Raw genomic sequence first — 255,259 nt, 5'->3', positions numbered from 1 at the left:
TCTTCTTCTCTAAGATGGTGATAATGATACCCATAGTACCTATTTCTGAAGGTGGAAGGCTGGAAGGCTCCAATGAGAAGATGTATATAAAGCATTTGGCAAACTTTAGTGCAAATCATGAGTATTGCTATTATTATAAGCCACCTCCAGATATTCCTATAGAGCTATTACAGCTGAAAAGATATTTCTTTCTCTAATTTCTATATATATATGCTACTGTATTGCTTTCTTAGAATCAAAATGAGATTCATGTATTTTGAATAATTGTAAAATTTTATTTTATAATCAGTTAATCAAAGACCTCAAAAAGTTCAGTGCATCTTCATCAGGACATTTCACAAGGAAGAGTAAAACAAGTAAAATCACTTCCTTGGCATTCCACCTACGTAGTATTCTAGTTGTAGACTGGCCAGCTGTGACCTTAACAAATCAGCAGGAGATAAATTATGTATGAGATGTTCAGTGAAGAATCCATAAAATTGTTTATGCAAAAAGAGCCTGGTGCTGTTATGTGTAGTGAAAAAAAAATCTATAAACTTCCAAGGGTGACTTTGACTTGTAGAGGGTTTCAGTAAAAGATAGTTACTGGAAAAAATGAAAAAACCAGAACTGAGCTGAATTTCCACAAGGAAAAGTTTGATCTTGGGCGTGCCTTCTTCCCACACTCTTTCTATCTCCTCTTGTTTAATGAAACCAAGATCATTCCTTATAACCCCTCATCCTTGGCTCCCTTTGATGTCTCCCACCATCTCAGGCTATAGGAGAGAGTTGGCACACTCCTCCTCAATGCCAATTCTGTGCCCTCCCTCAGCCACCATTTTTTTTTGGTGAGGCAGTCAGGGTTAAGTGACTTGCCCAGGTCACACAGCTAGTAAGTGTCAAGTGTCCGAGGTCTTCCTGACTCCAAGGCCAGAGCTTTATCCACTGTGCCACTGAGCTACCCTATCAGCCACCGTTATTTAACCACTACTCTGTCTGTTGATTGATATAACCCTGTCCAATCCCTTGGAATTGAAATTTGGTCCTGGAGGTAAGAGAATCACTAGAACTTATCAAACCAAGAGGAGATATGGTCAGATCTATATTTTAGAAAAAAAGGAATTTGATCCTAGTCCCTTGTTCTTTCCGCCCTCAAGTCATATTCATTCCTTTCTGAAAGGAGTTCAGCACATGGGTCACAATTTTTCTTTTCACAACCAACACCTGTCCTCACATTCTGGGTCTTCACTTTTCATGTTATTGCCCAACTCAAATATCCTAGCCTCCAGTTCATCAGCCTTTTCAATTTTCAAAACCTGCATCTCTAGTCACTCACAGGAATAGCCACAGCTTACACCTCAGCACCACCTCAGACTGAACCACTTATGTGATTCTGCTCTCTGAAATTCTCCTTGTCAGTCAGGCAGTGAAGAAGCATTTATTAAGTATCTACTACATGCCAGGCACTGTGTTAAGTACTGGGAATGCAGAGGCAAAAAATAGTCTCTATCCTCAAGGAGATGACATGTAAATAGCTAGGTACAGCCATGGTATGTGTGAAGTAGGTGGCAGGTAGTCTGAAAGGGGAGGCATGAGAAGGGAGGGGAACTAGGAGAGGCTTCCTGAAAAGAGGTGGGCTTTGAGCAGAGTTTGGGAGGAAGCCAAGGAAACCAGGAGATGGAGATGAGGTAGCAGAGCATTCCAGAGATGGAATGTCATGTTCGAAGCCTGTATGCTGGATTTTCGAGTATGTGGTAAGGAATAAAAAGTGAGAATCCCAGAGAGGTAGTAAAAGGACAGGTAATAACATGCTTTAAATACCAAATAGGATTTTATATTTGGTTCTGGAGGTAAGAGAGAGTCACTGGAGCTCATGCAGGAGAGAGATGACATTTTAGGAAAAAATTTTGATCATAATTTCTTGTTCTTCCATCATTCCCTCTGCCTCATTTCTCTTAAATCTATTCTTTGTCCTCTCCATGACCACTAGTCCCACCATCCCTCCCTGTCTATTGTCTGGGTTCTAGCTTTACTTTCTTCCCATAGCTTGGCCCCCATTCTTGACCACATTGCTAGTCAATTCAATTGGACACTGTCTTCTATCAGGGATTCCTTTGCTCTATTGTCCTCTTGTTCATGCTCTCTCAATCCTTAAACTTGGGTTCGCTCTGCCATCCATCTTCTCTACTACTACTTCCAAGTGACCAGATGTCACTGGTGGCAGTCATAAAACTGCTTACTGGGTCCATGATAAAATAAGGTCATCTCATTGGAATTGAGCTTTCACTGCTGAATGGCAATGTTTTTTATTCTTCACTGATTTAGTTTATTACACTACTTGGAGTGGCTTTCCCAATCCTCTTTTCTCTTGAAGCCTCACCCCTGTCTCTCAGAAGATGATTCAACCTCTTTATTTACTGAGAAAATAAAGGCTTTCTCTCATAAGCTCTCTTCTCTCTTCAAGTCTTCATGCATCATTTCTTCTGATGCTTTATCTCAGAAGAAAATATCTCTTCTCCTTTCCTAAACTAACACTTCTACTTGAGTCCTTGTTCTTTACTCACCCGCTCTGGGAGGTAGTTCCACCCATCATTTCTGTTCCCTCTTTCATATTCAATTTCTCTACCTGCTGGTCCATCCCTGATGCCTATAAACATGCTCAGGTTTCTAATTTTGTATTGGTACTCAGACTCATTCTTCCATAGTGAAGCCAGCTATATTTCCCTGTTGGGGTCCTAAAGGTACCCCTGAGAGTCAGTGGAGTTCTGGCATATCATCTGTCCTGTTAGCCACCAGTTATTTGCACCCTAAGCTCAATTAAGATGACTTTTTTATTGTAGGATATTTACTTTAAAGATGTAGCAAGCAGAGAAATACAAGCATTTCCCCCCAACACCTGAAACATACTCTTCCCTATACTACTCTGGAGAGGTCTCTGCAGAGAGTGAATGCAAACTCAATATAGTTTTTACATTGCATTTACCCCAGTGAGTTCACTTCCCAGTTTGGCAGAACTGATGGGTGGATAAGTCTGCACATATCCGAATTTTAGACTGGGCCAGGGAGATCACTCAAGGCTTTACTTCTCACTTCCTAGGTTCCAGCAAATCCAGGCAAAGACATAGCTCCTGGACTTCTTTCTTATGGGTTAATCTTTTGACTTCTGGAAGCTCATCAATAATCTTCACCTAAAACAAGACAGAGAGGCAAAGATACATGATCCAAAGAACAGGGTCATGTATCAGCTTTGGATAAGGAGGGCCCAAGGCACTCTCTTCACATCATTAGTTCTCTTGATTGGCAGGAGAGAGAGCAAACTGAGGGCTAAGACCTGACTGATTAGTGCTTCCAGTGACATAGCCAATCAACTATCCAACTCCTTACCGTGTGGTGAGTAGACCGGAACCAGCTGTGCATGCTCCAAACTGAAGAACACATCATGCTATTCCAGAGACAGACTTTCCAGCTCATCTGTGTAAGAGATGTCACTCGGCCCCTGCACTAGGCACTTTAAAGAGAGAAACAGAAAGCTTTCATGTGTCCCTGCCATACTTTCAAAACACCACCTCCTACCTAACTTTTTTTTATGGCAATATGTTATCTAACGCCAATAAACACGTGAGATAACCCTCTCAAATATGACCATTTTACAACTGGATGTTGCAGTGGATAGAGCACTGGGTCTGGAGTCAGTAAGACCTAAATTCAAAGGCAGCCTTACACTTACTAGCTGGGTGAGCCTGGGAAAGTCATTTAACCTCTGTTTGCCTCGGCTTTCTTAGCTGTTAATCAGGGATGACAATAGCACATAACTGCCCAAGTTGTTAGGATCAAATGAAGGAATATCTGTAAAGCCCCTAGCACAGTGCCTGGCACATAGTTTTGTTGTGGTTGATTTGGTTTTCTAGCCCTGTCCTAGTCTTTGTGACTCATTTTGGGGTTTTCTTGGCAAAGGTACTAGAGCGGTTTTTTTATTTCCTTCTCCAGCTCGTTTTGTAGATGAAGAAATGGAGGCAAAGGAGGTTAAGTGACTTGCCCAGGGTCACACAGCTAGTAAGTGTCTGGGGTCAGATTTGAACTCAGGAAGATGACTCCAGACCTGGTGCTCTATCTACCATGCCACCTAGCTGCCCATCTGGCACAGAGTAGGTGCTTAATAAATGCTTCTTCCCCCTTCCCCATGATTTCATAATTCCTGAGCCCCAATGACCTTTTCCAAGTTTTAATCCTTCTTGGCTTTCCTTTAGCATTTGACCAGTCCATCCTCCTGGATACTCTATCCTCCTTTGGCTTCAGTGACACTACTTGCTTCTCTCTCCTGCCTGTCTCCGCCTCAGTTTCCTTCACTGGATCATTATGCATCACCTACCCCCTAAGCACAGGTGTCTCCAAAGCCTCCAGGCCTTCTTCTTTCTCTACATTCTCTCTGTTGGTGAGCTCATCTCTTCCTATCAGTTTGGTTATCAGCTTGATGAAAATTTCTATGTCTAGCCCTAATCTATCGCCAGAACTCCAGTCTCACATAGCTGACTGCCTGCTGATAACCGTTAATAGTTAAAGCTCAGCCTGTCTGAAACAGAATTCATCATATTCTAAAACATTTCCCCTAATAGAATTCCCTCTTTCTGCTGAGGGTACCACCATCCTCTCAATTATCCAACTTCATAACCTCAGAACCATCCTAGATTCTTTACTCTCTTTATCTTCAATATTTAATAATGTGCTGAGTCCTGTTCACTTGAACTATGCAAGAATTTTTGCACTGACCTCTTTCTGTTGCACTCCCATGCATCATCAGCTTTCACCTGGACTTTTGTTAGACCCTCCTATTTGCTCTCCCTACTTTCAGATACTTCCCACAGATGCTAAAATATCTTTCCTGAAGCATGGTTGCCAAGTCGCTCCCTCATTCAAAAATCTCCAGAGGCTTCCTATCAAACACCTCAGGCTTGCCATCCATAATCTGGCTCCAATCTACTTTTCCCACCATATTCTTGCTTCCTTTCCCCCATGTATCCTACTATGCAGCTGACTAGGAGTCCTAGCCATACTAATACCCTTCTAGCAATACATTACATTCAAATTTTCACATCTATGCTTCAGCATAAGCTGGCCCTCATGCCTGAGATGCACTCCCTCCCCCTTTCCCCAATCCAGAATCCTTCACTTCCTTCAGAATTAAGTTCAAATCTGACTTTCCTCCGAAGCCTTTATTGATTCCCCAATCACCCCCATAATTGTTGATGCTCTGTCTCTGTCTCTCCCCTCCAATTAACTTTGATGTATGTTTGTTTATCTGTTTTGAAACTGATCTCTTCAATGTCTTTGTAGTCCTAAAACCTAGCCCAGTACCTTGTACATAATAGGGGCTTAATAAATGCTTGTTGGAATGAACTAAGTTGAATTGGTCAGAAAAAGGAATCAATAGTAGGTGAGATCTGACTTGTGGAGTACATTGAAAGTTCAACAAAGGCATAATAAAGTAGGAAACCATTGAATGGATTGGAGCAGGAGAATGACATAAAGGAAGTGGTACACTAGGAAGATTCATGTGAATGGGATGGGCAAGATGGACTGGGTAGGGGGGAGACCAGTAATGGGTGGAACATATAGGTATCACAGTCATCTAGCCATGAAATGAGAAGATTGCGGTAGTAGGGCTGAGAACAAAGGGAGATTTCTAAGGAAAAATTGATGGGACTTGGGAACAGCCTGGAAATGAAATAGAAATGAAATAGGAAACTCTAGATACAGAACCCTTACTAAGCACATGACTGAAAGCAAATCAATTAACATCTTGGGGCTCAGTTTACTCCTCTATGAAGCAGATAATAAAATTTGCTTTCTGCCTTCTTTACTGGGATGGATGAGTCTAAGTAATTATCACAACTCACTATTATATAGAATTTCAAGTCTTATAAAGCGTTTTTCTCACATCCACCCTAATAGCTAGGTAACACAAATATTATTATCCTCATCTAAACAGATGAGGAAAGTGAGGCTTAAAGATGGCAAGTGATCTTTTGTGGTTACATGTCTAGGATGTGGAGGGTATGAGATGGAAAACACATGTCCTCACTCCGTGTCCACAGTGCTTTGAAGGCTTTGCCAAGAAGATATCCTCAAGATTGAACTAGAACCGGAAAAGGTTATGGAAGATAGTGGACCTATAGAGTTGATTTTTCGGTCTTGACTTTCAGAGGAATAGATCAACCAAGCACATATCTCCTAAGTGCTTTTCATTAGCTTCTTGGTAGATGTGAGTGATGAAAAAACCATGAAACTAACCGTTATTAATGCCCTCCCTGTCCTTCCCTTTTCATCAGCCAAATTCTCTAAATGGTGTTGGTGGAAACTTAGAGCTACAAACGTCATCATCAATTTCTTTGACAGTGCTCTTCAATAATTAAATTATTAGTCCTTTCAATGTCCTTGTGAAGAGGTTATAAATATTTAAGAGTGAACATTTATTCTCACTATTTAAATGCATGGCCTTTCACCTCCATCAGGATGGAGGGCTGTGTAATCACAGTTAGGCCAGAAGAAGCATCCTGCAAGTGGGAATCTCAGCCCCTCCTATCTCTTAAAAACTGAGAGAAGGCTATCCTGCATGACTTCTGCGGGGAGTGGAATCAAGTACTACTCTACTATCATAGGGTATTGGTAAAGAGAAGTACCCACTGCTGTTGCTTCAACAAACCCTTTTCCAAGGAACTAAAAGTACTTTATAGGTCACACATAGAGGAAAAAAAAAAAGAATGCTCATTACATTCCCGTCAAATAGTGGATGGTGGAGTTAGAATCTCTCCTGAGGCCTCTAAATAGTGATCCTTTAAGTGGTGGTGTCTGGCTCAGCTCCATTCCTTAGACCACATTGCACAGGGTGGGCTGTTCTTCCCCTTCAGGATGCACATACATAACTGATGCTTGTGTCTTAGGGGAAAGAAGGGGAATAAGCATTTTTAAGTGCCTACTGTGTGCTAGACACTATGCTAAGTACTTTACATATATATCTTTTAACCCTCACAACAACCCTGCAAGGTAGACACTATTATTATCCCCATTTTACAACTGAAAGAGGACAGAAATTAAATGACTTGTCCAGGGTCACACAGCTAGTAAGTGTCTGAGGCTGGAATTGAACTCAGATCTTCCTGACTCCTGACTCCAGGCCACTGCTCTACCTGCTGTGCAGCTCAGCTACTTGGAAGCTACCTCATTCCTATAACAAGAACTAGGTAGAGTGGGTTTATCCTGAATTTGAGGTATATGGGAGCCAAAGATGATCCTATGCGTAAGGATTTGGTGGTCACTCTTTGCATCTGAATTTGAATTTAGAGCTTATGGTGCCCCAAAGAGAAAAGTCACCATTTACCATACATATTAAGTATTTTTTTTTATGGTGGGAAGAGTCCAGATACAGGATTTAATCAGTTTAGGGAACTCTTAACATGGAATCTCTCTCAACTGATGTATAAAATGACTTCTCTGTAATTTATAGTTTTTGAGAGATACCCGAAGCACTGAATGATTAAATAGCCCCACATCCTGCATGTGTCAGAAGCAGGATATGAACTCAGGTCTTCTTGACTCCAAGTCATACCCTATGTTCATTAGGTCACCCTACCTCATTTTTGTCATCCAGAAACAGGAACATCTGAAGAATATCATCATCTCAATGAAGTTAATGTAAAGGTATAAATATATAAACATGATGAGAAATATATCAAAATGGGTCAGGAATAAGAAATGAGAAAAGTCAAAGATGTGTAGACTACACAGAAACCTCATGCCTCTACATTAGAGACATTTTCTTCAAGAAAAGACTGGGGAGAGACCAGTTCAAGACAACAGAGTAGGAAGAAACACTACAGTCCATCTCCCTCCTCAAATACTCCAATCTAAGAACTCTGGACTGAGTAGAGAATAGGGTATTGAAGAAGAAACTACAATGTGTCATCTTTCTAGTCTAAGATCACAAATTTGTTCTACAGGCAAGTGACCTGATTACTATGGTCATTTACTACTTTGTATTGAGTACCTAATCTATTTTACTGCTTCACCACTACTTAGCCAATACCAGATTGTTTTCAAGATTATCACTTTGTAATACAGTTTGAAGATCTGGTAATGTGAGGCCACCCTCCCTCAAATTTTTTTTCATTGATTCTCTTGATATTCTTGAACTTTTGTTCCTCTAGATGAATTTTGCTATTATTTTTTCTAGCTCTTATAATATAATTCTTTGGTAGTTTGATTGTTATGGCATGGAACAAGTAAATTAATTTCAGTGGAATTATTATTTTTATTATATTGGCACAGACTACCCATGAGCAGTTAATATTTCTCCAATTGTTTAGATCTCTACTTGTATGAAAAGTGTTTTGCAATTATGTTCATATAGTCACTGGGTTTGTCTTGCCAGGTAGTCTCCCAAGTTTTTTATATTATTTGCAATTATTTTAAATGGAATTTCTCTATCTCTTTCTGCTGGACTCTGTGGTAACTCTATATTCTGTAACTTTGCTAAAGTTGTTAATTGGTTCAACAAGTTTTTTAGTTGATTCTCTAGGGTTCTCTAAGTAAACCATCCTATCATCTGCAAAGAGTGTAACTCTGCAAGAGTTCTGCTTTCTTATTATTTAATTTTAACCACCAACCCTACCGATCAGCCATGTGGGACCACCTATCCTACCACCACCGTGGCCTGAGCCCAGACTGGTTGTGAATAATTAGGATAGATATTCACAATGAGGGGGAGAGAAGGAGACATTTATCTAATTCTGAGAGGGGAAAGTTGAGGCTGTCCGCTATTATGGTTTTGCTGTCTATTTCTTCCTGTAACTCAGTTAACTTCTCCTTTAAAAATCTATATGCTAGGCAGATTTTCAGAAAAACCTGGAAAGACTTATATGAACTGATGCTGAGGGAAATGAGCAGAACCAAGAAAACACTATACACAGTAAAAGCAATGCTGTGCGATGACCAACTTTGATACTTAGCAATACAATGATCTAAGACAATTCTAAAAGACTCATGATGGAAAATGCTATCCACATCTAGAGAAAAAACTATGGAGTCTGAATGCAGATTGAAGCATACTATTTTCTCTTTTTTTTTCTTTCTCGTGATTTTTCCCTTTTGTTCTGATTCTTCCTTCACAACATAACTAATGTGGAAAGATGCCTAATAGGATTGTGCAGGTATAGCCTATATCAGATTTCATGCCCTTTTGGGAAGGGGGAAGGGGAGGGAGGGAGAAAAAATTTGAAATGAAAAATCTTATCAGTGTTGGAAACTAACCAATTAAATAAATGCTGATTGATTGACCAAAAAAAAAAAAAAAGAATCTGTATGCTATACCACTTGGTACATATATGTTTAGTATTGATATTACTTCATTGTCTATGGTACCTTTTAGCAAGTAGTTTCCTTCCTTATCTCTTTAATTAGATTAATTTTTTTTTTGCTTTTGCTTTGTCTGAGACCATGATTGCTATTACCCCCTTTTTTGCTTCAGCTAAAACACAATAAATTTTTTAAAAATGCATTTAGAACGAGTGACAGAGGGAAGAGTAGGAATATAAATGAGAACTATGGAGGAAAGTATTGGAAAGTCAACAAATCAACAAGCATTTATTAAGCATTTACTGTGTTTTTAATATATTTTAATTAATTTATTTTGATGTATCAAAAATTACTTCCATAAACTTTTGAGTTTTAAATTCCCCCCCCAACTTCCTTCCCCAAGATGGTGTGGAATCTGATATAGGCTGTACATATACATTCCTATTAAACATGTTTCACATTAGTGATGTTGTAAGGAAGAATTAGAACCAATAGGAGGAACCACAACGAAGAAGAAACAAAACACAGCAGAAGAAAAAAAATAGCAAATAATATGCTTCGATCTGCATTCAAACTCCATTGTTCTTTCCTTGGATGTGGATAGCATTTTCCATCACGAGGCCTTTGGAGATGTCTTAGATCCTTGTATTGCTGAGAAGGGCTGTCTATCAATATGAGTCATTGTACAATGTGGCTGTTACTGTGTACAGTGTTCTCCTGGTTCTGCTCACTTTACTCTGCATCAGACCATATAAGTTTTTCCAGGTTTTTTCCTGAAGTCTGCTTGTTCCTCATTTCTTATAGCATAACAGTATTCCATTACATTCATACACCACAACTTGTTCAGTCATTCCCCAGTTGATGGTAAGCAGCTACTGTGTGTCAGGCACTGTGTTAAGTCCTGGAAATACAAAGAGGCAAACAACAAGAACAACAACAACAACAAAATAGTCTCTGTTCTCAAGGAACTCATGGTATTAAAGGGTAGATAAACAACTGTCCAAACAAGATCTATGCAAGAGAAATTGAAGGCAATTTTAGAGGAAGGCACAAGGTTAAAGAAGATTGGGAAGGTCTTCTTGCAGAAGGTGGAACTTTTGATGGGACCTGAAGGAATCCAGGGACGCCAGAACCTAGAGATAAGAACAGAGAGAATTGCAGGCTTGAGAGACAGCCAGTGAAAATGCCTGGAGATGAGTGATGGAATGTTGTGTGGGAGGAACAGTAAAGAGGCCAGTATCACTAGATTGAAAAGTACATAAAGGAGAGTATGGTATAAGAAGACTGGAGAGATAGAAGGGGCTGGATGATGAAGGGCTATAAAAGTTAAATAGAAGATTGATTTTATGTTAGATCCCGGAGGCAATAAGGAGCCACTGGAATTTATTGAATGGTGGAGGGTCTATGTGAGGTGCACTTTAGGAGAATCAATTTGACAGCTGAGTGGAGGGTGGCTGGAGTGGGGATTGACTTGAGGTAAGGGGACCAACAGAAGCCTGTGGCAGCAGTCTAGGTGTGACAAGATAAGAGTCTGAACCAGAGGGGTGGTAGAGGGAGAGAAGAGAAGGGAAAATGCACCCTTTGGATGTTATGCACTAGAAAGATTATTTCCATCTTGTGGAAACCAGCAAATAGCTAATCATAGCTTAATAAATGATCACAAAAGTAATTGAGCAAGAAATATACTTTTCTTCCAGCAGAGTTATTGAAAAAATGCACAAAACAGTGACAATTTTTTATAAAACCATTCAGAAATGCATAGCTGCCATTCACTATGTGTGTTTTAGTAAACAAGCAAGTGAGAAAGTGTGCCCTCGAACACACACACACACACACACACACACACACACACACACACACACACACCCCTTCCATTTCTGAAAAATGCAATAATTCTAGAAGATAACTACAAACTATCTCTGTGTAAAATTAAATTCATACATTTTGGAGTTTAGACAGTAATGGGCCTCAGGTAAAATATATTGCAGTATCAAACTTTCTCCGTTATATTAATAGTGCTTTGCTATTTGGAAGACAGTCAATAGCTATCTCTGGGTCAGTGATTCAGAGGTAGGTTGTTTTCCTCTCTGCATTTCTGGGTATAAAACAATGCCTATTATTCTTTTGTAAAAGATTTAATTTATCAGTAAATCAGCCAGGGATCCTGCCAGATTTTATGGTACCTGAATATTCTCTCTCTTTTTTCGAGCTTTTAATTTTTTCCCAATTATATGTAAAAACGATTTTTAACATTCTTTTTTTTTTAAATTTTGAGTTCCAAATTCTCTCTTTCCGCTCCCTCCCCACCCCCAGTGAATGGCCTGAATATTCTAAGCCATAACAGAGACAGGCAAAAAATAGTGTCTTTCTCCACCCCATTTTACTTTTTCCAGGTTTTCATTCAGTTAATAAGCATTTAAGTGCCTACTATATACAGAATACAGTGATAGATGATAGGGATATCAAGTTTAGATAAGGTATGGTTCCCTACCCTCATGGAGCTTAGGTCCCATAAAGGGATAAAACACAAACTCAGATAACCACAATATAAAACATTTGAATATGAAGTTAAGCATTACATGATTGGAAAGGCTCCAGAATGAAGCATAATGTATGAAATCCAAAGAAGAAAGCTATAAGTGAAGATGGGGGATGTGGAGTGGGAGAATAAATAGGGAATAATAGTATAAATGTACATGTGAGCCCAGGAGGGGAAGGGAAGGGAAAAAGCATTTATTTTTTTTTTAATTTTTACCATTTTAATTTAAAGTTTTGAGGTCCAAATTTTATCATTCCCTCCCTCTCCTCCCTCCATGAGATGGTAAGCAATCAGATATACACAGATAGACACATATACACATACAATTATGTAAAACATTTCCATATTAGTCATTTTTGTACAAGAAGATTAGAATGAAAGAAAAAAAAGAAAGTGAAAAATATCATGCTTCAGTCTGTATTCAATCAAAATCAGTTCTTTCTCTGGAGGCAGATAGTATGTGTCATCATTCGTCCTATGGGATTGTCTTGGATCATTGTATTGCTGAGAATAGCTAAGGTATTCACAATTCTTCATAGAACAATATTGTTACTATGTTCTCCTGGTTCTGTTCACTTTACTTTGCATCAGCTCATGTAAGTCTTTCCAGGTTTTTCTGAAATCATCCTGCTGAAACAAGCATTTCTTCGTTGCTTAATATGTGCCAGGCACTATGCAAATCCCTTTACAAATATTATTTAATTTGCTCCTCTCAATGACCCTGGGAAGTAACCGATATTATGATCCTCATTTACAGGTAAGGAACTGAGGCAGACAAACTAAATGACTTGCCCAGGGTCATATAGCTAGTAAGTATCTGAAACTGGACTTGAATTCAGGTCTTCCTAACTCGAGGTTCAATGTTCTATCTATCCACTATACCACTTAGCTGAGACTCCTTAATGGGGGAGAAAACTCTAGCCTCCTATAATAGCTCTGGTTGGTTGTTATTTCTGAAGTATAAACGTATAGACTAGCCTACAGTTTATCCAATGCCAAAGCTGAGGAAGCTTCTTCAAAGAAGGTTAAATCCTAAAATGGTCATTTAGGCTAATGAGATGTGTTTCAAATTTCAGGTAGTGAAAATCCTTTATAAAACCACTCAAAAATGCATTTCTGCCATTCACTAGATGTGCCCTGAGTCACACACACACACACACACACACACACACACACACACACACACACACACACACACACACACACACGCACACACACACGCACACACACACGCACACACACACACACACACACACACACACACACGCACACACACACACACACATACACACACATACACACTCTCCATTTCTGGATAAAAAAGCAGTAATTCCAGAAGATAACTTCAAAGTACTTCTGTCTAAAATTAAATCCATACATTTTGGAATTTAGACAGTAATGGGCTTCAGGTATTGACTGGTGGGAAATATAGTTGGGAGTAGGAGATCTTTCTAGTGCTTCTCAAGTCTCAGCTAAGTAACTGCTTAGTGATCCCATGCATGGGAACAAACTTGTACCCAAGGGGCCTTTTAAAAGATTTTTCATAGATAAGTAGCTGGTTCGGGGAATATGCCTTTTACTCTCCTGGTAAACAAAGTCCTATGGTGTGTTAGGCTGTTGCAAGGCCTAGTTGCTCCAAGGAGAGTCTCTAGGGTTTCAGGGACAACAGGTGGTATACGATGTAGAAGAAGGGAGAAAAATCACCTGCGTGTCCAAGCAGAAAAGGACAGCAGAAATTGTAGTCAACATGTCTGAACCTGGTGTTGGCGACTGGAATTTGCTAAGAGACGTAAAGGGGGGATTATTCCAGATCCCTGGGCAAAAATCCTTGGGGTCAAAAGTTGATGGGAAAAGTAGTAGCTCAGGGGAGAAATTCTGTAAGTAGTAATACCCTTATCTGATATTGCCTTAGAGCCAGCTGTGATACAGGGAAAGAACTGTATTGAGGTATTACTTTATGCCATGGATATAGAAACTGTCAAAGAATGAACTTCTCTCTCCAAGAGCTGTGCTTGACACTCTAAAATGACAAGGGGGAGTGATGTTGGACAGGACTATACCTTCTGGGAGTTGTGAGGACCTCCCTTCCTACCTATTAGGAGAATATAAAAGCATCACCTGCTGGAAGCCCAGCTTAGCCATGACTTGTAGTGTGCATTCTTGGGGACTGGAATGTTCACAGGAGAGGGTCTGTATTTTCTTTGATCTTCCTTGTGAGTCCTACTTTATCTTTTTCTACTTGTAAATAAAATTCTCCTCCATAGAGTTTTCTACATGGTTGTATTGCAAGAGGAGTTGGTGTCAGCATACTGGGTATGGTCACATATAGTAGTGAGTTTCCTATATTTTCAGGGGAGGAGGGATGAATAAGAGGTAAGAAAGTCCCCTGTACTGTACCTAGGGCCTGCAGAAGTCTTACATTTTGTTGTTGTTCAGTTATACCCAACTCTACACGACCCCACAGGGTTTTCTTGGCAAAGATACAGGAGTGGTTTGCCATTTTCTTCTCCAGTATGTCCCCATTTTACAGATGAGGAACTAAGGCAAATGGGTTAAATGACTTGCCCAGGGTCACACAGGCAGTAAGTGTCTAACTCAGCTCCTCCTGACTCTAGGCCTAGTGCTGTATCCATTGCACCATCTAGCTGCCTTACATTTATGGACATTAAAAACCAACCTCCAACCACCAACACACACACACACACACACACACACACACACACACACACACACACACACACACACACACCCCAGAGAGAAACAGACACAGAAAGTCACTAGTGATATTTAAGTTACTTTATTTCTTTGCTTCTTGCTAATTATATGAGTTAAAGAAAATGGAAAATTGGCATTACTATCTGTTTCTCCAGGCTTTCTCGAGTCACAAGGCATACAACGTCTGTTTGCTCTCCAGAGGCAGTCTGGAAACTTTCACAGTCTAAGGTGATTCCTTGGTGAATTCAACACCCAGGATCTTGCTGGAATTAAACCAGAATGTCCCCCTTGACACTAGAGTTGTGAATAAACATAGCCATGTTTACCCAGTTAAGGAGGGTAAACAGCTCTGTCCCTCAGTGGCCCTGCTTTGAGACCTTGCAACTCTGAGACAGTCACACCTGGTCAAAGTTGCAGCCAGAACGAAACTGAATTAGAAACTTAGAAAGGAAACAGAAGATCAAGTGTCTTGCTATGAGCTATCAGGAAGTGTTATTCCTCTGGCAAAAGGATGAATGATGAAATCAGCATTGCCAGCTCAGCCTAGCCTCTGAGTATTATTCCTAATAGGACACTGAGATTCCAAAGGACTTTGGGGCAGGACATTTTTCTCTAATGTCTGTTTATTTTTTTGTCAATGGATTGTAGGAAGGGGGTAAATTAGAAAGGGAAAAGGATCTACCCAAAGAGAAATTGACCAGGGGTTATTTATATTCCAATTCTTTTTCCTCTCTCTGAACTTAAAAGACTCAAATAGAATCTAAAATCCTTGAAGGGTGGGAAAGGAGACAGAAATTTTTGAATTTGTTTTCTTTTTAATTTTGTATCCTCAGGGCCTGGTATAATTCCTGGAACACTGCAGGCATTTTTAAAGTGTTTGTTGATTGTACAATTGATTGGTCAACTTCAGTTTTTAAGTGAAGGAGCTGTCAAAAGAATCATAGTAGAAAAGTGTTTGCTTTTTTTTTTATTTCTGAAGTGTTGTGGCCTCTGTTTTACACTCATAGAAGAAAGGGTATAATTGGAATACAAGATATTCATATAATAATTAACAAGAACTAAGCTCTGTAACAATGGAAAGAGTCTTGGATTTTGAGTCAGAGGAACTGATTTGAAATCAAGCTCTGCTACTTGCTAGCATTGCGACCTTGGGCAATTCTCATACTATCTTGGCTTTAGTTACTTTATCTCTAGGTGCCATCCAGAAACGATCTGTATGATTCCTTCTAGCACAAAACCTGCTACAATAAGTTTTTGTGATGAAGAGTCGACAGATCAACTCGTTATGCTCAAAAGGTCATAAGATCAAAAATTTAGAGCAGGAAGAGACCTTAAAGATAATCTAGTTCAACTGTCCCATGTTACAGATGAAGAAACTGAGGCCCAGAAAAATTGAGTGACTGTTCTGAGGTCACAGGGATGATAAAAGGTAGTAAGAGGCAGAGATGATATTAGAAACTAGAAATCCTGTGAATGCAAAGCTCAGAGAAATTTGAATGTGGGGAACACCCTCTCATTACAAAGTTATTGTTGTATATATAACAATTATTCTATTTGACTTATCATATCTATACTGTTTTACTTTGTTTTGGTTCTGAATGAAAAGCTCTCATTCATGGTTTTTAAATTTAATTTCATTTTTTGGTCCAAGTTAAAGAGAGATTTTATCTTTGATATGCCAACATTGTCAAAGAGGGACATTAAAGTACTGCCTCAATCCATAGGACATAACTGACCCATTAACTGTGTCTCAGAGGGAACATTTCCTTTTAGGTAATGGCATAGAGTGGAATAATGTGGAATTGGGATTCTGGTGGGGTTTTGGTTGACTCTTTGGAAAAGGATCAGCCTCGTTCCAATGAGACAGAAACATCATCTGTAGATGTAGCAAATGCAAACAAACTACACTAGTGGCTTGAAGACCAAAGTCCCTCACCTCCCAGGGCTTTGATTTCTTTCTCTCAAAATAGGGATAATACTTGCTCCTAGTTACTTCCCAGATTTGTTGTAAGGAAGTACTACAGAAATGCAACCTATCATTATTAATAATAAATATACACTGAATTGAAATGAATGCAAGGCCTCAGGGAGTAAACATCACTCTCTTCTGCATAGGAAGCACATTGAAATAAGATCCAAAGTATAGTCTATATTACATTCATTTACAAATATTTTTAAGTGCTTGGATCTTCTGAATATGCACTTTGGAGGCGGGTAAAGAGCTTTACATCAACGGGATCATGTTGCAACTGAGTTATAGCACTGCTCCTGGTAACAACCTTAGCCAGTATTTACTTGGGGAAAGGGAGATTCTCATAACAGCTCTGGGAGGTAAGTACTATTATTATTACCATTTTACAGTTGAGGAAACTGAGGACAATAAAGGTTAAGTAACTTGTCAGGGTCACACAACTATTAAGTGTCTGAGGCTAAATTTGAACCCAGGTCTTCCTCACTCCCACCTCAGGATTACATCACTGTTCCACCTAGCCATTTATCCTTATGTGGATAAATCCACCAAATCTTCCAAAACTTTGAAAAACCACCTACTAATTAACCTTTCACTTCCATACCTCTAATGTCTCTGCTTCATAAATATCATCCTATATTGAGGATAAAAGTAACTTGGTGGCTTAAGGTTAAGATCTCAGTGCCAGAACCAAGAAAGAACGTGACAGCTGAGTAGCAACAAAAAAATCACAATAATCAGAAAGTTAAAACCCAAGCTTTTCTTCTATTTAAAACACCCCGGCTTCAATCTTTTGCAAAAGCATTGTTTCAAATACAACTTTAAGGGAAAAAAGATTTTTGACACATAATTAGAGGAGAAAAATCTGACCTTTAGAACCTCAAACACCAGGGTAAATTTCTAAGCTTATCATGTTATTAATCTTTTTCCTCCAAGGAGTAGCAAAATGAACATGATAGCATAGGTCATTATTAGAGAGGGAGCATGCAACCATGGAAGCATGGTTATAGAAGAGCTCTACTGCAGACACTCTGGGTGGTCTGACAATGCTTTGTGATTATTAGAGCCCAAACATTTTCTGTTCCTCAACTGGGTTTATTTTGAGTGGAGACTATCACTCATGCCACAATTCTTGGTGATTTTAAATAGCGGACTAACGCTTTTCCTAAAGCATTCCTCCCAGCCACCCTCACCAGGTTCTGCTTGGCATAAGAGTTTGCTAATAAAGGAAGAAAGATGATTGGGTCCCAGCTCATGGCCTCAGAAAAAATGGCTGTGTATACATCTAAAGAAAGCGACATCAAGCACCCGTGTGAACACTTCTAAAATGCAACATAGCTCAACAAACACAACTGCCCTGAATTCCTAATTTGGCTTGAATTATCCCAACACCTTCCTCCCTACAGATACATACACATACCAAAGACTTGTATTCCTTTCACTCTCTCCAAATTAAGTCATGAGATCTTAGATTTGGAAAAGGATCTGGTTCTCTCTTGTCCTTGGGACCTGGGGTGCCTTTCTTGAGTCTGTTTTCTCATCCTCAAGACTCTCTACAGCAGCAATGAAAACAACGATAATAATAGTGCTAATAAATGCCTATATTATGATAAACCAAATGGAGACCTCCCTAGACAAAAATGATAATGCATTTAGGCATAGGTGAGAAACCATTTTTTGAATGATTAAATCATGTACTCACTAATCTCTGAGGAGACTCTATGTCCTTGTCAACTTCACCATCTAAAACTAGGTTTGTCCTTCATTCTCAAAAAGGACCATGTAATATCAAGGAGATTATGCTATGACTTGCAGGTGAATTGGATTTAAGTGAGAGAGGGCTGTGCAAAGTCACCAGTCTCACTTTCTCTTCCAGAGCCATCTGGTTCCAGTGGCAAGATTATAGATCAGGATGGCTAGAGATGGCCCTGGATGCAATGGGAGACTTTGGCCTTTTCAAGCTAAGGTCTTTAGCTTGGGCAATTAAAGGAGAAACTGTAGGAAATAATGATAAATTCCCTCAGAAGGAAGAAAAAAAATAACACCAATATGATCAGAAAGGCAGGGCCCAAATCCTCAACATCTTCCCCCAGAATGTGCCCATCCAAAGGCACACATTTGCTTTACTAGAAAGTACAAAATACCATTATCTCCTCCATTCCCAATATTCCCTGTCCCCTTTCACTTGTCATTACTTATATGCAGTGTCCCTCACCCACAGTCACCCTTCTAATACCTCTACAAAGATGTTGGGGAGCTACTTTTATAGATCTCTTTTTGGGAGGCAAGTGTAGTCATTGTAATTTTGCAGGATTCAGTTTCACTTGTTTTATTGTTGTTGTTGTTTTTTCATTTACATTATTGAATTCAATGTGTATATTGTTTTCCTGGTTCTGCTCACTTTACATTGCATCAGTACCTGTAAGTCTTCTCATGCTTCTTTGTATTCATCACATTTGTTATTTCTTATAGCCCAATAATATTGTGTTACATTCATGTGCAACAGCTTATTTAGCCATTCCCTAATAGATAGGTATCTACTTTGTTTCCAGTTTTTTGCTACCACAAAAAAAAAATGTTGCTGTAAATATTTTGGTGTATATTTTGTCCTTTCTTTTTGTCATTGACCGCTTTGGGGTAAATGGCCAGCAGTAGAGTCTATGAGTCAAAGGGTTAAATTCCCAATTGCTTTCCAGAATAAGTAAAGCAGCTCTCAACTACAACAATCTATGTATATTTATCTTTTCACAACTCTTCGTTCATTGACTATTCTCATCTTTTGTCATTTTTGATAATTTGTCAGGAGTAAGGTGAATCTTAAGAGTTGTTTCAATTTGCAGTTCCCTTTTTATGTTTTGAAACAATTTTTCATATGGTTGTTAATAGTTTGAAGTTCTTTTGAGAAATGTTGTCCTTTGACTACTTAAATGTCTAGAAATGAGTGTTGTCCTAATACATTTCTGATAGTTGCCTTAGTATTTTGGATCCAGATCTTTATCAGAAATATTTCATGCAAAGATTTTTTTCTCTCTCAGTGGATGACTTACCATCTTATCATAGTTGAATTTATTTTGTTTAGTTAAAAGCTTTTTCAATTCATATAATCAAAATTATCTGCTTTATCTTTTGTAATTATTTCTATCACTTATTTTGTCAAAAAGTTACCACCTAGCCAAAACTGAGAAAGATACCTGATCTGTTTCTCTTTTAATTTTAGCGTGAGCTTTATTATTCACATCATGCATCTATTTTTAATTGATTGTGGCAAATTGTGTAAAACGCTGTTCTGAAGTGTAGATTCGACCCAACAACTTTCCTATTCCTTCTGTCAGATTGCATTCCAATTTTCTTAACAACTGTTGTCACATAGAGTTCTTTCCTAGGTAATTTATGTTTCGGGGCTTATTGAACACTGTGTTATTAAATCCAATTATTTCTGATTTTTCCATGTTTGGTCTGTTCCATTGATTTACTTCTCTATTTTTTTAACTAGAAAAAAACAGTTTTTGTTATTAATGCTTCATAGTCTAATGATGTGAGTTCTGGAAGTAATATATCCCATTCATTTTTCTCATTTTCTTTACTTTCCTTTATTTTCTAAATCTCTTGTTCCTTCAAATGAATTATAATTTTCCCTTTCTACTTGTATAAAGTATCCTCTTGATAGTTTGATTGATATAGTACTAAATCTGAAAATTAGTTTTGGTACTATTGTCATTCTTATTAACTTGGTGTGGCTCAATCATGAGCACTGAATATCCTTCCATATATTTGAGTTGTTCTTTATTTCTTTGAGGGACCTTTATCATTGTTATCAATCCAGGTCTGTTCCACTCTACCACTTTGGTTGTTCCTTTCTGGATAATTCAGTTTCCTATTCTGAAATAAAATTGTTTAACATCTCATTTAATTGGGATATTTCATATTTTTGTAAACAATCCTCTATTTCTTTTCAAATCTATTTTGTTGGGATTATAGTTTTCTTAATTCTTTTTTATTTCTTAGTTTTTATTTTTTTTAAAAATTTTCTTAATTCTTTTAAAAATTTCTTTTCTGTCTTTTCTGTCTGTTAATTTTTTTTATTTTATTAATTTTATTTTCTTTCTGTTTAATCAGGTTGGCTAAAGGTTTGTCAGTTTTGTTAGTCTTTTCAAAGAACCAGATTTAGTCTTGCTTATTCTTTTAATTCTTTTTACTTTCCAATTTATTGATTTCTCTTATTTTCAAGATCTACCCTCTCGTGCTTATTTTGCGTTTGTTTATTTGTTTGCTGTCTAATTTCTAATTGCATACTCAATTCATTCATCCTTTCTTTTTCTATTTTGTTAATGTATGTTTTTAGAGATATAATTTTTCCTTTGAAGACTGTTTTAGCTATATCCTAGACATTTTGGTATATTATTTCATCATTACAACTGACTTCTGCAGAGATATTGTTGCTTTAATTTCTTCTTTAACCCATTGTTCAAGATGTTCTTATTAAGTCTGTTTAGATCTGTGTCTTTTATTCCCTCAACTGATTACTCTTTTTATTGTGTGATGCATTTTTTTGCTGTTTTCTGCTTTTCATCTTTTATTTATAATATTTTGTGTCCTAGTACATGGTGTATTTTTGTAAAGGTGGCAAATTGTGCTGAGAAATGTGTCTATTCTTTAAAGTTCCCATATAAGAAATACCATAAATCTTTCAGCTCAAACACAGGGTGTCCCAAAAGCTACTAAAGCATAAAACTTTTGTGCTAAGACATTTAAGAAAATCATATATTTTCTCTTGTTAAGATTTCTAGGGGCATCCAGGTGGCACAGTGGATAGAGCACCAACCCTGGAGTCAGGAGGATCTGAGTTCAAATCCAGTTTCAGACCAGACACTTAACACTTACTAGCTTTGTGACCCTGGGCAAGTCACTTAACCCCAATTGCCTCACCAAAAAAAGAAATATTTCTATTTGATTTATCTGTTTCTGAGAGATGACTAAGATCTCTTATTATTGTGGAATCATTTATATCTTTTTGCAATTCATTTAACTTTTCCTTTGATTTTAGATGCTATGCTATTTGTTGCAAAAAATTTTAGTATTGCTCTTAAATCATTGTCTATGATTCCTTTAAGCATAATGTAATTTCCATGTTTATCTTTATTACCTTGTGAATTTTTATATTTGCTATGTCTGTTATTGTGATTCCAACTCCTACTTCCTTCCATTCACCAATGCATAATATATTTTGTTCTAGCCTCTTGTTTTGATTTTGTATTCCTTTGCTCTTTTATATGTGTTTCTTGCAAGCAACAGATTATGGTATTTTATTTTCTTGTTCATTCTCTCTTTTATTTTATTTGTTTGTTTAGTTCATTCACATTTAAAGTGATGAGATGTAGGCTTCATATTTTATTCATTTATTTCTTTAATATTTTCTTAGTATTAAAAAAATCTCCCTCCACATTAAATTAATACTTTGTTTCTGTGATTTGTTTAGCCTGGATTACTTTGATGCAACTCCAATTTTTTTTTTTACCACCCAATTACCATCCTGCTCATGTCTGCCTATGCTTTCCCTAGTTTGGAGATTTTGTTAAATTATTGGCTTATTTTTATTTAATTAGTCTCCCATCTTTTGTCCTTTCTTTTTCCTCACTCATTTAAATGATTAGTTCAAAATCTCTCTTCTTTTCTTCTTCAACTTCTTGTGTCTCTCACTTTTCTTTTTCCTATTCTTTTTTCAAAGGTTTTCTTTGTTTCTTTTAAAATCCATTACCTTTATAGTTTATTCTAAAATTTTATTATCTAATTCATGGGTTGTACCTTGTTTATCCCTTCAATGTCTCTGGTCCTCATGGTATTAAAATTTTTATAGTACCAAGTTTGAGCTCACTCTTCTAGATCATTTCTTTGTTATTGACCTCGGGCATTTTGTTATGTCATTCCTTTCTAGTACAGTGGCTAAGAAGGCACCATTTGCTGAGGCCATAGGGACTGGTGACTTGCACCAAGTCCTTCCTTCACACTGTGGTTTGCCCTGGTTCATTGCTTCAACATTGTTTGATTTCTCGCAGGGAAGGGGAACTTGCAGCCTCAAGGCCACATATGGCCCTCTAGGTCCTTAAGTGTAATCCTTGCTGCATGGCCACCCTCCAAGTTCCATGAGTATCAGGCATTAACTCTGTAAGGTTATTAAGTTCAGTATTTGTATGTGAGCAGTTGCTGTGGAGACTTTTGGGTTCTAACATTAAAGTTTTTAGGGTGACTGTAACATGGGTGATTAAAAGGAACAGAAGATTGAATCAAAACATGTTTGCTGAGAAGTAATAGCCACTCTGAAGGAATACAATCTTCGTCACCATTTCGAATCAAAACATCCTGAATTAAGCAAATTAAAGCGTCCATATTGTTGAAAAATCTCAGTGGGGAACAACAATTTTTCAAGAAAATAAACTCAGAAAATGAGGCAGCTACTAACGTTAGTCTTCAGATTTCTAATGAAATTGCTGCCCCTGGGAAGTCTTTTACTGAAGGTGACTTCATAAAGATGTGTTTACTGATTGTAGTTTCTGGATTATGTCCCGATAAAAAAAGTGTTTTTGTGAAATAGTTTAATCATTGATTTTACCTTTACTTGGAAAGTGAGCCACTAAAAACTTATCTGCAGCCTGAAAAAGTTTAGCCTGTTTTAATTTTGGCCCCTGCCTAGCACCAAAGTGTGCAGGTCTGATATAACCTAATTGCTGAACATCCTCTCCCCTGAAGTACACACAACTAACTTTGAATGTTTCTAAGACATTTTTAAAGGCCCCAAATCAACCATAAAAATGTTTTTATTTTCATGCAATAAAAAAAAATTATGTTAGGGAAATTTGCATTGTCTCCTCCCACCTCTCCACCCTCCACTAAATAATAGAGGGGGGAAAAACCTCTTTTGCAAATATCTAAAGTTTAAATAGGGTCAGGTAGGTGGTACAGTAGATAGAGAGCCAGGACTGAAGTCAAAAAGGCTCATCTTCCTCAGGCCATTCTCAGACACTTGCTAGCTATGTGACCCTGGCCAGTCACTTAACCTTGTTTGCCTCAGTTTCCTCATCTGTAAAATGAGCTGAAGAAGGAGATGGCAAACCACTCCAGTATCTTTGCCAAGAAAACCCCTAATGGGGTCACGAAGACGGGGGTCATGGACATGACCAAAAAGGGAATAAATAACAACAACAAGAAGTTTAAATAGAAAAAGTAATAATAAGATGTTAATTTTCCCCATGTCTTTTCTTCTTCCTTCCTCTTCTTCCTTCCCCCATCTTATGCTAGGGTGGCCATGACTGGGCATTGATAAGGAGATCAGGATGCTGGAGATAAATGCCTACAATGCCTAAATCACACTCATTTTTCTTCCTTGATTCCTGATTCCCTAAGGAGTGGTCTCTAATCTGGGAGCTGTTGGAAATGGGGGTGGAAGGGTGGTGCTGATGTGACTCATAGAAATGCCCTTCTAGGAAATAACATACACAATGGGGTATGAAAATCTATCTTACCCTGCAGGAAAATAAGGGGGGAAGGGGACAAGAGAGCAGAGGGGTTGATAGAGGGGAGAGCAGATTGGGGGAGGGGATAATCAAAAGGAAACACTTCTGAGGAGGGACAGGGTCAAAAGAGAACAGAATAAATGGGGGGTAGGATAGGATGAAGGGAAATATACTTAGTTTTTCACAACATGACTACTGTGGAAGTGTTTTGCATGACTACACATCTATAACATGCATCGAGATGCTTGCCTTTTCAATGATGGTGGGTGAGGAGGGAGGAAGGGAGAAAATTTGTAACCCAAAGTTTTAAAAACACATGTTAAAAATTAAGAAAAAAATTTTTTTAAAAATGCCCTCCTAGGCTGAGAAGTTGTGGGTAGCTAAAGACACACATAAGACTGTGTTTGCAGGTAGGAGAACAGAGTTCAGAAGCAGAGAGGACAAGCAAAGCTAGAGAGCTGAAGAAGGGAAACTGTGCGGTGAAACCATGACAACCAGAAGACCCTCACCTCTGGACTCTAAGACTAGGACTACGGATCATGAAAGAGGTGTATTGGTATTGATGCTTTGCTGCCAAAAATCCCTAGAATGGCTACCCCCTCAAGACAGTCCTCAATTTTTCCTTTTCCCTTTTCCATTTCTCTCAAAAGGGAATGTACTTGTTCCCTGAAATGTATTCTTGAGTTAATTTACCTGTTTACTTTGTGTTTTTAGTATGATAAATGTGGTTAACCATTGCATTTCTCATCTATGTGTATCTTTGCTCAAATGAAGCAGAGAGGGAAGGGAAGAGAGACAGGGGAGAGACAGATTGATGACGTCAATATTTTACCAAAGTCGTTTTCTAGCTGGGGTCTCAGAGCTGATGAGAGTGAATAATTGATTTTTTTAAAACCATCTCCCAGAGAAAAGTAAATACTTATGCCAACATGTCTAGGCAGTGAATCAATAGTCTAGTAGTAGGGCTATGATTAATTGGGTTGATATTAGAGGCAAGGTTGCAAAAATAATCCTTTCCTTTTTCCCAGGCTTGATTGGTTAAGAACCTCCTCACACACACACACACCAGAGAGAAAACAAGGAAGCGGCAAAGAGTGTCTCCACCTACACAAATATGAGAGACCAACTAGAAGGAGTAACATCTGAGCTCGCTAGCATAGATAGCTGTGCATACACAAGGTAGCCCCACCACCCCCACAACGACCATCACTACTGCTACACAATTCCTTGCAGATTCTGCCAGTAATTGTGAGTAAAGCTCAGGGAGCAAGATGTTATACATAACTCAGTCACCTCTCTTTCCAGAACAGATTCAGAAGCCTTAGCTCTTTCTCCTTAGACTGCCAACAAAAGTCCTGATTCTTTACAAAATAGGTAGCACTATCATAAAAGATGAATATCAAAAACAAAACAATGGACAATTCTAGTATTCCCTAAAATCCAAATCTATTTAAAGACTGAAAGCAATTCATTGGGACCTGAATCCTTAAGTTTGAAGGTACTACGATGGGAACTTACAGTTTAATTTAGGAGCATTTCGCTGGTCTAAAACATGTCACCTTTCATAAGACAATAGCAAGTCCAAGCATGGTGCCATGGAAAAAGCACTGGCTCTGGAGTCAAAGAATTTGGGTTCAAATTTTGCTTCTTATACTTATTACCTTCATGCCTTTGTACAAGTCATTTAACTTCCTTGGGCCTCAATTTCCTGATCTATGAAATGAGGAAGTTGGACTAGAATTAGAGGTGAGGAACCTGTGGTCTCAAGGCCACATGTGGCCTTCTAAATCCTTGGGTGTGGCCTTTTGACTGAGTCCAAGTTTTACAGAACAAATCTTTTTTTTTCTTTTTTTCTTTCTCTTTTTTCTTTTTTTTTCCATATGCTTTTGAGTTGAAAATTTTTCTCCCTTTTCCTCCCCCCCACCCTCCCTATGTCACAATCTGACATAGGCTTTACATTTACATACCCAATAAACATATTTTTACATTAGTGAAGTTGTAAGTAAAAATTAAAACCAATAGGAGGAACCATCAGAAAGATGAAACAAAACTCAACAGAACGTAAAGATAAGTGATAGCGATTTGACTTCCATAGTTCTTTCTTTGGATGTGTACAGCATTTTCCAATCTTAGGCCTCTGGAGATGTCTTAGATCCTCATAATGCTGAGAAGGGTTCAGTTTAACATTCTTAGTCATTGCATAACGTGGCTGTTATTGTGTACAAAGTCCTCTTGGTTCTGCTCACTTTACTCAGCATCAGACCATATAAGCCTTTCCAGGTTTTTCTGAAGTCAGCCTGTTCATCATTTCTTATAGCACAATAGTATTCCATTACATTCATATACCACAACTTGCTCAGCCATTCCCCAATTGATGGGCATCCTCTCAATTTCCAATTCTTTGCCACCACAAAAAGAGCTGCTATGAATATTTTTGTACATGTGGGTCCTTTTCCCATTTGTTTGATCTCTTTGGGATATAGCCCTAGAAGTGCTATTGCTGGATCAAAGGGTATGCACATTTTTGTAGCCCTTTGGGCATAGTTCCAAATTGTTCTCCAAAATGGTTGGATCATTTCACAACTCCACCAACAATGTATTAGTGTTCCAATTTTCCCACATCTCTCCAACATTTATCATTTTCCTGTTTTGTCATGTTGGCCAATCTGATAGGTGTGATGTGGTACCTCAGAGTTGTTTTGATTTGCATTTCTCTAATCAATAATGATTTAGAGCATTTTTTCATATGACTATAGATGGCTTTAATTTCTTCATCTGAGAACTGTCTGTTCATATCCTTTGACCATTTATCAATTGGGGAATGGCTTGTGTTCTTATAAATTTGTCTTAATTCTCTATATATTTTAGAAATGAGGCCTTTATCAGAGAGACTGGTTGTAAAAATTCTTTCCCAATTTTCTACCTTCCTTCTAATCTTAGTTGCATTGGCTTTGTTTGTGCAAAAACTTTTCAATTTAATGTAATCAAAATTATCCATTTTGCTTTTCATAATGTTCTCTATCTCCTGTTTGGTCATGAATTCTTCTGTTCTCCATAGATCTGATAGGTAAACTATTCCTTGTTCTCCCAGTTTACTTATGGTATCAGCCTTTATATCTAAGTCCTGAACCCATTTTGACTTTATTTTGGTATATGGTGTGAGATTTGGGTCTATGCCTAGTTTCTGCCATACTCTTTTCCAGTTTTCCCAGCAGTTTTTTTCAAAGAGTGGGTTCTTATCCCAGAAGCTGGGGTCTTTGGTTTTATCAAATAATAGATTACTATAGTCATTGACTACTGTGTCTTGCATATTTAACCTATTCCACTGATCCACCTCCCTATTTCTTAGCCAGTACCAAGCAGTTTTGATGATTGCTGCTTTATAATACAATTTAAGATCTGGAATTGCTAGGCCACCTTCCCCTGCATTTCTTTTCATTAGTTCCTTTGATATTCTGGACCTTTTGTTTTTCCAAATGAATCTTGTTATTATTTTTTCTAACTCTATAAAATAATTTTGGTAGTTTGATTGGTATGGCACTGAATAAGTAAATTAGCTTAGGTAGGATTGTCATTTTTATTATATTAGCTCAGCCTACCCATGAGCAACTGATGTTTTTCCAATTATTTAGATCTGATTTTATTTGTGTGAAAAGTGTTTTGTAATTGTGTTCATAGAGTTCCTGGGTTTGTTTCGGGAGGTAGACTCCTAAATATTTTATAATGTCTACAGTAAGTTTAAATGGGATTTCTCTTTCTATCTCTTGCTGTTGGGCTTTGTTGGTAATATATAGAAATGCTGATGATTTATGTGGGTTTATTTTATAGCCTGCAACTTTGCTAAAGTTGTTTATTATTTCAAGTAGTTTTTTACTTGATTCTCTAGGATTCTCTAAGTATATCATCATGTCATCTGCAAAGAGTGATAGCTTTGTTTCTTCTTTGCCTATTCTAATGCCTTCAATTTCTTTTTCTTCTCTTATTGCTAAAGCTAAGGTTTCCAGTACAATATTGAATAACAGTGGTGATAATGGACATCCTTGTTTCACCCCTGATCTTATTGGAAATGCTTCTAGCCTGTCCCCATTACATATAATGCTTGCTGAAGGTTTTATATAGATGCTATTTATTATTTTAAGGAAGACTCCATTTATACCTATGCTTTCTAGTGTTTTTAATAGGAATGGGTGTTGTATTTTATCAAAAGCTTTTTCTGCATATTGAGATGATCATGTGGTTTCTGTTGGTTTTGGTGTTGATATGCTCAATGATGCTGATAGTTTTCCTAATATTGAACCAACCTTGCATTCCTGGTATAAATCCTACCTGGTTATAGTGTATTATTCTTGTGATAAGTTGCTGCAATCTACTTGCTAGTATTTTGTTTAAAATTTTTGCATCTATATTCATTAGAGAAATTGGTCTATAATTTTCTTTCTCTATTTTGACTCTTCCTGGTTTAGGTATCAACACCATATTTGTATCATAAAAAGAATTTGGTAAGACTCCTTCTTCACCTATTTTCCCAAATAGTCTATACAGTATTGGAATTAATTGTTCTTTAAATGTTTGATAGAATTAGCAAGTAAATCCATCTGGCCCTGGAGATTTTTTCCTAGGGAAGAACAAATCTTTTTAATAAGGGGATTTGTTCTGTGAAGTTTTGATTTAGTCAAAGGGCTGCACTTGAGGAACTAGAGGACCACACGTGGCCTTGAGGCCACAGGTTCCCCACCTCTGGACTAGATTGCCTCTCAGATCTTTCCTAACTCTAGATCTATAAGCCTATTTCATTTTGCTGGTTGTGCAGTGAACGTCAAGCAGACCAAAACATATTACCAAAGATGAAGAGATTTTATTAAAAAAAAAACACAGTGGTCATGTGGCAAGAATGAGGCTTAAACAGATGAAGTATTGTGCTTGTATCTGCAGAATCTTAAAAAGAATTGGAGAGAGATCCTCCGGCATGTGGAGAGTATTCCTAGGAGTATTCATGTAAAGGTACAATAATATCACAAAATGAGGTCCACTGGGTTATAATCTGTCCCAGTGAAGGGACATCTACACTGCTGACATCATACATCCAATGAAGTATTAAGGTATCTCATTTAGCTTGATTGCTTCTATGAGAAACTAGAGAACACAGTGGGTTTATGCTGGTGATCTCCATCTTTGGAAATCATTAATAGAAGATGTATCTATCCCTTTCTCTGTGTGTCACCAGCTACTGTCTTGCTTTTCTAAATAATGAGATTCACTGGAAATTAGGTCTTCAGCAGGAGATTCTCTTTGATGTAAGTTTTTTAGTCATAGAATCTATAGGAAGCTATATAAATGAGCCCATTTTTCTGACTAATGGCTTCCAAGGGATAGGAAGAGCATAAATATTGCATTCCTTATTCTAGGTCCACTGCTAATTCTACCAGGATAGTCCAACTTCAAGGAAATGATGCTATGCTCACTGGGGGCTAGAACATTGTGCCTACTCCCTTTTCTGTACTCAAGTATAAGAACTGGGCCTAGTTCATCCCTGGGGAACCTGCCCTTTAATAAGAGGGGCCCTGGGTTTCCTGTTCTCATGCTTTTCTTTTCATTAAACCACCACTCCAGCATTCCAAGGATGATTTAACTTAGAACTTAGATTATGACTCATGGTTAGGATTCCTCCCAAAAAAGGGAAGTAGAAAGATACTCAGTGTACCATATGAATTAGATACGGACAGCTAATTTATTTTCATACAAAAAAGAAATGCTAAACATAAAACATTCACAGTATCCATTAATATATTGACTTAAAAACAAATTTCAGGAATAACTTGAAACTATAGTTAGAATCTGCTGGTGGGGGGAGGGTTAATACTAAAATTCATCGGAGAATAAAGTGGTTTGCAATACTTCTAATTAGGTATTTTACATTTCACCTTGACTCTTTACTGTCTTGGAAACTGTCTGCTATTGAAATGGTCAGGCCTGCCTGGGCTAACCCTCTTATCAGTAATCATCCTTTCCCAGACTGCTGGAAAAGTTCCTGAGCACTCCTCCTCAGCTACCATGTAGCCTAAATCATATGGAACTCAGTACTTCCAAACTATTCAAATTTATAAGGTCTCCCTCAAGCCTGGCCATGTCTATCTTGGGATAGATATTCATTTACCTAAGATTAGTAAATATCAAACACAAAAGGGGAAAAGGAAATCAGAAACCTGGGTCAAGATTGCCTAGTTGACTTGGTCACCATGATACTAGAGTGGAGAAAGATTACCCCTTCGCAATACCTCACTTAAAGTTACATGATGCAACCTAGAAAGTCAAAGCAGAAGAGCAAGCTGGAAGCTACTTCTTTTAACGGAAATAGTATTCCATAAACTCTCCAACTTCCACTATCACAGAATGGGGGACATACAAAATACCGTTCAATCCTTTCAGTGCTGGGTCACCACATGGCCAGAAGCATGTCCCAAAGTTCCCACACGGTCCTCTAGAATACCAGGAGGGCTAACTGAGCATGCTCCATGCAATTGCTCTTCTAACCCAAATAGACATAACTAAGGACAAAAGGCATCCCTCCTAAGCATTAACTTTCAGGTGTCATCAGTTCCTGGTGTCCTGGGAGCCATATAGGGGTCTCTTTGGATCCCAAAGTAGCTATTGATAATGAATACTTATTATATGTGTGTACATATATAATATATTTCTAGTATAATATATTATGTGTACATCATATATTTATAGAATTGGTTATAAATTATTGATCTTAATTAATTGTATACAGTATATATTATTCAGTTATCTTAATATTACTTGTGTTATTAATATAATATATAGCCATGCTATATGTGTGTCTATAATTTATTGCATATATTATATATACACACATATAATATATATTCATATATTAGGTGGAAAACTATTTAAATCAATCTAAAAGGAAACTCTAGCTTTTTATAAAATTTGAAAGAAGCAAATACTCCCAAAATAAAAATCATGGGTAGTTATTTGATTATTTTAAACTAATTTTATTTTTTTTAATCAGTTAAGATCTACCTACTTTCTTCTCTATTTTCCCCACAACTGAAAAAACAACAACAACAACACTATGTCCAGTAAGTAAAAACAAATTCCCAATTGGCCATGTCCGAAAAAATACATATCAGTTTTTCCTTTGAGTCCATCACCTCTTTGTCAAGAGTTGGGTAGCAAGCTTCATCATGTGTCCTCTGAATCATGGTTGATCATCTCATTGATCAGAGTTCCTAAGTCTTTCAAATTTGTTTGCTTTAACAATATTATTGTTATTGTACAAATTGTTCTCCTGTTTCTGCTCACTTTGAATCAGTTTATACAAATCTTCCCAGGTCTCTCAGAAGCCATTCCTTTTATCCTTTCTGATAGCACAGTAGTATTCTATCACAGTCATATACCATAACTTATTCAGTCATTTCCCAGTTGATGGTTACACCCTTAGTATCCAGTTCTTTGCTGCCACAAACAGAACTGTTATACTTTTGTACTTATAGATCCTTTTCCTATGTCTCTTATCTCTTTGTTCATATCTTTCAATCATTTATATGTTGTGGAATATAGTCATTTGGTTATTGTCCAATTGACAAGAGATATAAAATATTGGGCCCTGGATCTAGAGTCTATGTGAGTCCTACATCTGTTGTGTGAGAGACAAGTCACATAATAGACAAAGTGATGATCTTGGAGGCAGGTAGATTTATATTGGAATCTTCGTCCTCAAACACTGAAGCTGTGTGATCATGTGCAAATCTTGTAACTTCTCTGAGACTTCATTTCCTCATCCATACAATTGTGGGATGACATCAGGTCAGTAAGTATTTATTAAGATTCTATGTGCAACACGCCGTTGAACACGGTTAACATCTGGAGATGTAAAGAAAGGCAAAAACAAGCCAGACTCCATTGAAATAAAGAATGTAAAGTACTGTGTAAACGTCAGCTATTATTATTTGATAACAACCTCTCTGGGCATCAGTTTCTTCATTTGTAAAATGGTGATAATAATATCTGACTGGCTTGTTCTACGGAATTATTATGAGGATCTAATGAGGTATATATGTGAAAGCTTTTAGAAAGTTACTACTCAACTCCTATATCTGATGTCATATTTCTGGACATTTGAACCACTCCACACACACATACACACATGCACAAACACACATCAGTTGTGCCATAGCTGATGTTAGTTAAGATTTTCAGATATCTATTTTTCATTTATCGCCATGGAATGACAGAAGCAAGCTTGGAAAGAAAAGAAGATAGGAATGGATTGGAACAACACCTAGCCCCTTAACATACTAGGAGATGCTTGTGGGTTGGCTGAGACAGAGTCAGTCTGTCATACTGGGCACAGCAGAGCAAACATACTTCAAGTAAAACTGCTGTACTTTGATCCACATGGAGGAAGGTGTCTGTCTCATGCACCATTTACTGATTCAGGGGCTGGCTGTAGCCATCAATTCTCAGAGCTCACTGCTGTGGGAGAGACATTTGTCTGAAGAAATAAGCTTTCTTTCAGCAGAGAACCCAGATGAGGAGCTATTCTCCTTAACCTTCTTTTCTGAATGGTATACATATTGTATGTATTAGGTAGCTTTTTGGTTTGGAGCTGAGTGCTAAAAAGGATGACTGCTCTGAGAAAGTGAAGTTTGGGACTTTTTCCTATTTTTAGATAAGTGATATACTTTGGAGGTAGAAGTGAATCAAATGAAAAAAATGTATACCACTGAATTATACTTAGTGATCATTTATGTTCCCAAATCAAGACAATGGGTTAATTTAATCAAAGTACTACAGTTATCCCTTCCACATTGCAGGGTTAGGAACCCTGCACTCCAGTAATCTGGAAAATCTGAGTAAAATTTTTTGACTCTCCTTCATAGCAGAGAAGAAGTCTGAATTTTTTCTTTTTCTTTTATGAGGTATTTACAATACCTTATTGTAAAATGTGGGTTAAGTATTTGATCATAGGCTATATGCAGGTCCATGTTAAGTAAAAATACTAGTCTTTGTGTGTTATCTGCTGGCTCTCATGTTCTTTTCATAAACTTCAACTTTTTCACTTATTTTAACTTTAAAAAAGAAATCATGTATATTTGTGGTATTAAAAGATAAAATATGTTGATATTGTATAATACTATACATATATTTTATGCATTTCTGAGTTTTTAAACTTTTTTCTGTGTCTTCTGCTGGCCTTCATGTATTATCTATGGTTTCTTCAAAACTCCCTCAAAATTTCCATTTAATTTTTCATGCCAGCCCGCAATATATCAAAACTGTGATGGGGAAAGTTGCAGTGTGGAAAGGATAACTATAACTGTTTCTGGACCTAAGTCCAAGTTCTTCCTACTACATAGGGTATTAATACCCTTCTTCCCTCAAATTACCTCATACAGTCAATCTTCAACTTTTGCAACGGTAATGTTCCTAGAAAATGGCACAAAAATAAAAAATGTGAATGTTGACAAATTGAACCTATGGGATATATGAGGTTAGGTTCCCATGACTGCCAAAAACTATAATCTTTTGCTAGAGATTGATGAAAATCCATTTTTATACACATAATTCTTTATAACAAAACATTAATTCTGATTATTTGTACTTTTCCTAACACAGTAACCACAAAATAACCCATAAAATGCAGTACACAAAATAAAATTGGTAACATGCAAAACATTTTTTCTTGTTAGTAATTCCTTAGAATTCCATGATCTTTTGTGCTAATATCTCTTTTTAAAACACTGCTTTCAGACAATATTTACTTTTCATAATACATTAAATCTACAGTACAAATGAAATTCTTAAAACTAAAACATTTTTTAACCTGAATCTTACCTTCCACTATGTCAGATGGTGGTGTGGGGATGTTGATTACATATACTCATTGAATTAAAGTCAATTTTGCCAATATGTAGGTGGTGGAGTAGAGTGCCGGAACCTGTAGTCAAAAAGACTCATCTTCCTGAGTTCACATTGGCCTCAGATATTTACTAGCTGTGTGGCCCTGGGAAGGTCACTTATCCCTGTTTGCCTTAGTTTCCTCATCTATGAAATGAGCTGGAGAAGGAAATGGCAAGCTACTCCAGTATTTTTGCCAAGAAAACCCCAAACGCAGTCATGAAGAGTTGAACACAACTGAAAATGACTGAACAACAACAATGCTTTCGAACTTGCAATCCTGAGTAAAGAATTGGCCCTTATTTTTTCATAAATATTTAGAAATAGAAGGAATTTGGAAGCTTGTCTCATCTAACCCCCTCATTAGCAGTTGGCAATAGTGTGTTATTAAAGTTTAACAAGCTCTCTAAAAACATGATACACTTCTAAGTTTAATCTGCATTATTAATGTTTTCTCCATCAAAGCTACATAAGTAACAAAACAATAAATCAGGCTCTGAATTGTAACATTTGTTGATTTCGGAGGTATAAATGCTCAGACTGAAAATTTAACAGTTGAGCTCTCTAAGTTAATTCCAGCATACTCTTGAGTTTGAGATGTTTGAACTACTGTTAAATAATTTGTTTTTAATTTCCTTTCAATATATTAGGGTACGGGAAACAATAGGGGCTGTACTAACAGATTGATAGACAGAACTAGGGTTTTTTTTAACAATTCAGTTTAGTTTTTAAACAGTTCAAAATCCTGGTTGACTTCTGGATTTCTTCTAGACTGTCTTCTAAATTTCTTGTAGATTTCTTCTAGAATGACTTCTAAAAATGTCTTACTTTCTATTTACTTTTTTTAAAACTTCTTTTTTCTTCCCCTCTTCCCTCTCTCACAAAAATAGAAGACCTCTTATGTAACAAATAAGCAGAGGCAAACAAACAATTCAATAAATTGGCTATGGCTGTAAATATATCTCATTCTTCTTTCTTCCAAAAGGAGAGGGAAAATGTTTCATCTTCAGGTTTCTAAAGTTATGACTGGTCACTGCATTAATCAGATTTGGGTAATTTTTTCAAAGGTGTTTTTCTTTATATTGTTGGAATCATCATGCAAATCATTCTTCTGGTTATTTTACTCGTCATCAGTTCATGCAGGTCTTCTAGATTTCTCTGAACTGTTCATAGTTATTTTCTCTTATAAGGCAATAGTATTTCATCACATTCATATGCTATAATTTTGTCTACCATGTGAAATTTGTACATGACCCAAATAGCTATATCATTAAAAAAAATTAGAGAAGTGAAGAAGATACCTACCTTAGCTATAGCTAGGGAGGAAATTCCTAACTAGACAAGAGAGAGAGTTGCTCATAGGAGATAAAATTTATAATTTCAATTACACAAAATAGAAAAGCCATTTCACAAGCAAAATCAAACTAGTTGGAATTGAAAAGGAAATAATCATCTTCTATTTTATCTCCTATGATAACCTTTATCTCTTATCTAGTAAGGAATTCTCCTTATAACCATAATTGTGAAAGGTATCTTCTTCCCTCCTTCTATTCTTAATTTTTATGACTTTTCAATATTTTATGCCCTTATATGTTAAATGTATCTATTTTTAAAAGTTTCTTGTTTTATTATTATGAATTTGATACATTTCCCTTTACAAAGAGCAGAAAAAGAGAACTGTATAAAAACCCATTAATCTCTACTATGTACTATTTATGGTATTTTTTTTATATTCCAAAGTTAATGTGGTAGGTCCGACAGTCTGTGTTTCTCCATGTCGTTTTGCCTTTTTTCTATTTATCTTTTAAATGATTCATTTTCTCTTCTTTCTTTTCTTCCTTTTTTTTAAAACAGTATCTCTATCATTATCTACCACTCCCTACTAACCTTCCCCGTACAAAAATAGATGAATAAAAGCATTCCCTTGTAACAAATGAATATAGCCACCCACACAAAATCCCTTTCAGTGTGTCTGAGAATGTATGTCTCATTCTTCACCTCTTGTCCATTACCCTGTCATGCCTCTGGAATCCTCATTTGTTACTGCATAGACAATGATAGTAGTTAGCATTTATAGAACACTTTTAGGTTTTCAAATAACTTTTACAAATGTTGTCTATTTTATCCTCACAACAATCCCACTACTATTTTCCACATTGTACAAACAAGGAAAATGAGACCATCAGAAGGTAAGTGATCTCCTCAGGATCATATAGCTGGTGTGTGAAGGAGGATTTGAACTCAGGTCTTCCTAACTCCAAGTCCACTGTGCCACCTAGCAATCATATAGTCCCTTAAATCTTTTTTAGTAGGTTTCCCCTACGAAGAAGGTGCTTTACTAGTTCTGCTCACCTTACTCTGTATATCCATCTCATACATATCCTCTCAGATTTCTCCAGATGGTACCATTTCTTATGGTACAATAAACACTGTTCAACCAGTCCCCCAAATTATGGGCACCTATTTTGTTTCCAGTACTTTGCTGTAACAAGAAAGGGCTGTTTGACTTTCTCCTTTTGAGAACCACCTTTATCCTTTGACCATTTACCTATTGGAGTAGGGCCTTTGTTCTTATATATAGAATGGGGAACTGGGCCCTTGTCCTCCTCACTCCGATGCAGCTGGGGTGAAGGTGAGTTAAGTGCCTTTTTTATGCACCGAGTTCTTGTTTAGCAACCAATCAAAATGTCTTTTTCTTTTTTTAATGACAAGTAGACAGGAATAGTCAGAGAAAGAAGCATATACATTCCCATGACTGGGCCCACATTGGCCAGTCTCTCCATTACATATATTTGTATCAATTCTCTATATAGCTTGGACATCATACCTTTATCAAAGAAATTTGGGGCAAAAATATGTTTTTGCCAGTTTAAATTTGGCACAGTGCCTAGAGGGCAGGGCCTGGAATTAGGAAGACCCGAGTTCAAATCCCACCTCAAATATTTAGTAGCTGTATGACCCTGGGCAACTCACCATCTCAGTTTCCTCACCCGGAAAATGTGGAAAACAATAGCATGTATCTCTCAAGGTTGTTGGGAGAAGCAAAGTAAACAACATTTGAAAAGTGCTTAGTACAATGCCTGGTACATAGTCAGCACTTAACTACTTATTTCCTCCCTTCTAATTCTAACTGAATTGATTTTGCTTGTACAAAAAATTAAAGTTTATATAATCAGAATTTCTATTTTATCTCCTGTGAACTTTTCTTTCCCTTGTTTAGCCAGGAACTCTTAGCAGTGAAAGATGTTTCTTTCTGTTCTTTGATTTTTTTATGATATGACCTTTTATATCTAGATCATGAATCCATTTGGAACTTATAGGTGTGACGCTCCATTTTCTCTTTTGGAGTCTCTCTCTATCTTCCCATGTCAAAGGAGGCTTCTTGTGGGTGGCCCCTTAGGAATAGAAGCAACGTCAGGCTTTAATATCTCACAGAGATAGGAACTATTTATTTTGGTGGCAGGAATTAGGGAAGATGACACTCTGCTAACATGTGTCATGTCAAATAGATGTTTACTGAGGTAAGTAGCTAATAATAAGCTGAATTTTAACCGATTCATGTTTCAGGCTCAAACATTAGGTTTCTAATGTTTGTTTCAAACACCTGTGTCTCAAATATTCCTCCCCAGACTCACTGAGCTCATAACAGAGATGACGGGACATAAAAATTTATAACTAAGCCTAGTATTTGCATGGCAATGACTCACAGCACATTAAGTGACTACTTCCCTTCAAATATGATTACCAGCCACCAGCTGTTGTGCTAGTGAAGAAGAAGAATATTTAAGAGGCTGCAATAACCCGCACCAAGAATGTATTTTTGTTTTTAGTTTTGTTTTCCTTGCAAGTTGAGAGGCAACTAAACACAGAAGCCTGGCAGAGCTTTCAGGAAAGTATCTGCCCTTAACAAGAAGCGGAAGCACATTGGAAGTCATCAAGCTGTCTCCCCTGAGGTCAGGCCTCCACCAAAAGCCTTCTCAGGTGTTAGGGACAAGAGAAGGAGGCTGCTGGAGCTAGAGTCCTCATGGAGGTCTTAGATGGCCTGGGCATGATTAGGACAGCAGCAATGATAACCATATGGGAGGCTAAGTGTCGCCATAGTGCACAGAGTGCCAGGCCAGGAGTCAGGAACACTCATCTTCCTGAGTTCAAATCTGGTTTCTAGCGGCGTGGCACTGGGCAAAGCACTTAACCCTGTTTGCCTCAGTTTCTTCATCTGTAAAATGATCTGGAAAAGGAAATGGTAAACCATTCCAGTTTCTTTACCAAAAAAACCCCAGATGGGGTCATGAAGAGTTGGTCATGACTGAACAACAAATGGTAACCATGAATAGGAGGAGAAAAAAGTAGGCTATAGCAAAAACACCTTCCTCAGTTATTTATTACATTTGCATTCAGTATTAAACAGTTTGAATCTTTAAACTTTATTCCTTCTAAAATGATTTATTCATACTTTTTTTACATCATACATTATTTCCCAATTACCCCTCCCTTTCCCATTAAAGCCTCTCTCTAAGGAAGGAAAACAGTTATGCAAAACCAGCTAATAAAATCACACCATTTGATAGTGTGTATGACATTCTGAATCCAAGGTCCCCCACCTCTCCATCAAGAGTCAAGTCAAAATATGGAAATACGTTTTGCATGATTGCACATGTATAACATATATCAAATTGCTTAGCATCTCAGGAGAGGGGGTTAGAGGGAGTGAGGGAGAGAATTTGGAATTCAAAATTGTAAAAAATGAATGTTACAAATTGTCTTTACATGTAGTTGGGGAAAGAATATTTAGAAAAAAAAGAGTCAAGTCAACAAGCATATACTAAGAGGAGGGAAATAGGCTTCATTGTCAAGACCAAGACTGGTCGTTATAAGTCCAAATTGTTTCTTGTGAATAAACCTTGTTTTGTCACTAATACAATCTTCTATAGTTGTAGTCATAGTTAATAAACATCTATTAAGTACCTACAATGGCAGCTAGGTAATACAGTGGATAGAAGACCAGAGGCTATATATTAGAGGTTATATAATTATGCAAGGGTATGCTGGTAAATGTTTAACAACCAATTCTCCAAAATACATAACACACTTTTAAGTTTAATATGCACTATTAACATTTTCTCCATCACTTTCTTAAGCTTGGACAAGCAAAAAAAAAAAAAAGAACAACAACAACAATAAATCAAGCCCTGATTTGTACTGTTTGCCAATTTCCAAAGAGTAAATACTTACACTGAAAATTTAACCATTGACTCTAGAGATGGCTCCAGCACATTCCTGACTGTATAGGAGATTACTATTTAGGTAAAGATTAGACTGGGTAATATCTAAAATTCCTTCTAACTCTGAAATTTTATGATTTGGCAAGAAATGTGAAACTAGAACCAAGTAGTAGGTATCTTTTTTAGAGAGATGGATGGGTGAGAGGGAGGGGGCTAGACCTATGATTTCATTGGTGTAGGGATTTTTTAGTGAAGAAATTACCTATACCTAGACCAATCAGCAACCAATCTACAAGTTACAACCTTAGAGAGTTGCCTGAAGGCACTAAGAGTTTAATTGGTATGGCAGAAGCAGACCTTGAACCCATATCTATCTTATTTCAAGACTGGCCCTCATTCACTGCCCCACACCCAGCCCAGCCCAGCCCTATTCCCGACTTTCTGAACTTCAAAACCATGCCTCCTCTAATGCTGGCTCATCTAGGAACTTCCTCAAATTCCTAGGGCCTCCTCACATGAAACACCCTCATTCTCCTGTAGTCTGCTCACCATGCAAGGCTTCTCTCTCTCCCTTTTCCCACTCTCTTTCTTTCATTGGTAGACTCCTCTTGGATTTTCCATTTTGTGAAATGGCCTAGACTGGTTTACCTCCATTCATTGATTAGCCTTATTCCTTACTTTCTGGACTCCAAAAGGTACCTTTATTCCCAGGACGACACCAACACTCCCCTGTGCCCTTTCAGCTTCCTTTTATGTATTTGTCTTCCCCCATCAAAATGTAAACCCCTGAAGGTCGAGGTCTGGTTTTTTTGTTTGTTTGTTTGTTTTTGTTTTTGTTCTATTTTGTTTGTATTTGTATTACCAGAGCCTAGCACAGTGCTTAATAAGTCTTTCCTTCTTCCTTCCTTCTCTTCTTCCTTCCCTCCTTCCTCCTTCCTCTCTTCCTCCTTCTTTCTTTCTTCTTCCCTTCCTCATTCCTTCCTTCCTTCCTCCCTTCCTCATTCCTTCCTTCCCTTCCTTCCCTTCATCCCTCCTTCTTTCCCTCCCTCCCTCGCTCCTTCCTTCCTTCCTTCCTTCCTTCCTTCCTTCCTTCCTTCCTTCCTCTCTTCCTCCTTCCTTCTTTCTTTTTTCCTCCCTTCCTCATTCCTTCTTTCCCTTCCTCCCTTCTTCTTTTCCTCATTCTTTCCTTCCTTCCTTTCTACTTTCTTTCCTTTATCTACCACAACATGCTGCCTCTCTCCTTGTATGACTTGCTCCTGTAAATACCTTTCTAATAAATGATAACACAGAAAATTGCCTTAGAGGAGTGGGATGGTGAGAAGAGAGTAAGAGGAGCAATGTTAAGCACCAAAAGCTGTGAATAGAAGAGTAAGAGAGAATGGAAATCTAGCTAAATGGAATCCAAATGTCTCTCTCTGTTGTTGGGCCATTCTCCATTTATCATGTCTTATGAATTATCTAAAGCTCAGAGCTTTTAGAGGATGAACAAGATGTGGCTTTTATCAGAAACCTTCTAAACTTCACAACCAACAGGCAACTATGATTCGCCTTGCTTTATGACAGGGAGCTGAGACATGGCAAAACTGAAGGACTCAACTCAACCCAATAGCATTTAATTTTTTTTTCTTTTTTTTAATGGGCCTAATCCCATCACTGACCAGCACAGATCTGACTCACTCCATTCTAACCTTTGCTAGTTCACTCTTGCTTAAACAACCAGGTGCCTACACACACATGCATGCACACACACACACACACACACACACATGCACCCCTGGGGGCTCGCCATATTGATGGAAAACTTAGCACAGGCACTAATCAGCATAGCCTAGTGCAGCTCAGAATTCCTGACTTCAAGTAGTCCTCCAAGTTCAGTCTTCAAGGGAGCTAAGGTTACCAGGTCTGTATCACCATGCTCAGCTAAATTTTAAAAAAATGTTTCATTAATGCTTTTAAAAAACCACTGTTATTTCCAAAGACTTCATAACTTTACTTATAACAAAGAAGTACAGTTAATCACAACAAACCAAAGCATTCACAATGTATGCTTCATGCTACACCTATAGCCAGTCACCTCTCTGCTGAGAGGAGGGGCCACTTTGGATTATGCTTGCTCTGGAGGCAACATGGATCATTCAATGGCACTTTCACAGTGGTACAAGAACAGACTTCAGACTTTCTGCCCCCTGTCTCTCCCTGCCCTCCCCTGTCTTCCCTCCTTTAGTAGCTCACATTTGGATAGGGAGGCCAGATGATTCACTCATTGAACAAACATTTATTAAGTCTCTGGGATGTGTGGTAATGTACTCTTCAAGGAGTTCTGAATAGTACAAAGATAACAACAAACTAAAGATTCAGTTCCTGTTCTTCAAAGAGTTTACAAAGATATAAACAATTCCAGGCCTTTCTCCCCCCTCTCCCTTTCCCCAATATCTGGGGATTTCACATAATTAGAAAAGTCTTTGTAGCTCTTTGGCAGGAAATCAAAGTCTTCAGGATTACCTTAAGGCCCATTAAATTATGCCAATTAAGACTTCTGTAGTCAGAGTATAGGGAGCTGCATCTATTTTAAAGTGTATTCCCCAAACTGGAGGACAAGGTCAAACCAGTGGATTATTCTCTGAAGATACCTTACAACCTTAACGACTCCTGGGCCCTAACTCCATTTCTTCAGCTGGCATAGATTTGGAGACTGCAAGTTAATTTCTAATATAAGACAAAGCAAAACAATTAAAAAGGTAAATCTACTGGTGTCTCCCACTGTTACTCTTCCTCCCCTCATTCCCCCACCAAACCCCCCCCCAACAATAATAACAGCAACTACCTATTACATCCCATTCTAAAGACTGATCTAAGCTAGAGGCAGTATGATGTTAAGAGAATTGTCATGGCAGTGGGGAATCTCAGAATATCAGAATTTGAAGGGATCTTCAAAGCCATCTTGTTGTTGTTGTTGTTTGTTGTTCAGTCATTTTTAGTCATGCCCAACTCTTCATGACACCATTTGGGGTTTGTTTTTTTTTTTTGGCTAGGCAATGGGGTTAAGTGATTTGCCCAAGGTCACAAAGCTAGTAAGTGTTATGTGTCTGAGGCCAGATTTGTACTCAGATCCTCCTGAATCCAGGCCAGCTCTCTATAAACTGGCCACCTAGCTGCCCCTTATTTGGTGTTTTCTTGGCAAAGATACTGGAGTGGTTTGCCATTTCCTTCTTCAGCTCATCTTACAGATGAAGAAACTGAGGCAAACAGAGTTAAATGTCTTGCCCAGTGTCAGACAGCTAGTGTTTGAAGCCAGATTTGAACTCAGGAAGATGATTCTTCCTGACTGCAGGCCCTTTACTCTATCCACTTTGCCACCTAGCTGCCTTCAGAAGCCATCCAGGCCAACCCAAAGTATTCTCCTTTACAACATCCCTGATTCATCTAGCCTCCACCAAGAGATCTCTGATGATAAAGAACTCACTAGGTAGGGAGACAATTCATTCCGGTTTTTAGGTAACTCTAACTGCTATCACTGTCTTGTTCCTTACATTTAGACAAAAATCTTCTTCATGGCCCCTTCTATCCTTTGTTTGTGGTTATGCTTTCTGGGGCCAAGCAGCATATGGCTCTATGACTTTTGGATTCAATATCCTATTGAATTATCTTTACAATTTATCAATACAACAGATTAGGAGTTGACCATATTGGGTACCGTGAAGGTAGACAGAAGAGATCAATGGACTCAGAAGAGTCTGATCTTCTGATTAATTAATTAATTAATTCTAAGTTCTAATCCCAGCTCTGTCATTAATTACCTGTTTCCCTCCATTTCCTTATCTCTCAAATATGGATAAGGGTAATTATGTTGTTTATCTTATTGTGTGCAAAGCCAATAGTTAGGAAGACCTGAGTTCAAATCTAGCCTCAGATACTTATTAGCTGTATAACCCTGGACATGACAATAACTTCTCTGTGCCTCAATTTTCCCAACTGTAAAATAAGGATAATAATACCACCTTCCTTCCAGTGTTGTGTCAAGGATCAGATGAGATCTTTGTAAAGTTCTTAGCACAGTGCCTGACATGTTGCTGTTGTTTATCCTTCTTGCTCAAAGAGGACCAATGACATCACAATGTCTTGACTTTTGAGTGGATTGTATTTAAGTGAGGCAGAGTTGCACAAAATCATCAGCTTCACTCTCTCTTCCTGAGTCATCAAGGTCCTGTGTCAAGACGAAAGTCAAGATGACTGGTGATGGCCCAAGATGCAGTGGATGAACTTGGCATCTTTGATGTTTGACCACAGTGCCTCTTCAGCTGCCTTTGTGGCCACTGGAACAAATTGTTCTCATCTGTCCATTCCATAGGGGGATGTCTTCACATGCTTGGGGTAGACATTTCCCTAACTCACCAATGGGTTTGAGACCCCTCCAATACACTCAAGCCTGTCTGTCTAGATGGTTTACTGGGGTGTGGCCACTGAGCATGCTATAGCTTCTGGGATCCACAGATGAGAGCTGGGTGACAGGTGAACACCAAAGGTGGAGAGTAGCCCTGAAAAGGGCTCTGCAAGCCCTTGCAACAGAGGTGCTAGTACTTCGTGAATAACCCACTTGCCCCATATAAGCCTGACACATAGTAAAAGCTTAATACTTTTTTTCATTCCTTCCTTTCCCTCTAGAATGTAAGCTTCTTGAGGGCTGGAACTCTTTCATTTTTGTCTCTGTATTTCCAGGACCTAGCACAATGGCTGGAACATAATAAGGGCTTAATCAATGCTTACTGATTGATTATATAAAACTTTGTAACTTTAAGAGTCAGGGCTATATAGAAGACAGAATCACACAGCCAAGAAGCCAGGAGGACTTGGGTTTAAATATTGCCTCTGACACCAGCTGTGAGACCATGGGCAAATTATTTAACCTCATTATGTCCTAGGCAACTGCAGTAAATAGAGCACCAGCCCTGCATTTAGGAGGACCTGAGCTCATAATTGAGCCTTAGACACTAACTGTGTGATCTTGGGCAAGTCACTTAACTCCATTGCCTCAAAAAAAATGTTACAGACCTCTGACAAGTTGGTGATCTGTGATCTGCCTCTGTAGACTGAATTTTAGTACCAGGAGTTTCCCATACTAAAGAAATCGCAGATATGGATGAAACCACAAAGTACTATGTAAGTGTAAGTTTTTGTTATTAAACACTGAACTTGGAGGTATTATTATTTCTATTGAATTGTTTCTGAACCATCTTCATGGAAAAGTCCCCTCTGATTCCATTCCTCATCAATCAGGAACATTGACTCCTTCCATTGGTGGCCTCTTTAGCTAGTAGTCAGTAAACAAGCATAATTAAGGACTTTCTAGATGCCAGGCACTGGTTAAGAGTATGGGGGGAACAAAGAAAGATAAAAACATGGTTTGTGCTCTCAAGGAGCTCACCATTTAATGGAGGAAAAAAATGTAAAGAACTATGTATGTACAAGACATATGGAGTGAGGGTAAATGGGAGGTAATTTTGGGCAGAAGGAAGAAATTGGAAGGTGGGAATAGGGAGGCCTACTATAGAAGGTGGGATTTGAACTGAGTCTTGAAGATGTCCAAGGAAGCTAGAGTTTCTAACATTTTCCACTGGAACTGCTTTTTTCAGTAAGTTTGCTTCATGCTAAATTCTACATTAAGCAACAAATTTATGATGCACATGTTTATTTTTTTCTCCACCATTTAATGCCTGCGTTCATCATTATGAGAAAAACATTGTTCATTATAAAGGGAAAAAAATTGCTTTAAAGAGATGAATAGAATGGGAATATGGTAAAGACATTTCCTTTTCTCCAAAATTAGAAACATCCATAACCCAATGACTCAGAATATTATATTTTAATTCTAGGAAGATTCATCCCCACATTGACTAGAAAAGCACACAAAACACAAGAGATTTAAAAGAGGCTCATGTGTCTGAAAGTTCATGGCTCTAACACAAGGCAATTCATAATAGCCCACAGTTTTTACTGGGTCAATTCATTCTCTCCTCCTACTCAGTAACTAGGCCAGAGTCACCATCTGTAGGAGAGAGGAGTATTGTGTGGGTGAGAAGTAAAAACCCCTCTGAGAAAGCGCATTCAATAGCAAGAGACTAATTAGACTTAGCTCTGTAATGACACTTTTATTCGGCCTACCATCTGTGAAGGAGAGGACAAAATACTGTTGCATTTGCTCCCTGCAATGTGTAGTCCCGCAAAGCGGGATTTTAAATTACCATGTCATAAATGAAGCATCCAGACAATAAGGCTTCACATTAGCCACAATTTAGGGGAGAAAAAAAAACCTAGAGAAGAGGTAAAAATACTTTCCCCCCAACTCATTGAGAAAACCAGGAAATGAATGAATCCTTTTATTTCCATTTGATATGACAAACGTGTTGCCATTCACTTCAACAGCAGCCATTATTATCAATATCGGGGATATGCATTGAGAGAGGACATCAATAAAATAGAGTAAAAATTTGTTATATATTTTTGAAAAATGGATCAATGATCATATTGAGTACCTATTCACAATATACCAGGCTAGGTTGGGGAGTGTAGAAATGTCTGGGATTCAATTCCTGCCCTCAAAAGCTTCAAATCTAACTGGGAGAACAAAATGAAAAGGTAATTAACAATATAAGCTAGTGAGTGCATAATTAGTGTTAAATGAACAGCCCAAATTGCAATTCCTGGAAGAGTAATGAGGAGGGTGAGATCACCTTTGCCTGCCCTGGTCAGGGAGGATTCCATAGAGGAGGTGGTATCTGAATTGAAATCTTAAGGCATTGGAAGTTGCATCAGCAGACAGGAACATAAAGGAATGCCTCACGTTCCCTTTTAAGGTTTGGCTGACTAAATATGGAAGCAGTTCCATAGTTTAGCTTTATCTCTATATCTTCCCCCTCCATCTACTTTGGAGAACTAAAAAGGTTTTGGTTTGGAAAACTGGGGAATCTGAAATTTCAACTATTTTCCAGCAATAGCTAGACCCCCCTAAAAATCATATTTAATAGTCTAGCTTTCAGAGGCTAAGATTGAGAGGTATGCAGAACGTTCACCAGAAATGGCGAGGTCTCTGACAGAGTGACCCAGACTGCTGGATCAGGAAAAGATGTTCAAAGGAAAAAAAGTAAGATTAAAAGCATTAGCTGGCACTTAGGCTGAGAGTCTCCTGTTGGAGGTCAAAGGTTTAGCCAAGACTCTGATGGGAATACCACAGGAAAACAGGAAGAAAGACTTTTTGTTTGTCAAAGCAAGGATATCTGCCTTTTCTGAAAGAGTAAGAAAAAGCCTGTGGAAGCTAAGCAAAAAGAGCCTAGCAGTGGCTGTTCTTCCCTTGAGGAAGATAGAGCCGAGAACTTCAGCTGATCTAGAGCTAGAGGATGCTCAGCCTTACATTCAGCTGGGCAGCATTAGGCAGAGACAGATCAGTTGGTAGAGACAATAGGAGCTGCTATGGAAATTTTTTATTTCCTTTTATTCCTCCTGCATCTTTTGCTTAATATTAACCTATATATAATATAACCTCTAACATTAACTAACCAAAACCTGTCCCACAGGATATAAAATTTTACTTAGAGTCTTAAGTATTCTGTAGACAAGAAGACAGAGGAAGAATCTCAATTGTCCTCAACTGACTCCTTGGCAACAGCCTAATTGTGAATCCTCTAAATGCAGTTTAATCTGTAACTTGACTGACAGTAAAGCAAGCATGGGCTTATGGATCTATCTTCTCTTTAACATTTATGGCCTAAAAGGAGTGTATAAGATTGCAACATGTAAAAGAATTATTTCTCTGTCCCTCTGATGTAATTTTTCCTATAAGAAGCCTTGTCAGAATCCTCATGCTTGTTCAGGTTTTCCCTGAGGCTTGAACCTATGTTTGAGCATAATAATGAAGCCTAGAGTTTACCTCCACGATTTCTGTACTGTGGTAAATACATATTTGGCAGCAGTTACCTACCACATAAACTCAGGGAGGATATATTTCTTCCATAACAGAGCAGTGCAATGACATCACTAAAAAATGTCAGTGACTCCATAGACTGAAGACTGAAGTTGACAGTCTATGTGTGTATCTGGCAACACGTTTTCCTTATGCGTGTGCCCCTCCACACATGGTCCCTATACTTGTCCATTCTTCCCACTGATATTGCATGTATTCTTGAGACAGTGTGTCCCAGCTGATGAAGTAGATGTTTTGTTGCTATTTTCTTGCTCTGCTATCTCATTACATAACTTTGCTCTACACTAATTATATCCCTTGGCTATTAGAGGTAAATAGAATGGTGGGAGCTCATTAGTTACTTTGGGTTGAGGCATCGAACTCATGGCCTGCTGGCCAATGCAGCCCACAACACTCCTAAGTGCTGTCAGAACTAGATTAAAATGTAATTGGGAAGTGTTTAAAATAAAAATACAACACAATACAGATAATGTGAATTTGTGGTTTTCTAAATGAATATGCTGCCAGCAGGGATCAATTTCTATTTGAATTTGACACCACTGGCTAAGGAGATGAGGACTTTGGGGGGATCTGCCTTGAGAATTGGGAGACCCATCAGATGCTGTAGGAGGAAAGCAGGCTTTCCTAGGGCATGGAGGTAGGTTAGACAGTGAGGGGAAAACAGGATAGATGGAGATGTGAAGTGTGAAAAAAGACAAGGAAATGGGGGGATGCAATATGTGTTCTGAGACCAACAAACGGAACAATTTGACTGTAGTAGAGGGTTTGCGTGGGAAATTCGTGATAGAGAAGGCTAGAAAGGCAGGTTGGGACATGATCATGGAGGGTCTTGAATGTCAGGCAGAGGAATTCTGATTTTATGCCATAGGCAATGGGGAGCCAATTAAGATTTTAAGCAAGAGAATGACATAAAGAACAAGACATTTTGGAGAGATAAAACTGCCAGCCCCCCAAGTCCTACTCCGCTGCTTGCTGCTTCATGCCACAGAAGTCACCCTGGTTTCTCATAAGCAACATCAATGGAAAATAAGCTCAAGCAGGTCCTACCAATGTATAAAGAGTTTGAGTAAATGGGTCTGTATGACAAAGGGATGGTATACTGATTGTGTGAGGACCAACCTGGCCATGTGAAGAGAAGCTTATAAATCGAAAATTAGCCACGAGGCAATGATTATTTGGGGGGGGGGTTTGGCCACAACAATTTATTTGCATTTACATAACTAAAGAAGGGTTGCAATCCACGTGAGTGAAGGGGTTATCTATGTTGATGAAATAATAAAATACCTGAAGCATTAAAGACAGTAAACTGGCATCAGTGTGCAGAGCCAAGAGGCAAAATCAAGGATGTTATATAGGTACAGGAAAGCAAGTTTCCATACAATTTTCATTGCTGAAATACAAACTATAAAAATAAGTGAGTACAAATTTTTTAGAGGTCTACTCATGAGAAGAATGGATTTAAAAAAGAACATTTCGCTTAATTAAGATTCAAAATTTGTGTTTCCTACTATCAAAATCAATTGGAAATTTTCATCTGTTAATGCAGATCTGTAATGAGATTTTACATACTTTATCTTTGAAAATGCTTTTTCACAGACACATACTGCCAAATATTGTATCTGTTCATGAGCATGTGATTTTAATTGAGTGGATTCATCATTTGGAAAGCATTTATAGAATTCTATTAGAGTTTTCTCTTATTATTTGCCTTTTAGCATGTTATTACTGCAGATTAGTCACTTCCAATTCAGGGTTAGGTGGAAGCTCCTCAATTGCACAGGTAAATGGATTTTGAAATATGGAAATTTAATTTTGTATTTGCATTAAGGTCCCCCAACATGCTGCTGAGACTGTAGTTTGAGCTCAGAAAATATATTTGCTACAAATTTGTGTGGAAATGGAGATTCTTGTTAACTTTACAGCACAGGAAGTGTATAAAGCATCTTGTATTACTTGTGACTCAAACAATGTTAGTTACTATCTAATTGACTTTGTCACAGTATACATTTCACATATAAGCACTATTTTGCCTTGTAATTTGAGGCTGAATTTATCAAGAAACATTTTCAAGTCTGCAGCAAAAGCTAATTTCCAGGGCCATTCAGGGTTCAATCATAGTGGTTGAAGATAGTTCTTGCTCAGAAAAGTATCAATTTCAGCCCTAACATTAAAAAAATAAATGTAATAAAACTTTTTTTTTCTCTTCTTGTTTTGACATGATAGGTACGTACTGATAACAAAAATAAAATAAAATGTCACGTTACAGTGATGCACACAGCACTCGAAATGCTGTTAACAATGTCACTGTGATTTGTAACTTGTCCAAGCAGCACTTGAAGTGATAAGAGTGCCAGCATACTAGAGGGACTAATCAGTTCTGCTGGTGAAGCAGGAAAGCAGCCAGCCATAGACAAACAATATGTAAACAAATGAGCATGGCCACGGTCCAATAAAACTTTATTTAAAAATTTAAATTCTTAGCTTTTAAGTGGCATGAAAACAGATATGGATCTAATTTGGACCCTTGCTCTAGAAAGTAGTGATTTTTCCAGGCCAGCTTACAAATGTGAACCCATATTTCCACATAGTCAGCAGCATGGCATGGTGGCAATAACAGTCCACTAGGATCTGGGATACCTGTGTTTTAATCCCAGTTCCACCATTTGCTTTTGTGTGACTTTGACCAAGCCATTTGACTTTCCTAGGTTTATGTTTCCTTACCCACAAAACGAAAGGGTTTGGAAAAGACGATCTTGAAATGTCTCTTTCTGAATCACAATCCTCTTTTTACCCTCAGGGAAATCTTTTCCACAACTTGGAGAAAGTGGAGCTGTGCCAAGATTGATAAAGAAGTGGAAAGAGTCCTGTATGGGATTGAGAATCATTCTGGGTTTTAATTTGTTTCAGAGACTGACAAGGCCAAAAATGCATGGCCAAGTACCCAACCTTTCTCTGCTTAGCTAAGCTGGTCCTTAGAAAGCAGGCATAGCATGTTACCAGGAACCACCCTCAAGGTTTTTCCATCATGGTAGGACCTGCTGGAGCTTGCTCTCCATTTTACCATAGCCTCTGAGAAGCCAGGGTGACAGTCACATCCTAATGAGGTATTGAATACTAGTTTTTCACAGGTGAGAAAGTTCTATAAGATATGCAGAAGAGGACCCAAAGCAATTTATGGCTAATAACAAAAACTAGCATTTATATAATGTTTTAACATTTATAAAGTACTTTGGATATCTTATAGTACTAATGTTACATATATGTTTATTTAAAAAATATGTAACAGCATTTATATAATGTTTTAAGGTCTAATATATATTATATGTAATATCAAACACATACATTATATATTTTTTTAAAAAGTAACAACATTTATATAATGTTTTAAGGTTTTCAGAGCAATATATTTTATATCTGTGCAAACCTTAAAACATTATGTAAATACTATTACATATTTTTAAAAAACAATGTATAAATATAATTCATATAATATATACACATATTATATAGATATAGATTATATATACCTTACATGTCATAGGTAGACTTGCATATAAATATATCAATAATATTATATACTAGTTATATATTGATGATATTAATATATACATATATGTATATAAGTATGTGTGGGTGTATATATGTAAATATGACCCTCACAACCCTGGGAAATCAGTGCTATTATCATCCCCATTTTACAGATAAGGAAACTGAGACTGAGAGAGGTTAAATCATACAGCTAGTAAGTATATGAGGCAAGATTTGAACTCAGGCCTTCTTGTCACCAAGTATTTTTTTCTATTCACTGTGCTACATAGCTATCTATGTTTCCTCAAAAAAATACCAAATGAAAAATTGGCAAGAGTTAAGAGTTTCTTGCACAGTCCTTGAAATGTTTGTGATTGTTGATGATTGTTTAATTCATCGGAAAAAAAAAAGAATATTGAAAAAGAAAAGTATAAATTGGAAAGCATGGTTGGTAAGAAAATATGATTTTGACACATATTGTATCCATTAAGTTATTTTTCAAAATACAGATATGTACTATGATAAAATAACTTGGCAATATTGTAAAACATTCTCCCTCTCATGTATTTTTGCTTTCTTTTATTCTTTCCAGCTTTCTTTCCATTTATACACATATATAATTATCTCATATTCAGGCATGCCCACAAAAAGAAAATTGGGTTGATTTAAGATTTTGTTCAGTTATCCTAGGTAAACTTTGCATCACCAGAACACTGAACATTTTTTCCTTAGGCACCTTTCTTCATAATTTCAATTCTCTAAAAAAACAACAACAGTAACAACAAAACCCAACTTTTCTACAATTAATTTAAATTTTAAAGTCTATTCAACATTTTTTTTCTCTTAAGGAATGTTTGATAGTCAAAATTCATTTCAAGCTATTCATAGCTTGTTACAAATTCCTTGAAGGTAACTAAACCAGAAACTGTCATTCAACGTTTTTGTGGCATACATAGAATTTAGCACAGGATCTTGCACCCAGGAGGTGCTCATGAAACACTAGATAAGTTCTGAAGTCATTATTTTGGATTTTGGAACTTTCCTTCTTTCCTTCCCAAGTAAAAGAGTCAACTCTGTCGTCATTAGGTCTGAGTAATACGGTCAATGTAGTTTTTTTCCCCCCTCTCTCTCTATGCACACCTACCTGGACAACATTAGAAAATAATTCTGATTTTAAGGTAATCTTTTGTGCAATGGAATTCAAAGTTCTGCAGGTTGAAAGATTATGAGCATTTGAAAAAGTTGTATTTGTGTGCCTTTTTTTTAAGTCTTCATTCAAGGTCTGCGGCACAATTGTCAACAACTTCTGGTGTACTTTATTGCTAACTCACAGAAAATGTGCAAAATCCATTTCAACCTAGAAATAGTGTTTCCAGTATACTCTTGCTTAGTACCAAAGAAACATGCATAAAAACAGGAAAATGGGTTTTTCTACTTAAGTGATTGGACTTGTCTAAATCTCTGAAAAAACATCCTACTGACCTTTCTAGAAGAAAAGGTTGTATGCTTTTGGTCTTCCTGCCGTAGATAGCAAGGGTTTTATAGGAAAAGAATTCGCTTCCTCTTTATTTGCTTAGTTTTGATTAAAAAAAAATCCTAGTGCCGCCTTCTCAAATTACAATTTAAATGACATTCTTTTTAAACTACTAACTGTGGAATACAAATGGATAATGGATATATAGGATATTGAGGAATTCCTCAACCCATAGGTCCTAAGGCCCTCTTCAGAGAGTAACTCTTCCCACCTTTGTCCGTTTAACTGAGGTCAATAAATTAGGAGGCTAGGTAGGTAAGAGAAAAAATTTGATTAGCATCATCTGATGGGCATTTGACAGGTAGATAGTAATGGCTATGAACAAAGGGAGATATATACACATGTGTATATATACATACACATACACATATATGCACACACCTATATACATATATGTGTATACACATATACATATATGCAGATTACACACATACACGCACGTGTGTGTGTGAGTGTGTGTATGTGTGCGCATGTGCCCATGATTGTGCACATGTGGTTTTATGACATTTTAGGGAGACATTTCAAGGCCAAGAAGAAAGTTCAACCAGCCTACCAGGTGAGGTTGCCTTTCCTTATTTGGGATGTTGAGGAATAGGAACAGGATGTTAGGCAATTTGGGAAAAAATGTGTTAACTTTGGAGTCTTAGGAATTGCCTAAGACCAGGTCTGTTTCAGTGAGATAAAGTTTTCTCTGTAGTTAATCTCATTAGAACGTCCTGTTTAGGCAGTAAATTTCCAAGCTAGTGGAGGCCTCTCTTCAAGACAGAATGAGTTCAGACTCACCTGGTTCTTACCAGCCTGGGGGCATCTATTTATACAATCCTGCAGCTCTGTTTCTCTGGCCTCTAAGGTTACCTTTTTTTGGGGGGGGAGTGGGGGGGGAGTGGGGGGGGCGGATTTTCTCCAAACTCACAATACATAAATTTTTGGTTTGTTTTTTTCTGCTCCTTCCACAAACCCAACACCAGAAAGAGATATACAGAATAATTGAATGAAAAGCGCTCATTGTTTCCCATGTACCAAACACAGTGTTAAACAGGAAAAACAAATACAAAAAATGAGATAGTCCCTGACCTTACGGAGTTTCCTATTCAGATAGGAAGGACAGGATATACGTGGCAGTGGGAAAACAAAAATCATGACTGGAAACTTGGGGCAGCCAATTGACATGCCTTTTCTAGGAGCAATGACAGTGTTGATGGGATTACAGTTCTCAGAACAAAAGTTGGAAGGTGGTTAAGCATGTACTGATACCAACTTGATGTTAAATTTTTGATATGAGCACTTACACCTTAGAAATTGCAAACTTTACAAATCAGGGCTTGGTTTATTATTATTTTTTTTGTATCTAAACTTAAGGGATAGAGAAACAGTTAATAATGCAAATTCAACTTAAAAATGTGTCTTAGGTAAATGTCTCAGCCTCCCAGCCACCCACCCCCCAGCTGGTTGTCAAACATTCACCAGCACATTCCTAGTGATGGAAAACACAGCGGCTGAGTAGAAGATGAGGGGAGAAGGGGGAATGGGGTCAAGTAGACAAGTAGAGCCACGTAGCTTAGATCCCTCCAAGAATGGTCTCCAGAAGCCCAGTTCTGAGGATGATGTGGTAGCAGCAACAGAAGCCTAGAATCATACAAAAAAATTCATACAAAAGCACCATAATTTGCTTCTGCCATCTCTTTGTTAGATCCAACGTCAATAAGACTACTACTTGAAAAACAATTCTTATCACCTTAGCCACTCCCATACTTCATCAAGGTAGTTCTCTTCTCTCCATGATGATGATAATGATGATGATGATGATGGTGATAAACAGCAACAACAACAATAATAATAAAAAATGATGATGATAATGAACCAGAGAGTCGTTTATTAATCTGGGCCTTTGTAATGTGATGTTCTCATCTTCTAGTGGTATTTGTTAATGATTAGAGGGCTTTGCTTGCTCTTTGTAGGGCTTTCCTCAATTCCCTGGAGTGCAAATCTCTGAAGTATAGAAATCCAGGACACTAGTAGGTATAATTATTCACATCAGGGCTGTTCCTGGGCTGGGGCAGGGGAATGCTATGGGACTTTGAAATTTAGAGTGAGTGGATCATACTGGTAATTCTTCAGCACATAGAGTTGAGCTTCTAATTAGCAGGATTAAAGTAGTTAGCTATCAGATATCATTCCCTTCCTTTGGCTCCTGCACACCAGGTAAATCCCCTCCATTGCCTCAGCAGGTAAACTCTGTCCAGGAGTCTCTGCCTACAGGGCTTAGCATCTCAGAGTCTTTTTCATTCCTACAAAGTTTTTCTTTAAAATCTGAGGTGAGAAGACTTTTCATATCACATTTTGTTAATTTGTCCCAGACACCAAATATGGTAGTTATAGCTCTAAGTCTCATCTCTTCATTTCTGACTTGGCTTCTTTGGCTTCCGTGGGAAGCAGTTTAGAGTCCCTACATGTACATAATCCCCTGGTGAAGTGGAATGAGCACTAGAATTAGCAAGAGAGAATGTGGGCTAGAATCCTGGCTCTGCCACCAGCACTTGTGTGACTCAGGGAAAATTATTTAACTTCTCTGGGCCTCCGTTTCCACATCTGTTAAATGACGGAGTTGTATTGGATAACCTCTAAGGGTCCATCTAACTCCGAATCTATGATCCTATGAGGGTGTGCATCAGTGCGTGCTAGAGGTGTGCTGCAGCCAGCTTGAACTAGCTAGTGAAAGCTGATTAAGTGTGGGAGCATTTACACCTCAGAAATTGGAAAACACCACAAATCAGGACTTTCTTTCTTCCTTCCTTCCTCCCTCCCTCTCTTACTTGCTTTTTCTTTTCATTATCTAGTCTAAAGAAGGGCAACTAGGTGAGCAGCTTATCGATAGAGTGTCAGGCCTGACGTCAAGAAGTCTCATCTTCATGAGTTTAAATCTAGCCTCAGACACTTACTAGCTGTGTGACCCTGGGCAAGTCACTTAACCCTATTTACCTCACTTTACTCATCTGTAAAATGAGCCGGAGAAGGAAATGGCAAACTACCCCAGTATCTTTGCCAAGAAAACCCCAAATGGGGCTGCAAGAGTCAGATACAACTGAAATGACTAAATAACAACAATAGTCTTAAGAGAGCATTAATTATGCAGATTAAACTTTAAAGCAGTCATGGGTACATTTTTGTTTGTTTGTTTGTTTGGAGATACATTTGTTAAACATTTAACAGTACACCCCTGCTATGATTACGGTGGGGCCAAGAGAAATAGAATAGGGCACAATATGAAAATATTACAGAAATGTGCTATTGGATGCTCATGAAGAACCCTTGAATCAAGAGATCTTTGAAAAGAATTTAAAGATCAGCTAATCCAAACCCTTCATTATATTGAAAGGTTGAGGCCTTTTATATAGAAAACTGAGATCCAGAAAGTGAGTTGTCTTAGGGTCACACTGCTAATTAGTGGCAATACCAGCCAAGGTTGGCTAAATACTAATCCAGTACTATTTTCATTATGCCACATTCTTTAAAGCCCTACAATACTGCTCCCACCTACTTTTTCAGCCTTATTTCATACTACTTGTTTTTTCATATTCTCTATTCCAATCAGTATGTCCTGTTAGTTATCGCTCATCGATTACATTCAACCTCTTACCTCCATAATATGTTATTTGATCACCTATTGATGGAATATGGGAGGATGTTAAGCCTGGAGAAGAAAGAACGAAGGGGAAATAAAACTACTTTCAAATATTTAAAGGAAAGATTATTCTTACTTTCAACTGTTTTAAAGGAGGCCATCTTGTTTTTTGTTGATACCAGAGCAGAGAACTAGGAGCACTAGGTAATAGTTACAGAGACAGAAAAGGTCTTCATAATTAGAGCTATCCAAAAATGAAATGATCTGCTTCAGTAAATAGCAAATCACATGAGTGAACACATGTAAAGCTCTTTGCAAACCTTAAAACACTAACAATAATAATAATAATAATAATAATAATAATAATTATTATTATTATTATTATTATTATTATTAGATTGGAGATGGTCAAGCAAAAGTTTGATGAAGTGGTTTTCAGGGATATGATAAAGTGAATAGGTGGATGAGAACAATTTGTTCCAATAGCCATGAAGGTGCTGAAGCAGGTGCTTGTGGAGAACTTGAAGTTTGGTCAGATGTGGAAGATGACAAGGTTCTCCGCTGCATCCTGGGCAATCACCAATGCTCTCGATTTTTGTCTTGCCACTATACTTTGATGACTGTGGAAGAGAGAATGAGGCTGATGACTTTGTGCAATTCTGCCTTACATGAGTCCAATTCATGGACAAGTCAAGATATCACTTTGGTCCTCTTGGAAAACAAAGGATGAACAACAACAGGTGCTTTCTTCATGTTTGGGATGTCTTTCTTCCTTCACCCCCTCCTCATAGCCTCCCTTGCTTCTTTTAAAGCATACCTCAGGCGCCATCTCTTATAGAAGTTCTTTCTTAGTCCTCCCAAGAAACTACGAATATTTTGGAATCCAGATTAATGCAATGACAAATCTTGATTCCAGATGGCTGAAGCTAAACATATTTCCCACCTCATAATGTGAAAATTCTGATTATTGGATTGTTTGTTAAAGGCAAACTAAAGCCACAATATTGCCTGTGTGGTCCACATCAGAACACTGAATCTGTTCCAGGTAGCTATATATGAGAGGAGTGGAAAGTTTTAGGGAATCAGCCCTAGAAAGATGGCAGCAGTACTTTTCTGAAGACCCAATTGTTTTGATAGGGGCAGTGCCCAAACCTAGTTGATTACAGACCTGTTATTTTATTCCTTGGTTAGTATGAAGACATACTGTATAAACAGACAATTCTGAAGCCAAACTTTACCCAAGATTAAAATAGCATTAAAAGAAACTGGGCCGTGAAAAAAAAATATAGGCAGTTAGTCTGTAATTCTCAATATAAAACTTGGCAGAACATAATCTGCAGTAAATCTCTCAACTCCTTACTCTCCTTCTCTTCCACTGTAAATTAAGATTGTCCTTGAAAAAGATACTTAAGTGCTCTAAAATGATCTTTGTACAGCTATTGAACTCATCTAAACAGAGGGAAAAAAAACATTTGCAAGGCCAGAAAGAATGAAATAGAACAAGATGCAATCGAATAATAAATACTTCTGTATGTCTCCCTACAATGAGAAGCAAGGAGTCGCAATGGTACCTAAGTATTCTGTAATTTGAAAAGATGTACATGTCAGGTTAGGACCTATTGAGTAAATCAATCAATTTTCCACCACCACTGTCCTATTCTTCCTGTCCCCCACCATCTTAGCCAGAAGAGGACCTTGCAAGCTTCCCAAGGTCTGGAGGATCTTGGACTTCCCATCTTTCCATCTTCGGCTTAGCATCTGAAGGCAGATCTGAAGGACTGACCAGATGCAGATCTGTAGCTTTCCAAAGAGCCTAGTGGAAAACCACGACATTCCCAAGGACAACATAGTGAAGACTAAAACAAAGAGACTTCCAGGAAGTGAGAATTACCACCTGCTCTCTATGCTTGAACCCATTTCCCCCTTAATACTGTATGCATTTGTGGGGGAGTGTGCAACAGAATTTTGGGGAGAATGTATTTTAACAACTGTTCGTATTATAGCACTGCAGCAAATCCTCCTTTGTAAAATCTGGCTTATTAATTGATAATCAATTGACAATCATGGTGGGAAGCACCCTGATGGAGGCCTGTGAGCTAAATATTAGAAAGACAACTCCTTCATACCTCAAGGCTACCTGTAGAACCTGCGTACTCTGGAGACCCAGCCCCTTAGTACGAGTCAAGACTGGGGGAGCCAGCTTGGGTCATATGCTACAAAGATATAGATGATATCTGTCTAGACATAGCCTCTCCACATTTATATATATACACACACACAAACACACATATATATGTATATATATGTATGTATGTATGTATATAATTTATGTATAAATGTGGATATATAGATAGAAATATATGTACTATATATAAATGGTTATGTCTATGTCTAGGTCATCTGTGTCTATGTAGCATTATATTATATTGGATGGCTAGATGTGGTAGAGTGGATAGAGTGCTGGGTCTGGAGTCAGGAAAACTCATCTTCCTGAGTTCAAATCTGATCTCAGACACTTATTAGCTGTGTGACCCTGGGCAAGTCACTTTACCCTGTTTGCCTTAGTTTCCTGATCTGTAAAATGAACTGGAGAAGGAAATGGCAAACTATTCTAGTATCTTTGCCAAGAAACCCCCAATTGGGGTCACAAAGAGTTGGACATGACTGAAAACAACTGAACAACGACAATATTATATACAACATGTATGAGTGTATGTATTCACGGATATCTATATGTGGAGAAATACTTTTTTCTTATTTGTTTAGGTTCTTGCTACTACTTTTTATTTTGGAAAAGATGATCTTATGCTTGTTTGGGTATTTTTCTCTTCTCTTCCTGACTTTGAGGGGAACCTCAGAAAGCATTTGCTTATAGGTTGAGACATTCTTTACCTTTTTCTGCTCCATCAGAAGAATGAATCTTAGCAAGCACAGTCCAATAGAAACCCTGGTAATTGTATTTCTGTTGTATTGTCTTCCAGGAGGTACTTTCATGGCAAATTGAAGGTGTCTCTTCTAAATATTCTTATCTATGGGTGTACCTTGATCAACCAAATAAATATATAAACTAAGTATAAACAAACCTTTAATTAATTAAAGGTGATTAGGTGGCTTGCTTCAGCTCTCCCCCAAACCCCTCAAAATATCTATAAAAAATGGTTCTAAACAAATTCTAAAGCAGCAAAACCCACAAAAAGACAGAGTGAAGCAAATTTCCAGCTAAGACAACCTAGATGATTGCTCAGAAAGGTATATTGTGCAGGGCTGGGAGCAGAGCAGAGTGCGGCATGGGCGCACAAGCTGCAGCCAACCTGGAGCAGGCCTCAGAGGACTGAATCTTACACAGCTGTGGCAGTTTCCAGACTCCTCAATCCACAAATGCCAAAGACAACTTAGAAGGTCAGTGGGAAAAGTCTGTTTCTGCAGTGCTGAGAAAGGAGCTAGATTTCAGAGCCAGTTCCAGGACAAAAAGGACAGACCTTCCTCACAGTTCCGGGACAGAAAGGAGTGCTTGTGGTCACTAACAGACCAGAGCACAGGCCAGGAAAGGAATAAAGACCTCTCCCCTTTATCATACCACTTTGCAAGAGATGAAAATTTACAGGTCCCTACAAGTATGTCTGAAAACAGCTGTACAAACCCCTGAAGCTTGGGACAGTACATTCTCCACATTGGAAACAGACTCTTACCTTAACAAAGAGATTAAAACTCAAGTAATTGGTCAGGATCATAAGCAAGCAGCACAAAAAGAGTCAGACTATATTATCTTACTTTGGTGACAAAGATCAAAATATGCAGCCAGAAGAAGACAACAAAGTCAAAGCTCCTACATCCAAAGCCTCCAAGAAAAATATGAATCAGTCCCAGGCCTTGGAAGAGCTCAAAAGGGATTTTGAGAAGCAAGTAAGAGAAGCGGAGGAAAAACTGGGAAGAGAAATGAGAGTGATGCAAGAAAATCATGAAAAACAAGTCAACACCTTGCTAAAGGAGACCCAAAAAAATACTGAAGAAAATAACACCTTAAAAAATAGCCTAACCCAAATGGCAAAAGAGGTCCAAAAAGCCAATGAGGAGAAAAATGCCCTAAAAAGAAAAATTGGCCAAATGGAAAAGGAAGTCCAAAAGATTACTGAAGAAAATACTTCCTTAAAAATTAGAATAGAGCAATTGGAAGATAGTGACTTTATGAGAAATCAAGACACTGTAGAACAAATCCAAAAGAATGAAAAATTAGAAACAATGTGAAATATCTCATTGGAAAAACAACTGACCTGGAAAATAGATCCAGGAGAGAGAATTTAAAAATTATTGGACTATCTGAAAGCCATGATCAAAAAAAGAGCCTAGACATCATCTTTCAAGAAATTATCAAGGAAAACTGCCCTGATATATAGAACCAGAGGGCAAAATAGAAATTGAAAGAATCCACAGATCTCCTCCTGAAAGAGATCCCCAAAGGAAAACTCCTAGGAATATTATAGCCAAATTCCAGAGTTCCCAGGTCAAGGAGAAAATATTACAAGCTGCCAGAAGGAAACAGTTCAAGTACTGTGGAAACACAATCAGGATAACACAAGATTTAGCAGCTTCTACATTAAAGGACTGCAGGGCATGGAATATAATATTCCAGAGGGCAAAGGAGATAGGATTACAACCAAGAATCACCTACCCAGCAAAACTGAGTATAATCCTTCAGGGGAAAAAATGGTCATTCAGTGAAATAGAGGACTTTCAAGCATTCTTGATGAAAAGACCAGAGCTGAATAGAAAATTTGACTTTCAAATACAGGACTGCAGTGGAACATGAAGAGGTAAACAGGAAAGAGAAATCATAAGAGACTTATTAAGATTGAACTGTTTACATTCCTGCATGGAAAGATGATATTTATAACTCATGAGACCTTTGTCAGTATTAGGGTAGTTGGAGGAAAAAAATTATATGTATGTATATGTAGATAGATAGATAGAGGGCACAGGGTGAGTTGAAGATTAAGGGGTCATATCTGGAGAATAAAATTAAGGGATGAGAGAGGATTATACTCGAGAAGAAGAAAGGGAGAGGTAGAATGGGGTAAATTATCTCACAAAAAAAAACAGAAAAAGTCTCTTACAGTGGAGGGGAAACAGGGGAAGGTGAGAGGGAATGAGTGAATCTTATTCTCATAGGATTTGGCTTAAGGAGGGAATAACATACACATTCAATTGGGTATGGAAATCTGTCTTACCCTACAGGAAAATAGCAGGGGAAAGGGACAAGAGAGCAGGGGGATGATAGAGAGGAGGGCAGATTGGGAAAGAGGGTAATCAGAAGCAACTACTTCTGAAGAGGGACACGGTCAAAAGAAAGAATAGAATAAATGGTGGGGCAGGATAGGATTAAGGGAAATAGAGTTAGTTTTTCACAGCATGTCTACTATGGAAGTGTTTTGCATAACTGCACATGTATAACCTATATTGAGTTGCTTGCCTTTTCAATGAGGGTGGGTGGGAGGGAGGAAGGAGAAAATTTGAAACCTAAAGTTTTAAAAACATGTTTAAAAAAAATGTTTTCACATGGGAAATAAGAGATACAGGAAATGGGGTACAGAAGTCTATCCTGCCCTACAGGAAAATAGAAGGGGGAGGGGATAAGAGAAGGGGGGGCAGAGACAGAAGAGAGGGCAGACTAGGGGAAGGGGTATTTAGAATGCATGCCATCTTGGGGTGGGGGGAGGGGTGAGATGGGGTGAAAATTTGGAACTCAAAATCTTGTGGAAATAAATGTTGAAAACTAAAAATAAATAAATTCATATCATAATTAAAGGTGATTAAAATGCTTTGATAATTAGATAAAGACAGATGACACCACATAGGAAATCCTGTGATTGGTTAAGAGAATCAGACACCCTCTCGGGCTTATGTGGAGAACTTGACAGTGGAATAGTAATGTAATCCAGCGATTGAGGACTCCAAATTCAAGAAGGGAGAAATTCAGTCTCCAGTGCAACTTCAGGAGGCAGATGATTATGCCTATACCAAAGGGCTGCAAAGGGGGAAGGGGAGAGCAGTGAGCCCAAAAGGAGTGCCACAATCCTTCTCCCCTCTCCCACATAGACTATGGTATCGAGGAAATTGGACTGGTAGAAATAAGATGACCCACTTTTCAAAGGTGTCCCAGTGAAATTATAATATCTCCATTTTTTTGTCATGCCACTAGGACATCCCTGAACATTCTTACTAAGTTATAATTCTATAAAATATATAAATACATGTGAATCTGCGTGAAAATAGTGTGGAATAGTAGAAAGAATAATGGTCTTAGAGTTAAAAGAACATGGTTTGACTCTGTGTTTGCACTTGCTAGAAGTCTGCCCTTAGTAGTCATTTAACTTTACTAACTATTTTCTCATCTAAAAAGTGGGGATGATAATACTAATATTATATGCCTCACCTTGTTATTATAAAGAAGGTATTTTAGAGAACCTTCAAACTTATATAAATCTGCTATTATCATTATTATTATAGAGAGACAGACAAGACTTGGTTCAAGTGTTGTCTCTGAAACATACTGACTGTAAATCTCTGAGCAAATTTCTTAACTTCTCAGTTCCCCAGGCAGCTCTCTAGGATAGGTAATTGAAGAGAAGGTACAGCTTTACATTGAGTGAGAGAAAGAGAGAGACAGACAGACAGAGACTAAGACAGAGACAGAGAGACAGAGACGGAGAAAGAGACAGAGACAGAGAGAGCGCTTACTCTTAGGGATTCCTTATACAAGTAAATCACACGCCCAGTTCCTTCTCACTAATTATTGTTTTATAAATGTAAATTATTAATTTGGAAAAAAAAGATGGGTTTTTCAAAAGACTTTCCCTGCCCAAGCAGCAAATAATTGATGCTAGATAGCATAGTGGGTAGAGCACTGGTCCTGGAGTCAGGAAAACCCAAGTTCAAATCCATCCTCAGACACTTACTAGCTATGTGTGATCTTGGGCTAGCCACTTAACAGCTGTTTGACTCAGTTTCCCCAATTGTAAAATGGGGATAATAATAACGCCTACCTCCCAGGGTTATTGTGAGGATCAAATAAAGTAATAATTATAAAGTGCTTAGCCTAGTACCTGGCATAAAGTAAGTGCTATGTAAGTGTTAGCTATTGTTGTTATTGTTGTGATTATTACTATTATGCTTAGCACAATGCTTGATACATAGCAAGCTCCAGGTAAATGTTGTTCAGTCATTTTTCAGTTGTGTCTGACTCTTCTTGGCAAAGATACTGGCGTAGTTTTGCCATTTTCTTCTTTAGCTCATTTTACAGATGAGGAAACTGAGGCAAACAGGGTAAAATGACTTGCCCAGGGTCACACAGCTAGTACATATCTGAGGCTGGATTTGAATTCAGGAAGATGAGTCTTCCTGACTCCAGGCCCACTGCTCTACCCATTACACCACCTAAATACCCACATACATGTTAGCTATTATTATTGTTGTTATTATCGTAATCATTACTAGCTTTGGAACCAAGACTCTGAAATGCTGGGATACAGGAGGGCCTTCCTGACCTTTTGAATTCACAAGGTCAGAGGCCCCAATAAACTTCACCCAAAAGGGACAAGAAGACACAAAGTCCAAGGACAGAAGCTTTTTCACGGGGTCAGAAGGTCTCAGAGGGGAAAAGGCAATAGAGCCTCTACTCATACCATTGTCCCTCACCAGAAGCTAAATACTAAATAAAGCTTTCAATAGAAGTTTATAGTCCAAAAGTTTTCAGATGTTACATTTAGGGGCTGCAAAAGCTGTTGAAACTGTCCCAAATGAAAATTTAAGGAAGCACGTTGTATTTCACGCTTGTAGGGAATCATGGAAGATACTCACAAAAGGATTTGTTCGGTGAAGTTTGGATTCAGTCAAAGAGCCACACCTGAGGACCTACAGGGTCATATGTGACTTCAAGGCTGAAGGTTCCTCACCCCTGCACAAAGAGAAATGAGATGGCTCTCCTCATCTTGGCTGTAGGGGAAAAAGGGAGGGATAGGGCTAGTGTACGTGGAGAGTAAACCAACTCTGGGTAAAGTTATTTGAGGCTTTAAGGATCCAACTAGACTTGCTTTGAAATGTGTATCTTGGATGCTGTTATCTTTATGACTCTTAAGAAAATGTAAACAGACTACTTTTGTTCACTCATTATATTGACCTTGACTGATGAAAATTCTAAGCTTAGAGAAAACTTCAAAGTATAATATAATGTGGGGGGAGGAGAGGAGGGATTCTAGCAAGACAGCCCTTCATCAATTTTATGAGACCTACCCAATCAATTTGGTAAGATTCCAGGGTATAGCTGTTATTGTTTGTCCTTCATTCTTGAAGAGAACCATAACATCAGGAAGGTGATGCCATGACTTGCAAGTGAATTGGATTTAAGTGAGGAAGGGTGTGCAAAGTCACCAGCCTCACTTTCTTCTCCAGAACCATCTGGGTCCAGTGGCAACTCAAGGAGCAGGAGACTGGAGGTGGCCCCAGTGCAGTGGGAGACCTTGGCCTTTTTAAGCTAAGGTCTTTCCTAGGTCTCAGTTTGACTGCGGCAACACCCATTCAGTGATTAAGGCTAGGTAAGAAATGAGGCAAAGAATGGCCTCTTTTACTTAATAAAAAAAAATACATATATATATATATATATATATATATATATATACACACACACACATATATTTATATATTTATATATAGATGTATCAATCTGGGAGGGGAAGACCCTCAGGGCTTCTGGCCAAAACACAAACAATTGCTATTTACATTTACTCTGAGTCATCAGGGCCCAAAGGTGACCAGGTGGGGCTTGGGCTGGGACCTATAGTTGGTCCATCTATGAGAGTCAAAGTGATTTGGGTTTAAGGAGTAGTCCTTAAGAAAGAAATCTAGCCCATAAACCCCAAGATACCTGGTAAGGTTTCAGTGATCAAAATTTACATTCTTTTGGGCAAAGCACTCACAGATAGGGGTATGATACTTTATTTCAGGCCTGCATAACCTGCAAGGATATTTTCCTCTACATTTTTCACAGGCTGCCTGAAATCCTTTGGCAGGCAGCAAGTTGTACAGGCCTGCTCTATGTGGACAGAGAGAGGAGGGAGGGAGAAGAGGGAGGAAGAAAGGTATAGAGGGGGGAATGGAGGAGGGAAGGAAGTAAGGAATGAAGTTAGGAAGGAGGGAGCTGCATTGCCCAACTGGAACTGGCCCATTGAGTCCTCAAGGGGGCAGCTACTATTACTCATGGATTGTTGTTTGTCCTTCATTCTGGAAGAAGACATCAGGAAGGTGATGCCATGACTTGCAAGTGAATTGGGTTTAAGTGAGAGAGGGCTGTACAAAGTCACCAAAGTCATTTTCTCCTCCAGAGTCGTCTTGGTCCAATTGCAAGATATACATCAAGACAGTTAGAGATGGCCCCCACAATCTGGACAATAGGCATTATTCATCTACTTATGTTAAGCCAATAGCTTTTAGCTACTAAGCCTACTCACTGGAAGCCCTATGATATTCTAGACTTCATGAAAACAGCACATTATCATCCATGAATGGAGCATGTCAAAGAATTCACCATCTATGGGAATCCCATTTCCATTTGGACACTGCACCAGACATCATCCTAAGGAGTGGAAGAAAAACTGGTGTAGAGAAAGCTTTGATGTGGGACTCAAATAAGCCAAATCAACCAAAAGCATACATGGATGATGCTGGCAGTAGGAAACAAACTAGAAGTAAGATGGAACAAGTCTGTCAACATTTCTATAATGATTTATTTTCATCATCAGTGATGGAAGAAGCATAATTAAATTATGATTTATTTTTTTAAAAAACAATCAGTGAAGTGAGCTTTTTGGATAGGGAAAACTGAATGACATCACCCAATTATTTTCTAACTAAGAAAGTGATGAAGGCAATGGAATATGATCAATTAATGAATAAACATTCATTAAGTGCCTACTATATGTCAAGCACTGTATTAAGCATTAGGGATACAAAAAGAAGCAAAAGGTAGTCCTTGCTTACAATCTAATGGGAGAGACTACATATAAACAAATAAACACAAAGAAAGGATTAATAGGAAATAACAGGGTGGAAGCACTAGAATTAAGAGGGGTTAGGGAAGGCTTCTTGTAGAAGATGGGATTTTGGTTGGAACTTGAAGGAAGCCAAGGAGGCATGGGGACAGCCAGAGAAAACGCCTGGAGCCAAGAGATGGAGTGTCTTCTTCATGGAACAGCTAGGAGGCCAGTGTTGGGGATTAAAGAGAAAGGAGACTGGGAAGGTAGGAGAGGGATATGAATAGTATGAAGTGCTTTGAATGCCAAACAGAGCATTTTGTGCTTTTTCCTGGAGGCAATAGGAAGTCGCTGGAATTTTTTGACTTGAACTAAACAAAAGAGAAGTCTGTTGTTTTCTAAGGCAAACATCCAAGATGTTATGGAGAGCCAACAAAGAATACAGAAAGATAATCACCTCTTTGACCTGGACATCATGCTTATCTTAATATGACCTATCATATCGTATATTGATTCATATTGAGCTTGTGGGCCTCTCAAATGCCCAAGAGCATTTTCTGTTCAATTGTCTAGCCACACTTCCACCATCTTGTATTTGTGGAGCTTATATTTTAAACCTCAGCTTAGAACTTACATTTATTGCTAATACATTTCTTCTTATTAGATATGGCCAAATAGTAAAAATTTCATAGAACTGTGTGGAGACTGATTGTCATCCACTGTGATAGCAGTCCCTTTCATATCTGTGTCTTTTACAGATTGAATGAACATACCATAAATGTCTTTATCCAAGTCATTGATAAAAATGTTGGCAGGACAGAGCTGAACACAGATACCCAAGACACAACTTTTGAGACCTCTTTCTCAGCTGATATCAAATCATTAATGGCATCTCTTTGAGACCAGTCATTCAACCAGACAACTGCCCTATCATCTATTTAGCTCACATTTCTCCATCTCATCCGTACAAAAGACATGAGAAATTTGGTCCAATGCTTTGCTAAAATCTAGGTAAACCGTATTGATAACATTCCCTTGTTCTACCAGCTGAGAAATACTGCCAAGAAAAGAATTACAGTGTGTCTAGCATGACTCTTTTTCCATGAAGCCATATTGGTTCTCCATGATCACCACTTTCTTTTGTAGATATTCATTAACTGCTCCTTTTAGAGCACATTCTAGAATATTCCTAGAAATAAAAATAAAGCTAATTGACCTATGGTTTTCAGACTCAATTTTCTTTCTTTCTTTAAAAACTGGGAAGAGAAAAAGCACTTATTAAATGCCTACTCTGCATTAGGCACTGTGCTCAGAACTTCACAAATATTATCTCCTTTGATCCTCACAATAACCCTGGGATCGAGGTGCTGTCATGGTTTCCATTATATAATTGGGGAAACTGAGGTAGACAGAGATTAGGTAACTTGCCTAGGATCACACATCTAGAAGTGTCTAAAGCTAGAGTTTAACTCAGGCCTTCCTGACTCCAGTCCCAGCACTATATCCACTGTACTACTTAGCCACCTTTCTCCAACTCTGCGTCACCTCTCTTACTCTTCATAATCTTTCAAAATTCACTGCTCAGCATGTGCATCTGCTAGCTTTTTTTTCTTAAGTATTCTAAGCTATAGTTCATTTAGGCCAGGTAATATGAACATCTCAAGTGCATTTAGGCATTCTCTTACTATTTACCTATTTATCATGGGGTGGTGCATTAATGGTTTGATCAACTTAGAGTGATGTCCCTATTGGACTAGCCAGGGATTGAAACATCACATCTGGTTAGAATGATGGGTTGAATCTAGCAACAGGAAATTTAATAGAGGAAAATGTAAAGCCCTATACTCTTGGTTTCAAAAAATCAACTTCACAAGTAAAAGATGGGGTTGGTGTGATTAGGCAGTTGTTTGTCTGAAAAAAATGTTTGTGGGTTTAAGTTGACTATATTGAGATGGCAGCCAAAAGTGCTGATGCATCTTGGACTTCATTATGGGAGATATAGATATCTAGGACTAGGTATGTGATATAGTTCTATTTTACTCTGCCCAGATAACAACATGTCTGGAGTATAATGCTCAGTTTCAGGTACCACACTTTGTGAGGTTCGCTGACTATCCCAAGTACTCTTAGAAGGTAAAGATATAGCTCAAACTACATGAAGCCTTTCCCAATTTTCCCCAACTGCTAATGCCCTCCCACCTTACCAAAATACCTTGTCTAACAACAGGGAGATAAGTAGAAAGGTGAAAAGTAGAGATAGTGCCATTAAAGGATCACTTAAAGATTATCTGGGAAGACTTGGGTGAGGAGGGAGCAGGAAATCTTTCTCCACGTATTTGAAGGGCTGACAGAGGGAAGAAGAATTAGATTTGATTTGCTGGTCCCACAAGGCAAGACTTGAAACAATGGGTAGAAACTGTAAAGAAGCAGGTTTCAGCTTATTGTAAGCAAAATTGACAATTAATAATTAAGAACACTTCAGAAGTTAAATGACTGACCTTGTAAGTAATGGACTCAGCACTGGAGATATTCCATTCAGGTTGAAATACTGTATGACGACTTAGGCGTAGAGCACTGGATCTCAAATCAGTAAGATCTGATTTCAAACCAAGCCTCAGACACATACTAACTGCGTGATCTTGTGTAAGTCACTTCAACTCTGTTTGCCTCAGTTTCCTCATCTGTAAAACATGATTAATATATCTCTAATACAGAGGGACACACATACGCATAAATGCATACCTAAATGCACACATGCATAAATACGTAGCATAAAAATAAAGAGAACAAATAAAGTAAATACAAAGCAGTTAAATATAAGGTAGTTTGGTAGGGAGGGTAGTGGTTGGGGGGAAAACAGGAGAGGCTTCATGTGGAAGGTGTTATTTGAGTTTCGTCTTGAAGGAAGAGAGGGGTTCATGAGGCCAAAGGTGAGAAGGGAGAGAGTACATTTTAGGTATGGGGCATGGTTGTTGCTGTTGAATCTTTTCACTTGTGTCTGACTCTTCATGACCTCATTTGGGGTTTTCTTGGCAGAAATACTGGAATGGTTTGACATTTCCTTCTCCAGAGTATTTTGCAGATAAGGAAATTGAAGCAAATAGGGTTAAGTGACTTGCCTAAGTTCACATAGCTAAGTATATGTCTGAGGTCAGGATCTTCATCTAAGAAAAATCACTTTGGTAGCAGTCTATAGGGAGAACTGGAGGGTGAGAGATTTAAGGCAGGGAGACCAATCACTAAGTTGTTGGAATGATCTAGGTAAGAGGTGATGAGGTCCTGAACTAAGGAGACAACTGTGTGAGCAAAAAGAAAGAGTAGGATGAAGGGGGAAGGGAAGGGAATAAGCATTTATATAGCATGTACTACTTGCCAGGCACTATGCTAAGTGCTTTACTGATATCTCATTTGATCCTCACAACAACTTTTTGAGGCAGATGCTGTTATTATCCCCATTTTACAGTTGAGGAAACTGAGGCTGATTTCCCCAGGGTCACATAGCTGATAAGTATCTGAGACTGGATAAGAGAGATGATTTTGTGGAAGGAATAAATGAACAATTGGACTATGACTTTGAAGGAAGCTTCTTCCTAGAAATTTTTTAAAAAAGACAATCATCTTTGAGACCAAGGAAACAGAGTTATAGGGTTGCATAAATAGATACCCTCAGGCTGGCAAGAGCAAAATGTTCTTGAACTGATTTTTTTTTTTTAGGAAGGCCTCTACTATCTTAGAGATTTACTGCCCGAGCAAGATATTATAATGAGATTTACTAGAGTTAAAACGTTATTTCACTGGGACACACCTGGTCTTGGGCAACTCCTAAGACTCCAAGGTTAATACATTTTCCCCAAATTTCTTGACATGCAGTCCCTATTCCTCAACTTCTCAAATAAGGAAAGTGGCCTAGCTACCTCACCTAATAGGTTGATTGAACTTTCTCTCTGCCATATAATATTTCCCCAGGATCCCATAAAATCCTCTATGTGTGTATATATCTCCTTTTGTTTAAAGCTGTTGCTATCCTCCTGGCAATTAGCATCAGTCGATGTTAATTAAACTTTTTAGTTTCTAGACTTTCCTCTTGATTTATTGACCTCCAGTCAAATGGACGGTGGGAGTGAAGATTTATTCTCTTGCCTTAGGATCTCTGGGTTGAATGATTCCCCATCAATGTGGAAGTAGCAATGGCAAGATTTGACAAGTAATTGGGATATTTAGGATGAGACAGAGTCAGGAGTCAAATATAATGCCAAGATTATGACCTGAAGAAGCCTTTGAAATTCCTTCCACCTCTGAGATTATGTAAACAAGGCCCAAAGGAAGAAGCAGGACCAGAATCAGTGGGTCCTAGGTCAGAGATCATTAACAAGGAAGTGTATAGTGGACATGCCTGAGTGAGGTGAACAGAGTCAGACAGTGTCACTTCTGTTGGGATTTTAAGAAAGGTCAGAGTGAAGAACAATGGTTTTGTATAGTTGTTCATTTAAAGGTTCAAGCACCACTCCAGTGTCTACCTGCAATAATTCTGCCCATACACTTTTGGCAACAACAACAACAAAAAAGATTTTCTCCTCTATTTGCCTTTGGACAGAGGATACTGTAACCTGTGAAATAGGATTCCCCAGGAAATCAATGAGGAAGTGGCATGACCTGTATATTTCTTCCACTTCTTTTGGGCACCATAGAATCACAGTTTTAGAGACTCAAACCTCTGTTATCCTATTTTTCAATCTCTGCTCACATAGCAGTGAGGAGGATACAAGGTGTCTACATGCAAAAAGGATATCAGGCCTGCATCTTTTTTTGTTGTTGTTCTTTTGGGGGCCTTTTTCTCCATATTCCTCGGAATCTGTCACCCTCTTTGTGGTTTTTGTTCAAATATATGGAAGTGTCCATCTTGGCTCTACTGCTCCAACAGAGGAAGTGTCTTTACCTTTAACCTGGATGTCAATTCAGATGGGCATCCTCTTAGGAGCAGAGACACACATTGATTTTTTTTTTAATGACTCTGCATAAGTATTTAAGAACCAAAACATTTGAGACAACTCAGGAACTGACAGGCTGTGAAATGTTTGCTTAACGATATGCAGAACAAACTGATCCCACCTGACAACTGATGTTACATAAATACAAAACAGTTTCTTCACTGCTGTCATTTTCTGAAAGGAACAACATGGAATGCAGTTAAATCTTTTCTATGCCTTTTCTTTGCTAAAGAGCAGAGTTGGCACTCAACAAAATTGCCTTCAGCATTACTTCCCCTTCTCCCTCCTCTCCCTTTGGCGCATAAACACATCCACCCGCAAAGACATCCTACACAAACATCCTCTTTTAGCATGGTAGGATCATTGAATCTTGGCAGTGGAAGGGACAGAGAAGCGATGACGGGGTCCAGCCTCAACAAATGAATTCGCTACAATGACATTACACCAAATGATTATTCAGCTTCTACTCGAATAATTCTCCAAACAAGGAACTCTTCATTAGGAAGCAGTGTGGCATAACAGATAGGGTGATGAACCTGAAAATAGGAAGATGGGTTTGAATTTTGCCTTTGATAATAGCTATATGACCACAAGCTAGTGATTTAACCCCTTGGAGTCTCAGTTTGCTCATTTGTAAGGTACCTATAGTATCTATCACAGAATGAAGCTCAAAGGAGGCAATATATGTAAAACCCTTTACAAACTTTGAAGCACTATAAAAATGTTAGCTATTATTAGGTTGAACCAAAGCTGTCTCCCTATAATTTCCATTCATTGGTCCTATTTATATTTTCTGAAGCCTCACAGAATGTCTAATCCCAGTTTCCCATGACACTCTTAAAAATATTTGTAAATAGATATCATTTCTTCCCTAGGATTATAGGAGTTAAAACTAGAAAGGATTTCAGAGATCAGCTAATCCAATCCCCTCTTTTTACAGATAAGGAAACTGAGGCAAATAAGGTTAAGTGATTTCCCCGGGATCACACAGCTAGTAAGTGAGGCTAGATTTGAACTCAGGAAGATGTCTTCCTGACTGCAGGCCTGACACTCTATCCATAGTACCATCTAGCTGCCAGACAGAAGAGATTTCAGAGATCCAACCCCCTCATTTTACAGATGAGGAAACTGAGTCCCAGAAAGGTTGTGACTTACCCAAGGTCATACTGGAAGGAAATAGCCATAGGGCTGAGGCCATGAGGCACATTGGTGCTACCCCTCTGGTTGCCCATGGAATAGAGCTACTGCAGTGAAGGGTTGTGTGAATTCTACTAGCCAGGATTTGAGCAAATCAATGACCTCCAGAAGATTTAGAGCACAATCAAGGATTCAATCCAAGACAGAATCAGTGTCTCTGATTTCAACTTAGATATGAACAATTTTCCCAAGGAGGCAGGTGATTATGCTGGAGTGACTTTCTTTCCTACCTCAACAACTCATCTGACCTGTAGTTAATTGGACTAGACCAGGAGTAGGGAACCTGCGACCTTGAGGCCACATGTGGTCCTCTAGGTCCTCAAGTGTGGCCCTTTGACTGAAACCAAACTTCACAGAATGAATCCCCTCTCAACTTTGACTCTGTACTCTGTCTAGAACCACACCTTGATGAACCCATACTTACCCTCTGGTTCATTCACAGTCTGGCTTTGGGTCAGTTTATACCTCCCAGTGGGCAGCCAGGTAGTACAGTGGATAGCGCACCAGACCTGGAGTCAGGAAGACCTGACTTCAAATCTGGCCTCAGATACTTACTAGTTGTGTGACTTTGGAAAAGTCATTTAAACCTGTTTGCCTCAGTTTCTTCATCTGTAAAATGAGCTGCCGAAGAAAATGGCAAACCATTCTAGAATCTTTGCCAAGAAAACCTCAAATGGGGTCATGAAGAGTCAGACAGGACTTAAACAACAACAAAAATATCTCCCATTCTTCTGTGCCCTTCTGTGGAGTGATTCTCTTTTCCTATATGGAGCCTACTGGGGGCTCAGAATTGCCCATAACATCTCTTAGAGATCATTTGGCTTTGTCTCCAGATGTTGGAATTGCTTAAGATAGGAGGGCCCTCGGAACCAGAACATTCAATCTCATTGATCAATTGCACTAGCTAGGGCTGCCCATCTCTGAATTACACATTTTGCCTCACTCCTTTAATAAGGCAGCTAGTGGTACAGTGGATGGAGCATGGACCTGCAGTCAGAAAGATCTGAGTTCAAATCCAATCTCAGACACTGGCTTTGTGACTGTAGACAAGTCATTTAACCTCTTTTTTCCCCTCCAGTTTCCTCATCTGTAAAATGAGGATAATAATATAGCACCTATCTTCCAAGTTTGCTATGAGGATCAAATTAAATGATATTTGGAAAGTGCTTTACAAACCTTAAGAACTATGAATACTAGTTATTGGTATTATACTCCATAAACTGCACTCATAGTTCAGCTTCCACACAGTCATGTCACTCTGTCTCTCTCTTCCCAACCATGACATATCTCCATCGTCTATCCTTTCTCCCTACCACATTCAACGCAGGGCCTGTACTCTAGCCACACCTAGTTCCATGATTAACAGTATTAGAACATTGAAGGGGCAGCGAGGTGGTGCAGTGAATAGAGTACTGGCCCTGGATTCAGGAGGATCTGAGTTCAAATCCAGCCTCAGACACATAACACTTACTAGCTGTGTGACCCTGGGCAAGTCACTTAACCCCACTGCCTAGCAACCCCCCAAAAAAGAACATTGATATAACCAGTTAAAACTTGCTTGCATTTTATACTTAAGTAAATGAATTGCAAGTTAAAATGTTAAGAAACCTGTAGGAAAGACAGAATATTGAGTGGATCACCTTGCACTTGGGTAAGAGAGTCATACATAATGAGGAGAAGAAAAGGCATGGAGGAGTTCTGATCTGTGCCATTATAAGGAATACCGACACTTCAATGGATCTCGGATTATTTAAGAATCCAAGTATTCATTAGAGAAATTGTTCAAGAATTTGCTTCTTAAACATGATCTTCAGGTTTTAAACTCAACCTCATAAAAGATGGTCATTATGCCAACTTTCCCTATGTTTACGAATATTCATTTTAATTTAGAGATTATTTGCTGGTAGAAGGTTTGAAAGGATTCACCTGTGAATCCATCTGAGTTTTTTTTTTCCCTTTGGGGTATTACTTCTTCCCTGAGATTTTTCTATTTAAATTATTAATTTCCTATTGTATCAAGTTTGGTAATTCATATTTTAGAGATAATTATTTATTTACTTTATTTTCTTTAATATCTTAGCTATACAACTGACTAATATTCATTAATGATATTTTAAATTTCTTTTGAGTTTACCTCCTGTTTATTTTGAAATTTTGTTGATTTGCAATTTCTTTCCTTTTTAAAATTAACTCTGCTAATTATTCATCTCATTGGACTTTTTGAAAAAAAACAGCTGCTGGCATTATTTATCAAATTAATCATTTTTTCTTTTTTAAAATTCTATTCATGTCTGCTCTTAGCTCCATATTAAATTTCATCTTATCATATTCATTGTTCTGGCCTGTTGAGATCATTTTGGCCCCTGATCCTGTCAATTAGTGAAATATCTCTGAGAGAGAGAGAGAGAGAGAGAGAGAGAGAGTGAGAGATATCATGGACATCCTTCCTTCTTTGAGTGTTATGGAGCTCAGGCCAAAGATAAGACTTGAGGAACAGGACCTCATACTCAAGACTGTAATTGACTGTAGTGATTTTGAGACATCTTAGCTTCCCCAGGCAATAATTTTTGTTTTGTTTTCAATAAAGTTTATTCTATAATTTTGAGAACTACATGCTTTTAAATAAGAATTGATCTCAGTATTATTGGGGAGCACCATGGTTTTGATTCAATTAAATTCCACAGATATTAAGTGTCTACTATCTCACACAAGGCTTACATTGGTTTAACATTTGATTCCAGAATGCTGCCAAGGATTGAATCCTGCCAAGACTCATCTTTCTATCATTTTTAGGACTTACCTTCTACTTTTTGAAGATCCTCATAATATTTTGTCTCTAGTCTTTGGGTCCATTTCATCTTCTCCAAGATTCCTTAAAAATTGTGCCTAGTAATAACATCTATGAGCTCTCAGTGCCCTGATATGTAGTTCACCCAGGGCAGGAGACTTGTAGTTACTTAGAGCAGCTAAGTGTTCTCAACCACCTTGCCTACTTTAAGCTTAAGTCATATTTACTTTACCTTTCTACATTTGCATGACACCTCACTAAGCTCCTTACCAACAGGGATTGCTTCATCCTTTGTATTTCTATCTCCAGTGCCTAGAATAGTGCCCAGCACAAAGTGAATGCTTAAAATATATTTGTTGCTTGCTTTTTGGCTTGCTTTTCTCACTACCGTCCTGGGAGACACATTGATTCAATTTTGGCACTCAACCTTGGGCTATCCTGATTGGTGAGAGGACTGATTCAAAACTCGCTAACCAACTCGATTTAGTTAGGCCAATGCCATGTTTCATATTTCATTCATCTAGACACTATGGCACCAGGGCCTACCAGGGCCAACATTTGCTTTGCCAGATGCTGGGAACCAAACCCCATTCTCTTCTAATTCTTGCGTTTCTTGCTCTGAAAACAGTAATTACATCAATATTACCACTGTTACTAGAAAGGGCATGACAACCTACTGTCTGCGTGACTCTGCTCATACTCCTTGAGATTCCCTAGTCCCAGCTTCCTTTATTGACCAGCAGATTCCTCTATGTTCTACTGTTGTTGTTGTTGTTTGTCCTTTGTTCTCAAAGAGGACTAAGGACATAAAGAGGTCCTGACTTGCAAGTGAATTGGGATTTAAGTGAGGCAGGGCTGTGCAAAATCACCAGTCTCATTCTCTTCTCCAGAGCCATCTGGACCCAGTGGCAAGTCATAGACCAGGAAGACTGTGATGGCTCCAATGCAGTGGAAGACCTTGGACTTTTTAAGCTGAGGTCTTTTCCCAGGTCTCAGTTTATCTGAGGCAACACCCATTCAGTGATTAAGGCTAGGTAAGAAAGGAGGCAAAGAATGGCCTGTTTTACCTGGTCAAAAAAAAAAAAAGAAACATCTGGGAGGGGAAGACCCTCAGGGCTTCTGGCCAAAACAGAAACAATTGCTATTTACATTTACTCTGAGCCAACAGACCAATATATCACCAAATAATGACCAAAGCGGGCTTGGGCTGGGACCTATTGTTAGCCAATCAATAAGAGCCAGAGTGATTTGAGTTTAAGGCATAGCCCTTAAAAAAGAAATCTAACCCATAAACCCCAAAATATCTTATGAGGTTTCAGTGATCAAAATTTATATTCTTTTGGGCAGAGCACCTGCAGGTAAGGATATGATTTCCTATGTGGACAGAGGGAGAGGAAGGAGAGAGAGAGGAGGAAGGGAGGGAAGGAAGAAAGGAATGAAGGAAGCAAGCAAGGAAGGAAAAAAGGAAGGAAGAAAGGAAGGACGGAGCAGCATTGCCCAACTGCAACTGGCCAGTTAGGTCCCCAGTGGTATAGCTACTACTACTCACAGATTGTTGTTTGTCCTTCATTCCCAAAGAGGACCTTAATCACTGAATATGTGCTATATATTCCTATTAGAATGTAATCTCCTTAAGGGCAGGGACTGTTTCACCTTTATATTTGTGTCCACAGCACTTAGCAGAATGCCTGGCTCAAAATAGGTATTTAAGGGAGGCAGCAAGGTGGCACAGTGGATAGAGCACCAGCCTTGGAGTCAGGAGGACTTGAGTTCAAATTTGGCCTCAGATACTTTTTTCTCCCTAGCTGTGTGATCCTGGGAAAGTCACTTAACCCCATTGCCTAGCCGAAGGAAAAAAAAGGTGTTTAAGAAATGACTGCTAATTGATTCATTCACTCAACAAGTCCTTAGTTAGTAATGTATTATTTTGTAACTAAGAATTAGTCTATCCATTCTGGGAGGCCTACCTTGGAGATATTGTGGGTTTGATTTCAGACCACCTCAATGAAATGAATACTGTAATAAAGCAAATATTGAAACAAAGTGAATCGCATGAATTTTTTTGTTTCCCAGTGCATATAAAAGTTACATTTACACTATAGTATTGTAGCTGTAGAGATGAATTGCTAGGGAAAATTTCCTAACAATTAGAGTCATCCCCAATTGAATGAACTGCCTTGGGAGGTAGCAGGCTTTCTGTTATTAGAGGTCTTCCAGTTGTAGCTGAAAGACCACTTGTTGGCTGTGTGGAGTGGGATTCTTTTTCTTTTTGAAGAACGTTCCAAGTCTAAAATTCTATGAGTATAAATAATAATTGTAGACTATACAATAAGCTTCTGGTTCTCAAAAAGCATGCCAAAGATGGTAATTTTTTTTATCCCACATCCTTAAAAAGGTATATTTGCTCATGTCAAGCAATAATTGATAATAGAAAAGTAGAAACGAGTATTGATGTCATTCATTTTGTGACTTAAATTGGAATGTCCAGTGGTGTGTAGGCATACCTTGGAGATATGGTGGATTTTATGTAGCAATAAAATGAATCACACAAATTTTTGGTTTCTCAGTGCATATAAAAGTTATGTTTATACTATACTGAAGTCTATTAATTGTGCAATAGTACTATGTGTAAAAATGTACATAATTTAAAAATTCTTTATTACTAAAAAATGCTAACCCTCACCTGAGCCTTCAGTGAGTTATAATCTTTTTTGTGGTAGCGGGTCTTGCCTAGATGTTGATGGCTGTTGACTGATCAGGGCTGTGATTCCTAAAGGTTGGGGTGGCTGTGGCAATTTCTTAAAACAAGAAAACAATAAAGTTTGCCTCATAGATTGACTCTCCCTTTCACTTAAACATTTAAGGACTTTGTAGAGTTATTAATTGGCCTAATTTAAATATTGTTGTGTCTCAGAGAACAGGAAGACCCAAGGAGAGGTGAGAGATTGTAATGGCAGGTCGGTGGGGAAGTCAGAACACACATAACATTTTTATCTGTTAAATGCAGTGTTTTATGTGAGTGCAGTTAAGGAATCCCAAAACAATTACCATAGTGACATCAAAGATGACTACTCACAGATCACCATAACAGATATGATAATGATGAAAAAGTTTGAAATATTCACATAGACGTGACGTGAGCACATGCTGTTGGAAAAATGGTGCTGATAGGCTTACTTTTTTTTAAGGCATTTGGGGTTAAGTGACTTGCCCAGGGTCACACAGCTAGTAAGTGTCAAGTGTTTGTCTGACACTGGATTTGAACTCAGGTACTCCTGACTTCAGGGCCAGTGCTCTATCCACTGCGCCACCTAGCTGCCCCCTGATAGACTTACTTGATGCAGGGTTGCACAAACCTTCAATTTGTAAAAAAAACCCTCATTATCTGTGGAGCACAATAAAGCAAATCTCAATAAAATAAGTCATGCCTGTAGAGTGACTGAAATATCCATTCCCTTTGAATCAGAGATTTCACTACTGGACATAGACTCCAAGGAAACTAATGATAAAAAGAAGGCCCCCACATTCACCAAAATATTTATTAACACTTTTTTTGTAGCAGTAGCAAGGAATTAAAAATATTATTATTACATATGTATATTTTTAAAGTATTGGTCAAAGAAAACATATAGTTCATTAGTTATGAGGAAGACATTGCAGTGTTCAAGATGAAAAGTTCTTAACCAAAAACAAAAGATGTATATTTTCAGATACTCCTTAATGGTCCTGATAAAGTATTCCAAGTTCATCTGGAGATACATACACACATGCATGTGCACACAACATATACATATGTGTGTGTATATATGCATAACATACATATAAAACACATACATTTATACATATATAGACATTTACACATATACACATTCATGATGTATGTATTTATGTACATATATTTTGTTTGAGTATATATATACATATGCATGTGTATAAATATAAATAAATATACATTCATATAGGTATGTATGTGTGTATATATATATATACATATATATATAATATGATGTGAAAACAAAAGGTATAATGAAAATAATTAAACCAAATATCTATTAAGTACCCATTGTATACAGAATACTGTATAAGACATTAGGTAGGCAAAAAAGAGCGAGATTTGTCTGAAGAAACAGATATAGGTGCCTAGAGAATGCACCAACCAACTCAGATTTTTGAAAGAAATGTACAGAAGATGAGAGTTAGCTAGGTAATAGAAGATGAATATGAGAGTATAGGGCAGCTAGGTGGCTCAGTAGATAGAGAGCTAGACCTATAGTCAGAAGGACTCATCTTTATGAGTTCAAATCTGGTCTCAGACACTTACTAGCTTGTGTAACCTTAGGCAAGGCACTTAACCCTGTCGCCTCAGTTTCCTCATCTGTAAAATGAGCTGGAGAAGGAAATGGCAAACTACACCAGAATCTCTGCCATGACCCCCAAATGGGGTCATGAAGAGTCAGAAATGACTGAACAACAACATAAGAGTACAGCACGATCCTATAACAATCCAGACGGGGAAAACCCGGATTGGATGAAAATGTAGTTTTAGAACTCGTTAAAAGAGTTCCTGGGTTTTTTTTTTTAATATAAATTTATTTATTTTTAGTTTTCAACGTTCCCTTCCACAAGTTTTTGAGTTCCAAATTTTCACCCCATCTCCCCCCCCCCCACCCCAAGATGGCATGCATTCTGAATATCCCTTCCCCTACTCTGTCCTCTCTCCCCTTCTCTTATCCCCTTCCCCTTCTATTTTCCTGTAGGTCAGGATAGACTTCTGTACCCCATTTCCTATATTTATTTCCCGGTAGCATGTGAAAACATTTTTTTTAAACATATGTTTTTAAAACTTTAGGTTTCAAATTTTCTCTCTTCCTCCCTCCCCACCCACCCTCATTGAGAAGGCAAGCAACTCAATATAAGTTGTACATGTGCAGTTATGCAAAACACGTCCATAGTAGACATGTTGTGAAAAACTAAATCTATTTCCCTTAATCCTATCCTGCCCTCCCATTTATTCTATTCTTTCTTTTGACCCTGTCTCCTCAGAAGTATTTACTTCTGATTAACCCCTTTCCCAATCTGCCCTCCTCTCTATCATCCCCCTGCTCTCTTGTCCCCTTTCCCCCTATTTTCCTGTAGGGTAAGACAGATTTCCATACCCAATTGAATGTGTATGTTATTCCCTCCTTAAGCCAAATCCTATGAGAATAAGATTCACTCATTCCCTCTCACCTTCCCCTGTTTCCCCTTCCACTGTAAGAGACTTTCTTTTCTGTTTTTTTTTGTGAGATAATTTACCCCATTCTACCTTTCCCTTTCTTCTTCTCCAGTATAATCCTCTCTCATCCCTTAATTTTATTCTCCAGATATGACCCCTTAATCTTCAGCTCACCCTGTGCCCTCTATCTATCTATCTACATATACATACATATAATTTTTTTCCTCCAACTACCCTGATACTGACAAAGGTCTCATGAGTTATAAATATCATCTTTCCATGCAGGAATGTAAACAGTTCAATCTTAATAAGTCTCTTATGATTTCTCTTTCCTGTTTACCTCTTCATGTTCCACTTGAGTCCTGTATTTGAAAGTCAAATTTTCTATTCAGCTCTGGTCTTTTCATCAAGAATGCTTGAAAGTCCTCTATTTCACTGAATGACCATTTTTTCCCCTGAAGGATTATACTCAGTTTTGCTGGGTAGGTGATTCTTGGTTGTAATCCTATCTCCTTTGCCCTCTGGAATATTATATTCCATGCCCTGCGGTCCTTTAATGTAGAAGCTGCTAAATCTTGTGTTATCCTGATTGTGTTTCCACAGTACTTGAACTGTTTCCTTCTGGCAGCTTGTAATATTTTCTCCTTGACCTGGGAACTCTGGAATTTGGCTACAATATTCCTAGGAGTTTTCCTTTGGGGATCTCTTTCAGGAGGAGATCTGTGGATTCTTTCAATTTCTATTTTGCCCTCTGGTTCTACTATATCAGGGCAGTTTTCCTTGATAATTTCTTGAAAGATGATGTCTAGGCTCTTTTTTGATCATGGCTTTCAGATAGTCCAATAATTTTTAAATTCTCTCTCCTGGATCTATTTTCCAGGTCAGTTGTTTTTCCAATGAGATATTTCACATTGTTTTCTAATTTTTCATTCTTTTGGATTTGTTCTACTGTGTCTGATTTCTCATAAAGTCACTATCTTCCAATTGCTCTATTCTAATTTTTAAGGAAGTATTTTCTTCAGTAAGCTTTTGGACTTCCTTTTCCATCTGGCCAATTTTGCTTTTTAGGGCATTTTTCTCCTCATTGGCTTTTTGGACCTCTTTTGCCATTTGGGTTAGGCTATTTTTTAAGGTGTTATTTTCTTCAGTATTTTTTTGGGTCTCCTTTAGCATCACTCTCAGTTTTTCCTCTACTTCTCTAACTTGCTTCTCAAAATCGTTTTTGAGCTCTTCCATGGCCTGGGACCAATTCATATTTTTCTTGGAGGCTTTGGATGTAGGGCTTTGACTTTGTTGTCTTCTTCTGGTTGTATATTTTGGTCTTCTTTTTCACCAAAGTAAGATAATATAGTCTGACTCTTTTTGCTGCTTGCTCATGATCCCGGCCAATTACTTGAGTTTTAAACTCTTTGTTAAGGTACGAATCTGCTTCCAATGTGGAGAATGTACTGTCCCAAGCTTCGGGGTTTGTACAGCTGTTTTCAGAGATACTTGTAGGGACCTGTAAATTTTCAGTTCTTCCAAGGTGGTATGATAAGGGGCAAGGTGTTTACTCCTTTCCTGGCCTGCGACTACAAGTACTCCTTTCTGTCCTGTAACTGTGAGGAGGGGCTCCTCTCCACAACACTACAAGCTCCACCAAGCCAGCGCTCCTCCTCACCCCAGCACCGCTGCCCAGAACTGTGGCCCAGATCCAAAGATGGGCAAAGCAAGAGATTCCTGTCTCAGCACTGGCAAAGAGATCCCTGCAATCCCTCTCTGATCAGCCACTGGATTCCCCCACAGTCTGTGGGCCGGGAGCTCGGGAAGCAGCTGCCCCCTCACAGGGCCACTCTTGGGGAATGGAGCTGAAATCCCGCCTTCCTTTCTCAGGCACTGACAGAAACAGACTTTTCCCACTGACCTTCTAATTTGTCTTTGGCACTGATGGATTGAGGAGTCTGGAAACCTCCCCAGCTGCCCGCGATTCAGTCCTCTGAGGCCTGCTCCAGGATCCCTGCAGCCTGCGGGCCACGCTGCCCTGTGCTCCCAGCCCCGGGAGATACAATCATCAATCTGATGATCAATCATCCAGGTTGTCTTGGGCTGGAAATTTGTTTCACTCTGTCTTTTTGTGGGTTCTGCTGCTTCAGAATTTGTTTAGAGCCATTTTTTTTATGAGTATTTGGAGGGGTTTGGAGGAGAGCTCAAGCAAGTCACTGCTTTCACTCAGCCATCTTGGCTCCCTTCTAAAAGAGTTCCTGTTAATGTTTCAATTTCTGCATAGCAGAGAGTCCACCCAATGAGGGGTATGTGGGTAAATATTTAACATGATATGCTTTTTTTGGGGGGGAGGGTTAGGCAATGGGGTTAAGTGACTTGCCCAAGGTCACATAGCTAGTAAGTGTTATGTGTCTGAGGTCAGATTTGAACTCAGCTCCTCCTGGCTTCAGGGCCGGCACTGTATCCACTGTGCCACCTAGCTGCCCTAAATGATATGCTTTTAAGTTTGATCTGCATTATCAACATTTTCTCCATCACTTTCTTTAATCTAGAAATTCAACAAAACAATAAATCAAGCTCTGGTATATAGCAAGGTATAAATGCTCAAACTTAAAATTTAACCATTAGCTCTTCACAGACTGTGCAAGTTGGAGTGTAGCATACCCCTTTCTCCAGGAGAATGCTCTAGGGACATGTGCTTGGCCCTTAGCTGTTTGACATTTTTAATCAGTCACATGGGTAAAGGCATAGATGGTATATTCACCAGATGACACAAAGCTGGAACAGACCTAGTCTGGATGACCTAGTTAGGATCAAAAATTATCTCGACAGGCCAAACCTGCTGAGATGAAACTCAATAGAAATGACTGTAAAGTCTTGAATTTAAGTACAAAATAAAATCATTTTTTACAAGTATAAGATGGGAGGGTCATGGTCAGACAGCAGTTCTGAAAAAAAAAGTTACCTTGGAATGCTAGGAGACTGCAAGTTCCATATGAGTTATCACTTTGATGTGTCAGCCAAAGAGCTGTGACCTTGGGCTGAATTAAGAGGGGGCACAGTTTCCAGAAAGAGGGAGGTTTTAGTGCCTCTGACCTCATCAGACCTCATCTGGAGTAAGGTGCCTGCCTACTCACAGGTTACTCTAAGGATTGAATGAAATCATGGATGTGAAATTTACAAAGGTAAAGGATGCCAGTGGGAAGAAGATGCATTGTCTAGGAAAAAGGCAGAGACTAGTGAGGGATGACTATTTATTTTTGCACATGGAGGGGGGATAGGGCTGGATCTTTACTTTCTCAAATCATTATACTAACTCCCATGTATAGTGCTCCTTACAATGTTTGTTTGTTTGTTTTCTCACCTTGGAAGATAAATGATGCAAGTGTAGTTTTTCCCATTTAGTAGGTAAGGAAACTGAGACCCCAAAAGGTAAAGTGACAAGAGCCAAATCCTAGTTCCCTCTGAATCTTAGTCCAATATTCTGCAAAAGGGAATGAGCCTAGAAGAAATTAAGGCATGACGATCAACTCCTGTGACATCTCATCCATGACACCTTCTCTGGATCCCCCAGCTAAGAGAGCTAAAAGCCTTCTTTTTCCAATCTCTCATGACATTCTGACACCTCCTTATGCACTTAATCTATATTTTATTATAGTTGTGTAATATCTCATCTATATACTCAATTGCATCTTTGTGAGGATGGGAAATAGATTGTTTCATTTTAGTAACCCAGGACCTAGTACAGTGTCTTAATGAAAATAACTCAAATTCACTGAGTTATATCGCCTCAAGGTTTACTAAGCACTTTCCTCATAATAAGAAAGAAAAGAAACAAGTATTAAATGCCTACTATGTACCAGGAATTGTGCTAAGTGCTTTACAAATATCTCATTTGATTTGTTATTGCTCTCCCCATTTTACAGTGGAGGAAACTGAGGCAAACAGAATATCTTGAGTAAAGCCAATAAAGGTAGCCTGGGGTACAGATGTGGAAACTGAGGCAGACACAGGTCTAGCTGTTGTTTATTCTTTTTCAAAGAGAACCAATGTTGTCATGAAATATCATGGGTGATGTCGACTTGTGGGTGAATTTGATTTAAGTGGGGCAGAGTTGTACAAAGTCATCAGACTCACTCTGTATCTAAGGCAGAATTTGAACTCAGGACTGCTGTACTCCAGGCCCAGCTATCTACTTACTATACTACCTAGCTGCCTATGTAGTGAGAGAGTGAAGATTCAAATCTAGATCCTTCTTCTCCAAAGACAGTATCCATTCTTTTCTTTTCACTATGTCACATTTGACAGTTTTTAGTATCCTCATGTTACAAATTAGAAAATTGAGGCTTAAAAGTTTTTCCTGTGGCTACACGAATAGTGTCAGGGATGGGTTTAAACTCATGTCTCATGTTTCCAAATTCCAGCTATCTCATTTGATCCTTAAAATAACATAGTGTGTTTGGTCCTGTGGATATATCTATCCCTGTTTTTAGAGGAAGAAAGTGAAGCTCAGAGAAGCTTCAATGATTTATCCACAGTCAGACAGCAAGAACTTCAGAACTCCTGTCTGTTAAGTCTAGTGCTTAAATTAAATGCAAGGACCCATTCCTCCCCTGCTCTACCAATACACATACACACCTGGAAACCAGCTCCAGATGTTAGAACCTTTCCACTCAAAACACCCCTTGACTTTCTTCTCCTGCTTGTAAGTCCCACTTTTAGGACTGGGTTTGTAGATGGTTGAGCTTATTAGGTTTTCCTCTATCTCTCTTCCCACTTTTTCCCAACCCCTCTTGGAGGGTGGATTCCAATAATGATTTGCTATCAAATTATAAAAGCCTGCAGATGCAGATAAAGACAAATTCATTTGATCATGACTCTCTACAGCTACAGGATGGCAATAATGAAAATTCAATTACTGATCAATAGCCACTGAAGGGCATGAATTGCTTGTCCAACTTCCCCTCCCTGGGCTCAGGCCAATGGCAGCTGCTGCAGTTTGCAGCCAAAATACCCTGTAGTGGTTAAATTATGGGCTAGTTCTTTTGCTGTGGAAATGGCTGTTTAATCAACTGGATTCGGTCTGGGTATGTCTCCCATCAAATGTCCTGATTCACAGGCCTCAAAAGGCAATACGTTCCATCTTTTCTTGCCAAACTCTAGCCCAGCTTTCCCCAGCACTCTAATAGTAATTTCAGGCTTAAAATGAGGAACTAGGAAATCTGAACTTGGCATCAGAGTCCAGGGGAAAATAAAATCAAAATTGCACGTTCATTTGCAGTCCTAATGACAGTGTACAGCAGATAAATAGTTTGTGGTATGCCTAGGCAATGACTTGCTATCAAATAGCAACAAAAAAAATCCAATTTTCAGCCAGCTTCTTCCTTCTGATGAATCTTCAATTTTAGGCATTTTGCTTCTCTCTTCATTTTTCATCAGCTACACTACTTGAGTTTCAACTCCAAAGAACATCTTGCCTCCCCCAGGAGCTGATCACCTGAAATCACATCGCCATGCAGATTGACTCAGCTGTAGATACTCAATGCCATCTTCAGCTCCCTAGGTTGCCTCTCGCCTCTGATTGGAGGACTTGAGGATGAAGCAATACACTCTTTCCAAAGGCCTCCTATATAGAGGACTCAGAATGTTCTAGGTAACTCTACTTAGCTTCAGCACCTCTGCTTGGTCGTCAAGGAACACCAGGAAATCATGCCCTCATGCTGGTACTCCCTTGTTCCACGCCCAGACCCTTTTTAGTTTCTTTTTGTGTATTGCCTTCCCTCATTATCTTGTAAGCTCCTGCAGGGGAGGGGCTGTCTTTCTTTTTCTTATTTTATCCCCAGTGCTTAGCACAGTGCCTGGCACAAAGTAGGTACTTAATAAATGTTTCCAGTTGAATGAAATCTTCCCCTGGGTATCCAAGTGCTCTCCTGAGCAATCTCCTTTCTCTATCCCGTTCTATAATTTCAGCTTTGCATTTATAGAGTACTTTTCATGAAACTTCCAAGCTGCTTTATAAATACTATTTTATAATTTATGACTATTCCTTTACTGCAAATCACCTCATTTTCTATATAAATAAAACTAAAGTTTGAGTGGCCAGTTGAAGGTCATATAATAAAAGTATAGATCTCAGTTCTCACTACTGATTCCCATTCCCATTCCACGGGAATGGTCAGATGAGAACAATTTATTCCCAGGGCCATGAACAGTCTCTGTGGAGCGCTTAGAACTTGGTCAGACATGGAAGACACCAAGGTCATCCATTGCATCCTGAACCATTGCCAGTCATCTTGATTTTTGTCTTGCCTCTGGCCTTTGGTGACTTTGCAAGAGTGAGGCTGACAACTTTGTGCACCTCTGCCTCATGTAAAGCCAGTTCACTCAAAAATGAAGACCTGATGCCACTGGTCCTCTTTGAAAACTGAAGGATGAACACTTAATTCATCTAAGTCCTTCAACCAAACTATCACCAACTTCCTCAAAGCACTCCTCTGGTCTCCCTGACCTGTGGTCTATGAATAGGAGACAACACTTATTCTCATCCTCTGCCTCATTTCCTGTTTCTGAGAGCAATTTGCTTTATCGTTAAGGATATGTGGTCTACTTTTTTGTTCACAGTGCCTTATCGTCATCCCTTTGGTGATTATTTTCATCCCAAATAACATATGAAAGATCTTATTTGAGCTGTCCACCCTTACCAGTAACTCCAGTAGATCCACCCCCTTCATTTTACAGACGAGGGCATTCAGACCCAAAGACATAAAGTGACTTGCCTAGAATCACTCATGGGGTGACAGTCAAGAGTCAAATCTAGGGCTTCTGATTCCAAGCCAGCACACTTTCTGCTATATCATACCTGCAGTTATTAGTATTCCTGTTTTATAGGTAAGAAAACTGAGGCTTAAAAGAAATTTTGCCCATGATCACACAGCTAGTAAGTATCAGGGATAGGTTCCAGGGCTGGGGAAACTGCAGCCTTGAGGCCTCTTCTAGGTCCTTGGGGGAAACCTTTTGGCTGAGTTTAAGTTTTCTGGAATAAATCCTTTTTATTAAAGGGATTTGTTCTGTGAAGTTTTGATGCAGCCAAAGGGCCTCACCTGAGGATGTGTGAGTGGCCTTGAGGCAGAAGGTTCCCCACCTCTGATTCAGACTCAGCCTTATAATTCCAACTTTTCCAGTTATCTCATTGGACCCTCATAACAACATAGTATGTTTTGTATTCTGGATACTTCTACTCCTATTTTGTAGAGGAGGAAAATCCTTTACTTATAGATCAGTCATCAACTATCAATCAATCAACGAGCATTTATGAAATACCTGTTATGTATTAGGTCCTGGAGATATACATGGACCATAAAACTAACTATACTAATTCAGGCCTTCACCTGGGTCACAACCACTTCTTCTTCTTCTTCTCCTTCTTTTTTTTTTTAGGCAATCAGGGTTAAGTGACTTGCCCAAAGTCACACCGTCAGTAAATGTCAAGTATCTGAGGCTGGATTTAAACTCCTGACTCCAGGGCCAGTGCTCTATCCTCTGCACTACCTATCCTCCCCACAATCATTTTTAAAGCATTTTTATTCAGATTTTTAAACTAATTTTTGGTCTACAAACATTATATCTGGTTTGAATAATTTTTTTCTCATTCATTAGGCTCTTTTGACATTGTGTTTTCATTGGGACTTAGTAGCAGATTCAATTTCAGCTAATGCTTCTAAGCCAAACCCTAGACACCTCCTAAACCAACAACAAAATAGAAATATTTAGAAAGGAATACCTTTCCTGATCCAAGAAAAGGGGCCTTTGGAGGCGGAGCCAAGATGGCAGAGTGAAAGCAGTGACTTGCTTGTGCTCTCCTCCAAACCCCTCCAAATACTCATAAAAAATGGCTCTAAACAAATTCTGAAGCAGCAGAACCCACAAAAAGACAGAGTGAAACAAATTTCCAGCCCAAGACAACCTGGATGATTGATCATGAGAATTGTCCCCGGGCTGGGAGCACAGGGCAGCGTGGCCCGCAGGCTGCAGGGATCCTGGAGCAGGCCTCAGAGGACTGAATCGCGGGCAGCTGGGGAGGTTTCCAGACTCCTCAATCCATCAGTGCCAAAGACAAATTAGAAGGTCAGTGGGAAAAGTCTGTTTCTGTCCGTGCCTGAGAAAGGAAGGCGGGATTTCAGCTCCATTCCCCAAGAGCGTGGCCCTGTGGGGGGCAGCTGCTTCCCGAGCTCCCGGCCCACAGACTGAGGGGGAATCCAGTGGCTGATCAGAGAGGGATTGCAGGGATCTCTTTGCCAGTGCTGAGACAGGAATCTCTTGCTTTGCCCATCTTTGGATCTGGGCCACAGTTCTGGGCAGCGGTGCTGGGGTGAGGAGGAGCGCTGGCTTGGTGGAGCTTGTAGTGATTGTGGAGAGGAGCCCTTCCTCACAGTTACAGGACAGAAAGGAGTACTTGTAGTCGCAGGCCAGGAAAGGAGTAAACACCTTGCCCCTTATCATACCACCTTGGAAGAACTGAAAATTTACAGGTCCCTACAAGTATCTCTGAAAACAGCTGTACAAACCCCGAAGCTTGGGACAGTACATTCTCCACATTGGAAGCAGATTCGTACCTTAACAAAGAGTTTAAAACTCAAGTAATTGGCCGGGATCATGAGCAAGCAGCACAAAAGAGTCAGACTATATTATCTTACTTTGGTGAAAAAAAGACCAAAATATACAACCAGAAGAAGACAACAAAGTCAAAGCCCTACATCCAAAGCCTCCAAGAAAAATATGAATTGGTCCCAGGCCATGGAAGAGCTCAAAAACGATTTTGAGAAGCAAGTTAGAGAAGTAGAGGAAAAACTGAGAGTGATGCTAAAGGAGACCCAAAAAAATACTGAAGAAAATAACACCTTAAAAAATAGCCTAACCCAAATGGCAAAAGAGGTCCAAAAAGCCAATGAGGAGAAAAATGCCCTAAAAAGAAAAATTGGCCAAATGGAAAAGGAAGTCCAAAAGATTACTGAAGAAAATACTTCCTTAAAAATTAGAATAGAGCAATTGGAAGATAGTGACTTTATGAGAAATCATGACACAGTAGAACAAATCCAAAAGAATGAAAAATTAGAAAACAATGTGAAATATCTCATTGGAAAAACAACTGACCTGGAAAATAGATCCAGGAGAGAGAATTTAAAAATTATTGGACTATCTGAAAGCCATGATCAAAAAAGAGCCTAGACATCATCTTTCAAGAAATTATCAAGGAAAACTGCCCTGATATATAGAACCAGAGGGCAAAATAGAAATTGAAAGAATCCACAGATCTCCTCCTGAAAGAGATCCCCAAAGGAAAACTCCTAGGAATATTATAGCCAAATTCCAGAGTTCCCAGGTCAAGGAGAAAATATTACAAGCTGCCAGAAGGAAACAGTTCAAGTACTGTGGAAACACAATCAGGATAACACAAGATTTAGCAGCTTCTACATTAAAGGACCGGGGCATGGAATATAATATTCCAGAGGGCAAAGGAGATAGGATTACAACCAAGAATCACCTACCCAGCAAAACTGAGTATAATCCTTCAGGGGAAAAAATGGTCATTCAGTGAAATAGAGGACTTTCAAGCATTCTTGATGAAAAGACCAGAGCTGAATAGAAAATTTGACTTTCAAATACAGGACTCAGTGGAACATGAAGAGGTAAACAGGAAAGAGAAATCATAAGAGACTTATTAAGATTGAACTGTTTACATTCCTGCATGGAAAGATGATATTTATAACTCATGAGACCTTTGTCAGTATTAGGGTAGTTGGAGGAAAAAATTATATGTATGTATATGTAGATAGATAGATAGAGGGCACAGGGTGAGTGAAGATTAAGGGGTCATATCTGGAGAATAAAATTAAGGGATGAGAGAGGATTATACTCGAGAAGAAGAAAGGGAGAGGTAGAATGGGGTAAATTATCTCACAAAAAAAAACAGAAAAGAAAGTCTCTTACAGTGGAGGGGAAACAGGGGAAGGTGAGAGGGAATGAGTGAATCTTATTCTCATAGGATTTGGCTTAAGGAGGGAATAACATACACATTCAATTGGGTATGGAAATCTGTCTTACCCTACAGGAAAATAGGGGGAGAAGGGGACAAGAGAGCAGGGGGATGATAGAGAGGAGGGCAGATTGGGAAAGGGGGTAATCAGAAGTAAATACTTCTGAGGAGGGACAGGGTCAAAAGAAAGAATAGAATAAATGGGAGGGCAGGATAGGATTAAGGGAAATAGAGTTAGTTTTTCACAACATGTCTACTATGGACGTGTTTTGCATAACTGCACATGTACAACCTATATTGAGTTGCTTGCCTTTTCAATGAGGGTGGGTGGGGAGGGAGGAAGAGAAATTTTGAAACCTAAAGTTTTAAAAACATATGTTTAAAAAAATGTTTTCACATGTTACTGGGAAATAAGAAATACAGGAAATGGGGTACAGAAGTCTATCCTGCCCTACAGGAAAATAGAAGGGGAAGGGGATAAGAGAAGGGGAGAGAGATAGAAGAGAGGACAGAGTAGGGGAAGGGATATTCAGAATGCATGCCATCTTGGGGTGGGGGAGAGGGGAGATGGGGTGAAAATTTGGAACTCAAAAACTTGTGGAAGTGAATGTTGAAAACTAAAAATAAACAAATTTATATTTAAAAAAGGGGGGGCCTTCTGTAGTAATAAGGTTGCCATCATTAAACTAGATTTAGCCAGTCAAGATCGTTAGATGTAGGAGGAATATCAAATTCCCTTAAAAGCATACTGCTTCTGAGGTCCTACCACATGATTTGATCAAATGAAGGAGCCATGACAACTAGGACTCACTGCTTTTCAAAACTGAGTCCTTGTTCATATGTGCATGCCTGTATTATAAGGATTGAGAAGAATACACGGTAAGGACTTGTGGCTGGACATCCCCAACTCTGTCTCCTGGGAGGATACAGACAGCCAACATCAAATAGCTGGTAGTACAGGACACACAGAACCCCTGATCATTTTGGAGGTAGAATAGGGGAACAAACATTTATTAAACTCCTACTGTGTGCCAAGTATTGTACTTGTTTAGTCATTTCAGTTTTGTCCAATTCTCTGTGACCCCCATCTGGGGTTTTCTTGGTGAGGATACTGGAGTGGTTTGCTATATCCTTCCAGAGGAGGAAACCAAGGCAAACAGGGTTAAGTGATTTTTTCAAGGTTATGTAGGTAGTAAGTGTCCGAGGCTGGATTTGAACCCAGGAAGATGAATGCTAAGTACTTTATAAATATGATCTATTTTAAGCCTTCTCACGACAATCCTGTGACATAGGTGCATAATATTATCCTCATTTTGCAGTTGAGGAAACTGAAGGAGACAGAGGTTAAGGAACTTGCCCAAGGTGATCATTTAGCTAGTAAATGTCTGAGGCTGGATTTAAACTCAGATTTTCCTGACTCCAGGCCCACTGTTGTATCCAAGTACCACCCAGCTTTATCCAGGCTGCTGGTCCAGCAGTGTGCCTGGTCTCAAGGTCCAGATCAAAAATTCAGAAAGCCTTTGTGAAGGCAGAAGACTTAGAACTAGGTTAATCAGGACTAGCTGGTCTCACATCCAACAAAGATATGGCAGTACTGGGCCCATTCAATAGTCCCTGGCCACCTAATCTGATAAGGCTATGCAGAACAATGCACCTCCCCTCTCCTCCATCATCAGACTCAGAGAAATGAACGTAAAACTTCTCCCGTGATGTTACCATAGCAACAAGAGTCTGATTCCCAAGTGACCTGATGGGAGGGGCTCCCAGCAGCAGGACCAACATTTAGAGTCAGAAGGAAGATTCAAAAGGTCTTTTCATGTAGAAGAAGCTCTGATGGATAAGACCTTCTGACTTCTACTAAAGAAGATCCCCAGAAATAGAAGGAGCCAACAGATTGCCCTTCTTAGTGAAACCATAAAGATACAAAGAAGCAAGAGATGGAATACCTGAATTAACCCTTAGCTTGAGCCGGTCCTCCAAGACAGGCATTTGAACTCATGGCGCAAATATTGCTGGACATGAAAGCACTCAAAGAAATTGTAAGAACATTTTCCTCTACATATCCAACTGCTCAGCAGAAAGTAGATCAGCAGCTGTCCAATGAACTGAATGAAAAGACATTTTCAGCTGCCACAGGACCTGTATTCCCCCTACAATGTAGGAATGAGTAAGATCATCCTCTCCCGGCCAAAAGAGGCAAAATATGGTTTTTAGAGGGGGAAATCTCTTTAAATATTATGGTACAAGTAGGTCATTATGGCAAGGGGTATAAGAGTTAGAAAAAGATATAAGTGATGATTTGTGCTTCCCCTGGAATGATATACACACAATTTGCTTTTTTAAAATGTTTGTTGAATGAATGAATGTTCTACTTGTACTAGGTCTGATATAAACAGCTGAAACAAATGACAGATGACTGCCTCCACACTTCAAATAAGCAATCAATCAACAAGCATTTATTAAGCACCTACTATACGTTAGGCACTGTCCTAGGCACTGAGATATAGATACAAAGAATAAAACGACCCTTACTCTCAAGAACTTGGCATGGAAAGAAGTATATATAAAAATATATGCAGAACAGACATAAAGGGAATAAATACAAGGTAGTTAGGGAAGGAGAACATTTGCACGGGCAGATCAGGAAAGCCTTCATCCAAAAGGTGGTACTTAAGCTGGGCCTTGAAGGAAGAGAGAGTCTATGAGGTGGAGTGGAGGTGAAGAAGGAGTGGATTTGAGGCATGGGGACAATCACTGCAAAGGCTCGGGTACTAGAGATGGAGTGCCAGTGCTGTGTGCTAGGAACAGAGAGAAGAGCAGCTTGGCCGGATAATTGGTACATACTAAGCCCTTATATGCTTTCTCACGTGTTCATTCAGGTTGTAGATAAATGAGAGATAGGCAATAGATAAATTACAGACAAATTATAGACATTATAGACATATAGATAGATGGATTGTAAATAGATGATAGATGATAGATAAATTATAGGCAAACTATAGATGATAGACACAGGCAGATTGTCAACAGATGATGGGCAATAGATAAATTATAGACAAACATATAGATGAAAGACAGATTGCAGATAGAAAGATAGACAGATAGATAGACAGACAGACAGATAGCTAGCTATATCACTAGGAACAGTTCGGTATCAAAAAATAACCCCATTAAGTATAGCAAGACTCAAGTTTCCTAGCACCAAAAATAATATTCCTCTCTAGGTGCTTTTAAAAATCTCCTTTTGTAGATTCATGGATTAAAAACTGAAAGAGTCCTTAGAGATCATCCAGTCCAACTCCTTAATTTTATAGATGAGGAAACTGTCTTAGAGAAGTGACTTGTTCAAGGTCACATAGGTAAGGCAAAAAGTAGAAGAATCAGCTTCAAACCCAGGCTCAGTGGTAGAGTGGGGTGAGGTGTGGGGTCACTGAGTGGGGGCTCTGAGTAAATAAAATTCTCTGGGGTTATTCAATGAGGTTTTACATTGTGGTGTGTTTCTGTCTCCTTACCCTATAGAAGTACATCACTTCTTTTTCTGAGATGTTTGGGTTGCAGAGATTTGCAGAAAATAACTATTCTGCTGTCTTGCAAATTACATGATCCTTTTTTTTCCCTAACATACTGCAGCTGTTTCATCAAAATGACGTTGTTTCAGTGTGTCCTCAAAGCATTATGTTCCCCTGCCTATTCTGCTTGAAATCATCACCATTTTAACTTATCGGACAACTGAGCACCTATTGTTTTCATATAGCAGAAAAGTCAAAGTATAAATCACTGTTTTTAAGAAGGTTTGTAGTCTAGTTGGGTCAATTGAAGGAAAATTTTTTTGGCAAATTTGGCTGCTTCTAGAGAGTACTCAAATGGCTCTTGATCTGGGCCCAGAGAAGGAAAGGGAGAGGGAGAGGGAGAGGGAGGGAGAGAGAGAGAGAGAGAGAGAGAGAGAGAGAGAGAGAGAGAGAGAGAGAGAGAGAGAGAGAGAGAGAGAGAGAGAGAGCTTGTATGATTGCTTGATCTGAACCATTCCTACAACAAAACAAAACATAGACTCACTGAGGTGTGTACTTTGTCTCCTCTTCCTTCATCTTACTGTGCTCCTTTCTTCTCTTTCAGTTCCCCTCCCTTTAGGACTCTCATGCTCCAATAGGCATATTTGTTGAATTGACTTTAGACTCAGTCACTTCAGTGACACAACGAATAAATAGTGTATACTGTGGCACAATAATTGCCACAGTTGGACTTAGAGTCAGAAAGATATGAGTTTGAGTCATGCCTCAGACACTAGCTGTGTGACCCTGGGCAAGTCTTTTGGCCTTAGTTTCCCCCTCTGTAAAATGGGAGGAATAGCAATGACTATCTCAAAGTTATTGTGAGAATCAAACCTTAAAGTGCCATATAAATTCTAATCATTCATCTAATTATTGTTATTAAAGTGTACTAGATGTCTTGTAGTCAACACAGCAAAATGATTTATCAACAGGGGACCCACTCAGATGCTACATTAACATAACACTAAGACAACCAACTGAAAAGTCAACCAGATACTTTTTTTAAAAGAAATTTTTTCTTTATCAATGAGCTGCCAAATAGTCACCTGAACAAATTACTATTATTTGATTGGCCAGTTGCTTAGTTATCCTAAATGCAAACAAAACCAAAGATTCCTAAAATCCATCCAGGTCCATCAGCCCCTGAAAGTGAATCTAGTAATGATGGCTGTCTGCTCTTGAAGTTGTTTGTCCTTCTTTTCCAAAAAGGCCCAATGACATCACTGATGATGTCTCAAAGTGGGAGAATTAGACTTAAGTGAAGTGACGTGGCACAAAGTCTTCGGCCTTTCTCTTACAGAGTCATGAGTCCAGTGGCAAGACAGAAGTCAGGATGACGGGCCATGCCATCGCTGTTGCAGTACCTCAAGGAGGTGGGACCTTAATCTGAAGGAAGCCATGAAATGAATGCAATGGATGCTATCCCCCTTTCCAGTATTTTACCAGAAGTCAAACTGAACATGGTAAGATCTGATTTAAGCCAGATCCCATCCTTCAGCGTCATGGAATCCATCACCTTTCACACCAGAGTGCTAGGTTTGTTAGCATTTGGGGACATCTAAATGATTCAGCAGCAGCATGTGCTCATGACTCAGAAGCAACCAAATCATGCTTTCTTCTGTAGGAGTTCAGGGGAACTGAATACAGTGATTATCAGCACCATGAGAAGCAATCAGCATAGACAAAATACGCTTCATTCTCAAAATTCTAAGTAAATAGCTGAGGGGCCAAATAACTTCCATCTCAGGAACAGTAAGTGGGTGGGATTACATGGCCATTTTTGTTCTTGCTTTACCCCTTTTATGTAATGATTTCCTTCAAAAAAAATATGCAAAAGTTCTTTAGCATGTTCCATTTCATCTGGCTGCACATTCTTCACTAACAGGTGCCTATCATTTCAGGGGTGTGATCATCTGTATTTGTTTAAGGGAAGCATTTTAGGATCTCCTGAGATAACCAATTCTGCCTAGGTCCTTAGACCAGACACAGTACTCTCCTTCCAAAGACCGGGACTGATATTTGGATTGTAAAATTGTTAATATACCTGGAACTCCTCTAATTCCTATAGAGTATGAAGAATTTATTTATGGTTTGAGAATTGATGATCACAAATCTTACTCTTCCAGTTTCATTTGATATGCAAAGTAAAACAGAAATAGAATCATATTTTTTTTTAAAGCTAACATTCCTGAACCAACCCCTGTGGTATACACGTGGTCTAACAGAATCCATGAAAATTTGTTTTAATTGGTTTTCTATTAGTCTGCCTAATCCATTGGGAATCCCTAATTGGTGAGATAAGACTCTACTCCCCACAGCTCTAAACATGCCTAGCTGACTGCCTTGCATCATTATTCTTTCTTCTCATCCATTTCAGCCTAAAATGGGACAAAATGAACTCCTTTTACCCGTGCTGATTATAAGCTGACCTGGCAACCTTCCAGCTGGGATTCATAGGGCAATCCATTGCTTGCCCTTTCTGAACTTGACCCTCTAGAGAGCACCATTTTAAAATTCAAATGCAGGGAGATGACTATTAATCATCGTGTTTTTGGCAATGACATAATTGCCCCTTGAAGAAATGACTTGGCAGCATCCCAAAAGAGAAAGAGATTATGTCTTAGAGGGGAGTTAGCTTCTGCATACAAATCCCTCCGACTACTTAGGCTTTCAAAAAAATTCTGAATAACATTCAAATGCACACGCAAAATGGAGTCCCAGAACTCTTGTGAGCTGGAAATGCAGGGATGGTGGCCAGCATCATAGCAACTAAAATGAGGACAAAAGTAAACCAAACCACAGAAGTCTGGGCCAACTGAGGTGACTGACTTGGGCTCTATATTTCTGTGAGAGAAGCCTTTCCCTCCAAAGTATGAATGCTTAAAGTCCTATTTCATGGTATGAGAAGAAGCTTGTAATGCAGCCATATGATCACTGGCCTATAAACCAGGTTACTTGGGCTATAAACCCAGCTCTGCCACTAACTAGCCATATGACCCTGGGCTCCTCACTTTTACTTGGATTTCATTTCCTTAGTGTAGTGTATAGGGTCTTAGATTTATAGTTAGGAAGACCTGCGTCCAAATTCTACCACTGCAAGTAGACTACTACTCTGAGTCTCAGTTTCCTTGTCTATTAAATGGGGATAATTTTACCTGCAGTACCTACCTCACAGGGCTGTTAGGAAGATCAAATTAGATTATATACATAAAATCCCTTGCAGACTTTAAAGGCTTATGTAAATGTCAGCTATTATCAACCTTTCTTCATCTGCAAAATGAGGGGTGGAACTATATGTCAAAAGTCTCTTTCAATCTGTATCAGCAGTCTCTGAAATGTGGGTAGGCCTCATCCTGTTCAAGATAAAGTGATGTTTCATCTAGATGAGGGATTCCTGATCTTTTCAGTGGCTTAGACCTCACTAGCTGCTGGGTAAAGCCTATGAGTCCCTTCTTAGAATAATGCTTTAGGTTTTTCATAATTGAAGGAATTCGGTTAAAGGCTAGTAAAAATAAAGATATAATTTTATTCCCTTCCAAGTTCATGGACCTCTTGAAATCTATCCACAGACCTAGCTAAGAAAACTCTGATCTAAAATTGCTTTGCTATGAACTGGCTCAGCTTTATGGGGGATGGAATGATTTCAGGAGTGGAGTGAAGTCACACCTGTCTCCCTCCAAAACATGTCAACTCCACCTGTTGTATAATTAATGTTTTTGTAAACCTTAAAGTGGCTATATAAAGGTGTGCTATCATTGCAGGTAACATTGTATATTTGAAATAGCACTGCCCTCAGAATCAACTATTCACACCATCGTGGTCAGGTTACTTCTTTGAGACTTAGTTTTCTGGCTTGCAAAACAGGGATAGTAACACTTCCACTATCTTCTTCTCTCCTAGGGTTTCTGTGAGGAAAGTGCGTTGTTGTAAACTTTAAAGTGTTACATAGATATAATATTGACAGAAATCTCAGTTAGTGATTTAGTCTAAAGTTTGCGTTTCTTATCAAAATGCAAATAATCCTCAAAGGGGTAAATCCATTACTTCTCTTTCCTACTCTGTAGTTTTCTACAAAATTTACTGATATTAAGGGCATTCACAATAATCACGCAATGAAAAGATTAAGTATTTGTCTTTAATACATCAGTGTGAATTAATTTATACATTCTTTCTAGGAGCAGATTTTAATTTTAATAAGGTTAGGAAGATTAGGAAGGGCAAATTATTCCTAATTTGCAAATTTAGGGGAAATTTGCAGAATTGGGGAATTGGGGAGATGTCAAAAAGGGAAGTATTAGGTGTACCCTCCTTTCTTTCTGACCTGTTATTGAACTCCTGGTATGAATCTCTGCTCTTACAACTGTTTTTTTTGTCACTTGTTCCAGCTCCTTGGATTTCAGTATTGCAAAGACAACCTGGCCTAGCTTTTTAGTTTATGTTTGTTAAGCTCATAGTCTAGACCCACCTTCCTCTACACTTCAGGAAAGATTGCTCATCCTCACACCAGCATTGCTTAATCTCTGGCAGGTGGATGTCCTGCTTCATTAGAACAGGGTATGACAGCAACGAGCAAAGAAAATAGCATTCATACATGAACACAATTACAAAAACACTTTTCACCCAAATAAAGTCAGATCTAAATAACTAGAGGTACCCCATCACACCTATCAGATTGACTAACATGACAAAACAGGAAAATGATAAATGCTGGAGAAGATGTGAGAAAAGTGGAACGCTAATGCATTGTTGGTGGAGTTGTGAACTGATCCATCCATACTGGAAAACAATTTGGAACTCTGCACAAGGGCTATAAAACTGTGCATATCTTTTGATCCAGCAATACTTTGATCCAGCAATTCTATGTCTGTATCCCAAAGAGATCATAAAAAAGGGGAAAGGACCCACATGTACAAAAATATTTATAGCAGCTGTTTTTGTGGTGACAAAGAATTGGAAATTGAGGGGATGCCCGTCAGTTGAGGAATGGTTGAACAAGTTGTGGTATATGAATGTAATGGAATACTAATTTTCCGTAAGAAATGGTGAGCAGGCAGACTTCAAAGAAACCTGGAAAGACTTGCATGAACTGATGCTGAGTTAAGTGAGCAGAACCAAGAAAACACTGTACACAGTAACAGCAACACTGTGGGATGACCAACTTTGATAAAATTAGCTCTTCTCAGCAATGCAATGATCTAAAACAATTCAAAAACCTCATGAAGGAAAATGCTATCCACAGCCAGAGAAAGAAAAATGGAGTCTGAATGCAGATCAAAGCACACCATTTTCTCTTTTTTGTGGTTGTTTTTTGTTTTTTCTTTCTCATGTTTTTTCCCTTTTGTTCTGATTCTTCTTTCACAACATGATTAATGTGGAAAACATTTAATGTGATTGTACTTGTATAGCCTATATCAAATTGCATGCCATCTTGGGGGGGGTGGAGTGGTAAGGATTTAGAACTCAAAATCTTATAAAAGAGAATGTGGAAAACTAAAAATTAATTAATCAATCAATCAATCAATCAATCAATCAATTAATTAATAAAAAGAAAATAACATTCAGATAGCTACTCGATCTAACTTTATGGCTATGTACACTGCTTAGGGCTATCGAAGTAGCCAAAACCAAGGACCAAGCACAATACAGACAGGTGAGAACACCCCCTCCACCATCACCCCCACCACCTCTACCACTCAACATCATCACTGCTCATACCACAATTAGAACAAAAGAGAGAATATTTGACCAAAGCATCAGGAATTGCAGCCAATGCACACTTGCAACCTCCATCCACCTCCTCCAGCACCCAGAAAACAATCTGCTCACTCCACTTAACAGACTCCTACTCATTCTATACCAAAAAATGCCAGCTGGGCACTTTATCTGTTAGCCACTCAAATCAGCAGCCTTCTTGTTTCTTGGCACCCATAGATTCCTCCTGTGGAAAAGCCTATATAAGCAATCATTCCCTTCATCACCTATTCCTCTTAGAGCAGTGAGAGATAAGGAGTGGAGCCATGACCTGCATGCTGGGGACAGCAATAACCTACGTACTTAGTCTCCTAGGCCTATGACCACAATTTCTCAGCACAAGCCTCATTCCCCTACCAAAATCCTCTGTTCTAGACAAATTGGAACATTCACTGTCCCAGGGCATGTCATGGGAAGTCTCCAAACTGACATGCCCCGCTCCTTCTTCTCTCTTGTTCGCACAATATCAAAGTCATAAACCCAGGTAATTGCCCACTCTTCTCATTTGGATGAGAGGAGACTCAAAGGAATGTGAAAGCACTAGAATTATTGTTTTAGATTAGAGCCAGGATCCATCTAACTCAGTACTCTGCCTTTGAGCACCAGAAATAAATCGTAGAAGGAAGGCAGAATTGTTCATTCTAACACCAGCCCTAACAGGTAGGGGGTCTATATTGCAAATACTTCGTCTTCAAAACACTGTTCTCTGCCCTACAATACCAGCTATGTGTTGTCTTCCCCTATTAGAATGTAGTAGGTTCCTTGATGGTAGGGATTAGCTTACTTTAAAAAAAAAATAATATTTTTATCCCTAGCACTTAGAAAAGTACCTGGTATAGAGTACACTTTTAATACATGCTTCTTTCATTCATTTGTCCTTCCCATGCTTTTAAATATTTTTCATATTCATTTTTACAATACAGTAATAAAGCAATTATGTCCATTGTACCGCAATTTAGTTATTTCCTAGTCCATGGAGACTATTCCCCATCCCCACCCCCACCCCCAGTGCTTTGCTATCACAAAAAGTGCTGCAACAAATATTTTGGTGCATATAGGATCTTTCTTTAATTCCATTGGAATATATACCTAGCAACAGGATCTCCTGTTTGGACAATTTATGTCACTTTTAAAATGTAATTCCAAATTGCTTTTTCGAAATAACTAGATTCACTAACAGTGTGCTTGTTTTTGTTCAAATCAATAATAGTTATTCCAATATTTGTCACCTTTGCCAGTTTGATGGGTATGAGATGCAACCTTTGTATAGTTTTTGTTTTGTGAGGCAATTGGGGTTAAGTGACTTGCCCGGAGTCACACAGCTAGTAAGTGTTATGTGTCTGAGGCCTAATTTGAACTCAGGTCCTCCTGACTCCAGAGCTGGTGCTCTATCTACTGTCCCACCTGGCTGTGTACCCTTTGTATAGTTTTATTTGAATTTATTTTGGTATTGTTTATTTGAAGCAATCTTTCATATAGCTATTAATAGTTTGCAATTCTTCTTTTGAGAATTGTTTGTTTATAAATACTTGGTTTTATTTCTTTGTTAGTTCTCTGCATATTTTTGATATCAGGCCCTCATCACAGGTAATTGGCTCAAAAGTACCCTGTTGCCCCCCTCCCCCCCAGTAGACAGCTTTTCTTGTTTTCCTCATTACACTGATTTGTATTATTGGTGTTGTTGTTACATAAGACTTTTTTCTTTTTTTCAGTTTTTGTGTTTTTAGCCTGTAGTTTCTTCTGAGAAAATAAGCTCCAGAAACTTCTTGCTTCCTATATGAAATTGTAGTTCCTTTTATTTGTCTACAATATACTGTGTTTAAAAATTTAAGAGACCCTATAGAGTTCTGGCATTCTGAGATCTGACATACAAGTCTGTGTTCATCCTGTCTGTAACCACCACAAATAGAATAATTTTGACCCGGTCCTCTCTGAGGCAACATGGTATGGAGTCAGATGACCCAGACTGGAATTTTATTCCTGCTGGACAAGTCACAGCTTTTCTGGGCCTCAGTTTCCTAAATCTGTAAAATGAAAGGGTCATTAAATTAATTGATCTCTACAATCCCTTCCTTCCCACTCTAAATCCTATCATTTTTCACGGATGAAAACAACATGATTATTTATAATGCCATCCTATGGTAGGTTCCCTGTCCTCTTGTATCATCAAATTGCCCTTTTCTGGATCTTTTCCATCTTCATTATCTTTTTCTTGAGGCATCAGGACGGTCATGGCAGTCAGCATTCCAGGTGTGAATGAATATGTTTTCTTTACAAGGACAGAGTAATATTTTAGATTGAATTCTAACATGCTTCTTAAAGAAAGTCAACACAGGGTAGATTTGCAACTCAAAGTGATCTTAGAGGTCATTTTGCCTAATTCTTTTATTTTATAGAAAAGGAAAGGGGAGTCCCAGACAGATTAAGTATTTCGCCCAAGGCCAAACAAGTAGTCCTGTGACATTACCCAGGATGCAAACTCAACTCTCTGCTCATTGCGCTCCAAGTCATCTCTTCTCCCAAAGAGTGGAGGAGGAAGATAAGAGCATGGAAACCTAAAAGTTTCCCCACTTGGTCAGATCCATACTCCACCTAGCTCAGCACCTTTGAGCACCAGGCAATGTGTCATGGAAGGAGGATAGAATTGTCCTTCCTTGATCTCCACCTTTTCCCATGTCTATCACATCAAAACACCAAGAAGAAAAGGAAAATATTCACTCATCTAAGTATCTATAAATTGTCACAATTTAAAGAAAAACTCCTGAGATCACTTACTTTTTTGCCCACTTTTTATCTGGACTTTTATGAAAATGTAGATATTGCTTCTGGCAAAATAATATGCTCTGAATTATTCAAAGGTCAGCCATCATGAACAAAATCAACCTTTGACTCTCCTCCATTAGGTATAATTAGCATTATAAATCATTAATCTGGATCTGAGTATTTGCACATTTGGTGAAGTGAAGGTATTGTTTGTCTTTGTGTGGTTTTTAACATCTCTGATAAAAATGAAATATTTAAATCATAGAAGATGAAATTTCTGCTCAGAAATGCACCGCCTAGAATTTACCTGTCCTCAAAGGAAAATAGAGGATGATAATAATATTTCTTCCAATATAAATGAGAGAGGACAAAATCATCTCTAAGGTCCCTCTTAGCTCTAATCTAAGATCTATGAAAAATAATCCAAAGTATAATTCATTGTTGTTTTAAAATAATACGTTGTTTCTATCAATATCCTTTTTATTGCGTAATTGAATCACTCCACATTAGTTAGTCATTTAGAGCATAGGAGTTTAGTAACAATATTACCTCTTCATCTCTGATCATATCCTCCACAGGCCAATTACCTATATTCTTCCTCCCTCTAGTCTCTCCCAAAAAGCCAGGAACCTTGTTTCATTGTCTCTGTCACTGTTCCTGGATGGGGCATGCCAGTCTACCTCTCTATGGTTCCAACCTGTAACTTTCTGGACCAAAGTGCCCAGTCCCTGGCCACTTGCCTTTGTATGATGTTTCCTCCAACAGAATGTAAACTGATTGAAGGTAAGGGCTGTCTTTGTTTTTGTATTTGTATTATAAGAACTTGGTTGCTAGGTAGTACAATGGATAAAGTGCCAGCTCTGGAACCAGGAAGACCTGAGTTCAAATCTAGCTTCAGACACTTATTATCTGGGTGACCCTAGGCAAGTCACTTAACCCTATTTGCCTCGGTTTCCTCATCTGTAAAATTGGCTGGAGAAGGAAATGGCAAACCACTCCAGTATCTTTGCCAAGAAAACCCAAAATGGGGTCACAAAGAATAACATAACTGAAACTACTGAACAATAAGAAATTACAAGAGCTTAGCACAGTGCTTGGAACATAGTAAGGCTTTAAATATTTTTTATTCGTTTATTCATTTTTCATTCATCCATTCAACACCCTGATTTGCACCCAAGTTGATGGAGAGATTCTTTCCCTTTTCTTCTTCCTAGTTTCTCAACTAGAAGGAAAAGGCTACTTCCTAGGTGGAATTTTTATGTGATGTTATCCTCACACCCAGGGCTGGCTTTTTGAGTAAGCACTTGTAGGTACATGGTGTCATTTACCAGGAATATCTTCCCAAGAACCTATCGTAGGTGAAAAGTGACCACTAGAAATTTATTCCTTTTCCCAGCTTTCCATTCATAAAGAATCATCTACTAAAATGCAAATTCTCCTTTTACCCTGAAGTCACTTACAGCTTGAACATCTTACGATTCCCAACATTTTATTGGCACTTTTGGCTGAGCTCCTTTAATTAAAGTTAGTTATCAACTAGCATCTGGGGGAATGAGTTGAAATTATTTGAAGAGAATAATTTTGATGAAGTGGAATGTATACTAACTTGGCAATCAGAAGCTCTCGGTTCTAGTCCTGGTTCTGTCAAGAATTAATTGTGTGTGTGTGACCTTAGACAATGTCTTTTCATTCTTCTTCATCTATAAAATGAGAAGTTTGGACTAGCTGCTCTCTAGGGTTCTTTTCATTTCTGAAATTTTATCTCCATATATATAATATAGATATAGATACATATGGACTCGAAGCCTAATAAACTTTAGGGTCATCTGAAAATTAACTTCACCTTGGTTGGTTGGGTTGCTGTCCTCCATACTTGAAGAGGACCAAAATGACATCACTCTGTTGGGGTCAGGCCAACATGAGTTTGGAAGGCTCTGTCACAGGTCAGGCACAAATACTCTGTATGAACATTCGGAGTGGAACTGTCTCTAAATTTGTGCATTTCACTTTTCTTTGCAGCTACTGCAATTCTGCTTTGCTCGTAGAGCACTTTCTTTGATGTGGGCACACCATGGTGTTCAGTCCTGTGCCAGTGTCTCCCATGTCTCAAAATTGATTCCGGAGTTCTTCAGAGAGTATCCTTATATTGCTTCTTCTGACCTCCAGGTGAGCACTTGTCTCGTGGGAGTTCTTTGTAAAATAATCTTTTAGGCAAATTTATGTTTGGCATTCAAACAATGTGGCCAGCCCAATGCTTTCTGCAGTAGAATTTAGATGCTTGGCAGTTTAGCTCAATAAAGGACCTCAATGTCTAGTACCTTACCTTGCTGGGTGATCTCCAGCATCTTCCTAAGACAATTCAAATGGAAATGATTCAATTTCCTGGCATGGTGCTGGTATAGTGTTCCAAGTTTCACAGACATACAATGATGACGTCAGCACAGCAGCTCTGTAGACCTTCAGTCTGGTAGGCAGTCTACCTCTTCTCTTTCACATTTTCCTTTGGAGCATCCCAAATACTGAGCTATTTTTGGCAATGCCTGCATCAACCTCATCTTCTATGTGTACATTCCTGGAAAGTATACTGTCAAGGTAAGTCAATATATTTGAGATTTCTCCATTTGCTGTAACTGATGGTTCCACATATGGATGGCGTGATGCTAACAAGTGAACCTGCATTTTCTTGGTGTTGATTGTTAGGCCAAAGTTAGCACAAACAGCAGAGAATTGATCCAGACTTTATTCTATCGCAGCCTCAGAGATTGCATTGAATGCACAATCATCTGTGAACAAAAAAAATCATGTACCAACTCTCCTCCCACTTTAGTCTTGGCTTGTAGCCTTTTCAAGTTAAATAATTTCAGGGCAGCTAGGTGGTGCAGTGGGTAGAGCACCAGCCCTGAAGTCAGGAGGACCTGAGTTCAAATCTGGCCTCAGACCAAACACTTGACACTTACTAGCTGTGTGACCCTGGGCAAGTCACTTAACCCCAATTGCCTAAAAATAAATAAATGAAATCAAGCTAAATAATTTATCATAAGTGGAGTAGCTGACCCTGATGCCATTTTTGTCCTCGTTGAAGGTATCTGGCAAGGTCACTGAAAACATCATGTTAAAAAGCATGGGAGCAAGCACACAGCCTTCTTCACTCCTTTGGTGACTGGAAAAGTGTGAGAGCATTGTCCATTATCCAGAACGCATGCAAGCATGCCATCATGAAACTGACCTATAATACTGATGAACTTCTCTGAGCAATCAAATTACACCATTATCCTCTATAAGTCCTGACGACTGATGGTACCAAAGACCTTGGTCAGATGAAGGAATGTTGTATACAGACCTCTGTTCTGCTCCTGGTATTTGTTCTGGAATTGTTGGGCAGCAAACACCATATCAAACATTCCTTGGCCCTTTCTGAAGTCAGACTGGTTCTTGGGTAGATGACCATCTTCCAGATTAAAGGTCAGCTATTAAAGAGGACTCTGGCAAGAATCTTGCCCACAATGACTAAAAGAGAGACCCCCTATGTGATTGTCACAGGAAAAACTATTTCCTTCTCCTTTATAGAAATGGACAATGGAGGTATTCTTGAACTCTTGCCATATAACCCAAAAGATTTCAGTCAGCTTTTGCATGAGCAGTGGACCCCCTGCCTTGTAAACCTCAGGTGGAATAGAGTCAGCGCCAGGAGCTTTGCCACAGGAGAGGAGCCAAATGGCATTCCAAACCTCTTCTTCAGTTGGAAATTCAGTTACAGAGGGACTGACTTCATCCTGAGGTATATGGTTAAAGGCTTCAGCACTGGTTTATGACAGTCTGTTGAGAACATTATGAAAGTATTCTATCCATCTCTCCTGGATCTTGTCATTATTGCTGATCAATGTGACTCCATCAGTGAGTAGTTGAGAAGCATCATAGGTCACTAGCCCTATCAATAGCCTTCAAGACATCATAAAAACGCTTTGGATTGTTACTATCAGCGTAAAAGTGAATTTCATCTGCCTTTTTACTGAGCCAAGACTCCTACATCTCTTTCAACTTCACTGGCATTTTACTTTTGATGGAGAAATTAACCTTATGATAGTTCTGTACAACAGGTAGGTGTCTGATTCATCTCCCTGGTGTGCAAATTGAGAAAGGAAAAGTCAAATTCATAGTGAGTGTTTCTAATAGGTAAAGTAGTTCTTTGTATTTGTGTGTGTATAAGAGCTGGGAGAAACCTAAAACAAATATTTGATGGTGTTACTTTGTGTTATGTATTCACACATGTAAAAATTAAAAGATTAAGAGAGCTCTGAGTATAAAAGATAGCAAAGCCATAATTGCCTCTGTAAATATACAGTAAAATCAAAGGCTAGAAATCTAAATCAATTCAATTTTCTGCTTAATTAAATATTTCCAGAGTAAACATACTACTTCTGTAGACATTCAATCTTAGTTTGGCTTCATATGTATAGCAAAGATCATCAGGAGTAAATAGATAAAAATAATCAACCCTGTTGAGCTGTTGTGGTTGAGTAGGACTGACTCCCTACTCAGTGAATTGTAAAATAAGTAGGTAAAGGGGATGTATATTATCACTTTATTTATTTAACTTAGAAGTAGAGTACATCATATGAAATGCCAGGCTAGATGAATCAAAAGCCAGGAGAAATATCAATAATCTCAGATATGCAGATAATACCACTCTGATGGCAGAAAGTGAAGGAGAATTTAGAAGTTTCTTGATGAGGGTGAAAGAGGAGAGTGTAAAAGCTGACTTGAAGCCAAACATCACTGGTCCCATCACTTCCTGGCAAATAAAGGGAGAAGAAATAAAAGCAGTGTCAGATTTTACATTCTTGTACTCAAAGATTATTGCAGATGGCAACTGCAGCCATGAAATGAAAAGATGCTTGCTCCTTGGAAGAAAACCTATGACAAATCTGGGCAGCATTCTAAAAAGCAGACCTATCACCTTGCCAGCAAAGGTCAATATCATCAAAGGTATGATTTTTCCAGTAGCGATATATGGCTGTGAGAGTCGGACTCCAAGGAAAGCTAAGAACCGCAGAATCAATATTTTCAAATTTTCAAGACTTTTGAGGGTCCTTTGGACAGTAATGAAATCAAATCAGTTAATATTTATTTCCCCCCACTTAATAGTATTTTATTTTTTCCAAAGACATGTAAAGATAGTTTCCAACATTCACTTTTAAAAGATTTTGAATTCCAATTTTTTTCTCCCTTCCTCCCCTTCCCCCTCCCCAAGATGGCATGCAATCTGATATAGGCTATACCTGTACAATCATATTAAACATATTTCCATATTAGTCACAAATCAGTTAATATTTAAAGAAATTAATTCAGACTATTCTTGGAAGGACAAGTACTGAAGTTGAAGCTTAAATACTTTGGCCACATAATGAAAGGCAGGACTCATTGGAAAAGAACCTGATGTTGGGAAAGATTGAAAGCAAAAGGAAAAGGAAACAGCAGAGGATGAGATGGATAGATACTGTCAGGGAAGCAACAAACATGACCTTGGGCAGACTTTAAGAGACAGTGGAGGACAGAAGTGTGTTATGGTTCATGGGGTCCTGAAGAGTCAGAAATAACTGAAAAACAACAAAAGAATTGGGGACTAGACATATGATTTCATTGGTAGAGGAAACTCCTTCCACCAGCACAAACTGGCATCTTCTAGGAAACTTACAATCTTAAGGAGTTTACTAGAAGTCTGAGAGGTTGAGACTATGCCATAGTCTCACAGCTAAAGGTGGCACTTAACTGTCAGTCTTCCTGGCTGTGAGTCCACCTCTCTATCTACTTACTATACAACAATTTTCAAAATGTGGTCCAAGGACCCCTGGGTGTCCCAGAGACTCAGAGAGCTCTGTGAGACAACAACTACTTTCATAATAATATTAAGACATTATTTAATCCTCCCTTTTCAACTATATATCTGTGTGAGGCTGGGTTGTCTTTATCTACTTCAACCAAAACAATACATAGCAAAGGACTGAATGCAGAAGCAAATGTGAGAATCTAGCTATGTTCTATTAAGCTAGGTAGTAAAAGAAACTTGCAGAAATATGCAAAACAATGCCATTCTTCTCACTAATTTTTTATTTTTGAAAATATAGCAATTTTCATAAAACAATTTTATCTTATTTATTTAATATTATTAATAATGTATTATTAGTGTATTATTAACAACATATTAGAATTAATATATTACATACAATTTATGTTATATAATTAATATGATATAATAATAGTTATATATTATATATAATTGTAATAAATATTATTTTAAGTGAATTAATAAATATTTCAAAATTCATCAGTTTTAATTTCTAATACAGTAAACATTGATAAATGTAACTCACATAACAGTTCTTTGAAGTCCTCAATAATTTTTTAGGATGTAAGGGGCTCCTGAGACCAAAAAAGTTTTAGAACTGCTGCACTGCCATGCTGCCTAAGTAAGTGATATGTTATTATGGCCTCAGCTTTTCCACCTCTTCTCCTATATTCCCAGCTATCTTTTCTAAGTGCTCAAATCCTTAGTCTGTCTATTCTCTTCTTCTGACCCTGCAGATTTCAAACCCCTCTAGTCCTTCACCGAATTGTAAATCACTGATAAGGCATAATGTCTTATTCCTCCCAGAGGTACTTACCTTCTAACCAGAGACAAAGTCTTAAACCAAAGGAAATTATCTTTAATTATGAAATATAAGGCAACATCAATGAGGTGAATAGGGCAGCGAGGTGGTGTAGTAAATAGAACTCAGAGCTTAGGGTCAGGAAGTCTTATCTTCATGAGTTCAAATCCTGACTCAGAGACCTATTAGCTGCGTGATCCTGGGCAAGTTGCTTAACCCTGTTTGCCTCAGTTTCCTTACCTGTAAAATGAACTGGAGAAGGAAATGGCAAACCACTCCATATCTTTGCTAAGAAAACCTCAAATAGGGTCACGAAGAGTCTGAAATGATTGAAAAACAACAAAATTAGGTGAACAGGTATCTTGTAGGATGTGGGAAATTGAGAGAGGTGGGAGAAGGGGAAGTCTGTTCTGCTCACTGAGATCTACCTATGGGCAACTCACCCTTTTTTAAGGTGTGCCCTAAATTATTCTATGCTTTCATCCCAGCTACTTGAAATGTTTCTAGGAATCAGCAAAATGATTATTTTAGGACAAAATCAGAAATGAGTTTCCCAAGGCCATGCAGCCAGAGGTAAGACTTGAACCCTGTTTTTCCTTGCTTTGACCCCTCTTTTCTGTCTTGCACAATAAGCTGCCTAAGTAGGTGATATATTTTTGGTACTCCAACCTCCACTTTTTCTCCTTTCCCTCCATGTGCCCAACATGCTCAGTCTTGTCTCTGATAATTTATTTTCCACTGTCTCCTTTTCTTCATCTAGGCATAAACTATGTGACCAGAGAAACTTCACCTCTCTGGTCTGTTGGGTTTTTTTGTTTGTTTGTTTATTTTTTAGGACAGTCAGTGGGGTTAAGTGACTTGCCCAGGGTCACACAGCTAGTAAGTGTTGTGTGTCTGAGGCTGGATTTGAACTCAGATCCTCCTGAATCCAAGGCTGGTGCTCTATCCACCGTGCCACCTAGCTGCCCCAGGTCTATGTTTTTCTGATTTGTAAAATAAGGGGTTTTCACTCCGTGATCCTTTCTACCTCAATTTAAATCCTGTGAAAACTTATTGACTTGGCTTATGATGGTATTCCTTGAATTATGTAATGAACGACTTAGAAATCCTTGGAAAATACAAAGAGCTGTTTCAATTCTAAGAATAATTATGCTCTGGGGTTTTTAAATATATACTCACGTCTAAAACTGGATAATCAGCTGCAGCATGAAAAGATTCCATTTCAATGTGTAGCAGAAAGTGTCTGTAACTTGAAGCACCAACCACCAAAGCTGAACTATCTCAAATTACATCATCTCACTTGTGAATTTAGTGTAATCTGAAACTATGAAGCAAGCTGGAAGAAATCAGAAGTTATGATTGCTTAGTGTTCCAGGTTTTACTTTTCATGTTGGGACGTGAATGGGTAACTGTGGTCATCAAATATGTGTGGATGAATTAATCGATTTTGAGAGCTGGTAAAACTAGATCTTGACCATTAAATGGTGGTAGGAGGAAAAACAGCAGAATGCCAGAGGATGACTAAATTTGACCCTGAGAAACTAAATCAGGATAATTAATACAAATTTATTCATTTTTTAAATGAATGTCTTTTGTTTTTTCATCATCTTTATTTCCAAATTTATCCTTCCTTCCCTCTTCTACCCAGACAGCCTTTCCTTGTAACAAAGAGGGAAAAAAAAGGAAAACGAAAGCAGTTTCATAAAATTAAACAACACTTCAGCTGAATGTGACAATATATACCATGACCTATACCTATAGGCCACCACCACTCCCAAGAAGGGAGTGCCTTTTCTCATTTCTTCCTCAAGAACAATATGATTACACAGCCCTGAAGGTTTGTGTTGGTTTCTATTTTGTGTTTTATTTTCTAAGTACATATACTCTTGCCCCAACAAAATGTAAGTTTCTTGAGGACAGACACTGGTTTGGATTTTTTGTTTTTTTGTTTTGTTCTGTTTTGTTTTTGGCTTTGTGTCCTCAGCACCTAGCCTAATGCCTGGCACATAGTAGATGTTTAATAAATGACTGTTGAATGAATGAATTTACAATGTTGTCAGAATTTTGTTTTCCTGGTTCTGTTAACTTCAATTTGCATTATTTCCTATCTACGCATGTTTCCCCATAGTCTTCATTTTCATTTCTTACAGTACATTAACATTCTGTTATATGAATTTAATATTATATGTGAACAGGATTTTGCTATTCATGCCCAAATCACCTACAATGGCAGACCTGCTTCTGGAAGAAAGCATCTTCCATTCCCCTACCATGTAGGTGAGGGCATCTTCTTTACACTGGCTGCCTAGCCAAAACAGGCTGTGTCTTTAAAACTGCCAGACTTGCACAATCTTTCTTGTGGAGGTATCAGGGGAAGAAGGTCCTATTCATCCCAAAGCTTAGGCACCATGCACTAAGCTGGGTGTGGGGGAAAAGCTACCTTCCTCCTTTACCCATTAGGCCCCAGGGCCCTAAAAATTGGGGTTTAGGTCTACTTCATCTGTCCTTTTCAGTTCTAGACTCAGGCATTGGAGTCCCTGGACCTAAAAGCCTGAGCCATGGTGACCTGGGAAGCAGGTTGGCAGGAAGCAGGGAACCAGGCCAGACATTACCAGATGATCAAATGAAAATTATTTGTAAAGCACTCAGCAGAATGCCTGACACATATTAGGAGCTATATAAATGCTTATTCCTTCCTTTTCCCTTCCCCCTCCCAGCCCAGCTGGAAAGTCCAGAGAAGCCAGGGCTCTGAGATGTAAGTCCAGGGAAGCTTTGGACTTGGAACTTGGAGGGACTGATGCTAGCATTGGAACTGAGCTAAGCTGTGAGCCTCATTCCTCTCCCCATCCCGGAGATTAAGAGTGTGTAAGGAGGAATTAATGCACGATGTTTATTCTTGCTATGCCTTTAAAATAAATAATCCTTTGTAAAAGCTAATATGTTATGTGGTTAAATGGAACTAGGGTGCAGGAAACCCCTAAAATTAGGGGACTTTAATCAGTTGGAGTTTGAGCCAAGGACAGAGATTCCACCCCCCCACCCCTTAAGGTGGGAAACCCTGGGGGAAGGGTGAAATGTAACATACCTGCCGTTCAGTGACAAAGGCCAGTGCAGTTAAGATTACATATGTACTCTAATTTGTTTAGCTGTTCCCCAAAGGAGGAACATCTCCTTTGTTTCCAGTTCTTTGCTCCTACAAACAGTGTTGATATTAATATATTTGTGTATATAGAACATTTCTTTCTGTCTTTGGCTTATTTGCCTATGTCCCTAGTAATGAGAACTCTAGTTCACTTTTTTTTTTTAGCATAATCCAAAATTTCTTTCCAGAATGACTGGACCAAAATTCACAGCTTGATTAATAGTATGTTAGTATGCCTGATTTTCAATAGATTCACTATCAATTCCTGTCTTTTTGTCATTTTTGCCAATTTGCTGGGCGTGAGGTGAAATGTTGGAGTTGTTATTTGCATTTCTCTTACTATCCGTGATTTGAAGTAATCATTCAAATAGTTGTCAATATAGTTCTAAGGTATAATTTTCTATCACTGTTTACATTACTATGGGAATCTTTGCTGGAGTCAAAAATATTTTGAAATTACTTGCTAGGGATTAAAAATCAGAAAAATATATTTTTCAAAATGGTATTCTGACTGGGTGTGGTACCACACACTCCCTGCTAATGGGGAGGCTGAGGATGGTAGACCTCTTGAGTTCTGAACTATAGAAGGCATGGTTGATTGGGTGTCTGCATTAAGTCTGGAACCAACACAGTGAGTGCTACCAGGATGCCTAAGGAGGGGTAAACCAGTCCAGGAAACTCCCAAAGTCAATCAGTAGTGATATCAGGCCTTCTGTTGCCAGGCTGTGCCTGTCCTTACCTCCTCCTGTTAATCTCCTTATTTTCCTTCTATCCTCATCTTAGGTTTTTGCTCCTTTGTGAAAAGGATTTGCCACTCCCTGCCCTCTCCTCTTCCTTCCCCCTCAGTATAAAAGTATTTGTTTCTTCCTTAAATATTCTTACAGAACTTTATCAGAATATCTCCTTTGGGGCAGCTAGGGAGCCCAAAAGTAGAACATTGAGCCTGGAATCTAGACCAGTTTAAATCCAGCCTCAGATATTTACTAGCTGTGTGACCCTGGGCAACTGATTTAACCTCTGTCTGCCTCATTTTGCACAGCTGTAAAATGAGGATAATAACAGCATCTACCTTAGGGTTGTTATGAGGATCAAATGAAATAATAATTGTAAAGTGCTTAGCATAATTTCTGGCATATTTTTATTTTTCAGTTGTGTTCCACTCTTTGTTACCCCTTTGGGGTTTTCTTGGCAAATACACTGGAGTGGTTTGCCATTTCCTTCTCCAGTGGATTAAAGCCAACAGGTTAAGGGACTTGCCCAGGGTCACATAATTTTAAGTAGGTACTTATAATTAGGGTTTGTTGAATTGAACTGAATTTTAATTTTGCCTCTAAAATGTGATTTATCTTTTCTCATCTTAAGCAGGTTACCTTGTATTTCCTGAATTTGTCAGCAGGAACTAAATAAGGGATTAAATAGATTATTGGATTTAAACTACAGGAGACCTAAATGGATAGATATAATAATAATAATAATAATAATAACAATAACAAACAACAGTAATATCCACAATAGTAATAATAATATGAACATTTATATAGCCCCCTACTAGGTGCCAGGCAATGTGCTAAGCTGTGGCACCATGGTCATCACCCCTGCTGGTCATCACCTGAATTGGTGAGCATTACTGTGGATAATACTTGCTTGTATGTATATACAATGTAGACTTGTGATTAATGAAATTGCTTAGGAAACTGCCTTAGCTAGTATTTGGTTGGTGTTGGGGCTGGAGGAGGGGGTGGGATTGGGGGGCTGGTCATAGAAGTGTGGAAGATGGATAGGCCCCCATCTAAACCAAGACATTTATAGATGAAGGAACTGAGGCTTCTAGAAAGGACTTATTTAAAATCCCTTTAGGAAGCATAAGAGGTGGTAAGTGGAAGAGTCTGATGATAAGTACTATATTAGTCACTAAATTGAATTGGGTATAAGCCTTTTTGGGGTGGAGAAGATGGGAGGAACCTGGAAAAAGTCTTTTTTCCCTTTGATTATTCCAGACACCCATGTTGTTGCTTCCTTTGGACCTTCAAGGGAAGAACTGGGATGTTTTGTTTTGTTTTGTTTTACTGTAAGAGTGAGGCATATTTATAAATAGAAATATTTGAATCTTAGGAATTTACAAGAACTCTCTTTTTTATGGTACGGCTTCATGATGTTGACACATATAGTTCTGTTATCTCCCTTGTTCTGTGGAGCAAATGCTCCTGGGAATAAAGAGAAGAGCTTTTTTTCATTGACTTTCCTAAGTTCTCTCTTTAGCCTATACTTTTGCCAAGGTATAAGGGAGAATTACATGAGTGGACCCAGGTTACTTTGCGTAGAATTCATAGAGCATCTATCACATATAGCTACATATTGTAGTTGCTTTTTTGTGTCCATATGTTACCTACTCTACTGGAATGTAAACTAGAAAACAAAGACTATAGCATTGTTTTGCATATATACATAAATAGATATGTAGTTGTAGTAGTAGTAGTAGTAGTAGTAGTAGTAGTAGTAGTACCTAAGGCTAAGATTAGTTATAGGTTAGGCAGGTAGGTGGGACAGTGGGTATAGCACCAGGTCTGGAGTCAGAAAGATGAACTCAAATCCAACCTCAGACAACTTAGTAACCTTGGACAAGTCACCTAACCCTGATTGCCTCCAAAAAACCAATTAATAACAATAACACAACAACAAGAATAAAGTGGCAAAGGTAGTTTGGGGCCATTATGTGAAGGTCTTTAAATACCAGACAGTGAAGTTTGTATTAGATTCTAGAGAGAACAGGGAACCACTGTAGTTTATGGAGTAGGGGAGGAACATGGTCAAATCTGCACTTTAGGGAAACCACTTTTGCAGCTGTGCAGAGAATGAGTTGAAGTGAGGGGAGACTTAAGGCAAGGGTACAAATTGAGAGGCTGAACTAGCATGGTGGCCAAGGGAGCGGAGAGAAGGGAATGGAGAATGGTGATGATTAATTAATGGAGGCAGATATGACAAGATTTGGCAACTGATTAGATAAGTAGGCTGAGGAAGAGTGAGGAGTAGAGGATAACCTGGAGGTTACAATCCTGGGTGACTGGAAATATGATTGTATCTTCTACAGAAATACATGTATGTGAAAAAATCTTGAGAGTTAGTGTGACACAATAGATAGGAAGACCTACGTTCAAGTCCTCCCTTCAAACTTGAAAACAAAGACTGTAGTATTGCAGTATCTATCTATCTATCTATCTATCTATCTATCTATCTATCTATCTATCTATCTATCTACATACACATACATATGTGATGCATGTATACATGCAAAAATCAATTAGCAAGCATTTGTTAATCTCTGAGTAACCAATGCCACTTATCAAGACTATAAATTACTAATGAGTTGTCAATATGCATCAACAGAAGAAATTTCCATACTGACAGTTCCCCACACCACTGAAATCACAGGTCTATATTTTCACAAATGTATACAATATATAACTTTGTTTACCTCATGGTACTGAGTATGGTGCTTTGTATAAAGTGAACATTTAAGTATTATTTTTTGGAAAAAAAAAGAATGAATAAAAGAAAAGGTCAAATCATCAAGAAGTAGAAATCACATCCTCACAATTTTCCAGGTATGAGACATTAACCTCTGGATTACTTCCAGAGTAACTTCCAGTTACTTCCTAGCTTCTATATAATCCAAACATACGCTTTCACACAGGAAAAAAAAAATTAGCTATAAGCAAGTTGGAGGGAGAAATTTATTTTTATTGTTGTTATTCTGCTGTATACAGAGAGAGAGAGACAGACAGACAGACAGACAGACAGAGACAGAGAACTGAGAGTACTAATTTTATTCTACTATAACTGGAGCCTCTAACTCCAACCCTAATTGATGGAGTATCAATGCTTCACATCTTTGGGGTTCTGGTAGTTTCCACAGAGAGAAACTGATAAAACAGAATTTATGAGACACTGGGAAACAAGATTACATATACTCTGATCTTTAGGTCAGAGAGAAGACAGAAGAAATGTATTTCACCAAGTGGGCTGTGGAGATGGAAATCGCGTAATCTTCTATCCATTGCAGTATACTGGGCTGGACACACCTATTTACCTTATTCCTTTCTATGAACTGGGCATGGGTGGTATAAGAATTCCCTGTCATCCTTGAAGATCTAGGAAGACAACCGTGAAGCTTCAGAGATGGATAGAGGGAGAAGGCTCCCCAGATTGATAATGGAGTTACTAGAATTATGTGTATGTGATTGATCCCTCTCTCCCAACACAAACACACAAGCAGATATAGATATAGATATATGGTCCATGTAGTGAAATCACAGGAACATAGGAGCATAGATTTAGAAACTGAATGTACCTTAGAATCAATCTAGGACAGGCCAACCTCATTTTAGAAATGAGGAAATTGAGACCCAGAGAAAATTAAGTGACTTACTTCCATAAGGTCAAACCTCAGACTCAGGTCTTTTGACTCCAAACTGAGTATCTTCTACACTTGCAGCCTTCTTAAATCAGCTTATTTAAAAAAAACAACCCTCTCTCCTGAAAATTTGTGTAAAAGACCTGCCAAAATGCATACAGAAATGTGATTTGGAATTTATAGACAATTAAGTTAGCTAAAAAATAAACACATATAAACACACAACAGCCAAGAAACCCAAACATCTTTTTAGTAAATTCATTCAGTCAACAAACTCATTATGTGCCAGGTACTTAAAAACAATGAGTGAAAAACAACTAAGTTAATGAAACTTTTGTACCATAAATTAGATAGTATATATTACATATAGTTAACCCACCACCTAATTTTTCAACTCACTTTTTAAATTTCTAGTTCAGAAATCAATTCCCCCTAAATCAAGCTTTTCCATCCTACATTTGGGGTAGATGTGTCTTCTCACCATTTGCAGATGAGCTTGTTTGCAAATAGGCCAGTTTCTGAATAAAGTACTCAACACACAGAGACATGCTGACTTTGTTTACTTTTCTGCCCATTACTTTCTCTGTTATTATTTGCCTAAACTTCTGATTAAATCTTCCTTTCTTAACTTCTGGTTTCTTTTTTCTTAATAAACAAATAAACAAACATTAAGAGCATTAGATTATGGCCCCAGCCAGAAAGAGATTTCTAGTTTAGCTCAGTACTGTAATATCATTCTACTTCTAAACTCCTACTTTTAAAGTGCTCTTTACTCAAAGCAAAAAGGTTTCTCTAGACTGGAATTTATCACACTTAGTCTTACTGTCAGAAAAACCACTATAGTTTGTCAGAAACAACAAAATAAATATCTCAACATTTGAAAACGGTGCCTTTATATTCCTGGCTACTTTACTCAAAATCATTCATTTTTAATATGACTTTTGTTGTAATTGGTATATTAAAGAAAATGGGTTTAACTTCGAGAAAGAGAGAGAAACAATTGTGGTGATAGTGTTTATTTCCTTTTATAGAATAACTTGTTGGGGGAAAATTACAACCTTTTAATATATGATTCTATTCTTAACAGGCTGGGTATATATAAAGGACTGATGGATGCAGCAATCCACTTTACACGTACATTGTGTATATATGTGTATGCACAAATAGTCTTGGCATCTTTGGTCCTTGTTAAGTATGAACTAATAATGAAGTCAGTTTCTAAGCATTTGTGTAAGCACAATAAAAAGAAAGCAAAGTGAGCCATCAGTCAATCAAAATAGATAATTTAGGCTGTAAAGTGAGGATTTGAGACCTGAAATAATAATAATAATAATTACTATTACTACTACTACTACTATCTACTACTAAGTACTACCAGTACTACTGCTACTGCAACTGCTACTGCCAACAACTAACATCTATGGAGCACTTCAAGGTTGGCAAGCCCTTTACAAATTCTCATCTGATCCTCATGACAGCCCTGAGATACAGGTGTAATTGTTATCTCCATTTTACAGATGAGGAAACGGAAGCAGCAGGGGTTAAGTGATTTGCCAAGGGTCACGCAGCTAGTAAGTGTCTGAGGCAGGATTTGAACTTAGATCTTCTTCTCCAGATCTACTGCTCTATCCACTGTGCCATCTAGTATCCAAAGTTACTCATTTCCTAGCCCCAGTTCATCAGGGATTAGCTCAACTTTGCACTTTGTCATAGCTCAGTTTAACTTTTGCTCTAAATGGGGCATTTCTCTCATGTACTTAAATGATATTGGAATCTGTCCTAACATATGTAGCCTTGGAACATTTTAATATATGATACACATTTCACTATAACAAGACAGGATTTTAATAGTCTTATTTTATGCATAGATTTATTAGATAAGAACAAAAAAATAATGCCAGAAATGAACAAATGAACCCACCAAAACTATTGACCAAGATCTGCCATCATTGCATAGATAAAATCCTACTGAAGATATTGGACATGTTTATCTGCCAGAAACTGAGTCAACTAACACCATGCTTTGAATGAATGAAATCTGTGAAACAATGCACAGAGGCTGGGTGATGGGCAGCGCCAATCTCCTTGACTGGCTTCATTTAAGCTAAATCTCCATCCCTTTATGTAGTGAATATAGCAGATACAACAGGTGCTGTAGTGAGTATAATAAAACACCATCAAATTTGAATAAACAATTCCAACTCAATGAATATTCATGTACCTGTTACATGTGTTTTCTAGAGCTGGACATGTGCAAGGGATAAATATCAGCAGGATGCTTCAGCAGCTGCTATGCTGAAGAGTCTTAGAATAATTGGAAGGACAGCAGACAGATGTGCTTCAACTTCATTTTAGATGATGCAACATAATTGTGGAGTATTTGGAAAGAATTGTGGTTGACAGACCTGCTGCATGGGAATCAGAGACAGGGCAGACTTGTTGTTTGTGGTTATTTTTCCTTTTTTTTGAGAAAAGATGTCAGGACCACAAATAGTGATGTTCCCTGAATGCCAGAGGAGAGTCTACATTGTGCATGCAATTTGAAAAGGACTACTCATAAAAATCAGCCAAGTGCATGCATGAACATTAAGCTCTCTGTGGCATTATCTTGGTATCTAAAGGATGATGGAATATTTTCTAGGGAATATACATAAGAAAAGGCTCATATTCCTTCATTTAGATTTATGTTATAACTTCTCAGGGCAGGAATAAAAAAAAAAGAACTTCAGGCAACTTTTTTATGTCCTTTCAGGGGCATGCTGGTATATATTTTAAAAGGAAAATACTGGTTACTTCATAAATCTTTCATATGCCTAACCAAATTGCCCACTTGAACATGGATTGCTGTCCTCTCACTACCTCCTTAGAAAACTGAGATATTCAAAAGATATTCTTAATGAAAAAACTATAACTTTTTAAAAGTTCATAAAAAGATAAATGTATGTATGAATATAGAATATTATGTGTATATGTGGAAGAGTGCTGCTAAGTATTTATCTTTGAGAGGGTGAAATGCAAATATATACTTTTAAACTTAATTGGCATCATTGACATCTTCTCCATTATGTTTTTAAGTCTAGTCAATGAACAAAACAATCAGTCAAGCCGTGATTTATAGTGTCTGTTGATTTCTGAAGTGGAAATGCTCACACTGAAAATTTAACAATCAACCCTCAAAAGCCAGTTAGAGTTGGCTCCAACACACCACAGTGTACATGTATAGTTATCTATACACACATAAAGAATGAAACCTCAGGTTTTAGAGAAGTCTTTGGGAAGAAGTTATTTTTGATATCCAGAAGTTTCAGATACCTGAGCATTTATCTTTCAAGAGCAACATTAAAACTTTCAAATGTTTTAGATGGAAATCTTTCTAAAATGATTAAAAAAAAACTCTTACATTTTTATAGCTCACAAAGCCCTGTCATGGATATTATCTCATTTGACCATTACAACAATCTTGTGAGGCTGGGCAAGGCAGATTTTTTTCATTACGCATATATAAAATTATTTTCATTTTATTTTTGGGCATCTGAAGCAGAATGGTTTAGGTTAGGTATTCTTAGCCTTTTTTGTATGTGCCACAGATCCCACCAGCAGACTGGTGAAGCATATGGATCCCTTCTTAGAATGTTTTAAAATGAATAAAAACAAAATATATAGGATTACAAATGAAACTAATTATATTGAAATATAGTTATTATAAATACATATATGTATACATGTATTATATAAGTAAAATATATTATATTATTTATATGATGTATCATATATAACATACATACATATACATACATATATATGTATTTGTGTGTATGTATATATAAGTTCACAGGTCCCAGGTGAAGAATCTTTGGTCAGTTGATAAAATGGAGAACTTGGCCACAGGAATGTCTGGGTTCAAATCCTACCTGTAACACATTCTAGCCATGGGGATATGGGCAAGTTGTTTCACCATTTAATGCATCAGGAAACTCTCTAAGATGACAAATTGCCCGTCTAAATTGATGTAAGGAGTTCCCCATATTGATGTTGTTATATCCCATAATGTTGTTATTCCCCATATTGACCTGTTATATCAGGTCCAACATGCCCCCCCCTCAAAAAAAAAGAGGCAACTTATTTTGGGATAGCTCTAATTGTTAAGAAATTTTTCCTTACATCAAACCCAAATATGAATCTCTGCAACTCGAATCTAGTTCTGCCCTCTAAGGACAAATATAGTAAGTTTAACTTTTCTTCCCCATGACATCCCTGAATATTTGAAGATGTTTATCACTGTCTTCACTAGGTCTTCTCATCTCCAGGTGCATCCTCCTCAGTTCTTTCAACCAATCCTCATCTAGCATAAACTTGAGGCTTTTTATCATCTTAGTCACCCTCCTTGTTAATATCCTTCCTAAAATGTGATTCCTAGAGTTGAACACAATTCCCCAGAGGTGGTTTGAGGGGGGGGCACCATAAAATAGACCTGTTTCCTGTCATTTTCTGTATATTATGCCATTCTAACTGCAATCAGTTTATAAGTCTTCTAAATGCCATGTTGCTTTGTTACTTATTTTGAGCTTCTGTTCAAACTTTCAGATCTTTTTCATTGGCACTGTCTCCCTAATCTGGTTTTCACTTCAAATCTTTGTGTCTTCTGCATGTTCTCCTCTTTATGTGTGCCTTGCATATATGTAGGTATTCAATACTTTTTTTTTTTTGGTTAAAGGGGGCTCAGCAGATCTTGATTCTTCATTATCTTAATAAACCCACCACAACCATAAAGCTCATCCTGGTAATTACAAAAGAGGAAGCCACTTTATTGGCCATAGTATCCACCTTGGCTTGAGAAACAGCCGGGACCTGGAATTTACTTATCTTCTTCCACCTTCCCTTCTGCTCATCTGATTGTCTCCTCAATTCTACTTTAGTTGATGAGAAATAGTGTCATTTTAGTTATGATTCACCTTTTCCTCAAACAACCTTCCATCTTCCTCACATGACTGTTTCTTCCCCCTGTCTGTTTATATGGTGATCTCACCATGCAGAGACTGCATCTAATTCAGTGATAAATAACCCATAATAGCTACCACCACCACAACAGACTGCAGCAGGCTTTTCCAAGGCTTGTTCATTCTATTTTTACTCCTAGCTAGCTTCATGAAGGAGCTTATTAATGCAATTCACATTTGAGTGTGAGGCCCTGAAAATGCTTCCTCAAGGGTTAATTCCTTAGGGCAACATATTATGAATTCTGTCCCCTGCTCAATGTGCTTAGAACAATCTATGAACTATATCCTCTCTGTGCACAGCAGCTAAGAAAAATGTCTCATCTTTTCATATTGATTACCCTGTATGAAACACGTTCACAGGTAGGGTTAGCCTCATCTGTCATTTATACCCAGGCAAGTTCTCTCCTACCTGATACAAAATGGTGTCTTTTATGTGTAGCTCGGTGCACATTTAAAGATTTTCATGACTACTGTTCCTGTTGCTTTAATGACCAAACAACAAACGATAAGCCGTGCTTGGGCTTTCGGAGAAGCTGCGCAAATATATTAAACGGGCAACTAGGTACATGACAACCTCTTAGAGCTTGTTTCTTCATTTGTAAGGTTCCTGCGGTACCTCCATTACAGGGTCCTTCTGAAGATCAAATAAGATACGTGTTAGAAGCACTTTGCAAACCTTAAAGAGTCCCCATAAATGTCAGCTATTATTATTATTACAGCCTGGAGAGACGCTGTGATAGAGAGGATTTGATAGGATTTACCGCAGGAAGGGACGTAGGATGCCATTTATACCAAGCCCCTTGTTTCTCTAAAATGATAATTATATTATCATTATTATTCCCTCGCTGTAGCTGGATAACAACGCGTCGCTGAGATTTGTGTGTCTCTCCTTCCAAATCAGTGCTTTCAACTTTGCTTCCTCTCCACCCGTCAAAGACTATTTTCCATCCGACGCCGGCTTAGCACTGCCCACCCACTGCCCATGATCAGGGGGAAGAAGTGGCGAGCAATTAGGGGACATGTGAAGACATCGTGTATGTGTGTGTGTGCGTGTGTGTGTGCGTGTGTGTGTGCGCGCTCGCGTGCAGAAATCTAGGATACATCTGTGACCCAATCCTCTGACAGCTGGTCAGTCAATCCAAAAGGCATTGGCAATGTCCTATATGTAAAGTCCCTGTATGGCCCGGCCAAAGCCTGCGGGCAGCGGGGCTTAAGACCCGCACCCCGTTCTACCCCTTCCCTTGGGCTCCCCCTCCCGCACCAATTCATGCAGGAGACCTGCAGGCGGACGCTCAAATACAGGTGCCCAGGTTCCTAGAGACCCAACCGGGCATGCTCAGTAGCTACCGAAGGGTTGGTGGGTTGCTCTGTTTCTTTTGGGGGTTTTAATTCTTTAAGTGGGGAGATTTTTGAGAGGAGGCTGGCTCCTCGTCTGGCGTCAGCTGCTCCAGCTGCCGCTGCTGCCGGGGAGCTGGGCCGGGCCCAGAAGGGTGGTATGGCTTTGGCCTCACGGAGACAGAGACAGTAAGCGTCGGCCACCCCGGTGCTGCAGAGGGCAGGGGGAGCGCAGGAGCCCGGGAAGCAGCGAGGTAACAGCAGAGGCGGCCCCGCGCTCGCGCCCTCCTTCCCTCCGGGGCGCGCGCGCGTGCGTACACAGCACCCACGCGCTCTCGCGCTCCTCCCCCCCCTCCGGCGCGCGCGCGCGCACTCACCCCACACACGCGCTCTCGCGCTCGCTCTCTCGCTCCCACCCCCATCCACCCACCTCCCCTCCTCCCGCCCGCCCAGCCGCTGCCCGAGCTTCTGTAGTATGGCATCGAGGAGAATGGAGACCAAACCGGTGATAACCTGTCTCAAAACCCTCCTCATCATCTACTCCTTCGTTTTCTGGGTGAGTACCTTCGCCGCGCTCCCTGCCCCAGGCTCAAGGAGAGGGGAAGGGGGGGGCGGGGACTGGGTTGCTCGGACTGTCCGTCTGTCAGTCCGTGTAGGGCTTGGGGATCAGGACGGACGCCGGGGGGTGCGGGGGGGGGATAACGGTGCGCTCCGCGCGGGGGGGTGCTGCCGCTGCTGCTGCACCGGGGGTGGGGGGAGCTTGCAGCCAGCTTGCAGCAGCAGCCTCAGCGGGGAAGGCTGCGCCAGCTCCGGTACCAGCTCCAGCTCCAGCACCCGCGCGGGGGGTGGGTGGCATTTCGGTCGTCCGGTGGCATTGCTGCAGCACCAGCCGTCATGGACACCCGCCTTGTCCAGAGTCCGGGCGCTTGCGGGGGGGGGAGGGTGTGGGGGGTCGGAGCCCGAGAGGAGTGGGAGGTGGTGCAATCTTTTGGGGGTCCCTGCTATTTCCGAGGTTTCTTCTTGCCTCTTTTCTGGGAGGGGGGAAAAAGAGGGAGAGTAAGAGGATGAGATTGACGCCCCCGAAGAAAGTTGCAAGGTTCGGTTTTATCCCCCCTCCCCACTTGACTGTGATCGACACCCACCCGCGTCTCCGCCCCTGCGTTTGCTCCTGTGGGAGCAAATGAACCTGTGGGAGGCAGACCCCACCTCTCCCCCCCCCCCGCAGGAGCTGTTTCCCTGGAGAAGACCCTTCCAGGGAACTAACTGGCTTGGGTATTCCTGGGTATTCTCTATTTCCCTCCCACGGTGTGTGTGGGGGGGGCGACGGGAGAAGAGGGGACATCGTGAGCTGAGCCGGCTGTGGGTGGGAGCCCTGAATCCAGAGTGGGAACCAACCAGCCTTGTGGAGCCCACCTTAGGTCCTGGACAACCAGGGACCCACCGTCTGAGAAGGGGATTTGTTGTTTTTCCAAGAAATGTTTGCAGATGCACGTCGAACATCTTCAGTGACTATAAGCAGTCGCAGTTCCTAGACCGCCCCCCTCCTCCTCTCCACCCCCTCACCACCCCCTCCTCCTGTTTTGCGAATAGCAAATTTCTCCCACCCTCTTTCATGGTCCTTTTCCTTCCTTTCTGAAGAATAAATCTTGTTCCCCAATCAGCTGGTGACAGTGGTGGCTTCTCCACTCCGCTATGGTTGTCGCGAGTGTAATCCGTCCCTTTCCATTCCGGGAGGCCGGGTTTCAGGGTTTAATGCAGAAAGGTGACGTCATACACGGACTCAGCCCGGGTGCTGGGGGTAGGGGCTGGCTTTGGGAAGGTACACCTCCTTTCAGGCTTATTACTGATGGGGGGCGGGAGGAGGGGGTGGGGAGGCTCAGTGGTGGTTAGTTAGAGCTTATGTCTTATCTCATTCCAATCTGCTCATGTGAGAGGTGCAGAGGTGACATTGCAATGAGGCTCTTTTTTTGGGGGGGGGAATTGAGAGAGTAAATAGCTTCGAGTGAGATTTAAAGATTTCGCGTTCCTCATTTGCTGTGGTGCTGAAAGTAATATACTTGAGGTCGTAAACCCACAAACTGGCTACCTAATAATGTGAAAGCCCAATGTTTCATCAGTGGATGCAGATGTAACCCGACCTTTTTCTTTCTGCGATCTGGGTCATTCACTCTTTCAGTGAGCCACCTTGTAAATCCAGACTGCAGAAAAACCTATATTGTCTCAGATTTTCTTAGCTAACATTCAGTGGCCCCCCACCCCCGTCCCCCATTTGCCCTAATTTTGCTTTATGACTGTGCACAAAGATATATCTGACAGATGTAACTCAGTTCTGAATGAAGCAATCCACTTGTAGTGGATGGAAAAAAAATTGTGATCTATAGAAAGAAAAGAGGATTAAAAAACAACAATTAATGTGATTTTAAAAAACCAACAACAATAATTCTGGCTGCCTCAGGAGTCACAAATCTTTCTAGAATAGTAGTCTCTCATTCCTTAGATCAATGACATAAGTAGTATAAAGGTAGCACACGCCAATATGTCTTAGCTGTTTGATGGGGGGGGGGTGTAGATCCTTAATTGGTGCATAGGAAGATGAGCAAAAAACAGGTTTTATTTTACCAGTAAAACCATGTTAGACCAATGTTGATAGCCGTAATAGTACCATTTTATTTAGTTGCTGGAAGTATGGGTTGTTAATTGTTTTAAGTTCATAGCAGCCATTTCCTTGATCTGCTTTGCATTAATTTTTTAAAAATTACTAAAATTCCTTCCTTTTCCCATGTATGCTTTGTTTTCAGATTTGGATGTGATATAATTGATTTAGGTAACTATTTTTACTTCTAGGAAAAATAGAATTTATCATGAGATATTGTGAATAAAGACATCCTTATAGGACTATCTGAATCTTAATCTCTTTTTAACTGTACATATAACCATCTTCCTTCCCCCCTTAATATATCGTGCTCCCCCCCCAAGTTCTTTTATTCCTTTCCTTTTTGGCTCCATATCTTCATTCCCTTTTCCCTTCCTCCTTTTCAGTTCTATGGCAATTATTGTTGTGTAAGCTCTCTCAAATACCATTTTAAGTATAATCTAGAAGATTTTAAGATATTTTAATCAAGAATGAGTTTGTATCCTACAGCCATAGCAAAAGATATTAGGAACTTGATTCAAATGCCTTCAACTCTCTAAAAACAATTAAAAGCCATTTTAAACTAAATCATTGTTATTTCTTATGTTTCTGTGTAAAAATGATTGTCCTAATGATTTTTCTAATAGTGAGTGATTTTTTTTCAGCAGATTTTCAATAATTACTAGGAAGACTTTACATAATTTTATTGATACTCGAATTCGAGATTTTTTGGAAAGGTTTGGTTTGACTGAAATGGATATAACAGAAAATTAATAAAGAATTGTTTTAGAGGGTTTTTTTGTCTTTTTTTTTCCCCTAGAGAAATGTGGTGAAAAGATTGGTTAGGGATTATATCCTTGTGTTGTTTTGGAATGTTTTGATCAAATGATCGCCTTGGTCTTAAAATAATATAGTGACTCTCAGTGGCGTTGGGGAAATTGAGATCAATTTGGGAATTACTCAGAGTAGTCTCCCTTCTACTGTCCCAAAAGATCAGCTTTCAATACACCGAGTCTTCAACAGAATTTTTCTTCAGTGATTGCCCACCTGCTGTCTGCATCTGGCATATTTATAGTGCCAGGCCGTGTAGGAGGTCTGGCAGAGGTGAGCCCACTGTTCCATTTCTTTGGGGTTTTGGATCTGAGCAAAATTTAGCATTCTGCTGCTTCCTCTCAAGTCAGTTACTATAGGGATATTTTTTATTTCTGGAAAAAATGAGGAAAATTCTTGCTGCACTCCCTTTCTGGTACTCATTTCTTCACCATTGTCTTTCAAAAGTCCTCTTCCTTCCAGGTTCAGCTCAGGTGCTCCCTCCCACAAGAACCTGTCTCTGATTCCTTAAGTTTGAAAGTGTTGTCTTCCCTCTCAGAGTTTCAAAGGGCCTTTTGCTCTCTTCTTTGCCCCCTTCATTTCTTACTTTGCCTTATTCTTATCTGTGGTCAGGTCATTTTCTACCACCTCCGTCTTCCCTGAAACACTGTGGGCAGTAGCCTGCCTCTCCTTTTAAAATCTTTATATTTGCAGGCCTGCCACAGTGTGTGAAGTATAATGGTACTTTACAGATAGATGTTTTTGACCTGGGAGGTGGTACCAGACCTAGAGTTGGTGGAGTCCTGGGTTAAGTAGTCCAGTTCTGGCATCCCAGTATACAAATACAACACACTCTTTAGTCACGGGTGTCAGTGAAGCAGGAACTAGACCTGGATAGAGTGTAAAAGGTGAGGCACTTGTGTCTTGTACTGTGAGTATGTTTATTTAGTTTTATAGTTGTTATAGTACAAGAATTGACTCATGATTTTCTTAGGGCTGGTTTTGTGTCAGTAGATAGCTTTGTCTTTCATTCAACTATTCTTCTATGTGACTTAAATCTGGATCAATACCATCAAAATTCTGTGCTCATTTATTCTGCTTTATTTGCAACAAGATGGCATACATTTATTGTCTTAGGTGGTGTGAATAGTTTTCAAAAAGAACAAGGGTAGACAATGAGATCCTCGTATGATGTTTGTGCCGAAGTAGACAAGTTAAATAGTGACAGCCGTCTTTCAGTTTAAATATCTTCCCTTACATGCTGTGTAAGCTGATGATTTATTTAACTTAGGATAATAGCTGTAGAGCTGGAAGGGAACTCGGGGGCCATTGAATTAGACCCCCTCATTTTATACATAAAGAAGATGAGCCCAGAGTAGTGCCTAGAGCTGGGATTTGATTTAAGTTCAAATCCAAAGCCAGTGCTCTTTTCATGGTGCCGTTTGTTTGTATGTCTTTGTTTTGATGTTTACATTGGAGGAAAAACATTCTAATAATAGCTTGTATTTACATACTAACAAATGGCCTATTTTTATGGACTGGTGGTTTATTTAGCATAAGAGCTTCTCCTGATTTATTTCAAATCCTTGAGAGTCAGGAGGGTCTTTAAAAATAGATTCCAATATGGCTGAGGTGACTTCAAGGTGATACTGCTAGCAGTTTAGGGAAGAAGGGTGGACTAGATGATTTGTAATCCTACGATTTAGTGATAATGTTAGTTAAATTAATGATAAATTATATGGATTAGGGTATCCAAGGAATTTTGTGGAAAGCTTCACATAAATAACATACTGAGTAAAATGTTATGCTTTTTACATAAAACTTGTCCTAATTTTTAAGGGAAAACGCCTCAAAAATTCCAAACCTCTCATGCTTAAGAGTGAGGATTATGTTTCCCAGCACATGTGACAAATTTTTAAAATTGGTTAATATTTAAGGTGTTGCTGTTAGGTATTCAAATTAAAAATGACTTAATAGGGGCAGCTAGGTGGCACAGTGGATAGAGCACTGGCCCTGGAGTCAGGAGTTCCTGAGTTCAAATTTGGCCTCAGACACATAACACTCACTAGCTGTGTGACCCTGGGCAAGTCACTTAACTCCAATTGCCTCACCAAAAAAAAAAAAGACTTAATAACATAAAAGTAGTTTTATTTTTAAAGCCAGATTTTTAAAGCAAAATTCCCATACCTAGACATACTGGAGTTGATTTTTCCCATCCCACAAAAAATTAGAAAAATTAGAATAGTCATTGAACTTGAAATGTAGTATCTTAAACTCATCTTTCGCTTAAGAAGAATTGATAGTTCTTTCTGGAAGATCTAATTTTAAAATCAAAATAGAAACTTGTTTAGAAAATTAGTACATAAAATCTTGCTTTCACTTGTCCATTCTTATTTTTGTTATCTTTCTAACCTGAAATGGTAGTGCTGTGTGTGTATGTATGCATATATATTTTATGTATATATAATTTACCAGCAGTTTTTATCTCTGCTGCTTTTAAGACTGATTTTTGTTGTTCCCCCTTTCATGAGAGATTTATTTTCCTTCTTGGTTGGATTTTTTCCACCTTCATGTAGCTAAAATCCTGAATGCACTGGGGGATAAAAATTTTTATTTTTTAAAAAACCTTAACTTTTTTTCATTGAATCTATGCTTCTGAAAAGAACCTTTTAGTCTAAGGAATGTGAAAAAACAGAATTCTGGGGTTAAAGAAAATTTCTTTTTAGCAATGGCCCTGGGAAGTATAAGGGACTTTCTTACCATGATGTTACCCAAGAGGTGAATGTGGTTCTGGTCTAAGTTCTAACTAGACAATATAGGAAGAGCTCAGAATTCAAGTAAAAACATAGTAGACCTGGTTAATGCACATTTTAGTCTTGGCCTTAGGTTGAAGGTTGTGTCATAGAGACCCAGATGTACAGTAGCTAGGTAGATAAGAAACTGATTCTGCATTGGTTTTGGAAAGAACAGTTCAGTGGATTTTTTGAGTTTGGGTGAGAAACGAATGGGGACATATGTATCTGTTGAAAGAGACCCTGAGGAGATTCAGATTGATTTCTCATCTCTTCTCCCTAGTCCTGAGTTTCCCAGTGAGATGAAGTTGATTCTGGTTCTCATTCTTCCTCTACCACTACCACCAAGTCTGGTGGAATCAGTGGACTAGTTCAATTTGGACTGCCTCTCCCCACCCTTCAAAAAGGTACCTTTAAGAGTTATTGAATAGTAACCCAGATTTACAGAGACTGGACCTTTGATTTCATTGGTATAGAGAACTCCCTGGTGAGGATATACGCTCTACCAATATAGGTTGGCACCTTCTCTGCCACTTAAAAGACTTAGCGAGTTGCCTAGAGCATTGAGAGGTTAAGTGACTGGTCCAGGGTCACACAGACAGGATGTGTCAAGAGAGCAGGACTTGAACCCAAATGGATTATGGACCATCTCTCTATTGTGTCCTGAAACATGTTTTCTCATCTTGTCTTTGACCTAGCTTAAATCCATTGTCCCTCATGAAACTTTGTATTATCCCCCTAGACCACACCAATTTCTCTCTCTCTGAATTCCTACTATTTTATTTATTTGTTTTATTCCTACAAATTACCATTTGTACTACTCAGCAGTTAAGACAACATTGCCTTTTATTATAGTTTTTCATTCTCTGGTTTCTCCAGTTGGCTTCTAAAATCCTTGAAAGCAGGGATAATAGCTTATAGTTAAAAAAAAAATTCACATAGCTCAGACACAGTTTTGTGCATGCAGGAATGCTTTTTGAATAAGTGAACTGATCTAGATTTAGAATTACAGTAACTAGGGATAACCACTTCAATCTTGAAGCCTCCTGCCAAAGAGATGGGTATTCCTAGGCTAGAAGAATTTTAATTAGAGACCTTTGGGTTTTGTTGGACCCAACCAATAAAGTTGTGAAAAGATTGATGAGTTTTTGACTCATCAACTCATCAAACTCATTAGCTACGAGTTATTTGAATAGGTATGTGGGGATGGAAAGGAGAAGATGGGGTATTGTTCAGTGATAGATGTATAAATATCCTCACTTTCCTGTCTAGACTGAGTAAATATGACTTAAATGCTGATGTACTATGTAAAACAAAGGAAGTATTGGTAATTATCTTCATAGTTCTTTGGGTTTACAAGGAAGAAGAAAATGTGCATAAGAAAAACAGTGGAGACACAGTGTGCTAGACAAAAATCATTGCATGGGGGGGTGCTAGCACTCCTATCATGACTTGGGCAAGTTACTTTACCTCATTAAGATCCAGATTTTTCTCCAAAATAGGTATAATACTGTATACTGTGTACCTTATAATGTTATTTTGAAGAAAGAACTTTGCAAACTCTAAAGAGCTTCACAAACATGAGGTCTTAATATTAGAGTTCATCAGTGGAATTCTTTTTAAAAATATTGTAATCTTCTAATCCATATGGACCAAATGCTTAATTGCTTGTTGAGGTCAGGAAAGCATTGACTTCCAAAACCATATTTAGGTGATTCAGAATCTTTATTATGTTCTGCTTGTTAATCTTCCTGTCCTCAGCTGCCTTGTTTAAAAAAAAATGGAGCTAGTAATTTTTTAGCTTTTATAACTCTGATGATAACTCTAATATACTCTGAATGAATAGAACTGTTGTATTTTGATTTTTTTTTTTAAAGATAAGTTCAGCATCAGTACCGAATAGAGGTAATTACTATACTGGTTGCAATGCAAGGAAATATTTGTTTGACTTTGATCTAGTCTGGATAACAACTGGAGGTGATTGTATTCTCAGCATGCAACATCATTGAAAAGTTCAGATCAAAGTCTCTTAAAAATATGATATCTGGGATGAGCTAGTAGGTGTGTCATGCTAATTATTTTGAGGAAGAAAAGCAGCTGCAAGGTACATGCATGACCTGTTTTTGCTCCTATATAAACTTACTACTTAGGTCAACCTTTCTCAAGATGGCTTGTCCTTACTATAAGAGGTGTCTTTCTTCCTGTCTCTCAGAGTGGCTGAGTGCCACTTTTGCTGAAAGTGGCATTTGCAGCATAGCAATTGTTTGACCACCTCATTTCTGGCAGTAAGATTCTATGTTTCATGTGATTTTCTACTAAGCCTCTGGCAGCATGACTCTGCTTGATCATTCTGTGTGCTTATGTTTTTTTACCATTATACTATTTATTTCAGCATTTGTAGTACAGTCATCTACTTAAACATTCAATTTAGCAAACTGACCACCTATATTCACACTTAGCCCTCTGGTAAGTGTGATTTCAAAGCAGACATGATCCCTTTCTGCTCTGAGAAAAGAAATTACCTAAATATAAGGTATTGTTTTTTTTTCCCCCAGTCTTTTTATCTTGCCCAGGCTGGAAGTACAGGAGCAACAATACCTCTACTGAAAGGGAGCTTCAGCCTGCTCCATTTTTGAACTGGGTTGTTTACTCCTCCTTAGACAATCTGGTACCTGCAGTGCCCACTGTTTTGATGTCAAACTTAGTGTGGACCTCTAGTCAGCAGCTGCTGCCCACTGCAGCTGCTAAAGTTCAAGAGATTTGCCAGCCTCAGCCACCCTGCTAGCTGGGATTATGGGCTCGTATGACTACTCCTAACTAAAGTTTTTAAAATGAACTAGATATATGATCATGAACAAATTGATTAGTCTCTGAACCCCAGTTTCCTTGTTTGTTAAAAAAAAAATAGGGGATAAAAATACTGCTTAACATGGTGGTTGTGGTAGAAAGCATTTCACAAAATTTAAAGTATTATCAGTGAAGAACACTCTCTGGGCTACTTCCCCAGCCCTGCCCCCAAACTGGTAGGTTGAATCTCCAATGAGACAATTATTATCAGATTCAAAGTACTCTGTGGGCTGAAATTCCTATAATTAGATGCCACCACTGGTACACATCTTTAATAGCCAGAAGTCACAGTTAGCTCCCGTCAAAAGCATTTAGTGAGATGTCATAGTAAGAACAAGTTACAAAACATTAATACCTGTAAATCTGATGCACATTATTGCACAAGTACACACAATATCAGTGAGATGAGTGGGCACATATATAGGAAGAAAGGATAGAAAGGTACACACAGAACACACATGAGCAAAAAACTCACCTTTCTGGCCCTGCAGGGTCCTGATGCCCTTCTCATGTTATATGGCATTTACATAGTTCCATATCTAACCTCTTTCCCTAGTGAGTGCAAAAGAAATAATAGATGAAGCATTAAATCATATAACCCAAATAATGATACAGCTGAATAAATAATAAACCATGCTAAATAATAAATTAAACCCACCAGTTTGAGTGCCCCTGTATAGGCAGAAATAAAGCAATAATTAGTATATCTAAACATCTAATATTTTAAAAGATGAAGCCTAGAAATGTGAGTGTACATTCTATAATATATGAATTTTCTATACATACAAATTATAGGTAATAGTGTAAATCAGACATAAAGAAGGCAAATTCAGTCTCATAGACTTAGTGGAATGAGAATCATGACTGAAATATCCCATGGAAGTTGTAGTCTAGACCTGATTCAGGCCATTCTGGTGGTTCAGATTCTCCATTGGAATGAAATGAGACACTCATAGACCATTTAATAGTTAACAAAAGGAAGTTTACTTGCCGTAGCATAAAAAGGATACTTATCAAGGATACAGCATTGATTCTGTTGAGTGTTGGACGTATTAGTGCACCAGTTAAGCTTTGAAGGAGAGCAATTCCTTTCTCCTTATGAACTGGCCACTTAAGTCTTAAGGACAGTTTCAGTACCTTTTAAGGGAAAACTTACCTAGGCTACAAGGCAGAGATTACTTTTTCCATGGAAAGGTATACCATATTCAGAAGGAATACAATAGATAAAAGGGATAGTATAATTATATATTAAGATGTAGTCATGTAAAGAAATCTGAAAATCATAGTGGAGAAGCATCCTTGGAAAGCTTTTAGATTAGGATCCACGTATGGAAAAACAAAACTGATATCGTTGAGGGAATGTACAGCAGATTATTTACATATAGGTTGGGGTCTCCAGCTATCTGAATATTTGTTGCAATTTTCTACTCTATATTGGTGGTAAATAAAACTAAAGTTGAGCATAGTTTTATGTGAAGACTAGAGTTTTTGAAAGCATATTTACAGCAGGGAGTTATAAGTCATTACCTAAAATCCAATAGAAGTAGTTGGTATGAGGGTGATGGAAAGTGATCAGGAATGAAATTCTGAAAACACAAAGATTCTGGTGAGTCCAAAGAGCTTTCTAGAGATGCCAGTGTAGGTACGCAGGAGACTTGTCAAGCCCCATAGATTTTGAAATAACATGAGATGGAAGATGGATGCAAAACATATGGTGGAAAGTTCAACCAAGAAGCACTAAGTGCTTCCCATGTACTAGTTGCTGTGCTAGATGCGGGAAGTACAAAGACAGAAATGAAACCATCCTGCACTTGAGGAGTTCACATACTGTGAGCATGGCCATTGTGCACAGAGAATTCATTTAATGATTAATGTAAATGTAGACGCACAGTAAGAAAAACATTATAGTTCAAAATGTACTAACACCAGGGATGAAGGCTTGGGACAAAACAAAGTTTTTGTTTGTTTTTTGTTTTTAAGCTATGTTTGGGACAAGAAGACTGTCAAAGAATGTGTAGCACTGGTGTTTGGTGGTGGAAGGGACAAAGATGACAGGCTGTGGGGAGGACACAGGTCCTAGATTCTTTGCTTCTGTTGTTTCTGCTAATGAGAATAAATAGTGTTTGATTGGAGGACAGGGAAAAAAAATGTTTAGTAGGGAACTGAAACCAGACAAGATAGCAAGAAAGAATAGAGTTGTTCCCATTGAGTTCAAGACATGAGTCCCTGGTTACTTATAATAAAAGAATTATATTAAAAGAACCAGTAGATGCAATTAAGCTTCTGTCAGTGATCTTTGGAAGATCTTAGAAGTGCCATAAAGTGCAGGCCAGGTGGTGGCCAGGATAGAGAACTGGACTTGGAGTCAGGGAGAGCTGAATTCAGCTCTTGCCCCAGAAATTTATTTGATTTCAAGCAAGTCACTCAACCTTTCTGTACTTCATTTTCCCCATCTGTAAAATGAGTTGATTGACCCTAAACTCCAACCCCCAGACTGAAGACTATTTGACAAGAACTTCTAGGAAAATTGGAAAGCATTTTGGCACAAGTTAGTTATAGACCAGCATATCTCACTCTGTATATGAAGATTAGATACGTTACTTTTAGATATAAAAGGATACTTCATCAACAAAATAGGGAATCAAGGAAGAAAATTCCTTTCACAGTTATAGATAGGGGAAGCATTCATAATTAAACTAGCGAGAGAGGATCACAGAATTAAAAATAAACTTTGATGACGTAAAATGTAAAATTTTTCATACATAAAAAACCAGTGCAGTTGAAATTAGAAGGCAACCAGTTAACTGGGGGGGGGGGAATCTTTTCAGCAAATTTTTCTGATATAAATCTCATTTCCAAGATCTGTATCTATATCTATGTATATACACACACATATATATACTATGTGTGTATATATATATATCTATATATATATCTATATATATACATACTACATATATATATATATATATATATACACATACTATATGCTGTATACTATATATGTGTATGTATTTATGTCAGCAAGAGCTAAGTCAAAAGATATGAACAGGCAGTTTTCTTTCATTTTTTTGTCTAATATGTTTTATTTTATTTTTCCCACTTAATAGTATTTTATTTTTTTCCAATTACATGTAAAGATGCTTTTCAGCATTCGTTTTTATAAGATTTTGAGTTGCTAATTTTTCTCCCTGCCCCTCTCCAAGACAGCAAGCAGTCTGATGTAACTTATACATGTACAATCATGTTAAACATATTTCCACATTAGTCGTGTTGTGAAAGAAGAATCAGAACAAAAGGGAAAAGCCATGAGAACAACAAAAAGAGAAAACAGTATGCTTTGATCTGCATTCAGACTCCATTTTTCTTTCTCTGGATGTGGATAGCATTTTCCATCATGAATCTTTTGGAATTGTCTTAGATCATTGCATTGCTCAGAAGAGCCAAGTCTAACAAAATTGGTCGTCACACAATGTGGCTGTTACTCTGTACAACATTCTCCTGGTTCTGCTCACTTCACTCAGCGTTAGTTCATGCAAGTCTCTCCAGGTTTTTCTGAAATCTACCTGCTCATCATTTTTTATAGCACAATAATATTCCCCACAACTTGTTCAGCCATTTCCCATTTGATGGGCATCCTCTCAATTTTCTAATTCTTTGCCACCACAAAAAGAGCTGCTGTAAATATATTTGTACGTGAAGGTCCTTTTCCCTTTTTTATGATCTCTTTGGGAACAGACTTAGTAGTAGTATTTCTGGATTAAAAAAGGTATGCATAGTTTTATAGCCCTTTGGGCATAGTTCCAAACTGCTTTCCAGAATGGTTGGATCAGTTCATCACTCCACCAACAATGCATTAGTGTTCCAATTTTCCCACGTCTTCTCCAGCATTTTGTCATGTTAACCAATCTAATAGGTGTGAGGTGGTACCTTAAAATTCTTTTACTTTGCATGTCTCTGATCAATAGTGATTTAGAGCATTTTTCATGTAACTGTAGATAACTTTAATTTCTTCATCTGAAAACTGTTTTCACAGAAAGAAATCCACAGTTTCAACAATATAAAATGCTCCAAATCATTAATGATTAGAAAAAAACTAAACTCTGAGGTTTCACCTCATGCTCCTCAGATTGGCAAAGATGGAAAAATAACAATAGTTGTGGGTAAAGGTCTGCTGGAGCCAGCTTAAATGGACTCACAAGAACTGATTATTAAGTTTTCGGGGCGAGCATTTACATCTTAGAAACCATCAAACATTACAGATTAGGACTTGATTAATTGTTTTGTTGATTCTCTCGACCTAAGAAAATGATGGAGAAAAATAATAATAATGCAGATTCAACTTAAAAGTGTGTCTTGTTTCTTCAGAGAGCTGATTGTTGAATATTCCAGTACCTTCCTGGTTTTAGGGGTCATAGGGGAGAATAATAATAATAATAGTAATAATAATAATAATAATAATAATAATAATAGCTAAAACTTGTATAGCACTATGAGTTGGGTGCTTTACAATCATTATCTCATTTGATCTTTTTAACTTGTAAAATGGATGCTGCTATTATCCTCATTTTACAGTTGAGAGAACTGAGGCAAACAAAGGTTAAGTAACTTGTCCAGAGTCACAAAGCTAGTAAATGTCTAAAGTCAGATCTGAACTCAAGTTTTCCTGAGTATGGGCCTGGCACGCTATCCATTGTACCATGCTGCTGCCCACATTGTTGCATTATTCTTGGAGCTGTTAAAAGTTTTAACTGTTCTAGAAAACAACTTAAAATCATACCCCCAAAGCCATAAAATTATGCATACCATTTGATCTTACTAGTAGGTATATCTCTCAAGGAGATCAAGAATAGAAGGAGAGGATCTATCTGTGTAAGAATATTTATATTTTTGTAGTAACAAAGAACTCCATGATTTGGAGAATGGCTGAAAAATTTCTTGTATGAATGTAATGGGTCATTATTTCATTATTACAATGACAAATATGATAGTTTCAGAAAAATATGGGAAATATTATGTGAAGTACTATAGAGTGAAATGAGAAGAACCAGGAAAATAGTTTATGTGATGGCAACAATAATATAAAGAAAAGTCACTTTTGAAAGACCTTGGAATTCTAATCAAAGCAGCAAAAAATATTGACTTCAGAAGACTGATGATGAAACATACCTCCCAACACTTGACAGAGGTAATGGGCTCTAGATACAGAATAAGACCTGTGTTCTCAGACATGGCTAATATATTGATTTCTTTTGCTGGGCTGTAATTATAAGGAAGAGCTTCTACTGGAGGTTTATGTGGTAGCTAAATCGATAGGCAAAAGAGCATCAATAAGTCGTTTTTTAAATTAATTTATTTTTAGTTTTCAACATTCACTTCCGTAAGCTTTTGAGTTTTAAATTTTCTCCTCCTCTCTCCCTCCTTCCCCAAGACAGCATGCAATGTGATATAGTTTTTACGTATGCATTTCTATTTTCACATTAGTCATATTGTAAAGAAGAATTAGAACCAATGGGAGGAACCACAAGAAAAAAGAAACAAAACAGAAGGAAAAAAAAGAGCAAATAGTACTCTTCAATCTGCATTCAGACTCCATAGTTATTTCTCTGGATGTGGATAGCATTTTCCATCATGAGACTTACAGAGATGTCTTAGATCCTTGCATTGCTGAGAAGAGTTAAGTCTGTCAAAGTTAGTCATCACACAGTGTGGCTGTTGCTGTGTACAACATTCTCCTGGTTCTACTCACTTCACTCAGCATCAGTCCATACAAGTCTTTCCATATTTTTCTAAAGTCTGCTTGCTCATCATTTCTTATAGCACAGTAGTGCTATTCATTACATTCATATGCCACAACTTGTTCAGCCATTTCCCAATTGATGGGCATCCCCTCAATTTCCAATTCTTTGCCACCACAGAAAGCTGCTAGAAATATTTTTGGTCCTTTTCCCATTTTTATGGTCTCTTTGGGATACAGCCCTAGAAGTGCTATTGTTGGGTCAAAGAGTATGCACATTTTTATAGCCCTTTAGGCATAGTTCCAGATTGCTCTCCAGAATGGTTGGAACATTTTTTAAACTCAGAAGAAAACCAAAAAATACAACATAGGACACAATTAGAGCAACTTTGTTATGACCTTTTAAAAAATAAATGTCTATGTATATATGTGTATACACACATATATATGCAAATGTATGTGTGTATGTGTGTGTGTGTATATATATATATATATACAAACATATACATAGCTATGCACATATGTGTGTATCTATATATACATATTTATTAAAATGAACTGTACATAACAGAAATTGAGGCTTCTTGTTCTTTTTGGTATATTGAAATGTTGATCCTTGTCAATAATTAAGTGTAAATTTTTTAAAAAGTTACTTTTAAAAATAAAATGAGGGAATTGTACATGCTGACCTCTGAGGTCCCTTTCAGCTTTAAATCTAGCACTTGAATGTGGTGGGGAAATGTCCCAATCTTCAAAACAGAGAAGAGGTTGGAATCTTCAAATTATAAATTGATAAGATTGAATTATATTCCTGGCAAAATTCTAGGACATATAATTGAAGGAATGGTTTGTAAGCATTTAGGAAGGAAAAATGGTGATTACTGAAAGCTACCATGGTTTTATTAGGTCATATCAGACTCATGCTCTTTCTTTTTTGATATAGTAATTAGGAATGCTGTATATGTGTACATTAGCCAGTCTCTCACATTATCCTTGTATTTGAGATGGAGAAATATAGGCTGATAGTACAGCTAGGTAGGTTTAGAATTGGTTGAATGACTAGTTGGACCCCAAAGTATTCATTAATCAGTCTGTGTCAGATTGGAAGGAGGTTCCCTGAGAATCTGTTCTTGGCCCAGAGATATTCAACATTTTTAATTCATGGTTTGGATGGTGACATATTTATCAGATGTTCAAAGGACAGGAAGCTGAGAGGAAGAGTTAAAACATTGTACTCTGAACCAGCCTCTTTGGAGGAGATAACTCCTCCTGGGAGGATTCATCTCCAGAACAGAGAAAAGAGAAGAAAGCAACAAGTACCAATTAGCCATCTTTGCTCCTCACAGCACTACCTGCTGGCTCTATCCACGTTCTGGATAACCTAGTCCAATAGCTTTATTCTGCCTCCATGGTAAATCTGCTATCTGTCCTTTTTGCTGTACTTATGCAGCAGCCATACTGGTTTAGGCCCTTGTTCCCTCATACCTGGATCATTAGAATATCCTCCTAACTGCATTCAGCTTTTCCACATTTCATTCTATCTTTCACATACCTACAAAACTGATATTCATAAAACACTCATCTCACCATGCTCACACTGCTTCCAGGATAAAATATTAACATCTCTGGTTTTTAAAGCTCTTTACAATCTTGCTGTAGTTGCCTTTTCTGGGTTTATTGAACATTCTAGACAAATTAGCTGATACATGCAATATTCTTTTCTTGTCTTCATGTTTTTTGCACAGGCTGTACCTCTCTCCTATTCTTATTCTCCCCCTTCTACCACCCCCAAATTCACCTCCTTACCTGCGCCTTTTGAAATCCCTAACTTTCCTTAAGGCTTGATTTAGATGCCATCTCCTGTAGGCAACCTATCTTTATCCTTATAGTTTCCTTATACCTTTTCCCCAATCCCAATTTACTTGAGGGGAAAAAACTTACTTTGTATATACATTTTATATGATTTTTTTGGTGTACATGATGTTTTTTTCCAATAGAATGTAAATTCCTTAAGTGGGGCAGGGACATTTTTTTTTTTTGGTCTTAGTAGCACCTAGCGTAGTGCCTGGCATATAGTAATAACTTAATAAATTGATTGTTGGATAAAATTTTAACTAGAGCTCCTAGCTTGAATTACTAGTGAATTTATCTTGTTCTATGTAGCTGGTTACTAAAAAGATAGAATTCAGAGGTGGAAAAGGGTACTTATTTTCCTAATTCACGTGCCCTTCTGCTCCACCCTAGTGCCAGACCCACAATAACTTTAATGTGGTTGTAGGTATCAATGAAAACCTATCCATTTATTTAGAAAACCTTGAGACTATGCCATGTGAGCTCTCTCTTCTCCCCTTCTCTTCACATCAAAACCATTGACATCATCCCCCATACTCTCCCTCTTTTCTCCATTCTGTGATATTGAGATGGTCCTTCTACTTGCCAAGTCCATCCCACTCAACATGCACCTTCGATCTTATATTCCATCCCCTCCTTTCTTTGCAGAAGATTGCAGCTTCAATTCTCTATCTTCAGTCTCTTCCTATTGACCAGTTGCTTTATGCTTGCCTTCAAACATGCCAGAGTTCTCCTTCATCCTTAAAAATCCTTCACTAGATCCTACCATCCCCTCAAACCATCATCCTATATCTTTCTTCCTTTTTTCAGCCATTTCCTAGAAAAAGTTGCTTACCTCATTGCCCTTAAGAAACTTTCAATTTACCACATCACAGGCACTTAATAGATGTTTGAATTGAATTTTTCCTCTTAATAACCCTCCACCAGGCTTCATTTTGTTCTTTGAGGACAGTGATGTTCACATGCCACCCAGGCCTGGTGAAACTCTTCATCTTCTTTTCAGATCTTCCTTGGTGATCTTTGTCCTTAGCTAGAAATGTAGTCATCATACTTTTAATCAAAAAATAGTTGGGTTAAACTACCGTAGTTCCTTCTTTGGGTGACCTCCCCCATAGGACAGCTATCACTCTCAGTTCTAGGGGTTACTCACTGGCTTTACTTCTAAAATTATAGTTCATAAGCTCTTACTGACATGCTTCCCATTAACAGTCAGTGAGTAGACACAATTAACTTTTAGCAAAGGAATTGAGTAAGGGAGCACAGTAACAGTAATTTCCCCTCCAGCTTCCCACAAACTTGGGGCCTACTCTCCCAAAAATACACATATAGCCTATGGGAAGAGCAGGCTCAAAATTAGAGTATAGTGATAATGAAACCTACATATAGAGAGCTTGTATAGTCAAAGCACTTCACAGCTTATGGTATTGAGGGCCTAGAAGTACTTTCTCCCATAGAGTCTTCATGAAACTACCTTTGGGCCCAGTGTATATTGCATAGCCAGATTCATGAGGTCTGTTCCTCTCCACAGGCTGGATCTTGAAGGCCACAACCATCTGTTTTCTTTGCTGCCAAAGGGTTCCACTCCTCAAAGCTACATCTTCCCTTGAGTGACAGCTTTTTTTGTATCCGTGTTTGTCTGGAGTGTGTCTCTGTTCTTTCAAACTGTGCCTCAAAATCTTTTTTGAAATGAGTAACTACTGGATGGAGTGTCTCCCACTTCTCTACCAGATGCCATGGCCAGTGGAGGGAGAGAGGAATCCCCTTCTCCACCTACCTCCACAAAGTCCTTCTGACCCTGCACTCCTAGCTTGGAACTGCATCCTGGAGTTAGCTGTTACAGAGGCATATCCAATTTTTGATCATCCAATGAGATTGTTCCTTTAGTTCTCTCAGAGAGAGGAGTTCACACTCTAGAAAGGAGTGTAGCTGAAACTCTACAGTTAGTTTAACACCTTTTTTTGTGACCAAATTAGTCACATTTGTGACTAAATCCTATATTACATCAACTGAATTGGAGGGAGGAGGAAGTTTACAACTTCCCTCCCTTACACTATTTTTATTTGGCAGTTAGGTAAACAAAGATAATTTAAGGGTTGGCTACAATGAGAATGAATTGTTGGATTTCAACTTCATGAGAATTTTGTTTATCTAAATGATGAAAACTAAAAGATAAGCTACCTTTGACATAAGGAAAACCCTCCGTATGTACTTAGGTTTCATTATTCTTGATGCACAGTTACCAACTGGTTGCATTTCTTCTTCAGTAAATAAATCTTGGGCACTATGTATGCAACCTGTTTTCCACTCAAATCTGTATACATCCAGATTAGTATTTTTAATTTTCCTCAGCTAGCTCATACACCTGTCTGTCTGTCTCTTTCTATCATCTCTCTAATCTTCATAGTCTATTTATTTGTTCATTTATTTGTTTACTTTTGAGACCAGGTCTCTCTATTTCTACAGGGCTGGAAGTGCAGTGACCATACACAGACCCAGTCCCACTGTTGATCATCGCAGAAGCTTTACTTAATATGCTCCAGATTTTGAACCTTGGCTCATTCTCCCTAATGCAGGCGGCCTAGTAGCCTGCCACTCTCAGGGACTTTTCATATTGGTGCCAGACTTAGTTACAGATACTTGATTAGCTTTAGCTCTGTGGCAGCTCAGAACTCTGGAACTTAAAGAATCCACCAGCTCCAGTCTCTCTTGGTAGCAGGGACTTCAGGGGTGCATTACCACACCCATCTTTGCTATTATTTTGAGATGCAGCATGATATAATGGATAGAGCCATGGAAGAAGATAGAGCCATGGGTTCAGATCCTACCTTTGTCACTTATTAGCTTTGTAAACCGGTGCACAGTTTTCTTATCTGTGCAATGACAGGGTTGGACTTGGATGGCCTCTAAGGTCCCCTACATCTATGATCCTAGAAGTTGATCCTCACCCTGATTCCCACCAGAGTGGCCTGGGAAAATGACTCTGAAAAGGGGAAAGCTATGTTGGCAAGATCTTTCTCTGGAACAGTAATGAATCAGGTAGAAGCCTACATACAGGCTTCTTAGTCATCACAACTTGAGGACTGAATACTGCCTTAACTCCTGTTTGCTCTGTGGAGTCTCAGGAACATGCTGGTGCATCTGGCTGCTGCACTTCTAGGCTCTGCACTATGTCTTCTCACCGTATTATGTGCTGGCTTCCCTTGCTGCCAGAGTCTTCTTCCTATACTCTCTTCACTACAGAATCACCCAGATTCTGTCTGGCACAAAGTCTTACTTGTTGGGAGATTCTTCTTTGGAGCCAGGCATCCCTGGAAATACAGTCTCTTCTATCAAGTACCTCTGTAAAGCAGATCACAGATAGACCCTTAGAAGTGGAAAGCACCTTAAAGATAGTATCTAGTCTAATTTTCTTTCCTACCATATTTTGTAAGTGGAGAAATTGATGCTTAAGGAGGTTAAATGACTTGTCCATGGCCCCACAGCGGCCCCACAGGCAGGAGCGACTTCAGTCCAGGTTACTTTTGTCTTGAGTAAAGTATACTTTACTTTCTACTATACCTTGCTCTTACATGAGCAGTTCTGTACATTTATATAATCAGCATCATTGAAGAGTATGTTGAATTAAAAATAACTAAAGAAAAAGTATACATTTTTATTTTAAAAACAATAAAATTCATGATATAAAGTTTTTCTTCTTTTTTTTCCCCCCTTAATGTTTGCTTATGGTGACTAGGTCCTCATTTGTCCAGGAGAGCTCTAATTTTAAAAATTATGTTCCTCTTATCCCCAAAATATCCAGGTAACTGAGTTAATTAAGTCAGTAAGCATTATATCATAAATATCCAGGATAGTATAGAAATCTAAACTTGCGATTGAGGATTCAAATCTTGTCTCTAAATAAATTATCTGTGTTGCTTTGGACAGGTCACTTAATCTCGCTGAGCCTCAGTTTCCTCATCTATAAAATGGAGGTAGTAAGGCTTACAGTCAAAGGGCTATTTTGAGAAAAGTATTTTATAACCCCTAAAACCATTTATAAATGTGAATTTGTACATAATAATGTCCCAGGAGAAAAATTAAAAGCTGAAAAACATTAGTTACCCATAAATGTGTAGCTTGTATTATGTTTATATATAGCTTTGTATATATGTGTGGTTTGGGAGGTGGTATAAAGATGGCCATGACATTTCAAATGTTAAGCCCCTGAACAGCTTCGTGTGTGGACTAATGTAAGCCCAATTAGTTATGGTAACATGATAAAGTCAATTGGTATTGAAAATAATTGTGATGCTGATTATTACCAGGTATTTTTTATACATAGTTAATATGTATATAATCTGAAGTTGTTTTGGGTGTATTCAAAATTATTTAATGTAATTTTATCTTTTAAAATAAAGGTAATTTGTTAAATACATAAACATCTGATTGAATGTTTATACTTTTAGAACATTTCTGCATAATAAATTCACAACTCAGATCCTTTATCAGACCATGTCTTCCGATTCTTAGTTTAGAAAATGCAATTACTATAATTCTGCTTAAGAGAGATGAACAATATTTATAGTCACTTCAGAAAATGTAATTTTTTGGTCTGTATATGAGCTAGGAAAACATGATTTTTTTTTCTTGATTGCTGCATATGCACTTTGCAATTAGCATATGTTAAATATTACAGAAGGGAAAATATTTGTCTGAATTCCAAGCATGTGTATTATATGCAAAAAGAATGGAAATTCAAATTTTGCATACATAAAAACACATGATTAGCCCCTCCACCCCCCAATATATATTTATGATGTTAGGAAGTAAGACTGATACCTGTCACTAAGCTAAATGGATTTTGTTAGGGTTTTATTTTATATGATAATTTGTGCTTTAGGGGGCATAATTTGATTTGACATTTATTGTGCAGCATGGTGTAGGCCAGAGCACCAAATTTGGAATTGGGGCCCAGATTTGCATCTTAGTTCTGTTACTTTACCACCTGTATGATGTTTGACATTGCTTCAACTAATGCATTTTACAGATAAGGAAACTGAAAGTTAAGGAGGTAGAGTAGGATAGAGTTAAGACATATTTTAGCTCTAAATGCTGTGACTCTAATGTCTATGATAATCCACTTTATGAAATTTTGTGAGTAGATTTTTATATTCCTTTTCATTACTTTGTGTCCTCAAATGTTTGTTTTCAGTGTGCAGTATCTATTGTTAGGGCTGCCAGGTGGTGCAGTAGATAGAGCACCAGGCCTGTACTCAGTAAGACTCATCTTCCTGAGTTTAAATGTGGCCTCAAACACTTAATAGCTGACTAGGCAAGTCACCTGTTTGCCTGTAAATCTGTAAAATGACCTGGAGAAGGAAGTTGCAAACTACTCCAGTATCTTTGTCAAAAAAAACCTCAAATGGGGCATAAATAGTTGCAGACATGACTGGAAAATGACCAAAATCTGTTGCCTAGGCAGTATTGCTTGTCAGCATGCATATCTAGGACAAGTTGTACAACTGGATAGTGATATAGGCCCAAAGTTGAGAAAGAGGGAGAGGGTAAGCTGGATTACCTTTTGGAAATTTCAGAGCATCTTCTGTTAATTATTCTAATTTTCCCATGAAAGAAAAGGTCCATGTCTTTAATGCCAACATTATACTAGTGATGGTATGGCAAGGAGATATGGGATGAAACAGTCTGAGTAATTAAAAGTGAGTATCACACTAAGGTCAATGGAAAGGCAGTTGGTTGGCGGTAAAAGGGCTAGTCCATTTAAAAAAATGAGAAATTTCAAAGAACAATAAGAGAGATGTCGTCAAGGAATTGTAGGATGGGAAGATAAGATGAGATGGCCATCCAATTAGAGAAAGGGATGAAAAGATAAAAATTAATATTATTTCAAGTTTCTGTTATATTGATTTCTACAACATAACTGATTTTATGCTGTATTAATTTTATAATTGAGTCTGTATCTACCTAAAACCACATCTCTATGTCCTTGAGTTGAGCTCAGGAATTTAGCTTGCCCTCTGAATTAGTTTAAAGTACATGTTTTTAAATTTTTTTTGTTCTTTGACCCACTCATTATTCAGGATATTAGCACATCTTTAATTATATGTAACTTTTGCTTATGTTCCCTGCATTAACTACTATGTTAATTATGTTATGGTCTGTAAAAAAATGTTTAGTATTTATTGTTTTTTGTTTACTTATCATTTCTCTATTTACAGTTTGTTTTTGAAAAGGTATCGTGTGATGCCAAGAAATATGTATATTCTTTAATGTTCCCATTCAGAAAATACTGTAGCTTTCAGATATAGATCTTCCAACATTTTCTTCAGTTGTTTTTCTTTCTGTTAGATTTGTCCATATTTAAAAGAAGAACGTTTTAATCTACGCTTGTTGTGTCTGTCTTTTTCAATTTGGACAACTTTTTCGTTATGAATTTAGATGCTATATCATTTAGTACATGTATACTTACTATTTATACTGTTCTTTTGTCTATGGTCAAATTGAATTCCCATAGACATCTTAAACTAAACATGTCAAAAAAGACAAAGTCCATTCAAAAGAACTATAGAGTGTGTAAAAAAATTTAGAAATCTTCTTACCAAGATCCACATAAGAAGTATATGAATACAACTGCAAATCACTTTTTATAGAAACAAGACAGTTGAAATAGTGGCAGAGATATTAATTCCTTATGATGAACTATAAAATATGATAAAAATGAAATTAATTTATTTCTTCAATCCCTTGTCAATCAAACAAATGAAGGATAAATTTGGAGAACTAGTAAAAGTAACAGAATTTGCTGGAAAAAAACAAAAGTTAGGAGTCTCAAAAGAAATAATGAAAAAAGTGGAAAGGAAGAGGGCTTAGCTCAAACTATATTGCAAAGCAATGATCATCAAAGTAATTTGCTACAGTTTAAAAAATAGAAAAGTTGATTAGTAGAACAGATTAGGAACACACAAACAAAAGCCAACAGACACGATGGCATACAGTTCAATAAATTAGAAACCCAAATTACTAGGGAAAGGACTCACTATTTGATAAATATTTCTGAGAAAACTGGAAAGCAGCCTGGCAGAAATTAGATGTAGACCAGGATTTCATATTATGTATCAAAGTCAGCTCCAAATGGATACCTGACCTAGATATAAAAATCACATTATAAATTAAAGGAACAAGGAAGAAAATATCTTTTACAACTATGGACAAATGAAGAGTCCAAGAATATTGGCCTTGAGGGTTCAATTAACAAAACAATAAGTATAATTACACCATTTCATTCTCCCATCTCTTAATCCAACCTTATCAATCGTGAACTTTCAATTAATTTCAAGTTTTGGATATTTAATATTAAAATGTGTTTATGTACATGAATATAAATTTCATTAAGTGGTAAAATTTTAACATACATAGGATAAAAGTAATATAGTCAACTTTATACAAACATGTGAAGTATTCAGATCTATGTTGTTAGTTCAGGCATATATAGGCATACTTTGTCAGTCATTAATTGGGCCCATGAAGCACTGTGGTTTAAAAAAAATCATTTTATTTTAGCCTGAATTTAATACAAAAAGTACATTTCCATATATAACATTGAATAGGAAAAGAGGAGTATACATGAAAATGCAAATCTCTGTTGTATACAGCTTCCTTTTTAAAAAAATATCATAAATTCAGCATGCTATTTTTAAAGCTGTTCGACTTATTTTTGTTTCCTTTTGAACTTCCTTCTGTTCTCCTTGTTTTTTTTAATGCTTCAGTGCCATTCTTTTTGATTTTTTTTAAGTAATTATGTTCTGAATTTCCCCTCCATTCAAAAAATCCCTTGCCTTCAAATGAAAAAAAAACCCAACCATAATCCTTATAACAAACAAGCATAGTCAAGCAAAACAAATCCATATATTTGCCGTATCCAAAACTGTATGACTGATTCTGCACTTTAAGTCCATTATCCTTCTGTCAAGCGGTAGTTAATAAGCTTCATCATCAGTCCTCTGGAATTGAGATTGGTCAGTCACTAAGTCAGCAAACCGTGTGTTTACTATGGACTAGGCAATGTACAAAAGGTTAGGAATACAAAAAAGGCATTCATCTTTACCAAGCAAACCCCTTCTACATTTAGCCTTATTTTGTCTCCTCCTACTTTCAGCAGATTGCCCCCACGACAATCTCTATTTATTCTCAAAATCTTTAAACTCCTTGTCTACCAGTTTCTCCCTTAACTGCCTGAAAGCATGCCCATTTGTCCCCCATTCTTATAAAAACCCCAACCCTTTACTTGATCTGACCATCCTTATGTCATCCTATTACTCTCCTCCCTTTTTTGAATGAACTCCTTGAAAAAGCCATATACAATAAATACCACACTTCCTTTTCTCTCACTTTCTTGTAAACCCTAAGCATCCTGTCTTCTGACTCATCATTCTACTGAAACTGGTTTCTCTGCTATTACAAGTTATCTCTCAATAGCAAAATCTAATAGCCTTTAGGATGTTTACAATAATTTTTTTAAGGATAAGAAGTACCTAGCCTACATAGTAGAGGACACTGGTAGATATTCCTTCTATCACAGTGTCTGTATAAACTCAAATCCCTTTGGTTTTCTTCTTTGTTAAGTCATATTGCTTGATCACAGTACCTAAGTTTTAGGAATCTTTATTTGGGTTTTACTCACAGGACTAGATTTTAAAATGACTTGTTCTTCCCAAACATGTACCTCCACTGACTTGGCTTCTGCTGGAAGAATGGGTTTTTTGGTTGTTTCTCTCTTCCTTCCTCTTTCCCTTCCCATTCCTTTCCTTTTTCTCTTCTCCCTGTCCCCCTGTCCTTTCCTCATTTCCCCCTGCTCTTTGAGAGTAAATTTCTTCCTAAATTTTGTGCCAGTCTTCATGATAGGGAAAAGAATAGTAACTTTAAAATGCAATCTTTATTATTGCTAATGATAAGGATTTAAGTGTTAAATGAACTTTGAGGAAATGGATTTTGTAATATTGACATTAAATATATTAAATAAGACCCTCCTCTGTTTTATGTCTCTTTCCCTGAAAGCCAGTAATGCTCCTTGGCATCATTGTTAAAATTTATTTGCAAATCTCTGGAGTCTGGCTTTATAGTATATTATTCCCCCCCAACCCAAACCCCACCCAAGTGAGTGCATTGGACTTACTTGTATGATTCTTGTTAGATTCCTTGTTTGGCACATTGATGCTTTGAAAAGGTAACCTGGTTTTTAAAAAACTGATTTAAAAGGTCTATGTGTCCTTTGACTCAGGGATCTTACCACAGATCACAGAATTCTAGGGAATTACTAGTGAGAAAAAAAGGTTTTGCATGTTACCAGTTTTATTTTGTGTGCTGCATTTTGTGGGTTGTTTTATGATTACTGTGTTAGGAAGGTGCATATTGTCAGAATTGGTGTTTTGTTATAAATAATTATATTATAAAATGTATTTTCATCAATCTCTAGCAAAAGATTACAGTTTTTGGTAGTCACAGGAACCTATTTTCCTATTTCCCGTATGTTCAATGTGTTAACATTCGTGCTTTTTACTTTCCTACCATTTTCAAGGAATGTTACTCCTGTGAAAGTTGACGATTGACTTTAAATGGCTACATTAAGTAAAACAATTTCAATGGAAAGAACAATGAAACAAAACTGAGTGTTGCAAAATTGTAGCAGCCAAGCTTGTTTTTGGAGAAAAGTTGAGAAAATCTACCTTCTTTTCACTGCTAGCTTGGATAACTATAAACATTATAACGTATGCTGTCAGATGAGGTTCATGTGTTGGTTTTGTGAATCTTTGAAAGATCTTTTTGATTAGGGGCTAGGGGTAGGGATATATTAGGGAATGAATGTAATGTAAAAACAAAAGACATCAATAAAAAAATGTACCCCTGTATGTTCTGTACTCATTATATACTGTCTCTAAGTGATTTCATCTTTTCTTGACATCTGTCACTTAGGGAAAGAAAATTTTGGTGTCAGGGATGTTGCAAGGAATTATATACATTTTTTAATGAAGAATTATTGGTGGATTGACATTATACCAAAGTCATTATATTTTCACCCCTCTTATCTGTCTTTTCTTCTTTTCCCTTCCTGCCTAGGGGGAAAAAATCTGCTAGTAATATGAGTATTTTTTCTATATATTTGAACTAAGTATAAACATTTCTTATTTATTATTAGCAAGAAGAGAGTATTAAAGGATAGAGTGCATGCATTTGAATAAGTTTCTCTATGTAGCTTTCTTTCTTACATAGATGTGACTTTTTTTTTGAGGGTTGAGGGTAGGAAGTTAGACTGGTCAAAATTAGAATCTACTAGCATAATAGCTATTCTTGTTTAATAGTAAGTCCTCAGAATGGTTCCTTGGAATGTGTAAATTGGTAGCAATGCACAGAACTGCTGCCTTAGAAGAGTCTATTGGTGGGCAACAATTGTTTATCTGTATTTTTGCTTGGTTTTTGTCTGCTAATACTCTAGGATTTAACGGGAGGTTTCACTAAAGAACACAATTTTCTTTAAGGTGTATCTATTTGACTTAAAATTCTGCCCAGTAGGATTTAATTATTGTAGTACAAAGAGCATTTTATTATAATTCTTTCCTACTGATAAGGTGGCCCCATGTCATGGACTGTCAGTTTGGCATTACAGTGAATTCAGCTCCAGGGGAAAAATAAATATTGACTGAATGTCTTTTTACTGCCTCATTTCATCACCTGAATACATAAGCTATCTATCTAGAGAAAATAACATTGCATTTCAAAGTATTCCCTCTCCATCTTTTCCCTGAGGAAGAAATGTCAGTCATTCTTAAAGAAAAGTCTAGTGTGGCAAGACTAAGCAGGGGCTTTGCTTTAACCAGAAATTGAGGAATTAGAAAAGCAAATACATGCACTTTTTAATGATTATGCCAGGGATCTCTTTTGCTGATTGCTATGTATGGTGTTTTATATGCACTATTATCTTGGACGTCCTATTATAAAAATCAATTTATGAACAGTTTGAAAAGTTTATGCTAGACAAATACATACAGTTTTGGTGAATAATGAACATATTGGATTCTGTTCAGATGGAATTTGGCCTAATAAACTTTATAAAATACCATTCAATTACCATTTATGTTGGAACAGGTAAGCAGTGTGACAAATGTAAGTATGGGGTTCCTTTATCTGTTGCCAAATAAAATCATTGTCACAAGTTGGTGGCTAGATTCATAGCAAGAGGAAATTGTAATGGATATCATAAAGACCCAGAAGTCCTCCTGCATTTGGATCCCCTTCCTACTTTTCACAGGCCCAGTTTGGGATGTTTTGGATGATGTTATGTAAAAAAAATAGTCTTGAGACCATCATCATTGCAATACTCCAGAGATTCATAGACTATGTAAGAGCCACAAATCTAATTGCAAAGTATTTAACTAGGAAATAAAAACGTCATTAACAAGGAATAAATAAGTGGACGTGTCAGATGTAAATTCCTTGGAATATTCAAGTTCTGAACTTTCACAAGCTTCCCCCTATCCTTCTGTTTTCTGGAATCCCTCACCTACGTGTCTGGCTGTCTGTCTGTCTGTCTGTCTGCCTGCCTGCCTGCCTGTCTATCTGTCTATCTGTCTGTCTGCCTATCTATCTATCTATCTATCTATCTATCTATCTATCTATCTATCTATCTATCGTGGTCTGAGAAGTTGAGACCCCTCAAAGACCCATCCCATAGGGTCATCTGGAATGAATTCATAGACTCAAGCATCCTTTAAGTCAAGGTGGCAAAGATTTATTGTTACGCTTTTCAGTGGGCAAGGATTCTTAAGGAACTTGCAAGAAACTAAAGATGGAGCCAGGGTTTATATGGAAAAGGGCATGGGAAAGGAATGCCAGGGATACCAGTTAGGTCATCTAAAGGTCCAGGTGTCTTTGGGAGCTAGGGATGGGAAAGTACAGGGAGTATACCAGACAGGGAGGGAGATAACAGAGGTATGGATCTTGAGAGTCTGGCAGGAGGAAGAGTCCTGGGGCCAGCCAAGGACAAAACTCCTTGGGCTGGGCAAAGCACCCCTCTCTGTGACCTGATGAGAGAATGCTCTGCAACAAGGGAAAGCTTTCTCACAAGACAGGAGCTTACTAAGGAATTGGAAAGCTTCCAGAGACGTGATCTGAGGGCTGGGGCCTGAGCAGCCCAGCACTCTCTCACCCAGCTTTGTGTAGCTGCACCAGGAAGAGAGATAAGGGTCTGGCTGGGGCCCATGCATGAGTAATTGCTAGGCACAGTATCCTTGGACTGGGGAGTGATTGTCAGAGTTTTTCTGAGACTAGGGAGAAATTGGAGTCCAAGTACAAGCACAAGTACCCAAACACAGGCACCCAAGCAACCCATCATATCTATCTATCTACCTATTTATCTATCTGTCTCTGTTTATCTGTCTTTTTAATATTCAATGCCAAACCTCTTTTTACCTGTCCTGTTTATTTTGAATAAAATATACACATCCAGAGGCATAGTCTAGTCATAGGTTTCCTTTACTAGGTCTTACTGATACCTCTGAGATCTGATGTGTTCCCTTACATTAGGATCGCTAGTTCTTCCTATTTGTTGCCTACATTGTGGGTATTTTTGTATAAACATTTGAGGTCAAGGGTATTACCTATGGGTGCCTTTCTTAGGTTTTGTCTCCTATGCATTTGTTTTCCCCACTGCTATTTTTCTTGCTTCTTTATTGCGTTACCTAGAATCTCTAAAAGGGCAGCTAGATGGTACAATGGATAGAGTGTTGGGCTGGGAGTCAGCAAAACCTGAGTTCAAATGTGACCTCAGACACTTACTAGGAATCTAGTCACTTAATCCTGGTTGCCTCAGTTTCCGCATCTGTAAAATGAACTGGAGAAGGAAATGGTAAACCACTCCAGTATCTTTGCCAAGAAATCCCCAAATGAGATCACAAAGAGTCTGATACAACAAGCAACTCAACAAAAGAAAGTCTAACTTTGGGAAAATTCATAGGTGTTCTGCCTCTTATCCTTTAAAAGTTTAAAGCCCATTTTCATTTCACTATTGTTAGATTTCTTTATTGTTAGCAGTACTTTTTAGGTTCCTTCTGGAAGTAAATTGCCTAAAATGAATAGTCATCCATTTTGATAAGTCTTGGGAGGTTCTCAGTTACATCTTGGATATATGCCCCAGGGAGACAACAGACTCTCTATTGTTGTTATCAGGTTGACAAATTGCAGTCTCATTCCCCCTGAGCAGAGATTCACCTTTTCTTTTTCCTCTGCCCCTTTCTGGGTTATCTCTCCCCTGATAGTTCCTTTGGCTTTCCTACTGACAGACCCATTGGATATAGTGTTGGACCTGGAGTCAGCTCAGATCTTCCCTTAGAGTCTAGCTGTGTGTCCTTGGGCAAATCACTTAATTTCCATTTCCTTGACTGTAAAATGGGGAAAATATGAGCACCTACCTGTCAGGATCATTGTAAGGAACAAATAAGATAATATTTGTAAAAGTACTTAGCACAGTACCTGGCACATGGTAGGTGCTTTATAAATGTTCATTCCATTCTCCTCCCCTTCATCTTCCCTTTCCTGCCCTTCATCTTCCCCTGCAGAACAAACACCTTCTCCCCCTTGGAAGCCATCTAGCTCCCTTTTCTTTGAGAAAAACTTCATTTTCTCCTCTGTGAAACACACTCATCACTTCTCTATCTTGATAAGGGTCAAGTTCCTGTGCCTCAGAAGCCTCTCTTTTTTCCTCCATGTTGATGCCTTGCTTCTCTTTCCTTTGGGAGCTTTTCATCTTCCCTAAGAACCTGGAGTGTATATGGAAGACTTTATTTTACTCCTTTTACCTTCTCTAGGAGAAAAGTCAGAGTACAGCAGTTTACTTGGCTCTGGCAGAAATACAGATCTTACATACTTGATGCAAATCACTTCACAATTTGCTCTACTCTCCATAATGGTTGAAAATTTCAGTTTCTTGAAACTACTTGTGATTATTTACACTTCAGCCCTAAAATTTGGTTAAAACATTTTACAGCCAGTTATTTTTTAAAAGTTAAAACTTTTTACCGCCAGTCCACTCCATCAGTTTACCTAACCCTGGGTTCCATTTACCTTTTCTTAACTTGTTTTGCTTTGTTTTGATAACTACCTTCTCCTAATCCTTTGTAAGCCTTCCTCTTGAGGTTTCACTCCGTAAATCCTCCTTTATTCTCCTTAATCCATTTCTATTATCCCTAATTGTCCTTGATCTTGCTTCTTTTTCAACCTGGAAGTAGATTAGTATCTGGGTTGGTTGGTCTTCAGATTGTTCTTTAGATTTTCTTCAGTTTCTTTCAAATTTTGCCAAATTTCTCCTTCCTGAATTCAGCTGTGACTTACTCATCATTGACTTCCAAGTCAGCATAGCCCACAGCACTTTGAGTGTGGCTAAACCAGTTTAAATTGTAATTGGAAAATATTTAGCAAAATAAATAAAAATACTGCACAACCTAGATAAAATCAATATGTGGTTTTCTAAGTCAAAATGCAACCAGTAGGGATCTTTTTGTAAGGTTTTGTGGTTCCAGTTTTTATTTGAGTTTGATACTACTTATCTAGATGATTTCTTAGTCTGTATTCAATTTAAGTCATTCTACCTCTACCATTCTTCCTTCTTAAGAATTCAAAGATTTACCAATTTGGTAGCTTATGCCTATAATCCTGGCCACCCAAGAGGCTAAGACTGGCAAATCTCTTAAGCTTGAGAGTTCTGAGGTGCGGTGAGCTATGCCTAATTGGAGAGGGAAGAGGGGAGAGGGGAGCCTCTGCACTAAATTCAGCATTATGTGATGAGCTCCTGGGATGCAGGGAGGGGAGAGGAGGGCAGGGTACCAAATTGTCTTAAGAGGAATAAACTGGCCCTGGTTAGAAATAAAGCAGGTTAATGCTCCCATGCCTACCAGTAGTAGGATTGAGCTCTTGAACTGATGAATAGCTCCCTTGTGTTTTCCAGCTTGGGCAAAATGGGACGACTCAGTCTTTTAAAAAAAATGAATTAAAAGATAATTTGCTGATTGAGTAAAGTAGCTGGGTGGTGCCACTAAACTGCTAAAATAATCTGATTTTTTTCCTCCCTCTGCTTAGTAACTCAAAATAGAGTGAAATCAGCAATTTGTGTAACTGACTATTCGTGTATCAAAACTGGAATTTAAAAATGAGTGTCCTTTAGCTTGGTCAAAAAGATATTGCCACATTGATAGTAGACTCTCTTCTGAACCACCAAAAGTCATGAAAAAGCTGCTTTGAGCTTCTCGGGATATGTTTGTGTCTCATTGTCAAAATTTGTGTTGAGATATTGAATTGCTGGTGTAGCACATCTCAAAAATTGTTTCTAATGATACCCAAGAAGATTATAGGATCATTGAATTTTATTACTGTGATAGACCTTAGAGATAATATTGTAAAATCTCCTTATTTTATAGATGTGGAAACCAAAGCCCCAAAAGATTGTGACTTGCCCAAGATCACACAGAAAGAAAACCAAAATCTAGTTCTATCTCTTAATCCAGTGATGTCTACCTCTCCCTTTCCCCATTATAACATTAGTGTGTCATATAGAAATTTTGCTTATGAATTTTATTGGAGGCAATTACTATTACTATTATCAATTACTATTCAGAGCAAAAATTTTTTTTAGTAATAATCACTTTTTTTCTACCTGAAACATTTTCACTAGCCTTTTCCATATTTAGTAATGTCTGAGATAGATTATATATAACAAATAAGTATCAGATACCTAAATTTCACCCCCTTTCAAAAAAAAACCTTCCACCAATTATTATCATATTTCTGTACACAATGAACTATTGATTAGGCATCATGTGGATCATTCATTTTGTGAATCATCTGTATTTCTTTTGACTTGTCTTTATCCCTGATTCTACTGATGGCTTATTGTAGAACCTGGGTAAAGTCACTCAACCTCTTGCTGCCTTTCTTCTTCTGTCTTTACAGGGGATGAGACAGTTATTTGTCTCTTTAGGATTTATTTTGTTTTTTTGTTTTATATTTTAAAAATTGAGCAGTCTTGCAGGGAATACTCATCCTAAATACAAGGCAGCAGCATGACGTCTTATTTATCTGATGTAGCTAGATATAGTTGCAGGAGTTCCATAGTGTTTATATTGGTGATCTAATTGAACCAAGCAAATTGATTAGAAATTTGAAAGTAATAATCTAGATTGGATACAGTTTGATTTTCAACTGGTTTTGCCAGAGATCTCGTGAACTGTAGAAATTTAGGATAATAAGAAAAGAGAGCATTCATTAGTATTAAAGAAACCCACAATTGTAAGGTCAATATAATCAGCGTGATACATTATTGAAATCAGTAAGTACTAAAGAAGTTGTGTGTTACTAAACTAAAGAAACACAGACTACTGTTTACTTAAGTCATTTTAAGCAGTGAATATTCAATACATTTTTGTCAGTGTATTGAAAATTACTAGGTACATAAAAGTCCCCTCTTCAAAGTAGAGAGGAGAATAGGGAATTTTAAAATGTCAAAATATTCTACACGGAACAGTTAGAGGAAAATCCCTTCCTACCTGTCTCACACCTCCCGAAGGAATTAAATATTCAAGAAACAAATATAGTTGAAGATGATAGAGAGATTCAAAGTATATTAAGATACCAAAAGACCCTTTCTGTAATGTGTCAACATTAGGCAAAAGGAAAGTGAAAATAAGTGGAAACTTTAAATTGGTAAGTGCTTTTGATTATGTGTATGTAGATTGTGTATGTGCATACAAATATGCTTATGTAATAATACCCTGTGAAAATAATTATCTTGTTTTAAGCATAGGAGCAGTATAAAGGCTGTTTAAGTCCACATGCTTCTGTCCTCTGCAGCTTTAGAGAGTTTATATTAAACAAAAGTAGTGCAATCACAAATTCTCTGAGCCACCAGTTAGGAAAATTCCTAATGGTTAACCAGAGGTTTGGCTTTCTGCCTTAATTTACATTTATATTTATCTGTAGATAAACTCCTGGCCTGTTTGTGGTTGAGGCAGAAATTCAAATTACTGGAAACATTTGGTTAAAGGCACAAGCTGATTATGTTACAGTGGCTTTTTAATAAACAAACACCAGGAGGAAAAGTTGGGAGAAAACAGACATTTTATTAAGAACTTTCCTCAGTACTTGAAGAGATGGGACCTTAGGGCTACTTGTAATTGGGTAGATGGGAAAATTCACACACCCAGTAGACAAGTGGTGCAGTCTCCTAGAGAGAGGACCCCTCTCTGTAGCTGAGAGATAGTCCATTCCTGACTCTGCCAACCATAGAAAATATAGCACTGACAGGAAGTAATGCATAAGTCACCGGATAAATAGATTAGCTTGTTTATACTGTTTAAAAAAACCAATCAATGTGTTACAATTAGCTTTTTGAAAGAGGCCCAAAGTACATATAGTAGGGGCCCTTAACTTGGAATTTTCATACTCCCAAGGAGTCTAAGGACAGATTTCATCATTGGACCTGTGGATCTATGTTGTTGGGTTTTTAAAAATTTCAATAGCTGTATTTCAGTATATTTGGTTTGCCTATGTAATATTGTTTTATGCATTTGAAAATGTTATTCTGAGATGAGGGCTATAGGATTCAACAGATATGCTAAAAGAGTGTCATGACACAAAAAAGGTTAATAACCCCTGGGGTATACAGCACTGCTTTAATATTATGTTTTCTTAGAAAGCAGGAAGGAAGTAAAGGCCTTGCTTAAAAGTCAGCAGCAGTGTTAATGTACACCCCATTCCTTCCATGTTGTGCCCTTAGGAAACACTTCCATTTTATAAGAGGCATGCATGCTTTCATTGCTTTTCTCTTTGAAACTAATCTTTTTGGAAATTGCTGTTAACAAGATTATCTTTCTTTTTCAGTTTCATATCACTTTTATATTTTCATTTCTTTATGAATCCTTGAAAAATCCCCTTCTAGTGGTAGCTGGTATATGACATGCATTCTTTTGATAGCAGACTTTGAAGGTTTTCACATCATAATATATGCCTCCAAATAGACTGATTTAAGGTCACTTGAGACTTCAGTACCTTTCTAGTATCAGAGGTGAACAGCTGGCTAAGAATCATGGACAGAAAACATAGCATTCTGTCCTGCATTAGTTTATTCTATTGACAAAGTAGTTGTGATATATTTCTTGGTTTCCAGTGTCTTCCAGAGTCATTATTATTTTTTAAATTTTATTTTAGACTCAAACACCAGAACACAAATACAGAATAGAGAAAAGAAAAAAAAATATCATAAACTTAAATATTGGAAGTCAAATAGAAAGAAAAGAAAAAAAGACATGTCATATGCATAGCAGAACATAAGAGAGGACTCAAAATACATAATGATAAATTTTCATTTCAAGAAAACCTGTCTGGTAAATGCTACACGTATTGTGAGCTGTCAGTCCTGAAGTACATGCTTCTGGATGTTCTCAGGGACCAGATCACCATAGCACATCTCTTGTCTCTGTCTCACTGTTTACTTTCTTTGGGTTCTCTAGCTGCTTTTAAAATCTCCCGCTTCATCACCTTGTCATTCAACATCTTCGGTGAATCCTCAGTTTTCCCCAGAGTATTGGACTACAAATCCAGTGAAGTTTGCCTAGCTCCTCCATGTCTCTTCCTTTGCCTCCAGAGAAGCCAGCTCCTTTCGAAGACATGTCACATAAATACAGTATATTTTTCTTGAGCTATCTACTCATCTGGAAAACCTGAAGACATATAGCATCTGAAGTTTCTTGGTTTTGTTTTTTGTTCCATGAATGCTTGGGAAAAGCCTCAATTTTTTTTAAACATTCTGATTTGTTATTTATTTTAATATTAGTTTCTTTTTAAATTTTGGTTTTCAAATTACCTCCCTTCCATCCCCTACCACAGCCACTGAGAAGGCAAGCAATATTCAGTTATACATGTGAAATCATGCAAAGTATATTTCTATCTTAGCCATATTTTTTTAAAAAGCAAGAAAAATAAAAAATAAAGTGGGAAAATTATACTTCAGTTTTCAAAGTTCATCAGTTCTCTTAAGGTAGATAGCATTTTTTCATCATATGTTCTTTGGAATTGTCTTGAATCATTGTAGCCAGGTCTTTCACAGTTGATTATCGTTACAACATTGCTGTATGATCTCCCAGTTTTTCTTACTTCACTTTGCATCAGTTCATATAGTTCTTGCCACGCTTTTCTGAAACCATCCCCCTTGTTCTTTCTTATAGCATAATAGTACTCCAGTCACAGTCATATGTTACAACTTGTTCAATCTTTCCCTAATTGATGAGCAACCTCTCAGTTTCCAATTTTTTGCCACCGTAAAAAAAGCTGCATATAGGTCCTTTTCCTTTGATCTCTTGGGGTACAGACTAAGTAGCAGTATCACTGGGTCAAAGGATGTGCACAGTCTTAAAGCCCTTTGGACATCATTCCAAATTGTTCTCCAGAATGGTTGGAATATTTCAGTATTCCACCAGCAGTTCTTTAGTGTATCGATTTTTTCCTCTATCCCTCTAGCATTTGTCATTTTAAATAGGTGTGAGATAGCACTTCAGAGTTCTTTTAAGTTGAATTTCTTTAATCAGTAGTGATTTAGAACTTTTTTTATATGACTGTAGAAAGCTTTGATTTCTTCTGAAAACTGCTTTTGACAATTTATCAATTGGGAAATGGCTCTTATTTTTGTAAATTTGACTCAATTCTACACTCAGTACATATTTGAGAAATGGACCTTTACCAGAGAAACTTGTAAATGTTACTTCATTGTCCATGGTACCTTTTAGCATAATGTAGTTTCTCTGATTATTTCTTTTAATTAAGTCTGTTTTTGGTTCTGCTTTGTCTGAGATCATGATTGCTAGCTCTGCCTATTTTACGTCAGCTGAAGAGTATTAGATTCTGCTTGAGCCCTTTAATTTAATTGTCTTTCTGTTTCAAGTGTGTCTTTTGTAAACAGCATGTTGTTGGATTTTGGTTTCTAATCCATTCTCCTGTCTGCTTCCGTTTTATGGATGAGCTCATCCCATTCACAGTTATGATTGTTATGTATTTCTCTCCATCCCATCTTCTTCTATTTCTCTGTCTCTGTCTCTCTCTTTCTCTGTCTCGTTTGTCTGTCTGTGTCTTTGTCTTTCTCTTTCTCTCTCATCCCTCCTCAGAAAGTAAGTTCTAACCACTGTCTCTCTTAATCCACCTTCCCTTCTGTCTCCTACTCCCATCCATGCCTCTTATTCTCTTCCCCTCCTGTTTCCCTATTGTGTAAGTTACATTTTCTGTACACAACTGAATGTGTGTGTTTGTATATTCTTCCCCTTTTGGACCAATTCTGATGAGAATGAAATTCAAGCATTGCCTATCACCTCCCTCCCATTTTGCCCTCCATTTTAAAAGCTCTTTCTTGCGTGGCCCTTTTGTGTGAGACAGTTTCCCCCATTTTACCCTTTCCTTCCCACTTCTCCCAGTGCATCACTCTTTCTCACTCCTTCATTTTTTTGGAAATCATTTCAATATAATCCACTCACATCCATGCCCTCTGGCTATACCTTTTTACTCACCTAGTAATGATAAAATTCTTAGGCATTATGTGTAACATAAAAATGTAAACAGTTTAACTTTACTGAATCCCTTATGATTATTTTTTCATGTTTATCTTTTTATGCTTCTCTTGAGTCTTCTGTTTAAATGCCACAATTTCTGTTCGGCTCTGATCTTTTCATCAGGAATGCTTGAAGGTTCTCTTTTCATTAAATATCCGTTTTTCTTCCAAAGGATTACATTCAATTTTGCTGGGTAGGTTATTCTTGGCTGTAATCCTAGGACTTTTGCCTTCAGGAATGTCATATTCCAAGCTGCTAAATTGTGTGTGATCCTAACTGTGGCTTCATGATATTTGAATTGTTTGTTTGTGGTTGCTTGAAGTATTTTCTCTTTGATCTGGGAGCTCAGGAGTTTGGCTATAATATTCCTGGAAGTTTTCATTTTGTGATCTCTTTTAAGAGGTGATCAATGGATTCCTTCAATTTCTACTTTACCCTTTGGATCTAGGATATCAGGGCATTTTCCTTGATAATGTCTTGAAATATGACATCTAGGTCCTTTCTTTGACCCTTTAAGGTAGTCCAATAATTCTTACATTATCTCTTCTTGATCTATTTTCCAGGCCATTTGTTTCTCTAGTGAAATATTTTACATTTTCTTTTGACTTTGTCTTATTGTTTTTTCATAGTTCATAGAATCATTAGCTTCCACTTGCCCAATTCCAATTTTTAAGGAATTATTTTCTTTAGTGAGATTTGTGTCTTCCTTGGGAAGACCTTATGGCAGATCTTCCCTGCCACCATAGTAGCTTTTTATAGTCAATTCTTTTTTTGTTGTTTGCTAATTTTTCCAGTCTGTCTTCACTTCTAACTTTATGTTAAAGTTGGGCTTTGCTTATCAGGGGTAGGTTTGTGCTGCTGTTTTCAGTGCTAGTTCTAGGGGACTGCAAGTTTTTGGTGCTTCCTAGGTGGTATGATCCTGGGAGAGGTATGGTCACTGTTCTCCTGTTCTGAGCTCTGGTCTTTATCCAGGAAGGGCCTCTGCTCCCCTGAGACTGACCACCAAGTGCTCCTCTCTGCCCTGGAATTGCAACCTAGAACTGTAGATGCACAGCAGGGTTGCCAGTCAGTGCTAGCTGCACCCAGTGTCTCTAAAGGGGTTTCCAGTAATCCTTTTCTGACCAGTTGTCTGACCCCCTTACTGTCTCTGGTCTGAGAGTGCCCCAAGCTGCTGATGCTGTGGTCTCTGTTGTGGCCTTTGTTGCCACCACAACCTGTGGCTTCTGGGAAGGCCTCCACCCTGGTGCTGCAGACTTCTCCTACTGACCTCTTAAGTTTTCTTAGGCTGGAAAAATGTCTTCCTCAGACCTTACGTTGGCTCTACTGTTCCAAAATTTGATTTGAGGTTTTATTTTATTTTTATTTAAAGTTGTCTGAAGAGGAATTTTAGGAAAATTCAGCTGGGTGACTGCCCCTAATTTGCCATCTTGGCTTCACCACATATTTACTTTTTAGAAGCTATCATTTTATTTCTTTAATTTTTTGGAAAATTGTTTCATTATACAAGTTTTTGTGCTTGGCCTGTTGTGCTTAGGTGGTCCATGTCAAATTTATTTATTTATTTATTTTGTTAAGAGTTTGTAAAGCTTAGATGGGAAGAGAAAACAACAGAATCTCATTTTTCTACTGTTGCTTGGTTAAGTGGGAAGAGAAAAAGGAAAGAGTATCATTTTTCTCACTTGATGTCTCAACTCTCACTATATACATGAATAAGAATCATATATAATGAGAAGGTAGGTCCAGGTTGCACTCTGTGCTAGTAGGTCAGAGCAAAGATTAATCTTAGTAAGAAGATGAATCTACTAGAAATAATGATATTTTTGTATTTGCTGACTGCTGTTCTTTAAAGTACATCTTACTTAAAAGGACTTTATAAAGCTTTTTTCTGTACTGATATAGACTGTTTTTATGTCGTGATGGTACTGACTCATCATTAGGTGAAAAAGTGTTTCGAGTTGTCTTTCTAGTAGTAATGGTTCATACTGTATCTCCCATGGTTCCCTTACACATACCTATTCTAATAGGCAGAGCTGAGGAAGTTGTTTGTGGGCTTAGAGGAGGGTTCTGTTTTGCTGGTTCTACTACCTCTTCTCCTGAAATAAACTGATTCATTAGTGAGTAAAATTTGACCTTCCTCAATTAGTTCCATTATTGAACTGAGATAACCTGCACATAAATTTCACATTTAAAGCACTGCATCATGTATTATAAAGGATATAATTACATTTAAGGTAGTACACCTGACTTTAAGGAATTTTAAAACTTAATAGGTCAAATAAGAAACATATACAAATAACTATAATACAAGGTAGCCCTTAGTAAATCTGAAATGAACGTGTTTATAGAAGTTCAAAAGAAGGAGAGAAAAGGCTTATGTCTGCTTTAATAAGCAAAATTAGGTATTCATCCCTGTCTCTCTTCCATGACCTGAAGGTACTAATGACAATGAAATGAGTTGGATAATCAGAGAGAGAAAAAAAAAAAACATTGGGGCTATGGTTGGGATAGAGAGGCAAATAATTAACCTTCTACCCCCAGTAACCAGTAGTGTCAGATTTTAGGGAAGTGGGGTCCTAATAGAAATTCATCCTTAACAAAGCTGTCAGAATAGTCTTGCTAAATAAGTAGGTCAAGTCTGGACCATACACTTCCATACTCAATCTCACTGCAGTTCAGGATTTGAACTAGTTTGATCTAAAATGTGAGCTTTGTGCATTAAACTTGTTCTATCTCATCTCATTTTCATTCCTCAGCCTACTGGGAAAAACATAATTTACAAATAATTATTATTAAATAATTAATAAATTTTAGCTATTGAAGGGCAAGACTTCTAATTTGTGGGAGTTTGGGATATAGGAAGAAAGATAAGAGATCTCCTTGGGACAGACAAAGGTAGTTAAGTGGGCTTTGAGGTGTGGTTAAACCTCTTCCATAGTATCTTCATTGTCCGTATTTGGCACATTGATCTGTTAATAGCAAAGAAGCTCATTTGAAATGAACTTAAGGGAATATAGAATGAGAAAGTTCCCTAAAATGTCCTCCAGGTAAGAGATGTGTAGATGTATAATTAGACTTTAGTACCTTTTATTGTATTTAATTGATGGGTTTTTATAAATGATGTTCCTATAGAAACAATAAGAGAGAACCAAAGCATATTTAGATGTTCAACATATACATAAATGATCATTATTAGGAGTAGATTTTGATAAGCTGACCTACCCAGATTGTCAGCCCAAGCTAGTGTTAGCAACCTTTGTTTTATCAGAATACACATTTGGTTATGGAATATCCATTCCAGATGCTTTAAAAAAAAAAAACAATAACAACACTGTTCTGCAGATGGATAGGTGAAAGTAATTTAATATCCAACCTTTATAGAAGTATTCTCTCTGAGGCAGGTGATGTCCTGATCTTAAAGAGTGTAACATAGGCAGAAAAGCCAGCAGCCACTTTGAAAATGAGTACTGTTTGTGGTGAAAAAGATTGTTCTTATTAGCTTCAAAATTTGCTGTCCAACCATAATTAAGTAGCACTTCAATTTTAAGCAATTGCAAGCTGGGGTCAGTTTTGAAGACTAGTTGATGACTGCAGGGAGGAACTTCACATACCCTCTCTGAAGCCACCCTGCACTTCTATGATAATGAAAAGAGTCCTATGATTAATTGGCATCTGTGTGATTTTTGTAGCTCTGTCCCTTGCACATAGTAGGTGTCCAGGACATGTTTAAATTGAATTTATTGCATCTATATTACAGAAATGGACCACACAAAAGCCTTGTGAAAACACCTTTGAGTCATTATTCATGACTTTTTATGTTGTCATAGTTGAGAAAGTGATATAGTGGAGGAGTTTTCTCTGTTTATATATTCATTTTAAGAAACCTTTATGGTAGTGATTGTTACTTTCAAACAGCCTATGATAGATATCTTCTAGGATTAACTATGATGGAGTTGTATGTATTGCTGAGATAAGAGTTTTGGGCTGTAAAAAGTGATCTAGTCCAATCCTTTCATTCGACCTCAGACATGTACTAGCTATAACATCCTGGGTAAGTCACTTCACTTCTGTTTGCCTTGGTTTCTTCATCTGTAAAATGGGAATAATAATAGCACCTATCTCCCAGGGTTTTTGTGAGGATCAAATGAGATAATACTTGTAAAATGCTTAGCACAGTGCCTGGCACATAGTAAGCACTATTAGCTACTAGTACTGCTGCTAGTTGGGAAACTGAAATCCTGAGAGGTTTTGACTTGCCTAAGGTCAAAAAGGTAGTTAGTGATAGAACAGGTATTGCCTTAATTTCTCCCTCACCAAACCCAAACCTTATTCTTCCTCACCACCTTAACCAGATTTTTTAGTAGTCTTTTTATTAACATAACTATTTAAAATATTAGAGAGTTTGAAACAGAGGAAGGAGCTTTAAGTAGGAGGAGATTTAGGCAGGATACAGCTGGTTGGACTAAAAAAAGACTAGGCCAGGAAAAACACACACACACACCACACACACACACACACACACACACACCCCCCAAATACAGAGGTTTTTCCAGGCTGAAGTAGAGCTGATGGTGATGGTGATGATTGTTATTGACATGCACGTTTCATGAAAGAGTTGAGATTTTGATTAGTCTTTTTTTCTTTTTTTTTGCATATTTTATTAATTTATTTTGATTTATCAACAATCACTTCCATATGCTTTTGAGTTTAAAATTTTTCACTCCCTTCATCCCCACCTCCCTCCCCAAAATAGTGTACGATCTGATATAGGCTATACATTTACATTCCTATTAAACATATTTTCACATTAGTGAGGTTGTAAGTAAAAATTAAACCAACAGGAGGAACCATCAGAAAGAGGAAACAAAATTCAACAGAAGAGAAAAAAAAAGATAGTGATTCAACTTTCACAGTTATGATTACTATCTGTGTCTTTTTCTCCATCCTTTTCCCCCCTGTTCATGCTTTTCTTTCTCCTCTCTCCCTTCCCCCTCACCAGTACTTTGGTTTTGACCACCACCTCCTTCAGTCTCTCCTGCCTTCTATTTTCCCCCTCCCACCTCTTTCCCTTCCTCCCCACTGCTTCTTCCCTCCCTTCCATCCCCCCTCCCTTTTCTTTTCCCTTTTCCCTCCTACTGCCCATAGGGCAAGGTAGATTTCCATACCTAACTGACTATGTTATTCCCTTCTTGAGCCAAATCTGATGAGAGCAAGGTTCAAACAATGCTCACCCCCCTCCCTTCTTTCCCTCTGCTGTAATAGGATTTTCTGTCTTTTCCTGTAATGTAATATACCCTCGTCTGCCTCCTCCTTTCTCAGTACATTTTCTAAGAGCAGGCTAATCCATTTACTTGGATCCATTTAACCCACTTGATTAGATTTTCTTTTATCATTACATCAAAGTCAACTAGTATCTACCGCCTTTATGTATACTCCTTTAACATGGTGTAGTAACAATACAGTTCTCAAGAGTTGCAAGTGTCATCTTCCCTTGTAGGGATGTAAACAGTCCACCCTTATTAACAACATTTTGTATCTTTCTCTCCCATTTAACTTTTTATGTCTTTCTTGAATCTTGGACTTGAAGATCAAATTTTTTGTTGAGCTCTGGTCTTTCTATGAGGAAGGTTTGGAAGTCCCCTATTTCATTGAATATCCATCTTCTCCCTTGAAATATCATGCTCATTTTTGCAGGATAGTTGATCCTTGGCTGCATTCCCAGCTCCTTTGCCTTATGGAATATCATGTTCCACGCCCTGCGGTCTTTTAATGTAAAAGCTGCAAGGTCCTGTGTAATCCTGACTGTGGTTCCATGATATTTCTTTCTGGCTGCTTGCAGCAGCGCCTTGTCTTTCATCTGGTAATTTTGGAATTTTGCAATTATATTCCTTGGCGTTGTCAATTTGGGCTCTCCTTCAGGAGGTGAGTGATGTATTCTTTCTGTGGTTATTTTACCTTCTGGTTCTAGGACTTCAGGGCAGTTTTCCTTTATGATTTTCTGAAAGATACTGTCCAGTCTCTTTTTTTCATCATGATTTTCAGGTAGTCCATTGATTTTTAAATTGTCTCTCCTAGATCAATTTTCCAGGTCGGTTGTTTTACCGATGAGGTATTTTAAGTTTTCATCCATTTTTTCATTTTTCTGTTTCTGTTTGACTGATCCTTGTTCTCTTATAGAGTCATTAGCTTCCATTTGTCCAATTCTAGTTTTCAACAGATTGTTTTCTTCTGTTAGTTTTTGTACTTCCTTCTTCAGTTGGCCAATTGTATTTTTTAAGGACTCTTCTACCTCTCTCATTAGACTTTTAAAATCCTTCTTGAGCTCTTCTAAGAAGGCTTTTTGGGCTTCAGACTAGTTCATATTCCCTTTTGATGTTGCAGATGTGGGTTTGTTGACAGTGTTGTCCTCTTCAGAATTTCTGTCTTGATCTCCACTCTTTTCATGATATGAATCTATGGTATGTTTCTTTTTACTCATGGTTTCTTTATTCCCTGGCCTTTAAAGAGATTGAGCTCTCCTGCTGGGGAACAGAGAGCACTGAGCCAAGTTTCTTGTGTTGGGAGCCTAGATCTTGGTCACTGGCTTTGTGTGCTGGGGCCTCTTATGTTGACAGTTGGAGGCTGTAGGGTTTTGGCAGCTTACCTCGTGTTGGGCTGGAACCAGCAAGGCTGAAACTTTCAGGCAATTCTAGGTTGCCTGCTTTTCCTTTCCTTTAGCTTTCTTCAGCTCCTTTAAATGGGTGCTGCAGGGTGTTTATCTGCCTGGGCCCCCCCCTGCAGTGCTGCCTCCCCCATTTCTGCTAATGCACTGGGAGATTCCTTTGTGGTAGAGTGCTGCAGCACCTGGTGTTTTTCTGAGCTGGTTTCCACCAGTTCCGCCGCCCTCACTGAGACACTCGGAGGTCCAGGTGTTGATATTTGCCTGCTCTACCACCTGGGCTTCAGGATCTCCTCCTGGTTGACAGTTGGGTTGGAATCAGCAAGGCTGGGACTTTAGGAATACCCTAGGTTGTTTTCTTCTGCTCCTTTCAGATGAATGCTGCAGGGTGCTTCTCCGCCTGTGGCCCTTTGTAGTGCTGCTTCCCTTTTTTTTGCTGAGGCACTGGGAGATCATTTTGCTGCGTTGCTGCACTGTTGTTCCCCTTCTTCTAGTTCAGCTGTTTCAGGGCTTTTTTTTCCTAGGGTGATATTTTCTGGGTTTTCAGAGGTTGATAGGGGAGGGTGAGAGCAACTACCTTTTTACTCCACCATCTTCTTGATTAGTCTTTAAAGGCTATGAAGGAACTTCGTAAAATGAAGTAAGAGAAAGAAAACACTGCATGCATAGGAATGAAGAATAAAAATGCATTTATTAAATGCTTATTACATACTAAGTAATGCAATGAATGCTAAGAATACAAATACAGAAGTAAAGATGGTGCCTGCCCTCAAGGATCTGATATTCGAACAGGAGAAGAGGACACATAATGGAGTGGTGGCCTGGGGTGTACTTTGTTCTAGAAAATTACAAGGATTTTAAGTGGGGGCCATAGGAAACCATATTGACGCACACTCTCCTTCATGAAAAATAGTAGAATTTATTTGAGCATGATTTTGTTATTGGAAAGATCCAGTCCTATCTATAATTGGAAAATTGCAGAAGTTAAATAGTTAAATTATTTGTATATAATTACAAATATGATATATATTATTTATAGAATATTATGCATGCTATGTTATTAATATATTATATAAACATTTTATAATTAATAATTAATTAAAATAAAACTTCAATTTCCTCTGTTTCCACTCTCAACCCAGTAATTAGACATTTCATTTCTTCACTATTCTTTGCTCTGGAGTCCCTTGTCCTACCAACACTGTTTTCTTGCCAAGCATCTGTCCAGGCTTATTCCCTGCATCCTCTGCATCTATTCTAAATCATGAATGGTTGAATGGAACTGAAGGAAGTCTCACAGCCGTGATGACTAGGTACATGCAAATTCATCTTGTCCAGTCTCTACTGTGCCCTCACTGTCGTAGGGTTATCTTTCTATTCCCTTTCATATTCTTTCTCTCATTTTCCACAGCAGCTATTCCAGACCTCCTCTTCTGTACCATACCTTACCTCTCAGCTGAATTCCTGGGCTGTTACTGCGCTGACACCATTTTAAATGAACTCCCCGTTCTCCTGTTCTCTTCATCTCAAAGCACTTTGATATAATCTTTCACTCTCTATCTTCCTTTCTACCAGTCTCTAACAAAGCAGTGGCCCTTCTTGCCAAAGCCAACCTCTCTAGATGTACACTTGATTATCCTATTCCTTCATATCTTCTCCATCAGATTGCAGCCTAAGTCCTCTCTCCCTCTCTCTCATCTTCAGCCTCTCCTATCGATTTCTTCCTTACTGCCCACAAACATGTCCAAGTCTTCCCCATTTTCAAAAAAACCTTTACTATACTCTGCCATCCTCTCAAGCTACTCCCTCATCCCTTTCTCAGACTTTTTGAAAAAAGCTGTCTTATACTCACTACCTCTAAGTCTTCTTCACTTACCACCCTTACCCGCAGTGGTATAGATGACTCTATGTCATCTAGCCATAAGGCCTTTTCTCTTTACCTCACACATGACACTTCATCTCTAATTTCTGTGCCTTGGTTGTTAACTGTATCATATGACTAGAATGTAGAATGCTTTCTTTTTTGTTTTTTCCAATTTTCATCATTTTTATTTAAAGTTTTGAGTTCCAAATTCTCTTTCTTCCTTCCTCGGTCCTTCGCTTCTTCCCCCCAGACAGCAAGCAATCAGATAGAACTTATACATGTGAAATTATGCAAAACACTTGCATATTAGTCATCTTGTACAAGAAGACTCGAATAAAAGAAAACAATGAAAGAAAGCAAGTGAAAAACAGCATGCTTCAGTCTGTATTCAGTCAATCTCAGTTCTTTCTCTGGAGGCAGATAGTATGCTTCATCATTAGTCCTTTGGGATTGTCTTGGATCATTGTATTGCGGAGAATAGCTAAGTCATTCACAGTTCTTCATTGAATAATATTGCTGTTACTGTGTACAACATTCTCCTTGTTCTGTTCAGTTCACTATGCATCAGTTCATTTAAGTCTTTCCAGGTTTTCTGAAATCATCCTGCTTGTCATTTCTTGGACTTAGTAATGTTCTATTACAATCGTACCATAGCTTTTTTAGCCATTCCCACATTGATGGGCATTCCTTTGATTTCCAATTCTTAGCTACCACAAAAGGAGCTGCCATAAATATTTTTGTACAAATGGGTCATTTCCCCTTTTTTAGATGTTTTTGGGATATAGACCTAGCAGTGATATTACTGGATTAAAGGATATACACAGTTTTATAAGCCTTTGGGCATAGTTCCAAATTGCTCTCCAAAATGGTTGGATCAGTTCACAACTCCACCAATTGTACATTAGTGTCCCAGTTTTCCCACATCCCCTCCAACATCCACCATTTTCCTTTTTTGTCATATTAGCCACTCTGATAGGTGTGAGGTGGTACCTCAGAGTTGTTTTAATTTGTATTTCTCAGATCAATAGTGATTTAGAGCATTTTTTTCATATGAATGTACTCCTTTCTTACCTCTGCCTAATAGTCCTTCTCTTCCTTCAAGATACAACTTAAACCTATTTCTGCATGAAGCCTTTCCTGATTCTCCTAGATGTTAGTATCTTCTCTCCATTACTACCTTGTAGTTAGCTACTTTTATGTATTCACATTTATTAAATTTATTTTGTGCTATATATATTTGTGTACATACTTGTTTTAGAATCTAAACTCCTTGCAAATAGGGGTTATATCATTCATTGTATTTGTAACCTCAGCACGTAATGCAGTACCTGGAATAGAGTAGATGATTGGCAAATATTTATCAGTTACTTAATACAGCACATATTACTTAAGCTTTTTTTTTCTTACCCTAAAATATACCTATCTCTATCTCTGTCCTTCTTCATTGAAAAAGGAATGTTCTTAGACCTGGCATTGTTACTGCAAGACCCTTGGATAAAATGAATATGGAGCATCTGAAAGAAATAGTGGTAGAAAAACTGGCTTTCAAACTCTGGATCTTTTTTAATCTGAGAACCAAGAACTAGTAAAGTTATAGTAGAGCACCTTGCCCTCTGGGCAAAATAGAACAGATAGTCTGTTGTTCTCAAAGTAGCTTAAAAAGGATTCTTTCTTATTATCCAGATATTCATTATCTGAATCCTTGTAGAACAGTTATCTTGCAGTGTTTATTTTTAATAGTTGTCTGGAACAGTGATGTTAAACTCAAATACAAACAGATCCTTCCTGACCAAGTATTGACTTAGAAAACCACAAGTTAACATTATCTATGTTGTATTTTTATTTGTTTCATTAAACTTTTCCCAGTTATGTTTTACTCTGATTCTGGCTACACTTGGGAGTTTTGAGGATCATTCTAGCCCTTGAGTTTGACACCTCTGATCTGGAGGTACTGAGACATTGTTTTACCAGAGTGTCAGAGGCACAATTCTTCCCGACTCTGAAACTGGCTGTCTAACCACCACACCAGGTTGCCTTCCTTTGTGGTTGTGTAGGGCAGCAAAAGTCATCATAACATGGAAATTAATGAAGTGTTTCCACTTCTAAAATATTTCCCACACAAACATTTCTTTCCACTTAACATTGTCTTCCGTCTATGTCTCCTATATCCACATCCTTATTGGTCAGTCATTCATTATAAGTAAGTGCTTCAAAAGAGAAGGCTTTACATATTAAGAGATTAATAAGCACCCTTGGGCAACTTTATGAAGCTCTAAAATATTTTAGAAACAGTGAGCTCTATGATCTTGTGTGAAGGTCAAACTTGATTTGAAGGATGTTATATTATGCTGTTATACAGTTTTGGGGAAAAATACACTAAAAGTCAAAACTTCCCATTTTTTTCAAAGTATTTCTATATGGTTGTAATTATAACCTACATTTTATTAAGTGATTGGGACTGGGCTTATGATTTTATTGGTTTAGGGAACCCCTGGGTGAGGAAATTCCCTCTACCAATTCAGGTTATCGTCTTCTCTGAAATTTATAGTCTGAGAGAGTTGCCTAGAACATTGAGAGGTTTAAATGACTTGTCCAGGTCATATGGTTAGTGTGTGTCAGAGGTGGGACTGAATCCAGCTTTATCTCTGAAGCCATGTGACCTCTAAATGTTGCTAACCATAGGATAAAATGAACTTATTTCCGTAAGTTGTTATTTTCAAGATAAATGCCCAAGTAAATCTGTTTTCCTCACTACTTGTGATGAAATGGCTTTTTTTTTATAATGGATTCACTGTCAAAAAGTGGACTTTTTCCCATTACCAATTAACTTCACATATCAAGGACCTCCTGTTTAATTAATATGCTCTAATGAATGAATTTAAGGACAGCAGGTTGGAGTAGAATTTTGAGTTCATGTATGTTGTTGTTGTGTGTGTGTGTAAAATGCCCTTTAATGTAATGACCCATATGTATTTAATTTTTAAAGACCCTGATGTGCTTTAGAATGAGTTTGTATGAAAAGACCCTTGACCTCCAGGGCTGGACTAATTCATATAAATATCCCCATTTGATTCATTCTTCTACAGTCCTAGACCAGTTTCACTTTTGGTTTTGAGGCATGTACTATATGGTGGTCAGCAGAAGTTGAATAATTTATTTGATAACTTTTCCTAGGACATGGGCCAGGGCCATAAGAAGCTAACAAGAATTTGCCTCCACTCCGTTTCTGCTGTTAGGAAATTGTCATGGAGATGTAAATACAAGAAGTGTTGGACTATATGGCATCTGAGTTTCCCTGTCGCTGAAAATCCATAATCCTATGATCCTAGGTGAGAGCTTAGGTTTCCTTTTAATCTCTACTGCCTCTTTCTACCAGCTTCTAGTGGAACTCTTCCCTGCTCCCCCATTGATTCCAGAAAGATTTATACCGATGTCATTTGCACTAATTTATTTTTAAAATTTTAACTTACACAAGTTTATATAATACACTGAGCCAAAAAATAGAATCATAGATCATTAGATTTTGAAGGTCATCACATTCCTGCCTGACCCCTATCTATACTTAATAGGAATCCTCCTTGTAACATCTCAACAAGAGGTCATCATCCAGTTTTTACTTCATGCTCTCTAGTGATATGTGACTCATTCTCTCCCAAAGAAACCCTTCTGCTTTTAAACACCTTTAATGGTCAGTAAGTTGTTGCTTACATCAAGCTAAAATCTGCCTCTTTGTAATTTGTATCAAGTTCTGCCCTCTGTGGCACAACAGAACAAGACAAATCTTCCTTCTACTTGACCACCCTTTACAGATTTGAGTAGCACTATCATACCTTTCCTAATTCTTTTCTACATGCCAGATGTCCTCAGTTCCTTCAGCCGATCTTCCTGTGATATGATTTCCAGTTTGCTCATGAGCCTGGTCGCTCTTTTCTGGTTGCACAGCAATTTGCCCATTTCCTTCCTAAAATGTGGCACCCACAATAAATTACAGTATTTCAAATATTATGAGACCAGGGCAGAGCACACTAGGATAGTTAGTACCTCTCTCATTGTGAGCTTTACCTATATTGAGTCTAATAAGGAATTAGGCATGTTTTGTCTGATAGGCCACATTGCTGACTCGTGTTAAACCTGAAGTCTATTAAGACCTCCTCCCCCCCCCTTTTTTTGGCACATTAATCAATTGTCTAGTCATCCTTCCCCATCCTGTATTTGTGAACGTGGTATTTTTTTATATTAATTTTTTTTTTTGGTGAGGCAATCGGGGTTAAGTGACTTGCCCATGGGCACACAGCCAGTGAGTATCATGTGTCTGAGGCCACATTTGAGCTCGGGTCCCCCTGACTCCAGGGCCAGTGCTGTATCCACGGCACCATCTAGCTGCCCCAAACATGATATTTTTTAACCGCAGTGTAGGATTTTACATTTTCCTTAACAAATGTCATCTTCTTAGTTTGCACTCATTATTCTAGCCTGCAAAATCATTTTGGATCCTGACTATTATCCAATGTGTTAGCTATCCCTTCTAGCTTCATATCATTTGAACATTTAATGAGTATACCATCTATTAATTTCTTCATCTAAATTATTGGTAAAAAAAAAAGTTGAACAACAAAGAGCCAGGGACAGATCCCTGGGACACTCTTTTAGAGATCACTTTCCAGGCTGATAAGACTAAGTTATTTTTCTTTAGGTCTAGTTATTCAGTCTCAACTCCACCTAAGTATGCAATTATCCAAACCATTTATCTCCTTATTGTCTTCAAGGATACAATGGCAAACTTTGTCATATGCCTTGATAAAGTCCAGATATGCAGTATTTACAGAATTTCATTCATTTACTAGTTTAATAACTGTGTCAAAAAAGGAAATAAAGTTATTCTGACATGCATGATTTTTTTCTTGATGATTCATGCTGACTCTAGTGATCACTCTTTTCCTTTCTAAGTGTTCGCGGACCATCTTTTTAATGACATGGTCTAGAATTTTGATGGGAATCCTGAAGTCAAACTCAGTGGTCTAGCCAATGGCATTTGAAAATGTGTCACCTCTAAATTCATCAACTTTCTACCAGAAGGTGGGAATCATGCTTCATTGTGCTTCTGAAGTCATGCTTGGTCTTTGTTCTAACAAAAAAAAATGCAGCTGTAAATATTTTTGTACTTATGTACATATTTTTCCACTCTTTGTAAAACTGTTTATTCAAATTCTTTGGTACGGGAAGGGCTCTTGTTCTTATATTTTTATATATTAACAGGACACATAGTTCCGATTTTCCTAATAACTTGATTGTGACCTGGCGGGTATGTCATTTAACCTTTGCACCTCATTTTCTTCATCTATGAAATGAGGTTCTTGGGCTTGAACTCATTTGGCATTTTTTATCCGCCACTGAAGTTCTGTATGAACATATACACAAACATGTTTACAAAAATAGACACTAATGTAGACAGCATATTCAACAATAAAAGAAAAATAAAGATAAGGTGTACTAGAAAGAACACTAGACATGGAGTCAGGAGACTTGTGTTCAAGTTCTGCTTACCATATATATGCTAAATGGATGATCTAGGGTAAATGATTTGTCTGATTCTCAGTGTCTTCAGCTGCTTGACTAACCTGAAAAGACCATATAAATGTCAACTATTATGTGTGGTTATTTTAAAATTTAATTAAGAGGACAGTTGGCGGTTCTCTGTACTTTCTCCAAGAGCACAGAAAACTCTCAAAGTAACAGGCTTAAAAAAAAAAACTGATGTACTTTGTTTCCCTTATGAAAATTATTCTGGTTGCTGTAAACACAACACTCACATTTTCACACACTGACTGTCTAGCACCTCAAAGGGGATGTATTAAATGACTGAGAAGGGTGGACACAGTCAAAAAAATGTCTCTGAGTCATGTTAAATTTTCCTTTTAGACCTCAAAGATTCCGTTTTCGAAGAGGCAAGAGTATGAGAGTTTACATTTGCCATAAAAAGGGCAGGAGCTCTTGCTTCAAAGTATGAACTGGGTCATAAAATTAAGTATAGCAAAAATTTAACCAGTTCAGTTGCAAGCTTCTTTAAGAGGTTTGCAAAAAACTGATTGGTCTTATTTATTTCTGCTATAGCAGGCATTGAGCTCCTGGTACAGATTAATTTATGTTTTTCTTGGAATACAAATATGATGGTCTCTCCAAAGATTCATTGACCTTGGGGTAGGGCATTGGTTGGTAAGTAAAAAGAAAGGTTATATAAATATACTGTAGTAGTTGTATTTTAACATTAGATCTACTGAAATATTTCCAAATGTTGAATTAATTCACGTTTGATAATTTTTTTTTTCAAGTGAAGTTTTTTGTTTTAGAAGCAGATTACTCTCCTGGGTTCTTGTTCTGGTCATGTTGACTTGAGGAGAGTGTGTTTCTACCTAATATTACTGTAACTCAGATTTCTGTTTTACCTAAAAATAGTGAGGAGGACATGATAACCTTATTCAAGTCAGTATATAGTTGATCTTGATCTTCAGTATCTAAATCCTAAAAGCAGTTAACTAGTGGAAATAAAGAAGGACAATGCAAGGCCATATGGCTTACACAGCAGGATACGTGCATTGGATTATCTGTAGTGACATAATCCTTTTTTTTTTAAAGCCTGTTACAGTATCTGATACCTTCTGTGAATGTATGTTCCAATAAAAAGGAGAAAAAATTAACAAGCAAGAAACTAGGAGAATACATCTGATTGCTATTAGAACAGCTTGTAATGTCTTTCAGGGAAAATGTATATTTAATCATGTGAGGTAAATATACAGGAATAGAGGATGTTTGCTATATGTTTATGCTAATAGTTACTGGAAATGTAAGCACTTCCAGTGTTATCTGCTTAAAAAATTGTTGACAAAATGAGGCTGCTAGTCCCTATTTTATTTTAGTAACGTCAGCTTGTTGAATAGAGAATGAAATACTTTATAGGGTAACACTCTTGAGGTCTAGGGGTGCTGGAAACCCTAAAATTCAAGGGCAAAAGACATAGGTCCTGCCTTGAATGAATTTGACTCAAATCTTCTTTCCGAAAGTCAGAGACAAGGTTTATTAAAACACAGATTGAGGTGGGTGAGATTTTAAGAATCTGAGCATTTGTGATGCTTGTATTGACAACTGGGCCAGACTTAAGGAATGTGAGTAATCTAATTGGGACAAGGTGGACACTTATATGCAGTGAGACTGAGAGAAGATCTGGATGTGATCAAGGAATGACCAATAGCTTGGGTGACTGGGAGGTAACAGGGAGGGACTAGGAAGAGCCAGGTGCCCCAGATGAATTACAGGGGCCTGGGCCACCTGGAAGGGGTCTAGATGGAATCAAGGAGTGGGGGTTTAGGGTGGGGCCAAGTGCAGACAGTGAGGGCTGGGTTAGAGGTAAAAGAGAATTGGAGTTTGGGGCAGGGTCTAAGCCACAGTTGAAGGAGAGTTGAAAGGATTAACTGAGATGAGCCTCAGGCAAGTGCCAGGGACCTGTGCCATGTGGGAAAGTCCAGGGCCTTTTAGGAGTCCATCATTAACGCCCCATCAACCCCCTCCCCACACACACACACATATACCTTACGACGTGGAAACTGCAATTTCTTCCTTAGGTTTTACCTCCAGTGTTACAAGGATTTCACTGGCTACTGATCATTAAAGTAGGGCATTTCTCATTAAAGCTGTACATTGCACCAAATTACATAAGGTCTTTTTTGTTTGTTCTTGTCACATCTAGGTATTCTGTGCCAGGCCTATCCTAGGCCTGTCTACTGATTTAGGCTTTGGGGTAAAGATACAATAACGTACTCTCTGACTATAAAATGCAATGAAAACAAGTTTACTGATAAGAGATTAAAGTAATACAATTTCTAAAGGATACTACCCTCAAAAAACATTTCTTCCTCCTTCTTCTTCCACACTTGGTCACTGCTGTAGCCAGGCCCTTAGGACAGAGCTAGATGGTGGTAGGAGCTTTGACAAAGCCTTGACACTGCCTTCCCATGAGCTGAGCCTTAATGTCTTAGGGATAAAGGAAGCCAGATGGCCTCCTTGGGACCTAAAAGGAAGCTGCAGCCCAGCCTACACAGAACAAGAGTTGTTCTTACCACATCCTATCCTTTCGTGATAAGCTTCAAAAAATATAAATAATCTTAAAAAAAAAAAGCCCTAACTTACGCTTTACTGGAGACAGAGCTTATTATAAATAATTTAAAACCACCACAATCTAAACAGTCTTCTTAAAAGAGACGGAGTAATGTCAGGGAACAGTTCATTGTAGTCATTTTGATGTGACAGCAGTCGTGATGAGTGGGGCCTCTCCCTCCCTCTGGTTGGAAAGAGTGGAGAGTGGATTGGAGAGCTCCTCCCAGATTCTCCAACGTTTAATTCACCTTGTCATTTTCTACTCTGCTGCTCTCCTGGACTTCATCATCTCCAGAAACTCATCATCCTGCAAGATGAAATCAACTCTATAACTCATGCCTGCTGAGATCATTTCCTATTACAGCTACAGGATTTCATTATGCCTTTAGTACAGTGTCTCGCCCATAGTGTGAGATGTATGGGTTGTTCAGGGGAGGACTAGTACCTCTGGTAGGAGGGCTTGGTGAGCCCTTTGCAAGACTGCTCATTTACTTTAGGTATCTACCTGACATTCAACTCTCACTGTGGCTTCAAGAAGCTGTAGCATGCCCAGTGGCCATATCCCAGTAAAACCTTCTTGGCAGGTTGAGGGTAACTGACAGTTCTGAAGCCCATTGGTAAGTTAGAGGATTTCTTTGCCAATGAATATGAAGACTTCTTCCTCTGGAACGGGCAGATGATAACAGTTTGTTCCAGTGTCCATGAAGGCAGCTGAAGCAGGCACTGTGAAGTGCTTAAAGCTTGGTCAGACATCAAAGAAGCCAAGGGCATTCACTGCATCCTGAGTCATCGCCAGTCTTCTTGACTTTTATCTTGCTGCTGGACTTTGATGATACAGGAATTGAGACTGATGGTGCAACTCTGCCTCACTTAAATCCAGTTCATGTACAAGTCAAGACATCATCCTGTGATGTCATTGATCTTCTTTGAAAATGAAGGACCAACAACAGTTCATAGTAGGTGCTTAATAAATGTTAATGAACTCTGACTCTGTGTAGCACTGGGAACATCAGGTCTACCGTATATATAAGGATACTTCCAACACTATTATTGTTCCCCATCGCTGGTCTTAATCATTTGTATCATAGGAGCTAAGAGGTCATAGGCCTCTTAAGTGCATACTATCCAAGGGCCTGAATTGACTGATACCAGGATGCACCTTTTAACCCTAGTCAGTGTTTCATGGCCCTTTAGGTAACATCCAGGTGCTCCTCTATTGGCTCCTGCCCTTCAGCTTACAGAAATGCTCAGGTCTCCACACATCAAGAAGACCAGAAAGCAAGACAACATTGAAACTTCCATGATGAATATATTATATACATAGAAAGAAAAGTCAGCTTTACGTAATAGAGATATACAGTTTTATATTATTTGTGTTGATTTTCAGTCATTCAGTTGTGTCCAACTCTTCATGACCTCATGGACCATCGCATGCCATGCCTTCTAACCTTCACTATCTCTTGAAGTCTGTCCAAGCTCATGATTGTTGCTGTCCCCTTTTCCTTTTGCCTTCAATCTTTCCCAACATCAGGATCTTTGCCAGTGAGTCCTGGCTTCTCATTATGTGGCCAAAGCATTTAAGCTTCAACTTCAGTATTTGTCCTGTCAATGAATATCCTGAATAAATTTAAGTAATGACTGATTTGATCTCCTTGCTGCCCAAAGGACTCTCACAAGTCTTCTCCAGCACCACAATTATAAATTGCTGATTTCTGTTGGCCTCAGCTTTCTTTATAGTCCAATTCTCATAGCCATGCATTGCTACTGGAAAGACCATAGCTTTGACTATATGGACCTGTGTTGGCAAGGTGATCTGCTTTTTAGTGTGCTGTCCAGATTTGCCATAGCTTTCCTTCCAAGGAGCAAGTGTCTTTTAATTTCATATCTACAGTGATCTTTGAGCCCAAGAATATAAAATCTGACATTCCTTCCATTTCTTCTCTCTCTTTTTGTCAGTAAGTGATGGAGCTAGTTGCTAAGATCTAAGTTTTTTTGATGTTCAGCTTCAAGCTAGCTTTTATACTCTCTGCTTTCACTCTCATCGAGAGGCTTCTTAATTCTTCACTTTCTGCCATCACAATCGTATTGTCTGCATATTTAAGATTATTGATATTTCTCCCAGCAACTTCAATTCTGGCTTTTGATTTGTCTAGCCTGGTACTTTGCATGATATACTCTGCATATAAGTTAAATAAGGTAACAGTATACAGCCTTGTTGTACTCTTTTTCCAATGTTGTTTCATGTTCAGTCTAACTGTTGCTTCTTGGCCTGCATACAGCTTCCTCAAGACACATGTAAGATGATCTGATACTGTCATCTCTTTGAGGACTGCCACATTTTGTTGTGAACCACACAGTGAAAGGCTTTACTGTAGTCAGTAAAGCAGAAGTAGATTTTTTTTTTCCTGGAATTCCCTTGCTTTCTCTGTAATCCAATGAATGTTGGAAATTTGGTCTCTAGCTCCTCTGCCTCTTTGAAAACCATCCTGATCTTCTGGTAATTTACATATTGCTGAAGCCTAGCTTGCAGAATCTTAAGCATAACCTTGCTTGCATTTGATATGAGCACACTTGTTCAGTAATTTGACATTGCCCTTGGCATTGACCTTCTTTAGGATTGGAGCTTGTGGTGGCAGTGCAGAGGAAATCTTCCTCACAGTTCCAAGACATAGAAGAGTGCTTGTGGTCATTCACAGACCAAAGCACAGGCCAGGAGAGTAGTAAACACTTCTCCTTTGACTTTGGAAGAAATGAAAATTTACAGGTCCCTAGAAGTATCTCTGAAAACAGCTGCACAAAACTCCTGAAGCTTGGGACAGTACACTCTCCACACTGGAAGCAGAGCCCTACCTTAACAAAGAGTTAAAAAGTCAGGTAATTGGCTGAGAACATGAGCAAACAGTAGAAAAAACTCAAAACTATAAAATCTTATTTTGGTGACAAAGAAGATCAAAACATACAACCAGAAGAAGATAACAAAGCCCCTATATCCAAAGCCTCCCAGAAAAATATGAATTGGTCTCAGACTGTGGAAGAGCTCAAAAAGGATTTTGAAAAGCAAGTAAGAGAGGTAGAGGAAAAATTGGGAAGAGAAATGAGAGTGATGCAAGAAAATAATGAAAAACAAGTCAACAGCTTGCTAAAGGAGACCCCAAAAATGTTGAAGAAAATAACACCTTAAAAATAGATTAACCAAAATGGCAAAAGAGGTCCAAAAAGTCAACAAGAAGAAGAATCTTAAAAAAGCAGAATTGGCCAAATGGAAAAGGAGGTCCAAAAGCTCACTGAAGAAAATACTTCCTAATAATTACAGTGGAGCAAATGGAAGCTAATAACTCTATGAGAAATCAAGAAATTATAAAAGAAAACCAAAATAATGAAAAAAATAGAAGACAATGGGAAATATCTCATTGGAAAATCAACTGATGTGGAAAATAGGTCCAGGAGAGATCATTTAAAAACTATTGGACTATCTGAAAGCCATGATCAAAAAAAAGACATCATCTTTCAAGAAATTATCAAGGAAAACTACCCTGATATTGTAGAATCAGAAGGTAAAATAGAAATTGAAAGCATCCCTTGATCACCTCCTAAAAGAGTTCCCAAAAGGAAAACTCCTGGGAATATTATAGCCAAATTCCAGAGTTCTCAGGTCAAGGAGAAAATATTGCAAAAAAAAAAAAAAAGCAATTCAAGTACTGTGGAAACACAATCAGGCTAACACAAGATTTAGCAGCTTCTACATTAAGGGACTGCAGGGCTTAGAATATAATATTCTGGAGGGCAAAGGAGATAGGATTACAACCAAGAATCACCTACCCAGCAAAACTGAGTATAATCCTTTAGGAGAAAGAAATGGTCATTCAGTGAAATAGAGGACTTTCAAGCATTCTTTTTTTTTTAATATAAATTTATTTATTTTTAGCTTTCAACATTCACTTCCACAAGTTTTTGAGTTCCAAATTTTCACCCCATCTCACCCCTCCCCCCACCCCAAGATGGCATGCATTCTTAATATCCCTTCCCCTAGTCTGTCCTTATTTCTGTCTCTTCCCCCTTCTCTTATCCCCTTCCCCTCTATTTCCCTATAGGGCAGGATAGACTTCTGTACTCCATTTCCTGTATTTCTTATTTCCCAGTAGCATGTGAAAACATTTTTTTTGAACATATGTTTTTAAAACTTTAGGTTTCAAATTTTCTGTCTTCCTCCCTCCCCACCCACCCTCATTGAAAAGGCAAGCAACTCAATATAGGTTATACATGTGCAGTTATGCAAAACACTTCCATAGGAGACATGTTGTGAAAAACTAACTCTATTTCCCTTAATTCTACCCTGCCCTCCCTTTTGTTCTATTCTTTCTTTTGACCCTGTCCTTCCTCAGAAGTATTTACTTCTGATTACCCCCTTTCCCAATATGCCCTCCTGTCTATCATCCCCCTGCTCTCTTGTCCCCTTCTCCCCCTATTTTCCTGCAGGGTAAGACAGATTTCCATACCCAATTGAATGTGTATGTTATTCCCTCCTTAAGCCAAATCCTATGAGAATAAGATTCACTCATTCCCTCTCACCTTCCCCCATTTCTCCTCCACTGTAAGAGACTTTACTTTTCTGGGTTTTTTTTTTTTTTGTGAGATAATTTACCCCATTCTACCTCTCCCTTTCTTCTTCTCAGAGTATAATCCTCTCTCATCCCTTAATTTTATTCTCCAGATATGACCCCTTAATCTTCAACTCACCCTGTGCCCCTCTATCAATCTATCATCTATCTATCTATCTATCTATCTATCTATCTATCTATATATACATACATGTAATTTTTTTCCTCCAACTACCCTAATACTGACAAAGGTCTCATGAGTTATAATCTTTCCATGTAGGAATGTAAACAGTTCAATCTTAATAATTCTCTTATGATTTCTCTTTCCTGTTTACCTCTTCATGTTCCACTTGAGTCCTGTATTTGAAAGTCAAATTTTCTATTCAGCTCTGGTCTTTTCATCAAGAATGCTTGAAAGTCCTCTATTTCACTGAATGACCATTTTTTCCCCTGAAGGATTATGCTCAGTTTTGCTGGGTAGGTGATTCTTGGTTGTAATCCTATCTCCTTTGCCCTCCAGAATATTATATTCTAAGCCCTGCAGTCCCTTAATGTAGAAGCTGCTAAATCTTGTGTTATCCTGATTGTGTTTCCACAGTACTTGAATTATTTCCTTCTGGCAGCTTGTAATATTTTCTCCTTGACCTGGGAACTCTGGAATTTGGCTATAATATTCCTAGGAGTTTTCCTTTGGGGATCTCTTTCAGGAGGAGATCTGTAGATTCTTTCAATTTCTATTTTGCCCTCTGGTTCTAAAATATCAAGGCAGTTTTCCTTGATAATTTCTTGAAAGATGATGTCTAGGCTCTTTTTTTTGATCATGGCTTTCAGATAGTCCAATAATTTTTAAATTCTCTCTCCTGGATCTATTTTCCAGGTCAGTTGTTTTTCCAATGAGATATTTCACATTCTCTTCTATTTTTTCATCCTTTTGGATTTGTTTTACAGTGTCTTGATTTCTCATAAAGTCACTATCTTCTAATTGCTCTATTCTAATTTTTAAGGAAGTATTTTCTTCAGTAATCTTTTGGACTTCCTTTTCCATTTGGCCAATTTTTCTTCTTAGGGCATTCTTCTCCTCATTGGCTTTTTAGACCTCTTTTGCCATTAGGGTTAGGGTATTTTTTAAGGTGTTATTTTCTTCAGTATTTTTTTGGGTCTCCTTTAGCAAGCTGTTGACTTGTTTTTTGTGATTTTCTTGCATCACTCTCATTTCTCTTCCCAGTTTTTCCTCTACTTCTCTTACTTGCTTCTCAAAATCCCTTTTGAGCTTTTCCAAGGCCTGGGACTGATTGATGTTTTTCTTGGAGGCTTTGGATGTAGGAGCTTTGACTTTGTTGTCTTCTTCTGGTTGTATATTTTGATCTTCTTTTTCACCAAAGTAAGATAATATAGTCTGACTCTTTTTGTGCTGCTTGCTCATGATCCTGGCCAATTATTTGAGTTTTAAACTCTTTGTTAAGGTAAGAGTCTGTTTCCAATGTGGAGAATGTACTGTCCCAAGCTTCGTGGGTTTGTACAGCTGTTTTCAGAGATACTTGTAGGGACCTGTAAATTTTCAGTTCTTCCAAGGTGGTATGATAAGGGGCAAGGTGTTTACTCCTTTCTTGGCCTGTGACCCCAAGTACTCCTTTCTGTCCTGTAACTGTGAGGCCAGGGTTCCTCTCCACAGCCACTACAAGCTCCACCATGCCAGAGCTCCTCCTCACCCCAGCACTGCCACCCAGAACTGTGGCCCAGATCCAAATACGGGCAAAGCAAGAGATTCCTGCCTCAGCACTGGCAAAGAGATCCTTTCAGTCCCTCTCTGATCAGCCACTGGATTCCCCCTCAGTCTATGGGCTGGAAGCTTGGGAAGCAGCTGCCCCCATCCAGGGCATGGAATGGAGCTGAGACCCTGCCTTCCTGTCTCAGTACCAGGGAAACAGACTTTTCCCACTGACCTTCTAAGTTGTCTTTGGCATTTGTGGATTGAGGAGTCTGGAAACCTCCACAGCTGCCAGCAATTCAGCCCTCTAAGGCCTGCTCCAGTTTTGCTGCGGCCTGCGTGCCCACCCTGCGCTGAGCTGAGCTCCCAGCACGATGTATCTTTCTGATCAACCATCCAGGTTGTCTTTGGCTGGAAATTTGTTTCACTCTGTCTTTTTGTGGGTTCTGCTGCTTCAGAATTTGTTTAGAGCCATTTTTTATGAGTATTTGGAGGGGTTTGGGGGAGAGCTCAAGCAAGTCACTGCTTTCACTCCACCATCTTGGATCCCTATCTCAAGCATTCTTGATGAAAAAACCAGAGCTGAATAGAAAATTTGACTTTAAAAACAAGACTCAAGAGAAACATGAAAAGATAAACAGAAAAGAGAAATCATAGGGGACTTATTAAGGTTGAACTGTTTACATTGCTATGTGGAAAGATGACATTTGTAACTCATAAGACCCTTCTCAGTATTAGGGGTACTTGGAGGAAATATGTATGTTAGGGTATTTGGAGGGAAAGGAAAAAAGGGAGAAGTACAATGGAGTAAATTATCTCACATAAAAGAGGCAAGAAAAAGCTTTTACAGTGGAAGGGAAGGGGGGGAGGTAAGAGGGAATGAGTGAATCTTTTGTCAGATTTGGCTGAAGGGAATGACATACACATTCAATTGGAATAATATGGAAATCAGTATGGAAATCTATCTTACTGTACAGGAAAATAGGGAGAAAGGGGATAAGAGGGGAGATGATAGAAGGGAGGGCAGATTAGGGGAGGGGGTAATCAGAAGCAAACACTTTTAAGGAGGGACAGGGTCAAAGGAGAGAATAGAATAAATATGGGGTAGGTGGGATAGAATGGAGGGAAATATAGTTAGTCTTTCATAGCATGACTATTATGGAAGTGTTTTGCATGACTACACATGAATAACCTATATCGAGTTACTTGCCTTCTCAATGAGGGTGGGTGAGGAGAGAGGAAGGGAGAGAATTTGGAACTCAAAGTTTTAAAAACGAATGTTAAAAATTGTTTTTACATGCAACTGGGAAATAACATATACAGGCAATGGGATATAGAAATCTGTCCTGCCCTGTAGGAAAACAGAAGGTGAAGGGGCTAAGAGAAAGTTGGGGGGAGTGATAGAAGGGAGGGCAGATTAGGGGAAGGGGTATTCAGGATGCACGCTGTCTTGGGGTTGGGAGGGGAGAGATAAGGAGAAAATTTGGAACTCAAAATCTCCAAGTTAAGTTTTAGGGGAAAAATATAAAAATTTAAAAAAAAAGAATCCATGGTATATTAATTGCTATGGCCACAGCTATTTTGTTTTTTTCTGCTGTATTTCATGTAGTAGTTCAATAACTGAATCATTATTCAAAGAATTTTCAAATGAGACCAAGCTGCTATCTAATATACGCCAAGATGTCATATTGGTGTGTCTTAGAGTTGTATTATCAGGTTTTGAACTCCTATAGCCCTCAGCCAGATTAATCATCCAAGAATATTTGTTTATTAGGGGAATTATAAATTTCTCTTTTTCTGGTTATGCTGGTTATTTTTCAAAAACTTTTTTTTCTTTTTTCTTTATTATTAAGGATAGCTCTTAAGGGTAAGGTGATAAAGTGAGGGATGTAATTGAGATAAAAACAAAATATGTCAATGATAATTTTTAAAAAACTTACAAAGTGCCATATAAATATTTGCTTATGTTATTACTAGTATGATCTTAGGTGAAGTCATTTAATATTTTTTGGACTCAGTTTTCTCATCTGCAAAATAGATTGGGCTAGGTAAACTAAGATTTCTTTAAACTATACATCCTGTGGTCGTAGGAGCATAGTTTAAAGCTTTAAGGTCATCTGGTGTGATGCCTTTATTTTACAGATGAGGAAACTGAGGTTCAAGAAGGTTAAAAATATTACTTCATTTGATCCTCACAACAACCCTGTGAGGTGCTATTATTATCCTCATTTTATGGCTGGGGAAACTGTGGTAAACAGAGGTTAAATGACTTGCCCAGGGTTATACAACTGGTAAGTGTTGTAAAGATGCTGAGGATTACAGATTATGTGGGTGGGGGCAGAAATTAAAGAGCAATTACTTGTAGTCATAGGATCTGAGTTTGAATGCTGTTGCTGTTACTTCTTTGAAATTCTGTGGGAATCAGCTTCCTCATCTTTATAATACAGAAGGTGGGCTGTATGGTCTAAGGTCCCTTATAACTCTGATCCTACATACTTACAACTAGATAAAATTCCCGTTTTTATTCCGGGTTAGGTCACAGTTTTTATTGAGTTAACTTTGTTCCAGATCTCTCTGCTTAAGGCCTGGGACTAACTAGCCTTGGTGTAAGGTTCCCTTTACCTACATAAAGCAATCTACATTTTTCAGATTGGACTGAGCTTCATGGCCTGGTTTACTTGAGATTAATCCTTAGTTTCTGCTGAATTAAAAACCTTTTCTACCAGAACTTTTTATCTATCTGAAGCTCTTTGCTTCCCACCAAGACTTTTTAGTTCTTTCATTTTCTCAGCACAAAGCTATTTAAAGATGTGTGTCAGTCAATCAGTAAACATTTATTAAGTACTGAGAATGCCCTGCTTTCAGAGATCTGGTAACCATACGTGTGTGTGTGTGTGTGTGTGTGTGTGTGTGTGTGTGTGTGTGTGTACACATACACATGAACATGCATCGCTTTAGCCAAAGATGTCATACATTAAGTCAGCATGTAAAAGGAAGATTATTTACAACAATACGTTAGAAACTTCTATTTTAAAAGGGGAAAAAAATCATGTCATATGACATTGAAATACAAAAGAAATATTAGCCATAGTTTGGATAGGAATTTCAGTGCCATGTCTGTGAGAGCTCACAGATTAAGTAGAATAATACAAAGTAATTTATGTAGAATTTTGCTACGTAAGATTTATTCTTCTTATGCATCTTAATTTAGTGACTTAAGTATCAAAGCTGAGTTTCAGATCCTATTTTGTAGCTAGATATATGTTTAGTTTGATTTGTGAGCTGATAAGTTTTTTATCTACTTTCAAATGTCATCAACTATGTATTTGAGACTTTTAGAATAACCGGTAGGATAGCTTCATGGGGACACACATAGTTCCTCATTAGAGGATGTTTAAAATATTTAGACCTTGTGTATTTAAGTGACTCATATTGTACATGTCCAGGAGCTGAGGTCTGACTTTTAGCCATCCTGTTTCATAAGCTGTGAAGGATCTTCCCTAGTCCCTTCTCTCCCATGAGTTTAAAGACTGCCTTCTTAAGTTGGCCTTAAGGGAATTTTATCATAAAAAAGAAGCATCTGCATTTGGTGGGTAAGGTGAGTTATGAAAAGCAGAACATGAACTTACATATCTTCCTGTGACTTTATCATTTATTGTTTTATTGGTGGGGGATGGGGGAATCCTATGGATTCTGTTAAGTACTGCTGCCATCAAAACAACCGAAAGTGAAATATAGGAGTTAAAATCCAGGTTTTTATTATGCTTAAGTACAGGTCCAGAATTTTTTTTAAAAAATTACTCTAAACCTCAATCAGAGGGGTTTACAGACTTGTATAGTTTTAATTACATCAGGGAGACAAAAATAATTCTTAGTTTTTACAGTCGTCAAAGGTGGGGGCAGAATCTCACACTTAAGGAAGGAGAAACAAAGTTTTATAGAAATAAACTTGAAAGAATTACGCTTCATAGCTAGGTTTGTGAGACTGACACTTCAAGGCTACATTTGGAGAGTTTTCTAAGTGATGATTGAGAGGGGGAAAGATTTATATGCCAAAAGATAACTACAGAGCCAGAGTTGGTTGTAGATTTATAAATAAACAAAGAGAAGATTTGTTGGGGAATTCATAGCCACCAGGCATGTGTCATAAATTCTGCTTTCTCACTTCTGGTTCCTCATCTTAGATGAAAAAAAAAAAGAAAAGAAAAGAAAAGAAACAAAACAAACAAATGACCGAGAATCCCAACTAATTTTAACACACCATAAGAAAGAATCCAGCCAGCTATGTGACCTTTCTAACAGTGTGGCAACTCTGGATTCTACATAGTAATGTGTAATAGAAGGGATCAAAACCTCTTGCTACTGGTAAATCACTTAGCTCTTTTCTATCTAAGGAAACTGGAATACTGTAGTGTCAGGGGTGGAGATGGTATAGAGGTAGTGAAGTATCCTTCAACCTCTGAGGGGATATTTGATTTAGAAAAAGAGACAAAAATGATTCAGAGCCAAGTCAGGTAAATAAAGTAGTTGATCAGTCTGAGTAGTTTCATCTATATTCACAATCCCCTCAAAAAAATAGGTATGACTATGAAGTAATGAGTAATTTCCTTGTGTGGTTTGTAATGGGTTCTGAAAGTAATTCTGAAGATGAGCTCAAAGAAAGTTTTGAGCAGTAATATCATTGTAAGAAATTGTAGATTTCCCATCTCCCCACCAAAAAAAAAAAAGCAATGCTCATTTTGATTTGTAAGTTCTGACATGTTTCAGTACTTGAATGGATCCGTCAACTCAGTTGGTAAATTCCGGTGAAAACACAAACACGCAAAGTCCTTTGTTTACTTTATATAAAGTCTCCATATTTAAACGAGAAACCAAGTGTGTTAGGTTATAATGTCAGACTTTTAAATCATGAGATCTTTTTTAAAAATCAAATATCTCTGACTTAAGGAACTCAAAACCTATCAGAATAACAGTGCATATATACATATGTATGTATATAAAAAAGCTTTTTTAAAAAGTTAAATTAGATGTTTTTAGTCTTGTCTCCTTTCAATCCTTCTGAATTTAGTTGTCTGCCATTATAAAGCAAATGTGTCTACCAAACTTTCATTATTTATGAGGTCTGGAAACCTTGTCATCCATTCCTTTAAATGTCAATGATTCTCCCCAACAACTCCCCACCCCTTGCATCTGGAATGTTTATGGCAAGAAAGTGGGGATGGCATCCAACATTAAAAGAACATCCTGTAGGAAGGGTGAGAAGACTTATGGATGTTGAAAGGAACATGTTTAAGAGAGAGGATGAAGTGTTTTCTTCACTTAGAATGTCTTTAAGCAGAAAAAAGAAAGTAATGTTTAAGTTTGTTTTGCCCCTGTGATTTCATTCTGATAATATTTCTCTGCCAAGTTAGAACATTCTAAAATTTTAGATTAATTTGTGAAATAGTCTTGAGTCCTTTATATAGCATAAATGGTTGTTATATGCTGTTAATTTTAAGACTTTGATTTATTGCCAGATGTATAATTTTATTCTAGCTGAAAAAATATAATGCATGTGCCTTTTTGTACTGAAACTTTACAAATTAATGGTTCCAGAAAGCAGCAAGCCATCATTTTTTTAAAAAAAAAATTTCTGGGGGCAGCTAGGTGGCACAGTGGATAGAGCACCAGCCCTGAAGTCAGGAGGACCTGAGTTCAAATGTGGCCTCAGACCAAACACTTGATATTTACTAAGCTGTGTGACCCAGGGCAAGTCACTTAACCCCCATTGCCTTTAAAAAAAAATTCTGAGGCAATGGGGGTTAAGTGACTTGCCCAGGGTCACACGGCTAGTAAGTGTCAAGTGTCTGAGGCTGGATTTGAACTCAGGTTCTCCTGACTCCAAAGCCAGAGCTCTATCTAATGCACCACCTAGCTGCCCCAAGCCATCATTTTAAAATGTGGTAATGTATAGACCTTTCGTGACAAATAATGGAGTTAATTTCTTTATAAGATTATATTCATGGTTATTATAGGACTCTTGCTTCTGTCTAGATTAAAAGGAGGGACCAGTCATATTGATTGTTATATCCATGTAGTTATGAAAAGGCTGTGTGTTTACAGGCTTTTGGAATATCCTTAAAATGGAAAACAGAATTAAATTAATGACTTATGCACATGGTAACCAAATGTATATTTCCCCATATTTATATATACCTATCATATTTTTACATTTACAAATATGTGAGAATGAAGTATTTATTGTAGGTATTTAAGGAATTTTGGAATATTTTTCACTTTCTCTCTCTTCCCTTCTTTCCCCATTTTGTATCTAGTACACACTGGGTCTATGCTGGGATAGATCCAAATGACCCTTTTGCCTTGAGAAGACTTACTGGAATACAATAATGTCATGCTGTGCAGAGAACCTACATCGCAGTTACTGTAGTAGCCTTTGCTCTTGAAGGCAAACAAAATATTTTTAATGTCAGTTATAAGATTAATACCAAATGTTAATTCCTCTTTCAAACTTACTTATTTCGAGAAATTTGTCCTTTAATTTGCATAGTGGAAAATGGCTGTTTGGCTACCTTTGTCTATTAAGGGCAAAGTGAATTTTTAAAAAGAAGATTATCTACTTATGCAAGATTATTTTCCTTCTTTATTTTCTTTTCATTAAATTTGCTTTTCTAAAGGCTTGAATACAGATTACTTTCCTACTTGAGTCTTTCAAAAGTATTAGATTTCCTGACTTATTTTCCTGTGAATCTTGAATTCACATAGTAAGCTTGATATCTTTCTATGCACTTATAATTACTGATGTTTATATGGACAGTTTTAAGAGTATTTCTGGGTAGGGTAGAGATAACAGTTTGAAGGTTTGGGAAAGTTTGTTGGGGCAGGGGAAAGCATCAGACTCTCCCTTCCACTTTGCCTGTCATTTAGCAATAAATGAATGATTTTGTGGTAAGACAAATGACCCCACCAGAAAAAGGAAAGACAGCCCACATAAAAATGTGTATATCTGAAGCTAAATTTATTGAAGAATATTTTGATTCATAAATAAATTGGGCACAGATGTTGAGGCTAAGAACACGGTTGTTAATTCTCTCAGTGTTTACCTGTGTGAGAGCTATCCTTATACAGCCTGTGGGGTACTCAAGTCCCACACCAGCTTGTGACCCAGTTTCTAAGAACCACAACCTTTGGTTCCAGCGCATAATATGATAGCAACAGAATGATTTTTCAATTTCCCCCTCATAGATAGAAAAAAACAATCTTTGATTTAGGCTGCTTTATCTTATTGGTTGTTTGAAGTTGTGTTTGAAATATTTGCTTCCTCACTAATAAATCTAGACTTGTAATATGAATGGCTGCTTGGGAAAATAGCACATGCAAATATACATTAACTTGCAAGTATATGTTACATTTAAATTTTGAATATAAATTCAGTCTTTGGGAGAGGGACGGCTCTATCTGTAGGGTCACAGCTGCAGAAACAAAGATGTCTTCAAAATAGCATGGGCACTGGAAATTTAACAAATAATATAAGGCTAATTTTAAAATATATACTTATTTCCTATATTGAAAAGGACCCCTGTCCACATATGCAGGGAATTGTGTTTGCATTACTTAATGAGGGTGAGAGGGTCCATAAGATGTGTACGTAGGAGAAGGGGCACATCCTGGATGTGAGATCCTGGGCAAGACACTTAAAACCTCTCAGTGTCCCAAGACGTGCAAAAAACTCCTCACTAAAGCCTCCTTAGGTCAATGAAATCTCAGGTCCAGTCCTTACCTCTACCCCTAGCCTTATCCCTATCCCTAGGATAGTAGATAAATCAACTCACAAAAACAATTGGAAACTAGAACAAACCAATGCTAATAAGCAGGCCACAGTTAATGTTTAACTACTATGTGGCTGAGCTGCTACTTCAGAAGTTCAACCTCATTTACATTTTGTCAGCAGGATGCAAAAATTTGAAATGTTTGGCCATTTGGCATTTAGGTAGTCTTGGAAGTGTTGAAATTTAACTATGTCTTATGATTTTTCTTTGAAATTCGTACATCAGTTTTATTGGTATCCTACCAGTGATTTCTGTTAAATAGGCAAACACCTATTTGAAAAGCCATTGGCTGTGAAGTAATTATTTCAAGTTAGTTTTGTGTTAGTAACTAGTCAAATAACTGTCAGTCTTAGAGAAGAAAGATTGAGCCCAAGAATGCAAGGCAGAAATCTGGTGACCTTCCATACTATAAAAGAGTAGGTTAAATGTCATGAAGGCAGCAACCAGAAGAGAACTTAGAAATATTCTAATACAGAGTTATCAAACATGGAGCCTGGAGGCCAACACTCCCTGAGGGCCAACATTCCTCAGGTGCCCTCCTGCCCCATAAAAATGTAATTGAGAAATGTATAACAAAATAAAATTGTAGTACAACATCGATGATGTTAATTTGTGGTTTTCTAAGTGTTTCACAGGTGTTGGGTAGGAGAACACAGGAGGGCTCCTAATACTAACAAATGTTCTAGCACAGGTTCACTTTTGATCCGGTTAGACAGGAAGACAGCTTCAGAGAGGTTAAATAAGCTTACTTTTTTCCAATCTAGTCTTCTCAAAAGAGGGTTGCTAATAATGACAGCACCAACTCCTACAGCATTCCCTAATCACCCTTATCTCAGGGCTGGGCAAGACTCCAACCGGTCCCCTAAACGTACATTATGTCACCCCTATATCTCTACTGCGACTGCACAGTAGAAGTTTTCAACTATAATTCATGGGAAATATTATCTAAGATCCTGGAACTAGTATCTGAAAAGGAATAACAAAATCCTCTTTAAACACAGTAAAATTCACCTTACTTACACTAAGTCAGTTTGCATGGGTCTGGGAACTGTTTCTGTTATTTTGACACTACTGATCCAGTATACTTTGCCCTGAAACTTTAATCCTTTCCACAAAATCGGAACAGATGGCCCTGCTCATGTACTCATGATGTTCCCTGGTATCGCTGTTAGCTGTAGTCAGAAAGTTAAGAACAGTGGACTGATGTCTGCCGCCTTCTAATGCCCATCCATTTAGTATAAATTCTACCTTTGGGAACACTTCAGAACAAATCTTTAATATGACAGCCCTTCTATTACTGCAAATTTACTAACCAGTTTTCATGACACTTAAAACAATCCAACATGAATAACTAGTCAGTGACACTTTTTTTTCCCTCAGAAAAGGATTTCTTCTTTGATATAAATACAGAATATAATCTTCCCAACCTGTGGATTTCAGTTTTAGGAGTTATGAATAATGCATTTTGAATAAATGTTTTTTTTTTTTGTAAGGGCAGAGCACTCCAACCTAATTAAACACAAAGGGCTCAGGCCTATGGATTGAATCACTTAGATATGTAAATCAGGTGTGAACAAGTCCTTAATCAATTTAGAAGTGCAGCCCTTTGAGTGAGCATTATTTGAAATAAGAAGATGCCATGCAGGAAATATTTTGTGATTGCTTGGAGATCAACAGTCACGCCCAGCTCCTATGGTGCTATGTATGATACAACAAGCCTGTTCAGCATCTGGCCATCTGGCTGCAGTGAGTCAAGTAGTTAAGGGAATTTCCCCTGGGATGAAGGGAGGATAAAATTTCTCTTTTCTTCCCCGTTGACCAGGTTATGACTTTGTAAACTATAAAAGGTCAGAAGATCTGGAACTCTCATTGGTAGCAGTGTCCCCAAGCAGTGGATAGAGTCTGGTGGCAGTGACTGCATTGAGAACTGAATCGCTGAGAACAAGCTAGAGATTCTGAGGAAAGAAGCAGCTTCAGGGCTGTCTACCAGGGTACCTATAAATTGTTTTTTAAAATGAGAATTTAAAAGAGAAGCCTCAGGACTTAGTATAAGGAGCAGTCAAAAGATCTAGGGTATAAACCTAAGACAGACATAATATATTAGTGGTGGGTCATTTCAACTGTTGAGAAATATTCTGGCTTTCCTTTACTAAAATGAAAAATCAGAGCAATTGATTAAGTCTTGAAAGTTTTAATGGTAATTTCATTCATCAAAAGATTAAGGGTTCTTATAAACATGGTATAAAAAGGTTCATGTCTAGAATGTTAGTCAACAGTATAATATCCTGGGTAAGAGTTAAAGGAAGTTTGATATTGACATATATGATGATAAAGATTGACATCAGAATCATAGATTTGCAACTGGAAGCTATCTTAGCTCATCTATCCAACCCTTTTATTTTACAGGTGAGAAAGCTGAGACCTTGAAAACTGAAGTGGGTTCACTTCAGTTCACAGGGTTCACAGGGATAGTAATTCCCTTCCCACGGCACTAGGCTGCCCCTTGCCATAGGAAACTGCCCTCAGTTTCACTAGGAAATGTAAAATACTGAAAGTTGGAGTGAGAAGTTTGAATACAGTAGAACTGGGCATAAACTTTGGAGTAAAAACTAGGTTTAAACCCTTTATATTACTGTCATGACAAATAGAAAATAACAAGGGAAAAATAGGAAGGATACTTAAATATTTGATTTGCTTTTTAAATTAATATATTGTCTCTCATTAAAATTGATAATTGTAGTAAATTTGAAATGTCTTCTCAACCTGATAAAAATGAATTTGGTTTTCAGTTTAAATGAGAATGCTCCAGTGAGCGTGGTAAAATTAGCAGAATCCCAAAACTCCCAACTGTTCTAGAACTATGCTGATGTCAGTATAATGTACGCAAGGGAAAGGTTTGGTATCAACAAGGTTATATATAGGTCATAGTTATTCTGAGACACCCGTTTTGGTAATCTTTTTGCTGAGATGTGTTAATATTTGTGACCTTAACTTAGAATGAAGCCTTTAGTTTACAGAAGAAAAGCCAATGTACAAGCTGCCTTCCATGCTTAGAGTGCATTGTTCTGACCCCTGAACCTTTAGAATCCTTGACTTCCTTTAAGATTGAGGTCAGATGTTAGTTCCTAAGTGAAGGCCTTCCTCATTTGCTTCTCCCTCAGGTGTTTGGTGTTCTCTACCCCTTCAATTAATCTTATATTTTCTTAACTGTGTACGTGTTGTATCTCCCTTTCCACCTCACTCCCCACCCCCCAAGAATATAAACCCATTGAGAGGGACAGTTTCTTATCCCCAGAGCCTAGCAAAGTACTTTGTATATAGTAGCTGCTTAAGAAATGTTTGTTGAATTAAGTTATATTTGAGAGACTGCAAACCATTTTTCATCCTGTCACATCACTTTGGTGACATTATGTAGGGTTAAATCTTAAATACTTTAGCTTTGTGTATCTTAATAGAGAATGGAAGAAAGAGGTATAGAAATAGTACAAAGGAAATTTCTTTCTGGAAGGCCTTTATGAGCTGTGTCCTGTGGAGGAATCCAGCCAAATGCCAGTGGTTTTGTACAAATTGGAAAGATCTAACAGATTAGGTAGTATGTGTATTTATAACTGTCTTAATGCCACCATTAGAGAGATGGCTGTGGTATAAAAGAAAATAATTGAATTTGTGCATAAATCCCAGCCCTGATACACACTAATCATAGATCCTTGAGGAAATCACTTGTCTGAACCCAAGTTTTCTCCCGTAAAATGATGATAGTGCCTTCACTTTATAGATCTGTAATGGAGAAAGGTTTTTGTAAGCCACAAAGTAGCTGTTATAACTTAGAGTAATGCTTAGTTTCATACTTTTCAAATCTGTAGTGCTTTTTTCAGTTCTCATCCTTCTTGACCCCTCTGCAACATTTGTTCATCTATTGTTCATCTTTACCTCCTAGATCCTCTCTATTCTCTAGGCCTTCATGATATCTCTCTCTCTCTCGGTTCTTCTCTTCCTGTCTTCTGTTCCTTCTTAGTCTCATTTGTTTGCTGGATCTTCATGATAACTCCTTAACTGTGGGGGTAACATAGCTTCTGTCCTGGCCATCTTCTCCTCCATTTCTGTACACTATCTTGGTGTTCTCATCAATTCCTGTGGCTTTAATTGTCATCTTTATGCATTTGACACCCAGATCTGTATATCCAGCCTTAGTCTTTTCCTGGGTTCCAGTCCCAAATCACCAACTATGTGTTTGACATTTCGAACTGGGTGTCCCATAGATACCTCAAACTCAACATGACCAAAATAGAATTCTTCTCTTCCCCCTCAAACTCATTTCCTTACAAACTTTACTTTTTTTGTCAAGGGTACCATAATTCTTCCAGTCACTTGGGTTTTCAACTTCAACTTTTCATTCTCACCCTACATAATCAATCAAGTTGCCAAATCTTGTCAACTCTACAGCTCCAAAATCCCTTCACTTGACTTCCTATTTCTTCTCACTCAGCCATCATGCTAATTTAGACGCTCATCCTCCCTCTCCTGAACTTTTCAAAAGCTTCCTAATTGTCTGCTTCAAGTTTTTTCCCTCTCTACTTTTATCTTCCAGAGATCTACTAAAGTGAATCAGTGAGCAAGAATTTATTAATCACCTTTGTGCCAGGCACTGTGTGACATGCCTAAAAAAAGTGACTCTCTTAAAGCACAGGTCTGACCATCCCTGTTATTTCTAGAATCAAATATAAGTTCCTTTGTTTTGCCTTTCAAACTCTTCACAGTCTGACCCCAACCTACCTGCAAGAGCTTATTATGTGCATCACTCTGTTTTGCACACTAAAGCCAAGGGGTAACTAGCTTAGTGTGTATCTGCAGGACATGACTCCCAGGAACACCACAGTACTGCAGATTCGGCAGCAGTAATAGCATGGTGAAAGGCGTTTCAACCACAGCATCATCACCCCATGGCTGCCAAGGTAGCCTTTTCAGTATTCTGTACACATGACACTCGATCAACAGTCTCCATGCCTTTGCACTGGATGGCCTCCCATGCTTGGAATGCACTCCTTCCTAACCAATATCTTTTGAATCTCTAGCCTCCTTCAAAATTCAGCTCAAGTACCACCTGAGGCCTTTCCTGATCCCTCCAGCAATTAGTGCTGCCCTCCAAAAATTACTTATTTTTATTTTGTATATGAATTGTATATACTTATATATATGTATATATTATACATATATATGTATATTTAGTCTCCGTATAATGCAAGCTCCTTGAAGGTAGGGACTTTAACTTTTTTTCTTTGTATTCACAGTGATTAACTTAGTGTCTGGCATGTAGTAGGTATGTGTGCTTGATAAAGGCTTGTTGAATACATTTTTCTTGCTGATCATCTTGTTTTATGTACATTTTTTCATATAGTTTGAAACAAGAAAGAGAGAATCCAGTTTTGACTGGTGGTTATATTATATGAGGTCTCTAAAAAAAAGAAAGTTCTAATAGGTTTTTTTTGGCATCAATAATCTGGAAAGAATAATGAAGTGATTCAGTCTTTATCCTTTTAAATCCTATTTCTGTCGAACAAAAAAACCTTACTTTCCCTCATTTCACAGATGAGAAAACTGAGACAAACAGGTTAAGTGACTTGCTCAGGCATACAGCTAGTAACTGCCTGAGGCCACATTTGAACTCGCGTCTTCCTGACTTGAGCTCTGGTGCTCTTCCCTTGGCACTACCAGCTGCCTTAGAATAAATGGTCACCTTGGGCAAGTCACTTAACCCCTCTGGGCCTAAATTTCCTCATCTGTAAAATGAGGTTAAGTTAGATGACCTGTAATTTGCCTTCTAGATGAGAAATTTGTTAATCCTTTTTCCCACTCTTAACTTCTCTGATAATGAGAGTTCCTTCCTCTGTTCATGTAGTTGTCAGTAAAATTTAATTAGTATCTTTATGAAATAGAGCTTAATCCACCATAAAAAACAAAGAAGCATATAGAATTTGTTTACTTTGGTTTTGTTTGGTTTTTTTGGTGGCAGCTTTGATTTATTTCAGCAAAGCTATTATTAGATTTTCTTTTCTGTTGTTGCTGGAAATGGACATCTTTGTTATTTAACATAAGTTCACTTTGGCTGAGTATACCCCAACCCTACACATAGCTCTTCATACCTATTCCAAAGGGCAGATAACCTGCCCATTCCCCCACCCACTTCTTAATAAGGCAAATGGTTTGTGTAGCAACCTCTAATCTTCCTTTCCTAGCGGGGGAATGTCATAGACATCCTCCTCTTATAGTGTGGTGCAATGAGATTTTTTTTAAAAAGTCAGGCTTTGCTTAACTTCATGTAATCTCTTCTCCCTTCTCCATCTTGACATATGAGAAATAAAGTTGTTCAGTTCCTTCCTTATAGTTGCAGCAGGGACAATGGAGAATTTAATAGAAAAACTGTAATTTATGTGAGGTTAGGGAGACTTGTTCTGAATGAATCTGTGTGACTACCTCCCTGAGCTTCAGATTCTTCATCTACGGATGAAAAGAACAATTGCCAGAAGAGGTAACACAAGTATGGTTGCAAAAGCACCTTGCAAAATGGGAAATAATTCCTATACTTTCTCATAGGGTCTCCATGAGGGAAAAAAAAATCTTTATAAACTGGAAAAGTGTCATGTAAATGTGAGTTGATGGTACAACCAAACAGTTCCTACCTGAGCATGGGGAAAGCTCAAATTCCTTTCACTTGACCACAGAATATGGGTGTCTAGCTCGGGGCTGTGAAAAGCTACATGTTGGAAACTGTTTTTCAGATATTTGCTTTAAAGCCTCTGCATTTTTGTGAATAGATCAGTGAATGAAAAAGCATTTATTAAGTTCTTGCTATGTGCAAAGCAGTGTGGTTAGTTTAGCACTGGGGAAACAAATAAGCCAGTGTCAAAGATGCTGTCAAGGAACCTGCATTCTAATGGGAGGCACAATTAGGAGGGTTCTGTAAAGCTAAGCCTCTGTTGTGCCTAATAGTTTGTTGAATTAAATTGAAGGGGTTAGGGCATCAAATTTCTCCATAGCTTAGTCAGAACCAGTTTCAGCCCTACCTAAGAATTTACATGGATGGTATGGCAGTGAAAGATGAAATGACTAAGGAAATAAAGGATCGAGTTATTAAGCATTTTGATTTATTAAGCAATGCATGCCAGTTGCCTAACATATTGAGACCAGGTACCTTCCCCAACCTAATCCTGGACCCCGAATACAGGAGTGGACAGACTTTTATACATTAAAAACAATCAAATAAGATCAATTAGTTAAAATGAAAAAACACAACATTAGGTAATCTGATTTCTAATTAGAGGAAAGATTAGGGACTTTCCTAGTTGGGAGGAGGAGAGTAAACAGGTGTAATTCCCTGAAATGAGAAAAGGAGGTATCCCACTGTCCCCAGTTGTCTGTAAACAAACAAAGGAATATGGAAACAATAACTGATCTTATGGAGCCAGTTTTCAGATAAGACACAATGGTTGCTGAAGATGTACAATTGTGAGAAAATTCCTTGCATCAGTCTTTGGATCTGACCAAATTTTTGGTCAGCTTAACCTAGGTCTTTACTTAAGGGTTTCTAAGCAGAAGGTGGATAGAGGTGGTCTAGCTTCCCAGCCATGCAGGGCTCAGTTCAAATAATACAGTAAGATTTTCTCCCAGTTCCCACAATTGAATGAAGTTTGCTCCGCAAGATAGAAATTGGACTAGACCCATAATTGAATAGAAACTAAGCTAGCTCCTACCTAGTCACAAGGTAGAGTCAGTGTGGCTCCCTCAGTTCTGATTATTAACCACTTATTGTCCTAATCCCCTCAATTTACTCACTGGTAGCCTACTTATGAGGGAATTGAATTTTAATGAATTGACTAAACTAATTTAGTTTTAAGATGCATTGAACATCTGCTACATAACTGGCTCTGTGCTGTAATTGTTTCACAAAGTCATTCTGTCTTCCAGGAGCCTAAAACCTGCTTGAGAAGACAAGGCATGAAAAATATAAGATAATATATAATAAAGGGCTAAAATGACTATAAGCAAGGACCAAAAATGTATATTATAGGCAGTACTGTAAGCAATGTGGAAGAGGAGAGATACCACTGTTGGTCATAGTTATTGAAGGAGGCTTCCTGGAAGTGAGACTCGAAATACAGCTTGGAAGGGTGGCTAGAATTTGGATAAATTAGAATGAGAAGAGAAGTAATTACAGGTTGGGGTAGAATAAAGATGGACATGGGATACCATAAGCATGAGATCTTAAGGAATGAGACTACCCTATCTGAATAGAGTACATGGAGGCAGAAATAATATTGCCACACAGTGGGAAAATTTAATGCTCTCATGTATCTGTCCCTCTATAGAGTTTTACAGGCTATTCCCTGTAGACAAAGGAGTGAGTGGGGTATTGTATTCACAAAATCTATTTAGAGATTAAGGTGTGTCTGTAATGGGTGCTTCAGTATGTTTCAGCAGTACCTTTGAAGGGAATAGAGTTTCCCTTCCTTACCTGTTAATTTTATGGTGAGAAATGTGTGACTGCAGATAATCTGTTTCTCATTTTATTTTGGTTGAGATATGGATGAAGACTTTCTCCTCTTCCCCTCCCCCAGTTAAAGGTAGGTCACTATTATACTGCTGAAAAGTAGTGATTGTGAGCATACAATCACCAGAGCCCTCCTGTGTCAGAAAATGGAATTTGTAGATCTTGTTCAAGAGCATTTACTTACTGCTTGTCCCTTGAAAGTGTCATTGGTACATACAGTATTTCATTGGCATAGAGTTGCTAGCTGCAGTGAGCTTAGGATGTTTGGCATCCTAATCCAACGTAGTTTTCACATGAGCAGGAAATCATAGAGGAGTACAGAAAATCTGTTTATTTCCAGTGCTCCACCATGAAATGTTGGTAGGTGGCAGGCCTACTAATGATACAAGTGTTTAGATTACTAGCCCTTAGGCCATAAATGTGATTTTCCAAGAGACTGCTCTGCCAACAGGTTAAAAAGCAGCATGGATATCAATTTGGAATTTAGGGATAGAGGATTGAGAACCCTCTAAATATCAGACCTGAAGCTCTTTCACTGACTACAGCAGGTACTGCTTTCTAAGCATTTAATTTCGTTTTATGAAGCTTTACTAGCCTTTCTTGCCAATAGACATTCACCTGCATGATGTCTGTTTCTAAATCTGTTTAATCAGTTAAACCAGAGCTATGAACTGTATCCTGCCAGATTTAACCTTCAGTTTCTTACTTCCTACTTTGAAATCTCCAGGAGAGTTGGGAAATTGAAGGAGTCAGTTTGTATGACTTACATAAAGAATCTTTTGTAAACCCTTCTGATTAAGGTAAATCAAAAGCCAAGCTATAAAATAATTTGTGTCCTCTTTTGAAAATTTTTAAATGAAACATTAAGGTTAGGAAGCTCACACAATAAGTAACTCGGGAAAATCCATCTTGATTTAACAATGCATAATATAAATATATTAAGACTAATGTTATTATATTATACACATACTGCCTTTCACCAGAGGCTCTTAGAAATAAGGAAAACCAAGTCCTTTTAAAGTAGATGAAAGGAGTGAAGAATGATATAGAACTGTCACAAGCTCAAAAACTCATTCAGGGTAAAAGAGAAAAAGGAGAAACTAAAATCATAGATTTAGAAGTCACATACTCCAACTCTTCCATTGTATAAATGAGGGTCCTAGAGAGGGGAAGTGGTTTGTCTACGGTCACACGACTAGTATGTAAGAGAACCAGGAGTCAAACCAAGGGCTTTAAAATCCAGATAAATGCAGCATTCTTTCCACTTACTGGGGAGATGAAGTATAACACAGTGCATTAAGTCATATACTTGGTTTTTAAGTCCTGTCTGTCCCTTCTGCTGGCCATGTGACCTTGAGAATGTCACTTCTGAGCCTGTTTCCCCAACTCTAAAATAGTGCTAATAGGCAATAAACATTTATTAAGCATACGCTCAGCCCTGGGGATACAAAGAAAGGCAGACAGACAGTCCTTGCTTGTCTAGGAGCTCACAGTGTAATTGGGGATGCAACATGCAAATAATATAGCTTGCTTTATATATATTTGTTTGCATGTTGTTTCCTTCTTTCCATTGTAAACTCCTTGAGGGTGGGGCTTGTATTTTGCCTCTTTTTGTGTCCCCAGCACTTAGCACAGTGCCTGGCACGTAGCAGGTGCTTAATAAGTGTTTATTGAACTATTGTGCTATAAGAAATGATGAGCAGGCAGACTTCAGAAAAACCTGGATTGATGCTGAGTGAAGTGAGCAGAACCACGATAATGTTGTACGTGGTAACAACCATATTGTGCGAAGACTAACTTTAATAGGTTTAGCCCTTCTTAGCAATGCGAGGATCTAAGACATTTCCAAAAATCTCATGATGGAAAATGCTATCCACATCCAGAGAAAGAACTATGGAGTCTGAAGACAGATTGAAGCATACTATTTGTTCTTTTTTTTTCCTTGTTTTGTTTCTTCTTTCTTGTGGTTCCTCCTATTGGCTCTAATTCTTCTTTACCACATGACTAATGTGAAAATATGTTTAATAGGAATGTATGTGGAGAGACCATGTCAGATTGTGCTCCGTTGTGGGGAGGGAGGGAAAGAAAAATTTTAAACTCAAAAGCTTATGGAAGTGAATGCTGAAAACTAAAAATAAATTAATTAATTAAAAAAAAACCAAATGTTTGTTGACTGATTAAATAAGGAACAATCAATAGAAGGAAGGCACTAGAATTAAGGGGAATGAGGAAAAGCTTCTTGAACAAAGCAAGATTTTATTCATTACTTGAAAGAAGCCAGGAGGCAGACATGAGGAAGGAAACCATTCCAGGCATGGAAAATAAAACACTGCTTACATCTGTAGGGTTGTGACAAAAGCACCCTATAAAATACTATTAATAAACGTGAAATATGTTTCCTTCTACAAGGGCCCATATGACCTGTCTTTGTGATCCTGTTCATTTTAACACTTTGCACCTCTCTTAGGTGCTTAAGTACATTTGTAATAAAGTTGTATCACACTGACTACAGATACCCTGATTTTCATAGAGCCTAATGTCTTATTTATTTTTATATTTCTTATAGCACAGTTGTGTTAACATAGAAGTATTGAAGAAATGTTTGGTTGACTTGAATTGAAAAAATGAGATGAAGTATAGGTGAGTTTTAAGGCCAATCCAAAGCTTTGGGATTTAGGTATCGAAGTACAAAAGGGCTTCATTATAAGAGGACCTCACCAAAGAAGGCCATGCCATATTATGACAGTTGAGTTTGCTAGAAAAGCTCCAAAGTGTAGGCTGTCAGCCCCACCTTAGATATAGAGACAGACATTTCTAAGCAACAACTTTATTTTTAAAAAATTGGTCATATATAAGGACACAGAGAAATTTCAAATAAATGTAAAAAGGCAGAAATACTAAACATCATTTATAGACTACAACACAATAAAAATAGTAATCGATTCAGGGAATAGAAACAGAAGGCAGAGATCTAAATGGAGACATATTGAAATCTTAAATAACAAATGGGTCAAAGGACAAATCATCATAACAGCAATTAGATGAAAGGTAATCAAGATGATGAGATAATGTAAAAAATTTCTGGGGTGCAGCTAAAGCAGTACTGACAAGAAAATTTCTATCCCTAATATATTTATTAACAAAATACAAAAAGAGAGAATTAATGAAGTGATTATGCATTTAAAAGAATTAGAAACCTAAAAAATAGACTCAAAGGGAGCACAAAAGAAATTTTGAAATTAGAGGAAAAGTAGATTTATTAGAAACCAAAAAGACTGTAGAACTGATAAAACTAAAAGTTGGTTCTTTGAACAAATTAACAAAATTAATCATCCTTTAATGAACGTTTTAGAAAGAAGAGAGGAGAAAATAAAATCTATTACTTAAAAAAAATGAAAAAAACAAAGCTAAATTGTAATGGAACCAAGATAAATAAAAATAATTATCTGAACAACTATGCACTGTTATATGCGAACAAAATTAAGAATCTAAAGGAAAGAAAATTACTTTAAAAAATATAAAATGCCCAAACTGATAGAACACTAAATTGACATTCTTAAATAATCCAATCTCAGAAAAAGAAATAGAACTAGCTGTGAAGGAACTACTAAAGGACAAAATTCCTAGTCCTGATGTATTTGCAGGAGAATTCTGTCAGACTTTACCAATGGGGTATTTTATGTTTTCTTCAGTTTTTTCATTCTTTTGTTTCTGTTTGATTCTTGATCTCTCATAGAGTCATTTGCTTTCAGTTGCCCAATTCTAATTTTTAATGAATTGTTTTCTTCTATTATATTTTGAACCTCCTTTTCCATTTGGCCCATGTTAATTTTTATGGCATTCTTCTCTTCAGTGAATTTTTGTGCCTTTTCCATTTGGCCAATTCTACTTTTTAAGAAGTTGCTTTCTTCAGTGTACTTTTTTTCCCCATTTGGCCAATTGTATTTTTTTAAGGACTTGTTTTCCACAAGTTAATTTTTGTCCTTCCTCTTCCAAGCTATTGACTCTCTCTTGCATACCTCACATTACTTTTGCCAGTTTTTCTAAAACCTCTCTTATTTGACTTTTAAAATCCTTCTTGAGTTCTTCCAAGAAGGCTTTTTGGGCTGGAGACCAGTTCATATCAGATGTGTGTATATTGACAATGTGTCTTCTTCTGAATTTGTGCCTTGATCTTCCCGGTCCCCATAATAAGAATCTATGGTCATTGTCCATTTCTGCTTTTTGCTCTTGGTGTTTGCCTATTTCCTGACTTTTAGAAAATGTTGAACTCTCCTGCTGGAGAGCAGGGTGCACTAATCCAAGCTTCTTGTGCTGGGAGCCTGGGACTTGGTCATTGACTTTGTGTGCTCGGGCCTCAGGTGCTGGCAGCTGGAGGTTATAGGGTTCTGGCAGTTTACCTGGTGCTGGACTGGGGTCAGCAACACTGGAGCTCTCAGGGTGGGGGTGAGGAGTCTGGCCCCTGGAGGATGCCTGCTTACCCAGGCCTTGCACTCATTTGTTTGGCTCCTGTTTACATGGCCTTGCACTCGAATGTTTGGCTCCTGCTCACCTGAATGTCTGTCAGCCTGAAGTTTTGCCTTCTGGAGTTGTGCTTCCCAGAGTTGTGTTGAGACACTGAGAGATTTGGCTGCTAGAGAACACCAGTGCACATGGTGGTGTCTACTGGTTCCCCTTCCTGTACTGAGGTACTTGGGGTGAGAGTGGGGTGTTGGAGCTTGCCTGCTCCACCACCCTGGGGCTCAGGATCTCTTGCTGTTTTGCTGAGGTGGAGCTTGCCACTGGCTTGCTGGGATGCCTCCTGTCCTGTACTGCTCCCCCTCCCCCAGAGCAAGAGGGGCCTTTCCTGTTAATTCCCCAAGCTTCCTGGGCTACAGGACTGCTGCACCTCATCTTTCTGCTGGCTCAACTGTTCCAGGGTTTTTCCTGGGGCAATATTTTCTGTGGCTTTCAGAGGTCAATAAGGGAGAGTGATAGCAACTTACTTCTTACTCCACCATCTTGGCTCCTGGAAGTGGAAGTCTCTCTGTCAGACTTTAAATCTGATACGTCTCTTTTTCAGATTTTGAAAGAATGCTGCAAGTTATTTTCAGATAATGTTGAAGGCCAAACTCCTTTTTTGAGACATATATAGTCCTAATACCATCCTAAACCATAGAAGGATAAAGCAAAGAAGAAATATAGACAAATATCATTAATTAATATCAGTTCCAAAATGTTAAATAAAATCCTGTCAGACTATAGCAATTTATCCAAGGAATCATTCATTATACAACCAAGTGGGATTTATACAAGGGATGCAGGGATGGTTCAAAATTAGGGAAACAATCATATTAAAGAAAAAAAAAACATACCAAATCACATATTTACCTCAGTAAATACAAGCCTTTGACAATGTACAGAATACATCACCACCACCACCATCATAATCATCATCAGCTTACAACTTATATGATGCTTTAAGGTTTACAAAGAAGTTTTACTTATGTTACCTGATTTGATCCTCACATCTACCCTATGAGGTAGGTGCAAAGGAAACTGAGACTGGGAGAGGTTAAATGACTTGCCTGGAGTCACAGCTAGTAAGTGTCTGAGACAGGATTCAAACTCAGATCTTCCTGAAACCAAGTCTGAGGGTCTTGCCACTCTATCACATATCAGCCTATTTGTATTAAAAACCTTACAAAGTATAGACATAGCACAATTGAGATACACTAGAAGCCTTCTCAGTAAATGTAGACATAAAGAAAATCTTGCCCTTTTCCCTTGGTTATTTTACATGAGTATGTAAAATAATTGAAATATAGAAATTCTATATTTTTATATTCATCCTACATAAAAATGCTAACAATATCAATAAGACAAGAGAAAAAAATGAAATATGTAAAGGTGGACAAAGAGGGGACAAAATGATCTTTCTTTGCTGATTACATGATGGCTTACTTAGAAAATACTAAGGATTCGGCAAAGAAACTAATTGAATTAATTAATAGATTCAGCAATATTAGGATATAAAAATACCGCCCTTCCCCCATACATATAAAAAATGGACTCAGCACATCATCTCTAGTTTGGGACACACTTAGCTATATGCTTGAAGCACACACCTGAGATTAAAAGCTCTCAGGACACCAGTGAAATGCTTAATGTAGAGTAGATACCCCATAGTGCTGTTCACATTGCCTTTTGATCATGGTCATTATATAATGATAGGTATTTCCCATAAAATCATAGCAAATTAAAGATGGAAGTTTTCTCAGTCATAATTTCCTCCAGTCCATTCATTTGGAATGAAGGTATAGATGAGGAAATCAAGGTACAGGGAAATTAATTGACTTGCCTTTGATCACTTAGCCAGTTAGTAGAGTCTTAAAGCTAGCCAGGCATAAGGGAATCTAGTCTACCATAAGGAGAGAAATTAAGTATACTGAATCTGGGACCAGTGAACTGTTAGATCTAGAATTATAACCCCATATGGCCCTGTATGTATTTTTTAAAATCCCTGTAAGCATTCAGTATATAATCTGAACATCCTGTGGCAGAAGACTCTCCTTTAAAATCTAGTTGAAAACCTAGAACTATCAGACACAGGGTTTTTTTTGTGCTAATGTCCATATTTCTGCCAATTGAACTTAACTCCAACAGCTGTCCAGTATAGTAATACTTTAAGTACAAAACATAATTAAATGAGGCTTTAGGGAAGTATGAAGGTAATTAATTTAAAAGGGGCATGTCTAGGCTGGTTTAGTTGGAGCAGAACATGATGCCACTGAAGCCAAGATTGAGTTTTCAGTCTTCCTGACACTGTTTAATCACTAACTATATACCTCATCCACATCCCCTGCTGACTAGTAATCTTCCTTACTGAAGCTTTCTCTCCTTTCTTGGCTTCTGTACCATCTCAACTTTCCTCCAAACTCTCTTGACAGTTTATTCTGCCTCCTTTGGGCAGAAGGTTTTTTCTTCTCCCAAATCCTAAATGTGGGCATCCCCTAAGGCCAGCCTTTGGCCCTTTGTTCTTCTTTCTCTCTGTCATCTCTCTTTTAGAGAGATTACAGAGTTGTTGGGTTTTTTTTGTACAGGAAATAGAGACCCACTGGAGTTTATTGAATAAGAAAGTAATATTGTCATATCTGTGCTTAAGGAAAATCACTTTGACAAATATAGGGAGGATGGATTGGAGTAGGAAGAGACTTTGAGACAGGAAGGCCAATTAGAAGGTCATCGTGCAGGCAAGAGATGACAAGCACCTGAACCGCATTGTGAGAAGGGTAGGTGGCTGAGATGTTGTGGAAGTAGAAATGGCGAGATTAGACAACTGATTGGATACATAGGGTGAGGGAGAATGAGGAATCAAGAATAATGCTGAGGTTTTGAACCTGGGAGAATGGAAGCATGAGTGGGTCTCTTTATGGAAATAGGGAAGCTCAGTAGAGACAAAGATTTTTTGGGGGAAAGATTGTGAGTGCTATTTTAGATATGCTGAGTTCGATGTGTCTGTGAGATACCTAATTTGAAAAGTACATAGTTGGTGATGCAGACTTGGGACTTCAAGAGAGAAACTAAGGTTGGATCTTTAGATCTTGTACTCATCCATACAGAGATAATAATCAAACCCTTGGCTTATGAAGTTATCAAGTCAGAAGGTAAAGAAAAGAATACCTGAAGACTTGGTCTATGCTCACAATTAGGGAAGTGTCATATAAATGTTAAGTCAGCAAAGGAAACCTAAGAAACATCGATTGGGTCTACAAATTAAGATCCATGAGCCAAATGTGGACCACCATCTGCTGTTATATGGCCTACAAGTTAAGGTTTTTTTGTTTTGTTTTGTTTTTTTGCATTTTAAAGTAAAGGTATAAAAACCATTCTTAGTAGTTTGTAGTTGGCCCTCATTGAGGTCCTCAACTGAGAGCGTCAGGGATGAGAGAAGATATAGGTGACATGAGTAGAGGAGAAAATTGATTGTCGCTGCCTTGTTCAGAAATTTTTAATGGCACCTTGAAAAATTTGAACTCCTTGGTCCTTGAATGCTAGACCTTCCCATGCTTTATTAGTCCCTTGCCTTTGTTTGTGCCATTAATGTCCTATCTCTATTCATGAATGAGGAAGGAAAGAAGAAGAAATGAACAAACAAAGAAATGAAATAAGGAAGGAAAATTTATTCAGTACGAACTATATACCAAGGTTCGGAAAGTTACAGAGTTGCCGAGTGGTGCTAGGTTGACACATACTCTTTCCAGCATCCGTGGCAGTATTGATATGGCTCCAGGAGTTGAAGGGAGGTAGTAGGTGGAGGGTTTGTGAGGTGGTAAATCCCTCTAGCTGCTTAGCAGAAATCTAAACACCTCCAAGAAGTCTCCTCTGGCTACCCTCATTAAAATTTCAATTCAGCAAATGTGCTGTGATCGGCCTTGGGGATACAAAGACAGAAGTCAAGGCTCTTCCATGCTACATATACACAGAGATGTAAATACAAAGTTCTACAAAATTATTGCAAAAAGGAGAGAACACTGACTACTAGGAGAATCAGGGGAGGAAATTGGTATAGGCCGTGGCATTTGAACTATTACTCTGAAGGAAACTAGAGATTTGAAAAAGATGAAGTAATGACAGAGAATGCATTCCAGGAATGTCAGCCTACCTATGGAAAGGCATGGATGTGGAAGAGAGAGTTATCTGTGGGAAAGAGCTAGAAGTTTAGTTTGACTGAAATGAAAAATGGGTGAAGGGGAGTAATATGAGATAAACCTTGAAGGGTAGGTTGGAGTCATATTGCAGAACCCAGAGTGAGGAGTATCTTTTCTTATCTCAGAAGTAATAGGGAGCCCTTGAATATTTTTGAATGAGGGAATTATAGGTTCAAATCTGCATTTTGGGAATATCATTTTGTCATTGTGGGAAAGATAGATTGGGAATGAGAGAGGCTAGAAGCAGGGAGATCATTTAGGCCAGGGGTGGGGAACCTGCAGCCTCGAGGCCACATGTGGCCCTCTAGGTCCTCAAGTGTGGCCTTTTGACTGAATCCAAACTTCACAGAACAAATCCCCTTAATAAAAGGCCCCCCCCCCAACCATGAATTAGGCTGTTAGAATAGTTCAGGCAAGAAGTAATGAGAGCCTGAATTTGGGTGGAGGCAATATCAGTTAAGTGAAAGGACATTTTCCATCTGGGTCTGAGAGAAGATGGTAGTAGAAGTGGTTTTGATGGGCAGACTTGTCTAACATGTGCCCATTTTAACCAATTTTTAATGACATTCCTTCTAGAAAAATTATGTTTTTATTGTGTGCTTGTTTCATCAGACTTTTATTTATCTACTTTGCATTTATATCTCATCTCCCTACTAAGCTGTGATCTCCATGAAGAAAAAGATTGTCATTTTCACATTTGTGTATCTCCAATATCTGGTAAAATGCCTTGGAGAAGAGAGTAATCGGGTGATAGCTTCTCGAACAGAGAGGAGAAATATATGAGGAATGTTGAGGAAAAAGCAACAAGATTCGGCAACTTATTTAGTTTGTGGGGTAAAGGAAAGTGAGGAATGGAAGATGACACTGAATTTGTAAGGACCTAAGTGACTGAAGGAATGGCAGTATCCTAGGAAAGTTTGGCAGAGGAGTGGGTTTTGGGGAAAAGATAAAGTAACTATATCTATGGTACAGATAACAATGTATTCATGCCCACTTGTCCTATATAATGAAGCATGCAAAATGAAAAAAAAAAAGAGAGATCAGGGTTCTTGAGCATTGGTCACTAGCCAGAGCTGCAGAATCTGCAGCAATGACATGATCTGAGACACAAATCATAGAGAAGTTGTTGCCAGTTGGCACTTGGGCAGCTACTGTGAGTTCCTGGTAGGCCTGAAGGAACTGCTGCCATAGGACTCAGAAAAGGGAGGATTGAGAGCTGGCATGGCAGAGGGAACAGATGGACTACAGTGGCGTTAGTGGATAAAGTTAGGTCTGGTTGAGTTAGAGATAAGCCCCATAACTGGCAATCATAGTAAGGATAAGATATGCCCCTTCTTGTCACCTTTCACACTCTGCTTTGAATGCTAGACCTTCTTACTTTGGAGATGACTGATTTAGATGAAAAGCTCATCTAGAATCATGTCTTAGAATTATCTCTTCTCTTTCCCCTGTATATACATATGCCTAGCACATAGTAGGTACATGATAAATATTTGTTGGTTTAATGAATAAATGAAATTCTAGGCCATTTGTCAGAAGGGACAACTGTGCAGAAGAGTGTGAATGAATCAGCACAAACCATTTCCTCAAAAAAATAAAAACTCAGAGCACACATCCTGCCTATATTGGGTAGGCAATACTACCTTTGTGTACAGGGAACATTTTTATGATGACAGTTAACAAAATAGCTCATATTTGGATGACTGTATTAAGATATAAATGCAACTATGAAAGGTACCTTGTTGAATCCTCTATACCTTTGTTTTGTTTGTTTCTTAGGTACTTAAAGAGCAAAACCAGCATGTTCAGGATACTAAGTGCCTTTTATTTTTAAGGTTCAAATTTATATTTGAATAAAGGTATATACCTTTTGAGTATTCCGAGCCTTTCTTGGTTACCCACCCAAAGTGTAACCAACTAACATACCAATAAATTTGGGGAAATAACTTTTTCAATTTTTAAAATAAACATCTTTATTTTCCCAAACCTCTAACTGAAATTTGGAGTTTCTTTCAATTAAGAATGTAGGCAATAAACTACAGTGGTATTTAGGCTTCACCAGATTGGGTCCATGATACACACAAAAGGTTAAGAACCCATGTACTAAATGTTAAACTAAAACAGTTAAATAGTTGAATTAAGTGATCTCTAAAGTCTCTTCTCATCTCAGTGCTTTGATTCTAAGAGGTGATAACCCCAACCACTGCTGCTGATGGATGTTCTGTAGGATGTGGTGACTTGTGGTTGACCTAGAAGTTCTAAGGTGGTAGTATTTTCACCAGGCCACATAATGTGGTTTACCTTATTTCTCTGCTGGGTTTTCTTTGTACTGGGTTTTCTTTGATTGGAAGCAAAAGTAATTTTTTTTCTTAGGGAAGAAAAACTGGTATAGTCATTAAAATAAGGTATGTTGACTTACTTGGGGAATGAGTGTCTCTTTCAGTTCCCAGCAACAATAGTTACTTTAGGAAATTATGAAGTCTGTCCTAGTAACAGAAAGCACAAAACACCCATTTCAAATTCATGACCTTTCTGTAGATCTTGGGATTCCCAAAAGCAGAGAATCTCCTTGAGAAAATAGGTATATTGCAGATGAAAAAGAAAAATTCACACACAAATTACAAGATTGACTCCATTCATGGGTGTTGATCTGGGGAAGGAGGAGCAGGGAGGGGGGATTGAAAGATCAAATGTTGTATCTCATTGTAGACCTAAGAAACAGGGTAAAACCAACTTGGCGTTAAGAGCAAGGAAGACTTATGTTGTTGAAGATGACCCAGGAAAGTGGCTAATCTAAACCTTTTCTTCTCTCCTCAAAGGCACCTATTTCCTTCCTTTCCCCCATCCCCCTTAGCTGAAGACCTCACCTCAAATTTTTCCAAAACAGTTGAGGCCTTTCAGTGACAGCTCCCCCCCACTCTCCATCTCATATCACTCAGATATCTCCTCCTTCTATTTTTTCCTCAACTCTATCTTGCAAGAAGTGGCCCTTTTCTTTGCCAAGGCAGACTTCTCAAAATATGTCCTTGATCCCATCTCCTACCATCTTCTCTAGCCCATTGCCCCCACTGTTATCCCTCATTTCTCTCCCTTCCATCTCTCTACTGTCGCCTTATCTGCTGCCTACAAACATGTTCATTAAAAAAATCCTTTGATCTAAACATCCTCACTAATTACCATTCTGTATATTTCCTACCCTTCTTAGCTATACTCCTTGAGAAAGCCAGCATATTAGATGGCTCTACTTCATCCCCACTTATTTTCTTCTAAACTCTTTATAATCTGACTTCTGACCTCATAATTCAACTGAAACTGTGCTCTCCAAACTTATCACTGATCTCTTTAATTGTCAAATCTCATGGCCTTTTCTTAATTCTCATCCTTCTTGAACTCTCTGTAGCCTTTTGATCACTTTTGATCACTCATTCCTTCTAGATACTCTCTCCTGTCCAGGTTTTTATGACACTGTTCTCTCCTGGTTCTTCTTCTACCCATGTGATTCCTCCCATTCAGTCTCCTTTTCTGGATCTCTATTCAGGTCATGTCCACTAACTGTGTGTGGGTATGTCCCCCAAGGCTTTGGATTGGGCTTTCTTCTCTTTTCCCTTAATACTGTCTCATTTGCTGATGTCATCACCTCCCAAGAATTCAATTAACATCTCCATGCCGATGATTCCCAGAGCTATGCAAGGTATCTCATAAGTCTCAATGCAGTTTCATATACAGGATACTCTTTTTGTAAGTTCACTGACATATATAATTTTTATACACTAATGTTACAGCAGTGACCATGGATGATATAAAGTATAACTTTATATTCCATGTATTCCCAAATTTGGGTCAGAAATGGTAACTTTACAGAGTTTGAGATGAAAGAGACCCCCAGAGGTCATCTAGTCCAATCTCCACCTCAGTAAGAATTCTTTCTACAGTATCATCACCCCACCCTCACCCTCAAAGAAGTTATCAAGTCTGTACTTGAAGATGTCCGGTGATAAGGAATATGCTACCTTCTAGCAGATGTGGCTGTCAGGAAATGTTTTCCTTATATTCAGCCTGTATTTTTCTAATATCTGTTTCTTTGTGGCTTTCAGAGGCCAATGAGAACAAGGATAATCATTCTTCATTTAACAACCCTTCACGTGCTTGAAGATTGTTATATTGTCCCCTTTCTCCCACATCTTATCATATCTGTCCTCAACATTTCCAGTTCCTTCAGTTGGTCCTTAAACCTGCTTCATTTCATCAGTATCTTTCTGAAAATGCAGAGGTGAACACAACATGTCAGATGTGATCTGACATAGGGTAGAGCAAAAAAGTTAGTTCCCTCAGTGTGGGCACTGTGCCTCTCTTACTGCCATCTGAGGTCACATTATAACAGTACAGGGCCTAGAACAAGCTCCCCTCCCTGGAGTACTCCATTAGAGACCTACCTCCATGTTGACATCTATCGACATCCTTAGAACCATTTGAATTAACTGGTCCCAAATCTACCTAAACCTTTTGTTGTCGACATCTCCTTACTCCTCCTTACCCTGATATCCAGTCAGTTATCAGAACTTGCTGTTTCTGCTTACGCAGCATCTCTCACCTAGCCCTGTCTTTTTGTTCAAACAACCACCACCTTAATTTAGGTCTTTACCACCTCTTTCCTAAATTATTGAAACAACCTTCTGATAGATCTCCCTGTCTCAAGTCTCTTCCCACTTCAATCCATTCTCTCTACATAATTACCAAAGTGATTTTCAATAAGAGTAGATCCAACCATGTTACTTGCCAGCTCAGTAAATCCCTGGTTCTCTGTTGCTTGTAGGATAAAGCAGAAACTTAAACTTATCTATTTAGCTTTTAAAGCTTTACATAATATGATGTGAACATCTTTCCAGCCTTGTTGTGCATTTTTTTCACTCCATTCTCTAGTCTAGGCCAACTGGAGTTCTCTTTGTTTCTCATGCATGTACAGTGAAGTCCATCTCCTTTCTCCATGTCTTTGCAGGGGCCTTCTCAGCTAGCTAGCATTCACTCCCTCCCTCACTCCTGCCTTGCAAAATTCATCACTGTCTGTAAGATACCGCCTTCTGAATGAAGATTTTCCTGATTCTTCTGCTATTACAGTTAAACTCCCTTTTATTTCTTTTGTATGTATTCTGTATCCTTATATGTAGACATGTCTCTGTTTCATTTTTTGTCTTTGCATTCTCAGCGTCAGCACAGTTAAGTACTTAATGAATACTTGTGGATTGAGTGGTTGGTTTCTCCATCTTGTCCACAAGGATATTGTGAGAGACTTTGTCAAATGCCATGTGAGATTAAAGTATGCTCTATCTATGGAATTCCCTTGGTGTATGAAGTGTATAAACTGAATTGTTGAATGTTAAATTACTGTATCTTATAGCAAGTTTTCTTGACTACTCAGGACATTGACTGATCTGGATTTAGAATAATTCATTGGAAATCCAAAGATGTAAATGTAGAGATAGCTGTAGTTGTGTGTGTGTGTGTGTGTGTGTGTGTATGTATGTATGTATGTATATATATGTATGTATATATATATATGTGTGTGTATATATATGTGTATATATGTATGTGTGTGTATATATATATATACACACACATATATATATACATATACATATATACACACACATATATATATACATACATATATATATATATGTGTGTGTATATATATGTGTATATATGTATGTGTGTGTATATATATATATACACACACACACACATAGGCATACACAGAAATGTGCATATATATGTATATGCACATATATACATACATACACACATACACATAGAGTGTTCTTTCCTATCCAGGCTCCCAAGTATATCTCACCTTCATGGTAACCCCAAATTATTTAGACATTCATATATGAGATGAAGTAACATTTTATATTCTCCTTCAATAGGTAGGTATGAATGGGAAAAGAAATAGAAATGTTTTCTACTTGGACACTAGATGTCAGCAGAGAACACGGAACATGTTGTCTAACTTTTTCCAATGCCTGTTTCACTATCAGTAATAACAGATCATCACCACCTATACGGTTTATGTGTTTAGATCTGTTTTTAAAGATGGCATATCACCTCTTCCACCTTCTCAATTACATTCCAACCTTTCTTCTTGCGTATCCACCATTGTCCCTTAATAAAAAAGGGAAATGGACTAGAATTTAGGTGCACTCTCTGGACCTTATTTGGTGATTCAAATGGGGTTTGGGCAAATACAATTACACCTAGTCCAGAAGGACTGTTAAAATTCTTCTGTTGTCCTAGAATTCTATAGTATTGAGTAGTGTTTAGAGAAAAAGAAACCCCTCCAAATGGTCTATCAATAGGGCTTGTAAATATTCTTTTGTTGTAAAAGAAATTTTTGTTGTAATTGTAATTTTGTTAATAAGATTTAACCTGAAAGAGGAAATTGGTCATTCTGTTTTTTTAAAGAATAATAATACTGTAGCTTTCTTTTATGTAGTCATTCAAATACATTTTTCTCACAATAGTCCAAGGGGTTAGTATCTTTGGCCTTGTTGTACAGATGAGAAAACAGCCTTAGTAAGGTTAAGGGACTTACCCAAGACCTCATGTTGTTATTTAGTCCTTTCTTCAGTAGCATCTGACTCCTTATAACCCCATTTGGGGTTTTCTTTGAAAAGATCCTGGAATAGTTTGCCATTTCCTTTTCTAGCTCATTTTACAGATGAGGAACTGAAGCAGACAGAGTTAAGTGACTTGCCCAGGGTCATACAGCAGGTGTCAGAGGCCAGATTTGAACTTCCTAACTTTAGGCCCAGTGCTCTATCCACTGTGCCACCTGGCTGCCCTGCCCAAGACCTCATAGTAAGTTACAAAGCTGGAATTTGAACTCAGTTCTACTGTATCAGAAGAAAGTCTTGAATTTTTAAAGTTACCAGTGTTGCAGGATTGGAACTATATGTCATTGTGAGATACCCAGTATAAGAAGGCAGTTAGAGAGAGATGATTTTGGACTATTGTAATTTCTACATGTATTTTGAAAAACTAAGAACTGAAACACTGCTTTGAATTGTATTAATCATTAGATAACCATCATTAATTTCATACATAATGGTTTGGCTTTGGATGTATAGGGTTTGCATTTTTTTTTAAATTTGTATTTGTCACAAAATCTTAGCACATTATGACTTGCACATTCTGGAATCAGACCATTAGGTCCCTAGACACCTTGACTTAAATTCCAAAAAATTGTTTCATTCTATTAATTCTGACTATTCTTCCTAATTAAATACTTCTTTTGTTTCCTCCCCTTTTCTTTCAGATTACTGGTGTCATTCTTCTGGCAGTTGGAGTCTGGGGCAAGCTTACTTTGGGCACATACATTTCTCTTATTGCAGAGAACTCCACCAATGCCCCCTATGTGCTCATTGGGACTGGCACCACCATTGTGGTTTTTGGCCTATTTGGATGCTTTGCCACATGTCGTGGAAGCCCATGGATGTTAAAACTGGTGAGTGTGTCAATAATGTGTGCTGCAATAGTGAAATTGCTTATGCAGTGATTTTTTAAAAAGGCATACAGAGGAGAAATGGTGATTCTTTGGGCAAGAAAGGCTTCAACATCCACAGACTCATTTAGTCATTATCTCCCTGCTAAAAGCAAAGGAAAAATTCAGTTTTAGCCAGACCTAATTAATACGGAGAAGAGTGCTAAAACAACAGTGGGTTGCCTCTGTGAGGCTGACTGGCAAAAGCTGTTGCTAGGGAACATAAAGATGACCTTTACAACCTCATGGCAATATGCCCTGATGCTAGTTTTATGTGCCACACTGGAAACTTCCTTCAGCCGCATTACACATTTTCACCAAGCAGCTCAGGAGCATGACCAGCAGCCTTCCATTTGGAGTGACCTCCTTGTTCCCTTTTGGGAAATCAATTTTCTCGTCTCAACTGTGGCTGCACTTGGCTGTTCACCCTCCTCTCTAAATCAACACTGTCTAGCCACAAGCCATGGAGATCCAGCTGTGTCACAGAGCACAGCTCGGCTGAAAGTTTGCACAATGTTAGGTTGCTTTCTCCTGGCCCGGAATTACTGCTGTGCTTTTCACCCCTTAAAAGCTGCTGTCTTATTACTCCTCACTGACCCTATATTTAGAGAAATGTGAAAGAAAAGAGGCAAAATGATAAACAGTAGACAAAACGTGAATCTGCTGAGGCACTAGACTCATCTTCCCTTTGCTCACTTGAGTTGCTTCATATCTTGCTGCAGTCATAAGGTCCCAGCTTTCAGAACCAATGTTAAAAGTATATTTACCCTTTTACATTACATTTACACTAGCAAGTATTTACCCTGTATTTACACGAGCAAGCAGAAAGAATGGCTAAACTTTGGGGTTGTGAGCTGCTGGGATTATTAGTGTTTTGGCCAGCCATTTGTCTACATTTTGTGCTCAAGGTGCCTTTCATAACACTCTTCATTTCTGAAAATTACTATAGTAGTTTTTGTAAATGAAAGGAGGTCAGGGTCCCCACTTAATGTTAAATTGCATTAAATGGGGCCTGTGTTAAATGTGCTACTCAGTGAGTGGGTGAGGTAGCAAATCTTTCAGCCCTACCTTGCTTGATTTAGCTTAACCCTTATCACATTCACTACTATTTGATGACAGAACTATGTCCAGTTCACATCGAAGAAACTACTTTGATAGTTGCTATTATTTGGTCTTTGTTGTCAGTCTCTATAGGCGGGATGAACAATAGGTCCCTGTCCACCTTTCTCTAACAGTAAAATGTGCAAACAAGAAATGGAACTAGAGGCTGAGGTACATCACTGCTGTTCCTGTCTGAGCAAGGCCTATCCATCTAGTACTTCTCAAAAATAAGACTATTTCCTTTTAATATGTCTAGGGTTGACCTTGGACAAAAAAAGGGCAAGGGGAGAGGGAAATGACTATTTTCAAAGCAGTGGTTACTGACCTAGTAAAAGAATTTAAGACTCATATAAATACACACACTGATATGCAATGTAACCATGTAGCCCCTGCCCAAACTATAGAATCCCTGAACACTACTCCAAACCTGTAAGACTACAAGCTATAAGTTGAGATAAAAGTAATATTTGGGAGGAGTTCGCTTTGGAGCAGGAAAAAGAAATGTATAACCATCAGAACCTGGGTTCTAGACCCAGCTCTAGAACTGAATAGCGTAATTATGTGATCCTTTGATGAGTTTATCCCCATAAACAAATATACTAGTAATTCAGTGACAGACAGCAGACTGGCTAGTTGAGGGGAAAGGAAGCTGATGGAAGAGTAGGATAGATTATAAAGAAGTAGCAGCTTCAGCTTCTGACATCTGTGTCTAACACAGGCTATTCTTAATGGTCAAGGTACTCCAGGTACTACATCCTCCACCAAGAAGACAAATATACACCCCTAATGCTATGTAAAAAGGTAGAATTTCCAGGGTTAGTACTTTCTTTGCTAAGTTTTCCTCTCTTATATGAGCTCCAAAGTCATAAATGTAAAAGTCTTTGGTTACTTAAGTTGAACCTGGTAAAAGGCTTGTGGGCATTACATGCAGAGCAAAAGATTTTCAGGTGAATATTCCAACACTTGAGTTGATATTTCCAAGAACCCACTGGGTAAGGTCCATGACCTATTTACAATGATATGGATGTGCAGGAAGAATTCTCTTAGAGATAGGAAAACATTGTGATGTGAAAAGTATTTGGAAGAGTCGAGCTATGAACTAGTTACATTCAGATCAGTCCATCTGCATTGTTTGCCCCAATAATTGCTAATCCTGTATTGTTGTTGTTGTTTCAGTTGGGATAATCTCAAAATCTTATGTTTAGAAAAATTAAATTAATATTCCTTGCCATTAACATATATGAAGCTAATCTAGTAAAAGAATTTGAGCTTGACATACGTATACACATATAGTCAATGGGATGACCACATAGTGACTGCTCAAATTGTAGAACCATTGAACACCATTCTAAACCTATAGAGCCACCAGCTATGACTTGACATAGAAGTAAGTATTTCAGGGAGATACCCTCTTGGGCAGGAAAGAGAAATGTGTATTCTAAAAGTTTTTTATTCCTGATATTTATTGCCCAGCTTCTAGCTCTAAATCTCTATTACTAAAAATGTCCTGATTTTAATTCTTCACATTTGGTCTTGTTCCTTTTTCTCCCCCAGTATGCTATGTTCTTGTCCCTGGTGTTCTTAGCTGAACTGGTGGCCGGCATCTCAGGATTTGTTTTTCGCCATGAGGTAAGTACATACAAATCAGGGGACAGGAACCATACTGTTTTTAGAAGGGAAGATTCATTAAAACCTCTTAAAATGTGCACAGCACATGCAAAATGCTGAGTTTAGTTTATTTACTAGCTGTATCATGGGCTGAAATTATGATTTCAAATGAACAGATTTGTCTGAAGCTCAGAGGCTTAATTATTGGATATTTACTCCTAAGCAGTCTTTATGTGTCCATCATGAAAGGTCATTCTCTAGCCCTTTACAATGCCAAGGCTTATAATATACAACATATATGCTTTTAAAATATAGCTGTTTCAGTAAGATGCACACATAGGTATATAGCACATGCACACGTAACAGAGGGAGGATTTTTCAAGGCTGCAAAGCCAAGCACACATAGGTATATAGCACATGCACACGTAACAGAGGGAGGATTTTTCAAGGCTGCAAAGCCAAGCCAAATTAGTTTCTTTGATATATTGTAAATATTATATCTTCCCAGAAGTAACAGTAAAAAAAATAGATATGTGTGTTTATGATTTTAAAATTAATAAATTAATTTATGTAAAAATTTAAAGAAAGGCATTAAAGAAAACCCTTTGTCCATTTTTTCTTGAGCAAATGTTGGTCAGTGAAGTCTGTCGGTCTTTTTTTTTTTTTCTTCCTGAGAAGCAATGGGAATTTCTACAGCTGGTTTTAATATCCCTTAAGATGACCTGTTCTTTACAATTCTACTGTGAGTAAGAGTGAGTGAAACCATGGAAAGGAACGCAAATCCAAATCAGATGGTTGGAGAAACTAACTAGTCCCTGGCTTAAAATGTAATATTCCCTTGACCTTGGTTTAGCTTTTCAACAACAAACTCTCCTTTCCCTAAATACTATCCTATCTCTGACAGTCCCTTGCTTCTACTTCATTAAATACTTTTTCACATATAAATGACAGAACCATGGCCCTAGTATTCCCAGGCAGGTGATAAGAGGTACTATTTCAGTAATAGATCATTTTCTTGAGTCAATTCACTACACTTACCACTATCCTCTCCTAAGTCATGCTCTTCAAATGCTCAAATAAATCTGATTTCATCAGTTTGGATATCCCCTCCAGTGATGCAAATTGCAACCTGTCTATGACTGCCCGTCCTGTAAGATTCTTCTTGTCCATGCTCTACAATGAGTTTGCTACAGGAGTCCACCCAAGTGTACTGTGAGTCTTCCTCACCTCCCACCATCATAAAGATAACAGGACTGTTTACCTATAATCTTTCCCCTTAACTAGGTCATCAGCACCATCCTTTATTTCTGTACATTTCCCTGATGACATTTTTAATTTCTCTTCTTCTTTGAAGTTATTCTTTGATTATGCATTGTAAGTGCTTAGTGCCCCTTCCCCCCAGCACCTCCTCACTCTTTTTTATTCATCTTCAGTTCCTAAAAGACTGTTGTGTTCCATGTCTCACAGCCATACAATAAAACTCGTAGAATTTTGGTATTAAAAACATGGACTTTTGTTTTTAGAAGAAGCTTGGAGTATTTAAAGGTGCTTTTCAAATTCCTGAAGATAATCCAGCCTGCTCTCCTCCTTCTGTTTAATTCTGGGCCCAACTTATCCATTTGTTTTGTCAGTCCCAAACATTCGTACTTATACAATTCATGCAGTAAAGTCAAGCTTCATTCTTGTTTTTAAAGAATATTGAAAACAAACAAAAAACTCTGGTTATAAAAGACCTTAAGGAACATTTCTAGGCCTTAGTTTCTTCCTGTAAAAAAAAGAGGGGATTGGGCTGAGTGATCTCTGACTACCCCTTGAGCTTTAAGAGTTATGTGTCTCCTCCTGGGCTCTACCTCCCACGTGCAGTTTTCCCAAGGGCTTATCTTAAAATGAAAATTAGCATGTTATCATGAATTTGCTTGTCTTCGTGTCCTCAGCACTTAGCATGGTGCTTGGCATATAGTAATCACTTAATAAATGCTTGTTGTCGTTGTTGTTGTTGTTGTTGTTGTTGTTGACTGAGCTTCTCAAGTGGTGGAATGACCTCACCTTGCCTGTCTGCTATCCTTCTTTAGATCAAGGACACTTTCCTTAGGACATACACTGAAGCCATGCAGAATTACAACGGGAATGATGAGAGAAGCCGTGCAGTGGATGATGTACAGGAGAGTGTAAGTTTAAAATGGCAAGACAGAGAGTTAAGGAAAGAACTCTCTGCAAAGCCATTTGTCAGTTGCAGTTTGGAGTTTCTGATGTGCTACCATCATTAATTTTACTCCCTTCTCCAGTGTGAGGATTTACTTTTTTTTTTATTTTTTGATCATGTCATTGCTTGAAAGATAAAATGGTACCCGAGTTCAGTTTCCTACAGATTGGCTTTCAACAATTTACCCAGATGCTAAGAACTTCACAGAAAAGGAAAATCTCTCTTCAGTCACATGCCTTTTGTAACTAAACACATGCCTTTTCTTCCTGAATACGTGCCTTGATAATAGCAGAATTGTATCCGTTGGAAAGTTGATATGTCCAATAGGCAGGTGGTAATGTAGGGATTGGAGTTTAGAAGAGAGTCTGGGGCTAGCTGTATTGATCTAATGGTGATCTGAATTAAGATAATAATTAAATCCATAGGAGCTTTTAAGTTCACCAAGAGAATGAAAAGAGAAAAGGATAGAGCCTCAGGGGTGTACCCAAAGTTAAGGGGTATAGTCTGGATGGTGATCCTACTGAGGAGGCTAAGAAGCATTGAATAGATAGGTAAGAGGAAAATCAAGGCAGAATAGTATTAGGAAAACTTAGTTAGGAGAGAACTTCCAGGTCAGCAGAGGCAACAAGTTAAGAAAGGTGAGTACTGGCCCTGGAGTCAGGAGGACCTGAGTTCAGATGTGGCCTCAGACACATAACATTCACTTAACCTCAGTTGCCTCACGAAAAGAAAAAGAAGAGTACAGAAAAAAGACCATCAGCTCTGTCATTTAAAAGATAATTGGTAATTTTAGAGTGAACAGTTTCAGTTGAATGGGAAGATAAGAAACCAAAAGTCAAAGGGTTGAGAAGTGAGTGAGAGAAAGTGAATGAAATGACTATAGATAGCTTTTTCTAAGAGGATGGTTGAGAAAGGGAGGTAGGATGATAGCTCGAGGGATTGGTAGGGTCCAATGAATTAAGAATTGGGAAGACTTGGGCATATTTGAAGACAGCAGATAGGGGAGATGTTAAAGATTACAGAGAGGAAATATAATTTTGAAGGTAGTCTGCTAGAGAAGATGGAAAGGAATTGGATCAAGGGTACATGGGGGGGTAGTCTTGATAAAGAGAAAAGTTGTCTCATCAGAGAGTGGTGTGAAGGAGGAGAGACTGGGAGATGATGTCAGGGGGTTTGGATTTGAAGAGAAGAAGCTCACAGTGAATAGCTTCAATGTTCTCACTGTAATTGTGCTATAAGAAATGTTGAAGGGGCAGTATCAGGAAACTTGGGTAGATTTCTGTGAACTGATGCAAAGTGAAGTGACCAGAACCAGGAGTACAGTTTATACAATACAGCAGTATTGTAAAGATGAAAAACTTTGGAAGACTTAAGAATGCTGATCAATGCCACAACCAACCATGAGTCCAAAGGATTCACAATGAAATATGCTACATGCTTCCTGATAGAGAGGTTATGGACTCAGATTGAGATATGAGTATTTTTTTGGACGTGGTCAATGCCAGAATTTGTTTGCTTGACAATATGTATTATTAAGATTTTGTTTTTCTTTCTTGTTCCCATCAGTTGGGGTGGGAGGGAAGAAAGGTGGTTTTTCATTATTTGAAAAAAGAAAATTTTAATTAAAAAAATTCTTGAAGGGTAGAGAGTTTGGAACAAGTTCTGGGTGGAAACAGTATAGAAAATCAATTAGAGAGAAGTAAAGGATTGCCTTGCCACAGTGAGGATCCGGTTATTTATGATACACAATTGTAGTGGACCCAGTCAGCTTGGTTGCTTGAAATCCTCCAGCCCCATTCGGCAGCACTTGAGTAGAAGTGGAGAATTCAGATGGTGGAAGTAATCCAGGGTTGGGATTTGGTAAGACATGGGCAGTGATGATACCAGGGGGCAAGGAAATTCAAGAACATAGGAAAGTATGGACTTAAACTGGTTAACAATAGCATCAAAATTGGAAAGTGAAGTCAGAACAGAGGTAATGGCTCAAGAAAGTACTAAGGGATAAAGGGACTGAAGGTCTCAGTGATACAGAGATTTGATTCATTGAAGGTTTAGGAAGAGAGAGATGGAAGGATAGGATATTAGCAGATAGAAGAATGTTCTAGCTTTTTATTGTATAAGTGAAACACTTCTGAATAATGGTGAGATCTGGGGTCTGGCCACACCTGTGCGTGGTTGAGGTGGCATGAAGTAGTAGGTTATTGGCTTTGAGGAGATGGAGGAGCTGCAGGAGTGAAGGTGTCTTGAGGGAGCATTAACATGGATGCTATCATAAGCTTCAAGCTGGAGAAGAGAGGAAGATGGTGAGTGAGGTATTACCTCATTATGAAAAAATTAGAGAATGACTACTTTGTGATTCTTGGCCTCACTATCATGATACAAGTGATTTCCCAGATCTTGTTTTTGTTCGTTGTAGCTGAGCTGCTGTGGTGTTCAGAACTATACTAACTGGAGTACCAGCCCATACTTTGTGGAACACGGGATCCCTCCCAGCTGCTGCATGAATACCAGCGATTGCAACCCCCAGGATCTGCGCAACATGACTGTGGCTGCCACTAAAGTCAATCAAAAGGTTTGTTCCCTTGAGGCCTGTGAAAAATCTTCCCTCAGTAACTTTATAATTTTGCCAATTGATGTGCTGGATTTAGAATAGGGTGAAATGGGGAGAGGAACTTGGGAGGTAGTTGTTTAGGATTTTTTTCCATGACTCTGAGAGAGATGTTAGAAATAGAAACCAACAGAAGGAATCAGAGTTCTGATGTTTTTGGTACCTTGTTCTACGCCCATTTTCCAAAACATTCAGAGCATAGGAATCCATTACTCAGTTCAGTCTGCCTTTTCTTGTTGCCACAACCCATCAAAAAGTTAAATAGCTTTAGATTAAGGAAGTATATGCAGTTATGCTTATGTCAAGCAGTGGATATTACTTTTCTTTCTGGGTTTCTTTTGTGAACATGAAAACGTTAGCAGCTGGAGGCCAGCATTTAGGCAAAAAGAGAGGGAGAGAGATGGAGGTTGACTAATAGTGAGTGTTGTGGTTCTTCTGAAAATGTTAGCCTTAGTGAACTCATGCTGCTGTAAGAACAAACTAACAGACCCTTCCTCAGCTTACTGCTCACTCCCTGAGCCCTGTGAAAGAGAATCCAGTAAAGGGCAGCACAAAGTAATAAGAAGGGAATTTAAAATGCAAAAATGAGAAGAGTAGGGTTCTGTATTGCAGTTTGCCAAAAGATGTGACGGAGCTAAAGGAACAGTTCACCAGTGGTCTTAAGGAACTATTTTAGATAATCCCATTTTAATTTGTGTAAATCTCTTTTGGCAAAGCTGCAGGAAAAAAATTAAACTACTCTTCAAGTTGTCTGTGTTATGCAAATATAAGTTTTTTTTATTCATTCTAGCATTCTTTTTTTTGGTTTTAATTTTATTGTGTGTGTGTGTGTGTGTGTGTGTGTGTGTGAGAGAGAGAGAAAGAGAGACAGAGACAGAGACAGAGGGCAAGAAGGGGAATGGTGATTACTCATGCTTATGTCCTGCTTTATAGTTTACAAAGCACTTTGTTCATGAAAATCCAATGAGGTATGTGTTGCAACTATTATTGTCTCAATTTTACATATGGGGAGACCTGCTCAAGGTCACACAATTCAGTAATCATTTGTTAAGAATTTAATACGTTTAAAGAACTATATTAGACGCTGGGAATACAAAGACAAAACATAGAAGAGTCTCACCTTTCAAGGAGCTTATATTCTCTGAGACATGGAGAGCTACAACTTGACTACAGATAAGTAAATACAGTAAGTATACATTCAGTCATGGGAGCATGTAAATCTCCACAGAAGTTACTGGAAGTGGGAGATGGGCAGACAACTTGGAGAGCAGAAAAGGCCTCACTGTGGAGATGGCTTCTGAGCTGAGCCTTGAAGAGTGAAGAATTTGCAAAGGCAGTGATGAGAAAGGGAGTGTTTCAGGTGTGCTGGACCACAATTGCCCAGGCAGACGTAGAAATGGAATGTTGTGTACAGCACACACAACGTAAGCCAGTGTGAGAGGGAATGATATGAGCTAGGAAGAGGTAGGCTGTATGTATTAAAATTATGGAAGGCTTTATTACCAAACAAGAGTGTACATTTCATTGTAGAGGCAATTGGCAGCCACTGAAAATTCCTGAGCAGAGGAGTGAGATGGTCACACCTTGCAGTTTGGAAAAGGGATCAAGAAAACCAAAAAGGAGACTATTATAATTGTTCAAGTTAGAGGTGATGAGGGCCTGAATTAGTACGGTGAACACATGAATGGAAAGAAAAGGAATGGGAGAGAGTGAAGAGCCAAAAATATTCTGAGGTTGTAACTGGAAGGATGATAATCCCTATGACAAAATTAGGAAAGTTAGGAAGAGGGGAAAGATAATTTTTCAGTTTTGGATGTATTAAGTTTGAAATGCCTGTTATTATCCTATTCTTCCTTTCTCAGAGAGTTCAGCACCTGGCTCATCATCTTCCTCTCCTTCCCAACTCCTGCCCTTACACTGGGGAATTTCAGTGGCCATGTTGATGATTTTACAAACTCCTTAACCTTCTAATTCCTTGGTCTTATAGCAATGGTCAAGTGTTGCATCTTACAATTACCTACTTCCCTTTAAAACTAAAACAAATAAACAAACACAACAAAAAGTCAGCCCTGACATTTGTCTATCTGACCATAACCTCCAGTTGTTCCATCTCTCCTAAAACTGCTCTTTACCCTCAAGACTTCCAGTCCTTCCAGTGCCCCTCAGTACTTTCTGAAGCCCTTACTCTATAGTTGACCATAACAGCACTGTACTGTTATTGACTCTGGAATCCCTGACCTCCTGTCCTGTCAGTGCTCATCACTAGCCCTGCCATCGCTCCCACCATCTACCTCCTCCACTTTCTCATGTTGCTGAATGGAGCTAGAGGAAGTCATTCAACTCTGCTGACTGAGTGCACTCTAAATTCCTGTCATCCAACTGGAACAGAACCATTGTTGCAGCATGATGATCCTTTTATTCTTCTGTAATTGATTGTCTCTTTTACTCCCCATGGAAACTATTATAAACCCTCTCTTCTCTCCTGAAGACTCCCACACTTCTCCCTCCCACCTTTTACTTAGCTGAGGACCATGACTTACTTTAGTGAGAAAATAAAGGCCATTTGCTGTGAGCTCTCTCTTCTCCCCTTCTCTTCATTATATAATCCATTGACAACATCTCCCACTCATCTTCTTTTCTCCCCACTCAGCCTGTCTTCTGGTCAAGGCTAATTTTTCTATTCTTTCCAAATTGATCCCACCCCTTCCCATTTTTCCTACAGTATCCCCTCAATCATCTTTTCTCTGTAATCTTCAACTTCTCCCTGTTTATTCCTTCCCCATTGCCTTCTAACATGCCCAAGTCTACCACATTAAAAAAAAATCTTCTTCAGACCCTACCATTCCCTCAAATTATCACCCCACATCTCTCTGGCCTTTCTCAGAAAAAAGCTGTTTATACTCATTGCCTCTACTTCCTCCTCTCTTCTATCTCAGCCCTTTGCATTCTGGCTTCTGACCTCATCACTCAATTGAAACTGCTCTTCAGAATTACCAGAGGTCTCTTGCTATGTCTAATGGTCTTCTCTCAGTGCTCTTTCTTCTTGACTTGTCTGCTGCTTTTGGCACTATTAACAGCCCTTTCCTCCTCTCCCCCCTGGGTTTTTGTGATACTATTCTCTTTTGGTTCTCTTCTTCTCTGTCCAACTCCTCAGGCTCCAGCTTATCCCCCATCTCCCACTCCTCTTCTTCTCTTTCATAGTGACCACATCATTTCTATACAGATAACTCTCAGATCTCTATATCTCTTGAGCTCTAGTTTCTACGTCACCAGTTGACTGTTGAACATCTTAAATGGGATTTCCCAGAGATATCTCAAACTCAGTGTGTGCAAAACAGATTCTTTCTCCTCCCTGCAAACCACCCTGTTCCAGACTTCCCTAGTACCACCATTCTTCCAGTATCCCAAGTTTGTTACCTTGGCATTGTCCTCACCATCTCACTCTCCCCAACTCTGTATGCCAATTAGTTACCAGATTTTGCCATTTTTAACCTCTGCAACATCTTACATTTGATGCCTTTTCTCTGTTCACACAGTAACTACCTTAGTGTAGCCCCCATCGCCTCTTGCTTTAGACTATTGCAGTGTGACCTAATTGACATCTCTGCTTCAAGTCTCTCCCAACTCGGATCCATCCTCCACACTGCTGCTCGAGCGATTTTGATAAGCACAGAACGACACTAACCTTGCCACTCCCCTACCCAGTAAACTCCAGTGACTCCCTAATGCCTTTAGAATAAAATACAAACTCCTCTGTTTAGCATTTAAAGCCTTCCTAACCTGGTTGCACACCTCTAGCCTCACTTGCATCGCACTCCTTTTTGCAGTTTGTGATCCAGCCAAACTGGCCTTCTCTCTGTTCTTAAGCACAAGACTCCATCTCCCATCTCTGGGCCTTTGAGCTCACTGTTCATCTCCCATAACTTCCTCCTCCCCTTCTCTTCGAAGAATCACTCTTTTCCTACAAGATTTAGCCTAAGTGCCACCTACAGGAAGCCTCTCCTGATCCCTCGTTCCCCTAATGCTCTCCCTCCCAAACTACCTTATATTTAGCAAGTTAGTATTTATTTGAGTTTATTCTTTTCATAGTTGTTCTTTATATACTTATGTATGTACTTGTTCTTGCCTCTGCTTGAATGTAAGTAGGGATTGTTTCATGCTTTGTATCCCTGGCACCCAGCACAGTGCCTGGCACAGTTAATAAAAGCCTGCCAGTTGATTGATCCAGGTGAAAATATCCATCTGGGATGAGAGCTTGGAAGAGATGAGGGCTGGAAATCTGTAAATTTTGGAGTTATTTGAATAGAGATTATAGTTGAACTGATGAAAGCACATAAGATCACCAAGAAAGAGAGTAGAGAGAGCAGAGATGAAGGCTGGGAACAGAACCCTGGGATACACCCACATCTAAGGGATAGGACTTGATTGACAGTCTTGCAGAGGAGATGGATAAGTCATGGTCTTACATATGGGAGGAGAAAGTAGAGAGAACAGCGACACCAAACCCAGCAAGGATAGAGTGTTCAAGAGAAGGCAACATGTACACCATGTTAAATGATGTAGAAGGACCCAGAAAGATGAGGATTGAGAAGAGGTGCTTGAATTTAGCAACTAATAGATTGTTAGTTCAATGTCTAACAGTAGGGGGATGAATAAATCCATTTTGTATATATTTTGGCACTATTAACAGTCCTTTCCTCCTCTCCCCACTGGGTTTTTGTATATACTATACTATACAATAATACCATAACATATGTAGTATATAATATAATGCTATAATGCAGTGAAAATGGACAAGATTCAGGAAAGAAATCTGGAAAGTCATTATGAAATAATGCAAAATTCAATTCGGTAAACATTTATTAAGCACCTCTTATGTGCCAGGCACTGTGCTAAGTGCTGAGGATACAAAAAAAGCAAAAGAAGGAACTTGCTGCCTAATAGGAGTGGGGGAAGAGTGGAGACAATGTGGAAACAAATAATACAAAGCAAACTATAGACAGGATAAACCGGAAATAATTAATGGAAGGAAGGCACTGGAATTAAGAGGAGTTGGAGGAGGAAGGCTTCCTGTAGAAGGTGGGATTTTAGTTGGGACATAAAGGAAGCAAGGGAGGCTAGTAGTGGAGATGGCAGAGCGTTCCAGGCATGAGGGCCATCCAGAGAGAATGATGAAAGCAGAACTAGAAACGTTGAATATGTGCACATTATGACCATGTAAGGGGAAAAATAAAATAGATCATCCTGAAGAAGACTTAGATGAAGTGACAGAAAAATTATCGTGATACTTTATACATTTAGGCAAATTAGCTTAAATGTGTATAGTTACTGAGAAAATTAAATGGCTTGTATTGATGTTCATTATTTTTCCTCAAACATTAAAAAGAAGACCTTTTGGGGGCAACTAGGTGGCCCAGTGGGTAAAGCATTGACCCCGAAATCAGAAGGACCTCAGACACATAACACTTACTAGCTGTGTGACTCTGGGAAAGTCACTTAACCCCAATTGCCTCACCAAAAAGCAAAAAAGAAAAAAAGAAGACATTTTTTGATCTGGACCTTTTCTGTCAACTTCTCCAACACCAGAATCTTAAAAGAAAGGAATTCCGTACTAGTTATATAGAGTAATTATAACTAAATCCATCAACAAATATTTATTAAGCACCAGGTGGGTGCTAGGTACCAGTGATAGTAACTGCCTCCAAGAACCGGGGAGAAACCCCCTACACACACACACACACACACACACACACACACACACACACACACACATCTATACAAAAAAGATACAAGGTGATTTTGGCAGGGAGGCTGGTAGTAGCTGGGCAGATTAGGAAAGGTATCACTTGAACTGAGTTTTGAAGGAAATCAGGAATTCTTGGAGGTGAAATGAGGAAGAAGGAAGTAACAGAAAATAATACTAGGAAACTGCTCAGTACTTCTGAATACAGGCCAGAAAAGCTTTAGTTGAGAGAACCCACAGGTTGCTACCAGAATATAAAGGATATTTCAAATTCCAAGACATGTTAGTGGTTGAATTTCACAATTTCAGCAATAAGCACATTTTGAAAGCAGTCAAAAAAGAAAACTCTTGGGTATGAAGGAAAATTGGAACAACACAGCACCATCAGCATGCATTTATTAAGTGTTTACCTAGTGGAAAATCACAGCACAAAATATAATAATATATTCCAAAAGTGAATATGGTACAGTGAATAGTGCACTGGGCTTGGAATAAGAAGGACTCATCTTCATGAGTTCAAATCCAGCCTCACATGCTCAGTAGCTGTGGATCCCTGGGCGAGTCACCTAATCCTTTATCTCATTTCCTCATTTATAAAATGGCAAACCACTCCAATATTTTCCCAAGAAAATCCCCAAATGAGGTCATGGAGAGTCAGGCACAACTGAAATGACTGAACACAACAAGAAAAGCAAAGGAACTCAAGAGGTAACCCAGAATACCATATCCTGCAAATTTGACCCTAATCAGAAGTGAAAAAAGGACATTCAATAAAGTAAAGGCATTTGAGGCATTCCTGTCCTCCCTACCCAAATAAATAAAATATTAGTGAGTATTAATACAGTTTGCAAGCATGTTTAACATCAAAAGTACAAAAAAGGTAAATATAATTATCAAGAAAAGAATAAGTAAAGAAATTCATTCAAAATTTATAGATTTATTGCTTTAAAAAAAGAAAGATTAATCTAGAAAAAAAACACGAGCTAAATGTTTAGGAGGAATTTAAAGAATCAAGAGAAACGATAGAAGAGTTGGATTAATACTCCATTGACTAAATCTCCCCACTCCCTAGAAGCAAATCTCTATCTTTTATGGAAAGGAATGACAGAATGGGAACTCCCATAAATGAAGAGCTAAGGGATAGAGGTGAGTGGTCATGTACCTCTACCAAGTCCATAGGTGAATAGTAAAGAGATGACACCTATAATCTCTCAACAGGAGGAGTGCTGTTGACAAACAGGATAAAAGTAAAAGTAGAGGGGCTAAGATTGGGGGTGGGATGGGTAGAAAGGAGTTTGTCTTACCTGGGAAAGAGAATAGTGTCTGTAAAGACCAATCCTTTGAGAGAGGAGAGTTAAATCTGTAGTATGAGATAGGGATTTATGAGTGTGTCTGGCTGGAGATTTGCTTATTAGGGAAACCATCTTCACTGAGAAAGAGCTGTACATCCCTGGATAGCATTCCACCCCGAGAAGAAGGTGCTGTATAATTATCTATGGGAGCCAGAACCCAGACTACAGGGTCTGGGCATAGAACTAGAGACAGAATAACACAGCCTTAGAAGTGGAAACTGATGCTAGCAAGAGCAGAAGATAGGACCAAACCTTAGGACTGAGGACACAGAATAACATGACACTGCTTAAATCTTACATTTGCTTCCCTCATAAATTTCCGTTTCTGAGAACAGAACACAGCAGGAAACAAAAAAAAGGGTGGGGTGGGGTAAAATCTACAAGGGCAGTAACTTAGAAATCAAACAGAAGAGGCAATTTAAACCTGGGTTTCAGAGGTTTTATGGTGCACCATAATTAGCCACTCTCCCAATCGATGAGCATTTCCAGTTCTTTCCTACCATAAAAAGTGCTATTTTGAATACTTTGGTGTGTTTGGGAACTTTCTTTCTGCCTTTGAGCTCCTTTTGGTGTAGGCCTGGCAGTGGGATCTCTGAGTCAGTGGGCATCAGTTTTAGTCAACTTTATTAATTCCAGATTGCTTTCTAGGACAATTGGAGTAATTCATAGCTTCACCAATAGCGTCTGGTTGTCTCTGTCTTTCCATAGTCCCTATGACAACATCTACCATTCTCATCTCTGAAAAAATCATTTGAACTCTCCTGTTTTGTGAAATGACAGATCTAAGCTAGGTAATTGATATCATCTCTTTCAGCTCAATTTATATGGCACTGTGAAAAGCCTATATGATTTTACAAAGGTTAAGTTTTAAAATTTGCTTCAATATTTGCATATTTGCTGGGTTGTTGGCAAATGGTACTTTTACACTCTTTATTCCATATGTATTATTAATCCCTGGGGGGGAAAGGCATCAATGATGTCCAGGAAAAAAATATCCTAGGCTTTATTGTTTTTAGAAACTATTCAAAAATTCGTTTTCCTTCCTCTTTCTTTTCTTTCTTTGATTCTAACACCACTTTTCTCCCCCTGCAATAGAAAATCAGCATGAGATTATGTCCATGCTCATAAAAGTTAAAAGCCCAATTGTTAACGATAAAGTGAATAAAACTTCGCAAAATCTTGTGAATGATATTTCAATTATTCCCTCTAAAATTTGCATCAAATAACTAGGGATTAGAGTTTGTCAATTGCAGTGAAAACACAAGTCATACAGTAGTTGCTAAGTTAATGTGTGTTTCTTTGAATGACAGACTGTGGACATATAAAATACAACTTGTCAGGAGATATAACTCAGCTGGAATTTTCACACACCCCAGGGAACGTGCAAAATAAGGGGGAAAGCAATGAAAATGTTAGCCTGGCAAATTGCTAGGAACTAAATTAAGATAAACTAGAAAACTATGCTTTCCTTTGCTTTAAAATTAGACATGTTATTTAAAAATTTGCTCAACAGCATGCTTTTCCTGTTTTAACCATCACAGCCTTTAGTCTGACTAATGAATTAATGCAACTGTTAGTTTTTAGAAGATGTAAGCTCTATGCAAAGTTGAGTTGATAGCCTTTCAAGAAGACTGGAAAAATACCAAGTTCTATTACCCTTTCATTTTTAGAATGAAAAAAGTTGATTCTAAAGTCAAGATTGTGATCTTTAACTTAATTTTGTACTATGTAAGCTATAGAACAGTGATTGTTTAATGAAATAAATGGAGTGATCTCAAGTGGACTAAAGAATATGGCAGTTTTAAAAAATGTGATTAGTACATGATATTAATGCTAAAAGAGTTTTGTAGTTGATTTGTATCCCTACTTCTACATAATCACTATCAATCCATATTATTAAATCAGTTTTAAAAATATTACTTAACTCTTGCTATTTGGACCTTAAATGTTAAGTGTTTGAAGGGAATTCATTGAAACTATACCTCCAAAGTCAGTCAACTATGCATATTTTTTGATCCAGTGATACAATTACTAGGTTTATATCCCAAAGAGATTAAAGAGAAAGGGAAAGGACACTTATGTACAAACATATTTATAACAGCACTTCTTGTGATTGCAAAAGCACAGAAACAAAGTGGATATTGATCAGTTGGAAAATGGCTGAACTGATTATGGTATATGAATGTAATGAAATATTATTGAATTGTAATAAATGACAAAAGAGATGAATTCAAAGAAACCTAGGAAGACATATGAACTGATGTGCAGTAAAATGAACAGAACAGGGAGAATAATTGATACAGTGACTATAGCAATTTAAAGAAAAACAACTTTGAAAGAACTCTGATCAATGCAGTGGCCCAACAGTGATTCCATGGGACTGACAATAAAGCATACTACCCACCTCCTGGCAGAGAGGTGAAGGATTTGAGATTCAGAATGAGATAACGATTTTCAAATATGTCCGATATATGGATTTTGTTAAGTGTAATGGGACTTATTTGGTGCAAGGGAGAGTGGGGTGGTTTTTGTTTGATTTTAATTGAGGAGAGGGAATTTTTTTAAGAAAAGAAGAAAATAGAGGTGCAGAAGGGAACACAGATAAGCAATACAGCAGCTTGCTAAATTTATGTTTTTTAAAAGAGTGTTATTCCTAGTAAATAGTCTTGGTTTCCTATGCATATTCCTCTTTCTGTTCTCCTTTTCATAAAGAAATATTAATTGATGTTTGTTAAGTATAGAATGGCAACAAAAAATAAATTTTAAAAATGACAAAGTAATTAGTTTTGTTTGTTTGTCTGTTGGCCATGCACACTTGGACCAAATCTCAGAAAGGAACAAGCCTTGTCTAACTAGTGATACTCTTTTCACTTCTAAATTAGCTAAGTTTAAAATCATCCTACTTAGAAAAGCATCATTTAACTTTATCAGTCATAAACAACCAATGTTAAAAATCAACGATTAACAATTAAATTTTGTCTTCTTCACCACCACCCCCCTCCATCATCTTCCCCCCAAAAAAGCCTACAATAACTCCCTTTTATCTACATTGTGAAGTTCAAACTCCTTAGCCTGGCCTCTGAGGCCTCCATCATCTGGCAACACCTTTCCTGTCCTTGTTTATCTCTCACTTCTCAAAAACCAGTCATTCCATCTTTCTTATGCAAGTTTATCTTTCTCTACTCTCTGACATAAACCCTTTACCCTAAGAAAGAGGATCTGGGTTCAGATCCTGGCTCCTTCATTTATTACTTGTAAAACCTTGTGCAAGTCACCACATCTCTATGGGCCTCTTATTCCTGCATCTGTAAAATGAGGAAGTTGGAGCTGATAGCCTTTGGGGTCCCTGCCGGCTCTGAATCCGTCATACCCTCGAATATTCCCTCTTCAGCTAGGACTCTTAACTGTGCTTCCACTCTTTCCTCAACCTGGAATGCCCTGTCCCTTCTCTCTAAATCTTCTGTCAACTAAATAGTCCAGGTCAAGGCCCAACCCCTCTGTGAAGACTGTTTTGAACCCTTGTCATCTGGTTTTCTAAATACCTACAGAATTTATTGTCTAAATCACACATTTCTGAGCTGCCTTTTATGTGCACCTAATACAGGCTCAATAGGAACTAATGGGAAAGAATAGGGCTACAATGCAATGTCGCATTTTAAATGGACAAAACTTTTATAACATTGCTGCTTTTATAAATTCATGACTTTTAATGTACCTAGTATAGAGTTTAAAACAGTACTACTTTTCCTTTATTTCATTAGGTAATCATTACATGTCTGCTATAGGCAGAGCTCTTTCTGTACTGGTAGATTGCAAAAAATGATTAAGACGTCTTTGCCACTGTTTTCATATACCTTACATTCCATGAAAAGGGATTTCACACAGACATACACAGTACTATACTATATATAGTTGCTCACCATGATGATTCTACTTTGAAATAGGATAAACTCATAAGAGTAGCAAAAAATACTCTTTGCAGTCAGGGAAAGGAAAAATAATTTCTGAGTTAGAAGGTACGGGATCAATGAAGGCTTCATACAGGATATGGCTCTTGAGTTCCACCTTAAAGGTTGGAGTAGAATTTCAGGAGTAGGAGATTGGAGAAAGGGGCATTTCTTTGTGTAGGAAAAGTTCTGTGACAAAAGCACAAAAGAAGGGAAAATAAGAAACAGATGTGGGGTGGATAGGAAGTATTCGATTCAACTAACCTTTATTAAGGTAGCAGAGTACCTGCCACATAATAGGTGCTTAATAAATGTTTATCAATTGATTTAACATCAACTTTGTGCGAGGAAATATGCTATATACTGGGTGTATAAAGGAAAAAACAAAGCAATCCCTGCATGCAAGACACTTATATTCTAGAAGAGGAAGCTTAGTTTACTTAGATTTTAGGCTGTTTTAGCATAAAACTTAGACAAATTTCCTTTAAAAACCAAAATTTATCCATTTGAGTATGTATATACATTTGAATGTGTGAGCAGAAAACAAACTGTAAGAACCAAACATACATACCTGTACTTCTTGTAGTAATTGTAGAAAGGTTCATAGTTATCTTTGGAGAGTGTGTGTGAGAGAGAGAGAGACAGAGAGAGAACTATGCCTAGTATGGAAAGTATATAAGGTGTAGAAATACTTCTCAAGCAACATTATGGTAAAGTGGAAATAGTGCTGCTTTTGGAATCAAAAGACATGGTTATGATGTGGTTTGAGGGATTCAGGGACACCCACCACCACCACCACCAAGGACTGAAGTACAGGACAGGGTCTTCTGGAATGAATTCACAGACTCAAGCATTCTTTGAGTCAAGTTGGCAAAGGTTTACACTATTCAATGGGCAAAAGTTCTTAAGGAACCTGCAACTTTAGAAGGGTACAGTTAAAGTTTATATAGAATAAGCTATAGTAAAATATGTGCCAAGTATGCTAACCAGGTGATTCAGGGTGGGATTAGGGAGTGGTTAAGGAGTGTTAAAGGAGCATGTACTTTTTGTATGTACTGCACAGGCATTTTACCCAGAGTTCACCAAGAAAAGCTCAAGGAGGGGGGCCATAGTTAGGTGTGTTTTTTTAGATCTGCTAAGTCACTAAGTTAACCAGGAGTCAGGACTGCCTGAGGGTTGTCCAGTTTGCCACCAGTCAATGTCTTGTTTGACAAGATAGATGTAGGGTCTTAACTCTAGAATACACATGAGGTGTCCAGGATGCAGATAATGAGGTAGGGAGCTGGTATAGATAGTCCAATGAGTTCCAATATCTTTATGAGCTAGTACAAAGCCAGTTCAAACTAATAACTCCTACAGGTGCAGTTTGTAACTGCACTGGGGAGAGAGATAAATGTGTTTTGCTGGAGCCCACTCATGAATAACTGCTAGGCATAGTGTCCTTGGGCTGGGGAGAAACTGCCAGGGATAGTGTTTTTGACGCCAAAGGGAAATATGGTCTTAGAATTTGGGTCTGAGTATAAGCACCCTGTCAATTACATATCCCAGCTCTGCTACTTAGAATCATAGATCTAGAGCTAGAGGTCATCTTATCCTCAACCCTCTCATATTACTCATGAGGAAACTGGGCCGAAGAAGTCTAGTGACTTAAGACGCACCCAGAGCACATAAATGAGCAAATATGGCACAGATTAAAAAGTATATTATTATAATATTTTGATGGGTCTTTGAGTTTGTTTGTATGAATACTGCCCCCAATGAATGATAGATTTCAAGTTATAAGAGAAAATAGATTTCTAAATTGACAAGTATGACTTTGTAAATATTATATAGTTTTCATTCAGTTTGGTGGTGTATTTCAGGTAATTATTCCTTTAATTAAAAAAATAAACAAACCAAAACCCTTTACTACTCCAAATGCTAAATGCTGACTAGCCTTGTGTCATCTCTTTATTTTTCCCCCAGGGTTGTTATGATCTGGTGACCAGTTTTATGGAGACAAATATGGGCATCATAGCTGGCGTGGCTTTTGGAATTGCGTTCTCCCAGGTATGGGACTTGCTTGTTTGTTCCCTGGTTCATATACTTGTTGATTGATTCGCTGGTTACTCTATTCTCTTTCACCCCCATCTCTTGTCCACCTTCCTTGCCACTCTGCCAGTCTACCTTTTACTTTAGGAAAAAGTTGATGGAATAGGGATAGAGCCTAATGCTTATTAGTCCTCAGGTCATCTGTTTATTGATTTTCCTTTTTCAACTTAAATGAAGTTTTTCCATCAGGGGAATATCAGTTACAGTTCAACTAATGACTAGCTCTAGAAAAACAACTTGTCTCTCCATTAGGTCAAATAGAGGTTAACCCAACAAAGCACTGGCTTAATTGGAGCATAAACAACTCAAAACATCAAATAACTGATCCATATTTAGGAAAAGCTTTTTTTTCCTTTTGCTAGTTGACTTGTACCCTCCTTTTTTTTCCCTTTGTTACTATGGATTTTGTGGAAAGTCTCTGCCATTAACGAGGTCAGTTTCATTTCACATTCATTCTATCTTAATATAGCTGTTTTCTTTTTTTTCCCATTAGCTTCTGAAATGTCAGATAAATTTTTTCATGTACTCATGTTCTAAAAAGGACTATAAAGCCCAACTTTTCATTTAGGCAGTCATGTAAATCAGGCCCAGGAACTGAAGAAGATAAATAAAACAACTTTAGAAATTTAAAATATATTTAAGAATTTTTATAAAAGTTGAAAAATCTCACCCTTACCACTAAAATTTTCTTTGGGCTGCTAAGGTTTTTCTTTCAAGAGAAAGAAAGGCTGAAAAAATATTTATAATTTGATAAACAGTTTAAAGGGTTTCATTCAATTAAAGTTTAAATCTCATCCAAACCCAAACAATTAAAAATTGTCTTTCCCTTAATTAGTATATTTTTATTATTTAAGTTTGGGGAACTATAATTGTCACGTGTATATTCTATGAAAGTAGAAAGCAGTAAATGAGCTGCTTTTTTCCCCTCCCAAATAATGTTTTCAAAAGTTAAGGGCATTGATCTCAGAAAATAATGTGGATCCATTTAAGTTTTAGAATTCTTTATTTTAACAGTTGAGTTTTCTAAGCCCTTTAAATGCATTTAAGCTCTGGCATGAAATCACAGATCAACTAGAAGTGATCACAAACAAAATTGAATTAAATACCTCTAGCATTTCTGAAGCAGTATTATAAATATCATAGTTGAATTTCAAATCAAGGGTCTTCTGATTTAGTCCTTTCTACTCTCCCACGGAGCCTCTCACCAGGTTGTTTTGAATTGTAGTAGTATTATTACAATAACAGTTGGCATTTCAATAGTATCTTGATTGCCAGGATGACATAACCTTTTAAAGTAGATCCCAAACCTTATAGGTGATGCCAATGTATAGGGCTTACTATGTGGTCCTTGAAATACAACTCTCTCTCTGGTTTTTGGCAGTGTCCAGTGTATAAATCAGAAAGTATAGATTTGTATTTAGGATCAAGGAGGTCTCTATCCCCAGGAAAAAGGTAATTTTGTTCAAATTCTCCCTGGTGAATGTCCAGAGAAGCAGCATATAGCTTGGTGACTAGAGAGCGAGACCCAGTGTTAGGGAAAGACCTGTGTTTTAGTCTTGCCTCTGACATACAATGGCTGCATGAGTGCGTCTGAAAAGTGAGGATAATAATAGCACCTACTTCACAGATTTGTTGTGAGAGTCAAATTAGCTAATATTTATAATGTGTTATATAATATGCACATATTATATAACATTAATATAATATACACTATATATATGATTTATGTATATCATAATTTTATATTATTGGATATTATTCTTGTTCCATTTTTTAATTGTTCAGATTGTTAAGCAGGTCTTCCTCATATGAAATTGATGTCTTTCTCCCTGTACACTCCCTATTATTCCTATTTCCACCTTCTAGGGCTAAGCAGAAATATCCCACTTCCTCATGCAAACCTATGAAGTCAGTAATTGTCTCATCCTTTCTCTCCCTAACAAGCACTCCCTTCTCCAGCTTCTTAAATCAATCTTCCTTTTCTCTAACCATCCTAGTGCAAACCAGCTTGTCAGTGTCCTGCCTAAAATGTAGTACCCAGAACCTAGCATTCCATATGTGCTCTAACCAAGCAGTCAAGTGAAAGCATCACTTCCCTTATTTTGGACACTGTGCTTCCGTTAATGTAACCCAAGGTCACATTATTTTTGGGGGCTGCCATGTTGTCCATACTAAATTTGCAGTTGTCAACCAAATCACTGAAAATCTGTTTACTACCACCTACCTTCTTCTCTTCCATACCCATATGAAGAAATATATTTGCTTAAAATTCAACTGGAACCTTACAGAAAGCAATGATTGGGAAAGGAATTTAGGCAACCATATGTCATCTTTCTGGATATTTTCCTTTAGCACAAAGTGAAGACAGAGTGAGGCCCTTGACAGAGCTAGGGAACTTGGGAAGATGGGTGGGTTGGTAAGGGAGGGAGAAGGGAAGGTACTGAGTTCAGTTTTGGACATGAGAAGTTTGAGATACCTGTGGGACAGGACTGCAACTCAGGAGAACAGCTAGGGTGGATATATAAATCTGAGAGTTATTTACATAAAGAAAATGGCATCTGTGGGAGCTGATGAGCTGAGAGAGAGTCTAGAGAGCAAAGAAGTCAGAACCTCCATGTATTCCTACAGTTAGAAGGCCCCTGCCTGCATGGATGATGGTGCAGCAAAGACCATGATGACATAGGTTCCCCCTCAGCCAAATAAAAACTGTCCATTACCTTAAATTGTGAGCTCTGGTCACATGTGTCAAAGTAGCTTAGGCCAAGAGCCTCAAGAGGAACTTAACAAATGTTAATTAAAAATTTTGGCTTTCTAACCAGCAGGATGACATGAATAACTTTAAGGTTTACAAAGCATTTTCCTCACAAGTCTGTGAGGTAGAGTATGTTTAACCCTTCCATTTTTAGAGGAGGAAACCAAGTCTCAGAGAAGAGGGGTCACACAGCTAGTAAGTGTCATAGTTGGGTTTCAAATCAATGGTCTCCTGATTCTAGCCCTTCATGCTCAACCACAGGACCTCCCCACTAAGTCTGATTAGGCAGTGGGGTTAAAGATCCTTGTACAGGTATGAGAGGCAATGAAGGAAGGTGAAAGTAGCGGTCCTTTTCTCTTCTCCCATTGTCTTGTTTCTTCCGTATCTGGGTCACCTGTGTAGTACGTATTCTAGGATAATAGTATAATTTCCTAAGTGTTAAATACAAGAAAAATTAAATCCAGATCTAGCCTTTTGGAAGTGTGGATGTGATGCTGTGGGTAAGCATTTTGTTCACACTTAGCCTTGGAACCCTTGAAATCCCCTTGTGGACATCTGAGCACCCTTTGTTGCTTAGCATTAGTTCCCCTGTTTTCTCCTAGGTTTTGTGATCTGTCCTGGGGTCCCCTCAGGATGATGTGACATTTAACAGCCTCAGGGCCTAGGGTGATTGCCCCACCTTTTATCCTACCTAAGTTCAGAACTCATTTGCCTGGATTCCACCTTGAGCAGACAACCAGGCCCTCTATCACTTTCTTCCTGGTGTTCAAAGAAAATGAACCGGTCAGTTGTAGTTGATGACAAGATACCTACCTTTGAGGACATACATTCCCTTCTCTGCTTCCTCTCCCGCTATGCCTTCCCTCTTCCAGCTCTCCCATGTCCTCTGGGTGACCCTGCCACAGTCCATGGGCCTCCTTTGAGGCTCCCTTTGAAGGCAGTAACTCACTTCTGCCCTCCAGGAGCACCTTGTCCCACTGGGCGCATGTAGAGCCAGAGGGAGCTGTTGCTTCTTTTAGCTCCCATTTGGCATTATTTCATAATTTCTTGCTAATATTAATCCAAAAAGTTTGGAATTACTTCCCATCGTCCTTGGGTGAGCCAGGGAAATTTCCCAAGCAGCATTTATTCACTTTTAGTTTGGCTTAAATTGTTAAGAGTTTTCCCAAAAACCCAAAAGAAGTTCTCAGTTGAGTCATTAATATATAATCTTCCCAATTTCAAAATAATTTCAAAGAATTTGAGCTAGTGCTTGTCACTTGCCTCATTAGCTCAGGTTTAACTTTGCAGCTTTACTTACCTGCCCTTTTATGCTCTGGAAACTGGATTAGATTAGGCCCTGGAGAATAGAATCATTAACCAGGGGGGAGATGAGAAGGTTTCTTGCCATCTGAGGGTCTTTGCTGGTTGTATTTCTGCCCTGACCCTTTTCCCTCTGATCCAAGGCCCTCATGCCCACATGCCTTTTTAACCCTTTCTGTGTTGATTTATTACCAGCAATTTTCATTGCTCCCATGCTGAAACCCACAGCATGATTGCTACTCCATGGTTCCAAACAATGTTGCAGTTGGTGCTAGAGGTGGGCTTAGAGCTTGTTCCTAGGTAATGGGCCAACACAGTGCCTTTGATTTGAAAAAGTCCTTTCCTCTTCCATGTCCCTGCTTTGAAAATAAAATCTTACAGATGCCTATTTCCCTAGAGAAATTACTGATAAGAAGAAAGAAGAATAAAACGTTGACAAGGCCAGTGGTATTAAAGCGTTTTGTTTTGTTTTGTTAGTCATTAGATTGGGACTAATTACTAAGCTCCATTCAACCAAATGCAAATAGTGACATGTATCTCCCTGTGTGACTGACTCCCTGGGTGTTCAGGTCAGTGTCCCCAGGAAGTCTAGATGGCCAGGGCCTGCCGCTTTCCAGCAGAGGAGAACAGACCCCCTCTCTTCTATATTTCTCTTGGTTCAAGTAAAACTCTAATCTTGAAATCTTGGTAATAACAATCTTTGTAATAACACATCAATGGGAATTTTTTAGAAGATTCTTTATAGTATTATGGTAGACTTAAGCTATGTGGTTCTAAAATAAAAATAAAGATGATGTACAGATAGTCACAGGGGCCATCTCCCAGCTGTAAAATAGAAATGCATTCTGTGTATGCCAATTAATCTGGTATTTGTTTAATCTGAATAAAGATGGATGGAGTTTGCTGTATTCAGGTTAATCAAGTCTGGCAGTCATGCATTGTTTATGGGCCCAGGCTAAATGAAAGGACAGATGCAGCCTGCTTTTGTGTGTAGAACGTGACTTTACTTTTATGAAGATAAAATATTTGGTTTTAATTTTTTATAATAAAATACCTTGGACAGCATTTCCTCCCTTTAGTCTAGTTTTTGATAGGTAAGGAATTTTGGGAAAATGTAATTATTTATCAACTAGGGAGAAAAAACACTGATTTCATGGAAATCAAATGTCTCCAGTAGTAGGAATAATAATAATGATAATAATAATAATAATAATAATAATAATAAATCACATTTGTGAGATACTTTAAAGTTTACGTGGCTCATTCCTGACAATATTATGAGGTAAGTAATGAAAACGTTATCTACATTTAACAGAGGAGAAAAGTGAGACTCAACATTGATAATTGACTTGTTCACCATCACTAATAATTGATAATAATATGCTTGGGAGCTGGTATTTGAACCTATGTCTCCTAACTAACAAGTCGAGGCTTCTTTTTACCATATTATACTTCTAGTATAGAAAGATTAGCTGGAGAGAAATCCTTTCTAAGGCCTTCAGAATACTGGATCTCAACTTTTGTTGTCTGAAATAAAATTCAGTGTGAAGGCAAGCCCACACATATTTTCATGTGACTTGAATAAGCTTCAATTTAACACAAATTTTGGAAAAACAAAATTCTTTTTACTGACAGATATAAAATTAAAAAATTGTTTTCCTCCAGGCAGATGAGAATGTGTTTATGCTTCAGAAATGAGAAGCAGAAATGAATTTCAAGTGAACAGCATTTTTCTGCCTATTTTGTAGTTGTTGTTTCAATGATAAAGTTACTAGGTCCAACACTCTAAAGAGCTGGATGTCTCCTGCTTTACTAAAAAATGCAGAATGGTGTGTTTCCCTGAAGGCCATGGATTTGCCTACAAACTATTTAATATAGTGTTCTGAAGTGTTTTCTTGATCTGTTGTCTCTAAATTGCAGCTGAGGACTCTTGTGCTAGAATATTTTTCATGTTAAATGTTTGAGAACTACAAAACATGTAGTTAAAGATTGTTGTCAGTATGCAAACACACATGAGATGACAGAGAAAAACGGAAGCAAATATGTCAAAGGATACATCTGAGGAAGAAAAGATTGGAGGCTCTTAAGTTAAACAAATACAAAAAATATCTTTGAACCCTTTTTCAGAAATCAGGTAGCTATAATCTGTTGAATTTTGGTGGCAAGAGAGAACTTAGGGCATAAAAGGGAAGTGACATCTTGTAAAGGGAGATATTTTAGAAGATGTGTATCTTGCATCAGTCATTCCAAGGGTGGAAATCATTAAGACTGAACTAGGTTTTTGATGATTGAATTTGTACCCAACCCCAAAATCCAGTTGGTATAGGACTCTGTCTTCAGTAGTAGAGATCTATGTCCCATCCCTGCAAGAGAGGTGGGACAGAGTTTGATAAGAGCAGGAGAGAGGAGAAATCTGGTCTCCTTGATCTCTTCAGGGCTTCTGGCTTCCAGTTTTGAGAGAGAAAATACATGATGCTACCCTCTCTTCAGGTCACTGTAGAAAGAAAAAGACTCTAGGAAAAAGCCAACCTAATAGGAAGTCACCATAAGAGGAACTGGCAGTCTCTATCATGTCAGTCTTTTCCCAGTTTTTCTGGAGTTTCTTTCTAGATTTTTCCAGTCTAGCTGGAATCTAGAGCCCCCTAAAAAAATAGTGAGAACCGATCTCTATTCTTTCTTGCTCTCATCAACTCTGCCCCACCCCTTGTGCAGCAGTGGGACATTTATCTCCATCAATGAAGAGAGTGTCCCACACTGATGGACTTTGGGACTGGGGTTATGTAAGTTATATGTGTAAGATGGAAGAGGACATTGTTCTTTGGATATAATCATGTTCTAATTAAGGAGGTGGATGGAAAGACTAATTAATATAGTGACATAGGAAGCTGTTTTGGGCAAGATATATGGAGCTAAGAGATTAAGGCAAAATATATGAAGGTTAAGAAGGGAAGGATGTGTGTATCCACACATATATATTCAAGGGGGTGGGCTTTCATATTGCTTTTTCATTACTTTATAATTCCATTCTTTCCCTGTATTTTCCCATTAAATTTCTCTCTTCCCAATTCATTTTTATTACTCAGGCTGTTAACTCATATGTTCTTTAGAATGTCTAGGCCTTACTCTTCCACTCTGTCCTCAGCATACCACTGCCTTTGCCAGATGTCTTTAGTCTCTACCAGTTAACTCTATCACTGGCATTCTTTCTGTCATTTTATTTGTAATGGCACAGTAACCATACACTTATTTGGGATGGTAAAAAGGTATAGGTTTGGATCCAGTGACCTTGGGGATACTGTCTGATTCTGTAAATGCTCTGAAATGTTATTATGACCACTCAGGATCAGTAATGGAACTACTGTAAGGTTCAGATCCCCTTGCAACACAATAATATCTTCTTCCTCTTCTCCTCTCACCTTCTATCCCCATCTGTCTAAGGTTAAAGCTGTATTTATGTGCAGCAGCCAAACTGGTTCTGTATTTATTAAGCCTGTCATCAAGGCCAAAGGTGACAAATTCCTTCTGCCAAGTACTTCCCCTCCCCCCATAAAAATGTAATTGGGAAATGTTTAGCAAAATAAATAAAATACTAAATAATACAACACAGATAATGTAAATTTGTGGTTTTCTAAGTCAATATGCAGTCTTCAAGGCTCACTTTCTATTTGATACCTCTGATCAAGGCCGTCTTGATTGCATGATGCCTGTTCATCACTAAAACAAGTGAGTAGCATGAGGACGAATACGAGAAACACTAGACAACATTTTTTCTCTCTGAATTACGTTGGCTGATTTTATAGTATATCATGAATGGCAGCTGAAGCCAAGAACTGTCATTAAGCTTACCAAATAAAATAATAAAGTGGCTAAATTATTTACACAGTAGATGTTGCTTGGCAGAGAAAAGGAATAGACTTTAAGGCTAAAATGTAAAATTGGGCTGTCACCGTAAGGATTTTGCTTCTCCAGAGATCGCAAACCAAGATTTGCCCAAGAGTTCTTGATGTCATCACTCATTTATGTTATTCATCTGTGTCATAGCCTGGATTAAGGAAAGTAGCTGTTTCTTCTGTTGAAACAGCATTAGTCTGTGACAAGATTATTCTAATTTTTAATTTATTAACATGTTTTAATATTTTAGGAGTCAATGTTATAGCCGAGTTCTTTTTAAGTTTCTGTTGAGAGCTATGCTAGAAACAAAAACCTAAATCCAAATTCCTGATGCTCTGGTTTCCCCTACATTTGAGACCAATAACTTTGAACTCAAGGTATTAAATGTAATTTCCCCCTATTATACCTGATTCCAATTTTTTGAAAAACAAGCCAGAGAAGGGAGTGTCCAAAGTAAAGTCCCTATTGTCCCCTGTGGCCAGAATCTGTTCAGGGACATGGAAGGAACATATGTGAATGCCCTGATTCTCTTTTGCATTTTTCTTCCCTACAATAGTTGATTGGTATGCTGTTGGCCTGCTGTCTGTCCCGGTTTATCACTGCCAATCAATATGAGATGGTGTAATAAAAAGGCAAGTTTCATTTATGCTTATATGTACTTTTATTTATATTTATAGGTACACATACTCATATGTATATGTCATAGAAGTGTTGCCCTCAAGATTTAGTTAATGGGCAAATACTGTACTGCCAAGGTTTGGCAGCTGGAGGGACTTTAATGGGGAATAGCCTTCTGGGATTCTATCACAATCTCGATGCCTTTAAGGCAGCATTGGTAGAGAATAGTATTCTGGATGCTTTTTAAAAATATTTTCTTTTACTTGATCCATGTTGTTTAAACAAACAGTTATTTCTTAAATGGCCTACTGTGTGTCAGACCCTGTACTGATCGATAGCTCAAGCTTTTTCAAGCTCAAGCACTTTCTGGGTGCCAGACACTGTGCTAAGTACTAGATACAAATAGACAAATACATATAAGCAAGGTGGTCCCCTCAGGGAGTTTACAATCTGCAAGAGAAAAGAAGAGAGGAGATGCAGAACAGGGAACCAGAAGGGATGGAAAGGGGGGCAGGAAAGGCTATGCAGCCGTCAAGGAGGAGGGGCTAGGAGAGAGACCCGTGAGTCCTGTGTACTGAAGATACAAATATAAAAGTGAAACAGTCCTTGCTTAAAAGCAAACCCACAATTCTGCATTATTAATTACCAACCAGAACCAACTCATCAGTTAATTTTCTTCCTTAGTCTTTCAGGGATGTTGGGGAAAGAAGAAGCCTGTTAAATTGGGAGCTGCAACAATCTAGGAAGAGTTTCAAGGAATGTTACAGCATATTACACACGCACACACACACACACACACACACACAAACATACACACACCCACGCACGCACACACGCTCTTGTGTGCATACATGTACACCCAAACACCAACAGACACAAAGTCTCAGCTCCACTTGTCAAATCGTACCATGCCTAGAGTTCCATTCTGTGAAGTACTGTTGTGCCACAGAGAGTAGCCCAAGTTGTTCTGCATCTAGTACTGTACAACACTCCATCTTCAAAGGCTCTGCATAAGATGGCGCTATTGGTACGCCCCTGGCCATACCTTAGCTGCATTGTAACTTAAAGGTTATCCATTAACACCTTTGATCAGACTCTGCATGTAGTGGCTGGAGGGCATCCTTAGCCTTTCACCAAGGTTAATAAATGTTGCACATGTTCATCTAAACAAGTATATGAAGTATATCTCTTCTTTGGGTTTAACCTTCTTTGGTTTTGTTTTATTTACTGCTTTACTAAGGACTTTTCCTCCCCTTCCTCAAACTATCCTGATCCTAGAAAGAAAAACCAGTAATTGACCATGAAGATATTCAGAGGGAAATTTTTGAAAATGTAACACTCGAGGGAAATTTTTTTTCTTGATTTTTAGACTTCTTTGATTATTACTCTGTTGTATGCCTACTATGTATATAGACCATTTAGTGAATTTTTGCTTCTGACTTTGAACCTGTGTAGTACTATTACAAGTCTGTGTTGTTGCTCACTATAAAGGCAATAATGTCACCTCTTTTTTCACCTAAAGATAATATAAACTAATCCTGATTGTGCTGTACTTTGACTTTTTTCTTTCTATAATTATATTTCTTTCATGTATTGATGTTACAGTCATCAAGAATATCATCAAATTGATTAAAAATGAGTATATGGGGAGGAGCAAAAAATTCAAAACCTTTAAAAAAATAGAAATGTTTAAATAATGCCTTTGTCTAGCATGCCAAGAATGCATTGATATTGTGAGCATTTGTGATACATGTGTTAATAAATGGAGCCATTATGGATTTATTTGTATTTTGTTTTATTTTTGTTTTATTACTACCTGACTTACTTCTCCAACTTTACACACACACACACATACACACACACGTGTACATGCACTGTTTTTCTCTCTCTCTCTCTCTCTCTCTCTCACACTCTCAACAGATGAAGCCTAAATATAGAAGGTTTGGTATATCAGTGAGCATTTTGAAAACTTTAGACACTCTTGTGAAGTGGATGTTTTTGCATGAGGAAACAGAGCTGCCAAAATGATTTTAAATCACTGCCTCAGAATCCTGTGAAGTGAATGTAAAGGATTTTGGCAGAATGAATTGCAAACTCTCCTTCTCTGTTTCTCATCATGCAGATAAAATACAGTCTGTGGACAAAGAGATCATATTATTCAATTTTCCTGATGCACAGATAATACTTTATGCCATTGTGCTAAAGTATGAATTTTTTACACTTGATTAAAAGGAGCATTTTAGTAAAGGGGCAATGAGTGTCAGTGATAGTAAATGTGTAGAACTCATTGGTTTCCCAATTCAATAGCTCAGTTCCTACATAAATGAAAAGGGAAGGACAATGATGCAGTCACAACCTGAAGAAAGCTGAAATAGTTTTTTTTGAGCATCCTATGATTAGTAAATAAAGGAAGTGGTTTTCTTTTTTTCTTTTTTGGGAGGCAGTCAGAGTTTAGTGACTTGCCCATGGTCACACCACTAGTAAGTGTCTGAGGCTGCATTTTAACTCAGTTTCTCCTGACTCCGAGGGCTGGTGTGCAATCCACAATACCACCTAGCTGTCCCAAGGAGGTGACTTTCTAAACAAATCTATGCGTTTATTAACTATATTTCTCCATGAGAACTTACATGACTTAATAGTTTCAAAACAATTTCATCAGCATTCTCATTGGGTCCTTGCAACCAGAGGTAGATGTTGTACAAGTAATATCCTTGTTTATAGGGAAAGTTAATGTACCTGTCCAAGGTCTAGTAAATAGCAAGCTGAGTCATGAATCCTGGTCTTCTGACTCCTAAGGCTAGTGCTTTTTCCACTGCAATACTATATAAAAAAGAGTTAGAAAGTATAACCATCTTCAACTATAAATTATGTATGCATCAAGGTGCTAATATTTTCAAAGAAGGGCTGTTTTATGGAAAGTCTGTATTTCATAATTTTTTTCCAGTCAATTAAAAAATTAATTACACACAATTTTTGCATAGAGTAATATAGCACTTTTAAGATTTGCAAAGTGCTTTACATGTTATCTCATTTAATCCTCATAACAACCCACTGAGGTAGGTTAGTTTCCCCAGGTTTCCTGTGTAACAAAGGAAGCAGAAAGAGTTGAGATTTATCCACATTTGCACAGCTAGTAAGTATCTGAGGCAGAATTTGAACTCAGGTCTTCCTGATTTCAAGTCCAGCACACTATCCAGTAAGCCACTTTTATATATTATGTAAATGGCACTTCCATGCTACTCTTCCAACTAACACTTAAAATTTCAGTCCCCAAAGAATATACATATAATATATATAATATTATATAGTATATATATATATATAATGTATGTAGTATGTACATATATATACACACACATATATGTGTATGCTCAGCATATATGGTAATATATATATATATATATATATATATATATATATATATTTGTGACATACTTTTAAGTTTAATTTAATTTGCATTATTAACATTTTCTCCATCACTTTCTTAAGTCCATATCATCAACAAAACAATTAAGTTCTGATTTATAGTGTTTACTGATTTCCAAGGTATAAATAATTGAACTGAAAATTGAACACAAGAACTAGTTCAAGTAAACCCTTGGCTACACCTTTTACCATAGATCACGAGCTCCCACAAGTGTACTTCAAATTAACAGTAATACCCATTAACAACAATACACACAATTAGCTTTTAGTAAAGGTATTTACTAAGATGTCCTAGTAAGAACAGTTGCACAAAACAATCCTTCCATAAATCTAGACTGTGCTGTCCCCTCTCACATTCACAAAGCATCTGTATGAAGAATGAGCTCAAACTATAAGTACAGTGCTAGTAAGACAAGTGTATGATAAAGGCAACTCACAGCTCCTGGTACTAAAAAACAAGACATTTTCTTCACAATTGCTTCATAGGGTATGCTCCTTTTCATGGTCTGACTCTCACCAGGAATCATCCAAGTCTATTTGGAGTGTCTCTGTTCCCCACCTGATTCAACTATTGATCCAGTGGCAACTCTTCAAAGCTGGTGGGGAAAGAGGAAGAAAAATATATTCCCTCCTTTCTCTACCCCTTTCAAGGGTCTCCTTTACAAGCAGCTCCCAGCCTGCAATCTCTCCCGTTCTCAAATTGCTGAATGGGCTATTTCTGGAGGGCAACTAGGTGGTGCCATAGTGCACAGAGTGCTGGGCTTAGAGAGTCAGGAAGACTCATCTTCCTGAGTTCAAATATAGCCTCAAACACGGTGTGACCCTGGGCAAGTCACTTAACCCTGTTGGCCTCAGTTTCCTCATCTGTAAAGTGAGCTGCAGAAGAAAATGGCAAACCAGTCCGATATCTTTGCCAAGAAAACCCGCAAAGGGGTCACGGAGTTAGACATGACTGAAATGACTTAACAACAAAAAGCTATTTCCTATTTGAGGGTTAAGGTTGAGGGGGAAGGAAGAAAGAAAATCCTCAGTGCTAAGCTGAAATGACTATTTATTTATATATTTATTTATTATTTATTTTTGGCTAGACAATGGGGTTAAGTGACTTGCCCAGGGTCACACAACTAGTAAGTGTCAAGTATCTGAGGCCAGATTTGAACTCAGGTCCTCCTGACTCCAGGGCCAGTGCTATATCCACTGTGCTACCTAGCTGCCCCTCTAGCATTACTTTCTACACAAGACCTTTAATGATCCCCCAGATGCTGTTGCCTTACTCCAAAATTGTGTTTATATACTGATTCTGTATACTTTTCATATATACTTTCATATGTACATATTGCCTCTCCTGATAGAATGTAAGCTCCCTGAGGTCAAGGGTTGTCTGTTTGTTCTTTGTATACCTAGTACTTAGGACCCTGCCTTAGACAGTAGGTGCTTTTAAAATGATTATTCATTAATTGGCCTTACCCGTTATTCTAGGATTGTCACTTTGGAATCATTGGCTCTCCTCTTCCAACAATTATTTGTTCAAATCTGTTGGTTCTACTCCCAAACCTGCTGAACATCTCTCCTTTTTGGCCTCTTCTCTTCACACTTCATTCTGGAGTCTAGCAGCTACTCTTCTTCTGCATATAGCCCCTCTCTGTACTATTGTAGTAAATTCTTGGTATTCCTAAACTCCACTTGATTCTCTCTCCAGTGTATTCTCAATGCTTGAGTAATCTTTTAATGATCTATTAAAGGTCTCCATAATGATGTCACCCCTTGTTTTAAAAATCTCCAGTTACAGGTTTTGTTTAGTCATGTTTGACTCTTCACAACCCCATTCGGGGTTTTTTTTTTAACAAAGATACTGGAGTGATTTGCTATTTCTTTCTCTGACTTATTATACAAATGAAGAACTGAGGCAAATAGGGTTAAGTGACTTGCCCAGGGTCATACAGCTAGTAATGAGTCTTCCTGACTAAAGGCCTGGCACTCTATCCATTGTGTTACCTAGCCACCCAAAAAAGCCCCATCAGCTCTCAGCTCCTCCCTAATAAAGTATAAATCCATCATTCTGGCATCCAAAGTCTGCCATAATCTGGCTCTGACTTACCTGTGTGTTGTCCCAACACCTTCACATATTCTATGTTCCAGCCAAACTAGAATACACTTAATCTATGATGCTTGTTATGCCCTTTCCTATTTTCATGTCCTTACTCATGCCATCCCCCATCATCCCTCTCATCCATTTCCATCTCTTTTCCTGCAGTTCAGATGCCACCTCTTCCATGAAGTCTCCCCTGACCCCTCCTAGGTGAAAGTGACTCTTGCTTAGATTTCTCATGCTTTTTTGCTTGGTTCCCTCAGTCTTCATTTTATCCCAGTTGTGTGTGTGTGTGTGTGTGTGTGTGTGTGTGTGTTTGTGGCTCCCCCCTCCAAAAAAGGAAACCATCCTACTTGTATGTGGTAAGCTCCTCTCCAAGTATTAGATTATTTACAAGCAATCTCCACATAGTTGCTTCTAACAATCCATATGAAAAAAGTTTTATTTATTTATTTTTAATTTGCACATACCCAACAGTAGTCAAAGGGTCTGCAATATACCTTGATTAGATATAGTAGAGGAATAATTCATATGCATGACTCCATTCCCTTATGCCCAACTATTTTTTTTAATTTGGATGTCCCATTATTATCTCAAGCTTCATCTTCCTTCCTAAGCCATCTCATATTTCTATCTTCCCTATTTATGTCTATAATTATCAGGTGTCACTGTGTAGGACAAAGCCTGTGGCTAAGGAGGACTTTCCTCCTTCCCAACAGAAAAGAGGTAGAACCAAATTACTCGGAGACCACATCATCTCCTCCCATGGGGTTGGGTTTTGAACAAAAACTTCCCTATTAATAACTGCCTACCCCTCCCTACTATTCCCTTTCTTGTTAGAGGCTAGAGATCACTATGTTTAAAATTACCTAGAGCAATAACAAAGAAAGTTACCCAACTCCTGGCCAAGTAGTAATAGTCTAAATATGCAGAATGAAGCACACGTTTTTGGATATCACCAAAATAGGAATTTATTTTGCTTGACTATGCATATTTGTTATAAGGGTTTTGTTTTTCCCTGGGGGATGGGGTGGGATGGGAGAACAGGATGGGAGAAATGGATAAATAATTGATAATTGAACAAATAAAATTTAATTACAATCAAGTGGCCTAGCTTGCCTACAAACAGTGAATAAGCTCATGCTTTTATACTAGGGCAATGGTCTTCAAGTTCACAGGGCCACTTTTGTTCTATCTCTTTAGGGAGCTTAAAAATGCAGGTTAATAAAATTCATAAAAACTCAGAGACCCCAGATCAGAATACTGTTGATCACCAGTACAGAGTACATCCCTGATTTAAATTTGTGTTTTCAAATAAGCTATTGCCATTTTTCCCATCTGCATTTTCTGTAGAACAAGATTCAAAACAGTTGAGATTGATCTTACCTTTATCTGTAAAATGGCCAGCTTCAAAGTGTGGTTGAAAATAGCAAGTAACAATTTAAAAGGAATGGCAAAAAGAATTCCGTATGGTGACTATTAGTACACACAGAGCAAGAAAAAGTTGAAAGAGATTTAAATTTTTTTACCTGTTTTTCACAATCCTTAAATACCACTCATCCTGAAGGTGAAATCTAGGTTCTTTGTGCCATAAAACAGACTGAACCAACAAAGAGCTATAGTCCCATTGCAGAAATCTCCAGCATTACCTCCATTTAAAAAGTATTATGGCACTTTGAATAGGATTAGCATAAACTTCATTCAAAAAACCATAATAATAATAACAATGATTGTAACATTAATATAGTGCTTACTATGTATCAGACTCTGTGTTAAGCACTTTGCCATTATTATTTCATTTGGTCCTCACAACAATCTGGGGAGATAGGTGCTATTATTATCCCCATTTTACAGATGAGGGACCTGAGGTAATTGAAATTAAATTACTTGCCCAGTGTCACACAGCTACTAAGTGTCTGAAGCTGGATTTAAACTTGTCTTCCTTGTTAGGTGGCACAGTGGATAGAGCACTAGGCCTGGAGTCAGGAAGAAGACTCATCTTCCTGAATTCAAATCTGGCCTCAGATACTTATTAGCTGTGTGATCCAGGGCAAGTCACTTAGTCCTGTTTGCCCAAGTTTCATCATCTATAAATTATGGAGAAGGAAATGGCAAAACCACTCTAGTATCTTTGCCTCCCCCAAAAAAAAAATCTAAATGGGATCACCAAGAGTTGGACACGATTGAAAAAATGGCTGAACATACACACACGCGTGCGCGCATATACATACACACACAACACACACAACACACACACACACACACCTGTTTCAAGGCCAAGTGTTCAAGGGAGGGTGGGGAATTAGAAGACAGATTAAAGGGAGGATTAATGGGGGCTGGAGCCAAGATGGCGGAGTGAAAGCAGTGACTTGCTTGAGCTCTCCTCCACACCCCTCCAAACACTCATAAAAAAATGGTTCTGAACAAATTCTGAAGCAGCAGAACCCACAAAAAGACAGAGTGAAACAAATTTCCAGCCCAAGACAACCTGGATGATTGATCAGAAAAGTGTGCCAGGCTGGGAACACAACACAGCATGGCGTGGGCATGCAGGCCACAGTGAACCTAGAGCAGGCCTCAGAGGACTGAATCATAGGCAGCTGTGGAGGTTTCCAGACTCCTCAATCCACCAATGCCAAAGACAACTTAGAAGGTCAGTGAGAAAAGTCTGTTTCTGTCGGTGCTGAGAAAGGAAGGTGGGGTCTCAGCTCCATTCCCCAAGAGCGTGGCCCTGGGGAGGGCAACTGCTTCCTGAGCTTCCAGTCCATAGACTGACGGGGTATCCAGTGGCTGATCAGAGAGGGATTGCAGGGATTTCTTTGCCAGTGCTGAGGCAGGAATCTCTTGCTTTGCCTGTGTTTGGATCTGGGTCACAGTTCTGGGCGGCAGTGCTGGGGTGAGGAGGAACGCTGGTGTGATGGAGCTTGGAGTGGCTGTGAAGAGAAAACCCTTCTCACAGTTACAGGACAGAAAGGAGTACTTGTAGTCACAGGCCAGGAAAGGAGTAAACACCTCGCCCCTTATCATACCACCTTGAAAGAACTGAAAATTTACAGGTCTCTGAAAACAGCTGTACAAACCCACGAAGCTTGGGACAGTACATTCTCCACATTGGAAGCAGATTTGTACCTTAACAAAGAGTTTAAAACTCAAGTAATTGGCTGGGATCATGAGCAAGCAGCACAAAAAGAGTCAGACTATATTATTTTACTTTGGTGACAAAGAAGATCAAAATATGCAGCCAGAAGAAGACAGCAAACTCAAAGCTCCTACATCCAAAGCCTCCAAGAAAAATATGAATCAGTTCCAGGCCTTGGAAGAGCTCAAAAGGGATTTTGAGAAGCAAGTAAGGGAAGTAGAGGAAAAACTGAGAGTGATGCAAGAAAATCACGAAAAACAAGTCAACAGCTTGCTAAAGGAGACCCAAAAAAATACTGAAGAAAATAACACCTTAAAAAATAGCCTAACCCAAATGGTAAAAGAGGTCCAAAAAGCCAATGAGGAGAAAAATGCCCTAAAAAGAAAAATTGGCCAAATGGAAAAGGAAGTCCAAAAGATTACTGAAGAAAATACTTCCTTAAAAATTAGAATAGAGCAATTGGAAGGTAGTGACTTTATGAGAAATCACGACACAGTAGAACAAATCCAAAAGAATGAAAAATTAGAAAACAGTGTGAAATATCTCATTGGAAAAACAACTGACCTGGAAAATAGATCCAGGAGAGAGAATTTTAAAATTATTGGACTATCTGAAAGCCATGATCAAAAAAAGAGCCTAGACATCATCTTTCAGAAATTATCAAGGAAAACTGCCCTGATATAGTAGAACCAGAGGGCGAAATAGAAATTGAAAGAATCCACAGATCTCCTCCTGAAAGAGATCCCCAAAGGAAAACTCCTAGGAATATTATAGCCAAATTCCAGAGTTCCCAAGTAAAGGAGAAAATATTACAAGCTGCCAGAAGGAAACAGTTCAAGTACTGTGGAAACACAATCAGGATAACACAAGATTTAGCAGCTTCTACATTAAAGGACTGCAGGGCATGGAATATAATATGCCAGAGGGCAAAGGAGATAGGATTACAACCAAGAATCACCTACCCCGCAAAACTGAGTATAATCCTTCAGGAGAAAAAATGGTCATTCAGTGAAATAGAGGACTTTCAAGCATTCTTGATGAAAAGACCAGAGCTGAATAGAAAATTTGACTTTAAAATACAGGACTCAAGTGGAACATGAAGAGGTAAATAAGAAAGAGAAATCATAAGAGACATATTAAGATTAAACTGTTTACATTCCTACATGGAAAGATGATATTTGTAACTCATGACACCTTTGTCAGTATTAGGGTAGTTGGAGGAGAATGAAGTCTTGAGGATACAAAGAGGATGGATAATGAAGACTGTGAGAGAAATGTTTTTTGGTAAAGGTCACAAAATTTTTTTTAAAACCCTAATGAATAGGACTATGAGAACAAAAAAAGGGGAGAATTATATACCTGTATAAAAGTGAGAGTCAAAGGAACTAATCAGCAAAACCCCAAATGGAAATGGGTAAAAAATGGAAGCAGGCATCAGGGATGAGAAGACAGCCATTGGGAATAAAGTTATCTGAAAAAAAAATAAAAAGATGAAGGTAATGTAACTAAAAGAACATAATACTAAGTTTACAGCAGAAGGGGGAAATTATAAGTTGGAAAAACCACAATGTTAGAGATAGATGGAGGAAAATATAAACCTAATTCTCATAATTTTAAATGTGAACAGATTAAACAATCCAATAAAATGAAAAAGAGTGACAGATTGGATAAGAAAATAAAACCCTGCAATCTGTTGTTCATAAGATTCACATTTAAAAAATAAAGATATGCATAAAATAAAACTAAAGACAAGTTACTTAATTCAGTTTCCTCATAATAATAATGATAAATAATAAATAGCACCTACCTCCAAGAGAATCAACTTAGATAATAATTGTAA

The 255,259-nt window shown here is 38.1% G+C and overlaps 1 protein-coding gene across 1 annotated transcript; it reads left to right on the top strand.

Moving 5' to 3' along the window:
• Positions 1–123,079: 123,079 nt before the first annotated feature.
• TSPAN7 (tetraspanin 7) lies at positions 123,080–246,543 on the top strand. The gene is made up of 8 exons (XM_020979629.2): positions 123,080–123,238; positions 215,325–215,513; positions 218,205–218,279; positions 220,331–220,426; positions 222,878–223,033; positions 236,077–236,160; positions 244,704–244,779; positions 245,450–246,543. Exons 1-7 carry the CDS (start codon positions 123,158–123,160, stop codon positions 244,770–244,772), a joined length of 750 nt encoding a protein of 249 aa, XP_020835288.1. The 5' UTR covers positions 123,080–123,157; the 3' UTR covers positions 244,773–244,779; positions 245,450–246,543.
• The last annotated feature ends 8,716 nt before the right edge of the window (positions 246,544–255,259 follow it).

This window comes from Phascolarctos cinereus, unplaced genomic scaffold (assembly GCF_003287225.1).
Source record: "Phascolarctos cinereus isolate Bilbo 61053 unplaced genomic scaffold, phaCin_HiC Scaffold_726;HRSCAF=1367, whole genome shotgun sequence".
Classification (NCBI taxonomy): Eukaryota; Metazoa; Chordata; class Mammalia; order Diprotodontia; family Phascolarctidae; genus Phascolarctos; species Phascolarctos cinereus.
This window is presented reverse-complemented; position numbering and strand designations above follow the sequence as displayed.

Coding starts and splice junctions, on each gene's coding strand:
- TSPAN7 (XM_020979629.2), top strand. CDS start 123,158: ATGGCATCGAGGAGAATGGAGACCAAACCGGTGATAACCTGTCTCAAA. Junction 123,239..215,324: donor TCTACTCCTTCGTTTTCTGG/GTGAGTACCTTC, acceptor CTTTTCTTTCAG/ATTACTGGTGTCATTCTTCT. Junction 220,427..222,877: donor TGGATGATGTACAGGAGAGT/GTAAGTTTAAAA, acceptor TGTTCGTTGTAG/CTGAGCTGCTGTGGTGTTCA.